At 47.0% G+C, this 288,358-nt stretch overlaps 2 protein-coding genes across 2 annotated transcripts in view; both read left to right on the forward strand.

Annotated features, from left to right (window-relative positions):
- Window positions 1-28,306: 28,306 nt before the first annotated feature.
- LOC142312621 (alpha-2-macroglobulin-like protein 1) lies at window positions 28,307-205,533 on the forward strand. Its single transcript, XM_075351616.1, has 38 exons — window positions 28,307-28,378; window positions 41,800-41,807; window positions 41,906-42,089; window positions 43,965-44,124; window positions 48,564-48,616; window positions 50,976-50,996; window positions 52,379-52,535; window positions 56,634-56,718; window positions 69,133-69,274; window positions 71,884-71,998; window positions 74,334-74,440; window positions 75,724-75,894; window positions 80,385-80,630; window positions 107,311-107,383; window positions 122,728-122,870; window positions 129,429-129,584; window positions 134,052-134,138; window positions 142,371-142,452; window positions 145,497-145,575; window positions 147,922-148,147; window positions 149,864-149,984; window positions 155,567-155,688; window positions 159,656-159,707; window positions 162,392-162,475; window positions 162,592-162,768; window positions 163,563-163,635; window positions 167,082-167,235; window positions 172,249-172,317; window positions 172,720-172,882; window positions 175,818-175,969; window positions 180,460-180,675; window positions 180,802-180,929; window positions 186,409-186,499; window positions 189,180-189,248; window positions 190,675-190,777; window positions 198,011-198,052; window positions 204,118-204,252; window positions 205,397-205,533. The coding sequence occupies exons 1-38, from the start codon at window positions 28,307-28,309 to the stop codon at window positions 205,420-205,422; spliced, it is 4,344 nt and encodes a 1,447-aa protein (XP_075207731.1). The 3' UTR covers window positions 205,423-205,533.
- Window positions 205,534-277,571: 72,038 nt separating this feature from the next.
- LOC142312622 (alpha-2-macroglobulin-like protein 1) overlaps window positions 277,572-288,358 on the forward strand; it is a 238,807-nt gene continuing 228,020 nt past the window's right edge. The window contains exon 1 of the mRNA XM_075351617.1: window positions 277,572-277,639. Within this exon, the coding sequence (XP_075207732.1) occupies window positions 277,572-277,639 (68 nt within the window). The remainder of the gene's footprint in view (window positions 277,640-288,358) is intronic.

Raw genomic sequence — 288,358 nt, forward strand, 5'->3', positions numbered from 1 at the left:
ATGGCGCTTTCATAGAAGCGCCATCTTCTGGCGCTGTATCCAACTCTTCCAGCTGCCCTGATGCCGGGTGGCTAGCCGGGTAATAATGGAGTTAGGACTAGCTGTATATTATCAGCTAGCCCTAAGCCCGAAATTCATGGTGTCACGCCAATATTAGACATGGCCACCATGAATTTCTAGTAATGATAAAAAAAAAAAAAAAACACAACACACAGAAAAATATTTTTATTAGAAATAAAACACAACACAATTAGTGACTCCATCTTTATTGAAATAAACCCCCCTCCGCAGTAATCCTGGGTCAGGGTCCCGCGCCGTCCAATCCGGATCCAATATCATCTGATCGGTTTGCTGGAAGGAAGGCAAAGCGATCAGATGATGTGTCAGGATAAAGGATGTGAATCACATCATACATCAGCTGATTGTATAAAAGCCGATTATACAATCAGCAGATGCATCAGTGCAAAAAAAAAATAAAAATAAATAAATACTCACGTCTGTGCTGATGACCGGCAGCTCCTGGAGCGGAGTCTGATCCTGGCCCATCACTGCAGGAGCTGCCGGTAATCAGCTGATGAAGTCCCCTGACGGCAGGATCAGCTGATAGCCGGCCGGGCAAGAAAAAGCCGGCGAGACTACGATCAGCTGATGCGTCAGGTGACTGCATCAGGTGATCCACGGCCAGGTCCTGCAAGCTTCGTGCATGCACCGGGGAGACTGCACACAGCCGAAGCGGCGGGACCGAGACAGGGGCTGGAAGCAGGCATGGCACCCGGACCCTGCAGACAGGTGAGTATGACATACACACTCACATACACACTCACTCACACACTGTATATACACACACACACTGTATATACGCACACACATACTGTATATACACGCGCACACACTTTCTTCCCCTGGCTGTGCAGAGCTGCTGTATCTGTGATTTCTCTGAGTGCACATCCACTGGGAAGAGGCAGGGAGGAGGGTTTGGGTGGGAGCAGAGTGGGTGTATTAGACGCAATGGGTGTGTTAGATAAGCCAGACACCGCCCTAGAGCCACAAAGAATTCTGGGACTTTTAGGAACTGAACCCAGGAAGTCAGAGGAGAGATTAACCCCGTCAGAGCTGGAGCCAGCAATGAGCATGTGCTGCTAGTGCACAATGAAAGGTAATTTTGCTGAAAAAACATAATAGATGTGTTGAGGGGCACATATTAGCAAGATTTATCAGAAAAAAAAAAATCAGTTTTGGTAACTGGACAACTTCTTTAAGCCCGGCGTCTGAAATGTGGTGTCAACGGACACAAGTACACGAGTCACCACCAATGACACTAGGCAATGGACATTGAAAAGCATGTTAGCACGCCCCTGTGGGTGCATTTACATGCTAAAAGGGAAGACTAGTCAGGGGATATAACACCCTCGCGGCTAGTCCCTGCGCTCACTGGCATATCAGAAAGGATCTTTAGAAATACTTTTTACTATAGCCTGGGACAGTTAGGCAGGAATTAGAGATATGCTCCCAGGACTGTTCGTGGTTCTGGGTGCATATTGCACCTCACAGGTTCCCTTAAAATCACCTAAAAAACTCATGGATGTAATTTTTAAACTGGCTGACAAAGGTGGGAATATAGTGATCTGGCCACAAAAGATGTATGAAACTGGAATATATTGACAACTAAAAGACACAACATGCTACAGAAAATTGACGTATAATCCTCTATCTGCCTTAAAAATCTCTTGATCAATTGCATATTAAGACCCTTGAAGACGGTGTCATCAATAAAATAAATGCTACAAGTCTTGATAATCCCAGATCTGGTTATCCCAATGTTATACCTCTTACCTATAATCCATAACAATTAAAAAACAAAAATAACCTGGTAGGCCAATTGTGTCAGGTATTGGTGGACTTACTGACAACATAGGTGAATACATTGACAGCCAACTTAAACATCTGGTGGAGAATCTCCCGTCATATTTACAGCTTCTGACTTCCTGCGAAGAAAAGATGGTTTGCATATAGTGGAGGGTATGCTTTTAGTCAGTTGTGACGTGGAAGCATTTTATACCGGCATTAGACATCAGGAAGGTATACATGCTACATCCTTTTTCTTGAAAATGAGCAACCTCGAAGAGTCTTTGGGCCATTGAAAAAGAACACCTTAAATCTTCGCTTAACATTTAAGAATGGCCCTATCAAAATCGAATTTTTGGATGTAACCATTAAATGATACTTATCTAATTACCTACAGACAGATACAGTATATTCCAGAAAAAGACATTGGTCAATTCATTTTGTCCAAGCGAGATCTTGACACCCACCCAAATGTTCCAGGGGAAACCAACCGGACAATTTCTCTGGATTAGACGCATTTGCTCGTCGGACACGGAATTTGAACACCAAGCACGGAACTGAGGAGAAGATTTAAAAATCGTGGTTATGGTAAGAAATCAATTGATAGAGCATATACACACATCACAGGTCAAAATTGTTGGTACTAGATATGAGCGAGTACCATAATATTCATAATCGCTATGCTCGTAATTAGTACTTTGTAATATTCGTGTACTGTATTCGTTCTGAATAGTGAGTACAATTTAAGTTAATGGAAAATGTGAGTAATTTTCTGCTGGACCCAACAAAAGTCTGGGGTCCTGAAGAAAAGGCTAAAATGGATAGGAAAGTGATGAAACTGAATGGGGAGAGTCTGGAGAATATGTCTGCATTTCTAATTCACATGTGGTTTCTGAAATCCCTTGAAGCCACACGGAAGAAGTTCTGTTTGGCTTCAGTCTATCGTTGCCCCTGCAGTGTATAGGCTGCTTTACACGCAGCGAGATCATTAGTGATGTCGCTGGTGAAAGCACCCGCCCCCGTCGGTTGTGCGTCATGGGCAAATCGCTGCCCGTGGCACACAACATCTCTAGGACCCATCACACGGACTTACCTGCATAGCGACGTCGCTGTGACCAGCGAACCGCCTCCTTTTTAAGGGGGGCGGTTCGTGCGGCGTCACAGCGACGGTACACGGCAGCCGTCCAATAGGAGCGGAGGGGCGTAGAGCAGCCGAAAGAAAGTGACACCCACCTCGTTGCCGGAGGACGCATGTAAGGTGCTGTTCCTCTTTAGTGGGGTGTCACACGTAGTGATGTGTGCTGCCTCAGGAACGACGAACAACCTGCATCCTGCAACATCAACGATATTTGGGATTAGAACGACGTGTCAACGATCAACGATTAGGTGAGTAATTTTGATCGTTAGCGGTCGTTCGTACGTTTCACACGCAATGACGTCGCTAATGAGGCCGGATGTGCGTCACGAATTCCGTGACCCCAACGACATTTCGTTAGCGATGTAGTTGCGTGTAAAGCCCCCTTAAGTTGCACTGCCCTGGCCAACCCTGCAGCGACTCACACAGCAGTGTGCAAGCAGCTGCGGGATGACGAGTGCCGACATCAAGAGGTTAGCTCAGATCATTACCGGCTGTGATGATCTCCGCTGAACTTGTGACGTCACGATGCTTTTGTGAAAATTATTTATTTAAATATTTTTTTTTAAAACAAAGCTGCATGCGATTTCTCTTATTTTGATACACAGCCAAATAGGCACATGGCTGGGGGCTGCAGCCTGTAGCCATAGGCTTTATGTGTGCTGGGTATCATAATTAGAGGGGACCCTATGCCAGTTTTTTCTATGTATTTATTTTTACACCACGATAGAGCCGCAGACAGGGTCTGTGATTGGAAGCAGTCAGACACGCTGCTACACAGGGTGGGGGCGCTTTCTGACTGCAATCAATCAAAGATACAATGATTTCATGTGGGTGGGGAAAGCAGTGCATATGCATAAAGCTAATGAGCAGCCCCAGAAGTAGAATGAACATCTAGGAAACAGTGTGACAGCCGCGCTGGAGACTCGGTAAGTATAATGCGCTTCCTTTACTCTTTTTTTTTTCCTTTATTTTTTTTTTATTCCCAGAGTTTCCAGATCTGGATTAATACCTGGAATTCCGTGAGAACGCCTGGCACTCGGATACTTTTGAACTCGCACGGATCCGACTTTTACAGTCCAGGTCCACCCATCACTACTATTCACCTCATCCTTTATATTGCAAAGAATGAAATCAATGGAGAATATCCGTAGCATAAATTGACACATTGTTCATGTCAAATCTGCAGCGCTGGTCAATTCGTTTACTGGTTAACATAAACCAGCGGACATTTAACGTTGAGTTTGCACCAAAACTTTGGAGCTAGCTCTTACTATAACATTAATCCACCACTCCAGCATTTTGTTTGTTTTTTCACCACTGGAGTGGTGCTTTTAACCCAAGGTCTCTGCCACTGTCTTAGAGAAGAGCGACCAAGATTATTAGAGGAATGGGTGGGCTGCAATACCAAGACAGGTTATTAAACTTGGGGTTATTTAGTTTGGAAAAACGAAGGCTTAGGGGGGATCTAATCACAATGTATAAATATATGAGGGGACAGTACAGAGACCTTTCCAAAGATCTTTTTACACCTAGGCCTGCGACTGGAACACGGGGGCATCCGCTACGTCTTGAGGAAAGAAGGTTTAATCATAATCACAGACGAGGATTCTTTACTGTACGAGCAGTGAGACTGTGGAACTCTCTGCCGCATGATGTTGTAATGAGTGATTCACTACTAACATTTAAGCAGAGCCTGGATGCCTTTCTTGAAAAATTTAATATTACCAGTTATGTATATTAGATTTTATGACAGGGTATTGATCCAGGGAACTAGTCTGCCGGATGTGGAGTCAGGAAGGAAATATTTTCCCCATTGGAACTTGTTTGCCACATTGGGTTTTTTTTGCCTTCCTCTGGATCAACATGTTAGGCTACAGGTTGAACTAGATGGACTTAGAGTCTCCCTTCAACCTTAAAAACTATGATACTATAATACTCACCTTCTGGTGTTTTTCACCTTTTTTTTTCCTGTGGTTCCATCTTGTAAGCACAACCATAAGTTACTTCATAAGTGCTCAATACAAGTCTATGAGAGCCAGAATGGATCTCTCATAGACTTGTACTGAGTTGTGACTTTCGGCATCATACAATACTGGAGCGGCCAGCAGGTTACAAACTGACAGACTGAGGAGCTCATTGGCACTAGAGGATGAAGATGCAAGAAGAGGAGTGTGACGACACAGACTTTTTCAATGTGTGTCGTGGGTTAAATTTCTTACATTAGCCAGACGTATTGTTCTGTGTGTTAACTCATGTTTGCTTCTGAGACCCTTCTGAGCAATCATTGTAATGTAGTTGTGTATTGCTAATCTAATGTAAATTACCTCAGTGGCCATTGTCTAGTCTGTGCATTTCAGACTACATGTAAATATTCTCAGTCTTTCTATTCACATAATTTAAATGAACATTATCCATGCAGCTTCAAACTCATCCAATAAGAGAAGCAATATTGTACAACCAATCCGATAAGGGCACAGTATATCCGAAGGGAAGGTTATGGCTATAAAAAGGGACTTCTTTAAGTCACCAGTTGTTGCTGGATGTGCATGATCCAGTCTAAGCTCTTAGGAGCTGGCTAGGGGATCAGAACCAGGATGCCTTGTGGACACGGTCTAGGGACTTTGGCTCCGACTACAGTATCACTTGGCTACATGGCTTCAATCTAGGGACTTCGATTCCGATTGGAGACCATATCCACAGTCTGGGGATTTCGACTCCGGCTGCCAGGATTATATCATCATACCAGAGACTACTTAAGGAGGAAACCGAGGTTGGGACAATCCAGTCACCTGGCTACAGACTTTGCGGACCTCTGCCAGCTTCCTAAATCTGGCGTTATTCCATTCTCGGTGGGTGCCCCCCAAAAGCTGGGTTCTGCTGGATTGGAGTAAGTAGCCCTGGAAGCTCTGAAGCACAGACATTCTAAATCCCTGGTGAGCCAGCAGAAGGGTGAGACTATGTTGCCTGTTACATTTGTGTGTTTTGCTGGTTATATGTTATGTGCCGTTAATTCTTTGGGGACCGAATAAAGTCTTAATATTGTGATTCCCTCACCCTTTGTTGTCTGAGTAGTGTTCCGCCCACGGTTAAGGAGGCCGGCGTTCAGTTGGGATGAGCCCTGGGCCATGCTGTCTTTCTAAAGGCGGCTGGACCAGCGGACGAGAGCACCCACTGACCTCGTGTCTCTACAAGGAGTATAAGGGTATGGTTCCTGATTATGGTTCAAGGAATGAAGGATGAACTTTTCCCTGAAGAAGGAGACAGTTGGGGTCTCCGAAACGCGTAGGAATGAAATAAAAAGAATCATCTGTTTGACACCAATGTCTGTGGTTTTCAAGTGCGGCGAAAAACCTGTTTTTTCTCCAGTTTCCTATTGATATATATTAAAATTCATAAATATACAGCAAGAAGAAAGATGCTACGTGATAGATATAGTATTAAGGGTCACAGGCAGAAAAAAAAATGCTAGTTATAGTCCCATATATAAAGAATTTAACAGGGACTAGAATAACTGCCACCTATATATAAAACTGCATACATTAGTTACATGCCTTAAGGGAATTCCCACAATTAAAGTGCTGACAAGGTAAAAAATTCAAAGGGGCATCCAGAATAAATAATCAATAAATAAATAAATATTGTATGAATAATAAAACAGATATTCAATTGATCATTTCATAAGTTACAGCCCACCTCAGAAATGCAGCATACCAATATAATTGTACATAAAAGGCAAAGACACATAATGCTATTAGTATATTTACCAGTGTGATAAGGTGGTAATAAGACCATCTGTGACCCCTCACTCCAACACGTGTTTCTCTCTGTTGCTTTCTCAAGGTATGCTGCATTTCTGAGGTGGGCTGTAACTTATGAAATGATCAATTGAATATCTGTTTTATTATTCATACAATATTTATTTATTTATTGATTATTTATTCTGGATGCCCCTTTGAATTTTTAACCTTGTCAGCACTTTAATTGTGGGAATTCCCTTAAGGCATGTAACCAATGTATGCAGTTTTATATGTAGGTGGCTATTATTCTAGTCCCTGTTAAATTCTTGATATATGGGACTATAACTAGCATTTTTTTCTGCCTTATGACCCTTAATACTATATCTATCACATAGCATATTTCTTCTTGCTGTATATTTATGAATTTTAATATATATCAATAAAATATTGTTTTTAATCCTTTAACATTGTCACTTCTTCATTGAACATGTAAAAATGTTCAAGATTGGTTGCAATGTAGTTAATAGTAGCGTAGCTCCGGGTGGGCCCCTGATGTGCAGGAGGCAAGGGCAACTGTCCTTCCCTGCTAGCTACGCTACTATGCTGTAATTAAGCAATCAGAAGTTGATTTTGTAACTATTCCTGTTGAGCCAAATATATCCCCCTGAATAGTCAAAAGGCTAAACGTATTATATCGCAACCTGTCTAAAGTCTATTTATTTCTTCTGGGCAAATATTGATCAGAAGTTAGGAAATCTAAAATCTTCCAAAACCTTGATATGTTAGGATAAAGCAAATAAAATGACATGAAATCAATTTTTGTTAGTTTTAAGCAGAGGCGTAAATTGACGTTAGTGAACCCCATTGTAAATAGTATTGCGTTGACCCGGCACGATCCTATCATGTGTTATTAATAATACTGGTGTCCAAGTTGGGATTTTAGTAATAAGTAACCCCATCTAACATCTCCAAACACATGGGGCACTTAGTAGATTTTCCAAGTTCTAGCTATAAAGGATTTTTTTTTTTTGCCACCCAAATGGAAGCTCACTGCATACCAATTTATTATTAAGGGCAACCTTTCATCAAGATACTAAACTTCTAACTCAGGGGTCCCCAAACTACGGCCCGCGGGCCGCATCTGGCCCCCGGAGGCCATTTACCCGGCCCGCCTGACAATTTCCTTGTGTTATTTCAATTGCAAGCGCACAGGCGCTTACAATTGAAATAACCCGCCGAGCGCTACACGGGAAGTCTCGTTCCTGTGTAGACGCTTGGCACTCGTTGTCCGGGCCTAGAATGATTACGTCATGACGCACGACGTGCTCATCTAGGCCTTACAGCCAAAGACAGAGGAGCCGGGACCACAGCGTGGGAGCGGCTGCAGTGGAAGGTAATGCATAATTTCACTTTTTTATTTACTGGGCATGGAGGAGAATCAGAGAGCTGGATCTATATGGGGGATTGATGGGACCTATAATGGGGAGAGCTGGACATATATGGGGGAGAGAGCTGGACTTATATGGGGAGAGAGCTGGACTTATATGGGGGAGAGAGCTGGACTTATATGGGGGAGAGAGCTGGACCTATATGGGGGAGAGAGCTGGACCTATATGGGGGAGAGAGCTGGACTTATATGGGGGAGAGAGCTGGACTTATATGGGGGAGAGAGCTGGACTTATATGGGGGGGAGAGACCTGGACCTATATGGGGGAGAGCTGGACCTATATGGGGGAGAGAGCTGAACTTATATGGGGGAGAGAGCTGGACTTATATGGGGGGGAGAGAGCTGGACCTATATGGGGGAGAGCTGGACCTATATGGGGGAGAGCTGGACCTATATGGGGGAGAGAGCTGGACTTATATGGGGGGAGAGAGCTGTACTTATATGGGAGGAGAGAGCTGTACTTATATGGGGGAGAGAGCTGGACCTATATGGGGACAGAGTGCTGGACCTATATGGGGGAGAGAGAAGCACATTTCAGAGGTGCACTGTGCTGTATTTGGGGGGTACAGTGTATGTAAGTGTTATAGTTACTATTTCTTTATTTTGAATGTTGTATTTGTTCCCTTTTTGTTTTACTTTAAAATGAGATACGTGTAGTGTGCATAGGGATTTTCATAGTTTTTCTTATAGTCCGGCCCTCCAACGGTCTGAGGGACAGTGAACTGGCCCCCTGTGTAAAAAGTTTGGGGACCCCTGTTCTAACTAAAGGCTCTTGTTTAATGGGCCTTTAATTTTTATTAAATCCACACCTTGCTTGTAGTATTTTGTTTGGAACTTGTACAGAAATCTAGCATTGAAGATTTAATTGTAAGTCCATGGGCAGAAAATTCACTTGCAGTTCTCCCACCTCTCTTCCTCTTTCCACTCCTGCTACGGGCTTATGGTCTCTGAAAGACAAGTCACTCTTCTATTAGTGATTTGCCTCCCCTGCTTGAGAATCTGTGCAGGAGCAATCATAGCCTGGGGTCCTCTCATGACAAGGGGCAGCGCATATCAATAGTCCGGCTCTCGTAACATCCTCAACATGCACCACTGCGCATGGCCCGCCACCTCTGAGAAGGTAACCACATCCAATGAAAGCACATATGTTGCGGGCGGGGGCTGCTGCCGCTTCTCGGGCCGCTCGGATCTGGGTTTGCTGCTACAGCTCCGGTACAGTGGTGACCGGACCTGGGCTCGCACGGCCGTCCGTCCTCACAACCGTCTGAAGGGAAGATATTTACAAGGGAGGTGTTGTGTCTGTGACGTCACCCATGGGTTGCGGTGAAGGATGTTGGCACCGCCGCTGCCTGGTAATGGGGTGCCTGGGGATGATGGAGCGGGGCAGCAAGGTGGGATCCCCTCCACGGTTAGGGGAGGTGTAGTCCCGGGGCCCTGTGTCAGTACACGGGAGTGATGGCTGCTGGAGGTGGCGTGCCGGGCTGGACCGGGGGACACTGATGTACTCACAGTTTAGTAATTTCACACAAGTCCAGCAGTAAACCAAGTTGCCAGTGGCCGGCCGCCTTAGGAGGGTGCATTCGGGTCCGGCACCCAGGTTGATAGACAGGTATCCCTTCCTCCTGCACTTTGTGTTTTCCTTTCCTTCTGGACGACGTCGTATGGAACGGAGAAGTCCACTCCTGGTTCTGTGTGTGTTGGGAGCTGTGGCCCGCGAAAGCTGACCCTTTGGATTTTAGTGGGTTCTGACAGACACCCTATACCTTGCGTTTGGCTTCCGTATCGCTCTATCTGGACAGTTAATGGGAAAAAGTCTGGAACCTTGTCCTTGGCTGGTTAATTGGAGAGGGGCTTGCAACCTTCCTCGCCCTAAGGTCCAGACACCCCGACTGGCCTCCGGACCGGATTCCCGCTGTCGGCACCATCGGGATACAACCCTGCCCCGGTCCACTTAAGGTTTCCCGCGACTAGATCTCCGTCCCCTGTGGCCCTGTTCACCATCTGCCACCTAGCCGGGTAGTCCAAGGGCTCCTACCCCTGACTACACTGCACAGTCTGCACTTGACTTCCACTTGACTCTACAACAACTGCTCTCCTAAGCTTGACTTGACTGGCTTAAACTTAAACTGCACTCTCACTCTCTTCAACTTCAACTTGAACTTTACTTCTCTCTGACGCAGACTGCACTGTTGTGTTCCCACCTCTGACACCTCAGGACCCCTAGGTGGGCGTTCTCATCCGCCTGATCCCACCCACTGGTGTGTCTCTATTATCATGAGGGGGTGGCTAGGGTTTAATGGCTGTGTGTTATGTCTAAGTGTGGGTTTCTGGTGGTAACAAGGAGGATGTAAACTGTTTGTGACTACCTGGTTTTGCCAGGGCGTCACACATACGCAGACACTCGAAGAGTGACCTGTATACCAGTTGCTTTTTTTTTAATAAATCTGAAATGCAGTTCCAGAGATATTAGGAGTTTTGCTTGAATGTAATTTTTATAGATTTTTCCATGGTGGCATGTCTCAAAGAGCTATAATGCAGAGCAGCCTAAACATCCTTAGAGAACCCTGTGAGCCACTACCTATAAAGACCATAAAAAGTAGAACAAAGAAAAACCCATATCTCTGGAACCATGTGATAGATTTATCCCCTCAACGACCTAGGATGTATGTGTGTGTGTGTATATATATATATATATATATATATATATATATATGTATGTCCTAGCTCGCCATATATATATATATATATATATATATATATATATATATATATATATATATGTATGTCCTAGCTCGCCTCCCGACGGTTACCCCGGGCTCCTGCGGTGAGCCCACTGTAATCCCTGCACATGTCTGCTGATCTGATCAGAACTAAGTAGGACTACAGCCGGAGGAGCTCGTCCCAGGACAAGGAAGGAGGATCAAATAGAAAGGAAGAAGGAGTTTAATGGGCACTTTACACACAGAGACATCGCTAGCGATGTCGCTGGTGAAAGCACCCGCCCCCGTCGTTTGTGCGTCACGGGCAAATCGCTGCCCGGTGCGCACAACATCGCTAACAGCCGTCAAACGTACTTACCTGCCTAGCGACGTCGCTGTTGCCGGCGAACTGCCTCCTTTCTAAGGGGGTGGTCTGTGCGGCGTCACAGCGTCGTCACTAAGCGGCCGCCCAATAGAAGCGGAGGGGCGGAGATGAGCAGCCGTAACATCCCGCCCACCTTGTTCCTTCCTCATTGCCGGCAGCTGCAGGGACAGTGATGTTCCTCATTCCTGCAGTGTCACACATAGCGATGTGTGCTGCCGCAGGAACGACGAACAACATCGTACCTGAAGCAGCAACAATATTTGAGATTAGAACGACGTGTCAACGATCAAGGATATGGTATTTTTGATCGTTAACGGTCGTTCCTACGTTTCAGACGCAATGACGTCACTAACGAGGCCGGAAGTGCGTCACGAATTCCGTGACCCCAACGACATCTCGTTAGCGATGTCGTTGCGTGTAAAGTGGCCTTTAGAGTCGTGGGCAGTGGAAAACCTACTCGTGGGCTTGCATACACAGCCGACACACCGGTGAGGAGGGACTAGGTCGCAAAGGGGAACCAGCCGTTAGACTAGTGGAGAATTATCAGGCTCAGCTAGCAAACTGTAGGCTGAGGTAACTTCACGTGCCGAAGCCACAGCCACATGTAAATCCGCTGAAAAGTTGACCATAGAGGGATAGGGGATCAGGCAGAGGAGCCTCCCAACCAAGGCCTGCAGACACCGGCTCAGGGCACTGTGTGTGAGGTGCAGAGCAGGAGGGCGAAGCCAGCGCAGGAAGACAACCAGGAAAGGGATACAGAAAGTGACACCGGTTTTGTGCTTCCGAATTACCTGGGGATCAGCTGGATCCCATTACCGCAGGACTCAGCACTCCAAGGGCAGTATTTGACCGGCCAGTCGTGATAGCCTGGAACTGACAACTGTGAGTAAAACAACTGACTACATCCCGCTGTATCCTGGATTGATTGCCTGCGCCGCCAGCCCCGCGCTATCCAAACCCCTTCATCTGCTGAAGGCCACTACTCATTCCGCCCTGTGGGCCCAGCTCCAACCTGTGGGGAGCTGTACCATCTTAGCTGCGTCACCATCTGCTCCAGCTGTCCCATCCAGCAGCGTCGGCCATGCATTGCTGAATACCACAGGTGGCGGCATGATTCATAATCTCCTGTAAATATTTCCCCTCTTCATCATTTAGAAAAGACACCACCAGGGTCACGGAGTCAGACCCTGCCGCCGTGACCTCCCGTAACAGCCTGGTTCTGAATGCCCCACGGCCCTGGTGGGCGTGTCACCCACGCTGCAGATGATTTGCAGATATTTTCTGCAGGTAAACCGGAATGGTCGGCAGAGAACCGCATGTTAAAATGGGATGTGGGCTGGAGTCGGTTTACCAGCGATTTCACATGAGGGTAGCTGACAAAAAACCTGATGCGGCTGGCGGGGAGGGAGGGAGAGAGATAGAGACTGAAATGAGACGCACAATCAGTGGTGAGGTCACTCAGGTGAATCCTCCAACTGCGGCTCATTTCAGTCACGGCCTGATGTGCGGTCAGAGGTGGAGGACTCCAGCTGTGACCAGAAATCACCTGAGTGACAGCACCGCTGATTGCATGGCTCACTTCAGTTGCTCCGTGGCGCTCACAGCGAGCAGCGACTCGCTGTGAGCATCAGATGTAGAAGTGCTGGAAGTGTCATGGAACCTTGTGTGGATTACATTGGACCTGGAGAGGTGTTTGGGGGGTTAATAAAGTAGTGAAAAGGGTGCTTTTTTTGTCTATATTTCATATAAAGGATTTTTTAGTTGTTTGTGTTTATTGACTTTCACAGCCGATGCTGCGATGCCGTGCGCGATAGTCCCCACCCCCGTCGCAGCTGAGATATCATGGTGATAGCTGCCGTAGCGAACATTATTGCTACGGCAGCTTCACATGCACTTACCTGCCTTGCGACGTCGCTCTGGCTGGCGAACCGCCTCCTTATTAAGGGGGCGGGTCGTGCGGCGTCATAGCGACGTCACACGGCAGGCGGCCAATAGAAGCGGAGGGGCGGAGATGAGCGGGACGTAAACATGCCGCCCACCTTCTTCCTTCCGCATAGCCGGCGTGAGCCGCAGGACGCAGTTAGGAGATGTTCCTCGTTCCTGCGGCTTCACACAGCGATGTGTGCTGCCACAGGAATGAGGAACAACATCGTAACATCGGTATTTCCCAATTCATGGAAATGCCGGATGTTACACCTCGTGGCTCTCCTGTGGCAAGGAATGAGACAGTCTCCTTGCCTGCCACGAGCGCTCCTGCTCCGCAGCGCCGAAGGTCTGCCAGACTGCTCAGAGAGGCAGCACAAGGGTGACACCTAGTGGTACTCCTGTTGCAAGAAATGAGGCGGTCTCCCATTCCTTGCCTGCCACAGCTCCTCCTGCTCAGCAGCCTCGAAGGTCTGTGAGGTTGCGCAATGTGCAGAGATTTGCTGCTCAGGGAAGCAGTGAGACTCCCGTTATCTCTACACATTGTGAGACCGAGGATCCCGCCTCTATTTCCCAGAGGCAGGAGGGTGCTATGCTTGGTGGATCCTGATTCGCCCACTGACGTCACACGGCTTGATGACAAGGCTGGTGACGTGGTGAATCCTGACTGGCCAGGCTGGGATGTCGTGGATCCTGATTGGGTCAAGTCCGTCATCTCCGCCTCGCGCCCGCCCTTGGCTGGAGCTACACCTCCTTAAAAGCTCCTCCTGCCATCATGGCGGCGCGCGACCGTCCTTCTATGTTTGGATGTCTGGCAGCGTGCTGCCACGCCACTGCTCAGGCATTATCTTCTTCTGTGGGCTTGGCCCTTGCTGCTTAGGCAGCACCTGGTTTGCAGGCCGTGTCCCTGCCTTGCTGCTCCGGCAGTAGCTCCTTCTACAGGCCGTGTTCCTGTCCCAGGTGAGCTCCTCGAGTCTCCACTGGACTCACCTGGTTATTGAAAGCACACGTGCGTGGGCACCTCTGTGCTACCCTCGTGCCATATTCTCGTGACTTCCACTGGCACACGTGCGTGGGCACCTCTGTGCTTCCCCGTGCAACAGGTACACCGAGCCGTGTGATCCCTGCCATACAACCCACACGGGTTAGGGCAGACCGGTGTACATAGATCGTCTGTGACATTCCAGACGATCGCTAGCAGCAACCCGCTCACTCTTCACCCACCATAGCAGCGGTCCCTTACACCGCACAGTGGACCTTGACCGGCGGAACCTGTCCATTCCCCATCTTGGCACACTTCCCCTGGTCCCCCTCGTAACATTACGGTCGCGCCAAAGGTCTGGCTATGGCTGAAGAGCAGCAGCAGTTGCTGCGTTATGTGCAGCAGTTGGAATCACGTTTGGCAGCAGTGGAGCAGTCTTCCTCCGACAAGACTGCTCTGACGACAGTCGCCACCCAGGCGGCTACCCAGGCTGTGCTATTGGGCGGAAGGTCTCCTCGCCTTGCGCTTCCAGAGCGCTTTAGCGGGGACAGCTCCGAGTGCCGTGGGTTTATAAACCAAGTTACCACCTACTTAGAGCTGTCCGCGACTCTTTACGCTACCGAGAAGGCGAAGGTAGCCTTCGTCCAGTCCCTGCTCACAGGGAGAGCGCTGAAGTGGTCCACGCCGTTGTGGGAGCGCGGAGATCGGGTGGTGAATAACTTAGCATCTTATCTTGGGGCCATGAGAATGGTGTTCCTCGGGCCTCAAGTCACCCACGACTCCGCGCTGCGCCTCCTACGACTTCGGCAAGGGTCCGCTTCAGTCGGGGACTTTGCCGTACACTTTAGGACACTTGCCGCAGAGCTGGACTGGCCCGATAAGGTCCTTGTCCCTGTGTTCTGGGAGGGCCTGGCAGGGTTCGTCAAAGACGCACTGGCCACGCGTGAGGTGCCTGCTACTTTAGAGTCCTTGATTGTGGTTGCCTCTCGCATAGACATCCGCCAGGCGGAGCGGAGGCTCGAGGTCTCTTCAGCACCCACGTCCTCACGGCCTAAAAAGCGTCTGGCTCCCGTATTCCACCAGACAGGTCTCCCAGCCAGCTCTGTAGGCGACTCCGTGGAGTCAATGGAGGTGTCCAAAGCGGTCTCCTCTACCCCAGGTTCTCGGTCTGGTGTCATCTGCTTTTCCTGTGGGCAGAGGGGACACATAGCTACCCGATGTCCCAAACCGTCGGGAAAAGACAGCGTCTAGTTTCCATCAGAGGGGGGTTACTAGACGCTGCTTCTCCCTCTAGGTTGACTATCAGCGCCCAGTTGCAGTTTGGCACTACTCTCTTCTTTGCTCTGGCCTGCCTGGACTCAGGCGCTGATGGCAATTTCATTTCGACCTCCCTGGCAACCCGATACTCAGTTCCCCTGGTTCTCTTACCCAAGCCACTCAGGGTTCGGGTAGTCAACGGGTCCCTACTAGTCGATCCCATCACCCAGATCACCATCCCTCTCAGGATGGAAGTACCACCAGGACACCATGAGCAGGTGTCCTTCCTGGTGCTTCCAGGGGGGACGGATGAGATCCTACTGGGCCTCCCCTGGTTGAGACAGCATGCTCCTATACTCAACTGGGCAACAGGGGAGATCTCATCATGGGCAGGATCCTGTAGGGAGCACCTCGTGACTACCGAACCACTCGCTACCATTAGGTCGGTTGGGTCCTCAGGGAATACAGGGGAGCCAGGTTTACCGACACCTTATGAGGCCTACAGGGACGTCTTCTCCAAGAGGGCCGCAGATACCCTTCCTCCCCACCGGCCATACGATTGCCGAATAGACCTGAAGCCAGGCTCCGAGCCCCCTAGGGGCAGAGTGTATCCCCTCTCTGCTCCAGAGACGGAGGCTATGTCCAAATATATTCAGGACAGCCTGGCAAAATGGTTCATTCGCAAGTCTATTTCACCGGCCGGTGCGGGGTTCTTCTTCGTGCTAAAGAAGGAAGGGGATCTACGCCCCTGTATCGATTACAGGGGATTAAATGCAATCACGATCAAAAACAAATACCCTTTGCCCCTCATTACGGAGTTATTTGATCGATTCCGCGGGGCAAAGATCTTCACGAAGCTGGATCTACGCGGGGCGTATAATCTAGTGCGAGTCCGAGAGGGCGATGAGTGGAAGACCGCCTTCAACACCAGGGACGGTCACTACGAGTATCTCGTAATGCCCTTCGGACTCTGCAATGCCCCCGCCGTATTTCAAGACTTTGTGAATGATGTTTTCCGGGATTTGTATCTTTCCGTGGTTGCATACCTGGATGATATCCTTATCTTCTCCCCCGATCTTGCCACCCATCGGAGGGATGTCATCCGAGTACTTAAGAGGCTCCGCACTCATTCGTTATATGCTAAGCTAGAAAAGTGCGTTTTTGAACGTGAATCCTTGCCGTTCCTGGGGTATATCGTGTCCAGTCAGGGGTTAGCAATGGATCCGGGGAAGTTGGAGACAGTGATGAAATGGCCTGAGCCCCGCTCGCTGAAAGCGATCCAGCGATTCTTGGGGTTTATCAATTATTATCGCCAGTTCATTCCCAACTTCTCGACGGTGGCAGCACCCATCATTGCCCTTACCCGCAAGGGCGCTAATCCCAAAGCATGGACACGGGAAACGGTAGAGGCATTTCACACTCTCAAAACTTACTTCTCCAGAGCTCCCATCCTTCATCGTCCAGACATCTCCAAACCCTTTCTACTAGAGGTAGACGCCTCTTCGGTCGGTGCTGGTGCAGTCCTGTACCAGAAAGACGAACGAGGAAGGAAGCATCCTTGTTTCTTTTTCTCCAAGACCTTTTCTCCGGCCGAGAGGAACTACTCCATAGGGGATAGGGAGTTACTGGCGATGAAACTAGCATTCCAGGAATGGCGGCATCTCCTGGAGGGTGCGAAGCATCCATTTGAAGTATTTTCCGACCATAAAAATCTCACATACCTCCAGACAGCACAACGCCTGAACCCAAGGCAGGCCCGTTGGTCCTTGTTCTTCTCCCGGTTCCGCTTTATTATCCGCCACCTGGCCGGTGAGAAGAACGTACGGGCCGATGCCTTGTCACGTTGTATGGTTGTGTTGGAGGAGGACGAGGAGGAGCCTCGTCTTATACTACCCCCGGACAGCTTGAGGATGGTCACTCCCACTTCTTTGGACCAGGTGCCACCTGGCAAGACCCTCGTTCCCCCTGAACTACGGAATGAGGTACTATCGTGGGCCCATGCCTCCAAGGTCGGGGGTCACTTTGGGGTCAAAAGGACCAGAGACCTTGTGACTAGGCACTATTGGTGGCCGAGACTACCCCAGGACATACAGGAGTATGTGGGAGCCTGTATGTCGTGTGCACGGAATAAGCCGTCCCGGCAGAGACCGGCAGGTCTTCTTCACCCACTGCCAGTGCCGGATCGTCCCTGGGAAGTGGTGGGAATGGACTTCCTGGGAGATCTGCCCAAGTCAGCAGGTCACAAGGTCGTATGGGTCATCACGGATCACTTCTCTAAAATGGTCCACTTGGTGCCTCTCCCACGACTCCCGACGTCACGTGCTCTCGCCACCTTATTCATTAGGCATGTATTTAGGCTGCATGGAATGCCTGACAAGGTGGTGAGCGACCGGGGTCCCCAGTTCGCATCTCGCTTCTGGAGAGAGCTCTGTAAGCTCCTGCAAATAGAGCTGAACATCTCCTCCGCATACCATCCCGAAACCAATGGACTGGTAGAGAGGACCACTCAGACCTTGGTAACTTACCTCCGCCATTTTATCTCCGCGCACCACGACAACTGGGCTAACCTCCTTCCTTGGGCCGAATTTGCCATTAATAATTCGGTCCATGAATCCTCTGGTCAGACTCCGTTCCTGCACAATAACGGACAACATCCCAGAATCCCGGTTCCGATGCCCATTACGTCACCCGATCCTAGAGTGGAGGATTGGGCGACCGAGGCCCGGGAGATCTGGGATAACACCCAAGAGGCCCTTAAGAGGGCTAAAGACCGGATGGTGACAACGGCTGATGAGCGCCGCCGCCCTGCACCATCCTTCGCCCCTGGTGACCTAATGTGGCTGTCCTCTAAGAATGTTAACCTACGGGTACAGGCAGCCAAGTTCGCCCCTAGGTACCTGGGTCCGTTTAAAGTGCTAGAGCAGGTGAACCCGGTGGCATACCGACTCCAGCTCCCTCCACGCTGGGCTATAGCCAACACCTTTCACGTGTCCCTCCTGAAACCCGTACGACTTAATAAGTTCTCGGGGTCCCTGACGCCTCAAACTGACTCCCCGCCCGACGACTCTGAGGTGGCGAAGCTTGTGGAGACAAAAGTTATACGGGGCAGGAGGTACTACCTCGTGGAGTGGGTCGGCCATGGTCCGGAGCATAGATCCTGGGAATTGGAGGATCATATCCACGCCCCGGGTTTGATAGCGGCCTTCGAGCACGGGCAGGGGGGGGGGGGCCTAGACGGGGGGGTAATGTTACACCTCGTGGCTCTCCTGTGGCAAGGAATGAGACAGTCTCCTTGCCTGCCACGAGCGCTCCTGCTCCGCAGCGCCGAAGGTCTGCCAGACTGCGCAGAGTGCAGGAGAAACCTCCTCAGAGAGGCAGCACAAGGGTGACACCTAGTGGTACTCCTGTTGCAAGAAATGAGGCGGTCTCCCATTCCTTGCCTGCCACAGCTCCTCCTGCTCAGCAGCCTCGAAGGTCTGTGAGGTTGCGCAATGTGCAGAGACTTGCTGCTCAGGGAAGCAGTGAGACTCCCGTTATCTCTACACATTGTGAGACCGAGGATCCCGCCTCTATTTCCCAGAGGCAGGAGGGTGAGCATGTGCTATGCTTGGTGGATCCTGATTCGCCCACTGACGTCACACGGCTTGATGACAAGGCTGGTGACGTGGTGAATCCTGACTGGCCAGGCTGGGATGTCGTGGATCCTGATTGGGTCAAGTCCGTCATCTCCGCCTCGCGCCCGCCCTTGGCTGGAGCTACACCTCCTTAAAAGCTCCTCCTGCCATCATGGCGGCGCGCGACCGTCCTTCTATGTTTGGATGTCTGGCAGCGTGCTGCCACGCCACTGCTCAGGCATTATCTTCTTCTGTGGGCTTGGCCCTTGCTGCTTAGGCAGCACCTGGTTTGCAGGCCGTGTCCCTGCCTTGCTGCTCCGGCAGTAGCTCCTTCTACAGGCCGTGTTCCTGTCCCAGGTGAGCTCCTCGAGTCTCCACTGGACTCACCTGGTTATTGAAAGCACACGTGCGTGGGCACCTCTGTGCTACCCTCGTGCCATATTCTCGTGACTTCCACTGGCACACGTGCGTGGGCACCTCTGTGCTTCCCCGTGCAACAGGTACACCGAGCCGTGTGATCCCTGCCATACAACCCACACGGGTTAGGGCAGACCGGTGTACATAGATCGTCTGTGACATTCCAGACGATCGCTAGCAGCAACCCGCTCACTCTTCACCCACCATAGCAGCGGTCCCTTACACCGCACAGTGGACCTTGACCGGCGGAAGCTGTCCATTCCCCATCTTGGCACGCTTCCCCGGGTCCCCCTCGTAACAGCCGGACCCTACACCGATGATATAATAACGACGCTTTTGCGCTCGTTAATCGTATCAAAAAGGCTTTACACACTATGATATCGACTGCGACGCTGGATGTGCGTCACTTTCAATTTGACCCCACCAACATCGCAGCTGCGATGTCGTAGTGTGCAAAGTGCCCCTAAGTGGCTGCTGTAGGCTGCCATTAATTCCCTCATTATCTCAATTGACACTGCACCAGGGCAATCAGGAAGAGCTGGATAAAGTGCCGAGACTGTCTCATCTAATGGATGCGGCAATTCCAGGTGGCTGCTGGCTGATATTTTTAGGCTGGGGACAGCCTAATAACCACAGGCCTCCCCAGTCTCAGAATACCAAAATGCACGCTGCTTTTTAAAAATTATTTATTTATTTTGCTGTACAATATAGACTTGCGGCTGTGAGTGGTTGCTTTCAGACAACTGTCACTCAGCATCTGACGACAACCAATCACAGGTAAGCAGTGAATATGTATGAGCCTAATGAGCGGGTGCAGTTAATATGTAATGAGGCTAATGAGCAGGTCAGGAAGAAGAATGAGAGGCTGCGGGAGCAGTTTGACAGCTGCCATGGTGATCGGTGAGTATGAACCAGAGACAGATAGAGACAGAGAGAGAGAGACACTCAGGAATGGTTGAAATAATGCTGTGAAAGCGGACTCAAACCATCACAGTGTGATTACACCTGCGGGTTAGCAGTGTTATTTTATGACAACATTGAAGTCAATGGGTGAAAAACGCTGCAGATATGCTGCAGATTTTTTCTGTATCAAAAACCAGACCGAAAGCGGCCGGAAATAAACCGCTGTGTGTGCACAGCAAATCAAAAACTCCATAGATTTGCTGGCTTCATGAGAGGCATGCAGATTTTTATGCAAATTTAAAAAAAATGCATCAAAAATTGCAGTGTGTGCAAAGGGCCTTACAGAGACAAATTATTATCTTTGCTTATACACAGTACACTTTCCTGCCCTGTTTCCTGGGCTACTGCTGGACGCCAGCAGCGTTTGGGATTTTAGCTTGTCTTACTGAGACTAATTATTATTATTATTATTTATTATGATAGCGCCATTTATTCCATGGCGCTTTGCAAGTGAGAGAGGGTATACGTACAACAATCATTAACAGTACAAGACAGACTGGTATAGGAGGAGAGAGGACCCTGCCCGCGAGGGCTCACAGTCTACAGAGAATGGGTGATGGCACAATAGGTGAGGACAGAGCTGGTTGCGCAGTGGTCTACTGGACTGAGGGCTATTGTAGGTTGTAGGCTTGTTGGAAGAGGTGGGTCTTGAGGTTCCTCTTGAAGCTTTCCACGGTAGTGGAGAGTCTGATGTGCTGAGGTAGAGCGTTCCAGAGTATGGGGGATGCACAGGAGAAATCTTGTATGCGATTGTGGAAAGAGGAGATAAGAGAGGAGCAGAGAAGGAGATCTTGTGAGGATCTGAGGTTGTGTGACGCCCTGGGCAAGCCAGGGGTCACAGGTCACAACATCACATGCACCCCACATTCCCGGCAGGTACATCTAGGCTAACCTAAAATCCTTGTTGCCTTCCTCCAGGGGCTGATGTCCACACCAGGGGGTGGGCCAGGCGGTTGGCTCCGCCCACCAAGGAGTTCACAGCCCTGGAGGCGGGAGAACCAGGCAGTGAAGTTACGGAAGTGAAAGAAGAAGGAGGTGAAGTGGTAGAGGAGCAAAGGAGAGGAGCTTGAGTGAAGAAGTAAAAAGGAACAGTTAAGAAAGCCTGAAGTTGGTCCGGGTGTGTGCCCCGGACTGAGATAGCAAGGTCAGCAGACGGCGGTGATAGTCTGCAGGGGGACTGCTCGGAGGTTGCTGGAAGGACCGCGGACGGGTGGTGACCAGGCGGTACCGGAGCAGTATACGAAGAACAGTCAGCACCAGGGCAGGGGCCTTTCGGATCACGGCAAGGCTAGGAGTCGCCATAATTTGCCAAATCCGTCAGTGAAGGGGACCTCTGTCTCCTAACAACCAAGTCCCGATTGAAAGCAACAGTCCGACCGTTAAGGGGAGACACCGCCACCGCCAAGGCACCAGTTTCCCAGGGCCAGCGCCTGCGTGCAAGAGAGGGGCTCCTCCGGCCCATATCCAAGCCGGGGAGCGGGTAACCGGTGGGAACCCATCGCTACCAAACAGACTTTACATAGGTGCAGGGAAGAGACCGTCACTGCTAACTGCAGGGAACATCAGCACCGTAACCGTCTGAGGGACCCGTCCAACCAGCCGTTTGTTTACCGAGAACTGTGTCGTGTTTACTGGCTGAGTGAGTACCTCCGTGCCGTGCGGCACAGCGCTGCCCCTGCGCCCCTGCACCTCCACAGGCCCCATACCCGCCTGTCCACCATACCAACCCCATCACTGGGCCCCGGGAACACCAAACCCCCTACCCACGGAGGGGCAAATCAACAACTGGCTGCTCCATACCATCACTCCCGGGCTCCCCAGACAGAGCAGCGGTGGTGTCCACTTAATCACCACAACCGTGGGTGGCGTCACGGACAATAAACTATCCCAAAACCCAATCCCCTTTCACTCACGGGCGAGGAGCGCCGCTCGAGTCCCCGGGATCCGGCCCATCGCTCGAGCCACCGAGCAGCAGCAGGCCGCAGCAGCCGCAGCGGCAGCCGGACCCGAGCAGTGGGAGAGCGCGGTGTCCCCTCCTCCGCCCGCGACAACTTGGCGTCACGAACAGGATCTTACCGCTCTGCCGTTTGGTAGAGGTGCGCCTTGTGACCGCCGGAGGTATCCGGCCAGAAAATTGCAGAAGTCGCTATCTTTGGCGCGAAAAGTTCCTGCTCGAGCGTCTTCTCGAGTAGTAGAGGCGCGAAGGCCAAAACCCCGCCCCGATAGAGGAGGGGCCGGAGAGAGGCTGAAGGAGACGGAATGGCGGCGAGCTGCATGTGAGCGCGGCTATAAAAGCAGGGATGCCAGGACCCTGCAGCCATCTTGTTCCTGGGAGAGGCCGCCAGCAACATGCTCATGCCGTCCCGCAGCACTGTAGCCCCCGCGCCTGGAACCACGGCGTGGGTGGAGATCCGGACCGCGCAGCTCTACCAAAGGCTGCAGGTCAAGATGCAGCTCCTCATGGAGGAGTGGGAGACCGACATGGCGGACGTCATAGCAACCATACGGAGACGCGAGGAGGAAGCGGAGGAAGGGAGGGTGAGTGACCCACGCCCCGATGCCCTTGAAGGGCCGGTCATCGCGGCTGCGGGACCCGGTCTGAACCCTCGCCACCCGTCTCGGAAGCCGTGACCCCGCCACTAGGCCCGCTACCACCGCAACCGGTAGCGATACCCAGCATACCCGCCCAGGCGGGACGACCTGCAGCCAGAGCCCGTAGTCGACCGGAGGTGCTGCCCTGGAAAGCCCCGAAAACCGAACCGGAGGCGTCCCCCGAGAAAGTCCCCGAGCCGGAGCCGATAACCCGCTCCGTGCCGAAGGCCCAACTGCGGAAAGCCCCTGTGCCCATCCCCCACACCTCGGCTGAGGTTGCGCCGGGTTGCCGATGCAAGGCAGCGTCTAAGGCCAAGTCACCGCGGGACCTGTCGCCCAGAGTACCAGCCGTGGGCAATGTCAAACAGGTCTTGCGGGGCCCGACCCATGCGCTGGAGCTCGCAGCAGCGCCGTATTCGGACAGGGAGCCGGTACCGTTGGGCCTGGAAATCGGTGAACGGGAAAGAAAGAAGGCGGAGTTGATGGCCCGTGCAATCCGGGAAAAAGAGAGCCTCCGTCAGGCAACGTTCCGTGTCCGGGGCCCGCTGTACGAAGGGCAGGTGAGGCGGTTTGATGTCCGCCGGGGCTATGGGTTTATATATGAACCGGGCCTGGAGGCTGAAGTGTTTATAGCCCGGCGGGATGTGAATGCCCACCTGCCTGAGGAGCATCCCGGTCGTAACCTGATGCCGGGCGATATCGTGCAGTACACCCGGCACTGTGGGGAGAGGGGGTGGTTCGCGCTGGATGCGAAGTTAAGGGGCGGCCAGGAGTCCCGTGTGAGCGCCGCGCCCCCTCCCCCAGGTGATGTTGAGGACTCGGAATAAAGGCAGCGGAACACCGTTGCACCGTCCCCGTTGGGACCACCAGTGTGTTTGAAAGTTTTTGCAAAAATGATAAGTAAATGGAACCAAAGCTTCACCTGATTGCACCGTGATTTGCAATCGGCCGTTGCCGACACCGTTGTCCCCATGGGGACCGTTTGAAAAATTTGCATAGAGAACTTTCTATGGACAAGCCCGTGAACTTGCAGGGCAACCACAGACGCTAGTGGCTTGTAAATAAGTTGTGTTACCGTTACCGTTTCCGCAATTACCGCCTCTGGAGAGGCAAGATGGAGGGAGGGCCCACAGCAGAGCAGGCTGGGGCCCAGCCACCACAGGAACCGGTAGCTACCCTCTGGAGGGGAAGGACAGATCCCGCTCGGGTAACTTGTGCTGGACTGGGGTCAAGGGGTGCTGCCTGGGCTTTAGGGGCAGCATCAGGGCCAGGTTACTTGGGTGGGAGAGAGCGGAGACCGTAACCGTTAACCGTTTTAATGTTTGCAACGTTTAAGAACCGAACCTCCCGATGTGGGATGATGTCATAACTTGTATATATGTTACCGTTTTTTATCTTACAGAAAAACAAAAGGAAAATAAAACCGGTGTTGGACGGGCAGCCCCAGGACGGTCTGCGTTTTGCTAAGGGGGAATGTGACGCCCTGGGCAAGCCAGGGGTCACAGGTCACAACATCACATGCACCCCATATTCCCGGCAGGTACATCTAGGCTAACCTAAAATCCTTGTTGCCTTCCTCCAGGGGCTGATGTCCACACCAGGGGGTGGGCCAGGCGGTTGGCTCCACCCACCGAGGAGTTCACAGCCCTGGAGGCGGGAGAACCAGGCAGTGAAGTTAGGGAAGTGAAAGAAGAAGGAGGTGAAGTGGTGGAGGAGCAAAGGAGAGGAGCTTGAGTGGAGAAGTAAAAAGGAACAGTTAAGAAAGCCTGAAGTTGGTCCGGGTGTGTGCCCCGGACTGAGATAGCAAGGTCAGCAGACGGCGGTGATAGTCTGCAGGGGGACTGCTCGGAGGTTGCTGGAAGGACCGCGGACGAGTGGTGACCCGGCGGTACCGGAGCAGTATACGAAGAACAGTCAGCACCAGGGCAGGGGCCTTTTGGATCCCGGCAAGGCTAGGAGTCGCCATAATTTGCCAAATCCGTCAGTGAAGGGGACCTCTGTCTCCTAACAACCAAGTCCCGATTGAAGGCAACAGTCCGACCGTTAAGGGGAGACACCGCCACCGCTAAGGCACCAGTTTCCCAGGGCCAGCGCCTGCGGGCAAGAGAGGGGCTCCTTCGGCCCATATCCAAGCCGGGGAGCGGGTAACCGGTGGGAACCCATCGCTACCAAAAAGACTTTACATAGGTGCAGGGAAGAGACCGTCACCGCTAACTGCAGGGAACATCAGCACCGTAACCGTCCGAGGGACCCGTCCAACCAGCCGTTTGTTTACCGAGAACTGTGTCGTGTTTACTGGCTGAGTGAGTACCTCCGTGCCGTGCGGCACAGCGCTGCCCCTGCGCCCCTGCACCTCCACAGGCCCCATACCCGCCTGTCCACCATACCAACTCCATCACTGGGCCCCGGGAACACCAAACCCCCTACCCACGGAGGGGCAAATCAACAACTGGCTGCTCCATACCATCACTCCCGGGCTCCCCAGACAGAGCAGCGGTGGTGTCCACTTAATCACCACAACCGTGGGTGGCGTCACGGACAATAAACTATCCCAAAACCCAATCCCCTTTCACTCACGGCGAGGAGCGCCGCTCGAGTCCCCGGGATCCGGCCCATCGCTCGAGCCACCGAGCAGCAGCAGGCCGCAGCAGCCGCAGCGGCAGCCGGACCCGAGCAGTGGGAGAGCGCGGCGTCCCCTCCTCCGCCCGCGACAGTTGCGTGCAGGTAGGTACCGGGAGACTAGGTCACAGATGTAGGGAGGAGACAGGTTGTGCATGGCTTTGTATGTCATGGTTAATGTTTTGAACTGGAGTCGTTGGGCGATGGGAAGCTAGTGAAGGGATTGGCAGAGTGGCGAGGCTGGGGAGTAGCGAGGGGAGAGGTGGATTAAGCGGGCCGCAGAGTTTAGGATAGATTGGAGGGGTGCAAGAGTGTTGGAAGGGAGGCCAGAGAGCAGGAGGTTGCAGTAGTCGAGGCGGGAGATGATGAGGGACTAATTGTCCCTTTCCAACCATATTTTCCTGCAGTGAGCTGTTAATTAACTACCTCTGTGCTGGGAGCCTTGAACATTGTTCCTGAAAATATACTGTAAACCTCAGCAGTCTCTAGCAGCAAATTATTAGTTAGTATTAGTTAGTTCAGCTGGACCTTGGCTCTCTGTTCCTTTGTTCCTGTGTACTGTTTTATATTTTCCATTGTCTGACTCAGTTTGAATTCTGACCGCCTTCTCCATGTTGACCCTGAATGATAACTCCTCTTGCCTCTGGTTCACTCCTCTGGTTAGCAGCCCTTCCATGAAAGAAATCGAGTGAACCCTTTTGTAAGACCACATCCCCCTACATCGTTTAAAGGCTGAAGGCCCATTTTCCGCCACAATTTGTCACAGTGGCTTGTGCTAAATCTGTGAGGGACAGAATAAATGGTCCAAATTATGGATCGCATCCAAATGATGGTGGACCAGATACAAGACTTGGCTCATTTAGTGCAAAGTCTTGCAGGGTGGTTTCAGCATTATGAAACTGTTCAGGGAGCCATTGCTATATGCCATCCAACAAGATCGGGAAATTGAGGGGATCACCCTGCAGGGAATTCACCATAAGTCCGCCGCTTTTGCTGACGACTTGTTGGTGGTGATGTCTAGACCGGAGAGGGGTTTCCCTGCCTTTACGAAATTACTAGAGGACTATGGCCATTGGTTTAACTATAAAATTAACTTATCTAAATCAGAGGCATAAAGCATTAATATCTCCAGTAAAGTTACTAAATCTCTCCAAAATTCGTTTCCTTTTCGATGGCCAAATAGCCACATAACATACCTAGGCATCAAGCTAGGGAAAACCTTCAAATCCTTGTTTGATCTCAATTACAAGCCCCTTCTCCCTAATCTCACCGCACAAATATCAGCGTGGAAGGCTCCCTTTCTTACGTGGATGGGCCGGAAAAACTTAATTAAAAGCATCATACTCCCAAAGTTTATCTACCTATTTCAAATGTTGCCCATACCAATTCCCTCAGCATTTCTCTCACAATGTAATGCTTTAATCTCCAACTACGTTTGGAACAAACTTAAACCGAGAATGAACTTCCACACATTGAACCTCCCAAAAGATAAAGGGGGCATGGGATTACCTAATATATCGCTATATTACCAAGCCGCCGTCCTCTCCAGAACGGTAGACTGGATCAGAAACCCTCCGAGTAAACTGTGGATATCTATAGTAGAATATCTAGCCCCCTCCCCTCTGCGAGCTATGTTACTTTCGCCCTCTAACCGGAAAGATAAAAGAACCCTCACGAACGAACTAACGAGAACTCTTTTGCAAAAATGGAAGGAGAATAGGGAGATGTTGGCTCCACCGCTCTCCCCCTTAACCCTAGTTTCCGACATACTTGACGCAGATGTAAACCAAGCCGCGTCCTCGAAGTCCACATTTCTGTCCAACGCAACTGTTCCGGTGGCTGATCTTTTGGTGGATGGCTCCTTGATTCCAACCAGGAGATGTGTATGAATCCCCTTCTCTCTAAGCTCACATTTCTCCATCATACGAAATTAAAACACGTGATCCACCCATTATTACCTCATACCCATCTTGACAGACCTCTAACCACATTTGAATCTTACTGCATGCAAACTCGGGCCCCCCGGAAAATTCTTTCTAATCTATACCATACTCTGCTCACAAAAAAACTGGTGGTAAAGAGAGCATATATACTAAAATGGGAAAGGGACCTGAGTACTACATTTACCGGTTTACAAACGAGCCAAATTTACAATGCCTCACACGGCCCGTCGTGTTGCGTGAGAGTTCAAGAGAATTCTTTTAAAGTGATAACGAGATGGTACATTGTCCCCACCTCGTCTAGTACGTGGAGTTCCTCCACCTCAGATCAATGCTGGCGCTGCGAGAGGGACAAGGGAACATATTTGCACGTATGGTGGACTTGTCCGATGGTCCAGACCTTCTGGCGGACAGCATCACAGTTAATATTTGACCTAACAGGTAAAAAGGGGGTTCTAGACCCCAGACATTTGCTTCTGAACTTCCCAATGTGGCCCAAAGATAAAGCTACTTCGAAACTAGCTTCATTTGTGGGCTCAGCTTGTAAACTTCTTATTGCTCAACTGTGGCGCACAACGAAAACTCCCTCTCTCACGCAGCTTGTGCTGAAAATTGATCAATTATACCATGTGGAGGAACTATCCGCCCTGTCTGGTCAAAATATGCTCTCTTTCCTCCAGGTATGGAACGCATGGCAGACCTATAAGTCTAAACCCCAATTTCTAGTTGTCACCTCACAGTAGGCGACATGGGGTACTCCAGGCCGCCTCACTCTCTCACCGGCAAGTTGAATGACGGCTTGCTGACCATTATGACCACGGTAGGATTAGATCTATGACCAAAATCTTTCCCTTTCTTCCTGTCTCTTCCATCCCCTCTACCTATTCGTTTCCTGAGATTGCTGACTCGACTCTTTTATCTGAACTCCAAGTGAAACAACCTCGCTTACCCTTACTCAAGCTATCCCTCTCCTCTTCTCTTCTTCTTTTAGTTCCTTTGTTCCTTAAGATTAGAAAACTGTTTCATGTTAATCCAGAAACCAGGCTGACAACATAGATTGATCATCCCTATTGCCTGTTGGATAAGCCTTATGATGTCTGGCCTAGGCCAGATTTTGTACAGGTGCTAAGTGTCATGGAGATATAAGGGAAGCCTTTGTATCAATTGCATCAATCGTACCAATACTACTTAAGTCTGTGTCTTCTGTTGACTATGTATTCTCTTTTTTTGCCTTAATAAACAAAACATTAAAACATAAACATGAAACTGTTCAGGTCCAAGACCCTGTACCCTGATATATACAGTATAAAGGTCTATTGCTTAGAAGACTATTTGTTTATTTGGCTGCAGGGGGGTTTGTATCTGTATTTGTATTTTATTCCCGGCAAGTCTGTATAGTGCTACTTGTACTCTCACATCTCTGTACCCATCCCCCCTCCCCACCCCTTTTTTCATATTTATTCATGTGAACTTTTTTATATTTTTAATAAAGGAATTTTTACACATGCATTTATTTTTGTATATTTTGTAAATTATTTCTTTATTTATTGGTACTTATATTTCTGTATTGGTTCAGCCTGATCTAGAACGTCCTTTTATAGTAGAAGTCAATGCCTCTAACGTTAATGTTGGAGCTTCGCTATCGCAAAGCACTCAGTCTCTCACTTAATTTTGTTCATGTGCCTTTTCTCCTCCGAGAAGAATTACGACATCAGTAACAATGCAGGGAAGAGATGGCAGGCAGAATATGTATGTCACGCTAGGTATGGGGGAATGGCGAAAGGGGAGGAGAAAGGGGGAAAACCCTGTCTCTAGGGAAGGTTGGAAAATGGTGACCCTTATTAAAACCTACCGCTGGCTCCTGGCTCCCCATAACGTCCTGAGATATGTTCTGCACCTAAACGCTGATCAGGATACCTAGGCCATGGCTAACCCTGAAATAGGCTGTAGGTAGTGACCGGACGGAATGAGCACTAGTCAACCCCACTAAGCCCTAAAGAACACACAGGGAAAATAAACAGAGAAATAGAAACGGACAACTTATCTGCAAGATGACTTTGGAAGAATGACAGAAACATGTTACAGATTTCAAACTGAATGCTTGCAATCTGGACAGCATAGGAGTAAACTCTATCACCGGCAACAAACGAAGGGGAAATGCAGGTATATATAGACACAGGGGGTAGGATAAGAATTTGCAGCTGAACTGCCAAGATATCTGCAGCATCCAAAAGGGAAAGAGTTAACTCTAAAGGCCACTTTACACACAGAGATAAATCTGCGGCAGATCTGTGGTTGCAGTGAAATTGTGGACAATCAGTGCCAGGTTTGTGGCTGTGTACAAATGGAACAATATGTCCATGATTTCACTGCAACCACAGATCTGCCAAAGATTTATCTCTGTGTGTAAAGTGGCCTTAACAGATACATAAAACTCCATTCACACCAAGGAAGAAAGAATGGAATATCAAGGAGCAGTTTGTGCAGCCAAACAAAGTGACCTACTACAGCTGGACATCACATGGTCTGTCAACTGTGTCAAACCTGTGACAGCACATACATGCGATTTCTGGCCATGAACCTGCAGTAAAAGGCATACTGAAGAGAAGAAACGAGAAATCTTGTATAATGAAGACCGGAGGCACTCATCTTTGGGCAGCACATGCCCCTTAAGGCGGCGTTTCGCGCTACGATTTATCTGACAATCTGTCGTCGGGGTCACGGATTCTGTGATGCACTTCCGGTATCGTTAGCAACGTCGTTGCGTGTGACACCTATGAGCGACTCCGAACGATCGCAAATAGGTTGAAAATCGTTGATCGTTGACACGTCGTTCAGTTTCAAAATATTGTTCATCGGTTGGAATGCAGCCGACATAGTACGTTTGACACCCTGCCAACGACGAACAACACACGACCGCCTTGGTCAAACAATATATCGCTGAACGATGTTGCGTCGTTTGTGAGATCGTTACGTGTGACCGCTAATAAATTACCTATGAGCGATCTCGGCAAATCATAACTACGATCTGGGAGTGTCACATCACTCATGAGATCGTCAGATAAATCGTAGTGTGTAACACCGCCTTTAGTCTGAAAGATCAAAGCGATAAAAGATGATTTTTTCCTGAACAAGCCATCACCCAGGAGGCATACAAGTATGACTAATTTCAGCTGTATACAACCTGTATGCCCATATTAATAACTAAAAAAACCTCAAAAGGGTGCAGATTGACTTTAAGCCATCTTCTTCAGGAGTACAGGTGCTTATAGCTGACGTCAGCAATCACAGCTTAAAATATCCTTCAAATGTCTCTTACAATAGCCAATCAATCTATTTACATAGACAGTGACTATATTGCATGCCTATTAGAATAAATAGACAGGACCTTATCAAATGAACAAAAACTCAAACAAATAATGTGCCCACACTATATATGCCCCCAGAATAATAGTGAAACATGTTGGGTGAAGAGCTTGTATGATCAGTTTTAACAATTGTGGTTACTACAAGTTAGGTGTGTATATTGTTGACTCACCATCAACACAAGTATTGCAGCAATTTGAGGGATGATATGTTACAATAGATTAGAAAATCCACACATTAAGAGCCTTAAGGGGGCTTTACACGCTACAATATCGTTAATGTTTGGTCGCCGGGGTCAAGTTGTTAGTGACGCACATCCGGCGTCATTAAAGATATCGCAGTGTGTGACACTGACCGGTGACCTTAAGCGACCTCAAAAATGGTGAAAATCGTTCACCATGGAGAGGTCGTCCCAAAGTCAAAAATCGGTAAGGGTTGTTTATCCAGGTGGTTCATCGCTCATGCGGCAGCACACATCGCTATGTGTGACACCGCAGGAGCGAGGAACGTCTCCTTAGCTGCCGCCGGCCACAATGAGGAAGGAAGGAGGTGGGCGGGATGTTACGTCCTGCTCATCTCCGCCCCTCCGCTTTGATTGGCCGGCCGCTTAGTGATGTTGCGGTGACGTCGCTGTGATGCCGAACGTCCCTCCCCCTTGAAGGAGGGATTGTCCGGCAGTCACAGCGACGCCGCCGACCAGGTAAGTATGTATGATGCTGCGATAGCGATAATGTTCGCTACGGCAGCGGTCACAAACAATCGCATGCACGACGGGGGTGGGTACTTACATGCTCGCTATCGCTACAAATTGCTAGCGATATCGCTACCGTGTAAAGCCCCCTTTACTCCAGCAATAGTAAATTAATGTTGGGTGTATCACATTCATTTTATATGATACTTGATAAAAGTGAAGTTTTAATAATGTCAGAAAGAAGGGTAAACACCTAAGCCAAAAAGTGGCAAGTGGTTGACTTAAAAATAAACGTCAAAGTGGGTCAAGACAGGTGCAAACTCATTGAAAGCAGCCTTTCCAGTCAATCACTTGCCACATGGGTCTATCTTTTCTTAGTAAATAACCAATTACTAAAGTTGTTCTGTGTGTCACATGCAGCCAACTCAGTTTAGATTCAAGTTTAGATTTAGATTCAAGATTTAGTGGTGTACTTGCATACAGTCATGGCCGAAAGTGTTTGCAACCTTGAAATTGTTCCATAAAAAGAAATATTTTTCTCCCAGATTATTTCCTTTGTATGTATGAAGGGAAAAAAAAAGGCCAATTGGACATAATTTCACACAAAACCCCAAAGATTGGCCAGACAAAATTGTCGGGATTTTTTCAAAATTGTGGGTAAACAACTTTGTGTCAAGCATGTGATGGTCATTCAAACTCACCTGTAGCAAATAACAGGTATGGGCAATATGAAAATCACACCTGAAACCAGATAAAAAGTGGAGAAGTTGACTCAATCTTTGCATTGTGTGTCTGTGTGTGCTACACTGATCATGGAGAACAGAAAGAGGAGAAGAAAACAAAAATAGGAGAGACCTGTCTGAGGACTTGAGAACCAAAATTGTTGAAATATATCAACAATCTCAAGGTTAGAAGTCCATCTCCAGAGATCTTGATGTTCCTTTGTTCACAATGCACACCATAATCAAGAGGTTTATAACCCATATCTCTAGCTAATCTCCCTGCACATGGACAGTGGATGAAAATTGATGAAAGATTGCAATGCAGAATAATCCGGATGGTGGATAAGCAGGCTCACGGTGCATCAGTGTTAGCCCAAACTATCTGTCGACATTTGAATGAAATGAAACGCTATGGCAGGAGACCCAGGAGGACCCCACTGCTGACACAGACATAAAAATTAAAAAAAAAATCTAGACTGCAGTTTGCCAAAATGTACGTGAGAAAGCCAAAATCCTTCTGGGAAAGCATTTTGTGGATAGATGAGACCGAGATAGAGCTTTTTCTTAAAGCACATTATTCTACTCTTTACCAAAAATGGAATGAGGCCTATAAAGAAAAGAATACAGTACCTACAGTCAATTATTGTGGAGGTTCAAAGATATTTTGGAGTTGCTTTGCAGCCTCTGGCACGGGGTGCCTTGACTGTGTGCAAGGAATCATGAAACCTGAAGATTACCAAAGGATATTAGACACAATATAGTGCCCAAGTGTCAGAAAGCTGGGTTTGAGTCCAAGGTCTTGGATCTTCCAGTAGGACAATGATGCAAACATACTTCAAGAAATCCCTAGAAATCAATGGAAACAAAGCATCTGAGAGCAATGAGTCCGGATCTAAATCCCATTGAACACTTGTAGAGAGATCAAAACATTGCTGCTTTGAGAAGGCGCCTTCAAATATGAGAAACCTGGAGCAGTTTACAAAAGAAGAGTCCAAAATTACAGTTGAAGAGGTGTAAGAAGCTTGTTGATGATTATAGGCAGCGATTGATTACAGTTATTTATTCCAAAGGGTGTGTAACCAAATATTAAAATGAGGTTGCTAATAATTTGGCCCATTTTTGGAGTTTTGTGTGAAATTATGGACACTTAGCCTTTATTTCTCAGTTCCTTTTACTTGTTCCAATGCTGATAGGAAACAGATATGTGTTTGAAAAAACGTGTAATTGTAGTAATTTTCTAGGAGAAATACTTCATTTTCTGGAGCAATTACAAGAGTGTCAACACTTTCGGCCATCATCATGACTGCATGTTCTGTATGGGTGAAGGATGATTCTTAATAGACTCCTCTCCAATGTCAGCCCCAAGAGACCCCAGGCAGTCACAGCTTATACATTTTACCTAATTTGAGTTGTATGCGGGAATGTTATTTACTCTGGCTTTTTTTCATGAGCACAAACTTCACATAAGATAAGAGGTTACGGGTCAATAGTGAAACCTTGCTAAGAAGCCAAAGGTCCCCCACACAAGTTTATTGCCCCCGATGTCTCCATACCGGGGCTGAGATGGATTGGGAAAAATCTGTTAGGATTGGGCAGAGGGGGGATAGAGACCCCTCCCTCATCACTAAGTATTATAAGAAAGAGGACATTTCAGAGACGCAGTGGAGGTGACGTGTCATCCAACATGTGGCTTCTTCTGCTGTCCGTCTGCCTGGCAATCTTCCACCCGTCCTACACATCATCATCAGAACCGTAAGATCCAGATTATGATTATGTGTAACGCAAGTTACTATTTTCTCATAATGTGTGTTATATATCATATTTGTGTTTATCTTAATTTACTAGATTGAGGGCAAAAAATATTTATAGACGATATGCTGGACATTACGCTCGGAGACGCTGATTCTCCTTTTGGAGGTTCAGCTGATGAGTAGTAATGTCATTGGGAAAAGTGTGCAAAATACTATAACTCTCAAACAGACGAATAAACATGTTGTCTTTAGTGCCACCTATCGGTGGATTTAATAACTAATAAATAACTAATAAGTAAAAAAAATGAAGTTAATAAAGGTTATCAGAAAAATTTGCTTTTTATTGCCAAAACAATGATGTCTGCAGTTCTGGGTGCATATTGCTAATCCCTGCCTAAAGAACCTGCCGAAAGATCCTTTATGATATGCTAATGAGCACAGGGACAAGTCGCAGGGACTAGTCGGCCCTCTTAGCATGCTAGCACGTTCATGGTTGCGTGCTAACATGCTATTCAGTGCCCATTGTGCAGCGTCTTTGCCGGTGGCGCGCGTACCTGTGTCCGTTGTCACTATATCAAACGCAGGGTTTAGGCTCAGTGCATATGATCAGAATGCCCGGCACTGTCAGTCATGCGCACTAGACCTTTCTGAAGCCGCAACGCCTACACCATTGTGCGCATGACCGGAAGTGCAGTCACTTCTGATTATGTGCACTGACTCTAAACCCGGCGTCTGAGGCGGTGACAGCGGACACAGGTATGCACGTCACTGCCGATGATGATGCTGAGAAATGGGCATTGGATAGAATGTTAGCATGCCCCTGTGGGCGTGCTAGCATGCTAAGAGGATGGCTAGTCGGGGGATATAACAACCTTGGGACTAGTCCCTGGGCTCATTTGCATATCATAAAGGATCATCAGAAATACTTTTTCTAAAGGTCTCCTTGTGTATGCTACTAGATGCTGGGACTGTTAGGCAGGGATTAGCAATATACACCCAGAACTGCTCGTGGCTATGAGTGCGTATTGCACCTGACAGGTTCCCTTTAAGAATCTATCACCATGTTTTTCAACCCCATCTGAAAGCAGTATAATGTAGGGGCACAGGCCCTAATTCCAGGTATGTCTCGCGTACTGGGCTGCTTGCTGCTATTTTGATTAAATCTCTGCTTTATCTGCTGCAGATTTACCAGTTCTCTGAATGCTGAGCAGGGCCAGCTCCAAGTTTTCGTGGGCCCTGGGCAAAAGAATCTCAGTGAGCCTGATGCAGACACGCACATACACAAACGTGCAACTAACGGCATATGTACATAGACATATTTGAAGATAAATTCACAAAATTACATATAAACAGACATAATTGTATACATGTCATACATACTGACATACAGTACATAGATATACACTTTATACATGCACACACAGGCACATTAGACATATTCTTAATATGGGGAAGCCGATAGCAGCCTCACTCACCTCCCACGCTTGTCTCTGTCCAGCTTCTCCCGGGCATGTTGCTGTGCAGACCACGCTGTGTGATGGCCGTCACTAACAGTACACTGCACTGTACAGCTCTGTATGCTAGCAGTTATTCTACTGGGTCAGCACTGCACCTTTAAGGGTATGTGCGCACGTCTGCGTACTGGTTGTCAAATATTCCACAGCGTTTTGTCACTGCATGTGCGTTTCAAAACGCAGCCGAAAAGCTGCGTTTTGGAATGCGGAATGGATGCAGAATTCATGCGTTCTGGATGCTTGCTCTGCCAATGACTGAGTGTGAAAAACATCCAAAACGTACAAAAGAAGTGACATGTTGCTTTTTAGAATGCAGCGTTTTTGCCACAAATTTCAGCATGCATATCGCTGCGTTCTGAAACGCAACGTGCGCATGGAAATTGCACTAGTTACATAGACTTTGCTGGGGACGCAGAACGCATGCAAAACACAAACGTGCGCACATGGCCTAACTCTGTTTGTGTGCCAGCCCGGCAGCATCACTGCTAGCAGACAGAGCTGCACAATGCACACTGAGACTGCTATATATACATCAGAGGCGACATGGGGGCTACAGTATATAAATCACAGGTGGGGCTAGGGGTAAATACATCATAGGGGAGACTGGGGGCACAGACATCACTTGGGGCATTCACGTTACTGGGGGGCATAGACCTTACTGGGGGGCAAACACATTACAGAAACCATTGGGGGCATACACAATACTGGGACCAGTGGGAGACATACACAATACTGGGACCAGTGGGAGACATACACATTACAGGGGCCAGTGGGGGGAATACATATTACTGGGCCCTGTGGGAGGCATACACATTACTGGGGCCAGTGGGGGCATACACATTACTGGAACCAGTGGGAGGCATACACATTACCAGGACCAATGGGGGGCATACACATTACTGGGACCAGGGGGAATACACATTACTGGGACCAGTGGGGACATACACATTACTCGGACTAGTGGTGGTATACACATTACTGGAACCAGTGGGAGGCATTCACAATACTGGGGCCAGTGGGGGACAAAAATAAAGTATTTCCTTCAGAAAATTAATAATACACCCTCTACACCGCCACTCTCCATAATACACCTTCTATGGCGCCTCTTTGATAATACACCCTCTACACCGCCCCAATCCAGAATACACCCTCTACACCGCCTCTCTCCATAATACACTTTTTACACTGCCCCTAACCATAATACACCCTCTACGCCGCCACTCTCCATAGTATATCTCCCACACACTCTGCCCCTCTATATATCTCTCCCACACACACTGCCTCTCTGTATAATATCCCACACACACCACCACTCCTCTCCATAATACATCTTCTACACCGCCTCTTTCCATAATACACCCTCCACACCACCCCTCTCCATAATACGCCTTCTACACTGCCTCTCTCCATAATACACACTCTACAACGCCCCTCTGCATAATATACTTTATACACCACTTCTCTCCATAATTCCATATGTCACACACTACCTCTCTATATATCCCCTCCACACACACTGCCCCGTGGTATAATATCCCCACACACACACTGCCCCTCTGTATAATATCCCTCACATACGCTGCCCCTCTGTATACTATCCCCCCACACAAGCTCCCCCTCTTTATAATATCCTAGTAAACACACTGCCTCTCTTTATATCGCCCTACGCACACACTACCCCTCTGTATAATATTCTCCTGGTATATATGTCCCCGTCCTAGTATATATGTCCTTAATCTGGTATATATGTCCTCATCCTGGGCCCTGTCTGGAATGTATGTTCCCCTCCCGGTATATTTGCCCCTTTCCTAACATATATGTCCTCCTACTGTTATATATGTCCCCATCCTGGGCCTCTCCTGGTATATATGTCCCCATCCTGGGCCGCTCTGGGTATATGTGTTCCCATCCTGGTATATTTGTATCTATCCTGGTATATATTATATATGTCCCATCCTAGGCCCCTCCTGGTATATATATCTCCTCCATGGGCACATTCTACTATATATGTCCCATCCCTTTTTGTCCCATTCCTTGTATATATGTCCTCCTCCTGGTATATATGTCCCCTTCCTGAGCTCCTCCTGGTAAATTTTTGTGCTGTAAAAAGAAAAAACAAACACATTTAACTTAAACTCTCCGGCTTCCACATCGTGGGGTGTCCTCTCTGAGCTGTGATGAATTTTAGCTGGATGTGTGCCCTCTGACGCACATTTAGCTGAAGCAAGGCAGGGACTGGGGTTGGCTGTTCCCCCAGCATCCCCCGGAGATTGTCCTGCTCTTGTGTTCAGCTCACACAGCGCTTACCTTTCCGCGCTGACTGTTGCATCCTCGCCACATCTGCGGCTCTGCGTTGACTACAGCATTGTGATGAGGTCGCAGAATGATCACCTCATCATGCTGCTGCATGGTGGGACACAGGATGACATTTCAGTGCCCTGCTCTACTCCACTGACCTTGCCTTTACAATTTGCATGTGATGCCACTTCGCATGCAATTTAGCCAGTGTAGTGGCTGAAGAAACATTGCCAGGCCCCTCTGCTGTGGCTGTGACTGGGGCCCGTGAAGAGGGGGATCCAGTCCCAAGGCTTAATAAAGGTAAGTAATTATCCTTGGCCTGGCTGGGGCCCCCTCTTCAACGGACCCGATACACCAGTCATGGTTGTCATGTCCTGATGGCAGTCCTGAGTGGGGGGCACATATACAGTACTGGGGATGCTGGGAGTACATGCAGGCAGAGCTAAGATACTCTGACACTCTCTTCATCTGTTGGACAGGAGCGCATTGAGCGCTAACTCCACCCACACATGAACCCCAGCCTGTAATACATGTGCACGCTGTGCTCAGCAGTGAATGCTGTTTGCACATGCTAGGCTAGTTTAGGCCAGCAGGCAGTAAAGTGTGGCTGCCGGCCTGATCACTGCCCAGGGGCTGCAGAAAAAGAGGTGACATGCCAATGGCGAGTGAGCCCGTCAGCTAGCCAAGGCCCCAGCACTTGCCCAGGTGTGCTGTCTGCTTGCGGTGGCCATGACGCTGAGCCCTGTATAACCCCTCTCACACCACTGATTGGCAGCTTCCTGTGTATACTGTGTATAGGCAGAAAACTGCTATTCAGTGGTGGATTCGGGGTTATACTGAGCTCCTCCATATGGAGATTTACCTGGGAGCAGTTTTAAAGGGATTTTATCAGCAAGCAGCCTAGTAGGTAAAACATTGTTGGAATCATTGTCTCCAGGGGCGTAACTACCGCGGTTGCAGGGATCGCCATTGCAACTGGGCCCAGCAGGATAGGGGCCTGCGGCCGCCCTGCAGATCAGCAGCTGACTCCTTTCTGTGAGAGAGGAGCTGCGCTGTTCTGTCGCAGACCACGCAGCAGCTATATGACCCGTTGCCGCCATGGGCCCCCATGCCCGGTGTCAGTGGCGGCAGCAACGGGCCCCCTCCCCCTTCATTTCACACAGCAATGATAAAGCATCGAGCGACCCGCACAGCTCCATGTTTCATCATTCTCCCCCTGTGCCTGCGCTGTGACATCACTCCTGTGCAACTACTGTGCTGAGAGCACAGGACAGGAGGACGCGGTGGAAGGAGGAGAGAGGTGAGTACTTGTGGTTTTTTTTTTTTTTAAAATAAATCAGTGAGGCTGGCTGCATGATACTGTGACGCCCTGGCCCCCAGGGGTCACAGGTAACACAACACCATACCCATACACACCCCCACACACCCCCTGTGAGGACACAACCGTCACCCGAAAGGGAGACCTGATGCCTCCCTCAGGGCAGGTAGAGCACACCAGGTGGGCGGAGCCAGGCAGAAAGGCACGCCCACCGAGGAGACTACTGTCCTGGGGCAGGAAGTTCAGTATGCAGTGTAGTACAGACAGTGAAAGTGGCAGGAGGTGTCATAGCTGAGCTCACACGTCAGGCAGGCAGACGGTGGTGGCCGTCTGCAGTCGTGCAGGTAGACAACCGGCAGAACCGTAGGGACCGGCTTTGGGTTGGAGCCCGCCGGCCCTGAACCGGGGAGTCAAACGTTTTACCGTAGCACCGAGTACCGGGTACTCAGACCCCGTCCTAGCTCAGAACCCACCGAGTATAGGCAAATTGACTGATTGCTGGCTGGACCTCAAGGGTTCATCCACACCCAAGTCCCGTTAGAAGGCAACAGCCCACCGTCCCGAATGAGAGCCACCGCCAAGGGCCAAACACCCGAAGGGCCAGCGCCTACGGGCAACAGAGGGCTCCTCCGGCAGCCAAAACGCCGAGGAGCGGGCTACCACTGCCCAGGCAGGGGAGCTGAATACACAGCACAGGTGCAAGGGAAAAGGGGCCACCACCAACCCCACAGGGGACACCGGCAGCCGTCTGCGGGACCCGATCTTCACCGAACTTTGGTTTACCAGTGACTCTGAGTGTGAATAACTGTGAGTACATCAGTGCCACCCGGGCACAGCACCGCAGCGTGGCCCCTTGCACCGCGACCCCCCTCAGCAATGCCCGTCCCCTCACCACCGGGCCCCGGGACACACCGCCCCTGCCCACGGAGGGGCTAACACCAAGGCTGCGCCACAACACCGTCCCCCGGGAGCCCCACCATCATCCGCAGCGGTGGTGCATCACCTCACCACGACCCGTGGATGGTGTCACGACTCACCCAGCCACCTCACGGCCTTCCCGGCTGTGCACCCCTACCCGACACCTCCAGTCCGGCTAACAGAGCGACGTGGCCTCCGGTCCGGAGGAGCTCGAGCCACCGACAAACCGAGCCCGGACCCGAGCGGCTAGGCCAGCGGAGCAGCCGAGCCCCCAGGGTGGTACAATACATGGAGGCCTGGGGGACTGGCTGCATGATACACGGAGGCCTGGGGGTCTGGCTGCATGATATATGGAGGCTTGGGGGGGCTGGCTGCATCATACACTGAGGCCTGGGAGGGCTGGCTGCATGATCTACGGAGGCCTGGGGGACTGGCTGCATGATAGACTGAGGCCTGGGGGTCTGGCTGCATGATATATGGAGGCTTTGGGGGGCTGGCTGCATCATACACTGAGGCCTGGGAGGGCTGGCTGCATGATATACGGAGGCCTGGAGGGCTGGCTGCATGATAGACTGAGGCCTGGGGGGCTGGCTGCATGATAGATGGAGGCCTGGGGGGCTGGCTGTATGATAGATGGAGGCCTGGGGGGCTGGCTGCATGATAGATGGAGGCCTGGGGGGCTGGCTGTATGATCCAAGGAGGCCTGGGGGTGCTGCATTATACATAGAGGCCTGGGAGTGCTGCATTATATATGGAGGCCTAGGGGGCTGCATTATACATGGAGGTCTATGGGGCTGCATAATAAACATGAAGGACACCTTATACATGGACTATAGGGGTGCATTATACATGCATGGAGGTCGGGGCTGCATTATACATGGTCTATAGGGGTGCATTATACATGGAGGAGTATGTGGCTGCAAAATACAAATGAAGGTTTATGGGGCTGCATTATAATACATATAGGACTATGGGGGCTACATTATACTATATGGAGGACTATGGAGGCTACCTTATACATGGACTATGGGAGTGCGTTATAAAACATGGAGGACTATGTGGTGCAGTATAATATATGGAGAACTATGGGAAATTAATTATAAGAATTTGAGGGCTATGAGTGCTACTTTATACATAGAAGACTATGGGGGTGCATTATAATATATGGAGGACTATGTAGTGCAGTATAATAAAGAACTCTGGGGTGGGTGCCGAGGACAAGATGGATATTAGAACATAGGAAAGCTGGGTACTCATAGAGGGATTACAGATCATGGGAAACCTGGTTGCTGTGGGTAAGAGCCAAGTGTCAGCGTCATTATCCCGTACCCCGAGTGTCACTGTCATTATCCCGTACCCCAAGTGTCAGTGTACGTGGAGGGGGAGGGAGCCCATGTCCAAACTTTGCACCAGGGCCCATCAAACTCTAGTTACACCACTGATTGTCTCTGTCTTTATATCATGCTGCTCTCAGATTAGGTGATAACAAACGGGTGACAAATTCCCTTTATGTGTTTATTTTCGTTCCTTTTTTTACCACAAATATTTTACCAATTTTGAGTAGAATGTATGACGAAAATTAGATAAATGGACATAAGGAGATAAGGAAAGGAATTACTTGGATAGTTTGGGGGAATTTTCTATATTTTGTATTTATTTGTAGTTAATACGGTAACTCTATACTGGTCAGCCATTACCAGTAGCAATAAACACATCTGTCATTCTTTTTGTATTCTGATATATTGACAATTACTTTTCTTTTCTTACAGCCATTATGTGATTACAATGCACAATGGCTTCATGTTCGGGACTGAGCAGAAAATCTGTATGACCTTCCAAGATTTTAAGGGACCAATTGACATCAAAGTAGAACTGGAAAGAAATGATGAAGTCAATACCCTACTGAAACACAGAATAGACGACTACCAGCATTCTGAGTGCTTCGCCGTCCAGGTCAGTATACATTCCTAACAATAGCCAAAGTTGACAGAATGATGTACAATACATAAAATATAATGGTTTTGTAATGATATCTAAATATACAGGTCAACAGGAATTTCCCATTGATGTGTCAGTACCCCCCTCTCCCCGCCTCAGCTGTTGCAGAACCTCTTTTTTAAAAAGTTTAAGCTCCCTATTATAATTGATATGAATCTCCCAGCATAGCAAAACAAGCTCACTTGGCGCCGAAAGCAAAGGCTACAAAATATGTCACCCCCTCCATCCAATTTTTCTGCTTTTCAATATGACAGCATACGCCTCTGACAACAGTCCCCACTTTTCTGGGATAGTCCCACACGCTCAACCACAAATAGATTGGGGATTAGTGACACCATGTCCCAAAGCTGAAGCACACACATTAGTGTCATGTTTATGAGATTATCTCTTTTATGTATAGTTTTTCTTTGTAATGTGGGGGGGCTGTCATATACGGTGGGGACTACTTTGGTTGTTCGCATACAGTGTAGGGCCTACTATTGAAGCCATTATACAATGTTGGGACTACTGTGGGGACAATTAATCAGTGTTTCGGCTACTGTGGAGGCCATTCTACAGTATGTGGACTATTGTTTTGGGGGAGCTGTGGATCCATCATACTGTGTATAGGGGAGGTGTATATGTGAAGACTTAGGAGACGTTAGTAAATGTTAAAAAGGCACTTAAGAACGATTCTGCACTGCGGACGCCGATATAGTTAACAGTAGGGTAACTCCTGGTGGGCTCTCTCTGAGTACGGTCCCCCCCCCCACCCATCCCCCAGTAGCTGCGCTACTGATTGAAAGTAAAGGGACAGTGTAGCTCCTCTCACTGAGAGGAGCCAACTGTTTTTCTGAATGGCGAGTGCCGGGCCCCCAACCTGCCGGGCCCGGTCGCAATGACGACCGCTGCGACCACGGTCGTTACGTCCCTGCCTGCAAATTATGTTTGCGTTCCGGTCACCTCCATAGTCTAAAGGGTTAAGTGTGAAGCCCATATTCTCACGGACACTTCTGGGACAGAGAGTAAGTTCATTGTAAACGGTCTTTTATTGTGAAGTCACATAACATCCGCAGTACAGAATCATTACGGGCACTTTTCTTCATCGTTGCAACTTTGATATAGTACATTCTTGTATTACAAGTTGCTGTAGACTGCTTCCATGGTTCCAGTACCTTCACTTTCTCCTGCACTTGACACATTTTCCCTCTCACATCAAATTACGCTCCATGAAGTTAATAAATCCCTCTAAACTTCAATCCCGTCCCACCCACAGGGATTTTGGTTCTGAGAAACTACTGGGACAAGGCTCATTCACTTCTGCATCTCTAGGCCGTAAGCCTGAGCATTAGTTGCTGGGAACTTCAAGGCTGTACTGAAGGGAGACAGTCGCAACCCAGGAATCCTCTATGAGAGTCAGGGACTGCTACTCATGGAGACAGGCAAGGACAATTCGCTAGAACCTGACGACGACAGAGGCCTTTCTTCCCTTGTACTCGGGATTCCGTAGAGTGACCCTGAGGGTCTGACCGAATCAATACTGTCAGTCCACTTCTCGCTGCAACTACTTCAATCAGCTTCTTCAATCTTCACTCATTACACAACTCCTAAAAACATGGCTACTGCCTGATTTTTACTCCATAATCTCCACCCCCGAGAGGGCCTCTACCTCTACCATAACCCTTAGGAACCCAGGGAGCAGTCATACCAACACTGGCCAGTAGGTGACCACATAACACAAAATTACTTACACTATACGTTTAAAACTACAAATTCTCTTTACACCAAAGGAAGGAAGAGGCGGACGAGTCTTGCACCTCCCTTACAATTTTCTTTTTTTCTTTTTATCAGATCCCAAAATTATCAAGAAGTCGGCAATCATATGTCTTACATGTATCTGCACTTGGAGAAAATCTCAATGTGAGTGACAGCAAGAATATTATGATTTTTGAGAGAGATGTTCCATGCATCATTCACAATGATAAGACTACCTACAAGCCAGGAGATATAGGTAAGTGATTCTAAGAAAAGCAAATTTATTTGTTAAGTGTCTATATAGTACCATTAATTTCCATAGAACTTTACAGATGTGCTCAAACCTGGGGCTCACAATCTAAATTTTCCCTATTAGTATGTCTTTGGAGTGAGGTAGGAAACCAAATGAAACCTTCACAAAATCTTTGCAGATGTTGGGATTTGAACCCTGGTCCTCAGGGATACAGTGCTAGCTATTGAGCCACCGTGCTGCCCTACAACTGAATGAAGATATACTTACCGGTGCAAAGTTGTGTAATAAATAGACACTCCAAAATGTTATATAATGGAAGCCGTACAACTGCAAAACACTGATGAATATCCACTCCCACACCATCCACGAGGAAGGGACAGATTTGTATTCTAATTACAAATATTTATTTTATATGGTGGAAGTCGGACACTTACATGTGAGTGAAAATCCTGACTATTAGTCACACATACTATTATATTAACACCTTTTCAAGGAAATCTGTCACCGCATTTTGCTACTCTATCTGAAAACAACATAACATAAGGGCAAAGACCCCGATTCCAGCAACGTATTTCTTAGGGCAGGGGTCCCCAACCTTTGTTGCCTCGAGGACCACATTTATCTCTTAGAAAGGGTGGTGAGCCACATCCAAAGCCCCCCTGAGTAGTGACAGCCAGATTCTGTTCCTTCTCCTCCCCATTGGGTGGCACGGTGGCTCACTGGTTAGCAATATTGCTTTGCAGCGCTGGCGTCCTGATTTCAAATCCCACCAAGGTGTTTGTGTGGGTTTCCTCTGGGTTCTCTAACTTCCTCCCATACTCAAAAGACATACGGATAGGGTATTTAGATTGTGAGTCCCTAACTAAAACCATTGGTTCTTCTAAGGTTTGGTGGAAACTATTGTATGGGCCCATCCTATATTTATATAAAAGTTCTGCATGGGCATTTTTAATTTAAATTTTTAATTAAACATATCTATTTAATTGTACACAGAGAACTTAGAAATAGAAATAAATAACAACTGATGACCTCCACAGAGTGGGTCTTCTAGTGGACCTTTGAGGCTTTGTTATATTTGAAGTCCATTATTGTGTCAGCACCTATGCCCATAGGATGATCCTTTGGCACTCCAGTGAGCCAGAGGACTAGTGATGGGTGAACCCGAACTGTAAAGTTCGGGGTCCGTACCAAACACATAGTATTCGTGCACAAGGCCCCAAACATTAGTTTTCCTGGGAATCTCGTGTTACAGTTCGAGTCTAGGGGCTGTAAAAAAAGCCCATTATTAAAAAACATTCTGATTATACTTAAGGGTCCCACAACGCATCCTGCAGACCTGCTATCTCCCGACCTCTTCTGCTTCCGGGTCCGATCATTAACTTCTGGGGGTATTCACTGCATGGCTTAGCCATGGACTCGATTGAAATTTGATAGGGTATGATTCTACTTGCGTATGACTCGTGCAAGTCTCGCATTGGTATCACTCGGCACGGCGCACACTCTCCTGACAGGAGTAGGTCGGTTGCATGTATTTCCATGGAGCTGAGGCACTCGTGTCAGGAGAGTATGCGGCTGTGGCGGGTGGTACCGATCTGAGACTGCATGAGTCATACGCAAGTGGAATCATACCCTCAGTGTCAGCCTGCTTTTCACTCTCTATAGATGCTTCTCTGTACAGAGCGATGAAGCAGAGCTGACAATGCTCTCCCTGCTTCACGCTCTGTATAGATGCTTGTCTGTACAGAGCTATGAAGCAGAGCTGACAATGCTCTACCTGTGGACTATGTCGGACTACGGATTTTTTTATAATAAAGATGGAGTCTCTAAATGTTTTTTTAATTTGTAATAATAAAAAATTGTGTTGCATTTTTTTTACTGTTTACTAGAAATTCATGGTGGGCATGTCTAATTTTGCATGACATCATGAATTTCGGTCTTAGTACCAGCTGAGAATACAAAGCTGGTATTAATCCCTTTATTACCCAGCATGCCCCCGCCATCAGGGCCACTGGACGAGCCGGGTAAAGCGCATGGAAATGGTGCTAAAAACAATGCGCCATTTCCAGGGGCGGCTGCGGGCTGCAAGTTTTAGTGTGGGGGTACAGAACACTTGGGCCTTACCACACTAAGCATTCCAGTCCCCAGCTGCCTGGTTTTACCTGGCTGGCGATCAAAATACGGCAGGAGCCCACGCATTTTTTTTTTAATTATTTTTTTTAAATAACTAAAAAAATGTAATGGGCTTCCCTGTATTTTGATTGCCAGCCAAGGTAAAGCCAGGCAGATGGGGGTGGCAGCCCATAGCCATCCTCTTTATCTGTGCTGAAAATAAAAAATACCGCGGAGCGCTATGTCATTTTTTTAATTGTTTATTTATTTTTTACATTACTAAATAAATAAATACAGAGAAGCCCATTAATTTTTTTTAATTATTTAAAAAAATAATTTAAAAAGAATGCGTGGGCTCCTGCCGTATTTTGATCGCCAGTCGGGTAAAACCAGGCAGCTGGGGGCTGGGATTCTCAGCATGGTAAGGCCCAAGTGTTCTGGGCCCCCACGCATAAAAAGCAGCCCACAGCCACCCCTGGAAATGGCGCATTGTTTTTTAGCGCCATTTCCATGCACTTTACCTGGCTCGTCCAGCGGCCCTGATGACGGTGGGACGCTGGGTAATAATGGGGTTAATACCACCTTTGTATTCTCAGCTAATACTAAACCCGAAATTCATGGTGTCGAGCCAAATTAGACATGGCCACCATAAATTTCTAGTAAACACTAAAAAAAAAACACAACACATTGAAACATTTTTTTTTACTAGAAATAAAACAAAAAAACATGTAGAGACTCCATCTTATATATATACAGTATATATATATATATATATATATATATATATATATATATATATTATAAAAAAAATCCTTAGTGCGACGTAGTCCACAGGGAAAGCAATGGCAGCTGTGTTTCATCGCACTGCACAGACAAGCGTCTCTACAGAGCGAGAAGTAGGCTGACTCTGGCAAGAAGAAGGCTGACACTGAGAGTATGATTCCACTTGCGTTTGACTTGTGCAGTCTCGCATCGGTATCACCCGGCACAGCTGCACACTCTCCGGACAGTAGAGTGTGCGCTGTACCAGGTGATACTGATGCGAGACTTGCATGAGTCATATGCAAGGGGAATCATACCCTGTGTCAAAGTTCAATAGAGTCCATGGCTAAGCAATGGAGTCAGGTAAACTCTGACGTCACCGCGAACACAGTCGAAAACAGCTGAAGACTGCCGATTGACAGCAGTGCAGTGACTACCCCCAGAAGTTAATGATCGGACCTGGAAGCAGAAGCGGCCGGGAGATAGCGGGTCTGCAGGATGTGTCGCGGGACCTGTAAGTATAATGACAATGTTTATTACTTAACTATACTCTTTATTTTACAGCCCCACCCCCCCACCCCATCCCATAACTGTAAAGTCAAATCTCGGGTTTTGGACTCAAGTTCGTGTTATCTCCGACCCCGAATACGGACTTTACAAAAAGTTAAGGCAAGTCTCCCGATCTCAGACATCGGGGGGTTCTACCATCACTACAGAGGACCTATCACCAGATCAAAAGTGGTCAGTTTTTTTAATTCTTGCTGCTCCTCTGAGTGTGCAATTTTTTTTATTTACTAAAATCCATTATAGGGTTCCAGAAATAAAGGACATTATATTTGCAGCTACTTTTAATAGTTTTCAGTGTGTGCACCTCACGGGATCCTTGGGGGCATGTGTTTAGACTGTTTTACATATTTTACTCTGTGAGCCGCGCCTCCTTGGTAAAGACCATGAAAATTAACACTAACTAAAAAATCCCATACATTTGTAAATATATGATGCACTTGGAAGAGAAAAGCGCACATAGGGTCTTACCCAGTATGGGATTGGAAATAAAGTGCCAAGAAATACACTCACCTATTGAAGTTGTGTCAGGCACAACTCCTTAAATGCACATGTATTTAAACGGTGGTCAGCAGCAGCCTGGAAGGAAGCAATGCAACAATAAGGGTAAAAAGAGAAATACGGGTTTGATGCTGCTCTAGAAACCACAGGAGTCCAAGGAGGTATAATAAATTCCTTTTTCTTTATTTCTGCAGGTCAACGTGTTTCAAAGACATATCCGTCTTCTTCCTTTTGCTTTTTTGTCCTGATGAAGAAGACGGATATGTCTTTGAAACACGTTGACCTGCAGAAATAAAGAAAAAGGAATTTATTATACATCCTTGGATCCCTGTGGTTTCTAGCGCAGCATCAAACCCGTATTTCTCTTTTTACCCTTATTGTTACTTTTGACCTGGTGACAGACCCACTTTACAGATGTTAATGCATGATTTAGTGGAAATAAGTAGTAGATGGACGCAGATTGAATGCATCAATATGACAAAACTTGTAATGTTTTCTTTTTACAGTGAAATTTCATGTGATAACCATGAACAATGATTTTAAAGCTTTAAATAAAAAGGTGAGAATGTTTTTGTTTGTTTTTTTTGTTCAATGTCAATTTAGCCAACAAATAACATGAGCAAAATAATAAGCTTTTAAAATAAGATAAGCAATAAATAAATACTCTGCATGAAAAATGCTGGGAAAATTAGACTCTGATTAGTTGGCATGGATAACATCTTAAAGGGTTGTCCATTACTGTACCGGTTCTGTGAAGAAAGTTGCGGACGTCAGGCTGTGAGGGCTCTGCATTCTTTTGCCAGCGAGAGCCAGGGCTTGTAGACCACTTCAGGCAGGGTGTGTGACACTAAAGCGGGCTTTACACGCTACGACATCGCTAGCCGATGCTAGCAATGTGTAGCGTGATAGAACCCACCCCCAACGTAAGCCCGATATGTGGTGACTGCTGACGTAGCGAAAATTATCGCTACGGCAGCGTCACACGCACATACCTGGTCGGCGGCGTCGCTATGACTAGCGAACCGCCTCCTTTTTAAGTCACGAAGCGGGCGTCCAATCACAGCGGAGGGGCGGAGATGAGCGGGACAAACATCCTGCCCACCTCCTTCGTTCCTCATTGCTGCCTGGACGCAGGTAAGGAGAGGTTCCTCGTTCCAGCGGCGTCACACGCAGCGATGTGTGCTGCCGCTGGAACGAGGAACAACGTCGCCCCAGCGACAGCACCGATAATTGGGAGAGGACCCCCATGTCAACGATGAGCGATTTTGAACGTTTTTCAAACGATTCAAAATCGCTCATTGGATTCACACACAACGAGATCGCTACAGCGGCTGGATGTCCGTCACAAATTCCGTGACCCCAACGAGATCGCTGTAGCAAAATCGTAGCGTGTAAAGCCACCCTTACTGTACTCTTCAGGGCAGTGTCCACCACCCCGCAGCCAGTCGCGTTCGTAGATAGACACTGAACACTGGACAACTCTTGGCAAAATAACTGTAAACAGTTTATTATATCTTCCAAATCACAACAGACATGGCCACACTTATACGGTTCTACTGCCACTAATTCCCAGGGTACTCCGCCTGGCCTATCCTGCTAACTGGGACCTAGTCCTCCTATGCCGCCACTTTCCACCTTTTCTCTGTTCGGCTACATGTGGTCCTCTCACTGTCTCGGACAGCTTCTAGTCAATTGACTTCCTTTGGCCTGTCAAAGCTTCACTGTGCCTTGATGGCCATCTAATCCCTGGACTTTTCTAAGCCCTTCCCAAGGTGAGCCATAGGCTCTGGACCCTTAGAGGATACCTCTGGGTTACTCGATGGACCCAAGTTACAAGGTCACATCTTTACTCCAGGAACCCCAATGCAGAACTGACTCCCTAGAGGTCCATCTCTCTAGCCAACCTTCAAGCCATCTATCACTGCTCTCACTTTTGCTCCCAACTTACTCTATTCCCAGGGACTCCAACTTCCCTGCTTTATCTGTTACAATCTATATAACATAACATTTTTATACTTTACATTACACTGCTAACACATTAATCGCACGTAACAGGTCATCCTCCACATTACCATGTACACAGTTACTTCAGCTATATGCAGTTGGCTTCTCCAGGCCTCAGCTCTAGGTGGCACCATTCGCTACACAGCTCCAGCTCTCCTACATTTGGGAAACCGAATCTTCCCGTAGGATCCTGCTCAGCACATATAAAAAACACTTGACCTAAAACTCAGTAGGAATGCGGGAGAGGGAAACACGGCCACCTCCTACACTTGTTTAAACATTTCAATGCCACATAAAAAAGAAAAACAATGAATACTCCCCTCATGCAGTGGCACCATTCCAAAGATGTTGATGCTGTTATTTTGGGTGGGTTAGGTGATATTGTTATGTCAAATGGCCACTGCAGACAATCATAGGTCGCTGATCAGCTGCAGCTCATCAATATTCCACCATATTGGATAACCAACCTGATAAAATAGTCAGGGTTACAACCAATCAGCGGATGCTAAAGTGGCACAATGATGTCTTGTTACCCACCCAGAAAAGCAGCGCCAATTTCACTAGAACTGTGGTTAGTAACTACAGATTGTTTTTCTTTTCTATGGGGTTCTGAAGTGATTCAGCAGGTGTGGTCCAGTAGCACAACCCCTTTTTTACTTTTACCACATTTCATACATAAGCATGTGTGGTCTGCGCCTACAATAATGGGTTACTTCTTCCTGTCACCCGCCCCCGAGGAGTCAGAGGAGTGGACAGAACACATCTACAGCATTATCCGACCAAACATGGTTTACTTGTAGTTTCAATATGCATTATATAATATTGTATATCACACATGGAATGTTACAACTCATATTTTTCTTATCTATTTGTATTTTACATATAATAATATATTCTTTTCTTTTTTTTTATAGTTTCCTTTGATTGAATTAGTAGTAAGTATCTCACACACTCCCAGAACTAGTTGTTATATTTCGGAATCAAGCATTTTCTTGCACAAGTCTTTGGACTATTGATAAGACCAGTTTTAGCTCTGTAAGCGCTGATCTAAACCTGCCTAAAGTGCATAATCTGGCCACCTTCAGTGTCCCTGCGCTCCTCTGATATTGGTGCACAGTTCAGAAGAGGAGGTCAATTATGTCACTAGTGTGAGCTGTCAATCTCCAGGAGCGCACGCCCTCTGCAAACAGGTGAACTGCTGAAGATTGACATAGGAGATTAAAGGAAAGCAATCATCAGAAAATGAACTACAGTTTAAGGGTACGCTCACACGAGCGTGAAAATCGGACGAGTGCAATGCGAGAAATTCTCGCATTGCACTCTGAGCAATGTTAGGCAATGAGGTTGAGCTGTTGGTCAGCTTTTCTCGCATCCAGATTCTGGATGTGAGAAAAGCGGCAGCATGCTGCGTTTTGCTGCTACCGCCGTATCTCACGCACCCATTCAAGTGAATGGATGCGAGAGATACATCGGACTGCACTCGGATGTTATCCCAGTGCAGTGCGATCTACGCACAGGCTGACAGTGGAGGAGATGGGAGGATTAACCCCTCCCTCTCCTCCGCAGCGCCTGCACTCAGCTTCACAGCTGTGACCCGATCGCAAGATCGGGTTACAGTTGCATGACACCCGGCTCACGCTCGCAGCAGAGCCTGAGCCGGGGGACATTAGCATATCGCATCCGATGCTCTCGCATCGGATGCCGTACCCTCGTGTGAGTCCAGCCTTAATCAGGTTTTTTGTGTTATATGTATTTTTTAAATATTTTTGCCAACTTTTTGTTTTTTACATTGCACAATCTGTATTAAACATGAAAAATAGAACTCTTGCAACTTTCACACTGACCACTGGGCGATTTTTTTCTAAATTATTTGGTGTTTTTCTTAAAGAGAACCAACCAGCAGGATTTTGCCATATGAGGTGTAGGCAGTGGCTGCAGAGGGGAATAAAATGTTTTTGTGTGATTTTTTTTTTTAACCTGTCCCTTGTGGAGATGTTAGTTAGTAATCAAAGTATTTGGCACCTAATGAAATAAGTGTTGTTAAATCCAAGTGGGTGTTATCAGATAGCAACTAATACAGGGTCAAATACATGCCTCCATTGAGAATACAAACTTGGGGGGAGGATCATTCTGCAGCCAGACAGATATATAATTGTGAGAAGGAAGGGGAAATGGTCCCAGAATACATAGAGAAAAATTCTACATATCTTTGAGTTTTCATCAGGATCATCTGGAAGGTTTGATCTGTTCTGGTCTCTTCTATCCAACCCTAAGTAGTTATTAGTAAATAATTACCGTATTTCCATATTTTCTACAGGACCCAAATAAAAACCGCATCGCACAGTGGATGGATGTGACTACAAAGCAAGGATTTGCCGAATTCAGCTTTCCTCTGGCCGATGAATTAACTTTTGGAAGTTATAAAATTAACATACCTGATGGCTGTGAAAAAGAGTTCAAAGTTAATAAATACGGTAAGGAAATACTAACTGAAAAAATAATATTCTAAAGATAAAATATATTCAAGTTTTCCAATGACTGGAAAGCCGGCTAAAGACCAATTCTTTATCTTCATGTACTCTTGTTTAACACAGAGGCACATGGGATATCCTCTGTACATTCTGCATGTATTCTTCACAATAAATAAATAATAATGGAACTAGAGGAGACTGAGACGCCCTTTAAGAACCCAGAAAATACCAATGGTTCTTGCCAATACCAAAACTGTGCCGCCGTACAGGGTCAATGCACAGGTCTCAATCCTAAAAGCTTGTCTAGTATGACACCCCACCTGCCCATCCACATCCCCTCTGCAAAAAAAAAAAAATGAAAAACATAAAAAGTTTTTTTCAGAAATATAAAATGGGCTATTCAGGAATAAAGTGGAAAATTAGACATTTATACTATTTCCAGATCTAATTGCAGAGATCCCCAGCATTTACAGCCTTGGCTGCTATCAGTGTAATTACTAATGGTAATCTGAGGAAGGTTCTGCTGAGCTGAATGCCCTTGGGCAATTCATCCAGAACTGCTGATGGCAGCTCCTGTGCAATCACTGACCATTGATGACCCAAAGTGCTTGATGGAGACGAATCTGGAGACGAATCTGGAGACGCTATAGCCACGGTAGCATGTTTAGGTCACACAGATGGTCACAGTAGCTCCAGCATCATGTGGTCTGGTGATGTCATATTGAATAATTGCTTCAGGAACACCTTGAAAAAATGGCCGCACCATAGGTTCTACGACCAAATCAAATCAAATGTAACACTGAGCTGTTAGTGCACCTAAAATAAAGGCTAGAGGGGTCCGGCTACCATAAATTATGCCACCCGACACCATAATGCTAGGAGTAGGACCAGTGTGATGTTCTCTCTTGGAAGAATCTTCATGCATTGCTCATGTGGTCTCCAGGCCAATCTCCAGATATCACTGTTTTTAAGAAAAAAAATAGGGCTCATTACTGAAAAGGAAAGACTACTACTCTGGCCTCTATTGCCATCTTGCGCTGCACCATGATTGCCTTTGAGATCGGTGGCATGAAGTCAGTGGACATCTGTAGCCAAATCTCTAGCTTATTGCCCAATGTCATGTAATGACCTTGTTATAGTTTGCCTGGAGCATGGATATTGTGTGTCGGCCAGGGATAGGGGGTACTCAGATCCGGGCCAAGGGGTCACTTCTGTAGTTATCACGGTGGAGTGACCCAGTCTGTGATCCCAGGCTCCACAACAAAATGGGGGATATTTACAAGGGAGATTGTCTGTGACGCCACCCGTGGGTTGTGGTGATGGATACTGACACCGCCGCTGCCTAGATATGGGGGTGCCCGGGGCGGATGGAGCAGGGCAGCAAGGTGGGATCCCCTCCACGGGTAGGGGAGCTGTAGTCCCGGGGCCCAGGGTAATGTGAGAGGTTGCAGGGAGCAGTCTTTGGGAGTCAGGAAGTAGAACACTTACAGTTGGTAGTCGTGGTGCTGGATGAGGCTGTGCTCATGTGGAGGGTCAAGAATACACAGTTTGTTTTGTCAACCAACTTGCCAAATGGCCGGTCACCTTTGGCGGGTGTCTTCGGGTCCCACACCCAGATGTACAGCCAGGGCCCTTCCTTCCACTCTCTCTGTCTGTCTCCCTCGTGTCTGGACTAGTCCGCTTGAACGGCCTCCGGACTGGGTCCCCTCTCCTGGCACCGGCAGGCTACAACCCTGTCCCGGTCGCCTCAGGTTCCCCGCAACCGGATCTCCATTGCCTGTGGCCCTCACTGCCACCTAGTCCGGTAGTCTGGGCTCCAACCCCCAACTACTACCTTCTCCAGGGAGCTCCAAGCTTCTCCCTGTCAGCGCTTCACTGACTACTGCACAACTGACCTAAACTCCTCTCGCCCCCTCCCTTTTTCCTGGGGAGGGGGCGAGTAGGGCCTGATTGGCTGGTGTACATCTGTGTGGGGATTGTGTAGCTGCCAGGAAAAATTAACTCTTTCTGTGACTACCTGGTTTTGCCAGGGCGTCACAGTTGCGTCAAATAATTTCACTTACAGTACAGAGTGTATCAATGGTGGTACTCATGGCGCAGTCACTTTTCCAAAGTGTTGCAGGATCCATTTCTCAACATGACAATGAAAGGCCACATGTTGCTTATGCTACTGTGAGCAGTTATAAAGGGGTTGTGCAGGCTTGGGGTCACTCTATGGCTGCAGACTTTCTGAATCCCCACAGTACATGCTGCCAGAATTCTCCTGTGCTGGGAGCAGGTGGTTATGTGACCGCAAGTATGCAATTTGCATATTTCTGGCAACGTTTTGACTAGACTTGTCTGGCCTTGCTCAATTAACTTGTATTGAGTGAGGCTGGTCATGTCTAGTTGGCATGTGAAAGCATGTAGGCAACTCACATCATTGCGGTCACACAAGCCCACCTACTTCTGACACTGTAAGAATTCAACAGTCTGCAGCCACATAGCCTGGACAAGCCCTTTGATGTCTTAACATACTACCATGGCCTGCAGAATCTATGGCCTTGTGTCACAAGCACACCTGGGATGACAGGAGCTGACAGCAGAAGATCTTCATGATTTTCTCTGGCGCACTTGGTGGTAATTGGCTGGTCCTCGCGGCAACGTCATTTTTTTACTGGTAAGGCCATGTTTTTACTGCGCATGTGCAGTAAATACTTTGCAAGAAATGGGAAAAAAGATGGACAGGCTTTTAACATGTGGAGTCTATGGGCAACAGATCCGTTAACAGATTGCTATTTACTGTCCATTTGTAACGGATCCATTAAGAAAACAATGGATCCATTACAAATGCAAGTACAATGGATGGCTAAATAGCAATATGTTAACGGATTCATTGTCCATAGACTCCCATGTTAAAAATACAAATCTGGCAGAAATCAGTTTCCCAACGGATCCGTTCTAATGGATGACTACAGGACATGTGAATTTAGCCTTAGAAACCTCTAAGAAGAAAGCTTTTCTCCTTGCAGAGACTGACAAACCAATAGGGTTGCCAGTGAAGAGTCTTATATAGCTGCAAGGCTCCTCTGAGAAATATTCAAATAGTCTCTTCAGGGAGGAAGGAGACGAACTCTAGTACCACCTATTGGAAGTAGCAATCCTAAAAGTCAAAAGTGACCCTTTAACATGCCTTGTCATGACTACGGATTTATGCCAGATCAGAACCTCAATTTGCATACTCTTTGTTTCAGGGTGATTGCCCCTTGTCAGTGCAAAGTATGAGATCTGATCTGGTTGTATGAGAAGCTATAGTGGGGTCTAAGGGGAAAACTTTTCTCCTTGCGGACACTGACAAACCAGTAGAGCTGCCAGTGAAGAGTCTTATAGCTGCAATGCTCCTCTGGGAAATATTGAAATTGTCTTTTCAGGGACGAAGAAGACCAACTCTAGTGTCACCTATTGGAGCTAGCAGTCAGCTGAATTATAGTTTGGCCAATAGCTCTCTTTCCAAACTCTCCCATACACAGGAGCACGCGTCTTGACCAAGCGTTCCTGTGTTTTGTATAAGAAAGCTGCTGCCACTGTCATATGGCAGTGGCTTATCTCCCTGACAAACAAAAGCAATTTCAAACTCACAATCCCTTTGTTCTATACAAAATCTGTCAGTCAAGAGACCCCAATGCACATTAGATTATTGGCTGATCCCAACCAAATCTTGGCGGATTCTGCCGATCTTTGTCTGTGTATGGGGACTCTAGGAATAAACCATGAATTTACAAAGCCGAAAACGCAATGTCCAAAAATACACAATACCAAATATGCAAAAAATGATTTCACTGCAAGACATTAACAAAGCAAATGATGATACAAAGAGGTCACATATAGATAAAAATAGGAACGGGAATGATGCTATACATAATATCACAGGAACATTATATAAAGAGCGAGTGAATATATTTCAGGCATCATTGCAAATTTACAAAATATTGCTACTGTAGGTTCACTGTTGTAAATGTCATAACATGTAGTAAAAACTTAAGAATTAGTTAAACAAGTGCTATGAGTGGACTAATAACCAATAATAGAATGTGTAACAATTGACATTTCTATTCCATTTAGAATCCAAGAGATTTGAGGTAAAGCTCACTGCCCCAGACGAGGTTCACCTGACTGATAAATCCTTTCACGTGGAAGTTTGCGCCAGGTAAGAATCCAATAGCATTACAGCATTACTCCCAAACCCCCATAATAACCAATATGGTCACTAGTAGATGTAACGGGTCCAGCAATGAGAGCATTGGTATAGAGTCAGCCAGAACGGAGGGCTGATTTTTAGATACTAGTTTAATTATTTTTGTGAACACATTATACTGGATTTGGATCATGTCACAATATAAGCTTCATACATTATTGCAAAAATCTCTTAGACCTGGTGAGGTTGGTGGACTTCCTATGAAAAATAATTTCAGAATGGCTGTATAGCTCTAATACTACAATGGACATTAATCCAGCTAAGGAGTGAGGAAACTATTCTTAAGTCCAAGTTTATTCAGTTTCCGCAAACCCGGTCTGGCTGACAGCTACAGCCTGTACTGAGCAATGAGAGATCGCAGCACCAGCAGGGAGTGATGAATCGGATGAGCTGTCAATCAAGCTAAGTGGGTGGAGATTATATTTAAAATGTATGAAGTTATTACCGTATATAGCTATTATAATCCTTGGATTCTCAAGGTAAGTACACCAACCCCATCAGGTCTGGGAGATCTATTTAACATTGTATGTAGTTTGTATTGCTGACAGATCTGCTTTTATTTTACAAGTAACTAGTTTCAGAGTGAGTTTATAATGACATGGATTTTTCATATAAGCCCACCTGCCTCATCAAATGTATGTTTGAAGCACAACTGTGTGTGTGTGTGTGTGTGTGTGTGTGTAGCATTGCTGTGTGAATGTATACAGCATACTTGTGTGCATATATGCAGCAAAGCTGAGTACTGCACATGTATTTGAATATGTGCAGCAATGATTTCTGAATATATTTACATATGTATGTAGCACAGTTTTATGTGCAGCACTCCTGTGTTAGTGAATGTGTATATGTATGCAGCAAAGCTGAGTATCTGTATGCATGTGTGTGCAACAGAGACACGTGAGTGTTTGTGAATGTATACAGTATAGCTGTAAGTGTATGTACGCAGCAGAGCTACTGTATGTGTGTGTGTAGTTGTTTTGTGAGTGTATGTTTACAGCAGAGATGTGTGTGTGTGTGTGTGTGTGTATGTGCAACAATGCTGTGGGAGTGTGGGTACGTATCCAGCACAGATGTGTGCCCATCAGTAGAGATGAGCAGACTCGAGGTTTGGTGTTCATACCAAACACAGACTTTTAAAATAAAAAAACAGAGTTCGAGTTCGGAGTCTGGATGCTTTACGTATGAACACCACTTGTGCGAGCATCACTGTCAGGGGCGTAACGACCGCGGTCGCAGCGGTCGCCACTGCGACCGGGCCCGCAGGGTTTTAGGGGCCCGGCAGCCGCTCTGCACAGCCGGCTCCTCTCTGTAACAGAGGAGATGCGCTGTGTAGTGGCCGACTACGCGACCGCCAGGGGTCCGGCCTGTGAGTCAGGGGGCCCGGTGTCAGCAGGGGGCAGAGGGGCCCCCTGACCTGGAGAGACCCACCAGGCGTTTCTGAGCTGCGGCAGAGCAGAAGCGCTCCTGCACAGCAGACGAAATCCATCCTTCCAGGACCTGCGATGATGTCATGCCCATGTGAGTGTGTGGGAGGAGACACAGGATGCCGGGCAGAAAGCATCAGAAGATACGGATTCCTGAAGGAGACATGGACACATGATGACTGGTAATGAGAAAAGAGGGGGCACGAGGGGGAGGGGAGTGCAGGGTGAGTGGCATATGAGGGCTGCAGACTGTGACAGAAGGATGTGAAGGGGTGCAGAGTGTTTGAGAGGGGTAAGTTGGGGTACAGGCAGGGTGAGATATGTGGGGCAGGGTGTGTGACATATGGGGGTGTAGTGTGTGTGCTATGGGGGGTGCAGGCTGTATGGGGAGCAGTGTGTGTGACATATGGGGGCAGGGTCATAACTACCGTGGTTGCAGGGGTCAAAAGGAGAAGAGAGGTACTTGTTTTTTTATTTTGCTGGCTCCATGACACATGGAGGCCTGGAGGGGCCTTGCTGCATGACACATGGAGGCCTGGAGGGGCCTTGCTGCATGACACATGGAGGCCTGGAGGGGCCTTGCTGCATGACACATGGAGGCCTGGAGGGGCCTTGCTGCATGACACATGGAGGCCTGGAGGGGCCTGGCTGCATGACATGGAGGCCTGGAGGGTCCTGGCTGCATGACATGGAGGCCTGGGGGCCTGGCTGCATGACACATGGAGGGCCTGGGGTGGCTGGCTGCATGACACATGGAGGCCCTGGGGTGGCTGGCTGCATGACACATGGAGGCCTGGAGGGGCCTGGCTGCATGACACATGGAGGCCTGGAGGGGCCTGGCTGCATGACACATGGAGGCCTGGAGGGGCCTGGCTGCATGACACATGGAGGCCTGGAGGGGCCTGGCTGCATGACACATGGAGGCCTGGAGGGGCCTGGCTGCATTACACATGGATGCCTGGAGGGTCCTGGCTGCATGACATGGAGGCCTGAGGGCCTGGCTGCATGACACATGGAGGTCTATGGGACTGCATAAAAAACATGAAGGACACCTTATACATGGACTAGGGGTACATTATACATGGAGGAGTATGGGGCTGCATAATACAATATGAAAATTGATGGGGCTGGATTATAATACATATAGGACTATGGGGGCTGCATTATAATATATGGAGGACTATGGAGGCTACCTTATACATGGACTATGGAAGTGCATTATAAAACATGGAGGACTATGTGGTGCAGTATAATATATGGAGAACTATGGGGTGAATTTTAATACATGGAGAACTATGGGAAATGCATTATAATTGAAGGCTACTTTATACATGGAGGATTATGGGGGTGCATTATAATATATGGAGGGCTATGTATCTGCATTCTAATATATGAAGGGTTATGTGAGACCCTTTATACAATTATTTGGAAGGCTATGTGGGGGCTGTTATAGTATTTTGAGAACTTTATACAGGGGGGACAAAGATACAAGTATGGGATGGAAATGTTTTGTGCTGAGGGAAAAAGGCTCTTTCCCTCAGCAGCCAACTTTCCCATGCTCTGCTATACATCTCTCAGCACCCAGCTTTCCCATGTTCTGATATACATCTCTCAGCACCCAGCTTTCCCATGTTCTGATATACATCTCTCAGCACCCAGCTTTCTCATGCTCTGATATGGGAAAGCTGGGTGCTGAGGAGAAGATAAATATCAGAACATAGGAAAGCTGGGTGCTGATAGAGGGATTTCAGGGTGCTGTGGGTGAGAGCCAAGTGTCAGCGTCATTATCCTGTACCCCGAGTGTCAGTGTCATTATCCCTTACCCCATACCTCCCAACCGTCCCGGATACAGCGGGACTTTCACGCTTTACGTTGTTTGTCCCGTTGCCACGATCGGGACGGCCGGCTCCCGGGCTCCGCCCACCCACTCTCTCTCCGCCTCCCTGCTTTTCCCTCCTACCATCCCAGTAGACGTGGCATAACAGAGAGGAGCGCTGCCTGTGCTGCTGCTGGTACAGTAAAATCTCCCCAGCGCTGATTTCCCTCCCTCCCCCCCCCCTCACCCCCGGCCGGAGCCTCTCTGTGCGGTCGGCCGGCCGCCTGTCTGTGCGGTCGGCCGGCCGCCTTTCTGTGCGGGCGCCCCCCCGGCCGCCTGTCTGTGCGGGCGCCCCCCGGCTGCCTGTCTGTGTGGGCGCCCCCCGGCCGCCTGTCTGTGCGGGCGCCCCCCTGCCGCCTGTCTGTGAAGGCGACCGGCCACCTCACTGTGTGGGCGACCGGCCGCCTCACTGTGGCTCCCTGCGTGTCCATGCTGGAGGCCCGCCGGCTGCCTGCGTGTCCATGCTGGAGGCCCGCCGGCTGCCTGCGTGTCCATGCTGGAGGCCCGCCGGCTGCCTGCGTGTCCATGCTGGAGGCCCGCCGGCTGCCTGCGTGTCCATGCTGGAGGCCCGCCGGCTGCCTGCGTGTCCATGCTGGAGGCCCGCCGGCTGCCTGCGTGTCCATGCTGGAGGCCCGCCGGCTGCCTGCGTGTCCATGCTGGAGGCCCGCCGGCTGCCTGCGTGTCCATGCTGGAGGCCCGCCGGCTGCCTGCGTGTCCATGCTGGAGGCCCGCCGGCTGCCTGCGTGTCCATGCTGGAGGCCCGCCGGCTGCCTGCGTGTCCATGCTGGAGGCCCGCCGGCTGCCTGCGTGTCCATGCTGGAGGCCCGCCGGCTGCCTGCGTGTCCATGCTGGAGGCCCGCCGGCTGCCTGCGTGTCCATGCTGGAGGCCCGCCGGCTGCCTGCGTGTCCATGCTGGAGGCCCGCCGGCTGCCTGCGTGTCCATGCTGGAGGCCCGCCGGCTGCCTGCGTGTCCATGCTGGAGGCCCGCCGGCTGCCTGCGTGTCCATGCTGGAGGCCCGCCGGCTGCCTGCGTGTCCATGCTGGAGGCCCGCCGGCTGCCTGCGTGTCCATGCTGGAGGCCCGCCGGCTGCCTGCGTGTCCATGCTGGAGGCCCGCCGGCTGCCTGCGTGTCCATGCTGGAGGCCCGCCGGCTGCCTGCGTGTCCATGCTGGAGGCCCGCCGGCTGCCTGCGTGTCCATGCTGGAGGCCCGCCGGCTGCCTGCGTGTCCATGCTGGAGGCCCGCCGGCTGCCTGCGTGTCCATGCTGGAGGCCCGCCGGCTGCCTGCGTGTCCATGCTGGAGGCCCGCCGGCTGCCTGCGTGTCCATGCTGGAGGCCCGCCGGCTGCCTGCGTGTCCATGCTGGAGGCCCGCCGGCTGCCTGCGTGTCCATGCTGGAGGCCCGCCGGCTGCCTGCGTGTCCATGCTGGAGGCCCGCCGGCTGCCTGCGTGTCCATGCTGGAGGCCCGCCGGCTGCCTGCGTGTCCATGCTGGAGGCCCGCCGGCTGCCTGCGTGTCCATGCTGGAGGCCCGCCGGCTGCCTGCGTGTCCATGCTGGAGGCCCGCCGGCTGCCTGCGTGTCCATGCTGGAGGCCCGCCGGCTGCCTGCGTGTCCATGCTGGAGGCCCGCCGGCTGCCTGCGTGTCCATGCTGGAGGCCCGCCGGCTGCCTGCGTGTCCATGCTGGAGGCCCGCCGGCTGCCTGCGTGTCCATGCTGGAGGCCCGCCGGCTGCCTGCGTGTCCATGCTGGAGGCCCGCCGGCTGCCTGCGTGTCCATGCTGGAGGCCCGCCGGCTGCCTGCGTGTCCATGCTGGAGGCCCGCCGGCTGCCTGCGTGTCCATGCTGGAGGCCCGCCGGCTGCCTGCGTGTCCATGCTGGAGGCCCGCCGGCTGCCTGCGTGTCCATGCTGGAGGCCCGCCGGCTGCCTGCGTGTCCATGCTGGAGGCCCGCCGGCTGCCTGCGTGTCCATGCTGGAGGCCCGCCGGCTGCCTGCGTGTCCATGCTGGAGGCCCGCCGGCTGCCTGCGTGTCCATGCTGGAGGCCCGCCGGCTGCCTGCGTGTCCATGCTGGAGGCCCGCCGGCTGCCTGCGTGTCCATGCTGGAGGCCCGCCGGCTGCCTGCGTGTCCATGCTGGAGGCCCGCCGGCTGCCTGCGTGTCCATGCTGGAGGCCCGCCGGCTGCCTGCGTGTCCATGCTGGAGGCCCGCCGGCTGCCTGCGTGTCCATGCTGGAGGCCCGCCGGCTGCCTGCGTGTCCATGCTGGAGGCCCGCCGGCTGCCTGCGTGTCCATGCTGGAGGCCCGCCGGCTGCCTGCGTGTCCATGCTGGAGGCCCGCCGGCTGCCTGCGTGTCCATGCTGGAGGCCCGCCGGCTGCCTGCGTGTCCATGCTGGAGGCCCGCCGGCTGCCTGCGTGTCCATGCTGGAGGCCCGCCGGCTGCCTGCGTGTCCATGCTGGAGGCCCGCCGGCTGCCTGCGTGTCCATGCTGGAGGCCCGCCGGCTGCCTGCGTGTCCATGCTGGAGGCCCGCCGGCTGCCTGCGTGTCCATGCTGGAGGCCCGCCGGCTGCCTGCGTGTCCATGCTGGAGGCCCGCCGGCTGCCTGCGTGTCCATGCTGGAGGCCCGCCGGCTGCCTGCGTGTCCATGCTGGAGGCCCGCCGGCTGCCTGCGTGTCCATGCTGGAGGCCCGCCGGCTGCCTGCGTGTCCATGCTGGAGGCCCGCCGGCTGCCTGCGTGTCCATGCTGGAGGCCCGCCGGCTGCCTGCGTGTCCATGCTGGAGGCCCGCCGGCTGCCTGCGTGTCCATGCTGGAGGCCCGCCGGCTGCCTGCGTGTCCATGCTGGAGGCCCGCCGGCTGCCTGCGTGTCCATGCTGGAGGCCCGCCGGCTGCCTGCGTGTCCATGCTGGAGGCCCGCCGGCTGCCTGCGTGTCCATGCTGGAGGCCCGCCGGCTGCCTGCGTGTCCATGCTGGAGGCCCGCCGGCTGCCTGCGTGTCCATGCTGGAGGCCCGCCGGCTGCCTGCGTGTCCATGCTGGAGGCCCGCCGGCTGCCTGCGTGTCCATGCTGGAGGCCCGCCGGCTGCCTGCGTGTCCATGCTGGAGGCCCGCCGGCTGCCTGCGTGTCCATGCTGGAGGCCCGCCGGCTGCCTGCGTGTCCATGCTGGAGGCCCGCCGGCTGCCTGCGTGTCCATGCTGGAGGCCCGCCGGCTGCCTGCGTGTCCATGCTGGAGGCCCGCCGGCTGCCTGCGTGTCCATGCTGGAGGCCCGCCGGCTGCCTGCGTGTCCATGCTGGAGGCCCGCCGGCTGCCTGCGTGTCCATGCTGGAGGCCCGCCGGCTGCCTGCGTGTCCATGCTGGAGGCCCGCCGGCTGCCTGCGTGTCCATGCTGGAGGCCCGCCGGCTGCCTGCGTGTCCATGCTGGAGGCCCGCCGGCTGCCTGCGTGTCCATGCTGGAGGGCCCGCCGGCTGCCTGCGTGTCCATGCTGGAGGCCCGCCGGCTGCCTGCGTGTCCATGCTGGAGGCCCGCCGGCTGCCTGCGTGTCCATGCTGGTAGCCCGCCGGCTGCCTGCGTGTCCATGCTGGAGGCCCGCCGGCTGCCTGCGTGTCCATGCTGAATGGGTGTGGATGGGGAGTGGATATGGGCGTGACTGTGAAATGGGTGTGGTTAGGGGGCATGGCCTAAAAATTTGCCGCGGCGCGCTACGCGCGCCGCAAACTTTGTCCTTCATTTCCTTCTTTAAAAGTTGGGAGGTATGCCTTACCCCAAGTGTCTGTGTATGTGGAGGGGGGGCCCAGGTCTAAACTTTGCACCGGGGCCCATCCAACTCTAGTTACGCCACTGATCACTGTCCTTTGTACACTCGGTGCTCAGCCCAGTGGGAGACGCTTGCAATGTTTGAATGGCTCTAACTGGGGGTAACAACAGCATGATCGGATGTAGTGTCCACCAAAAAAATAAATAAATAAATAAATAAATAAAGGAAAAACCTCAACCTCCTTCCCCGGAAGTGCTCGGTTTATGGCTGGCTGTGGGCGGAGACCCGAACTGCCCAATTAGTGACTTCCACTGGGTGTTGAGGTCAAGTCCAAGTCCAAAAACAAACTTTATCTAAAGTCGGGCTTCACCTGCCGAAACGAACTTTCACGGGTTTGCTCATCTATGACCATGGGGAAAGTATGTGTGTATATGTATGTAGCAAAGCAGAGCTGTGTGTATACAATAGTGTATGTGTGGAGCAGTGCTATTGCAGTGTGTGTATGTATCCAGTAGAGCTGTGTGTGTGTGCAGCAATGCTGGGCAAATGTTTGATGTATGCAGCAGAACTGTGTGTAGGTATGCAGCACAGCTGTGCAAATGTTTGATGCAGATAAGAAATCTGTGGAGAGAAAAGCGCATATAGGGTCTTACCCCAGTATATAAGGGGTGGGAGGAGGGTGAAACTACTCACCAGATGTCGTTGTGAGAGTCACAACAACTGTATTCGCATGTAGAATCTGATCCAAGGCTGCAGCCACCCAATTGGCAGATAACAGAGAGCAAAAGAGAAGGGTGTTTGATACTGCGCCAAAGGATCACAGGAACAGATGTTTAGATTAATGCATCTTTATTTCATCCAGGTCCAGATCCTGATCCAGGATCCAGACCTGGATGAAATAAAGATGCATTAATCTAAACATCTGTTCCTGTGATCCTTTGGCGCAGTATCAAACACCCTTCTCTTTTGCTCTCTGTCAAATGTTTGATGCAGCAGAGCTACAGTATATGTAGTTATTCAGCAGAACTGTTGGCATGTTTCATTTATGCAGCAGAGCTGTGTGTATGTATGCAGCAGAGCTGTGCATATGTATGCAGCAGAGCTGTGCAAATGTTTATCTATGTTAAGTGATGATCGAGTGCCCACCGCTATGCAAAGCAAGTCACGTGATCAGACGGCTTGACGGATAAACCAGAGTGAATATATGTTTACAGGGGATTTCAAACACAAGCTGCCGGCAGCTGGAGTAAAGCTATGTGCCCACGCATCGTTTTTATGTGCATAAAAAAGCATGTTTTGGCAAGAAAAAAGCTGCTGAAAAAATGTGCTTTTTTTCATGCTTTTTTGTGTTTTTTTTTTTACATAGTTACATAGTTACATAGTTACTTAGGTTGAAAAAAGACCTAGGTCCATATAGTTCAACCTTCCTCCACCAGTTCTACATTTAGTCACTAAGTCATTTATAACCAACAATGTTTTGTGTACTGAGGAAATCATCCAGCCCTTTTTTAAAAGCTGTTATAGTATCTGCCATTACTACCTCTTGTGGTAGGGCATTCCACAGTCTGACTGCTCTAACTGTAAAGAACCCTTTCCTATTTAGCTGTTGTTTTGTCATGGCAATCGCAGGGGTTCAGCTGCTGTACCCCCGCGTACCCCCGCGATTGCCGCCGGGTCCTCAGTTGATGTTACAGCTTGTACCCGGCTGTCATTACTCAGAGTGGTGCCCGTGACACTCCCGGCAGTTTAACCCCCTGAATGCTGCGATGAATGTGATTGCAGGATTCAGGAAGCAGGGAGAGGAATCACTTACCTCTCCCTGGCGATCGGGTCCCTGTTATATGATGGTAACCCTGGGTCATCACCATGATGTCCCCAGGTTACTGAGGTACGGATTGCCTCACAGACCAAGGCACCTATGTCATCAGAGTTACCTCCAGCAAGGTCCCACGGTAAAGTCTGTGAGGCCCAGGTGCAGAGAACCCTGATGACATCACAAGGTGAAACAATTTTATGCCGTCAGATCTGCAGGAAATCCCGGTGATATGCCGGCATGAACTCTATTTACCTTGATTACTCAGGTTACCTGCGGTCACAGGTGAACATCCAGCTGTGACCGCAACTAACCTGAGTGACGTCACCGCTGATCGCGGCTCAATCTTTGCCTGAAGTTAGAGCTTTTGGTCATGTTTCATGATTGCACGCTGTAATTTCAGATGTAGCAGAGCTGAAACGTCGTGGGACCTTGTGTGGATTATGTCAGACCTTCAGGGGTGTTTTTGGGGTTAATAAAGTGGTAAAAGAGGGTTCTTCTTTTTTTTTTATTTCAAATAAAGATTTTTTTCCAGTGTTTTTGTTTATTTATTTTCACTTACAGATTAGGGATGAGGGTCTAATAGACCCTCGCCATTACTAATCTAGGGCTTAGTGGCAGCTGTGGACTGTTATTAACCCCTCATTACCTCAATTGCTACAGCACCAGTGCAATTGGGAAAAGCTGAGTAAAGTGCCAAGATTGTCACATCTAATGGATGCGGCAATTCTGGGCGGCTGCAGGCTTCTATTTTTAGGCTGGGTGCGGCCTAATAACCATAGGCCTCTCCCGTCTGAGAATACTAGCCCTCAGCTATTGGGCTTTATCATGTCTGGGTATCAAAATTAGGGGGGACCGCACGTTGTTGTTTTAAAATTATTTATTTAAATAATGAAAAATAAAAAAAAGCCACATGTGGTTCCTCTTATTTTGATACACAGCTGTAGAGCGGGTGTCGTGGGGGTGTCATTAGGAGGCCATCAGAGTTCATTGGGAACTCTGATGACGTCCTGGATGTCACTGCACACATACTGCTTGCTTGCTGAATACTCACCTGTCACCAGCGATGCTGCCTTTGGCGATGCTGTCTTCGGCAATTCTATCCCCAGTGATGATGTCTTTGGCGATGCTGTCCCCCGCGATGCTGTCCCCGATGCTGACCCCGATTCTGTCTCCGGCGATGCTCCTGCTTCCAGGTCCTGAGGTGAAGTGAATAACAATGAGTATAATTAGCAGGGGCCAGAGCCGAAGACAGCAGCGCTGGATACAGGTGAATATAGAAAATCTTTTTATTTCACAGACACGTGTTTTCTCCTGTATGTGTCACACTGATGTTACATGTGTGCCTCACATTAGCAGGTGATTATAAGTTGAAACAAAAAGGAAGAATCCAGCAACCGCCAAAATAAAAATTAAGACATCACTTTTAATGAAAAAATCTTAAAAAAAAATCCATGTTACAGCATAAGTAGACGAGGTGTATGTCTACGCATTTCAGGCAGATCTTTTGCCCTTAATCATGATTGGTCATGATTAAGGGCAAGAGATTTGCCTGAAACGCGTAGACATACAACTAGTCTACTTATGCTGTAACATGGATTTTTTCATTAAAAGTCATGTTTTAATTTTTATTTTGGGTGTTGCTGGATTCTTCCTTTTTGTTTCATTGTCTACACCTGGTTACCGGTCCAGGATTTTCGGGCACTGCAACTTCTCATTACGTCTGGTGAGCTGTTCACTTGCTTCCTTGACTGTATATTAGTGCCCAGGCCGATCTGTATAACATAAAATACACTTTAATTATACTCACCTAGGGAGTGGTATGACCCGAAGGGTGTCATTGCTCTCTGTCCAGTGCCTCCTCTTTTCTTGCAATCGCCATCCTCCTTCTACCCAGCCCCTTGTGGATGACGCGTCCCATGTCATCCACACAGTATCCTCCATTGTACTCTTGCATACATGCACTTCTCCCTGCCATGCTGAGGGCAGAGCAAAGTACTGTAATGGTCAGGAGCAGGGAAAGGTAAAAAAAAACACCTGTGCATGCGCTCTACAATACTTTGCTCTGTTCTTGGCAGGGCAGATCAAAATGTGAGTGCTCCGGAGGGCATTGGAGGCCTCTGTGTGGATGATGTAGGACACGTCATCCACATGAAGCAGGGAAAGGGGACGGCAATCACAGGAAGAGAGGAGGCGCTGGATTAAGACTAGCAAAACCCATCAAATCCGACCACCCCAGCATGCTCTAAGATTCTGAAACAAAGCGTCATTAGACAGGGAGCAAGGAAGAAAAAAAATCAATAGTGGTTAGATACTGTAGTGAGGAAGGATAAGGAATTTTTAATGCAGCCATATTAGAAATCAGTTTAGGGGCAATAAATATATAGGGATTTAGTCTGACATTTCTTAAGCCTTTGGAACACCCTTTTAACAGTAGACAGTGAGTTTTCAGTGAGTATTAGGCCGGGGTCACACGGTGTATAGCATCCGATGCGAGAGCTAATGACACTCGGCTCAAATGCTGCTGTGAACTGGATCCGAGTGTCATTCACTGTGATCTGATTCTCTTGCATGCGAGAATTGGAGCACAAGTGAGAAGTTAATTTCTCCATCTTCTCTATTGTCTGTTCAGTGTATTTTGGACTGCACTCGGATGTCATCCAAATGCAGCTCGATGTTTTACACGCCCCCATAGACTTGTATGGGTGAGCCTGATCCAAGACTCATAGATCATTTCAGCAGGCTGCAATTTTTTTTGCTCAAGGCAAATCGGCATAAGAAAAAAATCGCAGATCTGGCCTGCATCATTGACCAACATTGGTCTGAGTGCACCGATATAAACGCTAATGTGAGTGAGGCCTTAAGCCCGCTTTACACGCTGCAATGTATCTTACAATGTGTCGGCGGGGTCACGTCGTAAGTGACGCACATTGTAAGGTACATTGCAGTGTGTGACAGGTACGTGCGATTGCGATTGAACGGTAAAACGTTCATCGCAAACACATCGTACCTTTCTCTAGAATTGCACATCAGATTGTTCATCGTACCCGGGGTAGCACACATCGCAGCGTGTGACACCCCGGGTACGATGAACAGATCTCACCTGCGTCCTGCGGCTCCCGACCCACAATGCGGAAGGAAGGAGGTGGGCGGGATGTTTACGTCCCGCTCAGCTCCGCCCCTCCGCATCTATTAGCCGGCTGCTGCGTGACGTCGATGTGACGCCGGACGTCCCTCCCACTCCAGGAAGTGGATGTTCGTCGCCCACATCGAGGTCGTATGGAAGGTAAGTATGTGTGACGGGGGGTTACTCGTATGTGCGGCACGTTCAACAAATTGAACGTGCCTCACATACGATGGGGGCGTTGCAAATCGCATACGAAATCGTATGCAAAATTGCAACATGTGAAGCGAGCTTTACGCTGTTAAATTGGATTGAACATGCACAGAATAGTTGAACAATCTATGAGAAGACCTCCATATCTAAAACTGGTGATTTATTTCCAGGTATACTTATGGAAAGCCGGTAGAAGGGATAATCGATCTTTCGGTGTGTGTTGAATCATACAGTCATATGTGGGATTACCGAGAGGAGTCTGAACATGACAGCAGTGAAGACACACATTGTTTCTCTCTGAAGGGACAGAAGGTGCGGAAATTTTGTTACAAACACCAAATTTGTTTGTTATTTTTTATGTTCCTTAAAGAGAATACTTCATTATGGTAAGACCTGTTGTTTAATGAAGATGTTTTTTCTTTAATCGACTGTATGTTTTTTCATCATCTATAGTTTAAAAACTCAGAAATCTTGCAATTTTTAATCTGATCACTTAGGGGCCCTTTTCACACTACGACATCGCAAGCCGATGCTGCGATGCCGTGCGCGATAGTCCCCGCCCCCGTCGCAGCTGCGATATCATGGTGATAGCTGGTGTAGCGAACATTATCGCTACGCCAGCTTCACATGCACTCACCTGCCCTGCGACATCGCTCTGGCCAGCGACCCGCCTCCTTATTAAGGGGGCGGGTCGTGCGGCGTCATAGCGATGTCACACGGCAGGCGACCAATAGAAGCGGAGGGGCGGAGATGAGCGGGACGTAAACACCTCCTTCCTTCCGCATAGCCGGCGTGAGACGCGGTGATGCAGGTAGGAGATGTTCCTCGCTCCTGCGGCTTCTCACACAGCGATGTGTGCTGTCACAGGAACGAGGAACAACATCGTACCTGTCGCTGCTGCCAAATAATGGAAATTCCGAACCCTACACCGATGATACGATAACGTTTTGCGCTTGTTAATCGTATCAAAAAGGATTTACACACTACGATATCGACTGCGACGCCGGATGTGCGTTACTTTCGATTTGACCCCACCGATATCGCACATGTCATAGTGTGCAAAGCCCGCCTAAGTCAAAAACAAAACTCATACTATCTGTTCACTTCCGGAGCCACATAGATATAGTCGGTTATAGTCTTGTTCTGATTCATTGACTTTTACAAGAGAGCTTTCTAGTAATGATGGGCAAATCGAACTGTAAAGTTCGGGGTCCGTACCGGATACCTACTGTCCGTGCAAGGACCCCCAACACGGACTTCTCATGGAAGTCCATGTTACTGTTCTGGTTCGTCCAACCACGTAATTAAAAAAAAAAAAAGAAAATACAGAATAAAGCAAGACCATTATACTTACCAACCTTCCCCGTGGTTGTAACACTACTTCCAGGTCTTTTCATTAACTCTCATACATAGTCACTGCTTCCCCCTCCCACCGTCAGTTCTGGTGTCTGTGATTGATGGCAGTCAGACTGCGTCCCCATCCTTTGTGACAGTGTCTATGATGGTTGGAATCACACACGTTGTCTGCTTCCCTATAGTGATGTAAAAAAATAAACAAATTGGCATAGGGTCCCCTCATATTGTGATAGCTAGCACATATAAAGTATACGTCTATAGGCTGCAGCCATCAGCCGTGCATTTATCTTGCCTGCTTATGAAAATAAGAGGGACCCTATGCGGCTTTTTTTAAATATTAAATAAATAATTTTAAAATTTGTGTTCGGTCCCTCCCACTTTTGATACCCAGCCAAGATGAAGACAACCAACGGCTGGGGGCTGGTATTCTCATGCTGGAGAAAACCATTGTTATTGCCCGCCCCCCAGACTAAAAATAGCAGCCTGCTGCTGCCCAGGATTGTCACATCCATTAGATATACGAAAAACTTGGCAGTTTACCCGGCTCATCCAGATTGCCATGGTGCAGTGGCAATCTGGGCACCAAAAGGGGTTAATTAAAGCTCAAAGCTGCCACTAAGCCCTAGATTAGTAATGGGAGGCGTCTATGAGACCCCTCCATGACTAATCCTGTAAGTGAAAAAAAATACACAAACACTGAAAAAATTCTTTATTTGAAATAAAATGCAAAAAAAGCGCTTTCTTCCTCCAATTTATTAACCCACCAAACACCCAAGTACAATGTAATCCACACAAGGTGCCACAAAGATCATGGCTCTGACTCATTGAACTCTGTGACCTCACATCAGGTGAACTCATTCAATTTAATGAGACCTGCGTCTCCTGGCATTTTGTTTTGCCAAGAGAGGCAGATTTGTTGCTGAAACTTGTACACGAAATTCCTGCACCAATACTGCATCTTATGATAAAAAAATTGCATCAAAATTGCCAGCAGATGCAAATTTGTTGCGATTTTTCACACATTTTTCCTTTGCAAATTTTAATTAATACTGCACGGAAAAACACAACCCAGCAAAGTCTATGAAAATCGTCACTTGTTGTACACACGCTGCTTCTTTTTTCCTTCCAGATTTTGTTGCTGAAAAAAGAAGCAGCATGTCAGTCGTTTCTGCATTTATTTCCTGCGTTTCTATAATCCCCTGCAATGCTTTATCACTACAGTAGATTATATCGCAGCACTTTGTCACACACCATGTATACAGCATGGTGTGCGAAGTGATCCGTAGCTCAGTAACATGGGGTTGCTATGGTGATGACCCAGGGTTGCCATAGCAGTGATTAGGTACCAATGATCGCACTACATGGACCCGATCGCCACGGAGAGGTAAGCGACTCCTCTCCTTGCCTTCTGAATGCTGCGATTGCACTGATCACAGCATTCAGAGGGTTAAACTACCAGAAGTTGCAGTAGAAATTGCAGAAACCTTTTACACCATGTAGACTGTAACAACAATGCCCCTGTGATATTCCCTGTCAATTAACATATATGAATGATTCCTTTGTAGGCTGACAGCAAAGGATGTTTCTCCAAAGACATTGAGCTCGGAAATATTAATTTCACAACTACAAGGTCCAATACATTTTTCCGAATCAAATCGAAACTGACAGAAGGCACCACAGGTAAGTGATAGGTGGGAAAAGGGGTGCAGCAGTGAGGACACTTTTAAGAACAAACATTCCTTCACATTAACGGCAGACCGTCACCCCCTAATGCTTTTAAATGAGCTACGCAGTGATATAGGGAAGTTAGCGCCTATAAAAATCATACTAACAACATACATGGTAGTTGAACATCGCCTAAGAATTTAACTTTAACGGTATGTGTCCACCATCGGGACATACTGTGTCTTGGACGCAGTGGGTCCTAACCTGCAGGGCCGTGAGTCTGCTCCGCAGGAGAATGCAGGAGACCGTAGTTGCTCGAGCTGCTCGTACCCACGATCAGCGTTCAGTGCGCTGCAGTCTGTTGCTCCTGTTCTCCCTACGGAGGACGCATGCGAATCTGCAGGAAACAATTGACATGCTGCGGCTTGCAAAGACGCACCTAAGGTCAGTGTTTGCTGTGGAAAAAACAAGCACAGTGGTCATGGTATAGAATTCCCATCCTCTATGCTTGTACTGTACAACGCAGCATTTTGGACGCAGTGAAGACACGCTACATCCAAAACGCTGCAAACACTGATCATGGGCACGTTCCCCATAGAGTGAGAGCTGCCTGAACTTTACCTGTGTGTGCGCACATGTACTGCCTAAGCCAGTCTGGCTTCTCCTGGCTACAACTCCCGATATATCAGTGTTGAAAACACTGCCCACAGAGGGAAGCCACCAGAGATGTGGGAACCTCTTTGGTAGAGGTTCGCCAATTTCACATACAGTATGAGCCTTAGCTTGTTTGATCAGGCTCTTCCCCCAAAAGTTGCTAATGTTCGTTTTCTGCCCCTGAACACTCGCCGCATTTTCAAAAATGATTTTTTAAAAGTGAAATGTTAGGGCAGGTGCTGCCGCCGGGGCTGCTAGACAGTTAGCTTAGTTAGGGGTTTAATGCTAGGTAGCTGAGCTAGATAGGAGAGCAATAGTTTAGAATAAGGACGTGAAGTGTAGGGAAATGTGTGTGTTACAAATCGTCAGATTTCATGATTGGTACTTGTAGTGCCTACTAAAAAGTTGTAAAGAGGTATTGCTACATATGTATTACTGCCTGCTCAAAAGTATGCAAATACCTTTATAGGTATTGGTAGTTAGCCTGCATGGCCTAAAGAGTTGCTAGGGAAGTATGTAAAAAGTGGTTCTTGTCAATTTGAATTGCCTGCTGAAAATTACACAAACACATTAATAGGTATTGGTAGTTAGCCTGCATGGCCTAAAAAGTTGCTAGGGAAGTATGTAAAAAGTGGTTCTTGGCAATTTTAATTGCCTGCTGAAAATTACACAAACACATTAATAGGTATTGGTTGTTAGCCTGCATGGCCTAAAAAGTTGCTAGGGAAGTATGTAAAAAGTGGTTCTTGGCAATTTTTAATTGCCTGCTGCAAATTAAGCAAACATACGTGAGATCTCATACTGTATATAGGGGCTATGTAAGGGCTTTTACTGCATATATGGGGTTATGTGATGACTCATACTGTATTTATGAGGCTATGTGAGGGCTCAGACTATATATAGAAGGTTATGTGAGGGGGTCATACTGTACATAGGGGGCTATTTGAGGGGTCATACTGTATCCGGTATGTGTAGAGGCCCATACTGTATATAGGGAGCTAAGTAAGGTCTCATAGTTTATACAGAGGGTTTGCATGTGGGCTCATACTGTGTATAGGGGATGTCTGCATAATTCTGCTCAATGTTAAGAGATACAATTAATATTAATATTTTTGACATTAATAGCTGTGTGTTGAGTTATTTAGAGGGCACCATATTTATCCTGTTATACAAGCTGCACACTGACTACTTTACATTGTATCAAAGTGTCATATCTTCAGTGTTGTCCCATGAAAAGATATAAAATATTTTGCTTATGTTTAGGACACTCTTTCCCTACAGTTCACATAGCTGATATCTGTGACCTAGGGATTCCTGTGAGCTTGGGTAGTAGGTTGTTGCTTCTGTCGGGGGGAGTTTTCATCTTTTTGTGCTCTCTGTATGTGTGGAACAGCGTCTGCATTCTGACCTTACTGATTGTGACCGCAATCTTAGGGGCAATAACTCGTTATGTTTTCTATATAAAAACTATAATCGAAAATTCCACTTGCCCCATCAGATCGAAAGGTGGAACAATTCTCCTTATGTTGTTTTTTTGACAGGACTAAGGGAAAACCAATGTACATAATAAATCGTAATCATAACTGATTCTGCCATAGACCTAAATAATAGTAGTGAATACATCCTCTGTTACTTGTTATAATATATAAACAAAGTTTGTTCTCCTTCCCTTCAAATATTGTATTTTTTGTTTTAGGTCATAGTGAACAGGCATCAACTACTGTGAACGGCATCAACATAAAATCAATTGAATTTAAGGAATGTAAAAGTGTGTATGTGAAAGGCTCGCCATATCATTGTAAGGTAAGATAAAAGCGAGAGAATCATTTTATAGTTTAAGAGAGTGAAAATGCTTTGTTTATTGAGGTTAGAATATGAAAGAACCAATCAAAATATGAGGTGATCACATTGAAGATTTGTGATCTTCGAATCCCCTAAAGATATCGGGCAGAAACAAGGCATCAGAATACGGCCACAACCGCACTGAAAATGAGCCGCTGCACCCCTCCTGTGAGCAGTGGAGCACTGTCAATCAAAACAAGGGACCGGCTTTAATATACAAATAGGAGAGAGTAACAGTGCACTAAAGTATAGGCCAGGCCAAGTTAGCCTTGTGAATAAAAGTAGATTTTTCAGCACATATTAAGTTCAATTATATGTCAGCTTTGACTTTTATAGGGGCTAATTCATAATATAAATATTCATGCAGTTTTAATTGTCATTTAGGTGCAGTCAGATTCCCTTTATACCTATTTTATGCCCAAAATCTATTAGGCTGCTTTCACACCTCCAGATTTTCCTGTGTGGCATAATCCAGCACTTTGCAGAAAAACGCAACCGTTTTTTTTTTGCCGCCGGTTGCGTTTTTTTGCATAGACTTACATTAGTGCCGTATTGTGCCACATGGGCTTGCGTTCCGTCTGGTTTTTGCAGCATGCGGCAGATTTAGCCGATGCGGTGGCCGGATGGAACGTTGCCCGGCACGTTTTTTTGTGCGGCAAAAAAAATCGCATTGCGCGTTCGCATCCGGCCGATGCGGCGCGATTTGCAATGCATGCCTATGGACACCGCATGCAGCGTCCTGCGGCAAAAACCGCATCCAGCCGCGGCATGCGGTTTTTTCCACTGCGCATGCTCAGTAGCCAGCCGCAAGCGGCAAAAAACGGACGGGCCGCATGGAAAAAACGTATGCAAAGGATGTGGTTTTGTCGCCGCATCCGTTGCATAGGTTTTAGAGCCGGGTTGGCTGGCTCTGCTCAAACCAGAGGTGTGAAAGCAGCCTTAGTACCTGCAGGCTGCATGAACAGCTCCAGATTGTCAGAATATGCTCCTATACCTTGGCATTTATGGTGACCGTTTATGATCCCATTAATCTGCTCACAGCTTCACGGAAGCTACACCAGGGTAATTTCGTGTGGCTTCCTTTTATCCAGAGGTGATTAAAGCTAAGGCTCTGGGGAAATACACTTGGGAATTGGAAAAGTGAGGATTAATAGGGGGACACCTATGAAGATAGTTCTTGGGCTTCTTGTCAGGAGAATATGATGACATGGGTTTTCTAAGCTGGTTCCTTTACTCATCCTCAGGTTCAATCCAAAAATGATAAGGGACAACCCAAAGTTAATGAAGACATTACCCTATATATAGTTGATGAAGAGTCTCATGATGTGACAAATATAAAACTGGTGACAGACGCCGATGGAATAGCAGAGGTCAAACTGAACACCGCAGAATGGCAATCGAACATACTTGTAAAGGTAAGTCGGAATGTCGTTACATCTAAGTATAGATCAGCTCTGGTAAGCATCCATAAGCATCCAAAATAGCTAGAAAAAAATTGTACAATCAGCATATTTCATGGATACTGAATTCTCATGTTTATACATGTAGTTTCCATACATTTTATAGGCTGTAAATATGTAAAAAAACTGAATTTTCAGCATTAAGAGGTCACATTTACTGAAATCAAAAGCTTTTCCAATTAAAAATATCTTAACAGGTCAAGTGTCATGTTAGCATAGGGACCCTACTTTGATATCACCGTCACAATTCTTGCAGCCATTGAACATGTGAGTTTTTGGATAGTTTTTGCTTGAATGTCTTTGCAGGATGTCATAATACCCTCCCAGAGCTGTTGTTTCGATGTGAACTGTCTCCCAGCCTCATAGATTTTTTAGTTTGTCAATATTCTAAAGGTTCTCAATAGGGTTGAGGTCAGGGAAGGCTGATAGCCATACCACGAGTCTCTCTGCTTTTATGCCCTTAGCAGCCAATAACCAGAGGCATTTTTTTCAGCATAAAATTATACATTGTCCTGCATGAAGATGATTTTGCTATGAATGGCACGTTCTTCTTTTTGTACCATGTCTGTCAGAAACGCTATATACAGGGTGGGCCATTTATATGGATACACCTAAATAAAAATGGAATGGTTGGTGATATCAATTTCCTGTTTGTGGCTCATTAGTATATGGGAGTGGGGAAACTTTTCAAGATGGATGGTTACCACGGCGGCCATTTTGAAGTCGGCGATTTTGGACCCAACTTTATTTTTTCCCATGGGAAGATGGTCATGTAACACATCAAACTTATTGAGAATTTTACAAGAAAAACAATGGTGTGATTTTTTTCATTAGTTATTTACACTTTTATGGCCACTTATGTACTAGCATTTCTTCTGCGGTGTTGCTATCAGTGTGTCAAGAGTGGGAGAAGAGGGTTGCATTGACAATCCAACACAATGGGTAGCATCTTGAACACATTTTATAAGTGGTCATAAAATTGTAAATAACTAATGAATGAATAATACCAAGCACAACATTGTTATTCTTGTGAAATTTTCAATAAGTTTGATCTGTTACATGACCCTCTTCCCATTGGAAAAAATGAAGTTGGATTCAAAATGGCCGACTTCAAAATGGCCGCCATGGTCACCATTCATCTTGAAAAGTTTCCCCCTCCCAGATACTAATGAGCCACAAACAGAAAGTTGATATCATTAACCATTCCCATTTTATTTAGGTGTATCCATATAAATGGCCCACCCTGAACTGTGCTGGTCATTTTCACACCTTCAAGAACTCTACAGGGTAATTCAAGTTCTCTGTTCTGGCCCAAAACACGAGTCTGCCACCTCCTTACTGGCATTGTAGCTTTATTGGGACATGGTAGCCATCCACCACTCATCCACTACTCCGTCCATTTGAACCATTTAGGGCTGCATGGCACTCATAAAATTAGTCTTCATGTATTTATGGCCCACAGCAACCATTTCTGTTTGTGAGCACTGTTTAGGGGTGGTTTATGCACAACAACAAGCCTAACGAGGATCCTACACTTTGAGCTTTGTGGAACTCCAGAGGCACCAGTAGCACAATGCCTGTTTGTTGCTTTGTACTGATATTTTAGCAGCAGCTTTCTTAATCTGATGAATTTGTCTAACAGAATCCTTCCTCATGATGCCTTTATCTGCACCAGCTCGTCTGTGCCATGCATCAGCCACAAATGTCTTCACAGTATGATGATTACACTTTAGTTTTCATGAAATACCCAACATTTTCATACCTTGTCCAAGGTATTGCACTATTTGATACTTTGAGACAACAGAGAGATCCTTTATCTTTCCCATATTGGTTGAAACATGTGGCCTGCGCAATAATGTGGAACATCCTTCCTACGTAGCTTTCCTTTCATTGGTTGAATTCAGTGATCCAAAAAGCCCTGTGTTGAGGAATAAAAAGAAATCAATTTTTAGGACACTTAGATCCAATCCAATAATATTATAATAATAATAATAATAATAATAATAATAATAATAATAATTGCATCATAATTTGGAACACGGTGTAGTTTGCAGGACATAAAGTAATATACAGTGATTAGAAAATTTAGATTAATTTTTATGCCTAATTTTCGCTTTATCCTCATGAATTGCCTTGGGATTGCTGATGAAATGCATAGGGAGATGTAGGGAATTAGAGAATTAATAGCAGCAACTTAGGGAATACGTTCCTGCCTGTGCGGTAGCCCCATTTAATTCCTTCATGACCTTCGACGTACCAGTTTCTCTAAGGTCATGTCGCTCCCTTTGATGCAGGCTAGCAAGCTTAGCACACACCTTTCTCTGCACATGTCATCTGATCTGATCAACCATCATGTGCCTGTAAGAGCAGTGGGCAATTCTCCGACCTGTCTACCGCTGTTAACTAGTTAAATTCTGCTGTCAATTTCTGACAGCGGGATTTAAAATGGGCAGGCGGGGAGCACGCCATTCCCCACCCCCATCAGTCGCCACATGACATGATTACTAGGCTCCGATGGCCTTTCATGCCAGCCAAGGGTCACCTGATGACCCTGGTCACTGTCATGGCAAATGTACTGTGAACGCTGGCTGCGTGCCAGCATCCATAGGAAGTCAGCATTTCTGCTGTATAGAGCGGTGCTGATGCTGCTCTGTACAGCACAAGCGATCAGAGAATCGCAGCTTCAAGTCCCCTAAGGAGACTAGTAAAAACAATAAAAAGCTAAAAATAAAATTAAGTTATGAAAAAATAGAAAAAACATAAAACTTCAAATCACCCCCTTTTGCCCATTGAAAATAAAACAATAAAAAAGACATATTTGGTATTGTTGCATTCAGAAACCTTCAATCTATTAAAATATAAAATATATTAATCCAATCACTAAACAGCGTAATGAAAAACAATTAAAAACGCCAGAATTTAGCTTTTTGACCTCCGCAACATTGCAAAAAAACGCAATAAGAGCCAATCAAAACATCATATCTACCCAACAAGGTTATTTGCAAAAAGCGTCAGCTCAGCGCTAAAATTAAGCTCTCATATAGCCCTGGATCCCCAAAAATGAGAATGTTAGGCTATGTGTCCACGGGACTCTGTACCCGTAGATTTTGCCGTGAAAAACCTGCGGATTTATCTGGATTTTCTAGATAAATCCGCAGGTTTCAGCAAGTACAGACACTCCCCATGTTATCCTATGGGACATGGGGAGTGCTGTGCTCATGCTGCGGTATGTGCGGCTGCAGAACATGCTGCAGATGTCCCACAGCCGCACATAACTGCATATCAATTATTCCTGAGGAAATACCTGCGGAAATCCCGGCCCTCCACTATGGAGATAGAGGCCGGGACTTGCGCAGGTAAGTCACATGAATGTCCGCAGGTTTTCCGCAGCTATTTCGCTGGATATGTATAGCTGCGGATTCCGGGGAGCTGCTGCGGGAAACCTGCGGACATACCTGCGGATATATCCGCAGGTGCGAGCTCCCGTGGGCACATAGCCTTACGGTTCTCGAAATACGGTGACAAAATTCCTTTTTTTTTCATACTTCTTTTTATTTTCACCAATTAAATAAAAAAAACTATACATTTTTGGTATTTACGTACTCAAACTGACCTGGGAAATCAAACTGCCAGTTCAATTTTACCATATAGGGAAAATGGTAAATGAAGACACCCCAAAAAATAATTGTGGACTTGCACTTTTTTTTGCAATTTCACCGCAATTAGAAAAATATATATAACGCTATATCTTAAAATTAATGGTGTTATTCAAAAGTACAACTTGTCCTGCAAAAAAAAAGCCCATATACGACTATGTTGACTGAAAAATAAAGAAAGTTAAGGCTCTCGGGAGAAGGGGAGGAAAAACAAAAACTAAAAGTGTAAAATCGCCGAATGGTGAAGGGGTTAATGTGTAGTATAAGGGTATGTGTCCACGGGAGAATGTAGCTGCGGATTTTTCTGCATCAAAAATCCGCAGCTTTCCCGCAAAATCCGCACCTTTTCAAAGGTGCGGATTTACTGCGGATTTACCGCGGATTTTGGTGCGTATTTTTTTTTTTCCCCCAATTTTAAAGCCAAAATCCGGATGAAAATCCGCAACAATAATTGACATGTTGCAGATTTTTCCGGACCAAAATCCGCACGAAATTCGCTGCGGAAAAATCCGCAGCATGGGCACAGCATTTCTAAAATGCCATAGAAATGGCTGGGAAGTACCGCTGCTGCAGATTTTCGGGAAATCCGCGGCTTTTCCGCGAGAAATCCGCGGCAAAATCCGCGCATTTTCCGCAGCGTAGGCACATAGCCTAAGGAAACAAGCTAATACTGTTTGACTAACCGGGATCAAAGTGACAGTGATTGACTACAAAACACAGAGTTCTTGTTTTACATGTTATATTGCACATGGCAAGTTTTAAAGACCCGGTTGTGATTTCTTTTCTCAGGCAGTTCTTTCATCTGAAGTTCGGGATGGTGATAATTTGGAGAATTTTAGGTATTATTTCTATGAAGGTCCTTCACCATCACTTTTGTGGGTTTTAAAATATGAGCCTAAAACTGAAAGTTCACTGACGATACAAGAACATCCGAAGCAAATATCCTGTAACAGCGATCAGACGGTGACCGTGGAATACAACATCCATAGGAAGAACCTCAATGCTGACACCGATCATCTGGACTTTTTCTACATTGTAAGTCTTTTCATTCTTGGAATTAAAATTGTACATTTTTTTAAATTTGTCTTACCATTATAGATTTCTTGTCTATTGGATCCATAACACAAATGATAGGATCCATATTATCATGCCATGATTTATCATTGTCACGCTCCCAATGCCTCGGCAGCGCTCCTTTCCTACTGAGGCGGTCTCACCATTGCACCACCGCTCCTTACTCACTGAGCCGGTCCCTGCATCGCACCACCGCTCTGTACCCACTGATCCAGCCTCGCCAGTGCACCACCGCTCCTTCCTCACTTGTCCTGTTCACGCGTCCACCGGTCATGCCTGCCGCTCCCGCTCATGCTCCCCATAGTCCTGTTCCTGGTCTCAGGAGTCTGATTCTGACTAATGCCTCTATATAGGACCGGGCCGTGCCCACTCACCTGGTCTTATAGACCCAGCACTGCTGCAACAGGAAATGACCTGAGGCTGTGCTGGGTATATAAGACTGGCCTTTCTATGTGGGCAGGGCCTGATCATCGCATGTGTTTCTATGCCTTGTCTTGTGAGCTAGGTGCTCAGGTCCTTTTGTTCCTGTTTCCTGTATTACTGCCTTAAAGTACGCTGTGACCCTAGTGACCTTGTCCTGTCTTTGCTTCCTGATACCTGCACCTGTTCCTGTACTGTCCTATGGGACTCCATGACCCTGGTGACCTGGTTCTTCCCATTCCTGCCACGCTAGTGCTCCAGCTACCGTGTACCCTGCCCTCCAGGTGGGGTGCTCGGTAGAGATGAGCGAACCGGTCGCGGTTCGGCTCGAGGTTGGTTCGCCGAACGGACCTCCCGTTCGAGTTCGGTTTGTCGAACGTTCGACGAACCGAACTCGAACTGCATAGGAAACAATGGCAGGCAATCACAAACACAGAAAAACACCTAGAAAACACCCTCAAAGGTGTCCTAAAGGTGACAAACAACTCAAACACATTGGAAAGTGACAAGGACATATACTCATGCGAAAACAAAACAGCTGGACAAGGAAAAAGAGGAGGACACACAGATATAGGCATGGCACGCCCTTCTAAAATCATGTAAAACACCGCAAGGTGACTCCAAGCGGAGTCTCCCTTTTTTCCAAAAATTGGGCCACACACACACCCACCCCTTCAGTGGCAGCACTTGTGCCCCAGTTGTACACTTCACAGCTACATTTGCATCAAGCACATTCAAAAATACGCCATTCTTATCCGTCCCCAGGATGACACCGGGGTAGGTAGCAAAGTCTTTCCTGATCCCAGCTCTGTTCATCTTGGCTTCTTTTAAAAACACAGCAAGCAAGGGTTACTCCAAGCGGAGTCTCCCTTTTTTCCAAAAATTGGGCCACACAGACACCCACCCCATCAGTGGCAGCACTTGGGCCCTAGTTGCAAACAGGATGTTTTGATTTGCATCAAGCACATTCAAAAATACGCCATTCTTATCCGTCCCCAGGATGACACCGGGGTAGGTAGCAAAGTCTTTCCTGATCCCAGCTCTGTTCATCTTGGCTTCTTTTAAAAACACAGCAAGCAAGGGTTACTCCAAGCGGAGTCTCCCTTTTTTCCAAAAATTGGGCCCACACACACCCACCCCTTCAGTGGCAGCAGTTGTGCCCCAGTTGTACACTTCACAGCTAGATTTGCATCAAGCACATTCAAAAATACGCCATTCTTATCCGTCCCCAGGATGACACCGGGGTAGGTAGCAAAGTCTTTCCTGATCCCAGCTCTGTTCATCTTGGCTTCTTTTAAAAACACAGCAAGCAAGGGTTACTCCAAGCGGAGTCTCCCTTTTTTTCCAAAAATTGGGCCACACAGACACCCACCCCATCAGTGGCAGCACTTGGGCCCTAGTTGCAAACAGGATGTTTTGATTTGCATCAAGCACATTCAAAAATACGCTATTCTTAGCCGTCCCCAGGATGACACCGGGGTACGTAGATAAAGTCTTTGCTGATCCATGACTTGTTCATCTTGGCTTCTTTTAAAAACAATGTAAGCAAGGGTTACTCCAAGCGGAGTCTCCCTTTTTTTCCAAAAATTGGGCCACACAGACACCCACCCCATCAGTGGCAGCACTTGGGCCCTAGTTGCAAACAGGATGTTTTGATTTGCATCAAGCACATTCAAAAATACGCCATTCTTATCCGTCCCCAGGATGACACCGGGGTAGGTAGCAAAGTCTTTCCTGATCCCAGCTCTGTTCATCTTGGCTTCTTTTAAAAACACAGCAAGCAAGGGTTACTCCAAGCGGAGTCTCCCTTTTTTCCAAAAATTGGGCCCACACACACCCACCCCTTCAGTGGCAGCAGTTGTGCCCCAGTTGTACACTTCACAGCTAGATTTGCATCAAGCACATTCAAAAATACGCCATTCTTATCCGTCCCCAGGATGACACCGGGGTAGGTAGCAAAGTCTTTCCTGATCCCAGCTCTGTTCATCTTGGCTTCTTTTAAAAACACAGCAAGCAAGGGTTACTCCAAGCGGAGTCTCCCTTTTTTCCAAAAATTGGGCCACACAGACACCCACCCCATCAGTGGCAACACTTGGGCCCTAGTTGCAAACAGGATGTTTTGATTTGCATCAAGCACATTCAAAAATACGCCATTCTTATCCGTCCCCAGGATGACACCGGGGTACGTAGATAAAGTCTTTGCTGATCCATGACTTGTTCATCTTGGCTTCTTTTAAAAACAATGTAAGCAAGGGTTACTCCAAGCGGAGTCTCCCTTTTTTTCCAAAAATTGGGCCACACAGACACCCACCCCATCAGTGGCAGCACTTGGGCCCTAGTTGCAAACAGGATGTTTTGATTTGCATCAAGCACATTCAAAAATACGCCATTCTTATCCGTCCCCAGGATGACACCGGGGTAGGTAGCAAAGTCTTTCCTGATCCCAGCTCTGTTCATCTTGGCTTCTTTTAAAAACACAGCAAGCAAGGGTTACTCCAAGCGGAGTCTCCCTTTTTTCCAAAAATTGGGCCACACAGACACCCACCCCATCAGTGGCAGCACTTGGGCCCTAGTTGCAAACAGGATGTTTTGATTTGCATCAAGCACATTCAAAAATACGCCATTCTTATCCGTCCCCAGGATGACACCGGGGTACGTAGATAAAGTCTTTGCTGATCCATGACTTGTTCATCTTGGCTTCTTTTAAAAACAATGTAAGCAAGGGTTACTCCAAGCGGAGTCTCCCTTTTTTTCCAAAAATTGGGCCACACAGACACCCACCCCATCAGTGGCAGCACTTGGGCCCTAGTTGCAAACAGGATGTTTTGATTTGCATCAAGCACATTCAAAAATACGCCATTCTTATCCGTCCCCAGGATGACACCGGGGTAGGTAGCAAAGTCTTTCCTGATCCCAGCTCTGTTCATCTTGGCTTCTTTTAAAAACACAGCAAGCAAGGGTTACTCCAAGCGGAGTCTCCCTTTTTTCCAAAAATTGGGCCCACACACACCCACCCCTTCAGTGGCAGCAGTTGTGCCCCAGTTGTACACTTCACAGCTAGATTTGCATCAAGCACATTCAAAAATACGCCATTCTTATCCGTCCCCAGGATGACACCGGGGTAGGTAGCAAAGTCTTTCCTGATCCCAGCTCTGTTCATCTTGGCTTCTTTTAAAAACACAGCAAGCAAGGGTTACTCCAAGCGGAGTCTCCCTTTTTTCCAAAAATTGGGCCACACAGACACCCACCCCATCAGTGGCAGCACTTGGGCCCTAGTTGCAAACAGGATGTTTTGATTTGCATCAAGCACATTCAAAAATACGCCATTCTTATCCGTCCCCAGGATGACACCGGGGTACGTAGATAAAGTCTTTGCTGATCCATGACTTGTTCATCTTGGCTTCTTTTAAAAACAATGTAAGCAAGGGTTACTCCAAGCGGAGTCTCCCTTTTTTTCCAAAAATTGGGCCACACAGACACCCACCCCATCAGTGGCAGCACTTGGGCCCTAGTTGCAAACAGGATGTTTTGATTTGCATCAAGCACATTCAAAAATACGCCATTCTTATCCGTCCCCAGGATGACACCGGGGTAGGTAGCAAAGTCTTTCCTGATCCCAGCTCTGTTCATCTTGGCTTCTTTTAAAAACACAGCAAGCAAGGGTTACTCCAAGCGGAGTCTCCCTTTTTTCCAAAAATTGGGCCACACAGACACCCACCCCATCAGTGGCAGCAGTTGTGCCCCAGTTGTACACTTCACAGCTAGATTTGCATCAAGCACATTCAAAAATACGCCATTCTTATCCGTCCCCAGGATGACACCGGGGTAGGTAGCAAAGTCTTTCCTGATCCCAGCTCTGTTCATCTTGGCTTCTTTTAAAAACACAGCAAGCAAGGGACTTGGGCCACACAGACACCCACCCCATCAGTGGCAGCACTTGGGCCCTAGTTGCAAACAGGATGTTTTGATTTGCATCAAGCACATTCCAAATCCACAAGCATTTACTCTCCCCAGGATGACACAGGGGTAGTAAATTCCTTCTGGATCCATGACTTGTTCATTTTGATGAACGTCAGTCTGTCCACATTGTCACTGGACAGACGCGTGCGCTTATCTGTCAGCACACACCCAGCAGCACTGAATACACGTTCAGAGACAACGCTGGCAGCTGGACACGACAAAATCTCCAAGGCGTAACTGGAGAGCTCTGGCCATTTTTCTATGTTTGAAGCCCAAAAGGAGCAAGGCTCCAGTTGCACAGTCATGGCATCGATGTTCATTTGGAGATACTCCTGTATCATCCTCTCCAGCCGTTGACTATGTGTCAGACTTGTTGTCTCTGGTGGCCTTGCAAAAGAGGGTCTAAAAAAATTATGAAAAGATTCCATAAAATTGCTGTTACCGGCACCAGATACGGTCCTACTGGTACGGGTAGACTGGTGAAGATGACGAGACCGTCCCATGTTTGTCAAGTTACAACTGGGAGATTCCCTCCCTGCACCTGCATGGTTGTTTAGTGGAAAAGCCGAGCTAAGATCGAGTAACAGCTTCTGCTGATACTCCTGCATACGTGCGTCCCTTTCTATGGCTGGAATTATGTCACAAAATTTGGACTTGTACCGGGGATCTAATAGTGTGGCAATCCAGTAGTCATCATCACTTCTAATTTTGACAATACGACTGTCATGTTGGAGGTAGTGCAACAAGAAGGCACTCATGTGTCTTGCGCAGCCATGCGGACCAAGTCCACGCTGTGTTTGTGGCATAGAGGTGCTAACCGTTCTTTCTTCCTCTGACATCTCCCCCCAACCTCTTTCAACTGAAATTTGACCAAGGTCTCCCTCATCCGCTGAGTCTTCCATGTCCATGGACAGTTCGTCCTCCATTTCTTCATGTTCTCCTGCACCTTGCTCAACATTTCGCCTGCTACTATGCGCCCTTGTCGATCCCTGTTCCCCATGGTCCCATGCCTGCTGCGTTGGTGATGATGAACGTCTGGATCTTGGTGATGTTGTTGTCCCTTGCACATATGAATCCTCCTGTAGTTCCTCCCCTTCATGTTGTCCCACCCCCTGACTCCGAATAGTGTTTAGCGTGTGCTCCAGCATGTAAATGACTGGAATCGTCATGCTGATAATGGCATTGTCAGAGCTAAACATATTCGTCGCCATGTCGAAACTGTGCAGAAGGGTGCATAGGTCCTTGATCTTAGACCACTCCATCAGGGTGATCTGCCCCACCTCTGCATCTCGTTGGCCCAGGCTATACGTCATGACGTATTGCACCAGGGCTCTGCGGTGCTGCCACAGTCGCTGTAACATGTGTAGAGTTGAATTCCAGCGTGTCGCCACATCGCATTTCAGGCGATGAACCGGCAGGCCGAAAGACTTCTGGAGCGATGCAAGTCGCTCAGCTGCGGCGCTTGAACGCCGGAAGTGAGCAGACAGTTTTCGTGCCCTGTTCAGAAGGCCATCTAGGCCGGGATAGTGTGTTAAAAATTGCTGCACGACAAGGTTCAACACGTGAGCCATACAAGGTACGTGTGTCACCTTGCCCAGGCGAAGGGCCGCACCCAGGTTTGCAGCATTGTCGCACACGGCCTTACCAGGCTGCAGGTTGAGTGGAGACAACCATTTATTAAACTCGGACCGCAGAGCTGACCACAACTCCTCAGCTGTGTGACTCTTATTACCAAGACATGTCAAGCTAAAGACCGCCTGATGCCGTTGCGCTCGGCTGCCAGCATAGTAATGAGGCGTGCGTGATTCCTTCTGCGCAGTGAGAACGCTGGTGGCCTGACCAGGCAGGCTTGGGGCGGAGGTGGAGGACCCAGATGAGGTGGAGGATGCAGAAGCTGTGGCGGAACTTGGACAGACAGAGGATTGACACACAAGTCGTGGGGACGGCAAGACTTGTGCAGCAGACCCTTCACCATCTATCACCATAGTTACCCAGTGCCCAGTCAGCGACATGTAACGTCCCTGTCCATGCTTACTGGTCCAAGTATCGGTGGTGAAATGCACCCGTTCACACACAGAGTTTCTCAAGGAAGCGGTGATGTTGTGTGCGACATGCTGGTGTAGCGCGGGCACACCTTTCTTAGAGAAGTAGTGGCGACTAGGCATCTGGTACTGGGGCACAGCGACAGACATAAGGTCTCTAAAATCCTGTGTGTCCACTAGGCGGAAAGGCAGCATTTCGGTAGCCAACAGCTTACAGAGGGATAGAGTCAACCTCTTAGCTTTGTCATGGGTCGGAGGAAGTGGCCTTTTATTTGACCACATCTGAGGGACAGAGATCTGGCTGCTGTGTGTAGACGGTGTTGAGTAGGGTGTCCCTGGAAAAATGCAGGTTTGTGAGGAAAGTGCAGGCGGAGACATGATGTTGCCTTCATCCAACGTTGGTGCTATCGATGTCTGAGAGAGCTGTACACACTCACTTGTTTCCCCTTCCAAACCAACTGACGACCTTACAAGCAAACTGCCTGTTGCGGTTACAGTGGTGGAAGTTTTGCGTGGAAAAACAGGTGTGACAGCTGTCCCCACAGTCCTAGAAGATGAAGAGCGCGCGGATGCACTGGAAGGGGCGGGCGGTGGATGGTTCGCTCCGCTAGCCGGCATTGCAGCACGGTGAGCTTCCCACCGGGACTTATGATATTTATTCATGTGACGATTCATAGAAGAAGTTGTCAAACTGCTGAGGTTTTGACCTCTACTAACAGAATCATGACAAATGTTACATATCACATGAGTTGGGCGATCTTTTTCGATGTGAAAAAAGGCCCAGGCTAGGCAAGGCTTAGAGGCCATGCGACCTGTTGATCCACCCCGAATAATGCTCATAGGCAGAGTGGTGGCTGAGGATGCAGTTGTAGACGTGCTACCAGTGCTCCGACTCTGTCCAGGAAGGCGCAAGGTAACTTCGTCGTCGGTTGCATCCTCCTCCACCGCCTCTGTTGACCTCCTCGAGTGCCTGACTGGGGGTTGACAGTAGGTGGGATCTAGAACGTCATCATCAATTGTTGTGTTTGCACTCCCCTCCCCCTCAGACCGAGCCTCTTCTTGCCCTGACCGAATATTTAAGTTGTCATCCCAATCGGGTATCTGCGTCTCATCTTCATCAGTATGTTCCTCATTGTCTATAACCACAGGTGTTACAGTTTGTGACAAAGGGTCAACATTATGCTCAGAAACTTGGTCCTCACGGCCTGAATCTGAGTCACAAAGGTTCTGGGCATCACTGCAGACCATTTCCTGTTCTGTACTCACTGTAGCTTGGGAGCAGACCTCTGATTCCCAGGCTATAGTGTGACTGAACAGCTCTGCAGACTCAGCCATCTCAGTTCCACCATACTGTGCAGGGCTGATGGAGACTTCAGAGCTGGGAGAAATCAAGTGTGATTGGGATGACAACTCAGAGGAATGGTGTTTTTTGGATGCGGTACTTGAAGTGGCTGAGAGGGCACTTGTTGGACCACTTGAGATCCATTCAAGCATTTTCCTTTTTTGCCCATCATCTACCTTTGTTCCTCTTGTTCGTGTCCGTAAAAAAGGGAGCACATCGGATTGTCCACAATAAGTAGTAGACATCTTACTTTTGCTAGTAGATGGTCTATCTTCAGCAGATGATAATGGAGCTTTGCCACCTTCCCCACTGACAAAACATTTTTTGCCTTTTCCACCACGCCTCTTCCCCTTTCCACCAGCATCTGTCATTTTGCCACTCATGTTGATTGCGACAAGATTGTGGACTGAAAATGTGGTAGTAAAAATTGAGAGGTGGTGAAGATTGCAGTGGTGGTCTAGCTTTATTAACAGCAGAATAATAAAGAATAAATATCCCTGACAATGTAACTTAGTTATAATTCGTTGGAGTGTGCAACGCAGGCAGACGTGCTGCAAATGTCTTGGCACTAGTGGGACTATAGCAAAGTCCAATAGCCACGTATAGGATGCCACTAGGTACACTGAGTGTTTGCTAGTATAATGGCTTCGTTATAATTAGTTGGAGTGTGCAACGCAGGCAGATGTGCTCTGCAAATGTCTTGGCACTAGTGGGACTATAGCAAAGTCCAATAGCCACGTATAGGATGCCACTAGGTACACTGAGTGTTTGCTAGTATAATGGCTTCGTTATAATTAGTTGGAGTGTGCAACGCAGGCAGATGCGCTCTGCAAATGTCTTGGCACTAGTGGGACTATAGCAAAGTCCAATAGCCACGTATAGGATGCCACTAGGTACACTGAGTGTTTGCTAGTATAATGGCTTCGTTATAATTTGTTGTAGTGTGCAACGCAGGCAGATGCACTCTGCAAATGTCTTGGCACTAGTGGGACTATAGCAAAGTCCAATAGCCACGTATAGGATGCCACTAGGTACACTGAGTGTTTGCTAGTATAATGGCTGAGTTTAAAAAACTTGGAGTGTGCAATGCAGGCAGATGTGCTCTGCTAATGTCTTTGCACTAGTGGGACTATAGCAAAGTCCAATAGCCACGTATAGGATGCCACTAGGTACACTGAGTGTTTGCTAGTAAAATTGCTTAGTTTAAAAAACTTGGAGTGTGCAATGCAGGCAGATGTGCTCTGCAAATGTCTTGGCCCTAGTGGGACTATAGCAAAGTCCAATAGCCACGTATAGGATGCCACTAGGTACACTGAGTGTGTGCTAGTATAATGGCTTCGTTATAATTAGTTGGAGTGTGCAACGCAGGCAGATGCGCTCTGCAAATGTCTTGGCACTAGTGGGACTATAGCAAAGTCCAATAGCCACGTATAGGATGCCACTAGGTACACTGAGTGTTTGCTAGTATAATGGCTTCGTTATAATTTGTTGTAGTGTGCAACGCAGGCAGATGCGCTCTGCAAATGTCTTGGCACTAGTGGGACTATAGCAAAGTCCAATAGCCACGTATAGGATGCCACTAGGTACACTGAGTGTGTGCTAGTATAATGGCTTCGTTATAATTTGTTGGAGTGTGCAACGCAGGCAGATGCGCTCTGCAAATGTCTTGGCACTAGTGGGACTATAGCAAAGTCCAATAGCCACGTATAGGATGCCACTAGGTACACTGAGTGTTTGCTAGTATAATGGCTGAGTTTAAAAAATTTGGAGTGTGCAATGCAGGCAGATGTGCTCTGCTAATGTCTTTGCACTAGTGGGACTATAGCAAAGTCCAATAGCCACGTATAGGATGCCACTAGGTACACTGAGTGTTTGCTAGTAAAATTGCTTAGTTTAAAAAACTTGGAGTGTGCAATGCAGGCAGATGTGCTCTGCAAATGTCTTGGCCCTAGTGGGACTATAGCAAAGTCCAATAGCCACGTATAGGATGCCACTAGGTACACTGAGTGTGTGCTAGTATAATGGCTTCGTTATAATTAGTTGGAGTGTGCAACGCAGGCAGATGCGCTCTGCAAATGTCTTGGCACTAGTGGGACTATAGCAAAGTCCAATAGCCACGTATAGGATGCCACTAGGTACACTGAGTGTTTGCTAGTATAATGGCTTCATTATAATTTGTTGTAGTGTGCAACGCAGGCAGATGCGCTCTGCAAATGTCTTGGCACTAGTGGGACTATAGCAAAGTCCAATAGCCACGTATAGGATGCCACTAGGTACACTGAGTGTGTGCTAGTATAATGGCTTCGTTATAATTAGTTGGAGTGTGCAACGCAGGCAGATGCGCTCTGCAAATGTCTTGGCACTAGTGGGACTATAGCAAAGTCCAATAGCCACGTATAGGATGCCACTAGGTACACTGAGTGTTTGCTAGTATAATGGCTTCGTTATAATTAGTTGGAGTGTGCAACGCAGGCAGATGCGCTCTGCAAATGTCTTGGCACTAGTGGGACTATAGCAAAGTCCAATAGCCACGTATAGGATGCCACTAGGTACACTGTGTGTTTGCTAGTATAATGGCTGAGTTTAAAAAACTTGGAGTGTGCAATGCAGGCAGATGTGCTCTGCTAATGTCTTTGCACTAGTGGGACTATAGCAAAGTCCAATAGCCACGTATAGGATGCCACTAGGTACACTGAGTGTTTGCTAGTAAAATTGCTTAGTTTAAAAAACTTGGAGTGTGCAATGCAGGCAGATGTGCTCTGCAAATGTCTTGGCCCTAGTGGGACTATAGCAAAGTCCAATAGCCACGTATAGGATGCCACTAGGTACACTGAGTGTGTGCTAGTATAATGGCTTCGTTATAATTTGTTGGAGTGTGCAACGCAGGCAGATGCGCTCTGCAAATGTCTTGGCACTAGTGGGACTATAGCAAAGTCCAATAGCCACGTATAGGATGCCACTAGGTACACTGAGTGTTTGCTAGTATAATGGCTTCGTTATAATTTGTTGTAGTGTGCAACGCAGGCAGATGCGCTCTGCAAATGTCTTGGCACTAGTGGGACTATAGCAAAGTCCAATAGCCACGTATAGGATGCCACTAGGTACACTGAGTGTTTGCTAGTATAATGGCTTCGTTATAATTAGTTGGAGTGTGCAACGCAGGCAGATGCGCTCTGCAAATGTCTTGGCCCTAGTGGGACTATAGCAAAGTCCAATAGCCACGTATAGGATGCCACTAGGTACACTGTGTGTTTGCTAGTATAATGGCTGAGTTTAAAAAACTTGGAGTGTGCAATGCAGGCAGATGTGCTCTGCTAATGTCTTTGCACTAGTGGGACTATAGCAAAGTCCAATAGCCACGTATAGGATGCCACTAGGTACACTGAGTGTTTGCTAGTATAATGGCTTCGTTATAATTTGTTGGAGTGTGCAACGCAGGCAGATGCGCTCTGCAAATGTCTTGGCCCTAGTGGGACTATAGCAAAGTCCAATAGCCACGTATAGGATGCCACTAGGTACAGAGTGTTTGCTAGTATAATGGCTGAGTTTAAAAAACTTGGAGTGTGCAATGCAGGCAGATGTGCTCTGCTAATGTCTTTGCACTAGTGGGACTATAGCAAAGTCCAATAGCCACGTATAGGATGCCACTAGGTACACTGAGTGTTTGCTAGTAAAATTGCTTAGTTTAAAAAACTTGGAGTGTGCAATGCAGGCAGATGTGCTCTGCAAATGTCTTGGCCCTAGTGGGACTATAGCAAAGTCCAATAGCCACGTATAGGATGCCACTAGGTACACTGAGTGTGTGCTAGTATAATGGCTTCGTTATAATTAGTTGGAGTGTGCAACGCAGGCAGATGCGCTCTGCAAATGTCTTGGCACTAGTGGGACTATAGCAAAGTCCAATAGCCACGTATAGGATGCCACTAGGTACACTGAGTGTTTGCTAGTATAATGGCTTCGTTATAATTTGTTGTAGTGTGCAACGCAGGCAGATGCGCTCTGCAAATGTCTTGGCACTAGTGGGACTATAGCAAAGTCCAATAGCCACGTATAGGATGCCACTAGGTACACTGAGTGTGTGCTAGTATAATGGCTTCGTTATAATTTGTTGGAGTGTGCAACGCAGGCAGATGCGCTCTGCAAATGTCTTGGCACTAGTGGGACTATAGCAAAGTCCAATAGCCACGTATAGGATGCCACTAGGTACACTGAGTGTTTGCTAGTATAATGGCTGAGTTTAAAACATTTGGAGTGTGCAATGCAGGCAGATGTGCTCTGCTAATGTCTTTGCACTAGTGGGACTATAGCAAAGTCCAATAGCCACGTATAGGATGCCACTAGGTACACTGAGTGTTTGCTAGTAAAATTGCTTAGTTTAAAAAACTTGGAGTGTGCAATGCAGGCAGATGTGCTCTGCAAATGTCTTGGCCCTAGTGGGACTATAGCAAAGTCCAATAGCCACGTATAGGATGCCACTAGGTACACTGAGTGTGTGCTAGTATAATGGCTTCGTTATAATTAGTTGGAGTGTGCAACGCAGGCAGATGCGCTCTGCAAATGTCTTGGCACTAGTGGGACTATAGCAAAGTCCAATAGCCACGTATAGGATGCCACTAGGTACACTGTGTGTTTGCTAGTATAATGGCTGAGTTTAAAAAACTTGGAGTGTGCAATGCAGGCAGATGTGCTCTGCTAATGTCTTTGCACTAGTGGGACTATAGCAAAGTCCAATAGCCACGTATAGGATGCCACTAGGTACACTGAGTGTTTGCTAGTAAAATTGCTTAGTTTAAAAAACTTGGAGTGTGCAATGCAGGCAGATGTGCTCTGCAAATGTCTTGGCCCTAGTGGGACTATAGCAAAGTCCAATAGCCACGTATAGGATGCCACTAGGTACACTGAGTGTGTGCTAGTATAATGGCTTCGTTATAATTAGTTGGAGTGTGCAACGCAGGCAGATGCGCTCTGCAAATGTCTTGGCACTAGTGGGACTATAGCAAAGTCCAATAGCCACGTATAGGATGCCACTAGGTACACTGAGTGTTTGCTAGTATAATGGCTTCGTTATAATTTGTTGTAGTGTGCAACGCAGGCAGATGCGCTCTGCAAATGTCTTGGCACTAGTGGGACTATAGCAAAGTCCAATAGCCACGTATAGGATGCCACTAGGTACACTGAGTGTGTGCTAGTATAATGGCTTCGTTATAATTAGTTGGAGTGTGCAACGCAGGCAGATGCGCTCTGCAAATGTCTTGGCACTAGTGGGACTATAGCAAAGTCCAATAGCCACGTATAGGATGCCACTAGGTACACTGAGTGTTTGCTAGTATAATGGCTTCGTTATAATTAGTTGGAGTGTGCAACGCAGGCAGATGCGCTCTGCAAATGTCTTGGCACTAGTGGGACTATAGCAAAGTCCAATAGCCACGTATAGGATGCCACTAGGTACACTGTGTGTTTGCTAGTATAATGGCTGAGTTTAAAAAACTTGGAGTGTGCAATGCAGGCAGATGTGCTCTGCTAATGTCTTTGCACTAGTGGGACTATAGCAAAGTCCAATAGCCACGTATAGGATGCCACTAGGTACACTGAGTGTTTGCTAGTAAAATTGCTTAGTTTAAAAAACTTGGAGTGTGCAATGCAGGCAGATGTGCTCTGCAAATGTCTTGGCCCTAGTGGGACTATAGCAAAGTCCAATAGCCACGTATAGGATGCCACTAGGTACACTGAGTGTGTGCTAGTATAATGGCTTCGTTATAATTTGTTGGAGTGTGCAACGCAGGCAGATGCGCTCTGCAAATGTCTTGGCACTAGTGGGACTATAGCAAAGTCCAATAGCCACGTATAGGATGCCACTAGGTACACTGAGTGTTTGCTAGTATAATGGCTTCGTTATAATTTGTTGTAGTGTGCAACGCAGGCAGATGCGCTCTGCAAATGTCTTGGCACTAGTGGGACTATAGCAAAGTCCAATAGCCACGTATAGGATGCCACTAGGTACACTGAGTGTTTGCTAGTATAATGGCTTCGTTATAATTAGTTGGAGTGTGCAACGCAGGCAGATGCGCTCTGCAAATGTCTTGGCCCTAGTGGGACTATAGCAAAGTCCAATAGCCACGTATAGGATGCCACTAGGTACACTGTGTGTTTGCTAGTATAATGGCTGAGTTTAAAAAACTTGGAGTGTGCAATGCAGGCAGATGTGCTCTGCTAATGTCTTTGCACTAGTGGGACTATAGCAAAGTCCAATAGCCACGTATAGGATGCCACTAGGTACACTGAGTGTTTGCTAGTATAATGGCTTCGTTATAATTTGTTGGAGTGTGCAACGCAGGCAGATGCGCTCTGCAAATGTCTTGGCCCTAGTGGGACTATAGCAAAGTCCAATAGCCACGTATAGGATGCCACTAGGTACAGAGTGTTTGCTAGTATAATGGCTGAGTTTAAAAAACTTGGAGTGTGCAATGCAGGCAGATGTGCTCTGCTAATGTCTTTGCACTAGTGGGACTATAGCAAAGTCCAATAGCCACGTATAGGATGCCACTAGGTACACTGAGTGTTTGCTAGTAAAATTGCTTAGTTTAAAAAACTTGGAGTGTGCAATGCAGGCAGATGTGCTCTGCAAATGTCTTGGCCCTAGTGGGACTATAGCAAAGTCCAATAGCCACGTATAGGATGCCACTAGGTACACTGAGTGTGTGCTAGTATAATGGCTTCGTTATAATTAGTTGGAGTGTGCAACGCAGGCAGATGCGCTCTGCAAATGTCTTGGCACTAGTGGGACTATAGCAAAGTCCAATAGCCACGTATAGGATGCCACTAGGTACACTGAGTGTTTGCTAGTATAATGGCTTCGTTATAATTTGTTGTAGTGTGCAACGCAGGCAGATGCGCTCTGCAAATGTCTTGGCACTAGTGGGACTATAGCAAAGTCCAATAGCCACGTATAGGATGCCACTAGGTACACTGAGTGTGTGCTAGTATAATGGCTTCGTTATAATTTGTTGGAGTGTGCAACGCAGGCAGATGCGCTCTGCAAATGTCTTGGCACTAGTGGGACTATAGCAAAGTCCAATAGCCACGTATAGGATGCCACTAGGTACACTGAGTGTTTGCTAGTATAATGGCTGAGTTTAAAACATTTGGAGTGTGCAATGCAGGCAGATGTGCTCTGCTAATGTCTTTGCACTAGTGGGACTATAGCAAAGTCCAATAGCCACGTATAGGATGCCACTAGGTACACTGAGTGTTTGCTAGTAAAATTGCTTAGTTTAAAAAACTTGGAGTGTGCAATGCAGGCAGATGTGCTCTGCAAATGTCTTGGCCCTAGTGGGACTATAGCAAAGTCCAATAGCCACGTATAGGATGCCACTAGGTACACTGAGTGTGTGCTAGTATAATGGCTTCGTTATAATTAGTTGGAGTGTGCAACGCAGGCAGATGCGCTCTGCAAATGTCTTGGCACTAGTGGGACTATAGCAAAGTCCAATAGCCACGTATAGGATGCCACTAGGTACACTGAGTGTTTGCTAGTATAATGGCTTCGTTATAATTTGTTGTAGTGTGCAACGCAGGCAGATGCGCTCTGCAAATGTCTTGGCACTAGTGGGACTATAGCAAAGTCCAATAGCCACGTATAGGATGCCACTAGGTACACTGAGTGTGTGCTAGTATAATGGCTTCGTTATAATTAGTTGGAGTGTGCAACGCAGGCAGATGCGCTCTGCAAATGTCTTGGCACTAGTGGGACTATAGCAAAGTCCAATAGCCACGTATAGGATGCCACTAGGTACACTGAGTGTTTGCTAGTATAATGGCTTCGTTATAATTAGTTGGAGTGTGCAACGCAGGCAGATGCGCTCTGCAAATGTCTTGGCACTAGTGGGACTATAGCAAAGTCCAATAGCCACGTATAGGATGCCACTAGGTACACTGTGTGTTTGCTATGCTAGTATAATGGCTGAGTTTAAAAAACTTGGAGTGTGCAATGCAGGCAGATGTGCTCTGCTAATGTCTTTGCACTAGTGGGACTATAGCAAAGTCCAATAGCCACGTATAGGATGCCACTAGGTACACTGAGTGTTTGCTAGTAAAATTGCTTAGTTTAAAAAACTTGGAGTGTGCAATGCAGGCAGATGTGCTCTGCAAATGTCTTGGCCCTAGTGGGACTATAGCAAAGTCCAATAGCCACGTATAGGATGCCACTAGGTACACTGAGTGTGTGCTAGTATAATGGCTTCGTTATAATTTGTTGGAGTGTGCAACGCAGGCAGATGCGCTCTGCAAATGTCTTGGCACTAGTGGGACTATAGCAAAGTCCAATAGCCACGTATAGGATGCCACTAGGTACACTGAGTGTTTGCTAGTATAATGGCTTCGTTATAATTTGTTGTAGTGTGCAACGCAGGCAGATGCGCTCTGCAAATGTCTTGGCACTAGTGGGACTATAGCAAAGTCCAATAGCCACGTATAGGATGCCACTAGGTACACTGAGTGTTTGCTAGTATAATGGCTTCGTTATAATTAGTTGGAGTGTGCAACGCAGGCAGATGCGCTCTGCAAATGTCTTGGCCCTAGTGGGACTATAGCAAAGTCCAATAGCCACGTATAGGATGCCACTAGGTACACTGTGTGTTTGCTAGTATAATGGCTGAGTTTAAAAAACTTGGAGTGTGCAATGCAGGCAGATGTGCTCTGCTAATGTCTTTGCACTAGTGGGACTATAGCAAAGTCCAATAGCCACGTATAGGATGCCACTAGGTACACTGAGTGTTTGCTAGTATAATGGCTTCGTTATAATTTGTTGGAGTGTGCAACGCAGGCAGATGCGCTCTGCAAATGTCTTGGCCCTAGTGGGACTATAGCAAAGTCCAATAGCCACGTATAGGATGCCACTAGGTACAGAGTGTTTGCTAGTATAATGGCTGAGTTTAAAAAACTTGGAGTGTGCAATGCAGGCAGATGTGCTCTGCTAATGTCTTTGCACTAGTGGGACTATAGCAAAGTCCAATAGCCACGTATAGGATGCCACTAGGTACACTGAGTGTTTGCTAGTAAAATTGCTTAGTTTAAAAAACTTGGAGTGTGCAATGCAGGCAGATGTGCTCTGCAAATGTCTTTGCACTAGTGGGACTATAGCAAAGTCCAATAGCCACAGATAGGATGCCACTAGGTACACTGAGTGTTTGCTAGTATAATGGCTTAGTTAGAATGAGTTGGAGTGTGCAGAGGACAAGAGGGTACAGTGGCAGGATTGTGGTGCTCTGGGTAGAGGAATGGAAGCCTGCCTTTCTATTCCCTCCTAATGGTGAAATGCAGGGAGGAAATCCCTGACCTGGGCTACACAGACGCTGTTGCTGTTTGCAGGACCTGTCACCTATGGCTCTCTGACCCTGCCGGTACGAGCCCTTAAAAGGACTGCTAGAAGCTAACGCTGTGTATGCAGCGCATACAGCTGTATCGGCGATAGGACAAAGGACGGAACTGCGACAGTGATGTCTGACACCAAAGACGCAGAAGGCAGATAATGGCGATCGTGAAGAAAATGTCCGGTTTTATAATGCAGGGACATGTGACATGCAGATCCTATCACACATGCCGTTGCTTCTCTGCCTCAAAGTCCACTTAGGTGTGTGTGTGTCTGTGATTGGCTGACATGCTGGCCAGCCCCACAAGACGCGCGCGCTTAGGGAAGGAAGACAAGAAAAAAAAAAAAAAAAATGGTGATCGCCATTATAGAAACAGCAGTGATCTGAAGGCGCTGTTCACGCACACTATACACTGAAATGTGATAATAGTTTGAGTCACAGAGTGACTTACACTATTACAGCAGAAACCAAGCTAAGATTTAGCTGTTTTTTGGCTGCTAGAACCGTTCTCGAACGTTTCTAGAACTATCGAGCTTTTGCAAAAAGCTCGAGTTCTAGTTCGATCTAGAACATGCCCCAAAATCACTCGAGCCTAGAACTGGAGAACCACGAACCACGAACCGCGCTCAACTCTAGTGCTCGGTCCAGTGGATCCACCTCCTGGGCCTACCAGTCCTCCCTGGCCCTCACAATCATGATTAAGGTTGAGCGGATCCGGACTGTAAAAGTCCGGATCCGCGCGGTTTCAAAGATTTCCGGGTGCCGGACCCGGAATCCAGGATTCCGGGTGCACGATCCGGATCTGACACTGGGGAAAATAATTGAAAAATAAAGAAAAACAGAAATAAAACAGCATTCCATACTTACCTGTTCTCTGTGTCATGGCGGCACACTGCTTCCGGGTCACGCATTCACTTCCTGTACTGTGCATGTACAGTACAGACCAAAGGTTTGGACACACCTTCTCATTCAAAGGGTTTTCTTTATTTTCATGACTCTGAAAATTGTAGATTCACATTGAAGGCATCAAAACTATGAATTAACACATCTGGAATGACATACTTAAAAGAGTGTGTAACATCTGAAAATATGTCTTATATTCTAGGTTCTTCAATGCAGTCACCTTTTGCTTTGATTACTGCTTTGCAGTATACACACAGCTTTCCGTTTTTTTCATGATCTTTTATATAATAAATATATCATAATTCGGGGGCATTAGCCTAATTGCTGGAAAACCTCACATTTTCTCTTTTATTTTTTTGGTATTTCTTACATTTTATATTATTAGAATTATTCAAAGATTGTATGCTGATTATATGTTGCAGTTTTGTATGCTATACGTTTACCGTACAGATCCAGCTATATTTATCTCTATATGAGCACTTAAAGTAGCACTTTATTTAAACTTCTTGTTTAATTGACACATTGCTCCTAATAACATTCTGATAATCTGACTTATGAATACTACTTTTGGCCATGAAATATGGTACACTGAATACGATTATGTGTGTCTTAAAGGAAATCTGTCAGTGAGTCGTCTATATGGGTGCAGATGTGATATCTATGATCTGATGATATAATGTGTATGTATGTAAATGACCTGTTCAGAATTGTGAGCAGGACACAGATCTCGCTGAGATTTCTGCCTTCAGAGCTTATGTTTAATAAAGGGGGACATTACTATTGTGAGACATGTAACTAACACAAGACAGCAGAACTTCTTCTTGCAAACACATTTACTGCAGCTCTGCTGTATTGCAACACTGACTGCCTGTGAGATGGAAGCTGAAGCACTATGAGAGGACAACTGAAGATGTCAGCTATTACATGTCTCCCACTGGAATCGCCCTTTCATTTATAATGAGCCCTGGAGGCAGATTCTCAGAGAGATCTGTGTCCTGATCATAGTTCTGAACAGCTCATTTACATATAAGAAAATCATAAATTTCTCTGGAATGAGACATGAGATAACCGATATGAAGGTATCATTTTATTCAACTTCCTAATTACCTGCACACCCATATAGGTGGCTTAGGAGGGTTGATCCTACTGACAGATGCCCTTTAACTCTTTAACGACCACGGGCCGTAATCGTATGTCCTAAGTCATGTCCGGGTAATCACCACCGGCTGCTGTGGGAAGCCTGTGGCGATTCCCGCACATGTCTGCTGATTTGAACAGCAGACATGTGTGTCTTGCAGGCACGGGTGGATCCGCAATTCACCAAAGCCTGTTAACCCCTTAAATCACGCTGTCAAAATATGACAGTATGATGTAAATGCCCACCGTGGTAAACGTTCACTTACCGGGCTCGATTGGCAGCACACTGTGAGCCGATGATTGCCATGGTAGCACAGGGCCATGTGATGACACTTGACTCACTTCCTGTAACAGACGGCCGAGTGCTGCCTGTTACAAGAGATGAGCATTTCTGCAGATCACAGCTGTTTAGCAGTGATCAACAGAAATGGATGAGCGATCAGACTGCTGATCCTTATAGTTCTCTAGGAGGATTAATAAAATAAAAAAAGTTGAAAAAGTTTTAAAAATTTTAAAAACCCCCCTAAAAGTTCAAATCACCCCCCATTCACCCCATTGAAAATTAAAGGGTTTAAAAAAAATTAAAAATATACACATATTTGGTATCGCCGCGTTCAGAAACGCCCGATCTATCAAAATATAAAATCAATTAATCTGATCTGTAAATGGTGTAGTGGCAAAAAAAATCCAAACGCCAAAATTACGTTTTTTGGTTGCCGCAGATTTTACGCAAAATGCGATAACAGGTGATCAAAGCATTGCATCTGCACAGAAATTGTACCATTAAAAACTTCAGCTTGAGACACAAATAATAAGCTATCATTGAGCCCCATATCCCAAAAAATGAGAACGCTATGGTTTGCAGAAAATGGCACAAAAAGTGCACCATTTATTTGGGACAAACATCTGAAATTTTTTAACCCCTTAGATAAAAGTATACCTATACATGTTTGTTGTCTACAAACTCGTACCTACCTAAGGCATCAACACATCAGTTTTACTATATAGTGAACACAGTGAATAAAATATCCCCAAACCAATCGGACAATCACACTTTTTTTGCACTTGGAATTTTTTTGCCATTTTCTAGTACACTATATGATAAAAGTAAGGGTTTCATTCAAAAGTACAACTCGTTCCACAAAAAAAGCCCTTATATGGCAACATTTACGGAAAAGTAAAAAAAGTTACGGCTCTTGAAAGAAGGGGATCAATCAAAAAAATGGAAAATCGGAAAATCACCTGAGGGTTAAAGGAGTTGTCCGACATTAGCTTATCAAAAAATTTTGAGTTAATCTGTGCTGTATTGTCATATAAAACACCCCTACATTGTTATTTTTTGTTTTCTAACTTTTGTTCATCTTGAATTATCCCTTTATTCTCTGCAGATCTTTGTTTACATTTTGCTCCAACAAACTGACCACTTCCTGTGCTAAACTTCACAGTCAGAGCTGGCACCGCCCAGCCTCAGTGTCCAGCCCCGCCCCCTGCCCGCCCCCTGCACACACATTCCCTGTCAGTATATTCTGCCCCAGCACCTGACCTGTTATCACTCTAGCAATGGAAATAACAGCCCCACATCGGGCTCTGCGCCACACACACACACACACACACACACACACAACACACGCATGCACACATCGGGCTCTGCGCCCCACACACACACACACAACACATGCACGCACACATCGGGCTCTGCGCCACACACACACATATACACAACACACGCACGCACGCAAACATCGGGCTCTGCGCCACACACACACACAACACACGCACGCACACATCGGGCTCTGCGCCACACACACACATACACACAAAACACGCACGCACACATTGGGCTCTGCGCCACACACACACAACACACACATGCACACATCGGGCTCTGCGCCACACACACACACACACACAACACACGCACGCACACATCGGGCTCTGCGTCACACACACACAACACACACATGCACACATCGGGCTCTGCGCCACACACACACACACACACACACACAACACACGCACGCACACATCGGGCTCTGCGTCACACACACACAACACACACATGCACACATCGGGCTCTGCGCCACACACACACACACACACACACACACACACAAGACATGCACGCACACATCGGGCTTTGCGCCATACACACACAACACATGCACGCACACATCGGGCTCTGCGCCACACACACATACACACAACACACGCACGCACGCACACATCGGGCTCTGCGCCACACACACACAACACACACATGCACACATCGGGCTCTGCGCCACACACACACACACACACACACAACACACGCACGCACACATCGGGCTCTGCGCCACACACAACACACGCACGCACACATGTGGCTCTGCGCCACACACACACATACACATAACACATGCACACACACATCGGGCTCTGCGCCACACACACACACACACACATCAGGCTCTGCACCCCACACCACATCAGGGTCTGCAACCCTCCTCCCCCACACACGGCGCTCTGTACCGACCCCCCCCTCACCATCGTTCTATACCGACCCCTACCCCCATAGGGAACACATGTAGGCTACATTCACATGACCGTTCCGTTTTTGCGGTCCGCAAAAATTGGTCCATTTTTTGACGGATGCATCCGTGTGTCATCCGTGTGCCTTCCGTTTTTTTGCGGACCGCAAAAACGGAAGCAGCAAGAAAGATAAATAAATGAGTAGATATAGAGATGAATAGATAGATATAGAGACAGAGAGATAGAGGGATGAATGAATGAATGAATAGAGGGATAGATAGATAGATAAAATCATAGATAGCTAGAATCATAGATAGCTAGAATCATAGATAGATAGAATCATAGATAGAGAGATAGAATCATAGATAGAGAGATAGATAGAGGGATAGATAGATAGATAGATAGATAGATATAGAGAGAGAGGGGAGCCAGCACAATCTGAAAATGGCATGCATCATATAAAAAGTGCAAATTCACAGATTTATTCCAACTGTACTGTAATGTAAATGAGATTTTTAGCAAATAATTGATCAATTCTTTGAGCCACCCCTGCCAACGTCACGGCAAATCTCAATAGGGGGGTCCTACTCTATATTCTGTATTTCATGTGCCATGCGGCCTCCTAGATAAAGTTAAAAGCAGAACCATAATGGAGCACACATACCTGCAACCTGTATATATAACCGCTTCTATGTTGCAAAAGAGGCAATTGTGGATAGAGGCCAGCCCAGGTCCCAGCATGTGGAGCAAGCTCTACACATACCAGGACTATATCAGAACTGACCCTCCCAGTGCCAGACAGCAACCATTGATAAAGGCGGACCAGATCCAAGTATGGTGCTTAATTAGCAATGCCTGTGGAAAGGGTGAGGCAACTGAATGTGTACAGCTACCAACAGGAGGAATATATTGCAAACCAAGATCAGGCGTGCATAGCATGGTGGTGATCAGCCACCAGACATTTGTAGCATAACTACAACTACAAAACTTTTTTTTCTTTTTTTTCCCTTTTTTCTCTTTTTTCATAGATAGATATAGATAGCATCATAGATAGAGAGATAGATAGATAGAATCATAGATAGAGAGATAGATCGATAGATGAGAAAGACATATAATGTCCTACCCCCCTGCATATTCTAAGCTGGCACCCTTTAGTGACTTTCATGTGGCACTAAAGGGTGCTTAGCCTTGTATTTAGCCAAAAAAGAAATCAATAATTTAAAAAAAAACGACGTGGGGTCCCCCATACTTTTGTAGCCAGCTAGGGTAAAGCAGACGGCTGCAGCCTGCAAACCACATCTGGCAGCTTCACATTGGCTGGTAATCCAAAACAGAGGGCACCCCACGCTGTTATTTTAAATTAAATAAATAATTTAAAACAAAAAACACGGGTCCCCCCAAATTGGATCACCAGCCAAGGTAAAGCGGACAGCTGTGGTCTGGTATTCTCAGACTAGGGAGGTCCACTGTTATTGGACACTCCCCAGCCTAAAAATAGCAGGCTACAGCCACCCCAGAAGTGGCGCATCCATTAGATATGCCAATCCTGGCGCTTTGCCCCAGCTCATCCCGTGCCCTGGTGCGGTGGCAAACGGGGTAATATATGGGGTTGATGCCAGATGTGTAATGTCACCTGGCATCAGGCCCTGGGGTTAGTGATGACAGGCGTCTATCAGATACCTGACATCACGAACCCAGTCAGTAATAAAAAAATAGACAACAAAAAAAAAAAGTTTCATTTGAAATAACACTCCCCAAAACATTCCCTCTTTCACCAATTTATTGAAAAGAAAAACAAATCCAGGTCCGGCGTAATCCAATAAGGGGGTCCCATGACGATCCATACCATAGTCACTGTCCCAGTCAATGAAGAACAAAATGTTCCCCATTGGCTGGGAGAGTATTGCAGTGACCTGAGCTAACATCAATAGCCCAGGTCACTGAAGGGAATGCCGAGCGCTGCTGCCAGGAGGATAGATGAGATCATCATTACCTGCAGTTACGATCTTCTCTTCACTCCTGTCAGCGCGTTCACTGACTTCTATGCCCGCCGCGTTCTCAGCAGGATCGCCCGTGACGTCACCGCTAGTGATGTGAGAACGCAGCGGGCATAGAAGGCAGTGACAGCGCTGACAGGAGTGAAGAGAAGATCGTCACTGCAGGTAATGCTGTCATCTAACCTCCTGAAGTCAGCGCTCGTCACCCCCGCGGCTGCCAGCACTGCAGGGTGAGAAGCTGCTGATACTGACACACTGCAATGAAGGCAGCCGCGGGGCTGGAGCCTGACACAGACTGCACGGGCACTCCTGCTCTCCTGAGCAGGGGGCCCGCTGCTGGCGGTGACACCGTGGGCAGGGAGAGTACGGGGTGCTGGGGAATGTGTGGGAGGGTGCAGGGAAGGGGGGAAGGGGAATGTGTGGGAGGGTGCAGGGAAGGGGGCGGGGACTCACACGCTGTACCCGCCCAGCAGGGCGGCAACATGCTGTTCCAGATTTGCATGTCAACATGGCCCTGCCCATGTTGACATGAAATGACCGAAAGCAGCAAAATCGCGGCAGGAGCGGTCACATGACCACTCTGAGCCGGGGGAGAGGGGCTGACAGCAGGGCAGGTAAGTGGTCACTATCTACTTACCTGCCCCAATGTAGCCCTATAGGGAAATAATTAAAAAAAGTCACAATAAGCCGGATAACCCCTTTAAGGGTTGGTTCTAATAGTGTTAGCAACATTTGCACATCCATATTGACGTAGTGATAAAGGTATCTGTGGCATATGAGAATAACATAAATCCCCTCATAGAGCAACCACTAAGAAATATGAGAATTTAATGAGGATAAATATAGCAGAAAATAATTCGATTGTGCTGCTTTAGTTATCCAAATAAATTGAGAGAGTTTTTACGGTTACTTGAGACCAGAACAAAACCATGCAAAGTCATGTATAGTAGATAGAAAGATCTGTGGCAAGTTCATGCAAGACCTTAAGGCCCAGTCACACTAAACAACTTACCAGCGATCCCAACAATGATACAACCTGATAGGGATCGCTGGTAAGTTGCTAGGAGGTCGCTGGTGAGATGTCACACTAAGAGACGCTCCAGCGATCCCACCAGCCACCTGACCTGGCAGGGATCGCTGGAGCGTCGCTACACGTGGAAGCATGCTGCGCTTGGTAACTAAGGTAAATAAGGTAACCAACCCGATATTTACCTTGGTTACCAGCGAACACCGCTTAGCGCTGGCTCCCTGCACACCTAGCCACAGTACACATCGGGTTAATTACCCGATGTGTACTCTGCTACGTGTGCAGGCAGCAGGGAGCCGTCTTCTGCGGACGCTGGTAACCACGGTAAACAACGGGTAACCAAGAAGCCCTTCCCTTGGTTACCCGATATTTACCTTCGTTACCAGCGTCCGCCACTCTCACACTGCCAGTGCTGGCTCCCTGTTCCCTGCACACATAGCCACAGTACACATCGGGTTAATTACCCGATGTGTACTCCGGCTACGTGTGCAGAGAGCAGGGAGCCGGCACTGACAACTGAGAGCGGCGGACGCTGGTAAGGAAGGTAAATATCGGGTAACCAAGGTAAGGGCTTCTTGGTTACCCGCTGTTTACCGTGGTTACCAGCGTCCGCAGAAGCCGGCTCTTGCTCCCTGCACAATTAGTTGTTGCTCTGTCGCTGTCACACACAGTGATGTGTGCTTCACAGCGGGACAGCAACAACTAAAAAATGGCCCAGGACATTCAGCAACAACCAACGACCTCACAGCAGAGGCCAGGTTGTTGCTGGATGTCACACTAAGCAACATTGCTAGCAAGTTGTGCCTCAGCAGCGATGTTGCTAGCGATGTTGCTTAGTGTGACGGTACCTTTAAAGAGAAGCTGGCATAAGTAAATAAAGGTACGTTCATAATGGCACTGTTACAGATTCAATAGAAACCAACAGTAAAGAAATCTGCATCGCCGTCCTCAGTGGAAGGGTGCCGTATACGCAGATTGAGATCTCGGCTCGTCATTGAGCCAATATGTAAATCTGTGCATGTACCCCCACCTGTACTATTTTCCTGAAGACTGCCAGAAGATCAACCTTCACAAGTGGCACCCGTGGCTAGGACAGTGTTGGGTATTAAGGGGTTACTAGGCCACACATGCCCCTGCTTTTAGGTCAGAATGCATATGGGACCTGACAGGTTCCCTTTAAATAACGTCCAGGATGCAGATATCATCACTGAAGGAATCTATTGAATCTGTATGACACCGCCTTTATTTTAACATGCGTAATCCTGATGATCGCTGCTCTTTAACTGATGTATAAGAAAGATTAACCACTTGATTCAAAGCTATATCTACATTTTTTTTCATTATAGACAAAGGCTCTGCTTTCTACCCTAGCTCTGGATCTATTTTCTCCGGCTAAGTTTAAGTAGCTTGTTGGAGCATAATAGTTGACTCCAACAGATTATTATCTGCCTCTGCCTTTTGTTATAGAAGTACAGATATGATGAGAACAAAGTATTCTTTTTGCCCTCTTCTCATGTCCGTGATTCTGATTCGTGTGACATCCATTTTTTTTCCATGGGTATCACATGTGCCCATTATAACATATGGTGATCTTCACATGTCTGTGTTTTCAGTCAGACCGTGTGTCCATGTGATTCACAAAGAGACGTGTTCGCTTTTCTTCTGGCAGCCCGGATGACAAGGGCCAATACAAGTTTATGGGTCTGTGAAAATCACGTGGCATCAGTGTACAATCTATGTGACGTACGTGTTTAACATTTCGAGGTACAGGAGAAGCTTTGTATTTGCATTCTTTCTTTATCGATACTGGAAAAAAAAGGATGGCACACAGAGGCAAAACATTGAGAACACCGGTACCGGTTTTTCATGTCCGTGTTTTTTACCCACTTATGAAGTGGGTCTTATTCATATCTTACCTGCTTTCTATGTTTTCACAGATTTTTGAAAAAAATGGAATCTTCTCTTATAAAGAACATACAGTAGACATCAAAGATCAACAAAATGTCGCAAGTGAGTATAATGTTTTTTTTTCCAATAGAAAAATAATGAACAAAACATAAAAATCATGAGTAATGGACCCTGGAGGCAGGACAGACCAGTAAACACACTTTCTGCAAACCATCTTTTTCCATCCCTCTAGGACCACAAAATTATTACGGTAATCATGTTTTTGCCTTCATTTTATGCATCCTGTTACTGCGATCAAAACTATTAAACTGTCATTACAAATAGGTTTATTACCAAAATGTACACATTTTCTGCTATTTGCAACAAACTAATAAATTAAGAACACTAAATACTGCAAAAAACTACTAATTTATTCAAATTCAACATGAAATGCCCCTTTTAATGATTATTATTAGTGATGAGCGAGTACTAAAAAGCTCGGGTGCTCGAGGCTCGGGGCGAGCATCCCAAGATACTCGTGTACTCGGCCCGAGCACCGAGCCCAATGTTATCCTATGGGAGACCCGAGTATTTTTCTGAAATGACCCCCGGCAGCATGTAGAAACCCTAAAAATGTCACAAAAGTCTCAGAAGAGTGCTCAAATGACATGGCAACAGCATGGGGAAGACCCCTTGAAGCATTTATCACTCAAAAGTCACAGCTGTGAACAATTTTGTCCGAGTTTTACGCCATTTTTACGGACTCACCAGAAAACCTTCCAAAATGACACCAAAATGAATTTTCATGGCGGAAATGTTAAGGGCACATACCCAATAGTGAGATAGAGCTGGTGTATGTTACTTTTTGAGATTAATACATGAAAGATTTTACGTAAAACATTGTGTGGCACTCCGATGTACAAAACGCACGTTTTGTGCTTTTTACTAGCGATGTCGGTCATTTTTTTTTTCATTTTATCTCCCGTCGGTCGGTCTCGCTCTGTCTGTCTCTCTCTGTTTTGTCTGTCCCCCTCTCACAGTCTGTCGGTCATTCTCCCCCCTCTCTCTTACTTACCGTTCCCCGATCACTGCCGCGGCGCTGCACAGCTGTTCACTAAACTCCGGCGGCTTTTCCTCTTTTGAAAAAGCCAGCCGCTCATTAAACAATCTCGTATTTCCTGCTTTCCTGCTTTTCGGCGCCTATGATTGGTTGCAGTGAGACACGCCCCCACGCTGAGTGACAGGTGTCTCACTGCACCCAAACACAGCAGCCGGTGGGTGTGTGTATACTGTGCAGTGAAATAAATAATTAAATAATTAAAAAAAACGGCGTGCGGTCCCCCCAATTTTAATACCAGCCAGATAAAGCCATACGGCTGAAGGCTGGTATTCTCAGGATGGGGAGCTCCACATTATGGGGAGCCCCCCAGCCTAACAATATCAGTCAGCAGCCGCCCAGAATTGCCGCATACATTATATGCGACAGTTCTGGGACTGTACCCGGCTCTTCCCGATTTGCCCTGGTGTGTTGGCAAATCGGGGTAATAAGGAGTTATTGGCAGCCCATAGCTGCCACTAAATCCTAGATTAATCATGTCAGGCGTCTCCCCGAGATTCCTTCCATGATTAATCTGTAAATTACAGTTAAAAAACACACACACCCGAAAAATCCGTTATTAGAAATAAAAAACACTAACAAAGTCCCTCATCACCAATTTATTAACCCCGACAAACCCTCCATGTCCGGTGTACTCCACAGTCCTCCAGCGTCGCATCCAGCTGTGCTGCATGAAGGTGACAGGAGCTGCAGAATACACCGCCGCTCCTGTCAGCTTCACACAGCAACTGAAGACAGCTGCGCGATCAGCTGAGCTGTCACTGAGGTTACCTGGATCCAGCGGTGGATGCAGCGGTGGCCGCGGGTAACCTCAGTGACAGCTCAGCTGATCGCACTACTCACCGCCGCTCCGGTCAGCTCCACGCAGCAACTGAGGTGAGTATCGCGATCAGCTGAGCTGTCACTGAGGTTAATCGCGGCCACCGCTGGATCCAGCGGTGGCCGTGAGTTACCTGACTGACAGCAGCTGATCGCGCTACTCACCTCAGTTGCTGTGTGAAGCTGACCGGAGCGGCGGTGTATTCTGCAGCTCCTGTCACCTGCATGCAGCAGAGCTGGACGCGACGCTGGAGGTCCGTGGATTACGCCGGACATGGAGGGGTTAATAAATTGGTGATGAGGGACTTTGTTATTGTTTTTTATTTCTAATAAAGGATTTTTCGTGTGTGTGTGTTTTTTAACTGTAATTTACAGATTAATCATGGAAGGAATCTCGGGGAGACGCCTGACATGATTAATCTAGGATTTAGTGGCAGCTATGGGCTGCCATTAACTCCTTATTACCCCGATTTGCCAACGCACTGGGGTAAATCGGGAAGAGCTGAGTACAGTCCCAGAACTGTCGCATATAATGTATGCGGCAATTCTGGGCGGCTGCTGACTGATATTGTTAGGCTGGGGGGCTCCCCATAATGTGGAGCTCCCCATCCTGAGAATACCAGCCTTCAGCCGTATGGCTTTATCTGGCTGGTATTTAAATTGGGGGGGACCGCACGCCGTTTTTTTTTAATTATTTATTTATTTATTTTACTGCACAGTATAGACACGCCCACCGGCTGCTGTGATTGGGTGCAGTGAGACACCTGTCACTCAGCGTGGGGGCGTGTCTCACTGCAACCAATCATAGGCGCCTGTGGGCGGGGAAAGCAGGGAATATGAGATGGCTGTGTGCAGAGCACAGCGCGCCCGCCGGTATAAAGGCTCGGTCACGCTGTGCAGGCCGGCCAATCACTGCAATTCCACAACTAACAGGGCTGTGGCATTGCAGTGGTCTGCCAGCCAATCCCTGCATGAGGGCTGGCTCTCAAAAGAGCGCCAACATGCAGGGATGAAGACCACGAGTACAGCACGAGTATCGCGAAATTACTCGGTACCCGCCGAGTAGCCCGAGTACAGTGATACTCGTGCGAGTACCGAGTAGTAACAAGCATACTCGCTCATCACTAATTATTATAGCTTCGTATTTATACAATACCTTCATGACAAGCATATTTTGTACTTTGTTGAGCTCCTTTAACTGTTCAAACCTGCTGAAAATATGCTGTATGGTCAGACACCAGCTTCTTGCAGCATTCCTGGGGAATCTTAAGGCTGCTTTTAAAACGCAGCGACATCGCTAGCAATGTCACTGGTGAAAGCACCCGCCCCGTCGGTTGTGCGTCAGGGGCAAATCGCTGCCCATGGCGCACAACATCGCTAACACCCGTCACACATACTTACCTTCCTACCGACGTCGCTTTCTAAGGGGGCGGTTTGTGCGGCGTCACAGCGGCGTCACTAAGCGGCCGCCCAATAGAAGCGGAAGGGCGGAGATGAGCGGCCTTAACATCCCGCCCACCTCCTTCCTTCCTCATTGACGGTGGCCGCAGGTATGATAATAGCGATGTGTGCTGCCGCTGGAACGATGAACAACATCGTACCTGCAGTAGCAACAATATTTGATATTAGAACGACATTTCAACGATCAACAATATGGTGAGTATTTTTGATCGTTAGCGGTCGTTCGTGCGTTTCACACGCAACGACGTCGCAAACAAGGCCGGATGTGCGTTATGAATTCCGTGACCCCAACGACATCTCGTTAGCGATATCGTTGCGTGTAAAGCCCCCTTTAGTCTAATGCTCATGGGCAATGGCCTCCAGTTCACTGATTTTCATGGGTTTGTTTGCTGTAACTGCGTTGTTCGAATCTCACCAAAGATTTTCTATAGTGGTTCAAATCAAATGACTGTGACATGCTCTCCAAGAATTTCACAGGAATACTTCTGAAACCAAGCTCTGTTGGACTTTCAGCTTGCTCAAAGTAGGCATGACGTTTTCATCTGGGTTTTTCTGATAATTGATTCAATCTATCTTGCCTTTCAGATGCCACAGGTTTTCAGTGCCAGAGGAAGCAAAACATCCCAAGAGCCACCACCATGCTTCACTGTAGGCAGGGTGTTATTTCCAGAATATGCTTCTTTCTTATCTCCTCCTCCTCCATACATATGGCTGATTCAGAGGTCTTAAAAGTTTCCATTTTGTTTCTCCAATCCACAAAGCAGAATGTCTGACTTCTGTGGCTTATTTATATAGTTTTAAGATTGCTACTTCCAATATGTGGCACTGGAGATAAAGTCCTCTTCCCTTCAGAAGTCAATTTGCCTATTTTATTTTCCAGAAGACCATTGCATGTTTTGTAAGCCTTTTTACACTAACGTGCCAAGCACATCACTCTCCAAAAGGAGAAACCTTACCCCTTAGGTCCCAGGTAGAATGCAGTTATACAGCCAAATCAGACCTCATGCTTAGTAATGATGTCAAGTCCTCTTTCTCTCAAAAGAGGCAGTTTGCATATTTTATTTTCCATAGGAGCATTACATGGCTTATTAGACTCCATACCTGGCATGTCAAGCATGTCACTCTCTGAAAGGAGTAATCTTACCCTTTAGACCCCAGTGAGGAGCCTCTCAAAAGGCCAAATCAGATGTCATGCTTTGCACTGATGAGGGGGCAACAACCTGAAACACTTGTCTGCAAATTGAGATTCTGGTTTGGCTTTTATCCGAAGTCATCTGGCAAGGCCTATTGAATGGTTGATATTGACTTTTAGCATTGCAACTTCCAATAGATGGCACTAGAGTTCAAGTCCTCTTCATATCTGAAGAGGCAATTTGCTTATTATATGGTTTTAAGCATTTTAGTGCTACCAATTTTTTTGGCTTTTTTGAGTCAATAGAGGCATATATCTTGAATTTCGGATTTGGAGACCTTTAGCATTTATTACATGCCTTACTATGTAGACCAAAATCTGCTGCCACCAAATCATGCTTTAGGTCTTTTCCAATTACTTAAATGTTTCTGACCACTTAAATATTAGGAAATCTGTTGGCAGCTGGTGACTGCTTCATCTTTCTGACATGTCCAGGTAGTGAAGCCAGTGTTGCTTTAATTGTCATCTTGCAAACCATGCTCTTCCCTTTAATTCTAGGAATATGCATCAACGTTTGTACAAGGCAATTACTTCTTTCCTGTTTTGAAAACCTAAGAATAATAGTGAACTGATGGTCTTTGCCCATAAACAATGTGCTAAGATTCCTCATGGATGCTGCGAAAAGCACCAGCTTTGCATCATGTTTGCATCATATTGAAACAGCTAGATAAACTATAATAAGAGAAGGGGGGAGCCTGGTGATGGCTGGCAGTGCTCCCTACTCCTTCCTCAATCGGATGTTGTGCATGTGTTCTGTCCTGGTCGGGGGGTGCGACACTTACTTGTGTCTTTAGTGGCTTGTCCACCACCCTGTCGCTGGTCTCTGTCATAGACGTATTTGGGCAACACATCACAGACACAATGTCCTTTTTAGGGTACTTTCACACTACGTTTTTTTAACCCCTTCAGCCCCCGGGCACTTTCCGTTTTTGCGTTTTTGTTTTTTGCTCCCCTTCTTCTGAGAGGCGTAACATTTTTATTTTTCCATCAATCTTGCCATATGAGGGCTTGTTTTTTGCGGGACGAGTTGTACTTTTAAATGAAACCATAAGTTTTACCATATAGTGTACTGGAAAACGGCAAAAAAATTCCAAGTGCGGAAAAATTGCAAAAAAAGTGTGATCGTACAATAGTTTTTGGGATATTTTATTCACCGTGTTCACTATATGGTAAAACTGAGGTATCTATGTGATGCCTCAGGTCGGTGCGAGTTTGTAGACACCAAACATGTATAGGTTTACTTGTATCTAAGGGGTTAAAAAAAATTCACAAGTTTGTCCAATAAAAGTGGCGCACGTTTTGCGCCATTTTCCGAAACACGTAGCGTTCTTATTTTTAAGGATCTATGCCTCAGTGATGGCTTATTTTTTGCGTCTCGAGCTGACGTTTATAATGGTACCATATTTGCGCAGATACTACGTTTTGATCGCCTGTTATTGCATTTTGCGTAAAACTTGCGGCGACCAAAAAACGTAATTTTGGCGTTTGGAATTTTTTTGCGACTACGCCGTTTACCAATCAGATTAATTGATTTTATATTTTGATAGATCGGGCATTTCTGAACGCGGCGATACCAAATATGTGTATATTTATTTATTTTTTAACCCTTTAATTTTCAATGGGGGGAAAGGGGGGTGATTTGAACTTTTAGGTTTTTTGTTTTTTTTTTTATTTTTTAAAACTTTTTTTTTTACTTTTTTTTTTTATTTTACTAGTCCCCCTAGGGGGCTATAGCGATCAGCATTCCGATCGCTGATCGCTATCTGCTGATCACAGCAATACCGCTGTAATCAGCAGATTCAGTCACTTTGGTTTTCCCTCTGCTCTCGGCCGAGGGAAAATGAAAGTGAAACATCGTAGCAGCAGGCGTCATCACATGACCCTGTGCTACGATGGCAACCACCGATAGTCACGTGATAACACACGTGACTTCCGGTGGGGGCGGCGGTGAGTAACAAACATGGCCGCGCGCATTTAAATCTTGCTGCCAGACTTTGGCAGCAAGATTTAAGGGGTTAATGGCCGCGGGTGGAAGCGATTCCACCCGCGGCTAGCAGGCACACATGTCAGCTGTTGAAAACAGCTGATATGTGTGCCGATCCACGCCGCCTGCCCGCGGCAGGGGGCGGGGCTTAACGGGACACGATCTATGACGGATAGATCCGTCCAAGGTCGTGAAGGGGTTAACATGCGTCCTAAACGTTTTTTTAACGCAAAAACGGATCCAGTACAAATGCGTTTTCATTTCAATGCAATGAACTCACGTCAACATGTGTTCACATGCGGTTGCGTGCGGTACAGTCAGGATCCAGTGACTTGCAGTATTTTAACTTTTTTCAAAAATGCTACTTGTAGCGTTTTTGACCTGCGTCCAAATACTACAAGTCACTGGATCCTGACTGTACCGTACGCAACCGCTTGTGAACGCATGTTGATGCGAGTTCATTGCATTGAAATGAAAACGCATTTGTACTGGATCCGTTTTTGCGTTAAAAAAACGTTTAGGACGCATGTTAAAAAAAATTATCTCTCTCACTCTCTTTCTCTTTCTCTCTTTCTCCTTCCACAGCGGCGTGTGCATTTGCTGGCTGTCAGATTGAGTTGCACTGACTCCCGATCACATGAGTTCCAATGCCCGCCCATAAACTGCAAGTAAAAGGATCCTGTAAAATAACACTTGCGTTTGCATGCGTTCAACAGGATACATTCATATGCGGTTTGCGTTTTTTTGACATCCGTCAAAAGCATGTTAAAAAAACGTAATGTGAAAGTACCCTAAGGCTATGTGCACACGTTGTATATTTGCATGCAGTTACGCTGCGATCTGCACCGCAGCATAACTGCATGCGTCCTGCGTCCCCAGCACAATCTATGAAGATTATGCAGGGGACGTGTGCACGTGGTGTATTAGAGCGCAGCGATTCGGCTTCTGCCCGAAGCGCGCGTTCTAATAAGTGACATGTCACTTATTCCGTGCGCTTTGCCTGCATCCCCCGCTCTGTCTATGGGAGGGGCTGAATGCAGAGCGCATGGAATCAGCTTCTTTTTTTTTTCATTATGGACACTTTCTGCAGCGATTTGAAGTGCACGTGTGCTGTTCAAATCGCTGCAGAAATTTCTGCAGGCACAGTACGCAACGTGCGCACATAGCCTGAGTCAAACTCCAACTTCTTTAATTTAGCAAACAACCTTCATGGGACATATCGTTCCAACAAACTTTCCAGGACAGACATGCCACTTTCTTCCTGCGTTACCGTTCTGCTGCCATTGTTCTATGGAGTAAACTTCTGTCTAGCCCTCACTGTGGGTATTATCCTTCCAGCAGCCGAGTCTGACTTCTGCGTTCTCCATCTCTTTCCTTTGAAGCTGTCGAGTCCTTAAGAAACAGTGAAGGATTCCTCCTGATGCATGGGCGGACCCAGATACTGATCTCGTTCATACCAGGAACCCCTATGCAGAACGGAACTTACTTTCTGGCCAACTCACTCTCTCCTCATTCCACAGTGCGCTGTCTCCTAGGCTGCCACAGTATCAATATCTAGCCTACTAGTCCCTGCACTTAGCATTTTCTATTAGTAACACACTATCTACCACTTAACCCTCTCCTGCAAACTTGGTCTCTACGTTGCACTAAATTTTACCTTTAAGGGAACCTGTCATCACTTTTTTGCCCTATAAGCTGTGGCCAGCACCACTGGGCTCTTATATACAGCTTTCTAACATGCTGTATATAAGAGCCCAGGCCGCTGTGTAGAACATAAAAGCCACTTTATAATACTCACCTAAAGGTTGCTCCGGTGCACAACAGTCGGATGGGTGGTGCCGTTCTCCGGGATCTTCCTTATTCTGAGGCCGTGGTGCATGACGCGTCTACGTCATACACACGCGCCGGCATTGAGGTCCTGCGCAGGCGCACTACAAGACTTTGATCTGCTCTGAGCAGGGCAGATCAAAGTGCGCCCACGCAGGACCTCAATGGCGGCGCGTGTGTATGACGTAGACGCGTCATGCACCCCGGCTTCAGAATAAGGAAGATCAAGATGGCCGAAAGGGGAGGCGCCGGTCCCAGAGAACGAAGACGCCCATCTGACCAGTCTGCACCGGAGTGACCTTCTAGGCGAGTATTATAAAGTGTTCTACACACCAGCCTGGGCTCTTATATACAGTCATATGTAAAAGTTTGGGCACCCCTATTAATGTTAACCTTTTTTCTGTATAACAATTTGGGTTTTTGCAACAGCTATTTCAGTTTCATATATCTAATAAATGATGAGCTCAGTAATATTTCTGAATTGAAATGAGGTTTATTGTACTAACAGAAAATGTGCAATCTGCATTTAAACTAAATTTGACAGGTGCATAAGTATGGGCACCTCAACATAAAAGTGACATTAATATTTTGTAGATCCTCCTTTTGCAAAAAATAACAGCCTCTAGTCGCTTTCTGTAGCTTTTAATGAGTTCCTGGATCCTGGATGAAGGTATTTTTGACCATTCCTGTTTACAAAACAATTCCAGTTCAGTTAAGTTTGATGGTCGCCGAGCATGGACAGCCCGCTTCAAATCATCCCACAGATGTTCAATGATATTCAGGTCTGGGGACTGGGATGTCCATTCCAGAACATTGTAATTGTTCCTCTGCATGAATGCCTGAGTAGATTTGGAGCGGTGTTTTGGATCATTGTCTTGCTGAAATATCCATCCCCTGCGTAACTTCAACTTTGTCACTGATTTTTGCACACTATTGTCAAGAATCTGCTGATACTGAGTTGAATCCATGCTACCCTCAACTTTAACAAGATTCCCGGTGCTGGCATGGGCCACACAGCCCCAAAGCATGATGGAACTTCCACCGAATTTTACTGTGGGTAGCAAGTGCTTTTCTTGGAATGCCGTGTTTTTTTGCCTCCATGCATAACGCCTTTTTGTATGACCAAACAACTCAATCTTTGTTTCATCAGTCCACAGGACCTTCGTCCAAAATGTTACTGGCTTGTCCAAATGTGCTTTTGCATACCTCAGGCGACTCTGTTTGTGGCGTGCTTGCAGAAACGGCTTCTTTCGCATCACTCTCCCATACAGCTTCTCCTTGTGCAAAGTGCGCTGTATTGTTGACCGATGCACAGTGACACCATCTGCAGCAAGATGATGCTGCAGGTCTTTGGAGGTGGACTGTGGATTGTCCTTGACTGTTCTCACCATTCTGCTTTTATGCCTTTCTGATATTTTTCTTGGCCTCCACTTCTGGGCTTAACAAGAACTGTACCTGTGTTCTTCCATTTCCTTACTATGTTCCTTACTATGTTCCTCACAGTGGAAACTGACAGTTTAAATCTCTGAGACAACTTTTTTTATCCTTCCCCTCAACAACTATGTTGAATAATTTTTGTTTTCAGATCATTTGAGAGTTGTATTGAGGAGCCCATGATGCCACTCTTCATAGAAGATTCAAATAGGAGAACTACATGCAAGTGGCCACCTTAAGTACCTTTTTTCATGATTGGATACACCTGCCTATGAAGCTCAAAGCTCAATGAGGTTACAAAACCAATTTAGTGCTTCAGTAAGTCAGTAAAAAGTAGTTAGGAGTGTTCAAAACAAGAAATTGATAAGGGTGCCCATACTTTTGTGTGATGCCCTGGACCCCAGGGGTCACAGGTAGTAACACCTACACCTACACACACACACACCCATCCCCGGTGAGGACACACCGGTCACCCCAGGTGGGAGACCTGATGCCTCCCTCAGGGCGAGTAGGGCACACCAGGTGGGCGGAGTCAGGTGGAAAGACACGCCCAGCCGAGGAGACTACTGTCCTGAGGCAGGAAGTTCAAACAGTTAAGTTCCAGTCAGAGTGGAGTGTGGACAGTGAGAGTGACAGGAGTAAAGCTGTCAGGGACCCGGGTTGGAGCCTGGGATCCCCGCAACGTCAGGCAGGCAGACGGTGGTGGCCGCCTGCAGGAGACCGGTAGCAACCGGCAAGACCGTAGGGACCGGGCAGGGTTGGAGCCCGCTGGCCCTGAAGGTTAAGTCAACCGTTTACCGGAGCACCAGTAACCGGGTACTCAGACCCTGACCTAGCTCTGAAACTACCGAGTTTAGGCAAATTAACTGATTGCAGTCTGGACCTCAAGGGTCCTTTCTCACCCAAGTCCCGAAAGAAGGCAACAGCCCATCGTTACCGGGTGAGCGTCACCGCCAAAGACCAGAGACCCAAAGGGCCAGCGCCTGCGGGCAACCGAGGGCTCCGTCTGGTCATTGAATCAGGGAGCGGTCTGCCACTGCCCAGGCAGGGGTAGCCAACACAGTCAAGAGGTGCAGGGAAAGAGGGGCCACCATCACCCTCACAGGGGACACCGGCAGCCGTATGCGGGACCCGAGCTTCACCGAACTTTGGTTTACCAGTGACTCTGAGTGTGAATAACTGTGAGTACACCAGTGCCACCCGGGCACCGCACCGCATTGCCGCACCCTGCACCGTAACCATCATCATCACACCGCCAGTCCCCTCAGCGGGCCCCGGGACACACCGTCCCTACCCACGGAGGGGTTAACATCCGACCTGCGCCACAACAACGCCACCCGGGAGCCCCCACCATCACCAGCAGCGGTGGTGCCAAAGATCACCATGACCCGTGGGTGGCGTCACGACACCCCCCGCCACCTCCATCGCCTCTCCCTTAACAGAGCGATGTGGCCCCCGGTCCGGAAGCGCTCGAGCCACCGACAAACCGAGCCCGGACCTGAGCGGCTCGGCCCGCCGAGCAGCTGAGCCCCCAGGGCGGTACACCTCGTCTCTTCTGGCGTCACGAACAGGATTCGGACAGTCCACTTACCTGTGGAAGTGCGCCCTAAAAGTGTCCGTCAGCGGCGTCCTGGCGAAAAATTTGAAAATCCGCCATCTTGGCGCGAAGGTTTCCCGCTCGAGTCTTCTCTCCCGAGCAGTAAGAGCGAGAAGAGCGAAGCCCCGCCCCCAAAAGAGGAAGTGCGCAGAGAAAACTAAGGGAGCAGGTGAAGGACGCTCCCGATGTGATCCTGAGAGAAGAAGCGAAGACGCCAGGACTCCGTGCTCACTCTGTTCCTGGAACCACCAACAACATGTCCACCCCGCCTGCAGCCCCGGGGCCCCTCCCTGGAACAGCGGAGTGGATGAGAGCCCGGATCGCCGAGATCAACCGGCGCCACCAAGACCAGGTCCACCGTTTCATGGAACAGTGGGCCGCTGAGGCGGAGGAACTGGCGGCGGTCGCCCTGGAGCACGAGTCGGAGATCGTTTTGGCGGAGCTGGTGAGTGACCCACGCCCCTTTGTCCTCCAGGGACCGGCCGTTGCGGCTGAGGGACCCGGTCTACCCTCGGCCCCTATATGGTCTCCTCCGTTACCCATGCCGACCGCTGCTATTAGCCTACCGGGCCCGCCGCCCCCGGCAGTGTCAGCCGAGCCTGAAGTGCCGGGCCAGAGATGACTGGAATCAGCGGCCGCCGACTGTGACCCGCCCGGCGCAGAAGGAACACGGGCCCTGGCAGTGCGCCCGGCCCAGGAGGGGATGCCCGACCGCGAAGAGGCCGGTAGTGATGATTCCGGACCCGACACAGAGCCAGTCTCGGAGTCTGAGGAAGCGGGTGAAAGCCCCCTGAACAGCAGTGCCCCGGCGGCTACTTACATCCCGCGCAGCGGAGGGAATGGATACCGGATGGCCCTCTCCCACGATGCCTGCTGTATGCTGGAAATGTTTGAGGCGGAGGTCGAGTCCGCATTAGAGGAGGAGTTCCCCGAGGGGGAGTAAAAGCTGTACACCACCAAAAGGACCGTCCCCGTTGGGACCTGAAACCGTTTAAAATGTGGCAGCCCGTTAGCTGCAGAAAAAGCCCCATCCCCGTTGGCACTTGTTTGCCCCTTTTGTCACCGTTAACCCCCCTCCCTGTTGCATGAGGGACTTCTCATGGACAAGGCCGTGGACTTGCTGGCCACCCCAAAAACTTTTGGGCATGTAAATAATCCCCTATCCTGCCCCCTTGCGCCATGACTTCCCCTTCCGTTGAGCCTCCGGAGAGGCAGATTGGAGGAAGGGCCCGCAGCAGAGTCGACTGGGGTCCTGTCACCACTGGGACCGGTGACTAACCTCCGGGGAGCTTTGAGCCACTGCCGGGTGCGCCGCACCGTACCCGTTCCCGCCTGGGTGACCTAGCCCCGTTCCTGTTTCCGGACTGGGGAAAAGGGGTGCTGCCCGTTTCTTAGGGGCAGCTCCAAGGCTAGGTTGTTTGGGAGGGGAAGGCAGAAGACCATGGACCCGTTACCGTTATTAATAAAAATATTACCGTTATGCAACGTTCAAGCTAATGCCTCCTGTTACGGGAAGATTCTTCAGAAAGCGTGAATTGCAAAAATGTTATCATCTTTGTATATGTTCTTTCTTTTCTCTTTTTCCATTCCAGAAAACAATAAACTGGAGTCGGTCGGGCAGCCCGCGGATGGTCTGCATTTAACTAAGGGGGAATGTGACGCCCTGGACCCCAGGGGTTACAGGTAGTAACACCTACACCTACACACACACCCCCATCCCCGGTGAGGACACACCGGTCACCCCAGGTGGGAGACCTGATGCCTCCCTCAGGGCGAGTAGGGCACACCAGGTGGGCGGAGTCAGGCGGAAAGACACGCCCAGCCGAGGAGACTACTGTCCTGAGGCAGGACGTTCAAACAGTTAAGTTCCAGTCAGAGTGGAGTGTGGACAGTGAGAGTGACAGGAGTAAAGCTGTCAGGGACCCGGGTTGGAGCCTGGGATCCCCGCAACGTCAGGCAGGCAGAGAGTGGTGGCCGCCTGCAGGAGACCGGTAGCAACCGGTGAGACCGTAGGGACCGGGCAGGGTTGGAGCCCGCCGGCCCTGAAGGTTAAGTCAACCGTTTACCGGAGCACCAGCACCGGAAGCCGTCTGCGGGACCCGAGCTTCACTGAACTTTGGTTTACCAGTGACTCTGAGTGGGAATAACTGTGAGTACACCAGTGCCGCCCGGGCACCGCACCGCATCGCTGCACCCTGCACCGCAACCATCATCATCACACCGCCAGTCCCCTCAGCGGGCCCCGGAACACACCGCCCCGACCCACGGAGAGGTTAACATCCGAACTGCGCCACAACACCGCCACCCGGGAGCCCCCACCATCACCAGCAGCGGTGGTGCCAAAGATCACCACGACTCGTGGGTGGCGTCACGACACCCCCCGTTCAACCACCCCCATCGCCTCTCCCTTAACAGAGCGACGTGGCCCCCGGTGCGGAGGCGCTCGAGCCACCGACAAACCGAGCCCGGACCCGAGCGGATCGGCCCGCGGAGCAGCCGAGCCCCCAGGGCAGTACATATGCACCTGTCAAATTTAGTTTAAATGCAGATTGCACATTTTCTGTTAGTACAATAAACCTCATTTAAATTCAGAAATATTACTGAGTCCATCATTTACTAGATGTATGAAAATGTAATAGCTGGGGCAAAAATCCAAATTGTTATAAAGAAAAAAGGTTAAAATTAATAGGGGTGCCCAAACTTTAACATATGACTGTACAGCATGTTAGAATGCTGTATATAAGAGCCCAGTGGTGGTGGCCGCAGCTTAGAGGACAAAAAAGAGGTGACAGGTTCCCTTTAAAACATTCTATCTCATTATTCCTATTGCTGGTATTTATCTATTACTTACTCCATACTATCCTATTTTAACATTCTTATGCTTTACATGTCCATAATACAATATTTACATTACATACTAAGACACAATAGGATACACATACAGCTCTGGCAAAAATTAAGAGACCACTGTAAAATTTTCAGTTTTTCTGATTTTTCTCTTTATAGGTATATTTGAGTAAAATGTAAATTGTTCTTTTATTCTAAAAACTACTGACAACGTCTCCGAATTTCCAAGCAGTACATTTTGTATTTATTTTCTGAAAATGAGAAATGGTCAAAATATAAAAAAAAAAACACTAAAGGGGGCTTTACACGCTACGATATCGTTAATGTTTGGTCGCCGGGGTCAAGTTGTTAGTGACGCACATCCGGCGTCATTAACAATATCGCAGCGTGTAATATTTACCAGCGACCTTAGGCGACCTCAAAAATGGTGAAAATCGGTAACCATGGAGAGGTCATCCCAAAGTCAAAAATCGGTGAGGGTTGTTTAGCGTTGTGGTTCATCGCTCATGCGACAGCACACATCGCTATGTGTGACACCGCATGAGCGAGGAACGTCTCCTTACCTGCCGCCGGCCCCAATGAGGAAGGAAGGAGGTGGGCGGGATATTATGTCCTGCTCATCTCCACCCCTCTGCTTTGATTGGCTGGCCGCTTAGTGACGTTGCGGTGACGTCGCTGTGATGCCGAACGTCCCTCCCACTTGAAGGAGGGATTGTTCGGCAGTCACAGCGACGCCGCCGACCAGGTAAGTATGTGTGACGCTGCGTAGCGATAATGTTCGCTACGGCAGCGATCACAAACAATTGCATGCGCGATGGGGGCGGGTACTTACACGGTCGCTATCGCTAGAAATTGCTATCGATATCGCTATTGTGTAAAGCCCCCTTTATTGTCTTAACTGTGTTGTGCTATACTAATTGTTCTTCTTATATTTTTCTATTGCAAATAGTAGAAATCTAGTAGATTTTGCTGAAATTGCAAAGTGGGGTGAATAATTTTGATTGCAACAGTATCACTGAACAGAAAGCTGACTTGCAAATTTTTGTTATTATTTTTCTTAATTGGATTGGCCAAGCTTGCATGTCTATGTAAGGAGGGACGTAGGGATTTGTTGCTCTGCCATGTATAGAATCCCTTGTAGACAATTGATTGACCGACTGATTTATTTTCGTTTTTTTCACATTTTTAGAGCTCCATGGTTCATTCCCTATCAATTTCCATGTTGGAAATTTTTTCCCTGTGGCCCAAATTCTTGTTTTCGCCATTCTGCCCAATGGAGAGACAGTTGCAACAGCCACTAATTTCTTGGTTGCACCTTATATAGAGAACAAGGTAAGATACTTAACTGAACAGAACAATTGCTTTCCCGACATGGAAAATCGAAATAATAGGTCATAGTGTGACAAGCTACAATGTTATCTGAGTAGATATTTTATGAAAAAAAAACAAAAAGAAAAGGAAACCAATAGATTAATATATATGTGCATATATATTTTTTTTGTTTAATCGTCAGGATTAAAAGAGAACCATTAACCAAATTTGTCAAATACAATTGGACACACAATATAATTGTGGCTTCAGAGTGGAATAAAAAAAATATAACATTTTCCGGTGTATAAGACGACCGGGCATATAAGACAACCCCCAACTTTTCCAGTTAAAATATAGAGTTTGGGATATACCGTATATACTCGAGTATAAGCCGACCCTAGTATAAGCCGAGGCCCCTATTTTACCACAAAAACCTTTGAAATCTTATTGACTCGAGTATAAGCCTAGGGTGGGAAATGTTACTGAAAAATTAAAAAAATATATACCAATAAAATGTAATGTGCCCCATCCTTGTCCCCCTTGTAGTAATGCGTCCATCCTTGTGTCCCTTCCTTGGACCCTCTAGTAATGTGCACATTGTTTAGTAATGTCCTACTACTGGTCCCCTTCTTGTTCCCTAGTATGTTGTTGTTTACACACAATAAAAAATATTCTCACCTGTCCCCGTTCCCGCAGTGTCCTCAGCTGCTTCTTGCAGAATGCAGGCACATAGACCTCTCGGTGATCTCATCAGGTGGACGGAGCCGTCGCTGCAGGCTGCCATCATGGCTTTACTCTAGTTCAGTCATGGCGAACCTTTCACAGGCCGAGTGCCCAAACTGTAGCCCTAAACCCAATTTTTTTTCCGAAGTGCCAACCAATCCTATTATGTAAATAATTGATTTTAACCTTACCTTTGCAGTCTTCTCTTCAGCAGGGGGCATCACGCTCATGCGTGCTTACCACACATTGAAGCTGAGCTTCTCCTACTGCCCTTTCCAGACACAGCAGTTGGATTGATGTTTCTGGAAAAAATTGCAGCATATTAGACAGACAGAAATTTTAGTATGGAATGCAATCAGATTTCACCCTGTAATCCACATCTACATTTCAAAGTCTGAACAACTTGAAATCCCACAAAGACGTTCGAGTTGCTACCCTCCCCTTTCATTGTGTAGGTATGTCCCCCTTCCTGGGCCACTTCCTGGTAAACATGTCCCCCATCCTGATATATATTTCCTACATTCTGGTATATTTGTCCCCATCATGGCCCAATCCTGGCAAATGTACCCCATCCCAGCATATTCCCCATCCTGATAAATATTCCTACATCCTTACATGTACACCATTCCTGGTAAATGTCCTCCATCCTGGTAAATGTACCGCATTATTGTAAATGTATTTCATCGCTGGCATGTTCCCCCATGCTGTTAAATGACCCCATCCTGGTAAATGTACCTCATCCTGGCATGTTCCCCCATCCTGGTAAATGTACCCCATTCTGGCATGTTCTTCCATCCTGGTAAATGTACCTCATCCTGGCATGTTCCGCCATCCTGGTAAATGTACCGCATTATAGCCTGTTCCCCTATCCTGGTAAATGTACCCCATCCAGGTATGTTCCCTTATCCTTCTAAATGTTCCCCATCCTGGCATGTTCATGTACTCCCATCCTGGCATGTTTTCCCTCATCCTGGTAAATGTATCCCCCATCCTGGTAAATGTATCCCCCATCCTGGTAAATGTATCCCATCCTGTTAAATGTCACCCTTCCTGGCATGTTCCCCTTCCTGCTAAATGTACCCCATCCTGGCATGTTTCCCACCCATCCTGACATATTTCCCCCCATCCTGGCATGTTTCCCCCCCATCCTTGCAGCCATATTTCCCCCATCCTTGCATGTTTCCCCCCACTCTTGCATGTTTCCCCCCACTCTTGCATGTTTCCCCCCACCCTTGCATGTTTCCCCACATCCTGGCATGTTTCCCCCCATCCTTGCAGCCATGTTCCCCTCATCATTGCAGCCATGTTTCCCCCACCCGTGCATGTTTCCCCCCATCCTTGCATGTTTCCCCCCATCTTTGTATGTTTCCATCCATCTTTGCATGTTTCCCCCATCCTTGCAGCCATGTTTCCACCCGTGCTGTCCATGTTTACCCAGTGCTGTCCATGTTTGCCCTCCCGTGCTGTCCATGTTTGCCCAGTGCTGTCCATGTTTGCCCCGTGCTGTCCATGTTTGCCCCGTGCTGTCCATGTTTGCCCCCCCATGCTGTCCATGTTTGCCCCCCCGTGCTGTCCATGTTTGCCCAGTGCTGTCCATGTTTGCCCCGTGCTGGCACTCCTCCCCCGTGCTGTCCATGTTTGCCCTGTGCTGTCCATGTTTGCCCCCGTGCTGTCCATGTTTGCCCCCCCTGTGCTGTCCATGTTTGCCCCGTGCTGTCACTGCCCCCCCGTGCTGTCCATGTTTGCCCCGTGCTGTCACTACCCCCCGTGCTGTCCATGTTTGCCCCGTGCTGTCCATGTTTGCCCCCCCATGCTGTCCCATGTTTGCCCCCCCGTGCTGTCCATGTTTGCCCCGTGCTGTTCATGTTTGCCCCGTGCTGTCCATGTTTCCCCGTACTGTCACTGCCCCCGCCCCGTCCTGTCCATGTTTGCCCCGTGCTGGCACTACCCCCCCGTGCTGTCCATGTTTGCCCCGTGCTGTCCATGTTTGCCCCGTGCTGTCCATGTTTGCCCCGTGCTGTCCATGTTTGCCCCCCCGTGCTGTCCATGTTTGCCCCCCCGTGCTGTCCATGTTTGCCCCGTGCTGTCCATGTTTGCCCAGTGCTGTCCATGTTTGCCCCCCCGTGCTGTCCATGTTTGCCCAGTGCTGTCCATGTTCGCCCTGTGCTGGCACTGCCCCCCCGTGCTGTCCATGTTTGCCCCGTGCTGTCCATGTTTGTCCCCGTGCTGTCCATGTTTGCCCCCCCGTTCTGTCCATGTTTGCCCCGTGCTGTCACTGCCCCCCGTGCTGTCCATGTTTGCCCCGTGCTGGCACTGTCCCCCCACACCTTGGTACAGCTGCACACAGTTTAAAAATTTAAAAAAAAACTCACCTTCCAGCACCTGCTCCACTGCTGCGCGCCGCTGGGTCCTCAGTCAGTTCCCGCGCGGCCACAAGACACTGGCGCCACTTACTGACGCTCCGCCGTCTCCTAGGCAACAGGCCTGTCGCCTAGGAGAAGAGGAGTGTCAGAGGGAGGAGAAATGTCTCCTCTGCTCCAACACCACTTTGAACTGCTGGCGCGATCACACCGACAGTTCAAAGTGGCTGAATGTGGCGACAGCGCGCGTGCCGGCAGAAAAGGCTTTGCGTGCCCAGTCTGGCATGCATGCCATAGGTTTGCCATCACTGCTCTACTTGAATACTTTACGGCGGCGGTGCTGCAAAGTATTAAACTGCAGTAATGCGCTGACAACAGTGGCAGCTCCGTGCTCCGGACATGATCATCAAGGGGAGATTCTTGCAGGCACGTAGACCCCTCCATGATTGTGTCCGGTACATAGGGCCACCGCTGCTGTCAGTGCTTTACTGCAGTTGAATGCTTTGCGCTGCCGCCGTAAAGTATTCAACTGCAGTAAAGCCATGACAGCAGACAGCAGCACCGTGCATCGGACGCGATCATAGAGGGGCCTATGAGACACTGATTTTTCTGTAAATAAAGCTCAGTGTATGTATGTGTGTATGTATGTCCGCTAAAGGAATCCGCACCGTCGCATGTACAATCATGAAATTTTGCACAGACACTCCATGTGACTCAGGGAACGTCATAGACTATGTTTGGGCGGGAAAATGTGACCCCGTCCTTTCCAGTTACTCTACAAAAATCCTGCCTCCATTAATCTGAATGAAGCGGGGAGCTCCTGGCTATAAATAGCAACTGTCAGTGGTTGCTATAGGAACAAAATAAACTGTTAGTATACAAAGCTTATGTGTGCGGTAAAAAGATGTCGGTCTTGAGGTGGTGAGACGGATAGAGAAAGACAGAGACAGCCCGGCAAAGAGACAGCCCGGCAAAGAGACAGGCCGGCAAAGAGACAGCCCGGGAAAGAGACAGACCTAGAAACAGACAGCCCAGCAAAGAGACAGCCCGGGAAAGAGACAGCCCGGGAAAGAGACAGCCCGGGAAAGAGACAGCCCGGGAAAGAGACAGCCCGGGAAAGAGACAGACCTAGAAACAGACAGCCCGGCAAAGAGACAGCCCAGCAAAGAGACAGCCCGGGAAAAAGACAGCCCGGGAAAGAGACAGCCCGGGAAAGAGACAGCCCGGGAAAAAGACAGCCCGGGAAAGAGACAGCCCGGGAAAGAGACAGCCCGGGAAAGAGACAGCGCGGGAAAGAGGCAGACCTAGAAACAGACAGCCCGGCAAAGAGACAGCCCAGCAAAGAGACAGCCCGGGAAAAAGACAGCCCGGGAAAGAGACAGCCCGGGAAAGAGACAGACCTAGAAACAGACAGCCTGGCAAAGAGACAGCCCGGGAAAGAGACAGCCAGGGACAGAGACAGACCTAGAAACAGACAGCCCAGCAAAGAGACAGACCTAGAAACAGACAGCCCGGGAAAGAGACAGCCCGGGAAAGAGACAGCCCGGGAATGAGACAGCCCGGGAAAGAGACAGACCTAGAAACAGACAGCCCGGCAAAGAGACAGCCCGGGAAAGAGACAGCCCGGGAAAGAGACAGACCTAGAAACAGACAGCCTGGCAAAGAGACAGCCCGGGAAAGAGACAGCCAGGGACAGAGACAGACCTAGAAACAGACAGCCCAGCAAAGAGACAGACCTAGAAACAGACAGCCCGGCAAAGAGACAGCCCGGCAAAGAGACAGCCCGGGAAAAAGACAGCCCGGGAAAGAGAAAGCCCGGGAAAGAGACAGCCCGGGAAAGAGACAGACCTAGAAACAGACAGCCTGGCAAAGAGACAGCCCGGGAAAGAGACAGCCAGGGACAGAGACAGACCTAGAAACAGACAGCCCAGCAAAGAGACAGACCTAGAAACAGACAGCCCGGGAAAGAGACAGCCCGGGAAAGAGACAGCCCGGGAAAGAGACAGCCCGGGAATGAGACAGCCCGGGAATGAGACAGCCCGGGAATGAGACAGCCCGGGAAAGAGACAGACCTAGAAACATACAGCCCAGCAAAGAGACAGCCCGGGAAAGAGACAGCCCGGGAAAAAGACAGCCCGGGAAAGAGAAAGCCCGGGAAAGAGACAGCCCGGGAAAGAGACAGACCTAGAAACAGACAGCCTGGCAAAGAGACAGCCCGGGAAAGAGACAGCCAGGGACAGAGACAGACTTAGAAACAGACAGCCCGGCAAAGAGACAGCATGGCAAAGAGACAGCCCGGAAAAGAGACAGCCCGGCAAAGAGACAGCCCAGCAAAGAGACAGCCCGGCAAAGAGACAGCCCGGGAAAGAGACAGCCCGGGAAAGAGAGACAACCCAGAAAAGAGACAGACCTAGAAACAGACAGCCCGGCAAAGAGACAGCCCGGGAAAGAGACAGCTTGGGAAAGAGACAGCCCGGGAAAGAGACAGCCGGGCAAAAAGACAGCTGGGCAAAAAGACAACCGGGCAAAGAGACAGCCGGGCAAAGAGACAGAGAGAGAGAGAGAGTCAGACAGATACAGAGATTGAGACAGATAGACTGATGCAAATACAGACAGAGATAGAAACAGACAGACAAGGAAAGAAACAGACAGCGAGACAGACAGACAGCGACACGCAGACAGACACTGGGAGAGAGACAGTTACTATCGCGGGCAACGCCGGGTACTACAGCTAGTTCAGTATAAAGACCAAACTTTAATGTTCGGTTCACTCATCTCTAATTACAAGTAGTTCTTATTAGAAGTCTCAGCTTTTTGATGTTTAAAACGTGTCTTTGGTAAGTAATGGAGCCTGCTTGAACCTCAAAACATATTGGATTCGATCTATCAAAGTTTTATCCCAGAAAACCTTTGTAAAACTCTTTGAAAAGTTCCAATATTTTGGCGCAGCACAAAGTTGATCAAAAAATGTTGCAAATTTTGATATATTCATGCTAGTTTCTGGCAGCTCCATCAAAATGAGTAGAACTGGGGATGAGCCGAGGAGGGATGGGATGTGGCTACACCCTTAAATTTCTGTCGATGTGCACAGATGTGCATGGCACTGATAAGATGGGATGAATTCATTAAGTGGTCTGTGTCACTTGTTGAGAACCTATCATATCTCATAACACTATTAACCTGCAGATATAGTGTTAATATGCAGGTTAATAGCATTATGAATTTGCCCTGCTGCTGTACTGAAAGTGCAAAACCTAGGCGAAAATTAACTTTATTTCTCCCATGAGCCGCCGCCTTCCAGTCACAAAGGTGCGGCGACAGTCACTGCTCACAGCACTCGGAGCGGCAGCTATAAAAACATCCCGGCACTGACTGACAGACAGCCCTGAACTGTTGCACAGATGTTACAAAATTGTCTTCAAATTTACAAAAAGCCCCTTTATTTCTTTTCTACTTTTGGTATAAAATAATATTTTTCACCATTTATTATGCACAGATGAAGCTTGCCTTTTCTAAAGAACAAGTCCGACCCGGGGAAGATGTGAACCTGGAAATTACAGTAGAAGGTGGAGGCCTGTGCTCTGTGAGATCTGTAGATAAAGGCTACTTGCTGGACAAGCCTCATGATGACAGCTATCTGTTAAAGATTGCGGTAAGTTCCATAAACACATATATTACTTTGTTCCTGAATTTGTTTTGTTTTTCTGATTAGATATAATCTAGAGTACTCCAATCGGGAAATTAACATGGCATTGCAGGGAGCTCGCAGCGATATACAACATATTTATATGGTTATAGACTGCTGTAGGTAAGCTGCCAGACATACTGGAAGATGTAGTTTCACATGACAGAGAGTTTTTGTACATGAGTGGAGAGAAAACGTCTGAAAAAAGTAGAGATCACTTTAAAGGGAACCGGTCACCTACTCACCTGCGGGGAGGTCAGATACATTCCGGTCCGATGGGTGGGATGTCGGTCTCAGTCCAGTGCCTCCTCTATCCTTGCGATCCCCGTCCTCCTTCCTCTTTCCTGTGGATGATATATCCTACGTCATTCACACAGAGTTCTCCTTTGTGCTTATGGGCACGCGCACTTCTCTCTGTCATGCTCAGAGCAGAGCAATGTATCGTAATGCGTATGCGCAGGTGTTCTTTGACCTTTCCCCTTGCCTACGCATTACAATACTTTGCTCTGCCCTAGCAGGGCAGAAAGAAGTGTGTGCTCGTAGGAGCGCAATGGAGAGCACTGTGTAAATGTCGTAGGATGCGTCATCCACACAAACCAGGAAGGAGGACGGCGATCACAAGGATAAAAAATGTCGGGTCAAGATTAGTAACGCCCATCAGTCCAAACCGCTCCATAGGTGAGTAGGTGTCAGGTTGCCTTTAAAAATAAGCACTAAAATACAGAACAAGAGCAGATACTCATCAATAACATCAGCACAGGATATGCAAAGCACCTTTAATTGTGGCCAAAGGTTTTGAGACTGACACAAAGTGTGGTTTTCAAAAAGTTTGCAGCTTTGGTTTTATAGTGGCAATGTGTATTAACTATAAATTATTATAAAGAATGATTAGATGAATTGCAAAAAAAATGCTGTCATTTCTTACCATGGCAATTAACTTAATTGCACAACAAAAAAAAAACAACATTTACACTGAATTTCACCCCGCCCACAAAATGACCCGCTTACATAATTTCAGTGATCTTCTCATTAGCTCAGGAGAAAGTGTTACTGAGGACAAGGCAGCTGATATGCTAAATGTATTATTAAAATAGACTGCTCAAACCACAGCATGAATCAGAGGCTGACTGCATGATTGTGTAATCTCTGAAACGCTCCAGTGTTTTAGAGAAGGTATATTTTAACCCCTTCACGACACCCGTCATACATGTAGAGCGTTGCGGAAGGTGCGTTCATGTACGATTGCACCGGCTCAAACACATCAACAGTGAAACCATCAGCAGGTATCAGCTACATGTCACCGCTGACACCCTACTATACTGTAATACCCACGATTAGTGCTAGCACCAATCATGGGCATTTAATCCCTCTGAGGCCGCTGTCAACAGCGGCAGCGGCATCAATCTACTTACCAAAGGGAAGGGGCTCCCTCTTTCCTTCAATCAGCATAACGAGTTTGCAATTGCATTGTGTCGACAGTCTCCAAGATGACTCCTGGCCGCATAATGGCAGCAGGGTCACCCAGGTATGGTGGCCTGTGAGGTCCTGCCTTGAGCAGAACCTGAGTCGCCTACTGCCTGTCTGTGAATTGCGGATCTAATGTCCTGCAATGTAAAAGCATTCTCCACGCCCCCCCCGAAGAAGATAGCGAAACGTGCGCGTCGGGGCACGTTTTTCTCGGGTTCCACGCCAACCATTATGGGTGAGTCAAGACGGGAATTTACTAATGATATTTAGACACTTGTCTATTTTTACCTGTCTGCTTTCTAACTGGGATTTTTGGTTTATGACCTGACTCCTTCATGCACTGAGGACTTGATAGTGAATTTTGGCCCTGTATGATAGGTCATACGCTTACACATCTTTTGAATTGTCTATATATTATGTGTTTTAGCATCAGGGCATTTCTCTATCTAGTATATATAAGCATGTATGAGTCATTGCTGGTCATGTCCTTACTGTTTATAATACCACTCCCCATATGGGATGTGGACCCATGTGTTTAACATCAGTGATACCTCTTGAGCCTGATCATTGTTCTTTGTAAAAATTCTTGATACTGCTGTCGTACTGTCACTTTTTTGCTATTTATTCTATTTAAATAAAATATTTGTTAATTTTTTAAAAAAAGTTGTGTTGATAGTATTTTGTGATTGAGTGGTCCTATACGTGACCCATGACTACTTTGCCCCTGGTTCTCTTAGTCTGTGTGCATATATTTAGGGTGTAGTCCCAACATAATGTTACAACTGGTTTTCCATCTTGCCCTCTTCCGCTTAATGTAAAAGCATTGCAGAGTGTAAAATCAGCATTCAAGGTATGGAAGGATGATGTCCCATCATGGGACTAAGTAAAAAAAGTAAAAAAAAAATATTGTAAAAATATTTTTCACAAAATAAAGAACAAAAAATGTAACAAAAATTATACCAATAAATATATAACTTTTCTAAAAAAGAAAAGAACATCAAATAAAGTACACATTTGGGATTGCCACTTTCAGAACAACTCGCTGTATAAAACTGTCACTCTGTCATTGAACATCGTCAAAAAAAAATTGTGGCAAAAAACAATGACTTTTCATCATACTGCTGGAAAAAAGTGGAATAAAGTGAAAGTGAAATATAAATAAAAAGCATATAACTAGAAATGTCATCTTGTCCCACAAACACCAAGGCCCCACTCAGCTCCGTCAGTGGAGAACTAAAAAAATGACAACTATCAATAAAGCAATGCAAAAACAATTTTTTTTTTTAATAAAATTATTTTTATTGTGTAAAAGCAGCAAAACATGAAAAACAAAATAAATATGGTATTGCTGTAATCATAGTAATCTTAAGAATACATTAATTTTACTACACAGTGTATGGTATAAAAACAAAAAACAATTCCTGAATTGCTTGTTTTTGTTAATTCTGCCTCTGAAAAAAAAGGAATAGACAGCGATCAAAATATGTTATGTGCCCAAAAATGGTACCAAAAACCTTCAACTCATCCCACAAGAAAAAAGCCCTCACATGACTCTGTCGGCAACAATATAGAAAAAGTATAGCTCTTAAAACATGGTGATGCAAAAACTCTTGAAAAAAAGTGTTTTTTTAGTGTGTGACAGTAGCAAAACCTAAAAAGCTCTATAAATCTGGTATCGCTGTAATCGCACTGACCAGACGAATACCGCATGGTGAACGGTGTAAAAAATAAATAACATTTAAAAAACAAACCCTGCTGATGATTTGTCCATTCTTCCTCCCAAATTGCAGTAAGGCTTACAATTACGCTGCTCTCTATGCTGAGCACTTACACCGGGATTTATGTGTAAATCTCTGATATATATGATTGAGACAGAACCCCTGACAGAAGATTCCCTATAATGATGCAAATGGAGACACTGTGGACTCTCTCTGGCCTATGATCCAAAGATGTCCATATTTTTAAGCGTTCATAAAAACATAGTCGACCACAGTTTTGTGTACTTCTAAAAAGGACACCGCTGAACAGAGGCCAGACACCAGTAAAGCTGCTGCCTCATTATAGTGAATGGATTATTCTGGGATTTTATCTGAATCACATTATTGGGAGATTTAGATGGAAACCCAATATTAGTGCTCAGTGTGGAGCACAGGAGAAATGTGATCAAAAAATGTAGCTAAACTATTTCCAATATTTCAACTCAATCCACAAAAAAACCCCACACATCTCAACTCAGTTCTGTCATCTGTTAACAGATTTATAGTGATTTTTCACAATACTGGTAACTCAAAGGCTTTTTAAAACCAAAATGGCACTCCACCAAAAGTAACCCAGCTAATTGTGCACTCCCAAATCCAAATGCCACCTATTGTGGCACTAGAGTTTTTCTCTTTCCTCCCTGAAGAGACAATTTGCATATTTCCCAGAGGAGCATTGCTGCTTAAAGTCTCCTTACCACTGGCATGCTGGAATGGTGTGTCAGTCTCTGCAAGGAGAATAGTTTTCCCTTTTAGACCCCATGTTAGGCTCTCATATAACTAAATCAGATCTCATACTTTGCACTGACGAGGGACAACCATCCCCAAAAACAATGTGTCTGCAAATTGAGGCCCTGATCTGGCATACATCCTAATTTCTACACACATATCATACGTATGCCTTAATAAATTGTATCTTACATAAACTTAACGTATTTACCAAATGTATAAAGATCTGACTAAAACTTCTAAAAACGCTGAATCACTGAAAACTAAAAATTTGTGTCAGTCTCAAAACGTTTGGCCATGACTGTAGATCACAAGCATTTTGGGGACCAATACTATCAAAGAGTAAACAACTCTATGACCCAGGTGGGTCTGTTTTATTATATACAAAGGTAATCACTTTAGCCTAAACTTTAACAGAGGTTAAATTACAGTTTAAAAGACTTTCTGTGTCATAATTCAGCTTTGTTTTCTTTGGTTGCAGGAATATTTCAAGGATGCTTTTGCTAGTCATCCATTGAGACCACGACTGCCTGACGATTACGAATATGATATTGTTCAGTTATTCCGGGTAAGGCAAATTTACTGAGTATTATACCTAGACTGCTTTTTTTGTATTCTTTTTATGAGTTAAAAGGATCATCAGGTCCTTTCTTAATTATATAAATAGGCTCAGTCTGATGTAAGACTAAAGTAACCCACGAAGATCTTCCACCGTTCTTTAGCTAGAAATAGAAGCAAGAAAACTGGTGAGGGGCCCTCGCATGAAATATCCGGACAACAACGATTAATTATCATTTGCAGAACTTACATAATAATTTCATCATGAGGATGTTTGTAGAAGGTGGCACAACCCCCGAAACGTCCATGTGTGTTCTCCCTGCAATCACTGACTCAGCGTCTCATGGGCGGACATTATCGCCTCTTACTACCAAGTTAAGCTTCATGTGGTGAGGATAATTTTTAATATAATGCAAGTTCTGCCATATTCCTTGAGAAATTCACATAATGAGATTATTTTATGATTGATCATCATTGTCTGGATATTTTATGCAAGGTTTGATTGGTTACTAGGCGGGGTCATCCCATCAGATGATTACACCAGATGCTACTTGTTGGTATATGGAGGATTTATTTTCAAGATTGTTAAGAGACCTTGTCAGCGCTGAGGAAGAGGTCAAACCCTTTAACCTTTAACTTTTTAAGGTTATATATTTTAAATGGGAAAAATCAAATAGATTTGACATATTAATTATTTTTTCGCGTCATTAATGCCAAAAATTAAACAACTTTTTGAAACTTTGCATCTTCACGTGAGCTGCCTTGGAGATACTTTGAGTGCAGCAAATCAGTCACGTTTTAACGAGCTGATGTGTCCCTGTCAAACTTGTTGAGTGGGTTACGCCAATAGTTTTTTGTATGTGAGGGGGCTGTCATCATTGCTTGGTGTCACAGAACGATGTTGCCAACAATTTATAATAAAGATGTATCCCATGTTCAAGAAAGTACTGTTGCCTGGCAAATTGCTGCCACTGGTCAGGGGACCTATGGTAGGGCGGATTTGGAGGCCAACAATCTACCGCTTCATAGCCAGTTATTGCATTATTGGATTGACTCTTTGTGTTGTGGACTGGGCTCCATTCATTATATTCTCTATTATTTAACCCCTGAGATGCCTTTCTGAATTTAACTAGAGGACTATTTGATTTTTTCCGTTTAACTATTTTGCATAATTTCCTGGACTTGAACCTGGTTATTCCTTAAATTCACTAATCATATACAATTCTGTCATTGTCCCTTAAGCCATAGTGATGTCGTTAACGAGATTGCTGAAACATCACAGGTTTCGTGACGTAATAGTGACCTCGCTAGCGATCTCGCTACGTGTGACACATAGCAGTGACCGGCCCCCGCTGCGATATCGCCGATCGTACCTGAACGTCCTGGTTCATTTTTTGATCGTTGGTGTCCCGCTGGGCAGCATGCATCCCTGTGTTTTTGCTTTGTCTTTTCAACGCCCGTCAGAATAGCTGCTGTGTGACAGGGTCCCAACGACTGCCGAGGATCGCCGTATCGTTGCTGCGTCGTTACTTAGATCTGCCTGTTTGATAGCTCACTAGCAACCATGTAGCGACGTACCAGCGATCCTGACCAGGTCGTATCGTTGTCGGGATCTCTGGAACGTCGCTACGTGTAACGGGACCTTAACTCTATTTGACTCAACTAGCTGACACCTACACGGACGAGAAAAAGGGTAACAATGTTTTGAATTTCAGGCTCTATAACACACCATCCACTGCAGCAGTGTCACCTAATTCCAGTCCTCAAGAGACACCAACAGTGGATGTTGTCAGGATTTCCTTAGCATTGCACAAGTGTTAGTTTACTCACCTGCATTGGTGATGATCCCATTATCTGTGTCATCGTAAGGTAATCCTGAAAACATGCCCTGTTGATGGCTCTAGAAGACTGAAGTTAGGGAATACTGCACTCCAGCTTTGAGCATGAGACTGCCTTCATTTTATAGTCAATCATCTTAACTATCTCATAAATAATGATTTGCAACTATTTAGCATATGATTAGTTATACAGATTCTTACCATGTCACTGCATTGTTACTGTTGGGCTCTTAAAAATCTATATTTTACTTTTAATTATTTTGTTAGTATTTTGTAAATCCACCTTTGGCTCTCAGCACTGCCTGAATCCTTCTGGACATGCTCTTCATCTGATTCAAGCATGTTTAGACTGAAATCTGATCCCAGGTCTCTTCTACGTGTAGCCAATATTGGTCAACTTACTTGGGTATGTATAGAAGTACGAAGGGTACGAAGAAACTCGTCTTGCAGGACCCTCACTTATAGATCAGCATTGGAAACATCATAGATCCCGTTTAAATATCCAACACCTTTGGCTGTGAAATAACCCCATATGAGCAGGTTTCTTCCACTGAACTAGACATATCCTTCAATTTCTCAATCTGTTAGTGTGACACACGGAGCGCAATGTACCCAGGACGCCGAGCATGGGTCAGAGCCTTTAGCATGTGGCACAGCTGTTGGTGACTGTGCCCATGTCCTGGCGCTCTGGTGACAATGAAAAACACATGACTGTGACTGTGAGCATGCGGGGGTTTCCATTGGCGTTACTGTTTTCCCTGTCAGCTTGGTGGTCAATGGCGTACCACTTGATATTACTGCAGGAAAAACAGGAGAGTCAGGAGGTGAGTTCAACAGGAAAACAGACGGACTTTTTTCTTATTCAGCATTCAAGGAGGTGATAACATACTCAGATGATACAGCTTCACAGACAGACAGATAGCAAAGGGATGCAAGGATACTGGGCGGCACGGTGGCTCAGTGGTTAGCACTGCAGTCTTGCAGCGCTGGGGTCCTGGGTTCGAATCCGACCAAGGAGAACATCTGCAAGGAGTTTGTATGCTCTCCCCGTGTTTGCGTGGGTTTCCTCCGGGTTCTCTGGTTTCCTCCCACACTGCAAAAACATACAGATAGGGAATTTAGATTGTGAGCCCCAATGAGAACAGTGTTCCTGATGTATGTAAAGCTCTGAAGAATATGTTAGTGTACCACCCTGGGGGCTTGGCTGCTGCTGCCGAGCCGCTCAGATCCGGGCTCGCTGGGTCGGTGGCTCGAGCACCTCCAGACCAGGGGCCACGTCGCTCTGTGAAGTGGTTTTTGGTGATCGGGTGGATGCGCGGCCAGGGTCGCGATAGAGATTGTTCGTGACGCCACCCACAGGTTGTGGTGATTATTGGCACCACCGCTGCTGGTGATGGTGGGGGCTCCCGGGTACGGTGTTATGGCGCAGCTAGGTGTTGACCCCTCCGTGGGTAGGGGGATGTGAGTCCCGGGGCCCGCTGGGTGATGATGCAGGTGGGGTGCAGGGCAGGGCGGTGTAGTGCGGTGCGGTGCCGGAGGGCACTGGTGTACTCACTCTGATCAAACACACCGGAGTCACTGGTAAACCAAAAACGGGAAGGTGGTCAGTGCCTGCAGCCGGCTGCGTTGTTCCCCCTACTCGGGTTGATGATGTCCGTCTTTCTCCTGCACCTCTGTAAGCTGTGTGACTACTATGCCTGAACAACGGTAGTCCACTCCCCGACTTATAGATGCCGGAGGAGCCCTTTTGCCCACAGGTGCTGGCCCGTGGGATCTTGGTGCCTGGGCGGTAGCTTCCTATCCCCCTTGGTGGGCTGTTGCCTTCTCTCGGGACTTGAGGCGGGAATGGACCTATAGTCCAGACCGCAAGCAGTTAATTTGACTTGGTCCAGTTGCTTCTGGGCCTTGTACGGGAGTACCCTTCCTGGTGCTCCGGTTTCAGTTTGACTCCCCGATTTGGTACTGGCGGGCCACTACCCGGACCCGATGCCTTGATGGTTCCGCCGGTTGTACTCCCGGTCTCCTGCAAACGGCCACCACCGCCTGTCTCCTGGCCACAGGGTCCCTAGGCTTCTACCTAGGCCCTGACAGACTTTACTTCTCAGCTCTCCTTTTTCACCTCCTCTCCCTTCCTCTCCCTAACTTTCACTCTAACTGTCTGGTTTTCCCCGCCCCTGACCATCAATCCTCTTCGGTGGGCGTGGCCAACTGCCTGACTCCGCCCCCGGGTGTGGACGTCTGGTACAGATGGGGGTGACTCAGGGTTTTTGGGTGACTGTTGGTACCTTTTTGGGGGACAGGTGTAGTGTAAGGTCCTATCTGTGACCCCCTGGCTAGTCCAGGGCGTCACATTAGCGCTATATAAAAAAAATAAAAATAAAGATACAGTCACATATGAGACATGATAACTGCAAGTGTGAACAGAGCCTATCTTGTTGACCAAGCTGACACAATAGAGGTGGCTTCCTCTATCCCACTAGGGTGTTGTTCCCCAGCAGACCCCCGAGTTCCTGCTCCCTCTGACCTTCATGTATAGTAGGCTCTCCTGTGTACCCATTTTCTTTATGGGAGACTCAGATCTAAGCCCATACTCTTCCTTCATCCACAGCTTGAGTTTTGGGTAGGATAGGGCGCTGTGCAGACCAGGGCGTTCCATCTACCTAAAGAGGTAGTTTTGGGGCAGTCTGTTCCCATACAGCCCGCTGGAGCGGGGAGTAAAATATCCCCTACATGTTTCTGACGTGTGCACTTGCTGAGCTCCAGCTATACTCTGACTAAAACCTGAGGTAACTGCAGTTATGTGCACTGAGACTCCGCCCACCAGGCTATTCTGCCCAGCAACAAGGCCTGTGGGGAGTTCAACTCTTGATGTAAAAGTGTATGCCGCATACCTCATGTAAACTACTATTATTGACTATAAATCACTTTGATAGTACCCACCTCTGGGGTACTACATTATCGCCTTTGCTCCTTGTTTCTTGCAGACCTATTTGCACCCACCAGAGCCTAGTCTATTGACTTTCATCTGATCGCTCCAAATCATTTCTAATCTTCTAGTGTCCACTTTTTGTACTTTTTTACAAACTTAAGCCGACGCTTCTTATGATGATATAAAGCGCGAGGCTTCTTCACCTGTTTTCGGGCCACCAGTCCAGACCTGTGTAGCGTGCGTTGCATGGTGCCTGCATGGAAATCTGTGATCTCACTATTATGAAGCCTATGAACCTCCTCCATTGCCGTATTTGTCGGGCCAGAACTGACAGACTTTGTGATGAGCCGACTTGTTAACTCTGATATTTTGCCTGGACGTCCATTTCTTGGCTTTTAAATGGATGGACGGACTTCATTTCATATTCTTCCAACTGTCATGGTACTCACATGATGCAGTATGGTAATTTTATTGGCCAAGGGACCACTATTGATGAGCTGGATGAGGTTGTTTCTCTTTTTTTGGGAAATCTTCTGCATGGCTGCTGCTAGATTGAAACCAGTGACCTTTTGTCAGGAATCAGCCCAATAACACACTGAGCTATTGGAGAAGGTGCAGGAAGAAAAAGATTTTTCCACCATCAGGAGAAAAATGGTAACAATGCAGAGACATGATAAGAAACTGCATTACTAATCATATGCTAAACAGCTGCAAGTCAAATTTATGTGGGAGATAGCTAAGATGACTGTCTATAAAATGAAGGCAGTCTCACATTTGACGCTGTAGTGAATGGTGAGATATCAGAGATATCGAACCTGAAAGTTAAAAGTTTATAACATTGTTACCCTTTTGCTCGTCAGTGTATTTCATTTGGAAAATCGAAATTTCAATATCTGTTGTTAAAAGAAAGATATTACAGAATATCAAATTGATCAGCTGCATGCTAAATTTCATGAAAGTCTCAAGTTTTGATGACCTCAAACAATTTGTAATTCAATTCATGCAAATTTCCAAAAGTAATGCTTGCCACCATTTTACACATTGCTATAATGAGCGCTAGAGACCGGGTTCACATAACAGCAGGCAAAGGAGAGTGGGTTTCCCCTTATTGCTTTACAGCTATCACATTACATGGTCTAGATCAGCCAATAAGAAGGGAGTATAATGGATTCTATAAAAGATAAAGGCAGGGAAAGCATTTCTCAATTACACTGGCACTGCTGCTGCCGCACACCCTATGTCTCTCTCTCTTTCTCTCCCCCTATTGATTACAACTCTAGATCGCAGACTACTAGTCTCATCTTCTTGTAGTTATTCTGCATATTACTGACTGTAGTTTTTGTTCAATCCTGTAGGGATTGTCTCGATTGCTGAGCTCTGACATCCTCTATTTAGCTTATAATCACCCTAAAATGTCTACTGCAATCCCTTCTTAGGCTTTTATACAGGCTATGATATTCTTCTCTCCTGATTGGCTGCACTATACCATGTGATGTGACAGCAGCAAGGCATTAGGCGATAGCCTGTATAGTCACATCTGAGGTCTTGTCAGCCTTCTGTGCCTCATGCAGTAATATGCAATTCTAGGCAGAGAATAAATTATTTAAACTAAAACTGCACTTTTATAACAATTACACCAAAAGAGAAAATTATGTCAGGACAAAGAAAATTATGTCTCTCTTTGTAAAACTTAAAATGTTCTTAAATATAGATAATAAGAATTACATGTAAAAATGTATAGAACTGATTCCAAGAAGATAAACAAATTAAAAAATATGTACATATACAATATGTACTGAATATGTACAATTGTGATTCAGTATATATACAAACATGGGATCCCCAACATTGTAAAGTGCAATTGTCAAATAAATACATTACAAGGTAAATACAAAAATGCAATCACAATTGTGTGTTGATGCATAAATGCTAAGTACATTACATTACATATGGATACCATACAAAATATAAATGTAGCCCATGTGCCATGTGTTATGGTCAAAAGAGGCAATACTAGTAATAAGTTGTAAGCTGACAAGTAGTGGCCAGTCAGACTTTGGGTGTGCAGAGTGATGCCATAGTAATGGCACATAGCCAGATCACTGTGCACATCCGAGGTCACAGTGGTCACCAAGATTTGTGTGATATAGGGGCACTAAAGGGACCATAACCTTTTATAGTGGACATATGAGCACCCAGCTGTTGCAGGAAGCCGGTGGCTGGGGTAAACACATATGTTCACTATTAAAAAAAAATAATATTTACCGCTCCCCATGCCCATAATCCCACCAACCTCTCGGCGATAGCTTTAGTGCAGAGAGGTGGGCGGGATTATGGGTGTGAGGAGCAGTGAATATTCAATTCCTTCAGCAGCGGGCACACATGTTAGCTTCAGCTGCTGCAGCTTGCTTCTGCCTCCTGTGACCCCGCTCCACTGCCGCCCCCCCGCCAAGTCAGGAACATCCAGACTATAAGATGCACCCCCCACTTGCATTGCAAATTTGAGGGGGGACAGAAGTGCATTTTATAGTCCACAAAATACAGTATATTAGTAATGGCTACTATTTCTCATGATGTAGTGGTCATCACAATTACCTAATATAGGTTCTTCAATAAACAATGTCATTTGTTGGTACTAAGTCACATGGACACAGAGGGTGAAGGAATATAACCTTCATTCTCTATTTCCCGTATTCTAGACACTATGTTAACGACAGAAATATCACCCAAACTTTATAGGACACACAGACACAGTGTCATAGATGCAAGTATGGATGACCATCATCAAGTCCAGGACTCTGCATGCATCATTTATAAAATGCATGGTCAACCAGATTTAGTGTAAAGCGCAGTTGCTAGGGATGTCTTCCATGGCCGGTGAAATCTGAGTTGGCCCCATGCAGGAAATATCAGTTGTTCTCATAAATTTTATAGGCCACTACAGAATGGTATGTCTGATCACAAGGACTGTTAAGAGAGATAGTTTGTGCAAGTGTTACTACCGCTTACCAACCATTTACTCATAGCCATATGTGTTGAGGTCACTTAGGCATTTTTAATGATAAGTTTGTGTGAGTTTGCTCAAAAGGAGTTTAATGCAATCCTAGCAGATCTCGTACTGCTACACATCTAATCCGAACAATTATTCTTGGCAGTATTGATATTCTTGAATCGATTATCTACAAATTTAATTTTTGTAAACAATTTGTAAAACCCGGCAAATTCGAATTTAAAATAAAAAATCAAACATCTCTAATTCTAATGAAACATTGTCTGCTGCTCTAGCTTCTGATTTACCAATATATGGACATCTTTATTGTGGGATAGAAAGGCTAAAGTGTGTGTGATCTATAGTCAGTACAGTCCAAACGGTATATTAAGATTCTCCATCAAATAAAAAATAAAAGCACCTCTTCATGATTGGCTAAATATAAAGTAAGTTAATGTGACCAAGTCAATATTTTTCTTTTTTTAGGAAAACCAGCTCCTCGTTTTAACCAACACTGGTTCAAAAGATTTGGCTCCCCGTATGTCTCCACCAAAGAAAAAAACTAAAGGTACTTCTATTAATAAGAATCCTTATGCAAGGGTTGAATGGGTCAAGATGTGGCACTAAGGCCCCCGGCATCAGTGAAAAGGGTTCCTTTGATTATGAGGATATTGTTGCATTCAGTGCATTCAGATGTTCTGTATTCAGGCCACATACCTTCAGATGGCTCCGAAACCTCTGGTGTATTACGATCACAAGCAAGAAGGCAGTCCATTTTATAAAAATAAATGTCTTTACTTAGAAAACCAGTATAAGGTATGTACAAGAGATAGCAGGCACAAAACTTAGTGCTTAGTACACAGAGGCATAGACATTTTGGCAACACGTGGGAGACACTTCACTTATAAGCAACATTTCAATAGTACGGCTTACCTGACTTAAATACTCCATCCCTTTTATCTGTCCCTCACGGACCACAGCTATCCTTTGATACCTTTGACCCAACCTGGCAAAACCATTGTTGATTCACTATGACTCCCAAGTCAGGTCAACAAGTTGCCTCTTTAGCCCACTGCTCTACTAGTTGCATTCGGTCCACAACCCACAACTCTATTTCTGGCCTCAGGTCATACCCTGAGCTCTCTTTCTGTAACTTTTCCACTTAACCACACAGGGTCCGAAATGCTCCGGCCATATTACTTTGCCACTGGATCCAGTTGCAGAATGTTAGACATTTTCTCACTCCTTTACACTTAGATTAGACCATCTTTAGTAAATTACTAAACAGAGAAGAGAACATTTAAAGATGCCCCAGTAGTTATGAGCGAGCACGGCCATGTTTCAGAGCTCGGTACTCATAACCAGTGATGAGCGAGCACTACCATGCTCAGGTGCTCAATAATCGTAACTAGTGATGAGCAAGCACTACCATGCTCGGGTGCTCTATAATCATAACTAGTGGTGAGGAGCACTGCCATGCACGGGTGCTCGGTACTCGTAACTAGTGATGAGTGGGCACTACCATGCTCAGGTGCTTGGTACGCGTAACTAGTGATGAGCCAGCACTACCATGCTCAGGTGCTCGGTACTTGTAACTAGTGATGAGTGAGCACTCCCATGCTCGGGTGCTCATAACTAGTGATGAGTGAGCACTACCATGCCCAGGTGCTCGGTACTCGTAACTAGTGATAAGCGGGCACTACCATGTTCGGGACCTCAGCACTCGTAACTAGTGATGAGCGGGCACTAACATGCTCGGGTGCTCCGTGCTCATAACTAGTGATGAGTGAGCACTACCATGCCCAGGTGCTCGGTACTCGTAATGAACAGTTGGATACTTGGATGGGTGCAACTGAAGTACCCAAGTATAATGGAAGTCAAGGAGGCTCGAGTATTTTTCTTGGAAATCTTCCATTATCCCCTATTGACTTTCTTTATACATAGGTGCTTGAGTCACGTCCATCCAAGTGACTGACCATTACGAGTACCGAGCACCCAAGCATGGCAGTGTATGGCAGTGCTTTCTCATAACCATATCCCAGCTTCATATGTGTGGTACCTCATTGAAATTATGTCACTAACCAGATATTATTTGCAGGAGAAAGCTACCGGTGCATATGCAAAATGCATTCATGAGTCTTGACTCACCTAATGTTCTTTTGAACTCCGTTGGGTGGGTTAGCATTTATTATTGTCTATAGAGTTTGCGTTCCCAAAGAGTGGTCAATCCCTCAAAAAGTATGCAGTATTTTTTTTTACATTGTGGCCAATGACAAATGTTGCATGTTACTATATGGCTATACATCAGGGAATATTCATAACATATGCTTCTATAAATAAATAATGTGCAGAGCCAAACATGGAAGCAGGCGTTTCTTTTACAATTAACTTTTATATTACTGGCTAAATAAAAAAGTTAACACTATAAAGTAAACAGTATAACAATGAAACTGAAAATGCTCCAATAATGCACTATAACAGATATTCCATCATGAGTGCTTGTTAACCCCTATATGTCCGCTGGTGTATATGTAAATAATGGTACAGATGTTTGGAGCAAGCTCAGGAGCTAACCCCACCACATGCAGGGCAGGTTCTGGGTATACTATACAGCTGGCACCTGCCTCTAATAACAGCAGTGATCAGCTCTAGCTCCGTTTGCTGATGTTTAACAATTTAAATGCCATTGTCAATGATGGAAAGTAGCATTTAAATTATGCGATTGCCAGTTCCTATGTACACCAACTCCTATCTGCTCAGCACGTCTTGAGGATGAGTTGTCATGACCTGCTGAAGGCCCCCATATCTGCCACCTTCATCCTAAGCAGTGTGACGTTCTTAACAAGAACTAAAAAAATAAAGTAAAATATTCAAAAAGAAAATTGAAAAAAAAGAATTGAAATTACTCCCTATTTCCTCATAAATAAATAAAAATAAAATAAATAAATAAATCAAAAATGTTTATTTGGAATTGAAACATCCTTCAAAATATCCAATCTAGCAAAGACCTATGTGGTAAAAACCATAGAAAGAAAAAAATAATTAAACAATAGACATGGTGGGGTTTTTATAATCACCACACCTTCCTAAAAACGTGATCAACTGCAATCAAAATGTCTTATGTACCCTAACAAAATACCAAGAAACACATCAGCTCACCACGCAAAAAACAAGCCCTCACACAGCTCCATCAATGGGAAAAAAAATATTGTGTGGCAAAAAATGGCAACACAAGCCAAATTTAGTTTTTACAAAGTTTTTAAATTTTTATGGCTTACCCTGCAATTAAACTGTCCTCCACAATCATGTTTCCAGGTCATTTTTTTTTTTACTGCACATCTGGACAAAATATTACAGAATATATTTTTTTTATCATTTCAGAAAGGTTGGAATTTTTACTTTCTTTTTTAAGTATTTTGTATAGTAAAATTTAATTATGTCTTTCTAAATTACAACTCATCAGGTAAAAAAAAAATATCCACATATGGGCATGTGGACCGAAAAATAAAAAAAGTTATGGCTCTCAAAAGAAAAAGAGAAGTAAAACAAAAAGCGCAAAAAGGGAAGATGAAAATGACTAATTATTTTTAATGTAACACTTACTTTTCTTAGATTCTGTCAAAGAAATCCCAAAACATTTAAAAAGAAGTTTCTTTCCAGACACCTTTATCTTTGAGTTAGTCCCTGTAGGGTGAGTATACCACTGTTTTATTACATTAATGTCTATAGTTATGAGACTTGCAAATTATTATATGAAAGCTAAAAATCTTATCAAGTCTTATATGACATTTATTAACCTATTTATTTGCCATTTGATATTTAGTAGCTAAATTGTAGATGAGTCATTTCTTATCTTTTCTCTTGACTTAACTTGTCCTTGGATGAGTGGAGGGAGATCAGCAGATTTGAAAATAACTATCTGGATCCTCTGCTCGGAGACATTTTTGCTATATGTGTCTATATCCGACCTTCCTGTAGTCAGCTGATTCATGATGCCCATGTGCATCCAGGCTCTGATGCATTCTTCATTCTGTTTGGGCAGCATGACTCTACGGACAGGTTCACTACTAATGTCACCCCCCTTTCTTTTAACCTAACTCTTGCTAACTAAAGGCTGCTTTACACCAGACAATCTATCGTGCGATAGATCGTCGGGGTCACGGATTTTGTGACGCACATCCGGCATCGCTGGCGATGCCGGCCTGTGTGACACCTCCTAGCGACGCAGTATCGCTCACAAATCGTGAGTTGGGTACTGCTCGCTAGGTTCCATAATATCGTTTAATTTAGTTGACCATCGTTTCCGTGGTAGCACACGCCGCTCCGTGTGACACCACGGGAACGATGAGCAGCTCACCTGCCTCCCGCGGCCGCCGCCGGCTCTATGTGGAAGGAAGGAGGTGGGCGGGATGTTTACGTCCCGCTCATCTCCGCCCCTCCGCTTCTATTGGCCGGCGGCCATGTGATGTCGCTGTGACGCCGAACGTCCCTCCCACTCCAGGAAGTGGACGTTCTCCGCCCACAGCGAGGTCGCACGAGAGGTAAGTATGTGTGACGGGGGTTACTAACTTTGTGCGACACGGGCAGCGATTTGCCCATGACGCAAAAAGGACGGGGGCGGGTACGATCGATTGTGAAATCGCACAATCGGTCGTACCGTGTAAAGCAGGCTTAACACTTTCCTAATATACTTCTGCTATCTATTTTGCTCCTTTAAACTGCTCTTAAACAGGCTCGCAAATACCTTCATTGTTGTTGTAGCTTTGATTCTTCCAGCTGCAGACCGGAATTGAACCAACTGAGCAGGCCACCTCACTTGTGGGGGCTGAGAGAAGAGTGAAGTGTGATCTGGGCATGTGTGCACAGACTGCTGTCACTCACAGAGAAGCCGCCCCACGCCCACCAGTCACATGCCCTGCTCAGTTGGTCCGATTTCGGTCTGCAGCTGGAAGGATCAGACCTACAACAACAATAAAGGTATTTATGAGCCTGTTAAAGATCAGCTTACAGGAGCAGAGTAGAGATCACAAGTATATTAGGAGGGTGTAAGTTACTAGTTAGGAAGAGTTAGGATAAAAGAAAGGGGATCACATTAGTAATGTGGTCCCCTTTCATCTTTAATGCTGATTATAATCAGGATATTGCATTGAACATATTGTGAGAACTTGCTATCCATAACATAGTAGTCTACTACTTATATATGGATTCCCTGTTCTTAGGATAGGTGATCAATATTAGATCATGGGGTACCAATAGACCCGCCACTCAGACCTACTAACTTTTATCAGCTCTAGCTCTAGGGTCTAATATAGACCAGTGTATAGGGCCAGAGTAGCACAGCTTTGTGCACAGTATAGTGTTTTTTCCTGCTACTGAAGCTTAGGTCCATATAACCCATATTACTTCATTAGGCCTTGATTTACTCAACCAGGTAGTGTCCCCTCCACAGTGATGGATATGTGCTGTGGCCGGATCACCGCATTTGCTGCTTGTGTAAATACCTTGCTCTGGGAGCCATGTTTTCTAATGAAGCGCTATATATATTTTTAAAGGAATTTTTGGATAATATGAAGTTGTCATATCTAGTATTTTTAATTATCTCATGATGAGACACTAATCATCGTGTCATCATCAACAATGAGTATGTCAGGTGTCAACTTGATATTGATGACCTATACTAAGAATGGATCAGCAATATCTAAGTAGTGAACAACCATTTTGACTAAATTCAAAGAAAGTAAAGGGGCAGACATATCCGTATATCAGCTTACCAGTTCAGTGGACCATATCATACTAACTTCCAGTCAGCATGAGAACATTGCTGGTTCATAAGTAGCGTCTTTCAGGAATATGGCTTCTTTACTGCCCTTTATTAAGACGCTGTGGCTACATGATAGCTGTATTTTAGACCAGAATCAATATTCTTCATCCTGCGTAAATGAATTATAGAGATTTGTTCCTCAACCACTACCTTGTTGGCATTATATATGGTAACTAATATTACTTTACTTATCACAGTATTCATCTTGTCTTACAGCTCTGATGGACATGTTGAACTGAACCGAACAACTCCACACACCATCACAAAATGGGTCACCGATGCCTTTTGCTTGGGCAAGAATGGTTTAGACAGTGTCACCGATGTTGAGTTCACCACGTTCCAATCTTACTTCATTGACCTGATCCTCCCCTCCTCTGTGGTACAAGGAGAGAAATTTACAATACAAGCCTTGATCTTCAATTATGAGAAGAAATGCATGCTGGTAAGAAACATTCTGAACATTTTTTAAAATGTGTCCCAAGGGAGAACTTTGTACCTGAACCCTCAAATTGACAAGTGTAGACTGAAAACAGATAATATGGTAGTCACGAATATGTACGTTTTCTGTGAAGCACTTAATTTGGTTCTGAGTAGAGTTGAGCGGACTGGGAATAATCCGGGTCCGGCGGATCCGCGGCGGGTTGATAAAGAAGTCCGGATCCGATCCGGAATCCGGTACAATATATGTCAATGGGGAGTGGAATCCGGGGAGAGAAAGTGAGAAAGAGAGAGAGAAAGAGAGAAAGAAAGAGAAAAAAAAAAAGGATCCGGATCGTGCACCCGGAATCCCGTGTCCGAACTTGGATCTGCCGCTCAAACCGTGCGGATCCGGATTTTGCCGATCCGGGTCCGCTCAACACTAGTTCTGAGAGATATTGCAGAAACAACCACTTATTTTGTATAGACGTCGTCGTAAATTAAGGACGAATTAATAACAAGTAGGTTAAAAGTTAGTTTCCGCTAAAACATGGTTGGAAAGTTCGATTCCTATGGAAAATTTCAAATCTGGACATTGTCCTTTATTCGAATTCATCTAGGTTGGCCGCTGTATAAGGAGGGGTAGCTTTGTTCATACAGTGCATCATTTCATCAATTGTAAAAATACATTTCTGGTTTATTTTATTTTTTGTTCAGCCAATTTTTATCAAATTAGAAAAACAATATGAAATATGAGTAAGCTATTAGTGAACATGCAAAATCAATAGAAATTTGCGTTGGGTCAAATCCTTTAATTCAACAGATTTTTAATGATGCACATAGTTCAGATAAAATCGTGCTGCAACTTGGGGGTTTAGACCAGATTTCATTCCGGTGACCATCATAATAAATTCTTAATGCAAAAAGAAGCTTAATGGATTATACATACTAACGCAATGGGTAAATTGGGTTTTAATGATAAATATGAATCGTGTATTAATGTAATTTATTTTGCATTGCTTGAAACATATATAGTTACATTGGTGAAAAAAGACCTACTGTAGGTTCATCTAGTTCAACCTTCCTCCCACAATTATACATTTTGTCACTAAATCATTTATAACCGACAATTTTATAAAAGCTGTTATAGTATCTGCCATTACTACCTCTTGAGTAAATAGACAGGAAAAAGCTGTGGATATAAGGAGCGCAATAGGGTCTTACCAGTGTAAAATATGGTGACTTTTTAATAGGAAAACCGCTCACCTGGAAAGGTTGTGAGACTCACAACCAGTATAGAGACATATCACAGCTGTAGCCGATCCCACGTGCCAAAGGCAGAAGCAGTACAAAAACCAGGATAGTTGTGGTATACTCCGCGCTGCTGTACAAAGAATCACTCCAAATAATAAAAGCAATGGTGATGGTTTATTCTACGCGTTTCTAAGAGATATCCCCTCTTTTTCCTCAATAAAATACACCGATAAACATAACAGAGATAGTGATACATTAATAGGGGGCACTGTCAAATTTACTTATTACATTGCTGTGTACGTCGCTCCATAATCTATTAGAAAACCTTTAAAATGTTAAGGCAAGTATTATAGTTAAGCTCATAATTCTGCTAAGTTTCTCAAGGATTTAATGTTCAGGTCATCGAAAACTTTAGCTGTGTAGAATATGAACATGTATTGTTTTTTTGCACTTCTGAAGTATATTTTAATTTGCTTTATCGTTATAGATTGTGGCGGCGCTGACTGACGCAGAAGATCTTATAACAGCCCAGGATAAGGAGCAGGCCCGATGTGTCTGCGAGGGGCATTCACACAGTTTCACCTGGGATGTTTCAGCCGTAAAAATAAGTACTGCAATTTTTCATTATTTTATGTATATATTAAGTTTATGTATATATTTGTTTTTTCTGATTCATACAATGTGTTTGTAGATTTTGGTCCTAGTTCATGAGTAAAAAATATTTCCTCGGGGTTGTCACTAGTGATGACTGAATACTAAATATTACCGAATCGTACCGAATACCTAGTACTAATCCAGTATTCATCATGAATAACAAATCTAATGCACGTCAACCCGAGCATTTATCTAGGAAATCTTCAAGAAAACTGCTCGGGTTACCCATTGAGTTGCATTAGGTTCAGTATTCATGACGAATACCAGAATAGTACTAGGTATTTGGTACAAATAACCCAAACCCGAATATTCAGTATTCGCTCATCACTAATTGTCACATGTGGAGGCATAAGGCGATACAGTAGAAGCCTTTTTTCTTTTTAAGAGAACCCTATTACCACGTCTTCCAACCATGTGAATGAGTTGAATGAGTAGTATTAGTTTTTTTTAGACCAGTGTTCTTCAACTCCAGTCCTTAAGACTCACCAACAGTTCATGTTTCTTCATCGTTCCTTATGGGAGACCCAGACCATGGGTGTATAGCTTCTGCCTCCGGAGGACACACAAAGTACTACACTAAAAAGTGTAGCTCCTCCCTCCTAGCATATACACCCCCTGGATAACCAAATATAGCCAGTTCAATGCTTTGTGTTCAAGAGGCACACATCCACACATGCATCCTCATCTGTTTTTGATTTTTGAAAAGAGTTTGAAGAAAAGCGGGTCCAAGCCTGGACTCCCGGCATGTCCCTTCTCACCCCACTGTGTCGGCGGTGCTGTTAAGGTTGATTTCAGGGCTGGAGCCCTTCATGCCGCGCTCCTTCACCATCCCCTCGGGCTCTGGCTTGAAGTGGGAGCCAGCACGGTTCTCACTGCCTTGCAGGAGACCGGTCTCCATCCGCAGCCCCTTTTGGATCCTGCCGAACGGAGCACTCATCCCTCAGGGACCTGGCCCTGCGTCTCACAAGCTAAGTATCTGAGACGTGGTTATCAGGGGGTCCCTTGTACTTTATTGTTGGGGAGAGTGTGCTGTGTAACTATGCTGACTTTCCGGCCGGTTCTCTGGTTTTCACCGGAGAACCGCGCCGATGGTGCCTGCGCGCCGGCCGCATTGTTAAATTTAGGCCCCGGCTTCGCCTGAGGCCTACTTTCGTTTTCACTGCCCCTGCATGCCAATCATGCAGAGGGACAGTGCGGCTCCGCCCAGCGGCTGTTCAGCACAGGGAAGGGACACTCCTCTCTGAGGAAAGATTCCCTCCCTTGTATACCTCCTTTGCCCTCCGGATCCCGCTCTTTGACTTCTGGCCAAATCTGTATATGAAGCGGCAGGGGCCTCGTTCTCCCCGTCTTTTGCAGCAGTATGGGCTCTTAAAGCCGTCTCTGACTCTCTGGAGGAGATGCATTCCCTCACCAGGGACTATATGCCCGAAATAGTTGCCTTAACTTCCCAGGCTTCAGCCTTTTCATCCTATGCCATGTCTGCCATTCTGGAGGCTTCTCACCGCACGGCGGTGGCTTCGGCTAATTCCCTCGCTATACGCAGGATCTTGTGGCTGCGAGAGTGGAAAGCAGACGCTTCTTCCAAGAAGTACCTTGCTGGGCTCCCATTTGCTGGGTCCAGGCTGTTCGGCGAACAACTGGATGAAATCATTAAGGAAGCTACTGGCGGGAAGAGTACTTCCTTGCCACAAACTAAAACCAGGAAACCTGTCCAGGGCAGGAACCAGTCGAGGTTTCGTTCCTTTCGTTCCTCTAACTGGTCATCCTCTAAGCCCTCAGCCTCGTCCACTAACTCAGCCAAGGACCGAAAACCCAGCTGGCACACGAAGCTGCGTCCTCAGAAGTCCGCAGGAGCCGCTGCCACTAAGGCAGCCTCCTCTTGACTATATGGCCGCGCCAGCAACGTCCTTGGTCGGTGGCAGGCTCTCCCACTTTGGCGACGTGTGGTTTCAACACGTCTCCGATCAGTGGGTGCGGGATATCATCTCCCACGGCTACAGGATAGAATTCTCTTCCAGCCCGCCAAACAGATTTTTTCTGTCCACTCCCCCCTGCTCCAAGGCCGCCGCCTTCTCGCAGGCCGTGGCATCCTTGCAGGTCAATGGAGTAATTGTACCGGTTCCCGCCCGGGAACGGTTCAGAGGTTTCTACTTAAACCTCTTCCTAGTCCCCAAAAAGGACGGTTCCTTCCGGCCCATCCTGGATCTCAAGCTTCTCAACAAGCATGTTCAGGTGCGGCATTTTCGCATGGAGTCTCTGCGATCAGTCATTGCCTCAATGACCCAAGGAGATTTCCTAGCATCCATCGACATCAGAGATGCCTATCTGCATGTGCCAATTGCAGTTTCACACCAGCGTTGGCTACGTTTTGCAATCGGAGAGGAACATTTCCAATTCGTGGATCTCCCCTTCGGGTTAGCCACGGCCCCTCAAGTATTCACCAAGGTCATGGCAGCAGTGGTTGCGGTTCTGCACCTCCAGGGGTTGGCAGTGATTCCTTACTTGGACGACCTTCTAGTCAAGGCTCCATCCAGTGCAGACTGTCAGCGGAGTGTCTCGCTCACTCTCGCCACTCTAGTCCAGTTCGGGTGGCTTGTCAATCTACCCAAGTCCACTCTGACTCCGACCCAGAGTCTCACGTACCTAGGGATGCAGTTCGAGACTTTGCCGGCACTTGTAAAGCTGCCCTTAGTCAAACAGCAGTCCCTCCATCTGGCGGTGCGCTCTTTACTGAGGTCTCGCCGTCACTCCATCAGGCACCTAATGCAGGTGCTGGGTCAGATGGTGGCGTCAATGGAAGCGGTTCCCTTTGCCCAGTTGCATCTGCGTCCCCTGCAGCTGGACATTCTCCGCTGTTGGGACAAGCGCACTTACTCCTTGCACAGGTTGGTGGCTCTGTCACCACAGACCAGGGGCTCCCTTCAGTGGTGGCTTCGGCCCCTCTCTCTGTCTCAGGGACGTTCCTTCCTGGCCCCGTCCTGGATGATCATCACCACGGATGCCAGTCTAATCGGCTGGGGAGCAGTATATCTCCACCACAGAGCGCAGGGCACTTGGACTCAGTCCGAATCAGCCCTCTCGATCAATGTGCTGGAAATCAGAGCTGTGCTTCTAGCTCTCTTAGCCTTTCACCATCTGTTGGCGGGCAAGCACATTCGAGTCCAGTCAGACAACGCGACAGCGGTTGCCTACATCAATCACCAAGGCGGGACACGCAGCCGCCTGGCAATGTTGGAGGTTCAACGCATCCTTCAGTGGACGGAGGACTCCAAGTCCACCATATCCGCAGTCAGCATCCCAGGCGTGGAAAACTGGGAGGCAGATTATCTCAGCCGTCAGACCGTGGACAGCGGCGAGTGGGCTCTGCATCCGGCAGTGTTTCGGACAATCTGCCGCAAGTGGGGCACTCCGGAAGTGGATCTAATGGCATCCCGGCACAACAACAAGGTTCCGGTTTACGTGGCTCGCTCCCACGATCCTCAGGCCTTTGCAGCGGACGCGCTGGTTCAGGATTGGTCCCAGTTTCGTCTGTCTTACGTGTTTCCCCCTCTAGCTCTCTTGCCCAGAGTCTTGCGCAAGATCAGAATGGAGGGCCGTCGGGTCATCCTCATTGCTCCAGACTGGCCCAGGCGAGCTTGGTATCCAGACCTGCTCCACCTGTCCGTAGAGGTGCCGTGGCATCTTCCGGACCGTCCAGACCTTCTCTCACAAGGTCCGTTTTTCCGCCAGAATTCTGCGGCTCTCAGATTGACGGCGTGGCTCTTGAGTCCTGGATCTTGACGACTTCTGGTATCCCTCCTGAAGTCATCTCCACTATGACTCGGGCTCGGAAGTCTTCCTCGGCCAAGATATATCACAGGACCTGGAGAATCTTCCTGTCCTGGTGTCGCTCTTCCGGCCATGCTCCTTGGCCTTTTTCCCTGCCGACCCTTCTGTCCTTTTTACAGTCCGGTCTGCAGCTAGGACTATCCCTCCCTTCCCTCAAGGGTCAGGTCTCGGCTCTGTCAGTATTGTTCCAGCGGCGTATCGCCTGACTGGCTCAGGTGCGCACCTTCATGCAGGGCGCATCTCACATCTTTGCGCCTTACCGGCAGCCTTTGGATCCCTGGGACCTTAATCTGGTCCTCACGGCCTTGCAGAAACCCCCTTTTGAGCCACTTAGGGAGGTTTCTTTGTCTCGTCTTTCACAGAAAGTGGTCTTTCTAGTTGCCATAACCTCCCTCAGGAGAGTCTCTGATTTGGCTGCTCTCTCTTCGGAGTCACCTTTTTTGGTTTTTCATCAGGACAAGGTAGTTCTCCGTCCGACTCCGGACTTTCTTCCTAAGGTGGTATCTCCTTTCCACCTTAACCAGGATATTTCCCTGCCTTCCTTTTGTCCGGCTCCTGTTCATCGCTTTGAAAAAGCGTTGCATACTCTGGATCTGGTGCGGGCGCTCCGGATCTATGTGTCTCGCACCGCTGCTCTTAGGCGGTGCACCTCTCTTTTTGTGCTGACCTCAGGTCGGCGCAAGGGCCTCTCGGCTTCTAAGCCGACCCTAGCTCGTTGGATTAGGTCGGCCATTTCCGATGCCTACCAGTGTTCTCAGGTGCCTCCCCCGCCGGGGATCAAGGCACACTCGACCAGAGCTGTCGGTGCCTCTTGGGCTTTCCGGCACCAGGCTACGGCTCAGCAGGTCTGTCAGGCTGCCACTTGGTCTAGTCTGCATACCTTTTCGAAGCACTACCAAGTGCATGCTCATGCTTCGGCAGACGCGAGCTTGGGCAGACGCATCCTTCAGGCGGCTGTCGCCCATTTGTGAAGTTAGGTTTCGCCTACTTCTCAGTTTTCTGTTTATTCCCACCCATGGACTGCTTTGAGACGTCCCATGGTCTGGGTCTCCCATAAGGAACGATGAAGAAAAAGAGAATTTTGTTTACTTACCGTAAATTCTTTTTCTTATAGTTCTGTAATGGGAGACCCAGCACCCTCCCTGTTGCCTGTTGGCAGTTTTCTTGTTCCGTGTGTTTTCACCGGCTGTTGTTGTAGATAGAGGCTCCGGTTGTTCCGGTTTTTTGCTCTATCTCTACTTGTGGGTGGCTGTCCTCCTTCAGCTTTTGCACTAAACTGGCTATATTTGGTTATCCAGGGGGTGTATATGCTAGGAGGGAGGAGCTACACTTTTTAGTGTAGTACTTTGTGTGTCCTCCGGAGGCAGAAGCTATACACCCATGGTCTGGGTCTCCCATTACGGAACTATAAGAAAAAGAATTTACGGTAAGTAAACAAAATTCTGTTTTTTCAGAATTCCCTTAGTATTACACAGATGATAATTTAACCACTTGCCTAGTGGTTAACGCTACTACTTGTGCATTGCTAAGGAAATCCTGAAAACATGTACGGTTAGGGGGTCTTCAATACTGGAGGAACACTGCTTTAGACCAACATCTTGTGATCCAAAAAGTTGGTTATTTCGGCTCTTGGTTCCAGAAATTACAGATAATTTACTTTTTACCTCATCGCTTGTGCCTTACTTTGGACTCTTCAATTCCTTTTCAGAAACACAAAAGATTCACGTTACCAGTGGTGCTTTAGATGTGGAAGGAGACTGCAAAGAAGATGTTCTTCTAATAGGAAAGGATCGCAGAACGGACTCTGTGGAGAAAACCATTGAGATCAAGGTGAGGGACATTTACTACAATCTATATATATAATTGCCTTATTCTGTCTGTCTGTCTGTCTGTCTATCTGTCTGTCTGTCTGTCTGTCATGCTCCGAAATTGTGTCCTTACGGTGACACAAAGCTGATTGGCCGCTGGGCTCGCCATGGCCCCGCCCCCCCCCACGGATTGGCCTCTCGCCCCGGCTCTCTGCAGGCCCCGCCCCCCTCACGCAATGCACGCTCGCTGTGGCCCAACTGACACGGGGCTCCGATTCCCAGGTGAGTACACACACACATCAGATCACACTCACTCTCACACACACCTCACACATCACATCCACACATCACAACATGCTGGGATATCTCTTGCTTCTACACCGGCTCCGTCAGGATCCCGGCAGCGCCAGACATAACCTTGCGATGCTGGGATCTTAACGGAGGCCGTGAAAGCTGGTAACCATTATACACATCGGGTAACTAAGGTCCCTTAGTTACCCGATGTGTATCATAGTTACCAGTGTACACCGGCTCACACTCACTCTCACACACACCTCACACACACATCACATCGCATCCACACATCAAGGTCCTGCAGCTGCGGAACATACATAACATAACAGCACACACACACACACACAAATCAGATCACACTCACTCACACACACACATCACATCGCATCCAAATACTCACAACATCCTGGGATATCGCTTGCTTCTCGGCGGCGATATTGTGCTGTGAGCTTCCAGGACCTGACGGAGGATCACATGGCCAGAAGCATGTGATATCCCCGGATGTTGTGAGTATCAGCGCGTATGTGCAATATCGTCAGTGTCTGTGTGTGTGAGTGTATGCGATCGGGTGTGTGTGAGTGGATGCGATCGGTTGTGTGTGTGAGTGGATGCGATCGGTTGTGTGTGTGAGTGGATGCGATCGGTTGTGTGGGTGAGTGGATGCGATCGGTTGTGTGGGTGAGTGGATGCGATCTGTTGTGTGGGTGAGTGGATGCGATCGGGTGTGGGTGAGTGTCGGCAGAGGAGCACGGCGTGCTGGAGGAGGCTGGGAGCAGAGAGGCTGATCTTGGGGAAGGCTGGGAGGGGGAGGCTGATGCTGAGGGAGGCTGGAAGGAGAGAGGCTGAGCAAACGTGCTCCATCCGCCATACTGCGCACTCCCCATCGTGCTGCATCCCCCATGCTGCGCACTCCCAAACGTGGTCCATCCGCCATGCTGCGCACTCCCAAACGTGGTCCATCCGCCATGCTGCGCACTCCCAAACGTGCTCCATCCGCCATACTGCGCACTCCCAAACGTGCTCCATCCGCCATACTGCGCACTCCCCATCGTGCACCATCCGGCATGCTGCGCACTCCCAAGCGGATGGAGCATGATGGGGGGTGCGCAGCATGGCGGATGGAGCACGTTTGGGAGTGCGCAGCATGGCGGATGGAGCACGTTTGGGAGTGCGCAGCATGACGGATGGAGCACGTTTGGGAGTGCGCAGCATGACGGATGGAGCACGTTTGGGAGTGCGCAGCATGCCGGATGGTGCACGATGGGGAGTGCGCAGTATGGCGGATGGAGCACGTTTGGGAGTACGCAGTATGGCGGATGGAGCACGTTTGGGAGTGCGCAGCATGGCGGATGGAGCACGTTTGGGAGTGCGCAGCATGGCGGATGGACCACGTTTGGGAGTGCGCAGCATGGCGGATGGAGCACGTTTGGGAGTGCGCAGCATGGCGGATGGAGCACGTTTGGGAGTGCGCAGCATGGCGGATGGAGCACGTTTGGGAGTGCGCAGCATGGCGGATGGAGCACGTTTGGGAGTGCGCAGCATGCCGGATGGTGCACGATGGGGAGTGCGCAGTATGGCGGATGGAGCACGTTTGGGAGTGCGCAGCATGGCGGATGGAGCACGTTTGGGAGTGCGCAGCATGGCGGATGGACCACGTTTGGGAGTGCGCAGCATGGCGGATGGAGCACGTTTGGGAGTGCGCAGCATGGCGGATGGAGCACGTTTGGGAGTGCGCAGCATGGCGGGTGGAGCACGTTTGGGAGTGCGCAGCATGGCGGATGGAGCATGATAGGGGGTGCGCAGCATGGCGGATGGAGCACGTTTGGGAGTGCGCAGCATGGCGGATGGAGCACGTTTGGGAGTGTGCAGCATGGCGGATAGAGCACGATGGGGAGTGCGCAGCATGGCGGATGGAGCACGTTTGGGAGTGCGCAGCATGGGGGATGCAGCACGATGGGGAGTGCGCAGTATGGCGGATGGAGCACGTTTGGGAGTGCGCAGCATGGCGGATGGACCACGTTTGGGAGTGCGCAGCATGGCGGATGGAGCACGTTTGGGAGTGCGCAGCATGGGGGATGCAGCACGATGGGGGGTGCGCAGCATGGGGGATGGAGCACGATGGGAGGTGCACACCTCCCCCCAACACACACACACACGCGCACTGCACAACACACACACACTAGGAATCACAAACAACGCCCTACACAGACACCCACACACACAGACAACGCTGCACACACAAATATACGCACATACTGCACAACACACACATTGCTCAAAACATACCTCCCCCCAAAACACACCACACCCACACAAACCGCACAACACACACACACACACAACGCTACAGAAACACAGCGCTCCACAAACAACGCAACACACGCAACACACATACAACACCGCTCTCACCCCCCGCGACACTCAGAACATGTACAGCGCCCTACACAAACACTTGGTAACTACACACAACAACATCTATATATATATATATATATATATAACAAAAATCATACATGAACTACACAATACGTAAATTCTAGAATACCCGATGCGTAGAATCGGGCCACCTTCTAGTGTCTATATAATGTGCCATAAAAGTCTAGGTTTATAGAAAAAGGACCTGAATTCATAGTAATTGTGAGCACTTGTACAACTATGTTGGATTGCCAGTTCGCAGGTAGTTTCTGGGCAGGTCAATTTTGTGATAATATACATTATCATAGACTCTATAGCTATGAGCACATTATAATGTATGTTCGGTGTCAATCTTAAAGTGAACCTGTTACTTCCAGAAACTCTATTTATCTGCAGAAATAATGGTAATCTGCAGGTAAATAGCATTTAAATTATGTCTTGCAGGCTTACTGGAATTTCAAAAACAGAGAGAAAATGTTGTTTTATTCTCCCTGCAGCTGCTTGTTTCCAGTCATCGGGGAGGTGCTGAAAACATTGATTGACAGCCAGCTCTGCACGCACACACTACACACACATGCTGCGAAGCAGGCTGTCAATCAAAGTACTGGGGAGTGAATACTAATGTGCTCACAATCTAGTAAGTTGTGTCTGTAACAGCCCGCTACTTCACCTCTGTAATTGGAAGCAAGCGGTTGAGAAAGACTAAACATCATTTTTTCCATTTAGCTGCTGTTCCACTAAACCTGATAGCCATATTTTAAATGATTTTTAACAAGGTGAGGTGAATAACAGTTTTGGAAGTGAAAGGTTCCCTTTAAAGGGATTATGTCATGTGGAACATTTATTCCTAATTTTTAAAGTTACCGCTATCTGGAGAAATAAAATGGTGGCTTCACATGTGCGGCTCTATCTATTCATTACCATGGGAGCTTGCTTGGTAGGTTTTTGAGACTCCATAGAAATTAATAGACTCAGAGCCATAATGTCCCATATACCTAAGTGCGGAAATAATAGAAGGTACCGTACTAACATAATGACATTGTCAGAAAGTTGTCAAAACAATAGGCAAATAAACTAATACATTATAGAACAGGTTCAGATATCAACTGTGAGATTGGGGTACAAACTGTAGTTGCTCCAAGTACCCAAAGCATCTGGACCTGTGGAGCCAACATCAGGGTCTGTGGTGAATGCACCAACTGCAAACTTTCTATACTGAAATTACAGAGGGTTAAACAAATATGGATTCTACGTAAAGTTTTTTGTTTTGTTTTTTTTAGCCAAAAGGATATGAAGAGGAAAAGACAAAGACATTCCTTCTTTTCCCAGCAGGTAATTAAAATGAGAATATGAGCAGAAGAAGACAAATACAGACAATGCACAAATAATGAGTTAACACTAATGTGGCCGCGGGTTTAGATTCTGTATTCGCACATTCATCTACAATAAGTAAGGAACATGAGACAAACATGGAGATTATGTCCTGTCTTCCTCTTGTTATCTAATGCGCATAAAATATTCTTTTATGTTACACACACACACACACACACATATACAGTGCCTACAAGTAGTCTTCAACCCCCTGCAGATTTAGCAGGTTTGATAAGATGCAAATAAGTTAGAGCCTGCAAACTTCAAACAAGAGCAGGATTTATTAACAGATGCATAAATCTTACAAATCAACAAGTTATGTTGCTCAGTTAAATTTTAATAAATTTTCAACATAAAAGTGAAGGTCAATTATTATTCAACCCCTAGGTTTAATATTTTGTGGAATAACCCTTGTTTGCAATTACAGCTAATAATCGTCTTTTATAAGACCTGATCAGGCCGGCACAGGTCTCTGGAGTTATCTTGGCCCACTCCTCCATGCAGATCTTCTCCAAGTTATCTAGGTTCTTTGGGTGTCTCATGTGGACTTTAATCTTGAGCTCCTTCCACGAGTTTTCAATTGGGTTAAGGTCAGGAGACTGACTAGGCCACTGCAACACCTTGATTTTTTCCCTCTTGAACCAGGCCTTGGTTTTCTTGGCTGTGTGCTTTGGGTCGTTGTCTTGTTGGAAGATGAAATGCCGACCCATCTTAAGATCCTTGATGGAGGAGCGGAGGTTCTTGGCCAAAATCTCCAGGTAGGCCATGCTATCCATCTTCCCATGGATGTGGACCAGATGGCCAGGCCCCTTGGCTGAGAAACAGCCCCACAGCATGATGCTGCCACCACCATGCTTGACTGTAGGGATGGTATTCTTGGGGTCGTATGTAGTGCCATCCAGTCTCCAAACGTCACGTGTGTGGTTGGCACCAAAGATCTCGATCTTGGTCTCATCAGACCAGAGAACCTTGAACCAGTCTGTCTCAGAGTCCTCCAAGTGATCATGAGCAAACTGTAAACGAGCCTTGACATGACGCTTTGAAAGTAAAGGTACCTTACGGGCTCGTCTGGAACGGAGACCATTGCGGTGGAGTACGTTACTTATGGTATTGACTCAAACCAATGTCCCCACTGCCATGAGATCTTCCCGGAGCTCCTTCCTTGTTGTCCTTGGGTTAGCCTTGACTCTTCGGACAAGCCTGGCCTCGGCACGGGTGGAAACTTTCAAAGGCTGTCCAGGCCGTGGAAGGCTAACAGTAGTTCCATAAGCCTTCCACTTCCGGATGATGCTCCCAACAGTGGAGACAGGTGGGCCCAACTCCTTGGAAAGGGTTTTGTACCCCTTGCCAGCCTTGTGACCCTCCACGATCTTGTCTCTGATGGCCTTGGAATGCTCCTTTGTCTTTCCCATGTTGACCAAGTATGAGTGCTGTTCACAAGTTTGGGGAGGGTCTTAATTAGTCAGAAAAGGCTGGAAAAAGAGATAATTAATCCAAACATGTGAAGCTCATTGTTCTTTGTGCCTGAAATACTTCTTAATACTTTAGGGGAACCAAACAGAATTCTGGTGGTTTGAGGGGTTGAATAATAAATGACCCTCTGAATAAACTTTTCACAATTTAAAAAAGAAATAAAAAAAGAAATAACATTATTTTTTGCTGCAGTGCATTTCACACTTCCAGGCTGATCTACAGTCCAAATGTCACAATGCCAAGTTAATTCCGAATGTGTAAACCTGCTAAATCTGCAGGGGGTTGAATACTACTTGTAGGCACTGTATATATATATATATATATATATATATATATATATATATATATATATATATATATATATAAACGTATATATAATTTTTTTATTTATTTTTTTAATTTGTCACTATTTACTTTTGCATTTGCTTGATTGGTTGTTCTATAATGCAATACTACACTATGACGCTACTACAAAATGACAACTGTATAGCATTAGGATGGCAGCCACAACGACCTTTAGCAGGCCTATGGACTCGATATTCACTCATTTAAACTCTGTGATCATATCTCTGGGGGACTGATAGGTGCCCAAATCTGCACACCAAATCAATTGCATCACTTAAATGGCGTTGTCCAGCTGTAATATTGCTATTTACTATTGTAAAGCACCACACTCTATTAAGGCTCCCAGCACATTGCTGGACGATGCAAGAATATAGCCTTGTGTGCGCCACTCCTGATTAGTGTATTTGCGTTTAACCTATTTGGCCTATTTATTGACTACTCTCTATCTTTTAATTTTGTACCTTCTCTGCTCTCTTGGTTTTGATCCAACTACCTGACCACTTTTGCCAGCCTATGCTACCGGTCAGCCAGTGACACCATGGTTCCACCCCAGGGCTCCTTATTTAAATCCAGATCCCTATACATATGTTAAAGGGTGAATCTGGAATCTGGGATCTGATACATGGAGTCGATTGCAGTAAGGCTGTCCATGGTAGATGTTTTTAGAGCTGGCAGGTGACCACTGATAGATTACAGTATGCTAATATGTAGGAATGTAGACTGGATATAAAAAATGTAAGCCTTAAAGACCCATTATAGTTTATAGAGGTCAGGGGGGACAGACCAAGATAAAATTCTAACTTTAGTTTTATCTCTACTCTTATAAGACAACAGAGATCCGATTGCTATTAATATCGAAGCTCCAGAGAGACTGGTCCCCGGCTCTGAACGTGCGCACATCATAATTTCGGGTGAGTCAATTTCAATAACAAAAATTTCACCTGGGAAATCTTACATTACAGGGAAATATATTACCACATATATACTGGTATTCTGTGTATAAATTATTTTTATATTTTCCTGCTAGGTGATCTAATGGCCAATGTTTTTCTTAATTTGGAGTCTCTCATTGATTTGCCTGATGGATGTGGAGAACAGAACTTGGCAAAGTTTACTAGTTATATTAACACAATGGATTATCTCGAGAGCACAGAACAACTGACACCTGAATCAAAAGCTGAGGCTATAGAAGCAATGTCTAAAGGTGGGTGACATGATTAAAACATGTGATCATTGTATTATGATTGTAATATTTGAAATATTTGTACTGAAAATTTAAAGGAGTTGTCCACTAATAGGACAACCCCTTCTAATTCCATATATTTCCCCCAGGTAAAATAATAAACACTATACTCACCTCCCGTACCAGCGCCCTTTCAGCAGCGGTGTCCGGGACCGCAATGCCAGGGCTCACGTGAGGTTGTGATGTCTCACAAGCTTACCATCTAATCAGCGCCGACTTTCTTCTTCACATCCCACCTTTAGACCAAACTAACAATTAACAAGAAGTGAGTGCCGTCGCAGTGCTCACTTCCTGTTGATTAACTCGTTTGGTCCAAAGGAAAGGTGGAGACAGAAGCTGGCGCTAATTGGATAATTGAGCATTACCATAACTGTTCTCAATATGACATGTCTCTAGACAACCTGATAGTGTCTGGTTGATGCTGACCATGTCAGACCGCCTGGGTGCCTGGGGACGTACCGTATTGATGAAGCAAAGGTAGCACCCAGTTGTCAGTTTCTCTTTACATTTTCAGGAGGAATGACAAAGACATAACATAAATCCAAGAATTTTATTAAAGGGGAAAATGGAAGTATTTATGACAACAGATGCATCAGGAGAGCTGAAACATCTATTTTATATACTGTATTTTACCAGTTCATGATTCTTTCCAAAATTTTCTTCATTTGCTTTTCATTCAGTTGTTTTTACCATGTTTTGGTGGGGAAAGGCTTGACATGTATGACACAATAAATTATTTGTATAACTATCTCCAGGTTACCAGAAACAGCTGACACATAAAAATGAAAACGGATCTTACGCAATGTTTTATGGTGATGGAAATATATGGTAGGTATAAAAAAGGCAAACCAAGCAACATTATAGTAAGCTTACATGAGAATATTGGGAATGATGGTTATTCAGTGTCCTTTAAGCCTGCTTTACACGGTACGACCGATTGTGCGATTTCACAATCGATCGTACCCGCCCCCGTCCTTTTTGCGTCACGGGCAAATCGCTGCCCGTGTCGCACAAAGGTAGTAACCCCCGTCACACATACTTACCTCTCGTGCGACCTCGCTGTGGGCGGCGAACGTCCACTTCCTGGAGTGGGAGGGACGTTCGGCGTCACAGTGACGTCACACGGCCGCCGGCCAATCAGAGTGGAGGGGCGGAGATGAGCAGGATGTAAACATCCCGCCCACCTCCTTCCTTCCACATAGAGCCGGCGGCGGTCGCGGGAGGCAGGTGAGCTGCTCATCGTTCCCGTGGTGTCACACGGAGCGGCGTGTGCTACCACGGAAACGATGGTCAACTAAATTAAACGATTTTATGGAACCTAACGAGCAGTACCCGACTCACGATTTGTGAGCGATACTGCGTCGCTAGGAGGTGTCACACAGGCCGGCATCGCCAGCGATGCCGGATGTGCGTCACAAAAACCGTGACCCCGACGATTTATCGCACGATAGATTGCCTGGTGTAAAGCAGCCTTTAGATTTCCTATTTTGTGCTCCTCAATAAGAACAGAGTGATGATATAATGAATTAATTTATACATGAAATTATGCAGAGAAACAATTTGGCTATGTGCGCACGTTACCTTATTTTGTGACCACAAAGATGCAGTGTTTTTGGCCGCAAAAAAACGCACAAAAATGCAGTGGTAAAAACGCATGCGTTTTTAATGCATTTTTGTGCATTTTTGGCTGCGTTTTTGGTCACTGCATTGTGCTGCATTTTTCCAATGCATTGCATGGTGGTCCTGACCTGCGGGTCAGCGCGTTTCGTCCGCAGGAGACCACAGCTGCTCGTACCTGCGATCAGGGTTCGATTGCTTCTGTTCTCCCTACAGAGGACACATGTGAATCCTCAATCAAACAATTGACATGCTGCGGCTTGGAAAGACGCTCCGCAGGTCAGTGTTTGCTGTGGAAAAAAACAAGCACAGTGGGCACAGGATTTCAAGAAATCCCATCCACTATGCTTGTACTGTACAACGCAGCATTTTGGATGCTACATCCAAATCACTGCAAACACTGATAGTGGGCACACACTCTAATAGTGGGGGGAAAAAATAAATAAATAATATATATTACAAATAGAAATGCTGCACTTGAATAATGATAAAATCCATTAATTTATTAAATTATGTCATGTAAAAGCAATTACAAGTAATCATGATTGTAAATTAAAAAAATTCCAAAGGAAAGTAGCGCAAATTATGTGGGTAACAAGTGATTGGGAATATGTTAGATACTACTACTATGGTAAAAATAACTAATATTATAAGTCATTCCATACATATAGTAAAAAAACCTTCAGTCTCATAAAATAAAGTGCAAAAATATATTATACCATGATTATGTGATATCAAAAATATAAACAGATCTTGAAAAGATGACTAATACAAATGTGATCGATACATATAATAAATAGATGACCAAATAAAAAAAATGACAATGAGTCAAACAAGTATCAAAGTAGATGATAACTGGTATGGTATTTGTCACTCATTTATTATATTTAGATAGTGTTTAAATATGTCAAAGGAAATGTTTGAGTGATTATACAAATCAGTGATGAAAAGAAACAATCGTGATGTGTCCCATTTTGAGAGGACACCATTCACCAAGAAGCTTAATGGGAACCCGTCACCAGATTTTCTCTTATGTGCTGCAGACAGCATCAGTAAGCCCTTAAATACAGCATTCTAGAATACTGTATATAAGAGCTCTGGCCGGTTTGCAGACTGTAAAAAAGAGGTTTTATTATACTCGCCCTTGGGGTGGTCGGGTCCAATGGGCATTGCTGGTCTTGGTCTGGTGCCTCCTCTCTTCCTTCCATCACTGTCCTGCTTCCCAGCTCCGTGTAGATGACGCATTTTATGTTATCCACACAGTGTAATCCATTGCGCTCCTGTGCACGTACATATTTCCCCACCCTGCCAAGGGCAGATCAAAATATTTTAGTACATATGCGCAGACGGTCTTTGATCTTTCCCACGCCTGCACATTACAGTACTTTGCTCTGCCTTCAGCAGGGCAGAGAGAAATGCGCATGCACATTATGGAGCGCAATGGAGGCCTCTTTGTGTATGATGTTTGATGCGTCATCCACACAGAGATGGGAAGGAGGACGGCAATGGCAGGAAGTGAGGAGGCGCCAGACCGAAAGCAGCGACACCCATCGGACCCAACCACCTCGCAGGGGAATATAATAAAATATTTTTTTTATGTTGTGTATAGCAGCCTGGGCTCTTATATACAGTATTCTAGAACACTGTATATAAGGGCTTACTGGTGCTAGCTGCAGTTTATAAGGGAAAATCCTAGTGACAAGTTCTTTTTAACCTATTATCTACCAATGTCCTTTTTTGGGACGCCAAATCTTTTGCTTTAAATTAATTAAATTAATTAATCATTAATTAATTCATTTAATTTATTCATTAAATTCATTAATTTTGCTTAAATTTCATTTTAATTTTTAATTTTATTTTTTTTTTCATTAAAAATCTATCATTTAATAAAAAAAAAATGAAAATTTCTAATTTGGCAAGTAATGGGTTAAGGGGTATAGGGAGCTAATCCAGTTCAACATGTTAGATTTAAGACTAAGAGATTTCTCCATAAAAATCCAACTAATCAGATCAAAAGCTTTTTCCATATCAGAAGAAAGAAGATATTCTTTAATTTAGCTTTATGGGTCATATTTAAAAGCCTTAAAGGCATTATAATCTGAATCATTACTTACCGTGAACTCTGTCTAGTCAGATATAATTTTCCAATCCTGTACAATTATTTTTAAAGAGGTTGTCCGCTATTAGGATAACCCCTTCTCATTCTGCATGTTTCGCTCTCTTAAAATAAAATCACGTATACTCACCTGTGGTGGTGGCGTCTTTCTAGCGGTGTTGGGGCTCACATGAAGTTGTGACATCACAAGAGCCCCGGGTCCAATCACTGCCAGCTTCTCTCACCCCACTTTTGGACAAAGTTAATCAACAGGAAGTGGGTGAGAGCTGCAGCTGCCAATCACTTCCTGTTGGTTGATCCTGTGTCCAAAGGCGGCAAGAGGGAAGTTGTTGCTGATTGGGCTCAGGGCTTGCGTGACTCACAACCTCGCGTGAGCCCCGGGAACAGAAGCCCAGACACTGATAGAAACATGCCACCACCAGTGGTGAGTATAGGGGGTTTTATTTTAATTGACGGAAACATGTGGAATGAGAAGATGTTGTCTTAGTAGTGGACAACCCCATTAAATTTGGAATGTTTTTTTTTTGTTTTTTTTTTTAAGGCTTACTGCATTCGTAGTCAAGTCTTACAATGTGGCTAAGAGGTTCATACCTATAGAAGAGAAAGAAATCCAAGATTCTGTGGATTGGCTGCAGACCAAACAACAACCTAATGGCTGCTTTGAATTCGAAAATTATTATAACAATTACGTACAGGTAAAAATCACTTATAATTATATGTATTAACACAGATAGGTCCACAATTCATATACATACCAGCAGTGTACAAAAAAATGCTGCAAAGGAAGAAAAAACTGAAGTGAAAATAGTTTGTTTTTTATCAAGTAACAAAAATTAAGAAAAATACAAAATCAATGAACAAAAGAGTAATCTAAATCAAATCAATACTTGGTGGGACTACCTTCTGGTTTCAATACTGCATCATAGTATCATAGTATCATAGTTTTTAAGGTTGAAGGGAGACTCTAAGTCCATCTAGTTCAACCTGTAGCCTAACATGTTGATCCAGAGGAAGGCAAAAAAAACCCCAATGTGGCAAACAAGTTCCAATGGGGAAAAAATTTCCTTCCTGACTCCACATCCGGCAATCAGACTAGTTCCCTGGATCAATACCCTGTCATAAAATCTAATATACATAACTGGTAATATTAAATTTTTCAAGAAAGGCGTCCAGGCTCTGCTTAAATGTTAGTAGTGAATCACTCATTACAACATCATGCGGCAGAGAGTTCCATAGTCTCACTGCTCGTACAGTAAAGAATCCTCGTCTGTGATTATGATTAAACCTTCTTTCCTCAAGACGTAGCGGATGCCCCCGTGTTCCAGTCGCAGGCCTAGGTGTAAAAAGATCTTTGGAAAGGTCTCTGTACTGTCCCCTCATATATTTATACATTGTGATTAGATCCCCCCTAAGCCTTCGTTTTTCCAAACTAAATAACCCCAAGTTTAATAACCTGTCTTGGTATTGCAGCCCACCCATTCCTCTAATAATCTTGGTGGCTCTTCTCTGCACCCTCTCCAGTTCAGCTATGTCCTTCTTATATATCGGTGACCAGAATTGTACACAGTATTCTAAGTGCGGTCGCACTAGTGACTTGTACAGAGGTAGAACTATATTTTTTTCATGAACACTTATACCTCTTTTAATACATCCCATTATTTTATTAGCCCTGGCAGCAGCTGCCTGACACTGGCCACTAAAGTGAAGTTTACCATCCACCCATACACCCAAGTCTTTTTCTGTGTCTGTTTTACCCAGTGTTCTACTATTAAGTACATAATCATAAATGTTATTTCCTCTACCCAAGTGCATGACCTTACATTTATCTACATTAAACTTCAATTGCCACTTCTCAGCCTAATCCTCCAATTTACATAAATCTCCCTGTAATATAAAATTATCCTCCTCCTCTCCGCATCAACACATCAATTCTTTTAGGTACTTAAATCCAATTTTGAAATATGTCAGCAGGGAGGTTGTTCCAAACATCTTGCAGAACAAATCACATATCTGGGAATGTAGGTTTCCACAAATTCTTCCATTTCTTCATGTGATCCCACACAGAGTTGATGATGTTAAGATCAGGGCTCTGTGGGGGCCGGATTATCACTCCCAGGCCTCCTGATTGTTTACACTGAAGAGAGTTCTTAATTACATTGGCTTTAAGTTTGGGGCCATTGTCCTGCTCCTTTATAGTATTGTATTAGATTCCCCCCAAAAAGTTGGGAAACTTAAAACAAGAATGCAGTAATTTGGTAATCTCTTATCGCCATATGTTGCTCACAGCAGAACAAATAAGAGGTCAACGTTAGACATTTTTCATGTTCAGTTGTTGACTTAAAACCATATCAGATTTTTACAGAAGTCCTATAAGTAGATAGACAAAAACAAATAAAACAAGAAAAAAATATTAGACTTCGTAATTGTTAAATGAGGCAAATGATCCACTATCACATTTGTTGGTGGCAACGTATGTGAACCTTTTGGATTAGCAAATAATTTGGAGTCTTGTGTAGAGATGAGCGAACCCCCCGCAGCAGTTCACCGAACCAAACTGAACAAGTGGTACGGTCGCTGAGCCTTTATCGAATTAAAAGGGTAAATCAACAAAGACAAATTGTCCCCCATAAGAAGGAAACAAAGAAGTGGTTCATGCTAAAAGAAATATTTTATTTTGTTAATTAAAAAAAATGTATAAGATAAAAAAACAGAGATATTCCTGAGAGGGACCCAGTAAATGGCCAGATATTATGCAATTCACATACAAGGAGAGATGTAAGAAAATTCAAAGAGTAACTGTAACAATAAAATATCGTACAGATCTTAATCAATTTGTAGTGGGTGGGCCTACCCCCTACCAGTACCAGCATAGTTAACCCGGAATTGTTAAAATTGTTTTAATAAAAGTGTATTGTATTATATTGTAGTGTTAGGGCACCCCCTAGTGGCCGGGTGGGACGGCTGTCGCCACAGTGAGAGGAGGAGCCGGCAGAAACCAAGGGGGAGAGTGTGTGTATGTGTGAGAGAGAGGTTGTTGGATCCGGGACGTGAGAGAGCGAAGATCAAGGGGCAGAGTGTGGGGGCTGAATTAAAAGGGGACGCCGGAGAGAACGGGAGTGGACGAATCCTCGAGAGTGAAGCAACCGGTGTGGGTCCGGGGTGTGTGTAACCGACAGTGGGAGCCCGGTGAAGCGGAGTAATCAGGGCATAGCCCCACGGGAGGATTGGTCAGGGCAGGTGGTCCCCCAGCCCAGGAAGTTTTTCTTGTCTGCAACAGCCGGAGTGAAACTGCGTGTGTCAATAAACATATCTTTTATTTGCATCACATCTGGCTTGAAGACTGTTTGTGTCACTGTCGGCGACAACACGACCGCACTCTGCCCCACTAAGTCAGTCCCCAACATTGAAGGAGTGATGGAGTCAGGGGTGTGCCTTGAATCCACTGACGCCACGACTACACAGCCAGAGGCACCCCTGGCGCCTCACTTCAAATTGATTATTTATATATTATGAAACTGCTCATAAATAACTAAATACTGTACACTATCAATTTATTAAACTGCAAAAAATTGCAAAAACCCTGGCCAACAAGACTAACATACAGTACAGACCAAAAGTTTGGACACACCTTCTCATTCAAAGAGTTTTTTTATTTTCATGACTCTGAAAATTGTAGATTCACATTGAAGACATCAAAACTATGAATTAATGCATGTGAAATGAAATACTTAACAAAACAGTGTGAAATAACTGAAAATATGTCTTATATTCTAGGTTCTTCAAAGTAGCCACCTTTTGCTTTGATTACTGCTTTGCACACTCTTGGCACTCTCTTGATGAGCTTCAAGAGGTGGTCACCGGAAATGGTCTTCCAACAGTCTTGAAGGAGTTCCCAGAGATTCTTAGCACTTTTGGCCCTTTTGCCTTCACTCTGCGGTCCAGCTCACCCCAAACCATCTCGATTGGGTTCAGGTCTGGTGACTGTGAAGGCCAGGTCATCTGGCGTAGCACCCCATCACTCTCCTTCTTAGTCAAATATCCCTTACACTGCCTGGAGGTGTGTTTGGGGGTCATTGTCCTGTTGAAAAATAAGTGATGGTACAACTAAACGCAAACCGGATGGAATAGCATGCCGCTTCAAGATGCTGTGGTAGCCATGCTGGTTCAGTATGCCTTCCATTTTGAATAAATCCCTAGCAGTGTCACCAGCAACGCACCCCCACACCATCACACCTCCTCCTCCTCCATGCTTCTTGGTTGGAACCAGGCATGTAGAGTCCATCCGTTCACCTTTTCTGCGTCACACAAAGACACGGTGGTTGGATCCAAAGATCTCAAATTTAGACTCATCAGACCAAAGCAAAGATTTCCACTGGTCTGATGTCCATTCCTTGTGTTCTTTAGCCCAAACAAGTCTCTTCTGCTTGTTGTCTGTCCCTAGCAGTGGTTTCCTAGCAGCTATTTTAACATGAAGGCCTGCTGCACAAAGTCTCCTCTTAACAGTTGTTCTAGAGATGTGTCTGCTGCTAGAACTCTGTGTGGCATTGACCTGGTCTCTAATCTGAGCTGCTGTTAACCTGCGATTTCTGAGACTGGTGACTCGGATAAACTTATCCTCCACAGCAGAGGTGAATCTTGGTCTTCCTTTCCTGGGGCGGTCCTCATGTGAGCCAGTTTCTTTGTAGTGTTTGATGGTTTTTGCCACTGCACTTGGGGATACTTTGAAAGTTTTCCCAATTTTTCGGATTGACCGACCTTCATTACTTAAAGTAATGATGGCCACTCGTTTTTCTTTACTTAGCTGCTTTTTTCTTGCCATAATACAAATTCCAACAGTCTATTCAGTAGGACTATCAGCTGTGTATCCACCAGACTTCTGCACAACACAACTGATGGTCCCAACCCCATTTATGAGGCAAGAAATCCCACTTATTAAACCTGACAGGGCACACCTGTGAAGTGAAAACCATTTCCCATGACTAACTGTTGAAGCTCATCAAGAGAATGCCAAGAGTGTGCAAAGCAGTAATCAAAGCAAAAAGTGGCTACTTTAAAGAACTTAGAATATAAGACATATTTTCAGTTTTTTCACACTTTTTTTTGTTAAATAATTGTCAAGGAGTCTGCGGGAAGCTATAAGATTTCAAAAATATCTTGCACATGCTTGAGTTTTGTTTTTTTTCACTCGACTGTAGCGTTTTCTTAAATCTGCACCATATCAATTCTTTCATCATTTTTGCAGCACTTTTTTCACTCATAGAAGGTAATGAGAATGCAAAAATGCTGCAAAAATATTTAGTTGTGTTTCTGCAGCATTTTTAGTTAAAAAAAAAAGGTTTTGCATTTTTGAAATATTGTTGCTGAATAACGCTAACTTTTTTAAACATTTACTGTAGACAAGTGACCCAAGTAATCTGCACCACAAAACACTGGAAAAGATGCCCAATAAAACACTGAAAATTCTGAAAAAACAGCATTTTTACTGCCAGAGAATAGGTTCTGGCTGCTGAAAAGAACACTGCAAAAACGTCTCATGTGAACATAGTCTTGTAGTTGAGATGGGAAACTTTATTATCTCCATAGGTTGCTTCAATAAAGAAAATGCTTGGTCTCCATAGAATATCCCCTTAACTATATAATCCGGACAAATCCTAAATATTTACACTTTAATGATGAAACTAAATTCTCTCAACTTTTTGTAACTTTAGGAGGATGGCGAGGTCACGTGCACGGCATACGTCACTGCTGCACTCCTTGAACATCGCTTCATTTATAATGTGAGTCATTTTATGCTCGTGTGCAAAACTGTTATATAAAATGTATTGAACTTTTAAGGATTTTCAAATTTCTTATACCTTAAAAAAACCCTCTTAAACAGTTATTCCCACTGTGTATTTATTTGGCTTATCCGCAGGCGCCAGATCTTCCATCTCCAGAATGGGGACTCGTTGCACGCCGCTGACACAGGAGAGGTGGCCGATCATACACGGGTCTCTATTAATTTCTATAAGAGTTATGAAAATTGCTCAGAAATTTATAAAGGTCCTGTAGAAATTAATGGAGATGTGCATGCTTGGTTTTCTCCCCTCTGTCAGAAGTGCGCGACAGTGCCAGTTCTTTATGCTATATAACTGCGGTAGTATGTTTATGAAAGTTGTGCTTTATTGTTTTATGTTTAGGGAAATATTGTGGAAAATGCCCTGAGTTGTCTTAAGAAGTCACTGCCCACTGTTACATCGCTGTACGCCCAGGCTCTTCTGGCGTATGTCTTCACCTTATCAGGAGACAGCGAGCTGAGAGATCAGACACTGGAGAAAGTGAAACAGCGCATTGTAGAGAAAGGTGCGAAAAAGTAATTTATGTACAAATATACAGTGATACCTCGGTTTTCGTTGATAATCCGGCTGAATACAATCAATGAAAACCGAAGCAATTATTTAAATAGAAATCAATGCAAATCCAATTAATTTGTTTTAAACACTCTAAAAGACATATATAAAACACATTTTATAGAGAATAAAGATAGTGTTTAATACTAAAAACAAGAAATTAATATAAAATGAATTCAAAATACTAATATAAAGAATAAATACATTTTTATTTTACATTTGTTACATACATTTTGAAACTGATGAGCGGGGCTGACACTCACATAATGCCACACAGCTGGAGAATGCAGCTTTACACGCTGCGATCTTGCTAGCAAAATCGCAAGCGATCGTACCCGCCCCAGGCGGATGTGCGACACAGCCAAATCGCTGCCCATGGCGCACAACCTCACTTACCCCTGTCACACAGACTTACCTGCCCTGCGACGTCGCTCTGGCCGGCAAACCGCCTCCTGCGATGTCACACGGCAGGTGTCCAATAGAAGCGGAGGGGCGGAGATGAGCGGGACGTAACATCCCGCCCACCTCCTTCCTTCCTCATTGACGGTGGACACAGGTAAGGAGATGTTCGTCGCTCCTGCGGTGTCACACACAGCGATGTGTGGTGCCGCAGGAACGAGGAACAACATCGCTAACATCCTGAAAACGTTTTTTTTGTTTCAGGACGACCTCTCTGCGGCAAACTATTTTGACCGCTTTTGCGATCGTTTAAGGTGGCTCATAAGTGTCACATGCTGCGATATCGTTAATAACGCCGGATGTGCATCACAAACACCGTGACCCCGACATAATTCATTAACGATATCGCAGCGTGTAAAGCCCCCTTTTGTTGTCGCAAAATTAGCAGCATAGTCACGTGGGCATGCTGACAAAAACAAATGAAAACTAAAGCAAATTTTTAGTGCAAAAAAATCAATGAAATGAAACCAACGATAACCGATGTCAACGAAAATCGAGATACCACTGTTTTATTAAAAAAACACAACCAATAACTTTTTTTTCCCCTAAACTTGTTCATATATGTTTGTACTTTAGTGTCAATGTGTTAATATACTCACCTATCACCATTTTCTCTGCTATCCAGCGCTGTTCCTCTCCTCATCTGAGTCACATGACTGCAGTTCAGACTCTCTGGATCATCCTGAGTGCTATCTGTGGAGCGGACGTCTTTTTTAAAATATAAACTTTTGGAGCCTCGTTCTGGTGGTGCCTTTGATCAAAAAAGTCACTTCTGGGATACACAGAGCACAGTATGATCCGGACAGTCAATTTAGAGTAGTAAATCAGTTGTGCAAACCCAGACATGTAGAATTAACTATCAAAACTCAATCCCTTTCCCAAAAATGTTGAAATAAGAAATGTTAGGTTTGTACATATCAAATAAAAGGGCACCTGCAACACAGTGCTGTATTACTGTGGTTGCAAAATATGACTAGTAAAACAAATGTACAAATGTTTTTCTTTGGGGACACACACGTTGTTAGGTAGACAGCTGCAGTTAAATTTCTGGATTTTGTGAATTTTTCATTTGTAGTTTAAAATCAATTATCTACCCTTCATAAAATATTGCAAAATAAATGCAAAACTAATCAAGCACATAATCACTGACTGAGAATGAATTGAGATTTTTATTTTTGTGACTTGCTGCTGCATTCTAGCGCATTAAAAATGAAGAAGAGAAAAATGGATAATTGTAATTAAACTGCAGTAGGAAAACTGGCAGCTACACCATATCACTGATCAATCACTGACAATGTCTATCTTTCTCTCCACATATTAATTACATTTCTTATTCTCAGACAACTACACTCAGGTTCTTCAGTGCTGCAGTTGTACAACACAATTCTGTTTGGAGTATTTATCTAATGTTTTAGATCTCTCTCTCCCTATCCCAATTGCTGAGCTTTTACACCCTCTCACTATCCTAAATAGCTCTAATTGGCTGCTTCATTCCCTGCTTTGGCTTTTATACAGCTATGATAGTCCATCCAATTTGTGTTATACTATGTGATAGCTGCAATGCATTACTAGGAAGCCTGCACGGCAGCGCCTGACATCATGTCAGTCTTCTGTGGCTGATACTGTCATCTGCAATGTGTAGTATCACGGCTGGCATTTATTTTGAGATTCGCACATTCAATCGCAAATTGCTTGACTTCGCCAAGACCTGTGAAATTCATAAAATTTGACACAAATTAAATTCACATCAAATCAATTCACTCATCTCTATTGGCCATCATCAAAACTATAACTTTACTTGCACTTTGACCTGCCCCATTGTATGCCAACTAAGCAGACTGGCCCTCTTAGAGGATTAGATGTATAGAGAAGACTTGTGCAGCTTGAGGATATCAAGACCATTTGTCATAGACAAATGTTTTGATTTTTATCCTTGCTCTCTAAGGCAGAGTGGCTTTTGTACACCCCTTATCAATTAATGGGCTAATGTCATGATCCCTATTTTGGAAACCTATTAAACTATGTGCTGTCCATGACGGCCGTGCCCATTCCTGCACGTGGTGCTCGCTACAGAATTAGAATGCCATAAGAACCCAGTTACCAGTGATCTATACTTAGAGAAAGTGGTAAACACACAGAATGTGGCCTCATACTGAAAAATTTAAGCTGATATATAAATACAATAAAAAAAATAAAAAATGAAAACTAAAATAAAATGAAAAGTGTAAAAGAAATAAGTAACGTTTTCTGTTGAAGTGCACACTGCCTCAAACTAACACATACCTATATCATCCAAACACTTTTTTAGGGTAACTCATACAGACTGTGTAGGATGACATATGGCTGCTAAAATAAAAGTAAGGTAAATTATTGATTTTTTTTGTAACTAATATAATATTTCTAACTGTTCTATAAATTCTGGTAAATAGGTGGATATGAAGAAGTTGAAACGGCCTCATATATTATACTGGCCTTGCTTTCTGATAAGATAACAACCATAAAGAATCTGGAAGATAGTGGGGATATCATCCGGTGGCTGGTGAAACGCCAAAATCCATGGGGCGGCTTCGGTTCTTCTCAGGTTACCACTTTTACTAAAACTATCTTGGCTCACGCTCGCAGTGGAGTAGAATGACACTCGGACCACGCTCACAGTAAAGTAGAATGACACTCGTCTCATGCTCATAGTAGAGTAGAATGACAATTGTCTCATGCTCGCAGTAGAGTAGAATGACACTCGGCTCATGTTTGCAGTAGTGTAGAATGACACCCGTCTCACGCTTGCAGCAGAGTAGAATGACTCTCGGACCACGCTCGCAGTAAAGTAGAATGACACTCAGACCACGTTCACAATAGAGTACAATAACTTTTGGATCACACTCGCAGTAGAGTAGAATGACATTGGTCTCACACTCAGAGTAGAGTAGAATGACACTCTGACCACATTCACAGTAGAGTACAATGACTCTTGGACCATGCTCGCAGTAGAGCAGAATGGCTCTTGGCTCACACTCGCAGGGGAGTAGAATGATACTCGGACCACGCTCACAGTAAAGTAGAATGACAATTGTCTCATGCTTGCAGTAGAGTAGAATGACACTCGGCTCACGCTTGCAGTAAAATAGAATGACTCATGGACCACGCTCGCAGTAGAGTAGAAGAACACTAAGACCACGATCACAGTAAAGTAGAATGACACTCGGCTCACGCTCGCAGTAGAGTAGAATGACACTCAGGTCATGCTCGCAGTAGACTAGAATGACATTTGGCTCATGCTCACAGTAGAGTAGAATGACACTCGGCTCACACTTGCAGTAGAGTACAATGACACTCGGCTCACGCTCACAGTAGAGTAGAATGACATTCGGCTCATGCTCACAGTAGAGTAGAATGACACTCAGCTCATGTTCGCAGTAGAGTAGAATGACATTCGGCTCATGCTCACAGTAGAGTAGAATGACACTCGTCTCATGCTTGCAGTAGAGTAGAATGACACCCATCTCACGCTTGCAGTAGAGTAGAATGGCACTCGTCTTACGCTCTCAGTAGAGCAGAATGACACTCGGCTCACTCTCACAGTAGAGTAGAATGACACTTGTCTCACGCTTGCAGTAGAGTACAATGACACTCGGCTCACGCTCACAGTAGAGTAGAATGACATTCGGCTCATGCTCACAGTAGAGTAGAATGACACTCAGCTCATGTTCGCAGTAGAGTAGAATAACATTCGGCTCATGCTCACAGTAGAGTAGAATGACACTCGTCTCATGCTTGCAGTAGAGTAGAATGACACCCATCTCACGCTTGCAGTAGAGTAGAATGGCACTCGTCTTACGCTCTCAGTAGAGCAGAATGACACTCGGCTCACTCTCACAGTAGAGTAGAATGATACTTGTCTCACGCTTGCAGTAGAGTAGAGTGACACTTGGCTAACGCTTGCAGTGGGGTAGAATGACACTCGGCTCACGGTTGCAGTAGAGTAGAATAACACTCGGCTCACGGTCGCAGTAGAGTAGAATGACACTCAGCTCATGCTCGCAGTAGAGTAGACTGACATTTGGCTCATGCTCGCAGTAGAGTAGAATGACACTCAGCTCGTGCTCGCAGTAGAGGAGAATGACACTCGGCTCATGCTCACAGTAGAGTAGAATGACACTCAGCTCGTGCTCGCAGTAGAGGAGAATGACACTCGGCTCATGCTCACAGTAGAGTAGAATGACACTCGGCTCATGCTCACAGTAGAGTAGAATGACACTCAGCTCGTGCTCGCAGTAGAGTAGAATGACACTCAGCTCACGGTCACAGTAGAGTAGAATGACACTCAGCTCATGCTCGCAGTAGAGTAGAATGACATTCGGCTCATGCTCACAGTAGAGTAGAATGACACTCAGCTCGTGCTCGCAGTAGAGTAGAATGACATTCGGCTCATGCTCACAGTAGAGGAGAATGACACTCGGCTCATGCTCCTAGCAAAGTTTGAGCCGAGTGTCATTAGCATATTGCATCCGAAGGATCATTGTATGCTATATGCTACTCTGAGTATACACTCATGGTTACAATGTTGGTTATCTAGGTTCAGCCAGGGGATGGGAGACAGTCTTAAAAATATAAAGGTGGGAATGGAGAAATCTTAAAACGTTTCTTTCCAGCTAATCAAGGGGAAAGGAAACATAGCATAAGACAAAAGCTAATATTAATCTTAAAAAGGTATTCTTATCTCCAAGATCCTATCCCAATATGTAGTAGACATAATATTAATATTGGCAAATACTTCCAATTAGAAATGTTGTATAGTTCTCCTGATATAGCCATGTCTCTTACCTCATGTGCGGGGCATTGCAGGATAGGTATCCATGGTTACAACCATGAGAAACTAATTGTCACTATTTGTCGATGTAACCATGGCTACCTAAGCTGCAATGCCCTGCACATGAGCTAACATGGTGATATCAGGAGAAGTAGACTACATTAATCATGTATCAAATGGATACCTAACCTGCAATGCCCTGCACATGAAATATGAAACATGACTATATCAGGAGAATTATACTACATTTCTAATTAGAGGTATTTGCTAATATTCTTCTTATTACACCTACTACATATTGAGATAACCCTTTTAAGTGAAAACAAACTTTAGAGACCCAAAGTGATGATCAGACTGGATTACCGTGACTCTATGCATTTATATAAGTGTGTTCATATAATTTTGTCATCTAAGTCAACAATTTTACTAAAAATCAGTTCCCAAGGTGACTATTTCAGTAAAGAAGCCTTGTCACCTCTGGGAAATGAATAGTAAGTGCTCCCTTGTCTTTTGAGTGAGCTTTACGTAGAATAGATCTTTACTGCATTTTTAAACTAATCTTTTTTGGCCTCCCTTGGACATCTTTTCTAAAAATGTATTAAATGAAATAACAAATTGAGTTTATTAATATATTTGTCTATAGGCTTGTCTACACAACTTACCCATGCAGAGCCTGATATGTTGTCGTGTGTTTTCTATATGACTGTTATCTCTGGAATTATATTTTAAGCTATGAGGATCCTTTAATGTGGGACTGATTGATCTTTGAGTGACGGATGTATTGTAAAAATCTGACAAACCATTGTGCTGGTGTTTATGTTCTCTTCAATTTGCATTTAAGATGGGAATTGGCTTAATAGGAGGTGTAGTTTGTAAAGAGACAGTGTATCCAGACCAGAGCATATCAGATTTCAACTACTCAAACAAGTTCCCTTTCTTGTCCTGTAGAGGGCGCAGCTCCAAAAATAAAATCTTCAATAAGTTTTCCCTCTCTGGCTAATGGCTATATGTTTCTTTGTCTGGATAAACTGGATGATTACAAACTACACCTCCTATTAAGCCAATTCCCATCTTAAATGCAAATTGAAGAGAACATAAACACCAGCACAATGGTTTGTCAGATTTTTACAATACATCCGTCACTCAAAGATCAATCAGTCCCACATTAAAGGATCCTCATAGCTTAAAATATAATTCCAGAGATAACAGTCATATAGAAAACACAGGACAACATATAATCTTTCAACTGCTGAGATGATATACTCTTCATTCAATTTCCTTCAACAATCATTCGCACATTTAAAAACACATTGATACATATAACAGATCACAGATGGCATATCTCTATTATTTCAATCATACACACAAAATCCAAACACTGGCAGAGGTTTGATAAGAATGGTCTTGTTGGACCACTACGTACCCGTCTCGGACCTCCAGAAAGCACTGAAACATTTGTAACACAATGGGTTACTCACCGCGGATTTTGTTCAGTGGTTCCTGGGAAGGTCTTTATAGTCGGGTCACAGAGAGGTCCAGTTAACCATCCCGGGTTTCAGCACCATGTTCTGTCGTGGAAACCACTTTCTTGGGAGAGCTAATTTAGGGTGAGATACAAAGTGATCTCCAGATCTGCCAGTGTTGGTCCAATTAATAGCGATGCATCGGAGACAAACACACGAACACACAGTTAATGTCCGTGTACCAGGCTTTGTCTGAAATCTCAGATGCCCAAGACACTAGTTTTATTACTGTCACAAAGAAAGGGGCATGACCTAAAAGATTACCTTAAATGGGTATATAGGTTGACAAAAACAAGATCGTAAATGATGGATCGGCTGCATTCCTAAGTCTAGTTCTGTCCAGTTTTCTGGACATTCATTAACAAAGACCTTTGAGACTAAAAGCATCTTTATAACAAAGAGTACACCCTTTGTTATTGCTTTTATGAATAACACTTATGAAGCTAATATAAAAGTACAAAATTATCAAAGATATATTTATATATAAATTGCTTAAATGATAATCTAACCTAATATAAAATATTAACCATAACATATGGATGTTGAAATCCAACATGGCCATTTCTTCATTTCCCCAAGGGATCATCGAGGCATAGAGTCCCATTGGCCTATCTCACTTCATTCAACTGGTTCAGAATAGCTTCGACTAACCCGTTTATGCACATTAGGTTCCTGTAATATTTATGCCTCAAAGATTGTTTTCAACCAATGTCTTTCTTTATTTTGCCCTTGGTTCTGTAGGTCACATCCATAGCTCTCCAAGCTGTGGCTAAATATGCCAAAGCCATCTATCGCAAAACAGGGGATTCAACAGTGACGATTCAGCTAAAGTCCGGCTTCGAGAAGATCGTCCATGTAGACAAAAGCAACAGTCTTTTTGTACAAATGGTTGACCTTCCAGATATCCCTGGAGAATACAGTGTCAGCGCTACAGGCGAGGGCTTCCTCTATATACAGGTAGGAATAACTAAGTAATATTCCTTCAAAATTAAAATTCCAAAATATGAAATTATATTTCTCCAAACTGATGACGGTTTCCACCAAAAATGTTTAATTCTTGATATTTTAACCATTGTTTCACAGTTACATGTACATTACAATGTTCTGCCTGAGAAACATGAAAAAGAATACTTTTCCTTCAATGTGACCACTGAGCCGTGTGACTGGAATCATGCATCTAAGAAAGAGTTTAAAATCCATGTGAATGTTAGGTAAGTTGAAAGATGCCAGGAATTAGGGGTCAGTACACACAGTGGTATTGTGCAATGGCTTGTATCTATACAAGATAAAAGAATACATACATTTGTAGTAAAGTCTAAAGGGTGCTTTACACGCTGCAACATCGCTAGCGATAGCACCCGCCCCCGTCGTTCGTGCGACATTTGGTGATCGCTGCCGTAGCGAACAATATCGCTGCGGCAGCATCACATGCACATACCTGTTCAGCAACGTCGCTGTGGCTGCCGAACAATCCCTCCTTCAATGGGGAGGGTCGTTCGGCGTCACAGCGGAGTCACTAAGCGGCCGCCCAATAGAAGAGGAGGGGAAGAGATGAGCGGCCGGAACATGTCGCCCACCTCCTTCCTTCCTCCTTTCCGGTGGACGCAGGTAGGATGATGTTCGTCATTCCTGCGGTGTCACACACAGCGATGTGTGGTGCCGCAGGAACAGCGAACAACCTGTGGAATGAAACACCAACAACATTATGATTAGGAGCGACGTGTCAACGATCAACGATTTTTGCCATTTTTGCGATCGTTGATCGTCGTTCCTAACTGTCACACACTGCGATGATGCTAACGACGCCGGATGTGCATCACAAACACCATGACCCCGACGATATATCGTTGATGATGTCGCAGCATGTAAAGCCCCCTTAAGTCATTATTTAAAGGGGTTTGTCCACCATTTGAGTAATAATGGCATATCATTAAGATAGATCATTAGTTTCTGATCAGTGAGTGTCTGACTGCAGTGACCCACATTATTTACACTTTACACTCTTTACACTCAACAGAAACTGCCCTAGTCAAAGTGACCAATGACCTATTGACAGAAAAACGTAACGGTGATCACTCTCTGCCTATCCTTCCTGACTTCTCTGCCGCCTTCGACACTGTTGACCACCATCTCCTTCTCTCTATGCTCCATTCTATCGGCCTAAAGGACACTGTTCTTTCCTGGTTCTCTTCCTATCTTTCTGGCCGTTCATTCAGTGTATCATTTGCTGGCTCCACATCTTCTCCTCCTCCTCTCACTGTTGGGGTCCCTCAAAGTTCAGTCCTTGGCCCTCTTCTTTTCTCCCTCTACACTGCCCCAATTTTAATGACCATTAGCAGATTTGGCTTTCAGTACCATCTTTATGCTGATGACACACAGCTATACACCTCATCCCCTGAGCTCACCCCCGCTGTACTACATAACACAAGTGACTGCCTGACTGCAGTTTGCAATGTCATGTCTGCTCTCTATCTGAAACTTAACCTTTCCAAAACTGAACTCCTTCTTTTCCCTCCATCTTCCTGCCTCTCAGTGTGTGGCACAACGATAAGTCCAAGGCAGCAGGCCCGCTGTCTGGGTGTTATACTTGACACCGATCTCTCCTTGACCTCCTATATACAATCTCTTGCCTGCACCTGCCACTTGCAACTCAAGAACATCTTTAGAATCCGCCCCTTTCTCACAATGGAAACGACAAAAACCCTCACCGTGGCCCTGATCCACTCCCGCCTTGACTACTGTAACTCTCTATTAATTGGTTTCCCCCTAACTAGACTCTCCCCTCTACAATCCATCCTTAATGCAGCAGCCAGGGTCACCTATCTGGCTAACCGATACTCGGATGCCTCTGCTCTGTGCCAGTCATTGCACTGGCTGCCCATATATCACAGGATCTAATTCAAACTGCTTGTTCTCGCCCACAAAGCTCTCCACAGTGCGGCACCCCCCTACATCTCCACCTTCCTCTCTGTCTATCACCCCACTCGTTCTCTACGCTCTGCAAACGACTTTCGACTAATATCCACACTAATTCGAACCTCCCACTCCCAGATCCAAGACTTCTTCCGAGCTGCACCAATCCTCTGGAACGTTCTACCCCAAGAAGTTAGGAAGAATCATAACTTACTCTGCTTCAGACGCACCCTAAAGACGCATCTTTTTAGGGCGGCCTATCACACTCGCTAATCAGATTCGATTCACATAGTCCCTCTACAACTTCTCACAACATAACTCCACATCAAACTCCATGCCACCCAAATGCAGCTCAAGCTTCAGGCCAATTGGTCCAGGAAGCCATTATCTATCCCCCATTTCCTTGAGATTGCTGGATTGTCATTTTACATAAGCACTTGTGCCTTGCCCCTCCCCCCCCAATATCTCATTGTAGATTGTAAGCTCTCACGAGCAGAGTTGTCTTTTTTTTTCCCTTCTAAATATTGTATTTTCTATAACTGTTACTTTTTTGTATATGATCCTCCTGAATTGTAAAGCGCTTCGGAATATGTTGGCGCAATAGAAATAAAGATTATTATTATTATTCTCTACACGAAGGGCCCTGCAACTCTAAATAAGTAAATGTAGCGCAACTTAAAGGGGTTTTCCCATCTCCAAGATCCTATCATAATATGTAGTAGGTGTAATAATAGTAATATTAGCAAATACCTCCAATAGAAACGTAGTATAGTTCTCCTGATTTGCCATGTTACTTACCTCATGTGCAGGGCATTGAAGTAGCTTAGGTATCCATGGTTATGGCCACTCATATGCTGGCAATTAATTGCTTGTGGTCGTAATCATGGATACATATAATGCCCTGCACATGAGGTAAGCAACATATAGCTAATAGGAGAATTATACTACATTTCTATGTTGCTTAAATCATGTGCAGGGCATTACAGGCATCCATGGTTACAACCACTAGCAAGTAACTGTCACCATATGAGTGGTCATAATCATGGATACCAAAGCTGCTGCAATGCCCTGCATATGAGGTAAGTGACATAGCTGATCAGGAGAACTATACTACATTTTTATTTGGAGGTATTGGGATAGGACCCTTTACTTCAGTTGAACCACTTCACTTCCTTCTCAAAATCAACACAAGTTCCAGAGAGCAGACCTTTACTGATCATCTTGTTTTGGCCAGTGATGTAACTTGAAACTCGTGAGCCCAAATGTAAAATTTTCAACAAGGATCACAACTTTTATGGATCTATAATAATACTTGGGAACTCATGTGGGCCAAAGAGACCTTTTGGACCCCTTTAGGCCTTATGGTCTAGGTGCAACTGCAACCCCTGCATGTAGAATAAGGTTTATGGCACACTTGGAATTATGTATGCTCAAGAATGGTTCAAACCCATCATTACATACAAAAAAAACTTGGCCCATCAAAAATTAATATAAGGACTTTATTATACAGGCAATCCAAAAAATGTAATGTTTCGACCCCAATATTTGGGTCTTCATCAGACACAATAGATTCTTCTGTAGGAATATGCCTTTAAGATGGTGATGTCTATAGATAAAAATCAGATTGCTGTTCTGTATAGATATAATGGTGCAGTTTAGCAGAATGTCTTACACGCAGGGAGGAGGGCGCAACCCCTGCACCTTCTATAGTTATGTCCCTGGTTATAGCACATCTAGCAAAATTCCAGAACATTACAGTATGGCAATACTCCTTTCAAGGGTTTGTGTCTTCAAAATGGACAACATTATACCAGAGGTCCCCTCTAGGGCCCAGAATACAGTCAGGGCCAGAAATATTTGGACAGTGACACAAGTTTTGTTATTTTAGCTGTTTACAAAAACATGTTCAGAAATACAATTATATATATAATATGGGCTGAAAGTGCACACTCCCAGCTGCAATATGAGAGTTTTCACATCCAAATCGGAGAAAGGGTTTAGGAATCATAGCTCTGTAATGCATAGCCTCCTCTTTTTCAAGGGACCAAAAGTAATTGGACAAGGGACTCTAAGGGCTGCAATTAACTCTGAAGGCATCTCCCTCGTTAACCTGTAATCAATGAAGTAGTTAAAAGGTCTGGGGTTGATTACAGGTGTGTGGTTTTGCATTTGGAAGCTGTTGCTGTGACCAGACAACATGCGGTCTAAGGAACTCTCAATTGAGGTGAAGCAGAACATCCTGAGGCTGAAAAAAAAGAAAAAATCCATCAGAGAGATAGCAGACATGCTTGGAGTAGCAAAATCAACAGTCGGGTACATTCTGAGAAAAAACGAATTGACTGGTGAGCTTGGGAACTCAAAAAGGCCTGGGCGTCCACGGATGACAACAGTGGTGGTTGATCGCCGCATACTTTCTTTGGTGAAGAAGAACCCGTTCACAACATCAACTGAAGTCCAGAACACTCTCAGTGAAGTAGGTGTATCTGTCTCTAAGTCAACAGTAAAGAGAAGACTCCATGAAAGTAAATACAAAGGGTTCACATCTAGATGCAAACCATTCATCAATTCCAAAAATAGACAGGCCAGAGTTAAATTTGCTGAAAAACACCTCATGAAGCCAGCTCAGTTCTGGAAAAGTATTCTATGGACAGATGAGACAAAGATCAACCTGTACCAGAAGGATGGGAAGAAAAACGTTTGGAGAAGAAAGGGAACGGCACATGATCCAAGGCACACCACATCCTCTTTAAAACATGGTGGAGGCAACGTGATGGCATGGGCATGCATGGCTTTCAATGGCACTGGGTCACTTGTGTTTATTGATGACATAACAGCAGACAAGAGTAGCCGGATGAATTCTGAAGTGTACCGGGATATACTTTCAGCCCAGATTCAGCCAAATGCCGCAAAGTTGATCGGACGGCGCTTCATAGTACAGATGGACAGTGACCCCAAGCATACAGCCAAAGCTACCCAGGAGTTCATGAGTGCAAAAAAGTGGAACATTCTGCAATGGCCAAGTCAATCACCAGATCTTAACCCAATTGAGCATGCATTTCACTTGCTCAAATCCAGACTTAAGACGGAAAGACCCACAAACAAGCAAGACCTGAAGGCTGCGGCTGTAAAGGCCTGGCAAAGCATTAAGAAGGAGGAAACCCAGCGTTTGGTGATGTCCATGGGTTCCAGACTTAAGGCAGTGATTGCCTCCAAAGGATTCGCAACAAAATATTGAAAATAAAAATATTTTGTTTGGGTTTGGTTTATTTGTCCAATTACTTTTGACCTCCTAAAATGTGGAGTGTTTGTAAAGAAATGTGTACAATTCCTACAATTTCTATCAGATATTTTTGTTCAAACCTTCAAATTAAACGTTACAATCTGCACTTGAATTCTGTTGTAGAGGTTTCATTTCAAATCCAATGTGGTGGCATGCAGAGCCCAACTCGCGAAAACTGTGTCACTGTCCAAATATTTCTGGACCTAACTGTAGGTAAAAGTAGCTCCTGCCCTAGTGAACTCGGCTGATCCATGCTTTTATACGAGACTATGTGAATGACTCCTCTCTGTAATACTACAGTAATATTCCCCTTTGGTTATTTGGCCTTCCCCACTCATCATCAGATCAGATTTCTTTTCAAAGGGATTGTCCACTCATAATTCTTATCAGGGCAACGTAAAACTAAGTGACCCCTTTGCCTAGAGGCTCTTGACTTTTCTTGGTTTTATTCTCATTGTCTGTGATATATTACCAGTGTTTGTTTCTAATTTCTTTAGGTATTTAGGACAACGAGAAAACACCAACATGGCACTGATTATACTGGACATGGTATCTGGCTATGTTCCTGATAAAGAAAGTGTGAATAAGGTGAGTACCCTGTTCTGAGCATCTGTTGTTTGCAGTGGCGTAACTAAGGTTCAATAGGTCCCGGTGCAAAATTTGGACCTGGGCCCCCCGCCCCCTCTCACATCTGCCCTCCTCGGGATACAGGATCTTTCCCTCAGCACCCTGCTTTACCATGGATCTTTCCCTCAGCACCCTGCTTTCCCATGCTCTGATATTCATCTTTCCCTCAGCACCCAGCTTTTCCATGCTCTACTATACATCTTTCCATCAGCACCCAGCTTTCCCATGCTGTGCTATATATCTTTCCCTCAGCACCCAGCTTGCCCTTGATATCAGAGCATGGAAAAGCTGGGTGCTGAGGGAAAAAATGTATAGCAGAGCATGGGGAAGCTGGGTTTTGTGGGGAAAGAGCCTTAAGCGGGCTTTACACGCTACGATATATCTAACGAGATGTCGGCGGGGTCACGTCATAAGTGACGCACATCCGGCATCGTTAGTGATATTGTAGCGTGTGACAGCTACGTGCGACGGTGAACGAGCAGAAATACTCACCTTCTCGTTCATCATTGACACGTCGCTCATTTTCAAAATATCGAACGTCCGGTTGTTCATTGTTCCCGAGGCAGCACATATCGCTCCGTGTGACACCCCGGGAACGATGAACACAGCTTACCTGCGTCCCGCCGGCAATGCGGAAGGAAGGAGGTGGGCGGGATGTTTACGTCCCGCTCATCTCCGCCCCTCTGCTTCTATTGTCCAGCTGCTGTGGGATGTCGCAGTGACGACGAACGTCCCTCCCCCTTCAGGAAGTGGATGTTCGTCGCCCACTGCGAGGTCATTTGTAAGGTAAGTACGTGTGACGGGGGGGGTTACGACTTTGTGCGACACGGGCAAGAAATTGCCTGTGCCGCACAAATGATGGGGGCGTGTGCGATCACACATGCGAACGCACGATTAATCGACACGTGTAAAGCAGCCTTTATTCCCTCAGCACCAAGCTTTCCCATCCCATGCTTGTATCTTTGCCCCCCATCCTTGCATATATATTCCCGTCCTGATATATGGCCCCATCCATTTTTTCTGTACATTATATTTTTGCTATAAATAACATAGTTTTAGTCATTTTGCATATAAAAATTGCAGTTTGTTTTTTTTTTAATGGTGCACGAGATTTGTCATTTTTATAAGGGGTTTTTCTTTTGCTTTTAGTATTAATTATTCTTTTTAATGACTAAATTGTATAACTAAAAATGTAATATGTAGTCATTTATTCATACAAATGCAGACGTATACTATATTTATCTTTATATACTGTATATGTCTGCATTTTTGTACACACTTTATACACAAAGAAATAAGAAAGTTGGATGTCTGACAGCAAACTCCATGAAGATGAGGAGGCCGGGCCACCATCATAGGACAGCGGTGAGGCATCATCAGCTACAGGGCAGTGAGGGAGGGAGGAAGGAGAGTGCAGCTGTGAGGGCAAATAGGAGGAAAGAAGAGGGTAGTGGGGGAAGGGGCAGGAGGGTGCAGCTGTGAGGGCAAATAAGAGGAAAGAAGAGGGTAGTAGGGGAAGGGGCAGGAGGGTGCAGCTGTGAGGGCAAATAGGAGGAAAGAAGAGGGTAGTGGGGGAAGGGGCAGGAGGGTGCAGCTGTGAGAGCAAATAGTAGGATACAAGAGGGTAGTGGGGGAAGGGGCAGGAGGGTGCAGCTGTGAGAGCAAATAGGAGGAAATAAGAGGGTAGTGGGGGAGGGGGCAGGAGGATGCAGCTGTGAGGGCAAATAGGAGGATAGAAGAGTGTAGTGGGGGAAGGGGCAGGAGGGTGCAGCTGTGAGGGCAAATAGGAGGATAGAAGAGTGTAGTGGGGGAAGGGGCAGGAGGGTGCAGCTGTGAGAGCAAATAGAAGGAAAGAAGAGGGTAGTGGGGGAAGGGGCAGGAGGGTGCAGCTGTGAGGGCAAATAAGAGGATAGAAGAGGGTAGTGGGGAAGGGGCAGGAGGGTGCAGCTGTGAGAGCAAAGAGGAGGAAAGAAGAGGGTAGTGGGGGAAGGGGCAGGAGGGTGCAGCTGTGAGGGCAAATAGGAGGATAGAAGAGGGTAGTGGGGGAAGGGGCAGGAGAGTGCAACTGTGAGGGCAAATAAGCATGGAAAGGGAGGGGAAGGTATGGCCAAAAATAAGTGGACAGACTGATTGGAATGGGCAACACAGTTACATTTATTTAAACTCTTCTACACATTGTTAGTCAAAGGCCCTCAAATAATTTAGATAGATGTCATCCAACAGATAATTTTCCCAATCCTCCCATAGACAGGAGGAAAGCTGGGCTCCTGAGTTTTCTAGAAAAGACCCAGCGTTTAATGGATTGTCTGCAGAAATTCCCCAGATTGTGTTTCACAGTGAAGAATAGTTTTTACCATACATTTACCCATAGCCATATTTGTGGAGGATGTATTGATATTACCAAGGCTGTGAAAGAGGTAGGATAGTTGTAGGACATGTCAAAAAAATATACATAGATTTTACCGTAATTATTATATCTACAATTCACAGCAAATTTATTCATTACAAATCAAACTTTTTAGAAATATTTGGTAAAGCTGATGAATTTATAATTCCATGGATGAGCTCTTCTCTGGTCACCATCATTCCTACGCTATATCATTATAGAACTGACAGTTACATGTTCTCTTATCTTGTTTAGCTGAAGAAACATCCTCTGGTGGAAAGAACCGAAATATCAGCGCAAAATATTACCATGTACCTAAAACCGGTGAGACAGAAAATATCTTATAAAAGATTGGACGTCATCGGGTTGGTTTTAATTATTGAGGCCCATTATATATATATATATATATATATATATATATATATATATATATATATATATATATATATATATATATATAAAGTATTTGTTTTATAAGGAATATACAGAAAGATAATACATTTCTTATAATAAATCTTAAAATCCAGAAATGTTCCAGTTTTTACAATGACCACTGAGCCTCGCAATAGGCTGACACTTTCTATTTTGTAGAGATCACTCCCTAGCAATCATCTCATTACTATAACATGCAGTAATGTGAAAGGTAACACTTGTGCTAGAAAGCTGGAGGCTTATTCAACACTGTCAAAAGGTGATGTTCACAGCCCACCTTCTCCCTCCTCTGCAGAATGACCTCTGCACAGCCCACAACACTCTCCCTTGTTGAAAGGGAATCTGTCAGCAGTTTTTTACTATGTAATCTGACAGCAGCATAATGTAGCAGCAGAGACCCTGATTCCAGTGATGTATCACTTAGTTTATTGATAGATTCACAGTTTTTCTGCTGCAGGTCTAGCAGTACTCTGAATGCTGAGCCCTGTATAACCCCGCCCACACATCTAATTGGCACCTGTATGTGCACACTGTATATTGACAGAAAAACGATGGGTGGGCGCTGAGCCTTGTATAACTTCACCCAAACCACTGATTGGCAGCTGTATGTGTATACTGTATAGTGACAGAAAACTGATGGACGTTGAGCCCTGTATAACCCCGCCCACACCTTTGATTGGCAGCTGTATGTGTACACTGTATAGTGACAGAACAGTGGGTGGCACAAAGTTGGACGAGGAGCCACAAGACACCTAGTCCTGTATTGATAATCTCCTGTTGATAAAACAGTGATTTTATTGAAAAAGCACCACACAGCCTAATAAGTGACACATCGCTGGAATCAGGATATCTGCCCCTAAATCATGCTGCTTTCAGATTAAATAGCAAAGAACCTGCTGACAGATTCTGTTTAGGACAATGGAAGTCAATAAAAAGATCCATGGAAGAAATTTTTCCCATGAATAAAATTTCAACAATCTCTAAATTTTCTGTTATTCATGTATCTCTTAATTATGTAGAAACTATGTCACATCCTTCTTGAGAAATAGAAAAGAAGGTGCGAGTAAAGCGTAAACTGTTTATTTTAAGTTTTTGGAATTTGTTTTCGGTCTATAATATTTTGTGGTATTTTCAAACACAATACCTAGTTTGACGCTATATTTGAACGGATATCTCATTCTTGCTTTTCTGCTGCCAACATATTCTATAGCACCATAAAAAGATCAAATCCAATTAGCCAATTAACCTATCAGTAGACACACCAGCCTCTTACGTATATACACAGATATTATATTTTTTATGTTTGATCCTCTTGCAGCTCAGCCATGAAACTGTAAGCTTAGACTTCTCTGTGGAACAAGAAGCTGACGTGGATAATCTGCAGCCGACCACTGCTGCCGTGTTGGATTACTATGATCCAGGTATGTGAAGAATTTAACTTATTTACAGTATTGTGCCCAAGTTTTAGGCAGGAATGGGAAAAGGTCTACAAAGAAAGAATGTTTTAAAAAATAGAAGTGTTAAGAGTTTATTTTTATCAACTATCAAAGTTCATAAACAAAAGAGGAATCTAAATCAAATTGATTTTTGGTGTTACCGTCCTTTGCCTTCAAGAGAGTATCAGTTCTTCTTGGTACTTGTATACAGTTTTTGAAGGAACTCAACCGGGAGATTGTTCCAAACATCTTGGGGAACTAACCACAGATCCTCTGTAGAGGACGGCTTGTGCAAATCCTTCATACAATCCCAATCTTGGTGATGTTGAGATCAGCGTTCTGTGAGGTGCATATAATCACTTCCAGGTTCCCTTCTTTTTCTTTACGTTGATGATTAATTCTGCAGCTGGACAGCCAACATTCTTCATTGTGTTGGCTGTATGTTTGGAGATTACCGGCTGCAGAATAATTGGAGCCAATAAGACAATAAGACCCCTCTGAGATTTGAGCAAACCTATATTCACAGAAGATCTGTGGTTAGTTTTCCAAGATGGTTGGAACAATGTCTTTGTCGGCTTCTTTCAAACACTGTAAGTGTACCTAAAAAAATGATTGCGTCAAAACAAATGTTCATTTGATTTAGATTTATCTTTTGTTAATTTATTTTGAAGTTTGTGAACTAAAAAAAATAGACTATTAACATTTCTATTTTTAAAGAAATTCTTACTTTGCAGTATTTTTTACACAATCCGAAAAAGAAAAAAAAAGGAAAAACTCACTAAGATGTTCATGTTGCCGCACCCGCATATATGAACCACCCCAAAGACCGTTTGTCACAAGAGGACAAGCATATTGAAAAATAAACTATTTTTTAGTGGTTCCATGGAATAAAAAAAAAATGTTATTTTTTATTGAATATCAAGCCATAAAATAAACCGTCAGTAGGGGAACAAATCCTGTTGAGCGGTTTCGACCATGAGGTCTTAAGGCGGCATCACACGGTACGATATATCGTGCGATTGCATAAGCGATCGCACCCGCCCGCGACGTTTGTGCGTCACGGGCAATTTGTTGCCTGTGGCGCACAAAGTCATTTACCCCCATCACACGCACTTACCTCCCGAACGACCTCTCTGTGGGCGGCAAACATCCTCTTCCTGAAGGGGGAGGGACGTTCGGTGTCACAGCGACGTCACACAGCGGCCACCCAATAGAAGTGGAGGGGCGGAGATGAGCGGGACGTAACATCCCGCCCACCTCCTTCCTTCCGCATTGCCGGCGGGACGCAGGTAAGCTGTGTTCGTCGCTCCCGGGGTGTCACACGGAGCGATGTGTGCTGCCTCGGGAACGACGAACAACCTGCATCCAGGAATGTGACCAACATTATGAAAATGAACAACGTGTCAATGATCAACGATAAGGTGAGTATTTTTGCTCGTTCACACTCGCTGTCACACGCTACGATATCTCGAACGATGCCGGATGTGCGTCACAGAATCAGTGACCCCGACGACATATCGCCCGATATATCGTAGCGTGTGACGCCGCCTTTAGTCATAACTGATCTATGTCCCAACATTAAAAACAATAAACTTTCCCATTAGTCTGACATCATGAATAATTTGTATCAATTAAATAATGGTGAACCTGGGTAGAATTGGAACAATCCATCATAAATTCATAACAAAGAAATATACACAGAATAACAGCCTCTATGCAAATAAAGTAGTCATCCCAAACTGTGACAAAGAAGCGTTATTTATTGATTAGCTTGGCACTTGCTACAGCGGAATACTATATAATAATTATTAACATCATGTATCATGCACATTCAACAAGCACAATACAACATGTAGGCTTCATAATACTTCCATACAGTTGTCAAAATAATACTGCTATGTAACATAAAAAGCATTCTGTACGATGCTTGGCAAATACCAACTTTTTAATTTTTATTTCATAAATAAATTGTACACATGAAAATAAAAAACTTTGTAATAAATCTCATCAAAGAAATCTGCTTGCTTCTCTACTAGGACTGATCATTCATTCTCAAAATTCTAAATTCATGGTAAGATCTGTATTCAGTGAAGACAGATTTTTACTATACTGAGATAAATTATGACAGTTGCTACAAATTACAGAGTCACAAATCTCCAAATGTAAATAAAAAAAAATTTTTTAAGTGTATAAATTTAAAAAAATATCTCCAATACTGTAAACAGTGAATATGAAGTATAATTAAACAAAATTGTAATAGAATAAAAAATGGTGATGCAGGAGGGAATAGTTCCTGTGGAGTCATATCCCCCACAAGTGCCCAATATGAACACTGTTATCATCATAAGGAGCAGTGTCTCAACACATATCTGCATAGAAGGTTCCATTTTGTTGATGGCCATTGGAGATGCCATATTGTAAAAGATAAACAAGGGAAGAAAATAAGGTACAAGAAAAAAATAAACTAGGGATAAAATACAGTGATGAGTGCCAATATAAAGAAAAGTGTAATATACATAGAAATATATATTACTCATGAATAAACACAGGATAAAGAAAAATATATATACAAAATATATGGCTAGAGACCTATATGAATTTCAACATACATGTGTACAACGGGCACCATTTTGTTAAAGAATATGGAGGATACCATTTTATAGAAGGTATATAAGGAAGGAAATAAGATCTAAGTTGTAATGATGACTCCTGCAGAGAAAATAAACTTTCTGTCTCTACATAGAGCTTAGAAGGATTCAGGTAGTCTGTTTTTAATCACGTGATGTCATAGATCGAATTGAAAAGAGAAGAATTAACTGGGTAGAAGGGCAAAATTAGCAATTTTAAGCACACAGTCCTATATAATATAATGATTGCAATATATTAAGAGGTATTACTCACAGCAAGTTGGGCTGCAGTGTGTACATCGCCCAGGCCAAAAGCTAATGCTCTACCAGGATACAGCTAAACCCCCACTAATGTGGAAGCATCACAGGTGCAGATGAAGCAGATCACACACACACCTCCATGGAATGGAGGGGAGGCGAATGCTAGATGATAAAACTGCACACTGGTGACTTGCATAGAGCGCTGTTCACATGCAGATGGCACAGTCACAAACCCGCAGCCTATTAGGTGACGCCCTTCTATTAGATCAGGCGGGCTGCCAAGCCGTACCCCACTGTGTATCATGCACGGACAGACACTCTACAATGCAAGGCCCAACAGAAAGGGGCCTGGCTGTATCCTGTACAAACAAAAAAATATGAGGTTTTTGTTGGTATTTATGGCCATAAAACGTAAGCCTACACCCTCGTCACGGGACCTCATGTCTGTAGGTCCCTACACTAAATATAAAAATAGCAACAAAAAGAGGACAATGTCCTCCAAAAATCAAGTATTACTCACAGCAAGTTGGGCTGCAGTGTGTACATCGCCCAGGCCAAAAGCTAATGCTCTACCAGGATACAGCTAAACCTCCACTAATGTGGAAGCATCACAGGTGCAGATGAAGCAGATCACACACACACCTCCATGGAATGGAGGGGAGGCGAATGCTAGATGATAAAACTGCACACTGGTGACTTGCATAGAGCGCTGTTCACATGCAGATGGCACAGTCACAAACCCGCAGCCTATTAGGTGACGCCCTTCTATTAGATCAGGCGGGCTGCCAAGCCGTACCCCACTGTGTATCATGCACGGACAGACACTCTACAATGCAAGGCCCAACAGAAAGGGGCCTGGCTGTATCCTGTACAAACAAAAAAATATGAGGTTTTTGTTGGTATTTATGGCCATAAAACGTAAGCCTACACCCTCGTCACGGGACCTCATGTCTGTAGGTCCCTACACTAAATATAAAAATAGCAACAAAAAGAGGACAATGTCCTCCAAAAATCAAGTATTACTCACAGCAAGTTGGGCTGCAGTGTGTACATCGCCCAGGCCAAAAGCTAATGCTCTACCAGGATACAGCTAAACCCCCACTAATGTGGAAGCATCACAGGTGCAGATGAAGCAGATCACACACACACCTCCATGGAATGGAGGGGAGGCGAATGCTAGATGATAAAACTGCACACAAGTGGCTTGCATAGAGCGCTGTTCACATGCAGATGGCACAGTCACAAACCCGCAGCCTATTAGGTGACGCCCTTCTATTAGATCAGGCGGGCTGCCAAGCCGTACCCCACTGTGTATCATGCACGGACAGACACTCTACAATGCAAGGCCCAACAGAAAGGGGCCTGGCTGTATCCTGTACAAACAAAAAAATATGAGGTTTTTGTTGGTATTTATGGCCATAAACCGTAAGCCTACACCCTCGTCACGGGACCTCATGTCTGTAGGTCCCTACACTAAATATAAAAATAGCAACAAAAAGAGGACAATGTCCTCCAAAAATCAAGTATTACTCACAGCAAGTTGGGCTGCAGTGTGTACATCGCCCAGGCCAAAAGCTAATGCTCTACCAGGATACAGCTAAACCCCCACTAATGTGGAAGCATCACAGGTGCAGATGAAGCAGATCACACACACACCTCCATGGAATGGAGGGGAGGCGAATGCTAGATGATAAAACTGCACACAAGTGGCTTGCATAGAGCGCTGTTCACATGCAGATGGCACAGTCACAAACCCGCAGCCTATTAGGTGACGCCCTTCTATTAGATCAGGCGGGCTGCCAAGCCGTACCCCACTGTGTATCATGCACGGACAGACACTCTATAATGCAAGGCCCAACAGAAAGGGGCCTGGCTGTATCCTGTACAAACAAAAAAATATGAGGTTTTTGTTGGTATTTATGGCCATAAAACGTAAGCCTACACCCTCGTCACGGGACCTCATGTCTGTAGGTCCCTACACTAAATATAAAAATAGCAACAAAAAGAGGACAATGTCCTCCAAAAATCAAGTATTACTCACAGCAAGTTGGGTTTGTGACTGTGCCATCTGCATGTGAACAGCGCTCTATGCAAGTCACCAGTGTGCAGTTTTATCATCTAGCATTCGCCTCCCCTCCATTCCATGGAGGTGTGTGTGTGATCTGCTTCATCTGCACCTGTGATGCTTCCACTTTAGTTGGGGTTTAGCTGTATCCTGGTAGAGCATTAGCTTTTGGCCTGGGCGATGTACACACTGCAGCCCAACTTGCTGTGAGTAATACTTGATTTTTGGAGGACATTGTCCTCTTTTTGTTGCTATTTTTATATTTAGTGTAGGGACCTACAGACATGAGGTCCCGTGACGAGGGTGTAGGCTTACGTTTTATGGCCATAAATACCAACAAAAACCTCATATTTTTTTGTTTGTACAGGATACAGCCAGGCCCCTTTCTGTTGGGCCTTGCATTGTAGAGTGTCTGTCCGTGCATGATACACAGTGGGGTACGGCTTGGCAGCCCGCCTGATCTAATAGAAGGGCGTCACCTAATAGGCTGCGGGTTTGTGACTGTGCCATCTGCATGTGAACAGCGCTCTATGCAAGTCACCAGTGTGCAGTTTTATCATCTAGCATTCGCCTCCCCTCCATTCCATGGAGGTGTGTGTGTGATCTGCTTCTCCTGCACCTGTGACGCTTCCACATTAGTGGGGGTTTAGCTGTATCCTGGTAGAGCATTAGCTTTTGGCCTGGGCGATGTACACACTGCAGCCCAACTTGCTGTGAGCAATATATTATTAAGAGGATAGAAACTTTGATGGGAGTGTTTCTTTAACCCCTTAACGACCTAGGACATATATATACATCCTAGATCTCCCTCCCTCTCTTTGATATGGGTTTGCGTTTTTAAAAATATTAAAAAATTACAAAAAAAAAGTTAAAATCATTTTGTTTTTCCTCACTTGACAATAAAACCATATTAAAATACACATATTTGGTTTGTTTTATGGTGTTCATTGTACAGTAAAAATAACTTTTCAAAAAAATTTTCCAGGTTAGTATTTTGATACCATTTTTAATTACATACAACATTTTGATTACTTTTTGCTGTATTTTTTTTTTTTTAAGTATTGTGGTGACTTCATTATCCCTTGCTCTATTCAGTGCATTACTATTATATGGCATGATAAACTTAGATTTTATGAAGCCCAAGCGCAGGTTAGGTTTCACAGGACATTTAAAATGGCATTCGTGTGAGTATTAAGTAGGGTAACCTATCACACTGCGCAGTCGCAAAGTGAGGAGAGCGATCTTCCTTTGGCAATGGTGCCATTTAAATGCTCTTGTCACTGGTTAGCATGGGGCCAGATATATAAGCTACAATTACGTCTTACATTAGCAAGGTGTTAATGTATCGACATCCAGATGTTGACTTATCATTTTGTTACATGAAGAGATTTCAAGTGTACAAAAACAATTATAATACACTGTATTAAAGGGGGGTATGCTCAGTTATTCTCTATCCATAAGATAAAGTATTTTCCTATAGCTGGGGGTCTGACCGTTGCAATCACGAGACCCAGCGATCAAGAGAACTGGAGCTCATCAGAGCAGAGGTCAAGCATGCGCCCTAAAGCTCCATTTATTCCAGTACAGAAGGGCAGCCATGCGCAGTGCTCGGCAATCTCATTAAGAGTGAAATGAGCCGCCGAGCAAATGATTGAGCTCTGCTCCATTCACATGGAGCTTTTCAGAGACCATGTTCTTGGTTTTCTAGGGGCTATGGCATTTTGAGCCCCAACAATCGGCACGTAATTCCCTATACTGTGGAACTCAAATAACTTTCAAGTTTGAGCATTCCCATTTAAGGAATTTAAAATCGATAGAGGGAGGTCCCTTGTTTAAGATGCTCATCTGTTGGTCAAAGAGTGTCTCCTGCCCTGGAGATCCTTTCCTGTCCTGTATTACACCGACACATTATTGTTTTGAGTATGTATTGTGTAATGCTTCTTGGCGCTGCAGGTAATCTTAGCACTACCTGCCAAGTGTTCTCTCACAATACAATTGATGGCTGAGGGACTTCACTAGTGACACACATTTTGATCAACTTATTGACAAGGAATCTTTCTAAGAAGTGAAGAACCAATATAAGATTGTAATTAAGTTAATTACATTCTTCAATCCAAAAATCAAAGTGGTTCCTAATGCAGTGATCTTCACCAATGTTCTACCCTGATGCCAATAGCTAATTTTTTTGGTGGTGCTAGATATTTTGACTCAAATGTGTCAGTCTTTCTGCTCCTAAATTATGACCAATATATATTTCTATTGCAGATGAACATACGGTAGTCGAGTACAGTGCCCCATGGAATTCAGGTAAGGAACCATCCCTGAATATTTTGTCAATTAGTTTACTAACCGTGATTGGTTGGTTGACTTTTATAGTGAATTAAAATGGATATTACTCAGGAATGCAGTAACATGTAGAAGAATTAAATACGAAGATGAATTTTCATTTCAAAGACCTACATGACCATACGCTATATGTAGTGTGGGACTTGGGGAGGGCACATTGCGACTTTGGCCACAAAAGCTGTAGCACAACTGCACTGTTCTTAATTGTATGTACAGCTCTGGCTTATTTTCCCTTAACAAATACCTTCAATTATAAACTGCATTTTGTGCATACTTGTGTTATCTTTGTGTAATATTTACCGCAAACTTGTTTAGCCATCTAAAACATTTAAGTGTCACAAACATGCAAAAGAGTAAGAAACCACAAAGGGGGCAAACACTTTTCACACCATTGAATATATGTGTATTTTTATATATATATATATATATATATATATATAATCTACTATATAAAGCTGAATGTGTGTGTGTGTATGTGTGTGTGTGTGTGTATGTGTGTGTGTATGTCCGGGATCGGCATCCGCACCGTCGCAGCTACAGCCACAAAATTGTGCACACTCGCACTTCTGGACCCCGAGAGCGTCATAGGCTATGTTTTTGGGGGAAATTTTAACTCCGCTCTTTACAGTTATTCGCCAAAAAACCTGCCTGCATTAAAGTGAATGGAGCTGGGAGCCACAGTGCAGCCAGAACTTCAGAAGAATGCGCAGCCACGCCCTTATATGGAATGTTGGCATGTCACAATGCAGCCAGAGAAAGAGACAGACACAGACAGGGAAAGAGGCAGACACAGATAGGGTAAGAAACAGACATAGACAGGGTAAGAGACAGACACAAAGAGACAGACACAGACAAAGAGACAGACTGACAGGGAAAGAGACAGACAGGGAAAGAGAGGGAAAGAGAGAGACAGGGTAAGAAACAGACAAAGACAGGTAAAGAGACAGACAAAGACAGACACAGGGAAAGAGACAGAGGGAAAGAGACAGACAGGGAAAGAGAGGGAAAGAGACAGACAGGGAAAGTGACAGAGATAGATAGACAGACAGGGAAAGAGATAGATAGACAGACAGGGAAAGAGATTGAGACAGATGGAGAAAGAGACAGACAGTCAGAGACAGACAGGGAAAGAGACAGACAGACAAAGAGATAGAGAGAGGGACAGAGAGATATATACAGAGGGGGAGACAGACATTATAATTACATTTATATCTATTTGTTTTGTGGTGTTTGTGTGCAGAATACATTTTTGTTAATACATTCTATTTTGTTAACAGCAGAACAGCAGTTATTAACCCAGGCGAAGCCGGGTAGTACAGCTAGTATATATATATATATATATATATTATATATATATATATATATATATATATATCTTACATATAAAGCTGAATGTGTGTGTGTATGTGTGTATGTGTGTGTGTATGTCCGGGATTGGCATCTGCACCGTCGCAGCTACAGCCACAACATTTTGCACACTCACACTTCTGGACCCCGAGAGCGTCATAGGCTATGTTTTGAGGGGAAATTTTAACCCCACTCTTTACAGTTATTCGCAAAAAAACCTGCCTCCATTAAAGCGAATAGAGCTGGGAGCCACAGTGCAGCCAGAACGTCAGAAGAATGCGCTGCCACGCCCTTATATGGAATGTTGGCGTGTCACAATGCAGCCAGGCAAAGAGACAGACACAGACAGGGAAAGAGACAGACATAGACAGGGTAAGAGACAGAGACAGACACAGACAAAGAGACAGACTGACAGGGAAAGAGGGAAAGAGACAGACACAAGGAAAGAGACAGACAAAGACAGGTAAAGAGACAGACAAAGAGACAGACACAGGTAAAGAGACAGACAAAGACAGGTAAAGAGACAGACAAAGACAGGTAAAGAGACAGACAAAGAGACACACAGGGAAAGAGACAGACACAGGGAAAGAGGGAGACAGACACAGGGAAAGAGACAGGCACAGGGAAAGAGGGAAACAGACAGACACAGGGAAAAAGACAGACACAGGAAGAGAAGAGAGAAACAGAGAGACAGTTACTATCCCGGGCATTAATACATTCTATTTATACATTCTATCCCGGGAATGTTAATACATTCTATTTTGTTAACAACAGTTATTAACCCGGGCGAAGCCGGGTAGTACATCTAGTATAAATATATATATTCTAATTAAAATGTGTTCAGTAAGAACATGTATATAAATTGCTTTTTTGGTATATTTGTTTTGCATAGGAAAGTTAAAATTTATACAAGCAATTCACATGTACTCCAATTTGTGAAGCAGAAAGTAATACAGAAGTTCAAAGCAAGCCCCAAATTCCATTTTTTCCGTCAGGGGAGCGTTGGTTTGGCCCCACTTGTAGTCACAATCTAATATATAAAGCTGAATATGTGCATGTATGTGTGTGTGTATGTACAGTGCCTACAAGTAGTATTCAACCCCCTGCAGGTTTACACATTCGGAATTAACTTGGCATTGTGACATTTGGACTGTAGATCAGCCTGGAAGTGTGAAATGCACTGCAGCAAAAAAGAATGTTATTTCTTTTTTTATTTTTTTTTTAAATTGTGAAAAGTTTATTCAGAGGGTCATTTATTATTCAACCCTCAAACCACAAGAATTCTGTTTGGTTCCCCTAAAGTATTAAGAAGTATTTCAGGCACAAAGAACAATGAGCTTCACATGTTTGGATTAATTATCTCTTTTTCCAGCCTTTTCTGACTAATTAAGACCCTCCCCAAACTTGTGAACAGCACTCATACTTGGTCAACATGGGAAAGACAAAGGAGCATTCCAAGGCCATCAGAGACAAGATCGTGGAGGGTCACAAGGCTGGCAAGGGGTACAGAACCCTTTCCAAGGAGTTGGGCCTACCTGTCTCCACTGTTGGGAGCATCATCCGGAAGTGGAAGGCTTATGGAACTACTGTTAGCCTTCCACGGCCTGGACAGCCTTTGAAAGTTTCCACCCGTGCCGAGGCCAGGCTTGTCCGAAGAGTCAAGGCTAACCCAAGGACAACAAGGAAGGAGCTCCGGGAAGATCTCATGGCAGTGGGGACATTGGTTTCAGTCAATACCATAAGTAACGTACTCCACCGCAATGGTCTCCATTCCAGACGAGCCCGTAAGGTACCTTTACTTTCAAAGCGTCATGTCAAGGCTCGCCTACAGTTTGCTCATGATCACTTGGAGGACTCTGAGACAGACTGGTTCAAGGTTCTCTGGTCTGACGAGATCTTTGGTGCCAACCACACACGTGACGTTTGGAGACTGGATGGCACTGCATACGACCCCAAGAATACCATCCCTACAGTCAAGCATGGTGGTGGCAGCATCATGCTGTGGGGCTGTTTCTCAGCCAAGGGGCCTGGCCATCTGGTCCGCATCCATGGGAAGATTGATAGCATGGCCTACCTGGAGATTTTGGCCAAGAACCTCCGCTCTTCCATCAAGGATCTTAAGATGGGTCATCATTTCATCTTCCAACAAGACAACGGCCCAAAGGACACAGCCAAGAAAACCAAGGCCTGGTTCAAGAGGGAAAAAATCAAGGTGTTGCAGTGGCCAAGTCAGTCTCCTGACCTTAACCCAATTGAAAACTTGTGGAAGGAGCTCAAGATTAAAGTCCACATGAGACACCCAAAGAACCTAGATAACTTGGAGAAGATCTGCAAGGAGAAGTGGGCCAAGATAACTCCAGAGACCTGTGCCGGCCTGATCAGGTCTTATAAAAGACGATTATTAGCTGTAATTGCAAACAAGGGTTATTCCACAAAATATTAAAACTAGGGGTTGAATAATAATTGACCCACACTTTTATGTTGAAAATGTATTAAAATTTAACTGAGCAACATAACTTGTTGGTTTGTAAGATTTATGCATCTGTTAATAAATCCTGCTCTTGTTTGAAGTTTGCAGGCTCTAACTTATTTGCATCTTATCAAACCTGCTAAATCTGCAGGGGGTTGAATACTACTTGTAGGCACTGTATGTATGTATGTCCGGGATTGGCATCTGCACCGTCGCAACTACAGCCACAAAATTTTGCACACTCACACTTCTGGACCCCGAGAGCGTCATAGGCTATGTTTTGAGGGGAAATTTTAACCCCGCGCTTTACAGTTATTCACAAAAAAACCTGCCTCCATTAAAGCGAATGCAGCTGGGAGCCACAGTGCAGCTAGAACTTCAGAAGAATGCGCAGCCACGCCCTTAAATGGAATGTTGGCATGTCACAATGCAGCCAGGGAAAGCAACAGACACAGACAGGGGAAGAGGCAGACACAGACAGGGGAAGAAACAAACATAGACAGGGTAAGAGACAGACACAAAGAGACAGACTGACAGGGAAAGAGACAGACAGGTTAAGAGATATACACAGACAGGTAAAGAGACAGACACAGACAAAGAGACAGAGACAGACACAGGGAAACAAATAGACAGGGAAAAAGAGGGAAAGAGACAGACAGGGAAAGAGAGGGAAAGAGACAAGACAGGGAAAGAGAGGGAAAGACAGACAGGGAAAGAGACAGACAGGGAAAGTGACAGAGATAGACAGGGAAAGAGATAGATACACAGACAGGGAAAGAGATTGAGACAGACGGAAAAAGAGACACAGACAGTCAGAGGCAGACAGGGAAAGAGACAGACAAAGAGATAGAGAGGGACAGAGAGATATATACAGAGGGAAAGACAGACAGAGAATGTGAGAGAAACAGAGAGACAGTTACTATCCCGGGCGTTAATACATTCTATTTATACATTCTATCCCGGGAATGTTAATACATTCTATTTTAACAACAGTTATTAACCCGGGTGAAGCCGGGTAGTACAGCTAGTATACACTAAAGATAGAAAACTTAAGCTCTACATAAATCATTTGAGTTCAGCAGTACACTAAACATGGCATAGTTGTGTTGCAGCTCACTATACCAAGAATTAACGTTGGTAATTGGCTATTCTCTCTCTCAGTATCATACGTCAAGGCGGGAAGTAATGGCTTGGATTACTTGTTGCACTAAAACAACTGTTTATTTCTAAGTCTCTGGTCCTCAATATCAAATCCTCGATGTTTGACCACATAGCCTTGTCCTCTTCTAGTGACCGTATTCAGTGTTCGGTCTTTGGGTTCCTCTGGCGATAGTAATTGGTCTTTGGGTTCCTTTGTTGATTATCTATGGTATTCGTATTCCTCTAGTAATAATATTCGGTCTTCAGGATCCTCTGGTGATAATATTTGGTCTTCGGGTTTCTCTTTTGATGATATTTGGTCTTTGGGTTTCTCTGGTGACAATATTAGATCTTCGGGTTCCTCTGACAACAATATTCGGTCTTAGGGCTCCTCTGGTGACAGTATTTGGTCTTCAGGCTCTCTGGGCTCAGTGCACTTAAAGACGAATCTACTGCAGACAACACAAGCCTGCTCCGCTGCATACTTGCCTACTTTTTTCGCAATCTTGTCACCAGCTCCACTTTCTCGCTGATGGCCTGGCCTTTTATATTTTTAAACTGTCAGGTAGATCTCACCTGACTCAGAGCCCCTTATAACTCTTCTCTCAAGCAAACACACCCCATGCAGATTAGTTCCTGGCAACGCCGGTCCACCAGCAGATGATGATGTAGGTGTACAAATGCCATGCAACACTGAACATGACTATCTACTTCTGGCAACCCCCTTACATATATACCACAGGCTAGTTAGGTTTTGTAAAAATAATAGCAATAACTGCCCAATGTACAGTAAGTATGAGGTGTTATACACCCTAATAGTTCTAATCATGTGCAGGATGTGTGATTATTAACTACTTTGTAGAGTACATCATTTCTAAAGCACAAGGGCCACAGTTAAAAAATAAGTAAAATAAAAGATAGATATATAATAAAAACTGCTTTTATCTCACCATGAGGTATTGACAAGGAATCACTACAATTAATTGTTTGGCTTCATACAACCTATAAACATAATACAGTGGTATTTACAGTGTAATAGATGACATTTTAATGACTTGTCTATGTTCAGTTGTAGTTCACTGTGAAATATCTGCTACCGAGAGGGAAGACTGTGGATACGCAGCTATAACAAAAGAGAAGTGTGAAGAGAATGGCTGCTGCTTCGACAACAGCATTCCTGAGACCAAATGGTGTTTCCAACATGGTATGACTTCACATTTAAACTTCTTTGGACCTATAATACGTTTTTTGTTCCTGTTATTCTATTACATCCCTTTATTGTACTTTGATGTAAAGCATTCTGTGACTGTAAATAACCCCTTGAAGAAAGCCCCCTTAGTATAGACATGCAGATAAAAATTACAACATTTAGCTTAAGTCACACTCCTCATGTCTAGCGATGCCTCTCTACTGCTGTTCTGGTCCTTGTTGATAGCCTGTAACAGTGATATCTCATAGATCTCTGCAGGCAGTCACTACTAACAACTCCCAAATAATAGCCCCATCGGTTCTGCTAAACAATTATATATTGTTCCTGAATTTGTTTGGATCACGGCATGATTTCTAGCTTTTTGAGGATCTTTTGGTCTACTTCACTTTGTCAGGCAGGTCCGATTTAAGTCATTTATTGATTGAGAACAGGTGTGGCAGTAATCGGGCCTGGGTGTGGCTGGGGAAATTGAACTCAGCTTCCCAAAGATGTGATAAACCACAGTTAATTTATGTTTGGGTAATAACTTTTTCACACAGGGCCCTGTAGGTTTAGTTTTTATTCCCTTAACAAATACATTAATTTCTAAACTGAATTTTGTATATACTTGTGTGATCTTTGTCCATTACTAAAATTTGTTTGGCGACCTGAAACTTTTAAGTGTCACAAACATGCAAAAGAATAAATAATCAGGAAGAAGGCATCACTTTTTCACAAAACTATATATACAGTCTCAGCGCCAGCTGATCAGCTGCATTCTACAAAATTCCATACTATGTTTCTTTCACTAGTATAAAATTGTGAAATCTGCGGCTGATAAGGTGCTGCTGATTGGCATCAGCGATCGAGTGATCATGTTTATCAAGAGACCGGCAGGGGGCACAGGGCTGAGATCTGATTAGTAGCTCAGTGTCAGGAGATTAGTATACTTTTTTATGCATTTTTGCAGCACTGACAAACCATATATAGTGGATTGTTTGTCCAGTACTTTATAAATAAAAGGTCTTCCAGATCAATAAAGCAGTCTATACATTAGATACTAAAAATGAGCTGTCAGATTCAGCTTGCGAAACAAAGTCCTGAAAGGTCTCATGTAAATGTTTTGTTTTATCTACCATTTTTTTTCTATTTTTCATAGGTTTTAAGAAGACAGAAGACCACTAAAAAAAAGATCAGTAACTTCATATCACCCCAATGACCTCTTCTATTTGGAATAAACCAGGAGAACTATATGAAAAGAAGAAGCGCGTTCAGCAGTATACACCATCACATTCTGCGGCTTTTAAATAACCAATAAAGAAAATGTTTCCTTCTAACACGAGTCTTGTCTTACGTCGGACTTTTGTGAACAAATAGGGATTATAAATATAAACAAGTGTACATTTTTTTTTTGTATATCGATTACAGGCAGAAATTAAATGAAAATTTTCCGAAACCTTCACGGTCTAAAAAATGTCCTCTAAAACCATAATTAGAAGACAGAGGAGGGCGATCTGCAGCAGTATCTCTTCCACTGTGTCTATGTGAGAGTAAAGCTGTAAAGGTAGAGAGACGAGAATGGGGGACACACTGAATAGATCTCAAACTGTACAGCTCTGTAACTCCACCCCAGGAAAGGCCCAAGCACCCAGGACAATCCTAGAGAGATAAAATTTACATAGTGATGCAGAAGCAAGTAAAAGATTTATAGAGTTTGGTTACACAATAATACTGAAGCACACAGCTTGGTGGTTACACAATATATAGCTTGCCAGGTACACAATAATACTGTGGCTCAGAGTTTGCTTACACAACAATACCGTGGCTCAGAGTTCGGTTACACTGTAAACATGTCTAGGGCAGTAGTCATGAGCAAGAGCTTCACTTAGCTCACCCTGGTACGCTACAGAAATAAGGGATTGCTGTGTGTGGGTGGGATGACGTAGTTTAACATGAACAACTTTGGTGGTTCCATTCCTCCTAAAGCCACTCTATCTTCACGATAAGAACACCAGTCGAGTTGTTTAAACCAAGGCACACTTTACTTGGCAGATAACTGGAGTATATAGGGCAGCAGCAGCACACTTTATCTTATCTTTTATACAACACAGAGGCACTATCTTAACGGTTTCTGGAAGCAGCATGCTGCTTATGCACAGTATACAAAGGGGAGACATCTCCTTCCTTCTCTTCATGCAGGACTACACGGGTCAATGTGTAACGCTATGGTCCATGCACACAGATAACGTACATTAGTCCTCTTCTTATGTCACCGGAACCCACAGGTCAATGTGTTTCCCTGGGTTCCCTACCCACTACCACGGACAGTGATCCCTTACGAAGGCTGCTCCTTGAGCAGATCCTCTCCTGCGTTTCTGGCTAAGGATATCAAAGTGTAGACTGGAGGAAAAACGGGTTTAAAAACCGCGCTAGGAAACCACGAGCACGGGAAAAAGAATCTTACAGTCAATGAGCTCATTGACTGTAAGATTCTTTTTCCCTGAGGAAGGAGACAGATGGGTCTCCGAAACGCGTTGGAATTATCTAAATAAAAGAAAAATATTCATTTACATCGTTGCTCGTGGTTTCCTAGCGCGGTTTTTAAACCCGTTTTTCCTCCAGTCTACACTTTGATATCCTTTGCTCAGACACGGGGCTGCTGCTGAACCACTAAAGCACTCATCCACGTTCTCTAAGGGGTTGTGACTGGCACAACCCAGCCAGGTGAGTGTGTTTTAACCCTTTTTCCCTCTGCCCTGTAAATCGGGTAAGACCCTATTGCGCCTTTTCTCTCCTACTACAGCGTTTCTGGCTAGGCAGATCCTTTCTCTTACAAGGTCCCCTTTCACTCCTGGCTAACACTGGAGTCACTGTCAAAGACTGCTCTCAGACAGATTGCACCCACTTGCTTCTGTGATCACTTCTGTTGCCACCAACATTTCTTTTGGTTCATGCTCCCTTGTATTCCCCAGCAACTCACTAAACGTTTCTGCTCCTATGATGTGTTCTTGCCACTCTTCACACTGATCTCATCACACTGACTTTAAACAGGAACTATATCTTCCTATATCAGTTCCCTTTCCCATCCCACTGTTAAGCGGGCTTTACACGCTGCGACATCGCTAATGTGGAGTCGTTGGGGTCACGGATTTTGTGACGCACATCCGGCCGCATTAGCGATGCCGTTGCGTGTGACACCGATAAGCGATTTTGCATCGTTGCAAAAACGTGCAAAATCGCTAATCGGCGACACGGGGGTCCATTCTCAATTATCATTACTGCAGCAGTAACGAAGTTGTTCCTCGTTCCTGCGGCAGCACACATCGCTGCGTGTGACGCCGCAGGAGCGAGGAAGCTCTCCCTACCTGCCTCCCGGCTGCTATGAGGAAGGAAGGAGGTGGGCGGGATGTTACGTCCCGCTCATCTCCGCCCCTCCGCTGCTATTGGGCGGCGGTTCAGTGACGCTTCAGTGACGTCGCTGTGACGCCGCACGGACCGCCCCCTTAGAAAGGAGGCGGTTCGCCCGTCACAGCGACGTCGCCGGACAGGTAAGTATGTGTGACGGCTGTTGTGCGGCACGGGCAGCGATTTGCCAGTGTCGCGCAACAGATGGGGGCGGGTACCCACACTAGCGATATCGGGACCGATATCGCAGTGTGTAAAGTAGCCTTTAGTCAGTTATGCAGTGAACCCTTGCCAAGATTTCTCCTGTTTCTACATTATCCCATACCAAATCAGGGAACAGTGCAATCTTTTGGCTGCAGGCAGCACTGCAGCCATATAAAGTGAAAATACCAACAATAACACTATAGTATATAATGCAGTGGTCTAAAGCACGCAGCCTGCGAGCCACATGCAGTCCCTGAAGTTGCTCCTTGTGGTCCGCGGCCTCCTTGATGATCGCGGCCGGTGCAGAGGCCGCAGCAGTCAGTGCTTTATTTCAGATGATTTGCCGTCACTGCGCAGAGTCAAGCTCTGTGCACAGCTATTGCAGCCGCCAGTCAATCAGAGGCCAGTAACTGAAGCGTATGACGTCACCTGCTGCCTCTGATCAGCTGGCGGCTGCTCGTGGAATAGTTGTGTGCAGAGCTGCATCTGAGGTAAAGTGCTGACTGCGGCGCCAGAGGCACTATCACCAAGGTGGCCACGGGCCTGCGGGCCGCAAGAAGAGGACATGAGGGAATGGAGGACAGCCTGGTGAGAAGGGTGGTGATGTATCCTGCGGCCCCCAGGCCGAGTTCTGGGGACCAGAGTGCTCAGGTTGGCAGCCGCACTTTCCTGGCTGCTGTCAGTTAAATTCATGCCTGCATATAGCATTCTCTGCTGAGCGCTGCATCCAGGGCAAGTTCATCTGTTGGCGAAGCTAGCACACCCTGTGCTGAGCTCCTGTCCCACAGATGAAGAGAGGATCCAATGCAACAACATATCGCCAAGCTTTCTGTCCCCCCAACCGCAGTGTTGCCTGTATACACCCACAGAACTGTCTGTCCCGACCAACGCCAGTGCTGTATACCACCCAGAACTGTCTGTCCCCCTACCCTATTGCTGTATACCCCCAGAGCTATATCTCCCCCACCCCAGTGCTGTATAATACAAGAAGAGCACCAGCGTGGGCACATTTGTAAAAGGGGACAATAATGGCACATTACTACAGGATGGGGACCAAGATGGGCAGATTACTACAAGATGAGGACCAGGATGGGCACATTACTAGAAGGAGACTAGAATGGGAACATTACTACAAGGATACCAGGATCGGCACATTACTACCAGGGGGCAAGGATGGGGACATTACAACAGGGTGGGCAAATGACTACAGGATGGGGATCAGGATGGGGCACATTACTACAATATGAGGACCAGGATGGACACATTACTAAAAGGAGACCAGGATGGGCACATTACTACCAGGGAATCAGGATGAGCAGATTACTACCAGGGGACAAGGATGGGCACATTACAATAAGATTGGAATCAGGATGGGGCACATTACTACAGGAAGGAGACAAGGATGGGCACATTACAACAGGATGGGGCACATGACTACAGGATGGGGATCAGGATGGGGTCCATTACTAAAACATGAGGGCCAGGATGGAAAAATTACTACAAAATTTTGGTCAAAATACTATATTGTGCTAATTGTAATATTAGTTACAAGAAGGGGACAAAATGTAAAAAAAATTGCAAATAAAGCATGATTTCTTTTTCACCATTAAAAATGCATTTTTATATATAAACAAAAAAGTGCATGTTTGTTATAATAAACAAGCAAAATCTTTTCAAAAACAGTGATCCAAAGTTGTAAAGAAAAATAAAAGGTAAGATGGCTAGAAAGGGATGAATTGAAGGAGACGTACTGCATGAAACCTACTCAGATAATTCAATTTGACCAGGTGAAACAATGTCCTGGACAGTCTGGTGGATGTGTCCCGGGAGGGGATCTGTAACACATTTGATTGCCTGGTAAAAAACTCAGACACATCGTTATCTATATCGTGGCTGTATGGGGCAATGAGGGATCAGCTTGTGGGACAACATCCGAAGGCCTTCTTTAGGTTGGGAAAAGCAGTTAAACAGTCAAAATCTGGGTGGGAAGATTAGGGTTGGGTGGGAAGATTAGGGTTGGGTGGGCCCAGCTCTGTAAAACAGTCATGAATGAGCAATGGTGGGAAACACAGTTCAGGGCAATATATGCGGTCAATCTCCCCCAGACAAAAGCAAAACCAGACAGAATTACACACTACCCTAGGTGCAAAGATGAGGTGACAGACCTATTCCATGGTTGTGGACCTGTTCACATCTCCAACCCCTTTGGATTCAAATCACAAAATGTGTTTTTGAAATTTGGAAACTCAAAATCTGCCTGACACCCACTTTGGTCTTATTCCATAAATGGGAGGAGTAGAATGATGAGGGGGGCAGGTTGAAAAACCACACACATTGAAGCCATCAGGGTGCTACTGTCGCAGGCGGGGAGGAGGCGCTGCGCTTACCCACTGCTCGGGTCCGGCTGCTGCTGCTGCTCGCTCGGTGGCTCGAGCGGTGGGCCGCATCCTGGGGACTCGAGCGGCGCTCCTCGCCCGTGAGTGAAAGGGGTGGTTTGGTTTAGGGATATTGCAAATATTTCAAAAGACTGACCTGCACATCCTACAAGTGTGTATAGGTGCCAGCTGAAAAACCTAGCAATTACAAAATGGATACAGCTGCACACTAAATGCCATCAACGTATAAGGGAACTCTGGTACTGCATTACTGCTATATGAAAAAATGAGATTTTTAGTTTATGAATTGGCCAATGCATGTAAGCCCGGAAACCAAACGGCAAGGTAAATCTCAATATTCCGGGTCCCTAACTAAAATGCCACTATCTAGGTTAAAAACATCCATGCCTGGGCAGCTAGACTAAAAATCTAACTTGATATGCCACTATCTGGACTAACCTCCATGTCTGGGCAGCTAGGACTCCTGGTATAAGGATTGTGAACACAGCCTGGTTTATAGGGCGGAGTGCTCAGTCAGAAAAAAACTCACTGCAAATATTTCAAAAGACTGACCTGCACATCCTACAAGTGTGTATAGGTGCCAGCTGAAAAAACCTAGCAAATGCAAAATGGATACAGCCGCACACTAAATGCCATCAATGTATAAGGGAACTCTGGTACTGCATTACTGCTATATGAAAAAATGAGATTTTTAGTTTATGAATTGGCCAATGCATGTAAGCCCGGACACCAAACGGCAAGGTAAATCTCAATATTCCGGGTCCCTAACTAAAATGCCACTATCTAGGTTAAAAACATCCATGCCTGGGCAGCTAGACTAAAAATCTAACTTGAAATGCCACTATCTGGACTAACCTCCATGTCTGGGCAGCTTAGTCTAGCTGCCCAGGCATGGATGTTTTTAACCTAGATAGTGGCATTTTAGTTAGGGACCCGGAATATTGAGATTTACCTTGCCGTTTGGTTTCCGGGCTTACATGCATTGGCCAATTCATAAACTAAAAATCTCATTTTTTCATATAGCAGTAATCCAGTACCAGAGTTCCCTTATACATTGATGGCATTTAGTGTGCGGCTGTATCCATTTTGTATTTGCTAGGTTTTTTCAGCTGGCACCTATACACACTTGTAGGATGTGCAGGTCAGTCTTTTGAAATATTTGCAGTGAGTTTTTTTCTGACTGAGCACTCCGCCCTATAAACCAGGCTGTGTTCACAATCCTTATACCAGGAGTCCTAGCTGCCCAGACATGGAGGTTAGTCCAGATAGTGGCATTTCAAGTTAGATTTTTAGTCTAGCTGCCCAAGCATGGATGTTTTTAACCTAGATAGTGGCATTTTAGTTAGGGACCCGGAATATTGAGATTTACCTTGCCGTTTGGTTTCCGGGCTGACATGCATTGGCCAATTCATAAACTAAAAATCTCATTTTTTCATATAGCAGTAATGCAGTACCAGAGTTCCCTTATACATTGATGGCATTTAGTGTGCGGCTGTATCCATTTTGGTTTAGGGATATTATCCGTGACTAGAGATGAGCGAACCGGTCCCGGTTCGGCTCGAGGTCGGTTCGCCGAACGGAGGTCCCGTTCGAGTTCGGCTTGTCGAACGTTCGACGAACCGAACTCGAACTGCATAGGAAACAATGGCAGGCAATCACAAACACAGAAAAACACCTAGAAAACACCCTCAAAGGTGTCCAAAAGGTGACAAACAACTCACAACACATGGGAAAGTGACAAGGACATATACTCATGCGAAAACAAAACAGCTGGACAAGGAAAAAGAGGAGGACACACAGATATATGAGTATATGCAAGGAAACATCGATTCCATTATTGTGCAACTTGAGCCCTGCTCATTTTAGGCTTCCAATCTTGATAAATTGCCTGAGCTCGCCACGTACGCCTTGGTGATCTTGTCGTGTCCTGCAGCCAACGTTCTCTCGGAACCTGTCTTCAGTGCTGCTGGGGGTCTGCTGGCAGATAAGCACACGTGTCTGTCCACTGACAATGTGGACATGGCTCTCAGAGGACTTTTCTTCCCCTCGGTCAGCCAGGGGATAGGAAAGGCACGCGTATTTTTGAGAGTGCTTCATGCAAAGCATCTTTTTCTTTTTCAAAAGGGGGCTCAACCGATGCCAGTCAAGTGGGGTGTGTGTGGCCCAGTTAGTGGAAACGAGGGAGACTGTGGTTGGAGTCCCCTCGCTGTGTTTCTAAAAGAACCAAGATGAACAAGTCATGGCTCTCAGAGGACTTTTCTTCCCCTGGGTCAGCCAGGGGATGGGAAAGGCACGCGTATTTTTGAGAGTGCTTCATGCAAAGCATCTTTTTCTTTTTCAAAAGGGGGCTCAACCGATGCCAGTCAAGTGGGGTGTGTGTGGCCCAGTTAGTGGAAACGAGGGAGACTGTGGTTGGAGTCCCCTCGCTGTGTTTCTAAAAGAACCAAGATGAACAAGTCATGGCTCTCAGAGGACTTTTCTTCCCCTGGGTCAGCCAGGGGACGGGAAAGGCACGCGTATTTTTGAGAGTGCTTCATGCAAAGCATCTTTTTCTTTTTCAAAAGGGGGCTCAACCGATGCCAGTCAAGTGGGGTGTGTGTGGCCCAGTTAGTGGAAACGAGGGAGACTGTGGTTGGAGTCCCCTCGCTGTGTTTCTAAAAGAACCAAGATGAACAAGTCATGGCTCTCAGAGGACTTTTCTTCCCCTGGGTCAGCCAGGGGATGGGAAAGGCACGCATATTTTTGAGAGTGCTTCATGCAAAGCATCTTTTTCTTTTTCAAAAGGGGGCTCAACCGATGCCAGTCAAGTGGGGTGTGTGTGGCCCAGTTAGTGGAAACGAGGGAGACTGTGGTTGGAGTCCCCTCGCTGTGTTTCTAAAAGAACCAAGATGAACAAGTCATGGCTCTCAGAAGACTTTTCTTCCCCTGGGTCAGCCAGGGGACGGGAAAGGCACGCGTATTTTTGAGAGTGCTTCATGCAAAGCATCTTTTTCTTTTTCAAAAGGGGGCTCAACCGATGCCAGTCAAGTGGGGTGTGTGTGGCCCAGTTAGTGGAAACGAGGGAGACTGTGGTTGGAGTCCCCTCGCTGTGTTTCTAAAAGAACCAAGATGAACAAGTCATGGCTCTCAGAGGACTTTTCTTCCCCCGGGTCAGCCAGGGGACGGGAAAGGCACGCGTATTTTTGAGAGTGCTTCATGCAAAGCATCTTTTTCTTTTTCAAAAGGGGGCTCAACCGATGCCAGTCAAGTGGGGTGTGTGTGGCCCAGTTAGTGGAAACGAGGGAGACTGTGGTTGGAGTCCCTTCGCTGTGTTTCTAAAAGAACCAAGATGAACAAGTCATGGCTCTCAGAGGACTTTTCTTCCCCTGGGTCAGCCAGGGGACGGGAAAGGCACGCGTATTTTTGAGAGTGCTTCATGCAAAGCATCTTTTTCTTTTTCAAAAGGGGGCTCAACCGATGCCAGTCAAGTGGGGTGTGTGTGGCCCAGTTAGTGGAAACGAGGGAGACTGTGGTTGGAGTCCCCTCGCTGTGTTTCTAAAAGAACCAAGATGAACAAGTCATGGCTCTCAGAGGACTTTTCTTCCCCTGGGTCAGCCAGGGGACGGGAAAGGCACGCGTATTTTTGAGAGTGCTTCATGCAAAGCATCTTTTTCTTTTTCAAAAGGGGGCTCAACCGATGCCAGTCAAGTGGGGTGTGTGTGGCCCAGTTAGTGGAAACGAGGGAGACTGTGGTTGGAGTCCCCTCGCTGTGTTTCTAAAAGAACCAAGATGAACAAGTCATGGCTCTCAGAGGACTTTTCTTCCCCTGGGTCAGCCAGGGGACGGGAAAGGCACGCGTATTTTTGAGAGTGCTTCATGCAAAGCATCTTTTTCTTTTTCAAAAGGGGGCTCAACCGATGCCAGTCAAGTGGGGTGTGTGTGGCCCAGTTAGTGGAAACGAGGGAGACTGTGGTTGGAGTCCCCTCGCTGTGTTTCTAAAAGAACCAAGATGAACAAGTCATGGCTCTCAGAGGACTTTTCTTCCCCTGGGTCAGCCAGGGGACGGGAAAGGCACGCGTATTTTTGAGAGTGCTTCATGCAAAGCATCTTTTTCTTTTTCAAAAGGGGGCTCAACCGATGCCAGTCAAGTGGGGGGTGTGTGGCCCAGTTAGTGGAAACGAGGGAGACTGTGGTTGGAGTCCCCTCGCTGTGTTTCTAAAAGAACCAAGATGAACAAGTCATGGCTCTCAGAGGACTTTTCTTCCCCTGGGTCAGCCAGGGGACGGGAAAGGCACGCGTATTTTTGAGAGTGCTTCATGCAAAGCATCTTTTTCTTTTTCAAAAGGGGGCTCAACCGATGCCAGTCAAGTGGGGTGTGTGTGGCCCAGTTAGTGGAAACGAGGGAGACTGTGGTTGGAGTCCCTTCGCTGTGTTTCTAAAAGAACCAAGATGAACAAGTCATGGCTCTCAGAGGACTTTTCTTCCCCTGGGTCAGCCAGGGGACGGGAAAGGCACGCGTATTTTTGAGAGTGCTTCATGCAAAGCATCTTTTTCTTTTTCAAAAGGGGGCTCAACCGATGCCAGTCAAGTGGGGTGTGTGTGGCCCAGTTAGTGGAAACGAGGGAGACTGTGGTTGGAGTCCCCTCGCTGTGTTTCTAAAAGAACCAAGATGAACAAGTCATGGCTCTCAGAGGACTTTTCTTCCCCTGGGTCAGCCAGGGGATGGGAAAGGCACGCATATTTTTGAGAGTGCTTCATGCAAAGCATCTTTTTCTTTTTCAAAAGGGGGCTCAACCGATGCCAGTCAAGTGGGGTGTGTGTGGCCCAGTTAGTGGAAACGAGGGAGACTGTGGTTGGAGTCCCCTCGCTGTGTTTCTAAAAGAACCAAGATGAACAAGTCATGGCTCTCAGAGGACTTTTCTTCCCCCGGGTCAGCCAGGGGACGGGAAAGGCACGCGTATTTTTGAGAGTGCTTCATGCAAAGCATCTTTTTCTTTTTCAAAAGGGGGCTCAACCGATGCCAGTCAAGTGGGGTGTGTGTGGCCCAGTTAGTGGAAACGAGGGAGACTGTGGTTGGAGTCCCTTCGCTGTGTTTCTAAAAGAACCAAGATGAACAAGTCATGGCTCTCAGAGGACTTTTCTTCCCCTGGGTCAGCCAGGGGACGGGAAAGGCACGCGTATTTTTGAGAGTGCTTCATGCAAAGCATCTTTTTCTTTTTCAAAAGGGGGCTCAACCGATGCCAGTCAAGTGGGGTGTGTGTGGCCCAGTTAGTGGAAACGAGGGAGACTGTGGTTGGAGTCCCCTCGCTGTGTTTCTAAAAGAACCAAGATGAACAAGTCATGGCTCTCAGAGGACTTTTCTTCCCCTGGGTCAGCCAGGGGACGGGAAAGGCACGCGTATTTTTGAGAGTGCTTCATGCAAAGCATCTTTTTCTTTTTCAAAAGGGGGCTCAACCGATGCCAGTCAAGTGGGGTGTGTGTGGCCCAGTTAGTGGAAACGAGGGAGACTGTGGTTGGAGTCCCCTCGCTGTGTTTCTAAAAGAACCAAGATGAACAAGTCATGGCTCTCAGAGGACTTTTCTACCCCTGGGTCAGCCAGGGGACGGGAAAGGCACGCGTATTTTTGAGAGTGCTTCATGCAAAGCATCTTTTTCTTTTTCAAAAGGGGGCTCAACCGATGCCAGTCAAGTGGGGTGTGTGTGGCCCAGTTAGTGGAAACGAGGGAGACTGTGGTTGGAGTCCCCTCGCTGTGTTTCTAAAAGAACCAAGATGAACAAGTCATGGCTCTCAGAGGACTTTTCTTCCCCTGGGTCAGCCAGGGGACGGGAAAGGCACGCGTATTTTTGAGAGTGCTTCATGCAAAGCATCTTTTTCTTTTTCAAAAGGGGGCTCAACCGATGCCAGTCAAGTGGGGTGTGTGTGGCCCAGTTAGTGGAAACGAGGGAGACTGTGGTTGGAGTCCCCTCGCTGTGTTTCTAAAAGAACCAAGATGAACAAGTCATGGCTCTCAGAGGACTTTTCTTCCCCTGGGTCAGCCAGGGGACGGGAAAGGCACGCGTATTTTTGAGAGTGCTTCATGCAAAGCATCTTTTTCTTTTTCAAAAGGGGGCTCAACCGATGCCAGTCAAGTGGGGTGTGTGTGGCCCAGTTAGTGGAAACGAGGGAGACTGTGGTTGGAGTCCCCTCGCTGTGTTTCTAAAAGAACCAAGATGAACAAGTCATGGCTCTCAGAGGACTTTTCTTCCCCCGGGTCAGCCAGGGGACGGGAAAGGCACGCGTATTTTTGAGAGTGCTTCATGCAAAGCATCTTTTTCTTTTTCAAAAGGGGGCTCAACCGATGCCAGTCAAGTGGGGTGTGTGTGGCCCAGTTAGTGGAAACGAGGGAGACTGTGGTTGGAGTCCCTTCGCTGTGTTTCTAAAAGAACCAAGATGAACAAGTCATGGCTCTCAGAGGACTTTTCTTCCCCTGGGTCAGCCAGGGGACGGGAAAGGCACGCGTATTTTTGAGAGTGCTTCATGCAAAGCATCTTTTTCTTTTTCAAAAGGGGGCTCAACCGATGCCAGTCAAGTGGGGTGTGTGTGGCCCAGTTAGTGGAAACGAGGGAGACTGTGGTTGGAGTCCCCTCGCTGTGTTTCTAAAAGAACCAAGATGAACAAGTCATGGCTCTCAGAGGACTTTTCTTCCCCTGGGTCAGCCAGGGGACGGGAAAGGTACGCGTATTTTTGAGAGTGCTTCATGCAAAGCATCTTTTTCTTTTTCAAAAGGGGGCTCAACCGATGCCAGTCAAGTGGGGTGTGTGTGGCCCAGTTAGTGGAAACGAGGGAGACTGTGGTTGGAGTCCCCTCGCTGTGTTTCTAAAAGAACCAAGATGAACAAGTCATGGCTCTCAGAGGACTTTTCTTCCCCTGGGTCAGCCAGGGGACGGGAAAGGCACGCGTATTTTTGAGAGTGCTTCATGCAAAGCATCTTTTTCTTTTTCAAAAGGGGGCTCAACCGATGCCAGTCAAGTGGGGTGTGTGTGGCCCAGTTAGTGGAAACGAGGGAGACTGTGGTTGGAGTCCCCTCGCTGTGTTTCTAAAAGAACCAAGATGAACAAGTCATGGCTCTCAGAGGACTTTTCTTCCCCTGGGTCAGCCAGGGGACGGGAAAGGCACGCGTATTTTTGAGAGTGCTTCATGCAAAGCATCTTTTTCTTTTTCAAAAGGGGGCTCAACCGATGCCAGTCAAGTGGGGTGTGTGTGGCACAGTTAGTGGAAACGAGGGAGACTGTGGTTGGAGTCCCCTCGCTGTGTTTTACATGCTTTTAGAAGGGCATGACATGGCTTAGAGGTTGACTTTCAGCATCTGGAAACTGTTGGCTACCAAAATGCTGCCTTTCCAACCTTTTTAACCGAGGATTTTCGAGACCTTATACCCATCGCAGTGCCCCAAGAGCCGATGCCCAGGCGCCACTCCTTCTCCAACAAAGGCGTGCACACGCTACACCAGCATGTCGCACTAAACATCACTGATTCCTTGAGAAACTCTTTATGACAGGGTGCTTTTCACCACAGATAATTGGCCCAGTAAGCATGGATAGGGGCGTTACATGTCGCTGACTGGGCAATGGGTTACTGTGGGGAGAGATGGAGAAGGGTCTGCTGTACAAGTCTTGCCGTCCCCACGAGTTGTTTCAATCCTTCTTCTGTATGTAGAAGTTAATACACTGCTTCTGCCTCTTCAACCTCGTGTGGGTCCTCCACCTTGGCGCAAACCCTGTGTGGTCAGGCCACCCTTCCTTGTAACTGCGCACAAGGACTACCACACACCTCCTTACTATGCTGGCAGCAGAGCTCAATGCCATCAGGCGGTCAAAGTTTTACTTTGAAATGTATGGGAAATGTGAGTCACACCGCTGAGAAGTTGTTGACGGTTAGCTCTGGAGACCGAGTTTCATCAATGGTTGTCTCCACTCAACCAGCAGCCAGGGAAGGCCGGGTGCGACAATGATGCAAACATGGGTGCGGCCCTTCGCTGTGACAATGTGACACACGTGCCTTGTGTGGTTCACGTGTTGAACCTGGTTGTCCAGCAATTTTTAAAGCACTATCCTGGCCCACATGGCCTTCTGCAGAGAGCACGGTGTAACGCCTTCCTTGATCCACACACTCAGATGGGCTGTAAATGATAGGCTAGAGGGAAGCCACTCACCAAGCAGGACCCCTAGAACCCTGAAACCCTTTAACCCCTATACAGGGATTAGGAATTGCACAGGGCCCAAGGTGATTAATACCTGTGGAAGGCTGCAGTTCCAGAGAATAGTAGTCAGGCAGGGTCAAAACATTAATTGAGGAACAGGAACAGAATGGGACGGCCAGGACTTAATCAGAAAACAAGCAGAGGTGAAATGCGGATCGGCCAACAAGGTACATAAACAGCAAGCAGGAAAAGTAGTCAGGTAACAAGCACACAAAATCATAAAACTGAACTGGGGGTAAAAGCAGAGCTATGTCCGGCAGTGGTCTGCAGACAGGATGGGCATAAAAAAGGGTGTGGTGTCTTCCCATTGGTTGTAGCTGAATGATGGTATTTCATCTGTGAGATACCCACCAGCTACATTCAGCCAGAGATTCTGCATCTGTCAAGGTAATGCAGCCCAGTGGGTGAGCATAACCTGCGTCCACCTGCGCCGCTGGCATCGACTCCTCTCCCATCATCAGCACTATTCATGAAAGGAACATGTTGTCACCTGGCGACCGGAGTACAAATTGACGGAGCGGACTCCGTTGGTGACTTAACAGCCGTGTGCGGCAATGATGCAAACCTGGCTGCGGGCCATCGTCAGGGCAATGTGACACACGTGCCTTGTATGGCTCACGTGTTGAACCTAATTCTCCAGCAATTTTTAAAACACCATCACGGCCTACATGGCCTTGTGCAGCGTGCACGCTCGCTATGTGCTCACTTCCATCGTGCGCACACAGCAGCTCAACAACTTTCGTCGCTACAGAAGTCTTTAGGTCTGGTGGTTAAACGCCTGAAATGCGATGTGCCCACACGCAGGAATTTGAATCTGCACATGTTGCAGCGTTTGTGGCAGCACAGCCGAACCCTGCTGCAATACGTTATGACATATAGCCTGGGATAACTTGATCCAGAGGTGGTGCAGATCACGCTGCTGGAGTGGTGTCAGATCAAGGACATATGCACCCTGCTACACAGTTTACAAATGTCGACGAAGATGTTTAGCACTGGCAATGTCATTCTCAGCGTGACAATTCTGGTCATCTACATGATGGAGCACACTGTAATTATTATTCGGAGTCAGGTGTTGGGACAAGAGGAAGGGGAGGAAGTACAGGAGGAGTCATATGCGGAAGGGATAACAAGATCTACGAGGTCCAGATGGTCAGCGGCACCTATGCGGCAGTCATGGTGAGGGAGAGGGATTAACAAGGGCGCATAGTATCAGCAAAAAGTGTTGAGGAAGGTGCAGGAGCCCATGAAGAAATGGAGGACGAACTGGCGATGGGCATGGAAGACTCAGCAGATGAGTGAGAGCTTGCTCACATTTCGGTTGTGCGAGGTTGTGGGGAGAGGGCAGAGGAAGGAGGCACGATTCTCACCTCTCTGCCACCAACACACCAAGGACTTGGTCCTCCTGGATGCACAAGACACATGAGCGCCTTCTTGCTGCACTACCTACAACATGACCCTCGGATTGTACGAATTCAAAGTAATCCAGAATACTGGGTTGCCACACTGTTAGATCCCCGGTACAAGACAAAATTTGGCAAAATAATTCCTGCCATAGAAATGGACGCACGTATACAGGAGTATCTGCAGAATGTGGTACGCAATCTTAGATCTACTTTTCCACTAAACACAAGTGCTGCACAGAGTGAATCTCAACGCTTTGTCATGGATAGGAGGAAATGGTCTTTTACTTGTCCACATCTGAGGGACCGAGGGATGGCTGCTGTGCTGAGATGGCGTTGAGTACGGTGTCCCTGCAGAGTTGCACTTTTGGTCATATACCAAAATGAGTTGAAAAAGGACAGATGCTGGTGGAAAGGGGAACAGGTGTGTTGGAAAGGGGAAAAATGTTTTGGTCCGTGGATTTGGTGGTTAAGCAACAGTAACATTTGCTGAAGAAACACCATCTGTTACAGTGGGACTGGCAGATTTGGATAAAGTGGTATATACTATGTTACCGCTATATAACGAAAATTAATAAGAAAAGAAAGAGAAAGGTATATATCCCCATCAGCAGTCAGTGTCCACCGTGCTCCCAGTTGGAAAAGGAGAGGTTGGCAACTGGAAGGTTTGGTGGAGGATACAGAGCTGTGTGGCTATGAAACTAATAGTAGCCTGAACCGAGTTAGACGCCATTCGAATCTGGAGACTGGGAGCCCTGTTAGCGTCAAAGGGTCCACACGCCCACCCAGCCCAGGAACTCCCTGTTAACAACACAGGGGCCATTGAGTACGCTGACCGTGTGCGTAGGGGCACACCTGTGGACAGCAGGCGCATCAGCAGCAGGCCTGTTAATGCCACTGGGCTGCACAAGCAGGACTGGTAGGACAGGAACTGGTCTTAACCGTTCTGCGTTACCAACTGTGGTGGTGGCCTGCATCGACACCCTATCCTTGCCTACCTCTGGCCTAAAGCCGCAATGGGTTCAACACATGGAGGTGTGCTCTTTCGGAGCATAATAGAAGACTGCGCACCTCCTTGTTGGCTCCAGCCCCTTTTATAACCTGGGTCCGCCCCAAACCAGGGTGAACCACAATGCACCTCCTGGAGACAAAAGTAGAGTGACACGTCATGAGTGGCATAACTAGCGTCCTATTTGGAACCGCAACTTCAATGATGACCTCATGGCCCAACACCTCACCAGTCATCGTCTGACCATCAATAATGCGGTGACAAGTCATAGGGGTGGGCCTCTGCAAGCCATTTGGGAGGACACCTGATGCCCTGTGGTCTATATGGGACCCCCACATCAGGGGCAGGGCCAAAGAGTTCATTACCGGACCTAGTCTCTGATGCAGTAAGTGCCTGAGCATGCTCAGTAGCATGAAATACAGTCTCTGAAAAAAGACTATCAGCTTTAGCATGGTGTCTAGGCACAAAACAGGACTTAGACCCGGCACGGAATGCAAGCACCTGTGCAAAGAGGCTTTTCACACTTAGTGTGGGAGCATGCGCTGTATCCCGAAATGAAGACTTAGCGTCAGGAATAGCACAGTCAGGCTGAGCATACTCACTAGGCAAAACACTGTAATTAGGCTGCAGCTGGGGTAAATCGGCACACGCATGCGCACTAGCTGCCTCTCCACACTTAGACGTGGAGGGGAAATTGCTCTTGGAGATGCTGTCTATGAACAGAAGGAAAAGCTAAAGGAAGCCTGACTTTCTATCCCTCCGAATTATCAAATGCAGCAATGAATTCCATGAGTTTGCTATAACATTAGCGTAGCAAAATGTGCATGAGGGTGTCATGTAGAGGTGCTATAAACAGCTTGGCACCAGTGGGGCACTAATGGAATACAACAGCCAGTTCTATGATGCCACTAAATGGCAGTATTTTTTGCTATCATTATAGCTTATTAAAAACAGAGCAGGAGGGTGTCCTGCACAGGTGCTGCACATAGATTTGCACCAGTGGGGCACTAATGGAGTACAACAGCCACTTCTTGTATGCCACTAGGTACACTGACTGTTTGCTAGTATAATGGCTTAGTTCAAAAGAGTTTGAGTGTGCAATGCAGGCAGAGGTGCTGCAAATATCTTTACACTAGTGTGACTACACAAAAGTACAATAGCCACGTTTAGGATGCCACTAGGTACACTGACTGCTAGTATAATGGCTTAGTTAAAAAGAGTTTGAGTGTTCAATGCAGGCAGAGGTGCTGCAAATATCTTTACAATAGTGTGAATAGACAAAAGTACAATAGCCACGTTTAGGATGCCACTAGGTACACTGACTGTTTGCTAGTATAATGGCTTAGTTAAAAAGAGTTTGAGTGTGCAATGCAGGCAGAGGTGCTGCAAATATCTTTACAATAGTGTGAATAGACAAAAGTACAATAGCCACGTTTAGGATGCCACTAGGTACACTGACTGTTTGCTAGTATAATGGCTTAGTTAAAAAGAGTTTGAGTGTGCAATGCAGGCAGAGGTGCTGCAAATATCTTTACAATAGTGTGAATAGACAAAAGTACAATAGCCACGTTTAGGATGCCACTAGGTACACTGACTGTTTGCTAGTATAATGGCTTAGTTAAAGAGTTTAAGTGTGCAATGCAGGCAGAGGTGCTGCAAATATCTTTACACTAGTGTGACTACACAAAAGTACAATAGCCACGTTTAGGATGCCACTAGGTACACTGACTGTTTGCTAGTATAATGGCTTAGTTAAAAAGAGTTTGAGTGTGCAATGCAGGCAGAGGTGCTGCAAATATCTTTACAATGGTGTGAATAGACAAAAGTACAATAGCCACGTTTAGGATGCCACTAGGTACACTGACTGTTTGCTAGTATAATGGCTTAGTTAAAAAAAGTTTGAGTGTGCAATGCAGGCAGAGGTGCTGCAAATATCTTTGCAATAGTGTGAATAGACAAAAGTACAATAGCCACGTTTAGGATGCCACTAGGTACACTGACTGTTTGCTAGTATAATGGCTTAGTTAAAAAGAGTTTGAGTGTGCAATGCAGGCAGAGGTGCTGCAAATATCTTTCCACTAGTGTGACTACACAAAAGTCCAATAGCCACGTTTAGGATGCCACTAGGTACACTGACTGTTTGCTAGTATAATGGCTTAGTTAAAAAGAGTTTGAGTGTGCAATGCAGGCAGAGGTGCTGCAAATATCTTTGCACTAGTGTGACTAGACAAAAGTACAATAGCCACGTTTAGGATGCCACTAGGTACACTGACTGTTTGCTAGTATAATGGCTTAGGTAAAAAGAGTTTGAGTGTGCAATGCAGGCAGAGGTGCTGCAAATATCTTTACAATAGTGTGAATAGACAAAAGTACAATAGCCACGTTTAGGATCCCACTAGGTACACTGACTGTTTGCTAGTATAATGGCTTAGTTAAAAAGAGTTTGAGTGTGCAATGCAGGCAGAGGTGCTGCAAATATCTTTACACTAGTGTGACTACACTAAAGTACAATAGCCACGTTTAGGATGCCACTAGGTACACTGACTGTTTGCTAGTATAATGGCTTAGTTAAAAAGAGTTTGAGTGTGCAATGCAGGCAGAGGTGCTGCAAATATCTTTACAATACTGTGAATAGACAAAAGTACAATAGCCACGTTTAGGATGCCACTAGGTACACTGACTGTTTGCTAGTATAATGGCTTAGTTAAAAAGAGTTTGAGTGTGCAATGCAGGCAGAGGTGCTGCAAATATCTTTACAATAGTGTGAATAGACAAAAGTACAATAGCCACGTTTAGGATGCCACTAGGTACACTGACTGTTTGCTAGTATAATGGCTTAGTTAAAAAGAGTTTGCGTGTGCAATGCAGGCAGAGGTGCTGCAAATATCTTTACAATAGTGTGAATAGACAAAAGTACAATAGCCACGTTTAGGATGCCACTAGGTACACTGACTGTTTGCTAGTATAATGGCTTAGTTAAAAAGAGTTTGAGTGTGCAATGCAGGCAGAGGTGCTGCAAATATCTTTACACTAGTGTGACTACACAAAAGTACAATAGCCACGTTTAGGATGCCACTAGGTACACTGACTGTTTGCTAGTATAATGGCTTAGTTAAAAAGAGTTTGAGTGTGCAATGCAGGCAGAGGTGCTGCAAATATCTTTACAATACTGTGAATAGACTAAAGTACAATAGCCACGTTTAGGATGCCACTAGGTACACTGACTGTTTGCTAGTATAATGGCTTAGTTAAAAAGAGTTTGAGTGTGCAATGCAGGCAGAGGTGCTGCAAATATCTTTACAATAGTGTGAATAGACAAAAGTACAATAGCCATGTTTAGGATGCCACTAGGTACACTGACTGTTTGCTAGTATAATGGCTTAGTTAAAAAGAGTTTGAGTGTGCAATACAGGCAGAGGTGCTGCAAATATCTTTCCACTAGTGTGACTACACAAAAGTCCAATAGCCACGTTTAGGATGCCACTAGGTACACTGACTGTTTGCTAGTATAATGGCTTAGTTAAAAAGAGTTTGAGTGTGCAATGCAGGCAGAGGTGCTGCAAATATCTTTACAATAGTGTGAATAGACAAAAGTACAATAGCCACGTTTAGGATGCCACTAGGTACACTGACTGTTTGCTAGTATAATGGCTTAGTTAAAAAAAGTTTGAGTGTGCAATGCAGGCAGAGGTGCTGCAAATATCTTTGCAATAGTGTGAATAGACAAAAGTACAATAGCCACGTTTAGGATGCCACTAGGTACACTGACTGTTTGCTAGTATAATGGCTTAGTTAAAAAGAGTTTGAGTGTGCAATGCAGGCAGAGGTGCTGCAAATATCTTTACAATACTGTGAATAGACAAAAGTACAATAGCCACGTTTAGGATGCCACTAGGTACACTGACTGTTTGCTAGTATAATGGCTTAGTTAAAAAGAGTTTGAGTGTGCAATGCAGGCAGAGGTGCTGCAAATATCTTTCCACTAGTGTGACTACACAAAAGTCCAATAGCCACGTTTAGGATGCCACTAGGTACACTGACTGTTTGCTAGTATAATGGCTTAGTTAAAAAGAGTTTGAGTGTGCAATGCAGGCAGAGGTGCTGCAAATATCTTTACAATACTGTGAATAGTCAAAAGTACAATAGCCACGTTTAGGATGCCACTAGGTACACTGACTGTTTGCTAGTATAATGGCTTAGTTAAAAAGAGTTTGAGTGTGCAATGCAGGCAGAGGTGCTGCAAATATCTTTACAATAGTGTGAATAGACAAAAGTAAATAGCCACGTTTAGGATGCCACTAGGTACACTGACTGTTTGCTAGTATAATGGCTTAGTTAAAAAGAGTTTGAGTGTGCAATGCAGGCAGAGGTGCTGCAAATATCTTTACAATACTGTGAATAGACAAAAGTCCAATAGCAACGTTTAGGATGCCACTAGGTACACTGACTGTTTGCTAGCATAATGGCTTAGTTAAAAAGAGTTGGAGTGTGCAGAGGACAGGAGGGTACAGTGCCAGGATTGTGGGGCTCTGGGTAGAGGAATGGAAGCCTGCCTTTCTATTCCCTCCTAATGGTGAAATGCAGCGACGAAATCCCTGACCTTGGCTACACAGACGCTGTCTCTGTTTTCAGGACCTGTCACCTATGGCTCTGACCCTACCGGTTTGAGCCCTTAAAAGGACTGATAGAAAGTGCTCTCCCTAAGCTGTCTAACGCTGTGTATGGAGCGCATACAGCTGTATCGGCGATAGGACAAAGGACGGAGCTGCGACAGTGATGTCTGACACCAAAGACGCAGAAGAGATAATGGCGTCCTGGAGGAAAATGTCCGGTTTTATAATGCAGGGACGTTTGACATGGACATCCTATCACACATGCCGTTGCTTCTCTGGCTAAAAGTCCACTTAGCTGTGTGTGTGTCTGGGATTGGCTGACATGCTGGCCCGCCCCACAAGACGCGCGCGCTTAGGGAAGGAAGACAAGGAAAAAAAAAAAATGGCGATCGCCATTATAGAAACAGCAGTGATCTGAAGGCGCTGTTCCCGCACACTATACACTGAAATGTCATAATAGTGTGATTCACAGATTGACTTACACTATTACAGCGGAAACCAAGCTAGGAATTAGCTGCTTTTTTGCTGCTAGAACCGTTCTCGAACGTTTCTAGAACTATCGAGCTTTTGCAAAAAGCTCGAGTTCTAGTTCGATCTAGAACAGGCCCCAAAATCACTCGAGCCTAGAACTGGAGAACCTCGAACCGCGAACCGCGCTCAACTCTATCCGTGACGCCACCCACGGTTTGTGGTGATGTTGGGACACCACCGCTGCTCTGTACGGGGATCCCGGGAGCGTTGACAGGGAGCAGCTGAGATGTTTTCTCCCCTCCGTGGGTAGGGGGGTTTTGATGGTCCCGGGGCCCGGTGGTGGAGGTCGGGAGGTGGATTGCAGGGCTTGGCCGGGTGCAGGGTCGCGGGGCAGCGCAGTGCCAGATGGCACGGTGGTACTTACTCAGCCAGTAACGCACACGGAGTCTCTGGTAAAACAAACGGCTGGATGGACGAGTCCCACAGACCGCTGCGGCGGTCACTCCCGGTAGATTGGCGGTAACTGTCTCTCCCTGCACCGGTATTCTGTTCTCGGCCCCAATGGCTTCCCACTGATAGCCCGCTCCCCAGCGGTATGTTGGCTAAGGGAGCCCTTCCTTTGCCCGCAGGCTCTGGCCCTGGGAGCTCTAGCTCTGGCGGTAGCTTTATCTCCCTCCCAGTTTGGACGGTTGCCTTCAGTCGGGTCTTTACTGCTGGGAAAACCCGGAGGTTCCCGTTGCTGACGGATTTGACCGGTTTTCCGGCGACTGCTAGCCTGGTCGTGGTCCGTAGGCCCTGCCGGATGGTGCTGGCTTCTCTTCGCTCCCCGGTTCGGTACCGGCGGGCCACCGCCTGTCCCCGGTCCTTACGGTTGTGCGTCAATCGGCCTCTCCTGCAGACGGTCACCACCGTCTGCCAACCTTGCTGTCAGGTGCCGGGCCACGTACCCAGACACGGTCAGTCTGCTCCTCTACTACTACTTCCCCCGACTCTCTCTCTCCACTCCTCGTCACTATCTATCTGACCTCCTTTCCCGCCTCCAGGACTGTGAACTCCTCGGTGGGAGGAGCCAACCGCCTGGCTCCGCCCCACCTGGTGTGGACATCAGCCCCTGGAGGGAGGCAACAAGGGTTTGTGTTTGACCTTGATGTTCCTAACCGGGGTGTAGGGTGTGTTGTTGCAGTACCTGTGACATCCTGGCTTGTCCAGGGCGCCACATTCCCCCTTGGTTAAGCGCAGACCGTCCGCGGGCTGCTCGTCCATCACCGGTTTTATTTTTGTTAACTGTAGAAAAATAGAAAAACATATAAAATTTACAACATAAGTATTTCTGCATAACTTCCCATTACGAAAGGCACGGTACTTTCAACGCTACAATCGGTAGTCAATTTTATTAACTGTACGGCTTCCGCTCTCCCCCCCGCCCAAACAACCTGGCCCTGATGCTGCCCCTAAGAAGTGGGCGGCACCCCTTGCCCCAGTCCAGAACCAAATTGCCCGAGTGGGTACGGTCTCTTTCAGGGGACCCACGTCCATGGGGGACCCCTGACCCCCGGAGGATCGCCACCGGTTACGGTAGTGGCGGGCCTGGGCCATCCATTTCCTCCAGGCCCATCCTCCCAAATCAGCCTCTCCGGAGGCGGTAACGGTATCAAGCCAACAAATATATATTTACACTCCACAAGTTTGTGGTTGCCCTGCGAGTTCTCGGGCTTGTCCGTAAGACGTTCCTTACGCAACGGTTGCAGAAAGTCCCTACGGGGATTAGTTGTCGGCAACGTCCGGTTCAATCACGGTGTCAATCTGGTAAACTTCTTCGGTTGATTTCTTTTTTACCATTCAGCAACACTTAACAACAGACAAGAACATTACAACGGTGCTGGGGGTCCCAACAGGGACACTTGCAGCGGGGGACCGCTGCCATCACCCCGACTCTTCTGCTGAGGTGGCCTCATCCTCCGCTACCAGCATGTCAAACATGGGGTAACAGGCCTGTTGGGAAAGGGGCGCCCGGCATCCGTTTCCACCGCTGCGCGGGCTATAGAAAACTACCAGTCCGCCGTCTTAGCAAAGACTCTCACTCGCTTCCTCGGACTCTGAGATGGGCTCGGTGTCAGGGCCGGAGTCACTATCATCTGTCCCTACGCCAGGCGGGTTACCGCCAGCTGTCACAGTCTCCGGGCCCCCGGTACTCAGTACGTCGGGCCCCACCGTTGTAGCATGGGGCAGCAGGTCAGGTAGGTCAACACTGGGGTGCCCCACGGTTAATGGCAGAGACGGTGCGAGGGCCAAGATCGGACCGGGTCTCCCAGCCGCAGTGGCCGGTCCCTGTGGGACATGGAGGCGTGGGTCACTCACCAGCTCTGCCTCGTCGGCTCCCATCTCATGCATCTGGGCAGTCGCAACCAGCGCTTCCACCTCGGTGGTCCACTGCTCCGTCAGGAGACATATCTGGTCCCGATGGCGTCGGTTGGATTCAGTTAGGCCTTTATCCACGCCACCATTCCGGGCGCGGGTTCGGAACCTGGCACGATCACGGCAGGTGCCTCCGGTACATCTCCGCTGATGGGCACGGTTTTTGTCATCTTCCAAGGGAGCGGTTCCTGACGGTCACGGACCTCGGCTGCAGGTCGGTCCGCTTGGGTGGATTGGCTGGATGCCGCTACCGATTGCGGTGGTAGCGGGCCTAGTGGCGGTGCAGCAGCATCCAACACGGGTAGCAGGGGAGGTAGCAGGGCGAGCGGGTGTAGACCGGGCCCCTCAGCCGCGATGACCGACTCGCTAGGGGTACAGGGGCGTGGATCACTTACCCGCACTTCCAGAACTCCCTCCACCTCGCGTCTCCGTATGGCCGCCACCACATCCGCCATGTCGGCCTCCCACTCCTCCAAGAGGAGCTGCATGTGGATCTGCAGCCGTTGTTGTAGCTGAGCAGTCCGGGCCTCCACCCATGCCGCGGTCCCGGGCGCAGGGGCTACGGTGCTGCCGGACGGTTGGTGCATCGCTGTGGCGGCCTCTTCCAGGAACCAAAAGATGGCCGCAGGGTCCTGGCGTCCCTGCTTTTATAGTCGCAGGCTACATGCGGCCAGACGCCATCCGTCCCTCCCTCGGTGTCTTTTTGGCACCTCTTCTTCAGGGGCGGAGCTTCGGCTTTCGCTCATCTACTGCTCGGGAAGACGCTCGAGCGGGGACTTTTCGTGCCCAATATGGCGGCTTCCGAAAATTTTCGGCCGGACACCTCCGGCGGGACACAAGGTGCACCTCTACCAGACGGCAGAGCGGTAAGATCCTGTTTGTGACACCAAGTTATCGCGGGCGGGGAGGGGGCGCTGCGCTTACCCACTGCTCGGGTCCGGCTGCTGCTGCTGCTCGCTCGGTTGGTGGCTCGAGCGGTGGGCCGGATCCCGGGGACTCGAGCGGCTCTCCTCGCCCGTGAGTGAAAGGGGTGGTTTGGTTTAGGGATATTGTCCGTGGCGCCACCCACGGTTTGTGGTGAGGTTGGGACACCACCGCTGCTCTGTACGGGGATCCCGGGAGCGTTGACAGGGAGCAGCTGAGATGTTTTCTCCCCTCCGTGGGTAGGGGGGTTTTGATGGTCCCGGGGCCCAGTGGTGGAGGTCGGGAGGTGGATTGCTGGGCTTGGCCGGGAGCAGGGTCGCGGGGCAGCGCAGTGCCAGACGGTACGGTGGTACTTACTCAGCCAGTAACGCACACGGAGTCTCTGGTAAAACAAATGGCTGGATGGACGAGTCCCACAGACCGCTGCGTCGGTCACTCCCGGTAGATTGGCGGTAACTGTCTCTCCCTGCACCGGTATTCTGTTCTCGGCCCCAATTGCTTCCCACTGATAGCCCGCTCCCCAGCGGTATGTTGGCTAAGGGAGCCCTTCCTTTGCCCGCAGGCTCTGGCCCTGGGAGCTCTAGCTCTGGCGGTAGCTTTATCTCCTTCCCAGTTTGGACGGTTGCCTTCAATCGGGTCTTTACTGCTGGGAAAACCCGGAGGTTCCAGTCGCTGACGGATTTGACCGGTTTTCCGGCGACTCCTAGCCTTGTCATGGTCCGTAGGCCCTGCCGGATGGTGCTGGCTTCTCTTCGCTCCCCGGTTCGGTACCGGCGGGCCACCGCCTGTCCCCAGTCCTTACGGTTGTGAGTCAATCGGCCTCACCTGCAGACGGTCACCACCGTCTGCCAACCTTGCTGTCAGGTGCCCGGGCCACGTACCCGGACACGGTCAGTCTGCTCCTCTCTCCTCGTCACTATCTATCTGACTTCCTTTCCCGCCTCCAGGACTGGGAACTCCTCGGTGGGAGGAGCCAACTGCCTGGCTCCGCCCCACCTGGTGTGGACATCAGCCCCTGGAGGGAGGCAACAAGGGTTTGTGTTTGACCTTGATGTTCCTAACCGGGGTGTAGGGTGTGTTGTTGCAGTACCTGTGACGTCCTAGCTTGTCCAGGGCGCCACACTACAAGGTTCTGCATCCCCCCCAGGAAGAAGGTACCAGAGAACCAGACTGGCACTGGGATGAAGGGGACCTGGAGGCGAAACCAGCCGGCCTTGGCCAACCAGCTAACACCTTAAGAACAGTGAGTAAACCAGTTGCACTGAATACCTGTCTGGACTCCTTCCGACGTCCATTGCACCATACACCGGCTGGGGCAATACCCTATTTGCAGAGGGACTACCATACTAGCTGCAATACCATCAGCCCCAGTAGAGACACTGCAGCGGCGGCTCGCTATACGTAAACGCAACACCGCAAGTGACGTCACTAATGACTTATTCACAAATCCCCTGTAAATATCCCCATTACAAAAAGGACCCAGGGCATGGAACTGGGTAACAGCCACCATCGTGACATTCCCAAGAGAGACACCTACCGGAACCGAGTACCCCATATCCCTGGGTGCTACAACCCTTTTTCCTGGCGTTACGAACAGGATTGAATTGGACCCGATCAAACCGGGTGATGTGTGCCTTAAAAGCTGTATTATATGAACTGAACTTTATTGTTTGAAAAACCGTTGCCATTTGCTGTGAAAAATAACTGCGCCACAGCAGACCAAAAGGCGCAAATAAAACCCCGCCCACGATGCCGGTAAGTGCGGGCGGAAGCAGGCAGTAACCTGACCCGGAAGTTCCCAGAGGTGGTCGGGTCCCACGAGAGAGTGGTAAGAAACACCAAGAGGGAACGGAAAAGGCAGGCGCCTGATAGTGGGAATGCAGTGGGCTCAGCTTCAATAGATCAAGCGGCAGCACCCGGAGCCAGAGCGGTGGTACCGATCCTGCCGATTACCCTGCCGTATGTCCCAGGAGCGGCGTGGCTGCCCCAATATGATGGCAAACCAGACGCCTTAACCGAGTTCAAAAAGAAAATATGTGTGATGCCCCAGACTAGTCGGGTCGTCCCAGGTAGTCACACACAACACCACACCCCACTCCCGGTTAGGTAACACCAGTCAAACTAAAAGCCTTGTCACCACTCTCCAGGTTTGATGTCCACACCAGGGGGCGGAGTCAGGCGGTTGGCTCCGCCCACCGAGGAGTTCACAGGCCTGGAGGCGGGAAAACAAAAGGAGAACGAGTTTAGCACGAGTGGCGAGCAGTCAAGGTCACAGGCAGTCCTGTGTCCGGGCCCTGATAAGAGACTACCAGGTGGCTGGGTCGGAGCCCTGTCGCCATTGGCAAGGAGGCAGATGGTGGTGGCCGCCTACAGGAGACCGGGAAGACGACTGGTGGAACCGTAAGGGACCGAGACAGGGTAGTGGCCCGCCGGAACTGAACTGGGAAGTCAACTGGATACCGGAGCACCAGGCAGGGTACTCAGACCCAGTACAAAGCCCTGAACCGACAGGGCCGAGTTGAATCAACTGATTGCGGACTGGACTTAAGGACCTATCCCACACAAGTCCCGTTAGAAGACAACAGCCCAACCATACAGGGTAAAGCTACCGCCAAGGCATAGAGACCCAAAGGGCCAGCGTCTGCAGGCAAACGGGCTCCTACGGCATATACAAGTCGGGGAGCGGACTACCGGTGTCTAGGCATAGGAATCAAACATTTACACACAGAGGTGCAGGAGAAAGGCGAAAACCACCAAGCTATTCTGGGAGCAGCTGCAGCCGGTTGCAGGCCCCGATCATCACTCTGTTTGGTTTACCAGAGACTCCAGTGTCTTGTGTCAGAGTGAGTACACCAGTGCCATCAGGCACCGCACCGCAACACTTCACCCTGCACCCCGGCCCTCGCCAACCGGGCCCCGGGACCAACACCCCCTACCCACGGATGGGTTAACACCTAGCTGCGCCATTACACCGCTCCCAGGCGCCCCCAAACCTTCATCGCAGCAGTGGTGTCTACAATCACCACAACCCGTGGGTGGCGTCACGAACTAACATCCCAAATCAAACCACCGCGGCCCCGGCCGTGGACTTCCTCACGCAAATCCCCGCGTGTAGCGCCAACTCCCTTGCAGAGCGACATGACCCCCGGGTCCATGAGAGGCTCAAGCCACCACCCGCAGTACGAGCACGGATCTGAGCCCGCAGCCGAGCCCGCAGGGCGGTACATATGCACCGTGTTGGACATATATGCAATGACCGGTAAGCAGCGGGCATCTGTTGTGCTGGGACAGTTAACAGGTGCAGCAGAACTGGAGGTGGAAATCTGGTCAGAGGAGGATCGGGAATCTGTGCCCACCACCTATGAAAAATCAAAAGCTGCTTTTGAATCCCACACAGAAGCAGAGCTGCAGATGGACTTTTATAATTGCAGGCAGTGGCCTCAGGATAACATGAGAGCAAAACTTGGAAGACTACCAGTTGATTTGGAAATGGAAGTCATCATGTCAGCACTTGAATTCTCTGAAAATGACTGGAACAGTACTCGCCAAGCACAGTACAAGAAGATCCAAGAATGCGTTGAGAACAGCTTGAACCAGAGTCAAGAAAAACAGGAAAAGGACTTTAACAAGAAAGCAAAAGCTGCTCCCTTCGTACCAGGAGAAATAGTATTAAAAATAAAAAGAATTCATAAACTAGACAATCAATGGGGAGCAGAACCTTACACAGTGTTACCCAGTGGCGTAACTAGAGTTTGATGGGCCCTGGTGCAAACTTTGGACCGGGGCGCCCCCTCCATGTACACAACACTTAGGGTACGGGATAATGATGCTGACACTTGGCTTTTACCCACAGCACCCAGGTTTCCCATGATCTAAAATCCCTCTATCAGCACCCTGCTTTCCCATGCTCTGTAATACATCTTTCCCTCAGCACCCAGCTTTCCCATATCAGAGCATGGGAAAGCTGGGTGCTGAGAGATGTATAGCAGATCATGGGAAAGCTGGGTGCTGAGAGATGTATAGCAGAGCATGGGAAAGCTGGGTGCTGAGAGATGTATAGCAGAGCATGGGAAAGCTGGGTGCTGAGAGATGTATAGCAGAGCATGGGAAAGCTGGGTGCTGAGAGATGTATAGCAGAGCATGGGAAAGCTGGGTGCTGAGAGATGTATAGCAGAGCATGGGAAAGCTGGGTGCTGAGAGATGTATAGCAGAGCATGGGAAAGCTGGGTGCTGAGAGATGTATAGCAGAGCATGGGAAAGCTGGGTGCTGAGAGATGTATAGCAGAGCATGGGAAAGCTGGGTGCTGAGAGATGTATAGCAGAGCATGGGAAAGCTGGGTGCTGAGAGATGTATAGCAGAGCATGGGAAAGCTGGGTGCTGAGAGATGTATAGCAGAGCATGGGAAAGCTGGGTGCTGAGAGATGTATAGCAGAGCATGGGAAAGCTGGGTGCTGAGAGATGTATAGCAGAGCATGGGAAAGCTGGGTGCTGAGAGATGTATAGCAGAGCATGGGAAAGCTGGGTGCTGAGAGATGTATAGCAGAGCATGGGAAAGCTGAGTGCTGAGAGATGTATAGCAGAACATGGGAAAGCTGGGTGCTGAGAGATGTATAGCAGAGCATGGGAAAGAGCCCTTTTCCCTCAGCACAAAACATTCCCATCCCATACTTGTATCTTTTTCCTCCCTCATATATAGTTCTCCAAATACTATAATGGCCCCCACATAGCCTTCCATATAGTATAAAGGGTCCCACATAACCCTTTATATATTAGAATGCACCCCCGTAGTCCTCCATGTATTATAATGCATTTCCCATAGTTCTCCATATTTTATACTGCACCACAGTCCCCCATGCTTTATAATGCACCCCCACAGACCATGTGTAAGGTAGCCTCCATAGTCCTCCATATATTATAATGTAGCCCCCATAGTCCTATATGTATTATAATGCAGCCCCATAGACCTCCATGTATAATGCGCTGCTATAGTCTATGTATAAGGTGTCCTTCATGTTTATTATGCAGTCCCATAGACCTCCATGTATCATGCAGCCAGCACCCCCAGGCCTCCATGTATTATGCAGCCAGTCCCACCAGGGCCTCCATGTGTCATGCAGCCAGCCCCACCAGGTGTCATGCAGCCAGCCCCACCAGGGCCTCCATGTGTAATACAGCCAGCTTCCCCCGGGCCTATATGTGTCATGCAGCCAGCCCCCCCAGGGCCTCTATGCGTCATGCAGCCAGCCCCCCCAGGGCCTCCATGTGTCATGCAGCCAGCCCCCCCCAGGTGTCATGCAGCCAGCCCCCCCAGGGCCTCCATGTGTCATGCAGCCATCCCCCCCAGGGCCTCCATGTGTCATGCAGCCAGCCCCCCCCAGGGCCTCCATGTGTCATGCAGCCAGCCCCCCCATGGCCTCCCTGTGTCATGCAGCCAGCCCCCAGGGCCTCCATGTGTCATGCAGCCAGCCCCCCCCCAGGTGTCATGCAGCCAGCCCCCCCAGGGCCTCCATGTGTCATGCAGCCAGCCCCCCCAGGGCCTCCATGTGTCATGCAGCCAGCCCCCCCAGGGCCTCCATGTGTCATGCAGCCAGCCCCCCAGGGCCTCCATGTGTCATGCAGCCAGCCCCCAGGGCTTCTATATGTAATGCAGCCTGCCAGCCAGCCCCACCAGGGCCTCCATGTATCATGCAGGCAGCTTCCCCGGGCCTATATGTGTCATACAGCCAGCAAAATAAAAAAACAAGTACCTCTCAGTTCCTTCTGACCCCTGCGACTGCGGTAGTTATGCCCCTGCCCCCATATGTCACACACCCTGCTCTGCATAAGGTCAGGAACGCCTGGTGGCCTCTCCAGGTCAGGGGCCCCTCTGCCCCCCTGCAGACACTGGGCCCCCCTGACTCACAGGCCGGCCCCCTTATGGTCGCGCAGTCGGCCACTACATAGTGGTACTACACATAGGGGCCCGGCAGCCGGCTCTGCAGAGCGGCTGCCGGGCCCCTATAACCCTGCGGGCCCGGTCGCAGTGGCGACCTCTGCGACCGCGATCGTTACGCCCCTGGTGTTACCCTCAAACAGAGATAACAAGAAGACCTGTGTTATTACCAAAGATCAAGGAAAAACTACATCTACAGTATCTAGAGACCATTTAAAGAAATGTCCAGAACAACTCAAACCTCAATAAGAGATTCCCAGTATCTTTGAAGTGCAAGAGCCAAAAGAAAAGGTGATATACACAATACTTGGAGATTTTTCTGAGAACTGGCCTCAATATAATGGAGCAATCCTTGTACCAGTGTTGACGTTCCCACAAGTGGAAGAAATCCATCGAGAAATCATTCAGGAAGAAATAATTCCATCTCCAAAAGAAAAAACAGCTGTAGCAACCCAAGAAGAGTCTACAGAAAGTACACTTCAAGACACTCAACCCAGAAGATTGAGAAGTGACAGACAAACACTTAGTAACACTAAAGTAACCCAAACACTTCATACCAGAGCACTACAGAGGCAAACTGACACACCAGGTTTACGTAGGTCTACACGTATCAACCTAGATCAACCTCCACTCAGGTACAAAAAGTAAAGTAAGAATGTACAACGGTGAATGTAAATATGTAAAAATGTAAATGTTGATTTAACCTGCATTTTGAAAAGTTTCAAAAAGGCTTTGAAAAACTGAAAAAGTTTTGAAATGTTTTTGATGAAAATGGACCCAGGCTGCAGGACTAGCAGGAGCCAACACAAACTTGTGTATTGTTCATAATTGCACCAGTTGTGCCCCACGAGGGTACACCCATCCAGCGGACATTGCTGTGTGCACCACCACCAGGAGAGGTCAGGTGCAGGAAAGGTCCAGGACAGAGATGGTCCGGACCTGGTCACCAGTGGAACCGGTGACCTGCCTCCTGAAAAGGGTTCTGGGACAAGGACCTTTGGGTGGTAATTGCAGGTAGGGATACACATTTTGAAATGTTAAAGCAATGCACCTCCCCTGCGTGGGATGGACCTGTTATGAAAAAATGTGTAACCAGTTTACCTTGCAGCCCGAGGACAAGCTGAAATTAACCAAGGGAAAATGTAGTGCCCCTGAGACCATCAGGATGCTACAAGGTTCTGAATCCGCCCAGGATGCAGGGACTACCCCCTTAGGTACCCAGAACCCCAGTTTTCTCAGACAATCCCCCATACCATGGTACTTAGCTAGGGTGGGACCATGTATGCCTGCCTAGAGGTGGAGCCACTCCAGTCCACTAGTTAACCAGGTTGGTGGGGCAGACTGTGGAGAGTAGTCAGTTCAGTGTTGACTGCAGGAGTGTGAAGACCCTAAAGAATCCAAAGACTCAGTAGTAAAGGGAGAGCAGGGGACAGGACCAGAGACTCCAACCCCACAGGGTTCACGCTACCATCAGGCGGACAGAGGTGGACAAACCACAGACCGGGGACCCCCAGTGTTCCATACCACATGGACTCATTTACCAGAGACAGGGGCAGGGGAAGGTACCAGAGAAACCAGACTGGCACTGGGACGAAGGAGACCTGAAGGCGAAACCAGCTGGCCTCGGGCAACCAGTTAACACCTTAAGAACAGTGAGTAAACCAGTTGCTCTGAATACCTGTCTGGACTCCTTCTTACGACGTCCACCACAGCATACACCCGCTGGGGAAATACCCTACTTGTGGAGGGACTACCATACTAGCTGCAATACCATCAGCCCCAGTAGAGACACTGCAGCGGCGGCTCCCTATACTTAGCTGCAACACCACAAGTGGTGTCACTAATGACTTATTCACAAATCCCCTGTAAATATCCCCATTACAAAAAGGGCCCAGGGCATGGAATTGGGTAACGGCCACCATCGTGACATTCCCAAGAGAGACACTGCCCGGAACCGAGTACCCCATATCCCTGGGTGCTACACTATCAGCTAAAAGGGTCATACTTCAAATTTGTCTCTCTCCTAACATCCCCTCTTTAGATGATATTATGATTCAGATGAAACACCTACTGGTTTTGAAGGGGCTGGATGCAGAGAGGGAAAAAGAGAGCATTGGTAAATACTTTAAAAAATGGGAGAATTTCATAATAGTATATTATAGCCCCGAGGAGATAGCACAAATGATGACACTGTTCTTTGACACAGTTTGGTGCCATACGGACAAATTACGAGGGAGGTTTAGAGGTGGGAGAATGAGGGGGATTGGTGGGATAGAACTGAAAGGAATATAAGGTTTTTTCTGCTGTTCATCATATACAAATGATTGCCTTCACTCCCTTACTGGGGCTGTTAACTTAAGCTGATACAAAGCTTGTGTGTGCACCCTAGAAGGAGAAAGGGGTGGGCTTAGGTGTGAAGTAAATTAAGAGTGTGGTAGCTGAAGTCAGGGTGAGCATGTGAGAAGAGTGTAACATGGTGACAGTCCTGTCCTGAGGTAACTGTTAACACCTTTGGAGGGGCCAGCTGCAAATTTCCAGGGTATCAGTCCCTAGGCCACCTGGACTTTCAAGGTCAGTGGTAAACAGAGACACTGCTTTTAGCCTTTTCATAAGGAGCAGTGAAATTTTCCGGGAGCTCAGCAACATGATTTAGTTTTACCTCAAGATTCAAGTCGCTTGCTCGCTGGAAGGGATCAAAGATCCAGAGTTTTCTTATCTTGAAAATCTCAGGATTTCAAGACACCTTTTCCCAGGTAGGGAAATAACTGCAGGAGGAATACACTACTACCACACAACAGAGAAACCAAACTCTCACTGCGCAGGTCAGACCACCATCACTGTGAACATTGTAAGGAATGTTCCAGACTGTTCTGCAGAGCTTCAGTAAAAGGTTAAAGCTCCCTGTCCTGTCTCTGGCTGAATTATTCTCTGCTGCACCATCCTTACCTCAACATCCCCAGGAATCAGACCTAGTTGAGGGGGCGAGAGGACAACCCTCTGGCACTGTGCATCCCCACCTAACTCCTGGAGACCTTCAGCAGTGCCCAGCCTTACCAAAACCGAACATCCCAACTGGAGTCACAAACTCTTTGTTTATTTATGTTATTTTTTTCTCTCCCCCTTTTTAATATTATTTTTAAACAGCCATCACAAAAGCCTGTTGCATGTGCCCTATACAGCCACTTCCCATTTGTACCCACCACCGTGACATCAGAAGTCTACTGGGGGCGGCACAGTTACGCTTTTTTCTGGCATCACAAACAGAATCCCCCTGTCACACCCCTGCAGGCCGTAAAAAGTGTGTAAATGTATGATCCCAGTAACCCTTGGGAGGACGCAGCGGTGGCTCCCATATTGCCGCTAATAATGCCTTATATACCAGGTGCCGCATGGTTGCCACAGTAAACTGGCGAATCCAACACCTTAATCGATTTCAAGGAGAAGCTGCTCGGCCTGTTTGAAGTTTCTCCTGTGTCAGACTAGCCTAAAGTTGCCATAGTAACCAAAGTGGATCAGCCCAGAAGGAAGTTAAATCTTGGTCAGTTGCTGATAAAAAAGACCGTGAAAAGCATATTGGATAAACACAGAGTTACTTTTGACACCCGTACTGCCTCAGAAATAAAAATGCAATTTTTCAGCTGCAGACATAAAGCACCAGACACTATCAGAGACTATGCACTTAATTGACAGGAAGCGCTATAGGCTATCAGTCAAATTGACCCAGAATGTGTACATGATGTTAACAAAATTCTGAAATTGCAGTTTATTGAGCGTCTTTTGTCTGACTCTAGTAAGGCCCAGCTGTGCATGATGTCTCTAAAAAACCTGGATATGGACTTCGCTCAGTTCAAGGACAGAGAAATCCGCATACTGTGGGAATCCACCCAAGTCTGCCTGAGCCAGTTAATCACCAGGCAGTTACGTACCACCAGGGGGCAGTGTCATTGTCCAAAGTGCCTGTAGTACCAAGCATCTCATGCTGATGATTGTTTTTCAGATTTACGGCAACAAGTACAGGAATTGACTAAAAGTAGAGCTGCTTTATGTAAAACTGTTCCTACTCTCCATACATGCTCCCCAACAGAGAGGATCCAGTTAGCCTCTAGGTGATCTTCCATGGTGTCACGCTCCCCGTGTCCCAGTGTGTCGCCCTGGGCAAGCCAGGGGACACAGGTCACAACAACACACACACCCCACATTCCCTGCAGGTACACCAGCTAACCAGAAATCCTTGTTGCCTTCCTCCAGGGGCTAGTGTCCACACCAGGGGGTGGAGCCAGGCGGTTGGTGTCCACCCACCAAGGAGTTCATAGCCCTGGAGGCAGGAAGGAGCAGGCAGTTCAGCCAGGGAGGAGGAAGTGGAAGGAAGTGAAGTGTAGTGGAGCTGAAGAAGAAAGCTGAAGTGACAGAGAAGTGAAAGTAGAGAAAGTGCAAAGTGGCAGTTTAGTACAGCCTGAAGTGGTCTGAGGCTGTGTGCCTGGACAGAGACAGCAAGGTCAGCAGACGGCGGAGATTGTCTGGAGTGGGACTGTTTGGAGGTTCCTGGAAGGACCGCGGACGGGTAGTGGCCCGGCGGTCTGGAGCAGAGGGCAAAGGACAGTCAGCACCAGGGCAGGGGCCTCTCGGACCCCGGCAAGGCTAGGAGTCGCCATAATTTGCCGAATCCGTCAGTGAAGGGGACGTAGATCCCCCAACAACCAAGTCCCGATTGAAGGCAACAGCTCAACCAGTACAGGGGAGACACCGCCACCGCCAGGGCACCAGTTTCCCCAGGGCCAGCGCCTGCGGGCAAAGTGTGGAGCTCCTCCGGCCCAGATTGTAGTCGGGGAGCGGGTAACCGGTGGGAACCCATCGCTACCAATAGATGTAACATAGGTGCAGGGAAGAGTGATCATCACCGCCAACTGCAGGGAACCGCAGCACCGTGAACCGTCCGAGGGACCCGTCCAACCAGCCGTTTGTTTACTGAGAACTGTGTCGTGGTTACTGGCTGAGTGAGTACCTCCGTGCCGCAAGGCACAGCGCTGCCCCCGCGTCCCTGCGCCCACCAGGCCCTGCATCCCCCTCACCATCACCGGGCCCCGGGATCACCAACCCCTACCCACGGAGGGGCAACGCAACATCTCGCTGCTACACACCATCATCCCCGGGCCTATAGAGCAGCGGTGGTGAAATCACCACAACCGTGGGTGGCGTCACGGACAATAAACAATTCCCACACCCAACAACCCCCCTTTCACTCACGGGCGAGGAGTGCCGCTCGAGAACCCCCGGGATCCGGCCCACGGCTCGAGCCACCACTGAGCAGCAGCCGCCGGACCCGAGCAGAAGGGGTGAGCGTAGTGTGCTGACACCCTCCTCCCCGCCCGCGACAACTTGGCGTCACGAACAGGATCTTACCGCTCTGCCGTTTGGTAGAGGTGCGCCTTATTACCGCCGGAGGTATCCAGCAGAAAAATTTCAGAAGCCGCCATCTTTGGCGCGAAAAGTTCCCGCTCGAGCGTCTTCTCGAGTAGCAGAGGCGCGAAGGCCAAAACCCCGCCCCGAGAGAGGAGGGGCCGGAAAGAGCTAAGGGGGACGCGATGGCGGCTGGCTGCATGTAGCTGCAGCTATAAAAGCAGAGACGCCAGGACTCTGCAGCAATACTGGGTTCCTGGAAGGCACGATTGCCAAGATGTACAACCCAACTCCCAATGAGGAAGCCCCCGCGCCCGGCACGGCGACGTGGTTGAGGGACCGGACTGTCCCGCTGAGTAATCGTCTGCAGGCCCATATGCAACTCCTCCAGGAGGAGTGGGAGACCGACATGGCGGATGTGGTGGCTGCTATGTGGAGACGCGAGGCAGAAGAGGATTTAGAGGAGCGGGTAAGCGACCCACGCCCCTGTATTCCTGAGGGATCGGCCGTTGGAGCTGAGGGGCCCGGCCGGCTTCCGCTCACCCTGCCTCTCTCCCTGCTACCCGTAATAGCTGCTGCCGCCCCGCCATTAGGCCCGCTACCTGCCCAACCGGTAGCAATACCCTGCCCAGCCGCTCCGGCGGGCCAGCCGGCTGCAGACGTCTGGGACGTCCCTGAAGTATACCAGGGGGAACCGCTGGAACCGCGACCCCTTAACAGCATGGTGCCAGAAGTCCCAGTAGAGACTGTGCCAGACCCTGAGCCCGAGACCGTGGCCTGGATGAAGGCCCGGGTGATGCAATTCCACCAGCGTCAGCAGGATCAGATCTTCCGGATGATGGAGCAGTGGATCAACGAGGTGGAGGAGCTGCTTACAACTGCCCCGAGGTACGGAGGGGGAATGGATGTAGCAGAACCGACTGGTGACCCACGTCCCTATGTCCTACCAGGACCGGCCGCTGCGGCTGAGGGGCCCGGCCTAGTCTCGGCCTATGCATCACCCTTGCCGTTACTTATGGGGCGCCTTAATGTAAGCTCGCCTAATCTGCTGCTCCGTGCTACCGCAGAAGGGGCTGAAGTGTTGGATGCTGGAGACCAGGAGGCTGCGGCAGCTGGCGGCAACCCGCCTGACGCAGGAGCAAGAGATGACGACTCCTGCCCCAGCTCCGGGTCCACTGTTGCAGTTGAAGGAGCAAGTGAGCGTTCCCACTATGTAGGAGCCCCAGTGGTCGTCCATGCCCCGTGTACCGGTGGAAATGAGTACCGGGTGCCCCTGTCACCGCAGGCATGTCAGTGCATGTTGGATATGCTGGTGGAGGGGGATGGAGCTGCGTTAGCTGAATATCCGGAGTAGGGCAGCGGATGCCCGCTGCAGCAGTCCCCGTTGGGACCACCACTGAAGTTGTGTGAATTCATGTTGAAAAGTTTGTTTGAAAGTTCTGCTAATGATGAAAATGATACCGAGTACCTCACCTGATTGTCAAAAGTGATTTGCAACCGGCCGGAGCCGGCACCGTTGTCCCTGTGGGGACCGTTTGAAAAGTTTTGCATGAGGAACTGCTCATGGACAAGCCCGTGAACTTGCAGGGCAACCACAAACGTTAAGTGGCTTGTAAATAAGTTGTTTGCCGTTACCGTTTTCCGCAATGCCGCCTCCGGAGAGGCAGGTTGGAGGGAGGGCCCTCAGCAGAGCAGGCTGGGGCCCAGCCACCAAAGGAACCGATGGCTACCCTCTGGAGGGAAAGGACAGATCCCGCTCGGGTAACTTGTGCTGGACTGTGGGTCAAGGGGTGCTGCCTGGGCTTTAGGGGCAGCATCAGGGCCAGGTTGCTTGGGTGGGAGAGAGCGGAAACCGTAACCGTAAACCGTTTGCAACGTTAAAGTAATGTGCCTCCCGATGTGGGATGATGTTATATATATACATATACATATATGTTATAATATATATGTGTTTATTCTTTTTACATTTACAGAAAAATAAAACCGGTGTTGGACGGCAGCCCGCGGACGGTCTGCATTTTGCTAAGGGGGAATGTGTCGCCCTGAGCAAGCCAGGGGACACAGGTCACAACAACACACACACCCCACATTCCCTGCAGGTACACCAGCTAACCAGAAATCCTTGTTGCCTTCCTCCAGGGGCTAGTGTCCACACCAGGGGGTGGAGCCAGGCGGTTGGTGTCCACCCACCAAGGAGTTCATAGCCCTGGAGGCAGGAAGGAGCAGGCAGTTCAGCCAGGGAGGAGGAAGTGGAAGGAAGTGTAGTGGAGCTGAAGAAGAAAGCTGAAGTGACAGAGAAGTGAAAGTAGAGAAAGTGCAAAGTGGCAGTTTAGTACAGCCTGAAGTGGTCTGAGGCTGTGTGCCTGGACAGAGACAGCAAGGTCAGCAAACGGCGGAGATTGTCTGGAGTGGGACTGTTTGGAGGTTCCTGGAAGGACCGCGGACGGGTAGTGGCCCGGCGGTCTGGAGCAGAGGGCAAAGGACAGTCAGCACCAGGGCAGGGGCCTCTCGGACCCCGGCAAGGCTAGGAGTCGCCATAATTTGCCGAATCCGTCAGTGAAGGGGACGTAGATCCCCCAACAACCAAGTCCCGATTGAAGGCAACAGCTCAACCAGTACAGGGGAGACACCGCCACTGCCAGGGCACCAGTTTCCCCAGGGCCAGCGCCTGCGGGCAAAGTGTGGAGCTCCTCCGGCCCAGATTGTAGTCGGGGAGCGGGTAACCGGTGGGAACCCATCGCTACCAATAGATGTAACATAGGTGCAGGGAAGAGTGATCATCACCGCCAACTGCAGGGAACCGCAGCACCGTGAACCGTCCGAGGGACCCGTCCAACCAGCCGTTTGTTTACTGAGAACTGTGTCGTGGTTACTGGCTGAGTGAGTACCTCCGTGCCGCAAGGCACAGCGCTGCCCCCGCGTCCCTGCGCCCACCAGGCCCTGCATCCCCCTCACCATCACCGGGCCCCGGGATCACCAACCCCTACCCACGGAGGGGCAACGCAACATCTCGCTGCTACACACCATCATCCCCGGGCCTATAGAGCAGCGGTGGTGAAATCACCACAACCGTGGGTGGCGTCACGGACAATAAACAATTCCCACACCCAACAACCCCCCTTTCACTCACGGGCGAGGAGTGCTGCTCGAGAACCCCCGGGATCCGGCCCACGGCTCGAGCCACCACTGAGCAGCAGCCGCCGGACCCGAGCAGAAGGGGTGAGCGTAGTGTGCTGACACCCTCCTCCCCGCCCGCGACACCAGCACCACTCCTTACCCACTGAGCCAGTCCACGTGTCCACCAGTCATGGCTGCCATTCCCGCTCATGCTCCCCTGAGTCCTGTTCCTGGTCTCAGGAGTCTGACTCTGAGTCTTGGCCACATGATTCTGTATAGGACCGGGCCGCGCCCACTCACCTGGTCTTATAGCCCCAGCACTGCTGCAACAGGAAATGACCTGAGGCTGTGCTGAGTATATAAGACTGGCCTCTCCATGTGGGCGGGGCCTGATCATCGCTTGTGTTTCTATGCCTTGTCTTGTGAACTAAGTGCTCAGGTCTTTGTTCCTGTTTCCTATTACTGCCTTAAAGTACGCTGTGACCTTAGTGACCTGGTCCTTTCTTTGCTTCCTGATACCTGCACCCATTCCTGCTACGTTAGTGCTCCAGCTACCGTGTACCCTGCCCTCCAGGTGGGGTGCTCGGCCCAGTGGATCCACCTCCTAGGCCTACCAGTCCTCCCTGGCCCTCACAGTATGATCAGGCCATGGATCCCGCTGGAGCACAGGCCATGGATCCCGCTGGAGCGCAAACATCCGAGCTGGCTGAGCTGCGCCAGGAGCTGGCACAACAGCGTGAAACCCTGAACCGGATGCTGAAGTTCATGACGTCCGTGGACCACCGGTTGTATACGCTGCAGACCGCCGCCTCGTCCACGCAGCAACCAGTCTCCAGGTCTGAACCAGGTTCCTCTACAGCCTCGCAACTTCGCCTTGCTGCTGCGCCTCGCTACGCAGGGGATCCCAAGTCCTGCCGAGGCTTCCTGAACCAGTGCTCCTTGCACTTCCAGTTGCTCCCGCACTTGTTCACCTGAGACCAGGCTAAAGTGACGTTCCTTATGTCACACCTGGAAGGTGAAGCCCTGACCTGGATTAACCCCCTGTGGGAAAATGAGGACCCGATGATCACCGACATCCAGGAGTTCCTGCAAGCTTTCCGAAGTACCTTCGATGAGCCCGGACAAACTACCGCAGTGACCTCTTCGCTTCTCCGGCTACGCCAAGGGACCCTGACCATCGGCCAATACGCCATCCAGTTCCGCACGCTCGCCTCTGAGCTGGGCTGGAACAATGAGGCCTTGACGGCAGCCTTTTGGCAAGGTCTCTCTGGCCGCATCAAAGACGAACTCGCCGGCCGTGACGTTCCACGCACCTTGGACGCTTTGATTTCCCTGGCCACCCGGATTGACCTCCGTTTTCAGGAGCATACCAAAGAGATAGTCCGGGAGAAGCGACCATCTTGCCACGCCTTGTCCCCGCAGAGACCTACCGCACCCTCGTCCCTGCCTTTCCGTGACTTATCGCCAGAACCCATGCAAGTGGACCGTCTGACCCAAGCCAAGCAACGCCGTGCAGAACGGTTCGCCCGGGGCCTGTGCTTCTATTGCGGAGACGGTTCACATATGCTCCGTTCTTGCCCGGTGAAACCAGGTAGATCCCAGGTCCAAGGGATGGTGGGAACCACCACCCTTGCCACCGAAATCCCTTTGGTTCCAGTTAAACAGACTGTCCCGGTGACAACAGAGGGGACCTGGTTTTCAGCTGAGGCCCACATCGATTCTGGGGCAGCAGGCAACTTTATCCACCAGGCCACGGTAGACAAATACCAGGTCCCTGTCACCCCGCTGAAGAAGCCTCTCTGGTTCACCTCCGTAGATGGCAAACCGCTCTACGAACCTGTCCGGTATACTACCGAGCCCGTGAACCTCCAGGTTGGCACTTCGCATACAGAGACCATCGCCTTCTATGTGATCCCGAGGATGGCTCCTGAGCTCCTGTTGGGCCTGCCCTGGCTGAAACTCCATGACCCTGTTATTAGTTGGCGCTCTGGCGCGATTACCCGCTGGAGTCCCTTGTGCCACGAAACCTGCTTGCAGCCTGTTCCTCAGCCCCTGGCACTTGACTCAGTCAAGCTGCAGGATCCTGCAGAAGAGACTACGCTATCCAGTGACGTTCCACCGCCCCAGGCATCAAAGACCTTGATTCCACCATCTTCTGGAGATGAGACTTTGATTTCACCGCCTTCTAGAGTTGAGACTTTGAGTCCACTGGCTACTGAGGATGAGACTATGACCGATACCCGGTCCGAGACACCCGATCCGGTCGTCCAAGATTCCAGTCCTGCTTCTGACTGTCCTTCCCTTTCCGTTGCCTCCCTTGCCGCTGACATGGGTTCCCCGATACGGGACATAGTGGCCATGAAAACGGTCCGGGGCAAGCAGTCCTTCCTGGTCGATTGGGTTGATTGCGGTCCTGAGGCCCGGTCCTGGTTGTCCCGGAAGTACGTTGCTGCCTCTCTCCGGTGTGCCTTCATGTCTCGGCGGAGGAGAGGGGGGCTTCAAGGGGGGGGTACTGTCACGCTCCCCGTGTCCCAGCACCACTCCTTACCCACTGATCCAGTCCACGTGTCCACCAGTCATGGCTACCGCTCCCGCTCTTGCTCCCCTGAGTCCTGTTCCTGGTCTCAGGAGTCTGACTCTGAGTCTTGGCCACATGATTCTGTATAGGACCGGGACGCGCCCACTCACCTAGTCTTATATCCCCAGCACTGCTGCAACAGGAAATGACCTGAGGCTGTGCTGAGTATATAAGACTGGCCTCTCCATGTGGACGGGGCCTGATCATCGCTTGTGTTTCTATGCCTTGTCTTGTGAACTAAGTGCTCAGGTCTTTGTTCCTGTTTCCTATTACTGCCTTAAAGTACGCTGTGACCTTAGGGACCTGGTCCTGTCTTTGCTTCCTGATACCTGCACCCATTCCTGCCACGTTAGTGCTCCAGCTACCGTGTACCCTGCCCTCCAGGTGGGGTGCTCGGCCCAGTGGATCCACCTCCTGGGCCTACCAGTCCTCCCTGGCCCTCACACATGGTGACAGCAGAAGAGGATCCCACCATGGCAGCGACGGATGACCCGCACTGGTAGGAGATCCACTGATAAATTTGACCTCACAGGATGACCCATCTGCAGACGATGCGGTAAGTTTGGCCACATTAAAAGAGAGTGTCCTTTTAATGGGCAACTCCTGGGGGTGCGGACCAACCCTAGGGAATAAAGGATGCTTTACATGCTGCGATATTGCTAACTATATATCGTCGGGGTCACGGTGTTTGTGACGCACATCCGGCGTCGTTAGTGACATCGCAGCGTGTGATAGCTAGGAGCGACGATCAATGATCGCAAAAATCATTGATCGTTGACACATCGCTCCAAATCATAATGTCGTTGGTGTTTCATTCTGCAGGTTGTTCGTCATTCCTGCGGCACCACACATCGCTGTGTGTGACACCGCAGGAATGACGAACATCATCCTACCTGCGTCCACTGGAAAGGAGGAAGGAAGGAGGTGGGCGGCATGTTCCGGCCACTCATCTCCTCCCCTCCTCTTCTATTGGGCGGCCGTTTAGTGACGCCGCTGTGACGTCGCTGTGACGCCGAACGCACCTCCCCCTTGAAGGAGGGATTGTTCTGTGGCCACAGCAACATCGCTGAACAGGTATGTGCGTGTGACGCTGCCGTAGCGGTATTGTTCGCTACGGCAGCGATCAGCACATGTCGCACGAACGACGGGGGCAGGTGCTATCGCTCGCGACATCGCTAGTAATAGCTAGCGATGTCGCAGTGTGTAAAGCACCCTTAAGACAGTCCGGTTCAACAAACTGCAGAAGCAAGTATGTCGGAGGATGGCCATTTGTGCCCTTTGTATTTGACAGCATCCTGTTCACCTCCATTTTGGATACTGGTTCATAGGTAACCACAATGCCACACACACTGTACCAAAGTTATTGGGCTGAGACTGATTTCACCCCCTGCCCTGATGGAAACTTGTCATTAATAGCAAGTAATGGTCAGCCCTTGACACCTGTGGAGTACAAAGAGGTTGTCGTTGAGGTGGGGAGGGTGGAACTTAAATCTCAAGGTCTCATGGTAGTAGATGTGGACAAAGGAGAATATAATTTTACCATAATCCTGGGCACAAATGTGATTGAACATTGTTTAAGTGAGGTCATCGCCATTTTGCAGGATATAGCAGTCAGAGTCAGCCCCTTGCAAAGAGAAGCGCACCCTCCATAAAGAAATTAAGGCCCTTGTGCAGCAACAGCAGGTTGAAATAACAGATGGGGAGATAGGTAGCATAGGCTGATTGATTCCAACTCTATTATGCTCCCCTCCCAGGAGTGAGACTCATCTGGTGCAAAGCAGCCATAGGTGTCAGAGACTGAGGTTACCAGGCTCTGCTAGAACCAGTCTATTCAGATAGCCAGGGGGGTTGTTGATGTAAAAAAAGGCAGGGTTCTGGTACGGCTCTTGAACAGTGGGGAGGAGGTAGTTTGCTTGCCCCATTATGCCAACTTAGCCAAACTGTTTGCAGTCAGCAACAATGATATTCAGGCCGCAGGACCCTTGACTTAATAGACAGAGTCGACAGATGACAATGGCTCCTTAGTTAAGTTGGAGGACTGGGGCCAAAAGATGCATGCTGGCTTTGACTCCACCCCTCCACACCAGAAAATGGGGTGTATTGAATAGTCCAGGAGTACGAACGGGTTTTCAGTAAACACCTCTTGGATTTTTGGCAGGTAAAGGCCATCCAATATTGACATCCTGTGGGAATATTAACCGTCTATTAAGGAAAGGCATCGTTCTATACCTCCTGCTCATTATCAGTGTGCCAAAAGTATGCTAAAAGAAATGAAACAAGCAGGGGTAATCAGGGATAGCTGCTGTCCTTGGGCAGCTCCCTTGGTGTTAGTTAAAAAGAAAGATGGCACAATTTGCATGTGTGTAGATTACAGAAAGGTTAACCAAATTACCCACAATGACGCTTACCCCCTACCGCGCATAGAGGAGTCTTTAGCAGCGTTAAAATCAGCTAGGTATTTCTCCACTTTAGACTTAATCATCAGATACTGGCAGGTTCCTGTTGCAGAGGCCAACAAAGAAAAGACTGCTTTCACCACTCCCTTGGGACATTGTGAATATAACTGCATGACATTCGGATTGTGGAATGTGCCTGGAACCTTCCAAAACCTTATGGAATCTTGCCTTTGACATAAGAACTTTGAGGCTGTACTATTGTACTTGGACAATGTTATTGTATATTTCAGGACCTATGACGAGCACCTGCATCATCTGGAAGAGGTCTTTGAGGTGCTATCCAACTTTGGCTTCAAAGTAAAACCATCTAAATGTCATCTACTGAAGCCCAAAGTACAGTATTTAGGTTATTTTGTGAGTGCATATGGAGTGGCACTAGACCGAGACAAAGTGACTGTCATCAGAGTCTGGCAGGCACCCACCACCATCCTACAATTCCTGGGGCTGGTGGGCTACTACAAACTATTCACTAATTACTTCACCAAGTTGGCAGCCCCCCTTCAAGACCTCCTAGTGGGCCAGAACAAAAAGTCCAGAAGTAAGAGTCCCCTGATAGTGTAGGATGATAGATTGGTCCATCAGAAACCTCAAGCAAGCATTTTCTGGAGAAGAGATCCTGGCTTATCCAGACTATGATCGGCCGTTTATCGTTCACACCGATGCAAGCAACAATGGACTAGGAGCTGTCCTATCTCAAGAACAGCAGAGTACGGAGAAAGTCATCGCCTATGCGAGTCGAAAGCTTCCCCCTACTGAGAGGAAGTCTACCAATAATAGCTCCTTCAAGCTAGAATTTTTGGCTATTGTATGGGCAGTGACCGAGAGGTTTAAACACTACCTGGCCTCTTTCAAACTCATCTTCTACATCAGACCTGGGCAAGGGGCGGCCTGCGGGCCACATCCGGCCCGCCTGCTCTCTGTGACCGGCCCGCCCGTCTTCAGCCGGTGCAGTGGAGCCGGGCTGCAGCGTGCCGAGCAGGGAGAGATCCTGTGCAGGTCCGCACAGTCAGTGCAGGCAGCGGAACGCAGGAGTCTTTCCTCTGTTCCCTGCCGGCACTAATTGTCAGTGACACACACGCGCGCTCTGACGTTGTCAGTACTGCGCTGCGTGTGCCATTTCAAAAGTTCCCGCCCGGCAGGAGAAGAAGCAGCACAGCAGACGGAATAATTCATCTTGCAGGACCTGCGATGATGTCACGCCCATGTGACTGTGTGGAAGGAGACACAGGATGCCGGGCAGAAAGCAAAGATACTGAATCCTGAAGGAGATGTGGACACATGATTACTGGTAATGAGAAAAGAGGGGACATGAGGGGGAGGGGGGCTGCAGGGTGAGTGCATATGAGGGAAGATGGAGCTGCAGGGTGAGTGCATATGAGGGAAGATGGAGCTGCAGGGTGAGTGCATATGAGGGAAGATGGAGTTGCAGGGTGAGTGGCATATGTGGGAAGATGGAGTTGCAGGGTGAGTGCATATGTGGGAAGATGGAGTTGCAGGGTGAGTGCATATGAGGGAAGATGGAGTTGCAGGGTGAGTGGCATATGTGGGAAGATGGAGTTGCAGGGTGAGTGCATATGAGGGAAGATGGAGTTTCAGGGTGAGTGGCATATGTGGGAAGATGGAGTTGCAGGGTGAGTGGCATATGTGGGAAGATGGAGTTGCAGGGTGAGTGCATATGAGGGAAGATGGAGTTGCAGGGTGAGTGGCATATGTGGGAAGATGGAGTTGCAGGGTGAGTGGCATATGTGGGAAGATGGAGTTGCAGGGTGAGTGCATATGAGGGAAGATGGAGTTGCAGGGTGAGTGCATATGAGGGAAGATGGAGTTGCAGGGTGAGTGCATATGAGGGAAGATGGAGTTGCAGGGTGAGTGCATATGAGGGAAGATGGAGTTGCAGGGTGAGTGGCATATGTGGGAAGATGGAGTTGCAGGGTGAGTGGCATATGTGGGAAGATGGAGTTGCAGGGTGAGTGGCATATGTGGGAAGATGGAGTTGTAGGGTGAGTGGCATATGTGGGAAGATGGAGTTGCAGGGTGAGTGGCATATGAGGGAAGATGGAGTTGCAGGGTGAGTGGCATATGTGGGAAGATGGAGTTGCAGGGTGAGTGGCATATGTGGGAAGATGGAGTTGTAGGGTGAGTGGCATATGTGGGAAGATGGAGTTGCAGGGTGAGTGGCATATGTGGGAAGATGGAGTTGCAGGGTGAGTGGCATATGTGGGAAGATGGAGTTGTAGGGTGAGTGGCATATGTGGGAAGATGGAGTTGCAGGGTGAGTGGCATATGAGGGAAGATGGAGTTGCAGGGTGAGTGGCATATGTGGGAAGATGTAGTTGCAGGGTGAGTGGCATATGTGGGAAGATGCAGTTGTAGGGTGAGTGGCATATGTGGGAAGATGGAGTTGCAGGGTGAGTGGCATATGTGGGAAGATGGAGTTGCAGGGTGAGTGGCATATGAGGGAAGATGGAGTTGCAGGGTTAGTGGCATATGTGGGAAGATGGAGTTGCAGGGTGAGTGCATATGAGGGAAGATGGAGTTGCAGGGTGAGTGGCATATGAGGGCTGCAGACTGACAGAAGGATGTGAAGGGGTGCAGAGTGTTTGAGAGGGGTAAGTTGGGGTACAGGCAGGGTGAGATATGTGGGCAGGGTGTGTGACATATGGGGGTGTAGTGTGTGTGATATGGGGGTGCAGGCTGTATGGGGAGCAGGGTGTGTGACATATGGGGGTGTAGTATATTACAGGTGTGCTATATGGAGGTGTATATTGTGGTGTAGTATATGGGGGTATAGTGATGTAGTATATTACAGGTGTGCTATATGGAGGTGTAGTATATTACAGGTGTACTATATGGAGGTGTAGTATATTACAGGTGTACTATATGAAGGCGTAGTATATTACAGGTGTGCTATATGGAGGTATATATTACAGGTGTGCTCTATGGAGGTGTAGTATATTACAGGTGTGCTATATGGAGGTGTAGTATATTACAGGTGTAGTATATGGGGTGTAGTGTGTGTGATATGGGGGTGCAGGCTGTATGGGGAGCAGGGTGTGTGACATATGGGGGTGTAGTATATTACAGGTGTGCTATATGGAGGTGTATATTGTGGTGTAGTATATGGGGGTATAGTGATGTAGTATATTACAGGTGTGCTATATGGAGGTGTAGTATATTACAGGTGTACTATATGGAGGTGTAGTATATTACAGGTGTACTATATGAAGGCGTAGTATATTACAGGTGTGCTATATGGAGGTATATATTACAGGTGTGCTCTATGGAGGTGTAGTATATTACAGGTGTGCTATATGGAGGTGTAGTATATTACAGGTGTAGTATATGGGGTGTAGTGATGTAGTATATTACAGGTGTATATAGGGGTGTAGTGATGTAGTACATTACAGGTGTATATAGGGGTGTAGTGATGTAGTATATTACAGGTGTACTATATGGAGTTGTAGTATATTACAGGTGTGCTATATGGAGGTGTACTATATTACAGGTGTAGTATATGGGGTGTAGTGATGTAGTATATTACAGGTGTAGTATATAGGGGTGTAATGATGTAGTATATCGGAGGTGTATTATATAGTGGTGTAGTATAATACAGGTGTATATGGGGGTGTAGTATATTACAGGTATATGGAGGGAGTGTAGTATAATACAGGTGTAGTATATAGGGGTGTAGTGGTGTAGTTTATTACAGGTGTAGTATATGGAGGGGGTGTAGTAATGTAGTATATTGGGTAGAACTGAGGTAATTATATTAGTCCGGCCCTCTAAACCAATCCCAATTTCTCATGCGGCCCCATAGGAAAATTAATTGCCCACCCCTGTTCTACATGGACAACAATCCCTTGACTCATCTGGAGTCTGCCAGGCTCAGCGCCTTGGAACAAACGAGGATAGCTCAGCTATCCAACTACGAGTTTGTCATTAAATACTGAGCTGGTACCAAGAATGCAAATGCAGATGTCTTGTCCCACATGCCGTAACCTCCTGATCAGTACAAGATGTGGCAGGCCTGTAAGAGATAGAGATGCTAGCAGTCCACTGCCTGGGTGTGTCGCGGGCGGAGGAGGGGACGCCGCGCTCTCCCACTGCTCGGGTCCGGCTGCCGCTGCATCTGCTGCAGCCTGCTGCTGCTGCTCGGTGGCTCGAGCGATGGGCCGGATCCCGGGGACTCGAGCGGCGCTCCTCGCCCGTGAGTGAAAGGGGATTGGGTTTTGGGATAGTTTATTGTCCGTGACGCCACCCACGGTTGTGGTGATTAAGTCTACACCACCGCTGCTCTGTCTGGGGAGCCCGGGAGTGATGGTATGGAGCAGCCATTTGTTGATTTGCCCCTCCGTGGGTAGGGGTTTTGGTGATCCCGGGGCCCAGTGATGGGGTTGGTATGGTGGACAGGCGGGTATGGAGCCTGTGGAGGTGCAGGGGCGCAGGGACAGCGCTGTGCCGCACGGCACGGAGGTACTCACTCAGCCAGTAAACACGACACAGTTCTCGGTAAACAAACGGCTGGTTGGACGGGTCCCTCGGACGGTTACGGTGCTGATGTTCCCTGCAGTTAGCGGTGACGGTCTCTTCCCTGCACCTATATAAAGTCTTTTTGGTAGCGATGGGTTCCCACTGGTTACCCGCTCCCCGGCTTCAATCTGGGCCGGAGGAGCCCCTTCTTGCCCGCAGGCGCTGGCCTTGGGAAACTGGTGCCTTGGCGGTGGCGGTGTCTCCCCTTAACGGTCGGATTGTTGCCTTCAATCGGGACTTGGTTGTTAGGAGACAGAGGTCCCCTTCACTGACGGATTTGGCAAATTATGGCGACTCCTAGCCTTGCCGGGATCTAAAAAGCCCCTGCCCTGGTGCTGACTGTTCTTCGTATACTGCTCCGGTACCGCCAGGTCACCACCCGTCCGCGGTCCTTCCAGCAACCTCCAAGCAGTCCCCCTGCAGACTATCACCGCCGTCTGCTGACCTTGCTGTCTCAGTCCGGGGCACACACCCGGACCAACTTCAGGCTTTCTTAACTGTCACTTTCTGTCGCCACTCTTACTGTCCTCCTTTTCCACTTCCTTCTACTTCCTTCTCCTAAACTGCACTGCCTGGTTCTCCCGCCTCCAGGGCTATGAACTCCTCGGTGGGCGGAGCCAACCGCCTGGCCCACCCCCTGGTGTGGACATCAGTCCCTGGAGGAAGGCAACAAGGATTTTAGGTTAGCCTAGGTGTACCTGCCGGGAATGTGGGGTGCATGTGATGTTGTGACCTGTGACCCCTGGCTTGCCCAGGGCGTCACAGGTGTATCACAAGAGTCCAACCGTGTGGCAGAAAGCAGTCTAGCCATTCAAGAGGTCTCCCTTAATCCACTACCTCACCATGGTTGGGCAGAGGCACCAAGCAGTGATCCGGCTATAAGCCTTGTCAAAGAACTCCTTGGTGCAGCAAATTTATCTCCGGCTTCTGATGCACCTGCAGATGTCCAACAGTTGTGGAAAGACAAAAAGAAGGTGTTCACTTTTGAAGGCAAGTTGGTTTGAAGAGCAATCAACCACTGTACACATGATGGAAGAAAATTAATAAAATCATATATGTATTAACAAATTGATGTTTGTATTTATTTACCCTTGGGACCGAATCAAGCACAATGGCAGTGTATTGAGGGACAGAAAAACAGGCCGAGGTGAGAGGAGTTCAAAGCTGGGGGTAGTATTAATGAAAGTGCTATCATGAGAATTTATCAGGAATAGGACCGTAGAAGGAAGGTTAAACAAGCTCGCACTGCTTCAACCAAATTGTATGCTCTGCTAACCTGAAAAAAATAGGGACCAGGGATAAAAAAAGAATACAAAATTCAAGATATTTTAATGGATAAAATATGAAAGGGTTAAATTTATTGGATAAATATTAGTGACTATTTAACTGCAGAATAAAGCACAGTAAATATTGCAGATAAAGACAACACTGCTGTGCCCGGGGCACCGAGGCGAGCAAAGGTGAGAAGAGTTCTGGAGAACGGTTACCAAATTCCAACACCCGGCGTTATCAGGATGAGATTCGTAGGAAGAAAACTGAAAAAAGCTGGCATTGCTGCACCAAAGGCGAAAGTCAAATTAAGCTAAAAGGAAGGGGTTCAGGGAAGTAAAGGTTGTGAATATGTGGATATGGGAAAAAAGACTTTTAGATTTATTAATGCATTGAATATGAAGGGACAAAAAGAGAACGTTTTTTTTATTAGCAAATGGATGTAGCTATTTACTCTTAGGGAAAAAACATTAGCAAGTGCGGTGGGAGACGAACATCAAATGTTAGTACATATACAATTTTTTTCCTCTTCCCTTCATATTACATTTACATATCAATCTACTAGTCCTTTTCCGATATCCATATATTATCAAAACAGTTAAATCCTTTCATTAGTACCTATTTAATCATATTTCAACAATTCATGTTTTGCATTCCCCTTATTTTAAAAGTATTGTTGAAGTAGCTGGACCAATCACTGAGTCAAAAAAGGAAATTCAGACCTAAAACGTAACTTTTACTAATCCATATAAAATGAACAATAGTTCATAAAAAAGTTAAAACCACGGTTCACAATCGTCTCAAAAATTGGACGATCAACCGGACCAAAGTATGGAACTACTGAGATCCTAAGCAGCACACAAAGCCTCAGCTGGTTTGCACATCAGTGTACAGGTCTACCAGCACAGCCAGTTTACACACAGATATATAGTTGTGCTAGCATACGTACTATAACCACCTGAGGTGTATACACAGATTAGTTGTCATATTGGAACCCCCATCAGGGGAACTCTCACTGTGTGTATTAATCGGCAGATTTGTATAGAGGAATTTAGAAATAGATATATATATTCCTCTCTAATTAGGAATGGTCTTACCAAGTTCCAGATTTTATGGCAGGCATTAATTGTCGGTTACCAACTCAAAAACACGGGGGGCTGTTTCTCAGCACATCAGGTCCCATATAGTTGGATAACCGCAGTCAGGCAATTCAAAGGTTCCCACTCCCAACGTTTCAATATGGATCATCAGGGGAGTCCAGGTGGGATATCAGCAGTGGACGTCACTAAGCATCGCTTTTTTCATGACCCTCCACAGATGCCCGATTCACTATAATATCAATAAACATATGTCAGAAAAAACGCCCAGGGAACTGCCTATCAGGCCGCATTCGTCATGCCCCATGGTTACATTAACTCACCGCATCCAGGCGCGTGTAAAACCTGATTCGAGCTTGCCGCGCTTGGCGTCTAGAGTGACGCTCCAGATATAGCACGGCGCATGCGCGGATTAGTTGGAGTGGTGACGCGCACTCCCAGAATACCTCCGGACCGGAAGTTACGCGTCACCACAGGCAGCGTCGCTGAGGAGACGTCACCGTCCTCAACCGATGTCATCACATCCGGGTGAGTGGAACGCAAACAGCTCCACCATGAATACTTATGTTTATGCTGCCTAGCAACCTCCGTGTTTTACTATCACGGCTGCATTTACAGAAATACGGCATTAGGCCCAAGTCCATATACAGATGCCGGTATATATACACTGTCAACGGCCAGGTTAATTATATGGAAAGATTAATAAAGACACATTAGGCTGGTGCAGCCAAATTGATGTATACAGAGAAAACAGAAAAAACAGAGAAACAGAAGTATACAGTAGGAGAATAAAAAATTTTTATTGTAGAATAGGCACCATTCCACAACCCCATCCGAACACAGGTCATTTGAAAGACCAGTCAATAGGAAATCAGTCAATAGGAAATCAGTGTCCCAATGGGGCTCCCAGAGAGAGGGTAGAGCTACCCAGGGCAGCCAAATGGGGCCAGATAGGGCCAGAGGGGGCTTAAAGTGGGGCTAGACGAGCAGTAGTTCTTATTTGTGGGGGATGGACAAGATCATCAGAACATGGTTACCAAAAAGTGGCAAGGTGCCCAAAAACTAAAGTGCATACTATTCACTGACCCTAGGAGTTATTGCACACTACCTAACATGTGGGGGTCGGCACCCTATCATACCCCACGCCAATGGTGCCCCCACTCGGGCGTCGGCTTTCCCTCCTAGCAGAGCCCTAGTTCTAAGGTGCTCCTAGGAAAGGGGAAAAGGAAAGGGATTCATTTAATCCCATCGGTGCCATAGTATCCAGAGTGTAAATCCAGAAGCATTCCTTCTGGAGGATGATCTTGTCCCAATTCCCACCGCGTAGGGGAGGATGGATCAAATCGATGCCCATTACCTTAAAACTTCTCAGGTCACCATTGTGGGAAGTATTGAAGTGTCTTGCCACTGGTGTGTCAATTCTATTTATGATGTCATTTTTGTGTTCCCCCACTCTGCGCCTCAACTCCCTGATGGTCTTGCCGACATACAGCTTTCCACACCCACAGCTTACCTTGTACACCACCCCCTTCGATTTGCAAGTTATAAAGGATCTCAGAGAATATGTCTTACTGCCTGTAGAGTTTTTGAAATCCTTTCCTTCCTCTATATATTTGCAATTTATACAATTGTAACATTTGAAACAACCTCTTACATCACTTTTTTTGACTGATCTATTCTCTTGAAAGTGACTATGGACCAGTCTATCACTTAAAGATCTTGCTTTTCTGTAAGTGACGGATGGATGATCCGTGAGATGTTTGTCAATCGCAGGGTCCATATGTAATATGGGCCAATATTTGGACAGTATTTTTCTTAGGTCCACTGCACCATTGTTAAATGTAGTGATGAACCTAAGAGTCTCTGGGGTGGTAACATTTTGACTCTTGGGCTGTAGTAAGCTACTGCGATCCAAGCTGCAAGTGGACCTATAGGCCTTCCCAATGACCTGCTCAGGATAGCCCCTCTCTCTTAGGCGTCCCATCAGATCCACAGACTGTGTTTCAAAAGCCGCATCGTCTGAACAGTTTCTCCGCATTCTTGTAAACTGTCCCTTAGGAATCCGCCTCTTGAGGGAGCCCGGGTGGGCACTCTCCCATTTTAGCAGTGAATTAGACGAGGTGGCCTTTCTATATGTTGTTGTTCTCAACCGACCCTCTGGTCCCCTTTCGACCAGAACATCGAGAAACGCCAACCTGTCTCCTCCTACTTCACTGGTGAAGCGTAGGCCAATGTTATTATCGTTCAGTTTGGCCATAAAGGTGTGAAACTCCACCTCAGAGCCTTTCCAGATAAGGAAGACGTCGTCTATGTATCTAGTCCACAAGACGACGTCCTCCGTATCCATCAGGCCTCCAAACACCACCCTCTCCTCCCACCAGCCCAGGAGGAGATTGGCATACGATGGGGCACAACACGTCCCCATCGCAGTCCCCCTGAGCTGATGGAAGAGCCTCCCATCAAACGTGAAGATGTTCTTGGTTAAACAGAAAATGAGGGCCTTAATGACAAAGTCATTATGCTGCATGTATTGATTTCCTCTAGTGCTTAAGAAGTACCTTACTGCCTCCACTCCAGCCTCGTGAGGGATGGAGGAATACAGGGCCTCCACATCAATACTGCACAGGAGCATGCCTTCCTCGAGAAAGATATCATCAATTCTTCGTAGGAAATCTGTGGTGTCCCTCAAGTAGGAGTTAAGGGAGACCACAAATGGTCTCAGTATCCTGTCAACATAAATGCTCAATTTTTCGGTTATACTACCAATACCAGACACTATAGGGCGGCCTCTCAAGGGGTTACACCCCTTGTGTATTTTTGGCAAGATGTAGAACGTTGCCATTACTGGGAAGAGAGGTAGTAGGTAGTCAAACTCGTTTTTATTTATGATGTTTAAGACAAGAGCTTCGTCTAACATATTCCTTAGTTCGTTTTTAAATCTCAAGATTGGATTTGAATCAAGTCTGGCATAACATGCCTCATCATTGAGAATCTCCAAACAGATGTTTTTGTATTCATTGGAGTCCAGTATCACCACGTTACCACCCTTGTCAGAGGGCTTGATGGTGATACTGGAGTCCTTTTCTAAGGTTTGTAAACTGAGCATTTCCATTTTCGACAGGTTATACCGACCCCTGCGTGTTCCTGTGCTATTCTTAATGTCCTCAGTCACCAGGTTGACAAAAACATCTATCGCATCAGTCTCTGCACAGGTAGGTGGCGTTTTCACGCTTCTATTTTTTAGGTCCGTGAATGGCCCTTCACCGTGATCGTTAGGATTGGTGTCACTCAGATGAAAGAGTAATCTAACGTCTTCTAAAAGGTCACCTGGGATTCCTAGTTCGGCTGATGATTTCTCATTTTGTTTATTGAAGAATTTTTTCCACTTGAGTCGTCTAGCAAACAAGTTGAGATCCTTGATTGCTGTAAACTCACTGAAATCAGTGGTGGGGACAAAAGACAGGCCCTTGTTCAAGACCAATAACTCAGTGTTATTGAGTGGTCTAGAAGACAGGTTTATCACCTGAGGAGCTCCGCCCATTATATGGGATTTGGTAGACCCTTGCTCCTCAGGTGATACTGGTTGTCTAAAAAACCTCCCCGGCCTTGGTTGAAGTTGGCTCCCCTGTAGTTTCCTCTCCCTCTCCCCCTCTGTTTCTTGTATTGTTGCTGAGGTTTGAACCTAGTGTCCGTATCAGAAAGTTCTGCGTCTGTGGAGGAAAACTCAGTCTCACTTTGTCTAGCGGCTCGATTAGTCGAGGGAATGTATACCCTGTTATCTTTAAAGTCTTGAAGATCCCTGATGTAAAATTTATGTTTTCTCTCCTTTAATCTATACTGAAACTTCTCAATTACACCTTGTAACACAAGTTCTTTATTTGCAAACTCGCCTTCACTGGAGAATTTGCGTGTTACATCGATGTGTTCTTTCAGGGAATCTTCAAGAGTGGACAGGTTTTTTCTCTCTTCCTCCAACAGAAGTTTCATAAGCCTAAGGGAGCTATCTGTCGCTTCCTTCTCCCATCTGCCTATGAATTCGGGATTTTTTAACCGGTACCCCGGCTGAAGTGTTATCCTTAGGTGTCTAGGAACTATTTTATCTTTGAGATAGCTTTCTAGTGATTGGACCTCCCACCAGGATATTATCCGCTCCTTATATACCCTGGTGAGGTCCTTGAAAGCACCACTCAAAGTTGGAGTGTACCTCTTTTGTACAAGATTTTTCTCAGAGAAAACATCTTTGGCCTCAGAGGCCCATTGCCTAGTGTCAATGTCTGTCGATAGAAAACCTGCCATAGACAGACTTAGTTCAGGGAAAATAGCAATATACAACAGAGATCCAAAATATACGATTGTTGAAGTAGCTGGACCAATCACTGAGTCAAAAAAGGAAATTCAGACCTAAAACGTAACTTTTACTAATCCATATAAAATGAACAATAGTTCATAAAAAAGTTAAAACCACGGTTCACAATCGTCTCAAAAATTGGACGATCAACCGGACCAAAGTATGGAACTACTGAGATCCTAAGCAGCACACAAAGCCTCAGCTGGTTTGCACATCAGTGTACAGGTCTACCAGCACAGCCAGTTTACACACAGATATATAGTTGTGCTAGCATACGTACTATAACCACCTGAGGTGTATACACAGATTAGTTGTCATATTGGAACCCCCATCAGGGGAACTCTCACTGTGTGTATTAATCGGCAGATTTTAATAGAGGAATTTAGAAATAGATATATATATTCCTCTCTAATTAGGAATGGTCTTACCAAGTTCCAGATTTTATGGCAGGCATTAATTGTCGGTTACCAACTCAAAAACACGGGGGGCTGTTTCTCAGCACATCAGGTCCCATATAGTTGGATAACCGCAGTCAGGCAATTCAAAGGTTCCCACTCCCAACGTTTCAATATGGATCATCAGGGGAGTCCAGGTGGGATATCAGCAGTGGACGTCACTAAGCATCGCTTTTTTCATGACCCTCCACAGATGCCTGATTCACTATAATATCAATAAACATATGTCAGAAAAAACGCCCAGGGAACTGCCTATCAGGCCGTATTCGTCATGCCCCATGGTTACATTAACTCACCGCATCCAGGCGCGTGTAAAACCTGATTCGAGCTTGCCGCGCTTGGCGTCTAGAGTGACGCTCCAGATATAGCACGGCGCATGCGCGGATTAGTTGGAGTGGTGACGCGCACTCCCAGAATACCTCCGGACCGGAAGTTACGCGTCACCACAGGCAGCGTCGCTGAGGAGACGTCACCGTCCTCAACCGATGTCATCACATCCGGGTGAGTGGAACGCAAACAGCTCCACCATGAATACTTATGTTTATGCTGCCTAGCAACCTCCGTGTTTTACTATCACGGCTGCATTTACAGAAATACGGCATTAGGCCCAAGTCCATATACAGATGCCGGTATATATACACTGTCAACGGCCAGGTAAATTATATGGAAAGATTAATAAAGACACATTAGGCTGGTGCAGCCAAATTGATGTATACAGAGAAAACAGAAAAAACAGAGAAACAGAAGTATACAGTAGGAGAATAAAAATTTTTTTTTGTAGAATAGGCACCATTCCATTGCCTGCTACAAGAAGTAGGTAAGGAAGACACCGAGGGAACGGAGGAAAGGTGAGAAGAATCTTTTTTTTTTGTATGTGAAAAACGTCATAACAGGGGATATTACTACAGGATGGTACATTACTACAAGGGGACAATATGGGCACATTACTACAAGGAGACAATATGGGCACATTACTACAAGGAGACCACCAGACCGAGATAAAGTGACTGTCATGAGAGTCTGTCAGGCACCCACCACCATCCGAGAAGTCCTACAATTCCTGGGGCTGGTGGGCTACTACAAACGATTCACTAATTACTTCACCAAGTTGGCAGCCCCCCATCAAGACCTCCTAGTGGGCCAGAACAAAAAGTCCAGAAGTAAGAGTCCCCTGATAGTGTAGGATGATAGATTGGTCCATCAGTAACCTCAAGCAAGCATTTTCTTGAGAAGAGATCCTGCCTTATCCAGACTATGATCGGCCGTTTATCGTTTACACCGATGCAAGCAACATTGGACTAAGAGCTGTCCTATCTCAAGAACAGCAGAGTACGGAGAAAGTCATCGCCTATGTGAGTCGAAAGCTTCCCCCTACTGAGAGGAACTCTACCAATAATAGCTCCTTCAAGCTAGAATTTTTGGCTATTATATGGCAGTGACTGAGAGGTTTATACACTACCTGGCCTCTTTCAAACTTATCATCTACATGGACAACAATCCCTTGACGCATCTGGAGTCTGCCAGGCTCATTGCCTTGGAACAAAGGAGGATAGCTCAGCTATCCAACTACGAGTTTGTCATTAAATACTGAGCTGGTACCAAGAATGCAAATGCAGATGTCTTGTCCCGCATGCCGTAACCTTCTGAACAGTACAAGATCTGGCAGGCCTGGAAGAAATAGAGATGCCAGCAGTCCACTGCCTGAGTGTATCCCAAGAGTCCAACCATGTGACAGAAAGCAGTCTAGCCATTCAAGAGGTCTCCCTTAATCCACTACCTCACCATGGTTGGGCAGAGGCACCAAGTAGTGATCCGGCTATATGCCTTGTCAAAGAACTCCTTGGTGCAGCAAATTTATCTCCGGCTTCTGATGCACCTGCAGATGTCCAACAGTTGTGGAAAGACAGAAAGAAGGTGTTCACTTTTGAAGGCAAGTTGGTTTGAAGAGCAATCAACCACTGTACACATGATGGAAGAAAATTAATAAAATCATATATGTATTAACAAATTGATGTTTGTATTTATTTACCCTTGGGACCGAATCAAGCACAATGGCAGTGTATTGAGGGACAGAAAAACAGGCCGAGGTGAGAGGAGTTCAAAGCTGGGGGTAGTATTAATGAAAGTGCTATCATGAGAAATTATCAGGAATAGGACCGTAGAAGGAAGGTTAAACAAGCTCGCACTGCTTCAACCAAATTGTATGCTGTGCTAACCTGAAAAAAATAGGGACCAGGGATAAAAAAAGAATACAAAATTCAAGATATTTTAATGGATAAAATATGAAAGGGTTAAATTTATTGGATAAATATTAGTGACTATTTAACTGCAGAATAAAGCACAGTAAATATTGCAGATAGAGACAACACTGCTGTGCCCGGGGCACCGAGGCGAGCAAAGGTGAGAAGAGTTCTGGAGAACGGTTACCAAATTCCAACACCCGGGGTTATCAGGATGAGATTCGTAGGAAGAAAACTGAAAAAAGCTGGCATTGCTGCACCAAAGGCGAAAGTCAAATTAAGCTAAAAGGAAGGGGTTCAGGGAAGTAAAGGTTGTGAATATGTGGATATGGGAAAAAAGACTTTTAGATTTATTAATGCATTGAATATGAAGGGACAAAAAGAGAAAGTTTTTTTTATTAGCAAATGGATGTAGCTATTTACTCTTAGGGAAAAAACATTAGCAAGTGCGGTGGGAGACGAACATCAAATGTTAGTACATATACAATTTTTTTCCTCTTCCCTTCATATTACATTTACATATCAATCTACTAGTCCTTTTCCGATATCCATATATTATCAAAACAGTTCAATCCTTTCATTAGTACCTATTTAATCATATTTCAACAATTCATGTTTTGCATTCCCCTTATTTTAAAAGTACTTGTTCCCAAGAAATGAAGTATTTCCTTCATATCCAAGCACTATCACCATTTCCTAAAGCTCCACTTTAGCCAACGCGGCTTCTTCTGTTTTTTCTTTATAGTCAACAGTAATTTTCTGTGCTCCAAGTTTGATCCCAACACTGCGTAAAGGAAATAGATTACATTAGAATAATCAATTCAACATATTAATATGCACAAAATATTTTATTTCCCCTCTCTTCATCTTTTATTTAACAGTTTTTTAAGGAATAAAATATTTAAAACTTTTTTTACTATCCTAATATATAACTTTTAGAGAATTTACACATATACACTGTGGATTAAAATTAGAGAACAATGTATGATCTCGCTTTTTTTCAAAAATAATGTGATCTACATTGATGAACATTTGAAGGATTTTTGTAAGGGGTGCACCATGCCACTAGAACAGGGTTTACAAAAGATCCAAAGTTTATCACCATAAACACTTTATTTTGCCCAAAACGTGATGATCAGAATTAAAGAACAGCAATGACTGTAGCACAGATAAAGATTATAACTACAGTTTCTGAAGGTAACAACAGTCACCAATCAGTAGGACGTGTACCAGACGTCGCTGTGAATGACTTCAGCACATCTACGGCCACAGGACATCACTAGTCTCTCACACTGCTCTGGTGGGATTTTGGTCCACTCTTCTTCCACAGTTCTTTAAGTGTTGTGGGTTTCTTGGGGATCACTTTGACACCAAGAATTTTTCGGAGGTTTTCTATTGGGTTTAGATCAGGACTCTGGGAGGCCATTTCATTGTTTCAATATTTTCTGTTTCAAGGAACTGCTTTACCCGTTTTGCTGTGTGACAGGGGGCATTGTCCTGCATGAAGATTGCTGGCTGATTGAGTGATGAACACAAATAAGGAACCACGTGTTGTTAAAGAAGGTTCTCATCCACACTTACATTCACTCTGCCATGTAGCTGATGAGGTCCAACTCCTGCTGCAGAAAACATTCCTTAAACCATGACACTTCCTCCACCACCTTTTCACTTCTTAATAAACTTTAGGTTCAGTCTTTCCCCAGTTTGTCGATGAACATAATGTTTCCCATCAGACCCCAATAAATTAAACTTGCTTTCATCACTAAAATGAACTGTGACCACTTCTCCTCTGTCCACACAACATGTTCCTCCCCAAAGGTGAGTCTAGCCTTTTGATTATTACTGCTAATGAGAGGTTTGGTCACTGCAGAATGGGCTTTCCATTCAAATACTCTTAAATGTTGTGACACTGTATGATCAGATAGATCCTTACCTTGTTTAGTGCTGAACTGCTGAGAAATTATAGCTGCAGTAAGGAAACTATTACCCATGGAGATTCTCCGCATTATCCTGTCCTCTCTTGCATTTGTCTTTCTAGCGTGACCAGCCTTTTTGGGGGACTTGAAAGAGTTTGTGATGTTGTAAAGATACAATATTCTCAAAATCACAGACTTGGAGCAACCAACTTCTCTTGCTATGGCTCATAGGGTCACCCCTTTGGCCTTCATCTGGACAACCTGCTGCTGGCAGGTTTCAGTCACTTTGGAACGGCACACCATTTTTGCAAAGTCAGTGCAAACTGGAAAGTAAAGGCCACTTTACACACACAGAGATAAATCTTTGGCAGATCTGTGGTTGCAGTGAAATCATGGACATATTGTTCCATTTGTACACAGCCACAAACCTGGCACTGATTGTCCACAATTTCACTGCAACCACAGATCTGCCGCAGATTTATCTGTGTGTGTAAAGTGGCCTTTAGGCTGCCAGTTACATAGGGTTTGTCAGATAATTAAGGAAGTTAGCCCCAGATGCCAGATTAACACCAATAACTTGCAGGGTCTGTGATTGGAAATGTCAGACACACTGTCATTCAGCATGGGAGCGCGTCTGACTGCAACTACTCACAGACACCAAAGGGTGGTGAAAGCAGTGCATAATCATGAAGGATAATGTGCGGCCCTGGAAGTGAGTTAGCGGTTGTGGGAGCAGTTACAGTCACGCCAGAGCCTCGGTTAGTAAAGCACTGATGGCTTCATTTTTTCTGTATATTTTTTTTTTCATATTACCTGAGTGCAGGATCCGGATCATTAGCTGAAATTCCCTGAGCATTCCGGGCCTGGCACTTGGTATGTTTGAAACCGCGCAGATCTAGATTTTACAGTCCGGGTCTGCCCATCACTACTCACCATCAACACAAGTATTGCAGCAATTGGACAGATGATATATTGGAAATATTGGAATATCCACACATTAGGGCCTTACTCCAGCAGTTGTATTTTAAATTAGTGTTGGGTTTATCACAAAATTCATTTTATATCACACTTAATAAAAGTGAAGTTTTAATAATGTCAGTTTCTACGACAAAGAATGGTAAACATCTGAGCCAAGAACATAGACCCAAGTGGCAAGTGATAAAAGTAAATTTCAATGTGAGTCAAGCCAGGCACAAACTCATTGAAAGCTGTTTTTCTAGTTAATCACTTGCCACATGGGTCTATCTTTTCCTAATAAATAAATAAACCTTACTAAAGTTGTCCTGTGTGCACAGTTGAGTAAACTCAGTTTAGATTCAAGTTTATATTTAGATTCAAGATTTAGTAATGGACTTGCATACAGTCGTGGCTGAAAGTGTTGACAGCCTTGAAATTGTTCCAAAAAATTGGGATTCTGATCTGGCATATATCCTAAGGGGTACTTTGCATGCTGCGACATCGCAAGCCGATGCTGCGATGCCAAGCGCGATAGTCCCCGCCCCCGTCGCAGCTGCGATATCATTGTGATAGCTGCCATAGCGAATATTATCGCTACGGCTGCTTCACATGCACTCACCTGCCATGCGACGTCGCTCTGGCCGGCAAACCGCCTCCTTATTAAGGGAGCAGGTCGTGCGGCGTCACTGCGACGTCACACGGCAGGCGGCCAATAGGAGCAAAGGTCAGTATTCACACAGCAGTTTCTGCTATTTCATGTATTCCCCTTACATAGTCACTGGTGTGCATACCTTATCTCCCCATAGTGATGTTTTTTTAGGTTTTTGCACCCAGTTCAGACTTAGAATGGTGTTCCAAACGTTATTCCTTATTGTCAGTAGTTTTTCGTTTGTGAACCCTCCCCAACCACACCTATTGCCAATCCATATTATACGAATAAATAGCCTGGGTCTCAGCTTCCCATACACGGTAAGTTTTTTAACTGCATGAGAGGACACACACAATCTAGGGACCCCAACGTAGAGAAATACTTTGGCGTAGTTGACTCGCCCACCCCAGGGCTATGGGACACCCGGTGCCGGGCCGGACTAGTCCGGTGGTAGTCAGTGGTGGCTGGGCCCGGCTCCGTGGCCCTGGTGGGTGTCAGTAGAATATGTGGCTTGAAGAATAAAGTTTGTGTTCGTGACGCCACCTGTGGTCTGCGGCAATTAAGCCGCCGCTGCTGTGTGAGGCCTCCGGGGTGATGATATAGCAGCAATGGTGGTACTGCTCCCCACAGGTGGAGCGGAGCCCCGGGGACACTGTTAGTGCTCGTGGAAGTCTATGGTGTTGTGTGGCTACCACGGTGCAGGGCCGACAGGCAATGAAAGAACCAGGCACAAACAACAGTCTCTTTTACCTTTTCCTCTTTTACTGGGGAAACAGTCCAGCCCTGGGAGACCGTTACAAGTGGTGATGGGGATCCGGCCGGCCTGGAGGTACTCGGGGTAGTCTTTCTGGCCAGCTGAGTATGAGGCCTACTCCTGTGCTTTTCTTGGTTGTAATAGGACCCTGCTTCTCTGAATCCAGCAATGGCCCTCTTTGCTGCTGGGACTGATGGCACGTCCCTTTCCCTTTGTAGCAGGCTGTGCAGGCCCTCTCTGGTGCTCTCGGCTGGAGTCTGCACCGGGCCCTGATGCTGCAGCTGTAACTTCGGGATGTATATGGGCCAGGGGCTTGCAGCTCTCCTGCCCTTCGGATTCGGCTGCCAGGTAGTATGTTAGACCCTGGCGGCCACAGACTCCGATGTCCGAGTCTCTTCTCTGCCTCTCTGCTACTCCTGCTTCCCTGGGCCAAGCTATTCCAGCTCCAGGCCCCAGATCTGCAGGACAGCACACTCTGCGTCTGTTCACTTCTACTGCTCTCTACAGACTGACTCTACTTCCTCCCTTAGGCCAGACTTAAGGAATGCTCCCTGGAATCCCAGGTTCAGAGCTCCCCCTGCTGGCCGGAGGGAGAACTGCGTTGGGTGTTAAAACTTGCTGGCCAATGGACCTCCCAATTACCTCCAGGCTCAGCATTAACCCTTTGGAAGGGCAATGCTGTTGTGGCGACCAGGTCCTGGGGCGCCACACTCCCCCTTAGTTAAATTCAGTACTCCCGGACTGTAGAAACAAAACAAAACAGGTTACAACATTTCATCCCATTGTGGGAGGCGCATTACTTAAACGTTACAACGTAAACACTACTATAGAGTCCAGTGTGGCTCCCTTTCGGGTGTCCATTACACTGCTCCATGGGGGACCCGCCGCGATCAAACCCCAAACGTAGGCTCTGGGCGTGCATCAGAGCATTGATGACCCCACTCTATGCACGCCGGACGGGTTTTTTTTCAGGGGTGTTGAGCACACTGGTGCTAACTATGAACAATTTAGGTGTTGGCCACCCATAGTCCAGTGGCCCAATTGTCCATTTACTTAATCACCTAAGACAAAAAGCATATTATACACAGCATGACAGACATTTCACATAACTATTTACATTCTGTTAGGTATTTTATTTTCTATGTTCTATACCTTGGAGGGGGCTGTCCCCGAGTGCTACGTTGGGACCGGCGTAGCTCTGGGGTTTGTCCCTGACTACTTGGAGTGTCTGCCCCCCCCGTGTTATTGGTAGGCCTAACCCTGACAGGGATGCACGTTGGTTGCCTACGGGATCTCAGATTCGCCAAGGGTACGGCAGGTTCGCCACTGGCAGGGGGTTGAACCTCCTGTTCCACTGCTGGCGCGTCCTCTTGTGTTGGAGCGGACGGTTCTTTAGGTGGATCTGGAACCTCTTCTGTTTCTGGCTTGACCAACTGCGGGAACGTCAAAACTGGTACCACTATGGCATTGTTTATTCGGGTCCAAGTTTTGGGGAATTTTCCAAGGATTGTTTGGATCATCTCCTCCTCTTTTTCTTGACTTTGGGGACTTTCTTGTACTTCTTCCACTTCCCATTGGATCCTGCACCGTTCAGGGCACGCTTTCAGGCGGTCTCGAGAAACTGCTTGATAGGTCTTGCCTTCATCCTTGCTTATGAGGCATACCTTACTATTGTCAAAGTTGGAGGGGATAATGGTGTAGGGTTCATTCTCCCACTGATCATCCAATTTATGCGCCCTCCGCTTCTTCTTGAGGACTTGTTCTCCAGGTGCTAAGGGAGTTGCTGGGGCTGTTTGATTGTAATGCTGCTCTTGTCTCGTTCTTGCTTGAGACAGACTTATTTCTACGCATTCCTGGACCTTACGGTACTGCTGCTGCTGCTCTGTATCCCAATCCTCTATTTCCTGAACCGCCTCAGGTGACACAGTCCCCATCTCAAAATCTACAGGTAACTTGCCAGGTCTGGCTCGCATCAGGTAAGCAGGGCTGCAGTTGGTCGAATTTACCGGGATATGGTTGTACAAGTCTACCAGATCTGGTAACTTTTCTGGCCATTGGTTTCTTTCTTCCAAAGGTAGAGTCTTGAGCATATCAATAACCACATGGTTCATCTTCTCGCACAATCCATTGGTTTGGGGGTGGTACGGTGTGGTTCTGATTTTCTTACAACCGTACATGTTACAGAACTCTTGGAACACTTCTGCCTCGAATGCAGGACCCTGATCAGTCAGTACCCTTTCAGGGTAACCGTGAGGTCGACAAAAGTAGGCCTGAAATGCTCTCGCTGCTGTTCTGGCTGTCTGGTCCTTCACGGGCACTACTACCAGGAAACGAGAGTAATGGTCCACAATGGTGAGGGCGTACACATAGCCTGACCGGCTTGGTGTTAACTTCACGTGGTCCAGGGCCACCAACTCCAGGGGCTGCTTCGTGACAATTGGCTGTAGGGGAGACCTTTGGCTGGCATCATCTTTCCGCCTCAGGTTACACGGACCACAGTCTCGGCACCACTTCTCAACGGTCTTTCTCATGTACACCCAGTAGAACCGATCACGGAGTAGGGTCTCCAACTTCTTCCACCCGAAGTGTCCGGCGTTATCATGATAAGCTGCGAGGACCATTGGAGCATCCCTCTGTGGGACCACTATCTGCCAGACGAGTTCATTCACTCGCTAGTTGACATATCTCTTGCAGAGCTTGCCTTGGTATGTGAACAGTCGTCCCCTCTCCTTCCACAGCTGCTGGGCTTCTTCTGGAGCATCTGGGCCAAGATGGGTCTCAGCTTGTGCTAGCTTTTCTTTGACCAATCGCACGGCCGGGTCACCGTTCTGTGTCTGTTCCCAATTATGGTGGAGTAATGGGTTGACCGAGACCTCGTGCTGGCTCGAGCGCTTCACTCCTACAGCATGCTCACACTGGGAAACACCTTGGTGATGGAAAGCCGGTAACTCTATCTCTTCGAGTTCATCCAGGTCTTCTCCAGACTCGGGTAAGTGAGGCATTCTGGACAGCGCATCAGTATTGTTATTCTTCTTGCCAGCCCGATACTTGATGGTAAAGTCAAAGTTAGACAGCCGGGCCATCCATCGCTGTTCCAACGCACCTAACTTGGCTGTTGCCAGGTGTGTCAACGGATTGTTGTCCGTGAAGATGGTGAACTTGGCCGATGCCAGATAGTGCTTGAAGCGTTCAGTCACTGTCCAAACAATAGCGAGGAACTCCAGCTTGAAGGAACTGTAGTTTTCTGGATTCCTTTCTGTGGGCCGAAGCTTCCTACTGGCGTACGCTATCACCCTCTCTCTGCCTCCCTGCACCTGGGACAGAACTGCTCCCAGTCCCACGTTGCTGGCGTCTGTATACAGTACAAACGGCTGGCTGTAGTCAGGGTAGGCCAGAATTTCTTCTCCCGTGAGAGCCCCTTTCAGCCGGACAAAGGATGTTTCTAGTTGGCTGCTCCATTCAAATGGAGGGCTCTGCTTCTTAGCCTGCTTTGGCTGGCCCACCAGGAGATCTTGAAGGGGCGCTGCTATCTTGGTGAAACCATCAATGAACCTTCGGTAGTAGCCCACCAGCCCAAGGAACTGCCGCACCTCCTTTACCGTGGTGGGTCTTGGCCAGTCCTTGATTACGGTGACTTTCTCCGGATCAGGTGCCACACCTTCTGCGCTGACCACATGACCCAGGTACTGTACCTTTGGCTTCAAGAGGTGACATTTGGACGGCTTTATCTTCAGGCCATATTTCGACAAGGACTCAAACACTTCTGCTAAGTGCCTCAGGTGGTCTTCATAAGTCTTGGAGTAGACTATAACATCATCCAGGTACAACAGCACGGTTTCAAAGTTGTGGTGGCCCAAGCAGCACTCCATCAACCTTTGGAATGTCCCTGGGGCGTTGCAGAGCCCGAATGGCATACAGTTGAACTCACAGAGGCCCATTGGTGTCGTGAATGCAGTCTTCTCCTTGTCCGCCTCTGCCACGGGAACCTGCCAATACCCACTGGTGAGATCCAAGGTGCAGAAATAGTTAGCTGACTTTAAGGCTGTTAGTGACTCCTCTATTCTGGGTAGTGGATAACCATCTTTATGTGTAATGCGGTTAATTTGCCTGTAATCTACACACATTCTCATTGTACCATCTTTTTTCTTTACGAGCACTAGTGGAGCTGCCCAGGGGCTACAACTATCTCTGATAACCCCAGCCTCCTTCATTTCCCGTAACATTTCTTTGGCACGCTGATACTGTGCGGGGGGTACAGGGCGGTATCTCTCTTTAATGGGATGATGATCACCCGTGGGGATTTGATGTTTAACCCCTTTCACCTGCCCAAAATCTAGGGGGTGTTTGCTGAAGACCCGCTCGTACTCCTGTACCACCCGGTAAACCCCATGCTTTTGGTGTGAGGGGGTGGAGTCGGTGCCCACATGTAATTTTTGGCACCAGTCTTCCAGCTGCCCCTTGGAGCCATTGTCTTCCGCCTGGTCGGACGGGATCAAGGGTTCCACTGCTTTGATGGTATTGTTGCTGACAGTGTACAGTTTTGCTACAGTGGCGTACCGGGGTAATTTGGCTTCCTCCTCCCCACAATTCAGGACACGGACGGGCACTCTCCCCTTGCGAACGTCTGCTACCCCTCTGGCTATCAGGACTCCAGGCCTACTGTCTGAATACACCGGTTCTACCAAGGCATGGTAATCCTGACCCCTGAGGCCTATTGCTGCCTGACACCATATCAACATTTCACTTCTTGGGGGTATTGCAATGGGGAGGAGGTCACTTACCTTCACACTGCCAATTTCTCCTCCGGCCAGCTCTACCTGCTGCCTCCTCATCAGGGCTCTGATCTCCCTCTGTAGGGCACGCTGCTGCCCGGAGCTGGCAGTTTCAGACGCCTGTTGCAACAAAATTATCACTTCGGCAATACAATTTTCTATCACATTTGTACCAATGGTTAGCAGTGGGTCAGATTCTTTGCAATCAATATCTACAATTATCATCCCCTGACATGGCAATTCTACCCGCCCCACTTTAATGGTTACTTCTTTATACCCAATTTGAGGTAAGGGCTGACCATTAATGGCCACAATTGTTAAATCATCATCTGGGCCATGGTCAATGTCTGAATCAGCCCAATATCTTTTGTACAGTTTATAAGGGATGGTTGTTACCTGGGACCCCGTATCCAGGAGGGCATTCAAAGGGATCCCATCCAGCACAATAGGAAGGACCGGTCGTCCTCCCACATATTTGCTGCGGCTGGGGGTTGAGCCGGGCTTCCTTACACCTGGGGGTTGGCTCCTGGCCCCAGGCTCGGCCCATTTAAAGGACAGTGTCGTGCAATGTGGCCCGCCTGGCTGCAGCGGCGGCAGATCGGTTGTCCCGTTGAATCATACCGGTCTGTGTCTTTGCCTCGGGTCGGCGGAATCCTCCTCCGTCGCATCCATGGGACGTCATCTGGGCTGGAGGCCAACTCAATTCTTGCAGGCGATGGGGTCACTTGTAGAGACTGCACGGTCTTGGCAAGGGCAGCTACAGTCTTGGTCAGCTCCTGGACCTGCTGTCTGAGCTCTGCAGTGGGATCCTTATCCAGGGACTGCGCCTCAGCCCCTGCAGCAGCTCGTGTTGCAGGCACCACCCCAGGGTACGTGATAGCAAGAGGCCGGAGGGGTACTGGGTCATTCGGTGTAGATTCTCTCAGTACCCGGATGGCCTGGTCCTTAAACTTTGCAAAGTCCAGAGCAGGGTTCTGCAGGACCATGATACACAGCTGGGTCCTGTGGGCATCTGACAGGAGCCCCTCTATGAACTGTTCAGTTAGGAGTTTGTGTTCTTCACGTACACTCTCTGGGTCCACCTGTTTAACTGCTTTCAGGGCCTCCTGCAAGTTTAAGGCATAGTCCCTTATGCTGTCTGTGGCCCGTTGTTTGCACCCAAAGAATCTCATCTTTATTTCTGCTGCGGTGCGGGTGTCAAAAGTACTCTTCAGCTTGGCCAGTATCTGGGTTGCTGTCCCTTTATCTGTATCAGGCCAGGACTTCACTTCACGCTGGGCCGCGCTGGCTAGCTGCCCCATTAATATGCCCACCTTCTGGCTCTCAGTCAGAGAATACACCCGGAACAAGCTGTGCAGACTTTCTCTGAAGTCGCTCAAGGTATGGGACTCCCCGGAGTACTGCGGCAGCCATTCCGCTCCCGGGATGTACGGCATTGTGATCGGCATTACCGGCGCTACAGCGGGGGCTGTGGCGACGGCGACTGGGATTGCTTCGGCTGGCGCCGCGGCGTCTCGGGCTATGGCAGCCACCTGCCCTCCCTCCGAGTCGGACATCTTCCTCCCCCTTAGTGAACCTTACCAGGCTCCGTTCACTTTTCAAATTCACTTCTGGGTCGCGCGGGGTTAACAGCGCTCTGCTCTGATGGCGCGCTCCCTTCGCGCTCTTTGTCAGGCACGCCCCCCTTCTTCCTGCGCTCGGCAAGGCTAATGGCGGCGGCAGTTTGCAAACACCAACACAGTCTTTTAAGCACGGTTTCTGCAGGCGCACAGTACCCGGTGGGACCGGGCACAAAATCCTGTTTGTGACACCAAAAGTTGACTCGCCCACCCCAGGGCTATGGGACACCCGGTGCCGGGCCGGACTAGTCCGGTGGTAGTCAGTGGTGGCTGGGCCCGGCTCCGTGGCCCTGGTGGGTGTCAGTAGAATATGTGGCTTGAAGAATAAAGTTTGTGTTTGTGACGCCACCTGTGGTCTGCGGCAATTAAGCCGCCGCTGCTGTGTGAGGCCTCCGGGGTGATGATATAGCAGCAATGGTGGTACTGCTCCCCACAGGTGGAGCGGAGCCCCGGGGACACTGTTAGTGCTCGTGGAAGTCTATGGTGTTGTGTGGCTACCACGGTGCAGGGCCGACAGGCAATGAAAGAACCAGGCACAAACAACAGTCTCTTTTACCTTTTCCTCTTTTAATTTGGAAACAGTCCAGCCCTGGGAGACCGTTACAGGTGGTGATGGGGATCCGGCCGGCCTGGAGGTACTCGGGGTAGTCTTTCTGGCCAGCTGAGTATGAGGCCTACTCCTGTGCTTTTCTTGGTTGTAATAGGACCCTGCTTCTCTGAATCCACCAATGGCCCTCTTTGCTGCTGGGACTGATGGCACATCCCTTTCCCTTTGTAGCAGGCTGTGCAGGCCCTCTCTGGTGCTCTCGGCTGGAGTCTGCACCGGGCTCTGATGCTGCAGCTGTAACTTCGGGATGTATATGGGCCAGGGGCTTGCAGCTCTCCTGCCCTTCGGATTCGGCTGCCAGGTAGTATGTTAGACCCTGGCGGCCACAGACTCCGATGTCCGAGTCTCTTCTCTGCCTCTCTGCTACTCCTGCTTCCCTGGGTCAAGCTGTTCCAGCTCCAGGCCCCAGATCTGCAGGACAGCACACTCTGCGTCTGTTCACTTCTACTGCTCTCTACAGACTGACTCTACTTCCTCCCTCAGGCCAGACTTAAGGAATGCTCCCTGGAATCCCAGGTTCAGAGCTCCCCCTGCTGGCCGGAGGGAGAACTGCGTTGGGTGTTAAAACTTGCTGGCCAATGGACCTCCCAATTACCTCCAGGCTCAGCATTAACCCTTTGGAAGGGCAATGCTGTTGTGGCGACCAGGTCCTGGGGCGTCACATAGTGTTGGGGCTCTATTGCATTGATCAATTCAGTAGCTAAATTTCTCTTGATTCATATGTTCATGGCAGTAATGCAGATTCCATTTTTCACATTTTCACTCTTGCATATAGCTATTGGATTTTTCAAGTCAGTATTCACACAGCAGTTTCTGCTATTTCATGTATTCCCCTTACATAGTCACTGGTGTGCATACCTTATCTCCCAATAGGAGCAAAGGGGCGGAGATGAGCGGGATGTAAACATCCCTCCCACCTCCTTCCTTACACATAGCTGATTGGAGCCGCGGTGACGCAGGTAGGAAATGTTCCTCGCTCCTGCGACTTCACACGCAGCGATGTGTGCTGCCGCAGGAGCGATGCACAACATCGGACCATCGCGTCAGCTTAATTATGGAATTCGCTGACGCTACAACGATGATACGATTACGACGCTTTTGCGCTCATTAATCGTATCATCTAAGATTTACACACTACGATGTCGAGAGCGACGCAGGAAGTGCGTCACTTTCGACATGACCCCACCAACATCGCACCTGTGATGTCGTAGTGTGCAAAGTCCACCTAAGTCATATGCAAAGGATTGTTAAAAATCCACTTTTGACTTTTAGGATCGCTACTTCCAATAGGTGGCGCTGCGCTAGAGTTTGTCTCCTTTCCTGGAGAGACAATTTTAATAATTCGCAGAGGGGCATTGCAGCTATAAGTCCCCTTACTGGCAGCCAGACTGGCTTGCAAAGTCTCCTTAAGGAGAATAGTGTTCCCCCGTGGTCCCCACATAGCTATTCATGAGCCAGATCAGACACCCCATACTTTGCACTGACGAGGGGCAAGCACCCCGAAACACTGTGTCTGCAAATTGGGATTCTGATCTGGCATATATCCTAAGTCATATGCAAAGGATTGTTAAAAATCCAGTTTTGACTCTTAGGATCTCTACTTCCAATAGGTGGCACTGCGCTAGAGTTTGTTTCCTTTCCTGGAGAGACAACTTCCATAAAATTAAGTATTTTTCTCTCAGAAAATTATTGAAATTACACATTTAGTCATTCACATGTTTATTTTCTTTGTAATATTGAAACAGCACAAAAATACTGAGGGAAAAAAAAGCAAATTGCACATAATTTCACACAAAACCCCCAAAATGAGCCAGACAAATTTTTGGCACCTTTCCAAAATTGTGGGTAAACAACTTTGTTTCAAACATGTGATGTTCATTCAAAGTCACCTGTGGCAAGTAACAGGTATGGGCAATATGAAAAAACACCTGAAACCAGATAAAAAGGGGAGAAGTTGACAATCTTTGCATTGTGTGTCTGTGTGCCACCCTAAGCATGAAGAACCAAAAGAGAAGAGTACAGAGAGAGTAGATGAGAATTATCTGAGGACTTGAGAACGAAAATTGTTGAAAACTATCAACAATCTCAACATTACAAGTCCGCCTCCAGAGATCTTTATGTTTCTTTTTCCACGGTGCACAATATAATCAAGAAATTTATATGGCATTCTAGCTAATCTCCCTGGACATGGACAGCAGAGAATAATTGATGAAAGTTGCAAAGCAGGATAGCCGAGATGGTGCATAAGCAGCCGCAAATAAGTTCCAAAGAAATTCAAGCTGTCCTGCAGACTCAGGGTGCATCAGCGTCAGCATGGACTATCCATCAACATGTGAATGAAATGAAACACTGTGGCAGGAGACCCAGGAGGACAGCACTGCTGACACAGACTTAAAAATAAGAAAACTAGACTGCAGTTTGCCAAAATGTACGTAAGCCACAATCCTTCTGAGAAAGTATCTTGTGGACAGATGAGACCAAGCGAGAGCTTTTTTGTAAAGCACATCATTCTTTTGTTTACTGAAACTGGAATCAGGCCTACAAAGAAAATTACACAGTACCTACAGTCAAATATAGTGGAGGTTTAAAGATGTTTTGCGGTTGTTTTGCAACCTCTGGCACTGGGTGCTTTGATTTTGTTCAAGGCATCATGAAATCTGAAGATTTCCAAATCATTTTGGGTTGCAATGTAGTGTCAGAAAGCTGGCTTTGAGTCCTACGTCCTGGGTCTTCCAGCAGTACAATGACTCAAACATACTTCAAGAAGCCTCCAGAAATGAATAGAAACAAAGCACTGGAGAGTTCTGAAGTGGCCATAATGAGTCCAGATCTAAATACCATTAAACACCTGTGGAGACATCTTAAAATTGTTGTTGGCAGAAGGCGCCTTCAAATATGAGAGACCTGGAGCAATTTGCAAAAGAAGAGTTCAAAATTCCAGGTGAGAGGAGTAAGAAGCTTGCTGATGGCTATAAGAAGTGATTTCAGTTATTTATCTCAAAGGGTGCGCAACCAATTTTTAGAGTTTTGTGTAAAATTGTGGCCAATTTGCCTGGAGTTCTCAGGTTTTTTTTTTTAGTTGTTCCAATACACACAAATGAAATAAATATGTATATGACAAAATGTGCAATTGTAATAATTTTCTAGGAGAAAGAGATAATTTTCTGGCACAATTTCAAGGGTGCAAAAATTTTGGACATGACTCTATGGTCTGTATAGGTAGAGGTTGATTCTTAATAGACTCCTCTCAAATGTCATCCGCAAGAGACCCTGGACAGTCACTGCTCATACAGTTTACCTAATATGAGTTGTATGCAGGAACGTTATTTATATTGGCTTTTTTTCATGGACACAAACTTTACGTGAGATAAGAGGTCACAGGTCCACGCTGTAACCTTGCTAAGAAGCCAAAATTTACCCACACAAGTTTATTGTCCCTAGATGTCTCCATACAGGGGCTGAGATGGATTGGGAATAATCTGTTATAGGATTGGGCAGAGGGGGATAGAGACCACTCCTTCATCACTAAGTATTATAAGAGAGAGGACATTTCAGAGACACAGTGGAGGTGACGTGTCATCCAACATGTGGCTTCTTCTGCTGTCCGTCTGCCTGGCAATCTTCCACCCGTCCTACACATCATCATCAGAACCGTAAGATCCAGATTATGATTATGTGTAACGCAAGTTACTACTTTCTAACTATGTGTGTAATATATCATATTTGTGTTTATCTTAATTTACTAGATTGAGGGCAAAAAATAGTTATTCATAGACGATATGCTGGACATTACGCTGATTCTTCTTTTTGGGATTCAGCTGAGTAGTAATGTCATTGGGAAAAGGGTGCAATATACTGTACCTCTCACCAGAGGAATAAACACGTTGTCTCTATTGCCACCTATTGGTGGATTTCTGTCAATATATATCTAACCAATAAATAAAAATTAAAGTTATCAGAAAAATCAGCGACATCAGTGCTATTATCAAAACAATCTGTCTGCAAATTTTGATGATGAGCAAAAACATGGCACAGAGTAGATTTCATTTAAAATAATTTAGCACCAGGATTTTTCAACCCCAACTGAAAGCAGTAAAATGTAGGGCAGAACCCCTGATTCCAGTGATGGCTTACCTACTGGGCTGTTTGCTGCTATTCTGATACTCTGCCTTATCTGCTGCAGATCTACCAGTTCTCTGAATGCCGAGCAGGGCTGGCTCCAGGTTTTTGTGGGCCCCGGGCAGACACACACACACACACACACACACACACACACACATACACAAACATGTACAACTACAGGCATATGTACATATACATATTTGAAGGTAAAATCACAAAAATACAAATACAATACAAATTCTGATCTCCAAAGGACTCTGGAAAAAGAAAACTGAGCCCCAAAAATACAAGGTGGCGATAAAATAACCTAAGGTGTTTGAAGGCGTGTGCAGACTGACCCAGTGGACAGAATTGGCTGAAAATTGCCATGTATGCTATTCAAGGCATGGGGAAACAGAAGGCATAAAAATAGACATAAAATACACAGTCATATACACTGACATACAAAGATATACACATCATACATGCATACACAGGCACATTAGAGATATTTTTAACATTTACGACCAAGGACGTCTTGATACATCCTTGGTCTCTCCTTCCTCCAGTTACTGCAGGCTCCAGCTGTGAGCCCATGGTAATTCCAGCACATGTCTGCTGATCTGATCAGCAGACATGTGTGGCTAAGAACCGCGGGTGAATCGGAGATCCACCCACGTTTGATAACACTTGAGATCTGAAGTCTCAAACACGCGGCTCTCGGGCCGCATGTAGCCCCTGAGGCTGCTTCTTGCGGGCCACAGACACCTAGAGCCGATGACAATTGCGCCTGATACACACACTGGGCTACCGCCGTCAGCATTTTCCTTCCGGCGAGTATAATTTTTCGCACCGCTCAGAGCAGCACGTCTCTACACAACTTTACTAATGGCAGCTGCCACCGGCCAATCAGAGGCCAGCAGCTAACGTGGGTGTATTCTGATTGGCCGGCGCGTCTGCCATTAGTAAGGATGTGATGACAGCAGCAGTGCCGTAAATCATTCCCCATAAGGAAAGCGCTGATGGTGGCGGCCCAGTGTACTGGACAGCAATCGTCACGGCCCTCATGGGCTCTAGGTGCCTGCCTCCTACAAGAAGTAGGTAAGGAAGACACCGAGGGAACGGAGGAAAGGTGAGAAGAATCTTTTATTTTTGTATGTGAAAAACGTCATAACAGGGGATATTACTACAGGATGGTACATTACTACAAGGGGACAATATGGGCACATTACTACAAGGAGACAATATGGGACATTAATACAAGGGGACAATATGGCCACATCACTACAAGGGGACAATATGGGACATTACTACAAGGAGACAATATGGGACATTACTACAAGGAGACAATATGGGACATTACTACAAGGGGGCAATATGGGCACATTACTACAGGGGAACAATATGGGACATTACTACAAGGAGACAATATGGGACATTACTACAAGGAGACAATATGGGACATTACTACAAGGGGACAGTATGGGCACATTACTACAGGGGACAATATGGGCACATTATTACCACAGGGGACAATATGGGCACCTTATTACTAGAGATAAGCAAACCTCTTAAGGCTCGACTTCGGTTCGTCGAACGGAGGCTCCGTTCGACGAACGTTTGACGAACCCTTCGAACCCCATTGAAAACAATGGCAGGCAAAACACAAACACATAAAAACACATTATACATGTACACATATAGTTAATAAACATTGCCATAACACTTACAGGTCCCCGCGATGCGTCCTGCACTCTGTTTCCCACTGCTTTTCTCTCCGATAATCGCTGCGTCCTCCCGGTAACCAGCACTGATGATAGGGCCTTCCGTGACGTCAAAAAAAGCATGTGACCAGTCACGTGTCCATTATCTCATTGGCTACAAACTGGTCAAATGGCTAGACATCATGCTAGGTCCTGTCAGTGCATCTCTCCGGTACGCGGTGATCGTTCCAGCATCTGCGTGTAGTTACGAAATGCTCTGGCACATGGTCGGCTTCCCCGTTCCTGCATTTGGACGCTCTTTACAGAGTCAGCCCACATTCAAGGACTGGCTGCCACAGCCAGTGAATAACGGAGTTCACCATTGCTATAGCAACCCGCCTGTCAGCGGTGACGTCACCGCTTACAGCACGCAGCTTCTGCTCACTCACTGAGTGAACAGACTGCACGGTAGAGCAGCAGCGTTCTTCCTCCCATGCTGTGCTGTCTGATGTAGTAGCGCTGCATGGGTTGAAGGAGAAAGAAGACAGAAGACCATGGATCGTGGAGGGATGAGAGGGAGTAATAAACATGGAGTCTCTAAGTGTGTCTGTGTATTTATTTCTATTAAAGTATTTTTTCTCTGTGTGGTGTCTTTATTTTCAGCCTGTATTGGAGATTCTTAATGGCCGGTTCAAACTTGCCTGACATTAAGAATCTCTGGCTTAATACTAGCTAGTAAAACAAAGCTGGTATTAACCCATTATTACCCAGCAAGCCACCCGGCTTCAGGGCTGCTGGAAGAGTTGGATACAGCGCCAGATGATGGCGCTTCTATGAAAGCGCCATTTTCTGGGGCGGCTGCGGACTGAAATTCACAGCAGAGGGGCCCAGAAAGCTCGGGCCAACCTGTGCTGCGAATTCCAATCCCCAGCTGCCTAGTTGTACCTGGCTGGACACAAAAATGGGGCGAAGCTCATGTCGATTTGTTTTTTAATTATTTCATGAAATTCATGAAATAATTAAAAAAAAAGGGGCTTCCCTAGTTTTTTAGTTCCCAGCCGGGTACAAATAGGCAGCTGGGGATTGGGGGCAGTCGTACCTGCCTGCTGTACCTGGCTAGCATACAAAAATATGGTGAAGCCCACGTCATTTTTTTGGATGGAGTATGCTGAGCCTTGTAGTTCTGCAGCTGCTGTCTGCTGTCCTCCATACAAACAGGCAGCAGACAGCTGCTGCAGAACTACAAGGCTCAGAATTCTCCATCCAGAACTGTATGCAGGAGTTTTTTGCCCCCCAAAAAATTACGTGGGCTTCGCCATGTTTTTGTATGCTAGCCAGGTACAGCAGGCAGCTACGGGCTGCCCCCAACCCCCAGCTGCCTATTTGTACTCGGCTGGGAACCAAAAATATAGGGAAGCACTTTTTTTTTTAATTATTTCATGAATTTCATGAAATAATTAAAAAAAAATGACATGGGCTTCACCCAATTTTTGTGTCCAGCCAGGTAGCTGATGATTGGAATCCGCAGCTCAGGGTGCCCAAGCTTTCTGGGCACCCCTGCTGCGAATTGCAGTCCGCAGCCGCCCCAGAAAATGGCGCTTTCATAGAAGCGTTATATTCTGGCGCTCCAACTCTCCCAGCTGCCCTGGTGACGGGTGGCTCACTGGGTAATAATGGGGTTAGGGCTAGCTTTATATTATCAACTGGCCCTAAGCCCGAAATTCATGGTGTCACGCCAATATTAGACATGGCCACCATGAATTTCTAGTACAGATAAAAAAAAACCACAAGACACAGAAAAATATTTTTATTAGAAATAAAACACAACACAATTAGTGACTCCATCTTTATTGAAATAAAGAACCCCCCTCTGCATTAATCCTGGGTCAAGGGTCCCGCGCCATCCAATCCGGATCCAATATCATCTGATCGGTTTGCTGGAAGGCAAAGCGATGAGGTGATGTGTCAGGTTCAAAGGCCTGAATCACATGACACAGCAGCTAATTGTATAAACGGCTTTTATACAATCAGCTGATGCATCAGTGCAAAAAAAAAAAACTACACACTTCAGTGCAGACTCCTGTCCGACAGCATCAGCTAATAGTTTAGCCGGCCGGGCGGTAAAAAGCCGACCTCACCGCTCGACTTATAGTGTCAGCTGATTCCGTCAGGTGACCGCATTAGCTGATCATTGCCAGGTCTGAGAGAGAGAGAGAAAGAGAGAGAAAGAAGAGAGAGAGAGAAGATAGAGAAAAGAGAGATAAAAGAGAGAGAAAAAAGGGAGGAAAAAGAAGAGAGGGAGAGAGAGAAAGAGAGAGAAGAGGAGAGGAGAGAGAAGAGAGAGGAGAGAGAGAGAGGAGAGAGATGAGCTAGAGGAGAGAGATAAAAGAGGGAGAGGAGAGATAGAGAGAGGGAGGGAGAGAGAGAGAAGAGGGAGGGAGAGACGAGAGAGAGGAGAGAGAGAAGAGAGAGAGAGGAGAGAGAGAAAAGAGAGAGAGAAGAGAGAGAGGAGAGAGAGAAAAGAGAGAGAAAAGAGAAGAGAGAGAGGGAGAGAGAGAGGGAGAGAGAAATGAGAGAGGGAGAGAGAAGTGAGAGGGAGAGAGGGAGAAAAGCGAGTGAGAGAAGAGAGAGAGAGGAGAGAGAAGAGAGAGAGGAGAGAGGAGAGAGAGAGGAGAGAAAGGAGAGAGAGAGAAGAGAGAGGAGAGATAAGAAAGAGGAGAGAGAGTAGAGAGAGAAGAGAGAGGAGAGAGAAGAGAGAGAAAAGTGAGAGAAAAGCGAGAGAAAAGAGAAGAGGGAGAGAGAGAGAAGAGAGAGAGAGAGAGAAGAGAGAGAGGAGAGAGAAGAGAGAGAGATGAGAGGGAGGAGAAGAGAGAGGAGAGAGAGAGAGGGAAAAGGAGAGACAGAAGATGAGAGAGGAGAGACAAAAAGAGAGAAAAAGAGAGAGAGAAAAAAACGAGAGAGAGAAAAAGAGAGAGAAAGAGAGAGAGAGAGAAGAGAAAGAGAGAGAAAGAGAGAGAGAAAGAGAAAGAGAGAGAGAAAGAGAGAGAGAAAGAGAGAGGGGAGAGAGAGAGAGAGAAAAAGAGAGACTCAGAAAAAGAGAGAAAAAGAGAGAGAGAGAAAAAGAGAGGGAGAAAAAGAGAGAAAAAGAGAGAGGAGAGAGAGATGGAAAAAGAGAAACTGAGAAAAAGAGAGAGAGAAAAAGAGAGAAAGAGAGAGAGAAAAAGAGAGAGAGAAAGAGAGAAAAAGAAAGAGGAGAGAGAGAGGGAGAGAGCGAGAAAGAGAAAGAGAGAGAGAGAAAGAGAGAGGGGGAGAGAGAGAGAGAAAAAGAGAGACTCAGAAAAAGAGAGAAAAAGAGAGAGAGAGAAAGAGAGAGAGGGAGAGAGAGAAGAGAGAGAGGAGAGAGCAATGCAGCCTCATTCCGTGAACTGCTCCGATTTTAGAGGTGTGTCCCGCGGCTCACAGCTGATGTCCGGCTCCTCCCCTCAGTGCATAATTAAATTAAATTACAATTATAAAGAAATAATAATTATAATTTAAAATAAATTAAATTCTTTACCGGGACGGCCGGGACTTGTACTCGTGAACGAATGCTTCTGAGGCAAGAGCTCTAACCATTGAGCCACTGGCTCTAATGAGAAACATAGGCAGATTTGGTAATCTTGACGTCTGCATTGCAGACTGAAGTCTGCTGATAGCGCGATTCACTTCAGGTGCTACGTGGAGCTGATACAGAGTGATCGTGTTCTCGGTGCTCCCTGTCATCTTCATGTAGGAGAGCTGACAGTGTCGTGTGGATTACGTCGGACCTGGAGGGGTATCTGGGGATTTTAATAAAATGGTGAAAGAGGGTGTTTTTTGTCTTTTATTTCAAATAAAGAATTTTTCGCTGTGTGTGTTTATTTACTTTAACTTACAGTTTAATCATGGAAGGTGTCTCGGGGAGATGCCTGCCATGATTAACTCATTATTACCCCGATTGCCACCGCACTAGAGCAATTCAGAATGAGCTGGGTAGAGTCCCGGGAATGCCGCATCTAATGGATGCGGCAATTCCGGGCGGCTGCTGGATGATACTGTTAGGGTGGTGGGCTCCCCATGACGTGGCGCTCTCCATCCTGACAATACCAGCCTCCAGCCGTGTGGCTTTATCCTGGCTGGTATCAAATATGGGGGGAACCGCATATTTTTTTATTTATTTATATATTTTACAGCACGATATAGACCCGCACGCCGCCGGCTGTGATTGGTTGCAGTGAGACAGCTGTCACTCATCGTGGGGGCGTGTCTGACTGCAACCAATCATGGGCGCCGGTGGGCGGGGAAAGCACAGAATAACTAATTGAATAGTGAAGCGGCAGCCATTTTCAAAAGAGGAAATGCGCTGGAGATTTGTGACAGCTGTGCAGTGCCGGGCCCATGATCGGTGAGTATGACAGAGAGAAGGATTGTGCTGAGGACGCAGGACGCAGGACGCATGCAGATACGCAACGTGCGCACATAGCCTTACTGTGAAAAGCCACGCTTTTGGTGATCGAACCGTTCTCGAAACGTAACTCGAACTGCCGAACTTTTAGCAAAACGTTCGAGCTCGTCGAACGACTCGCACACCCCCCAAAATCACTCAAACATGAAATTGGCGAACCTCGAACATCGCTCATCTCTACTTATTACCACAGGGGAGGACAATATGGGCATATTATGATGACAAGGGGCAATATGGGCACATTACCACAGAATGGGGACATTACTAAAAGATGAGGACCAGGATGGAAATATTACTACAAAATATTAGCCAAAATTACTATATGGTGATAATTGAAAAACCATATTACTTACAAAAAGGGGATAAAATGTAAAAAAAAATTCAAAATAAAGAATGATTTTATTTTCCCCACTAAAAAATACTTTTTTATATAAACTGAAATTAAAAAGTGCACATTTGTTATAATAAACGAGGAAAATTTTTTAAAAAAAATGTGATCCAAAGGTGCATAGAAAAAAATATGCGATCACTAAAAATGTCACTTGGTCCAGCAAAAAATGCGGCCCCCAAATATTTTTTTTTTCTATGTGCGGCCCTTATACTCAGACGAGTTTGAAACCCCTGCCTAAGGGGCACTTTGCACACTGCGACATCGCAGGTGCGATGTCGGTGGGGTCAAATTGAAAGTGACGCACATCCGGCATCGCATGCGACATCGCAGTGTGTAAAGCCTAGATGATACGATGAACGAACGCAAAAGCGTCGTAATCGTATCATCGGTGCAGCGTCGGCGTAATTCATAATTACGCTGACGCGACGGTCCGATGTTGTTCCTCGCTCCAGCAGCAGCACACATCGCTGTGTGTGAAGCCGCAGGAGCGAGGAACATCTCCTACCGGCGTCACCGCGGCTCCGTAGGTTATGCGGAAGGAAGGAGGTGGGCAGGATGTTTACATCCTGCTCATCTCCGCCCCTCCGCTCCGATTGGCCGCCTGCCGTGTGACGTCGCAGTGACGCCGCACGACCCGCCCCCTTAACAAGGAGGCGGGTCGCCGGCCACAGGGACGTCGCACGGCAGGTGAGTGTGTGTGTGAAGCTGGCGTAGCGATAATTTTCGCTACGCCAGCTATCACCACATATCGCTGCTGCGACGGGGGCGGGGACTATCGCACTCGGCATCGCAGCATTGGCCTGCGATGTCGCAGTGTGCAAAGTGCCCCTTAGTTCATGCTGTCAAATGCTGACAGAGCAATTGAAATGGCCGCGTTCAGGATTGCGTTGTTACTCTCGAACATCGACAGCTCCATCACATGATCACAAGGCACCAATATGTTGTCATCGCAAGATTTTTTTAAAATGCAATAACAGACAATCAAAACAGCGCATCTACACAAAAATGGAATAATTAAATAAATAAATGTCAGATTAAGATGCAATAAATAAGCCATCACTGAGCCCCAGATCCTAAAAAACGTTACGCGTCACATGAGGTTTAGACACATTTCTGAATTTTTAGTCACCCCTTAGATAAAAGTAAAAGTATACAAACAGTATTTGGTATCTACAAACTTGTATCGACCTGAGGCATCATACTGACTTCTTAGTTTTACCATATAGTGATCACGGTGAATAAAAAAAATCATGCAATTGCACTTTTTCACTTTTTCTCAACATTTGGAATTTTCCAGTACATTACATGGTAAAACTAATGATTTCATTCAAAAGTACAATTTGTCCAGCAAAAATAATCCCTCATATGGCAATATTCATGGAAAAATAAAAAGTTAGAGCTCTCAGTAGAAGGGGAGGGAAAACCGAAAATGAAAAACGGAAAATTGGCCGTGGGTAAAGGGGTTAATTTGGGGAAGCCGGCAGCAGCCTTAAGCGGGCTTTTCATGCTACGATATCATTAATGAATTATCATCGGGGTCACGGTGTTTGTGATGCACATCCGGCGTCATTAACAATATGGCAGTGTGTGACACTTTCAAGCGACCTTAAACGATCGCAAAAGCGGTCAAAATCATTTGCCGCGGAGAGGTCGTCCTGAAACAAAAAAATCGTTTTCTGCTTATTAGCGATGTTGTTCCTTGTTCCTGCGGCACCACACATCGCTGTGTGACACCGCAGGAGCGACGAACATCTCCTTACCTCCGTCCAGCAGCAATGCGGAAGGAAGAAGGTGGGCGGGATGTTACGTCCCGCTCATCTCCGCCCCTCCGCTTCTATTGGACGTCTGCCGTGTGACGTCGCTGTGACGCCGCACGAACCGCCCCCTTAGGAAGGAGGTGGTTCGCCAGCCAGAGCGACGTCGCAGGGCAGATAAGTACGTATGATGGGGTAAATGAGGTTGTGCGCCACGGGCAGCGATTTGCCCGTGTCGCACAACCGACGGGGGCGGGTACAATCGCTTGCGATTTCGCTAGCGAGATTGCAGCGTATAAAGCCCGCTTTACTCTTATCCCCCGCTTGTCTCTGATGATGGCGTGCACATTGCACTGTACGGCCATGTGTGCTAGCAATGACTCTGCCAGTGCCTTTAATTCTGTTTGTGTACCGGCCCGACAGCATCACTTCTCGCACACAGGGTCGCACAGTGCACACTGAGCCTGCAGTATATACATCCCAGCAGACATGGGGCTACAGTATATACATCAGAGATGGAGTTAGGATCAAATACATTATAGGGGAGACTTGGGGGACAGACACTACCTAGGGCATTACTGGGGGGCAAACGTTACTGGGAGCAGTGGGAGGCATACACAATACTGGACAAAATGGGTGGCCTACCCATTACTGGGACCAGTGGTAAGCATATTCATACACATTACTAGGACCAGTGAGAAGCATACACAGACACAATGGGGCCAGTGTGGGAGGGGCATATGTGGCACCCCCTGAGGCTACAGTCGCCACAGGGTACTGAACCTCAGCTGAGGTGCAGTATTCATCCCGGGTACGGAAGAGGTCACTGCCGGTGTCGCGGGCGGGGAGGGGACGCTGCGCTCACCCACTGCTCGGGTCGGCTGCTGCTGCTCGCTCGGTCGGTGGCTCGAGCGGTGGGCCGGATCCCGGGGACTTGAGCGACGCTCCTCGCCCGTGAGTGAAAAGGGGAAATGGTGTTGGTTTAGGGGTATTGTCCGTGACGTCACCCACGGTTGTGGTGAGGTTGTGACACCTCCGCTGCTCTGGTCGGGGATCCCGGGAGCGATGACGGGGAGCAGCTTGGATGTAGTTCTTCCCCTCCGTGGGTAGGGGGATTGGTTGTCCCGGGGCCCGGTGAGGGAGGGTTGGCAGGCGGGTTACGGGGCCTGGTGAGGTGCAGGGTCGCGGGGGCAGCGCAGTGCCGCACGGCACGGTGGTACTCACTGAGCCAATGATGAATGCAAAGTCTCCGGTAAAACAAACGGCTGGATGGTCCCACAGACGGCTGCGGTGTTTCTCCTCCCCGTAGGTTGGTGGTGACTGCCTTTCCCTGCACCTGTGTTATGTTCTCGGTTCTGGTGGCTTCCCACCGGTAACCCGCTCCCCAGCTTGGATGGATGCTGAGGGAGCCCCTTTTGCCCGCAGGCTCTGGCCCTGGGAACTGTAGCCTTGGCGGTGACTGTATTTCCCTTCACGGTTTGAGCTGTTGCCTTCAATCGGGTCTTGGCTGCTGGGAAACCCCGGAGGTTCCCTTCGCTAACGGATTTGACCGGTTTTACGGCGACTCCAAGCCTGGTCGGGGTCCGTAGGCCCTGCCGAATGGTGCTGGCTTCTCTTCGCTTCTCCGATCCGGTACCGGCGGGCCACCGCCCGACCTCGGTCCTTACGGTTCACGTCAATCAGCCTCTCCTGCAGACGGTCACCACCGTCTGCCAACCTTGCTGTATGTGCCCGGGCCATGCACCCGGACACGGTCAGTTGCTCCACTACCACTTCACTTCCACTCTCCTTCGCTTCCCTAACTGTTCTCCCTTCCTTTTCCCGCCTCCAGGACTGTGAACTCCTCGGCAGGTGGGGCCAACCGCCTGACTCCACCCCCTGGTGTGGACATCAGCCCCTGGAGGGAGGCAACAAGGATTTTTGTCTGACTTTGATGTGCC

This window comes from Anomaloglossus baeobatrachus, chromosome 5 (genome assembly GCF_048569485.1).
Source record: "Anomaloglossus baeobatrachus isolate aAnoBae1 chromosome 5, aAnoBae1.hap1, whole genome shotgun sequence".
NCBI lineage: Eukaryota > Metazoa > Chordata > Amphibia > Anura > Aromobatidae > Anomaloglossus > Anomaloglossus baeobatrachus.

Bases quoted from the DNA above. Each gene is read 5' to 3' on its own strand.
- LOC142312621 (XM_075351616.1), top strand. From the start codon at position 28,307: ATGGGGTACTCCAGGCCGCCTCACTCTCTCACCGGCAAGTTGAATGAC. The intron at 42,090-43,964 runs GTCAGTATACAT...TCTTTTTATCAG, and splicing joins CTGAGTGCTTCGCCGTCCAG to ATCCCAAAATTATCAAGAAG. The intron at 172,318-172,719 runs GTGAGTCATTTT...TTTTATGTTTAG, and splicing joins AACATCGCTTCATTTATAAT to GGAAATATTGTGGAAAATGC.